Consider the following 288,358-nt stretch of genomic DNA (forward strand, 5'->3'; position numbering starts at 1 on the left):
GACACATTTGCATCCTTTTGGCACAACCATTCCAGAACCAATTTGAGTTTTCAGCCATTCAGGACTTATCTTTACTGCAATATGGTGATGACTACCCCATTATGTTGTCTTCTGTGGGAAAATGGAAGTATCTCCTGATCTCAGTCCCCTTTGGGCAGTTTATAGGATTTTTAGCTATATTTTTAGCTATTTTTTAGCATTTCTCTCCAATGTGGTTACACACTGTTGTCTTTTTCTTTCTTTCTTTCTTTTCTTTCTTTCTTTCTTTCTTTCTTTTTCTTTCTTTCTCTCTTTCTCTTTCTCTCTTTCTCTCTCTCTTTCTTTCTCTCTTTCTCTCTTTCTCTCTTTCTCTTTTTTTTTCTCTCTTTCTCTCTTTCTCTTTCTTTCTTTCTCTTTCTTTCTCTCTTTCTCTTTCTTTCTTTCTTCCTTTCTTCCTTTCTTCTTGTCATGTGTGCTGGATGCAGCCTATAACCTCAGCCTCTTCTACAGTTTATTATTACCTTCTCTTCATAAAGGTGTTCTGCTGTGACCATTTCCATTGCACTGCAATTATTATTACACTGGAAATCTGACTTTCTCATTTCTTTCCCTTTTTTTTTTTAACCTCATAGCGTTACTGGAAATGTTGTCTCTTCTGCTGGTCGTATAAACAGTGCTGCTGGTTTACATGATCTTTTCACTAGTGGTCAACAACATAGAAGAAATTGTTCCCTGGGATAGCTGGATAAAACATTTTCTTTCACAATCACATAAACAGCACTGAACAACTCTTGTTAAAAAACATCCTTTCTTCTGCTTGTTTTTCTGTTGCAACAGGCAATCTTTGTAAGTGGTGCTAGACACAGACTCTGCCTCTCATCAAGCAGAAATCAAGCATATCCTTTTCTTTGCAAACCCTCTCCTTTCCTCACATTAATAAAGGGACACACAGATGACAACAATTGCATTGTCCCACTTCCTACCACACACATTTGGGCATTTATCTGGTAAGTCCTGTGGCTCCTTTGCACAGGTGAACACACCCAGGAGGGTTTGCACTCCTCTAGCAGGGCAGCTATGTGGCAGGGAGCTCCTCTGCTGCAGCTTGTTGTGAAGCACCAGCAGCCTTTGGGCCTCTGGCGTGCTGCTGCTCACTCCTGTTTTCTATTGAGCAGGGTTGCTTCATTTTTCAGAGCTTTTGCAATCCCCTCTGCAGTTGTCTTTGTTATAGGCTCTATTTAAAAGCCCTTCCCCCTGCTCTTGCTGAGGAATTCTGGCTTTCTTTTACTGTCATTTCCAAAGATTCAGGATTACTTAATTTCTTTCTGTTTCAGAGTGCTCCTGTTTTTCTTTCAAGCTTTTCCCAGCAGCCTGATCTCACTGAGATTTTCTTATACTCTTCCTAGTATGACGATAGTATCCATTTTCCTCTTTGATGATGTTTTAGGAATAATGGCAAAGCTTGGAGAAGTTAACATCTTCAACTTGCAAGTCTGACACATGCCTTCTTAACCTCTCTAAAACCTGAAACATTAAAAAGTTACATGTTTAATGTTCTCAGTAGCTTTGTTGATGGAATTAACACGAGCATGCTGAAATGTCATGAAGAAAGCAAAGCAACCAGGGCTTATTTGGAGAAATAAAGCAGCTGATCTAGACTTGCAGAGGAGCACAAATTCCAGTGCAGAAAATGAATGCATCAGCTCTGGGAAGCAAAATGGAAAGCCAGGAGCCAGTTGTAACGGAAGGCTGAGTACAAGAGAGAGAAGAATGGTGTCACATGGACATTAAACATAGAAAATGAGTGGGCAGGGAGAAAAAAAAAGAAGTGATAGTCAGAACAGACTGGAGGGAGGGAAGCTTCGTTATTCACAGCACGAATCTGGGTCCTCTGGGGACCAGCTGGAGGAGCAGAGTTTTGCAGAAATTATCACAAGAGAGGACAGGTGCACAGCCAGCCTTGGAGAGAAGATGTAGCCTTCAGGGAAAACCAGGTGCAGGGGACAGGTCATGCTGTCACAGCTTCTACCTGTTTCTGTCCTCTGGCAAAGGAGCAGGAGCATAAATGGAGGAAGAGAGTGGCTGAGTTAAAAGGGAATGCTGGGAAAGGCAAAGATAACGAAGAGGAAGTAGGGTTCAAGGCAGAATGGGGACCAGCCATTTCAGAGGAAGAAAAGAAGGAAGTTGAGAAAGGGAGGCAAAATGAGACAGTAAAAGCTGGTGGGAGCAGCAAAACAACAAGGCAGAAAGGAAATAGAACCAGAAAATCATACAATCATGTAGACTGGAAAAGACAAGCTATTTTACATATGCAGAAATCTGTATAAAAAATTCAAGATGAAAATTCCTCAATAGAGAAAATATAATTTCAGAAAACCAGAAGTATAAGGATAAAAGGAAACTACTACAAATCAAGCTGGCTTAACCTTTGCTACAAGCTGGGACAAATGGAAATAGCTGGGGAAAAAAAGAGATGCATTAGCAGCAATATTTAACCAGGGAGCTACAGCCTGTGTGCAATGTGTGAACCACTAAGTGTTTAATGAAAGATAACCTTGTTTTCAGCTAATACAATCCTGCCACACAGGGCTCCTGCCTCCCCTGGAGAAGAGAGCTCCACAAAAATAAAAACGAAGGTTGGAAACCATTTGAATGACAATAGGATGTGAGAATATTACATAGAGTATGGTGGAACTATACAAGCATAAAAGCAAGTACAGATGAGCAGCTGAGATTCCAGCAAGACAAATGACCGTGGCTTTCTGGCTACAACAAAGTGACCCATTGCCTTAGAGGCTGGAACACTCCCCAGTTCAGCAACTGCTGTCAGGGATACTTGGTGACAGAAACCAGCTCAGTGGAACATTTTTAGTTTCTCCTTCACAAATTCCTTCCTCTCTTGTATCTTTATTACTTCTATACATATATATGCACGTGCCCTTTTTTTTCGTAGGAGTGATGCCTTTTTTATCACTAATCTGGCATTTTCTTTAATGCAACTTAACATGCAGCAGAGTACAAACAAAAGATGGTATGGAGAAAAAAAGACCAAAGGGAGTGGTAAGGGGAGAACACCACGGAGTAAAAACTAAAAAAGTTCAAAGCATCTTAAATTCTCCTGAAATGGAGGATATGGTTGAAGTAGGTTCAATCAAATAACACAGTTTTTCTTTAAAAATGAGACAGGGCTGATGAAAAGGAAGATGAATTAAGGTAACTCTGAGTACTGCAGGATCAGAAGCACCAGATTGCAAATGAGAAATCTTGTGCTATAGAGATTTGAGAAAATATTGTGCTCTTGGAAAGACTGAAATATTTGAGACATGGCCACTGTATAACTGAAACCAAAAGGAAATCTTTCAAGATACTTACAATGTTTGAAAGTACCATTGAGCATGTAATTTTCAAAATCAGATCTGAGATCAGGATACTGTAGGGATCAAGAGACCCTCAGAAAAAGGTTGCGAGAAGTACACAGCTTTAGCTTACTAAAGACTGTGAGAATTGGCTGCAGAACAGAGCTAGATCTGATTACAAGTTTTGAAAATGAAACCAGCTGATGTTACAGAACCTCATCACAAAATGTAGAAGCAGAACAGGTCTGAATAGTCAGAGGTGAAGTCTAAAAAATGGAATCAACCAGAGTGAAGTTTCATGAAGCAATGGAAGACACTGCTTGGAAGAAAATGCACAGTTAAATTCATAAGAATAAAAACATCTTGTAAAAGCTTCCCATGAGTGACTACAATTAGCTCTAAAAGAACTACTCTATATGGGAGGTTCTTTGTGGGAACTGTCCAAATGGCAGCTGTGTTTCAGATGGGATTTGTCTCCTCTGACTACAGCAGTTTACAATAAAGGTCTCTCCTTCTGCCTGGGAAGGAATCCCATCATTGTTAACAGAGTAAATGTAGCCAGAACAGCTCAGCAGGTGTGATTCAAGTGAGTGGATGTAGGTCCCTACATCAGAATAAGAACTGCTCCATAGTCTGTATTAACTATATTGACTATATTGACTAGCCCACTGCTGTTGTAAAAGAGGCCTTGGAAGACACCTTCCTTCTGTCAGGAAAATCCAACCCCAGTACCTGAAATACAGTGAGTTTGAGCTGGACACAATTTTGCAAGCCAAGTTTCAGTAACTTTTTTTCAGTTAAATAACTATTCAGCATGAGTAGGTAAAACTCATGTCATGCAGTGAACAAAATATTCTTACTGTGAGTAAAATGTAAATCAGATGTAAAGGAAACAAACGTGAAAGAACCAAACTCTGTCTTACCTCCCATGGGGAGAGCTGAGACTATGGAAGAACAGCAGTTCATGAAGAGAAAATGAAAGAGATGTGCACAGAAAAGCTGAAGTACACAAAAGTACAACAAAATAAGAACAGAATTTCTAGTAAATAGACCAGGCCACAAAGAACCTGCTAAGATGATAAAAGGTGAGTACTGTTAACAACAAAACAAGCCTTGAAACAGATACCAGCCCATATCTAAATATAGCCAAGGAAATTTTAGATCAACAAGTTAAGATATGGCTTGGATTTGCTTATGCTGCTGGGAAAATTACAGGCTAAAAATAGATTACTTTTCTTGTTGTTCTGCTGTAACACCATTAAAGAATATCACTGCAACACTGACAATCTTATGTCTAGTCCATAAAGACTGACACACGCATTTCACCAATTGTGGTAATTACAGAAAATGGCCCATGATTTGATTAAGATGTTAATGTCTTGCAAAAATAGTACCACTTAAAGCACTTCATGGCCAAGGTATCCACAACATAATGGTTTTATGGAAAATGTCATCCAGATTGCAACAAGGGTGTCTACAAAAATCTCCTGGGTGAAACACAGTATTATTTCACCTTACTCTGGAAAAAGACTGTCAGTTGCTGAAAGTTTAGTGGGAATAGCTTAAAATTCATTACACAGTTGGTATTAAATACAAACATAATGCAAATTCTTACAGCCCCACTGAAAAAAAAAAGGGGGGGAGAATGAATGCACATGACAAAAGGCATGAGAAAAGACCACATAAAAGACCACATAAATAAAGCCCTTTCAGCCACAGGGCCCTGTATATCTCACATAATGCAAACCACAGGTGAAGCTCTTCCAGATATTCCACATGAAGCTCATTCTTACTTGGTCAAGCAATTACTGGAAAAACAAAGGCAATTTTCAGGAGAAACTCAGGTCATCTTCTGCTTCTTCCAGAACAGAGAAAGCTTCTCCATCTCCTACAGTTTGAAACAGAGCAGGTTTTCATGCAACTGGACAGCAGCAGCGAAGATAACAGTGTGAAGAAAAGCAGATGCTGAAGTCTACCAGATACTGAAGAGATCTGTGAAACAGAGAAGCCAGCTGAAAGACAGAGAATTTATTTGTGTTGCACTGTATATGATTTTCTTCTAGATGATTCAAATGAGAGGGTTATTTGAAAGATGAAATCCCCTGGCTTAAGTCAAATGTGGCTAGCAATGGCCAGTGAGAGGAAAAGCGTGATATTGAGAGCACTGTATTTCCCTCACAAATTCTTTCCTTCTTAATACTATTTTAAACTAATCCTGGCAACAAACATGATTTTAAAATGCCATTTTTAACATTGTGTGAGAGTCACAGGCAACCATTGTTATGGTAGCCTTAGGGCTTCCTAAGCAAGAAGGCTGTGAAATGGTGTGAGAAGGAAGAAAAGAAGGTTCCGGAAAAGTAGCTCTCCATCTTGAAAAGTAGCCTCTTCAATCTTTTTTGAGACATTGAATATTATAGGATCAGTAAAAGAAACCTGAAGGTCCCAAATATGGCATCCATCATTTCAGGCTGGAAGACTCATCGTGTTACCTCATCATGGTATACATGGCATGGACCATACAGCAAATGAGTCTCTGAAAAGAGGCTTGCAACAAAGAAGTATTCTCTGTTCAAAATTGCACTGAATGGACAAGATGATTCTGGCAAGATGGTGCTGGTTTGGAGAATAATAAGCCCTTTTGCTTTTCTGGTGTTGCCTGCCAGGGAAAGGCAAACCTCACACTTCGGCTTTGGAGTTTGTTTTGTATTAGTCTGACTGGATCTTTAAAAGAAATCAGCCTCATATTAGGATTCACTGCCCTGAAGGAAACAAAAATTCTACACAGCACGGCTAGACCTGGAAATCACTAATTGCAGATAAAAAAATAGTTTTGAAATGAGAACAACTGCTTTTCCTGTCAAGCACAGATTGCAAAACTTACCAAGCTGTAAGATACCACTTTGTTTCTACTGCCAGGCTTTGGTTGTGTATCTCACAGTGTGTGAGGATATCTGGTGCTGATGGCAGGCAGGCTAATGACCCCATTGCCTGTTCAGTCACACTGATACTTTCCACTAACCCAGAAGAGGACTCCTGTGCCACTTGTACCAATGACCCCTAAAAACACTTCCAGCCTCGAGAGATATCGGACAGGAGCCCTGGACAGTTGTCAGGCTCTTCATTTGGAGCAAAGGAGAGGCTCCATTCTACCAACAGAGCTGTCTGCAGAGGCTGTGTTCAACAGCTTTTTTCCTCTTTCTTATTTCCTCTGACCTAGGCTAATTGCTTCTTTCATCTGCATAGAGATATCCTGACTCCAGAGAACGTCAATTAGCGGATTTGTTGATTTTTTCCCCCCTCCCCATCATTGAGGAATGTAGCCTAAAGGAGTGGTTCTCCTTTTCTCACCCCATGTGTTGGATCTAGTTATCAAGTGACCTCAGGACACATTAGTTCAGCTTATTGATCTGATAGGAAACTAATTATTTGAGAGGATTTGTGATTTATTTTCTATCAGATTAGCAAATTAATGTAATTCACCGTGGACTGCAGTATTGGGTACAAAGGCAAGAAAAAGTAACATTTAGGGATGGGATTAAAAAGGAACCCACCCTTCAGAAGTAGCTCCCTCATGAGAATCTGTAATATAAAACTGCACCTCCAGCAATGGTGTCTCCTTGCATTTAAAGGCTTATATTGTCCTGCTAGTTAAACAACATAAAAAATGTGAAGTCACAGACTCCATGAAATACCTCATTCAATTTGATTCATGTTGACAGAACACACAGACTCAACCGTGATGAACACAGGTCTGTGGAGAGGCTTTAGGTGAAGTGTTTGCGCCTGGAATGGGGCAGCCCTGGCTGTAGGGACAGACTGGGGACTGAGAGTGCCTTGGAAAGGGACCTGGAGGTCCTGGTTGAGGGCAAGCTGGACATGAGGCAACATGAGGCAGCAGTGCCCTGGCAGCCAGGAGGGACATCCCTGTCCTGGGGGGCATCAGGAACAGCATTGCCAGCTGGGCAAGGGAGGGACTGTCCCGCTCTGCTCGGGGCTGGGGCGGCCTCGCCTCGAGTGCTGGGGGCGTTTTGTGTGCCACAATTAAAAAAAAAAAAAAAAATATATATATGTAAAGCTGTTAAAAAGTGTCCAAAGGAGGCCATGAGAATGGCTAGGGGCCTTGAGGGGAAGCTGTGTGAGGAGCAGCTGAGGGCACTTGGTTTGCTCAGCCCGGAGGAGACTGAGGGGACACCTCAGTGCAGTTACAGCTTCCTTGTGAGGGGCAGAGCAGGGGCAGGCACTGATCTCTTCACTCTCACGACCAGTGGCAGGACCCGAGGTAGTGACCTGAAGTTGTGTCAGGGGAGGGTTAGGTTGGATATCAGGAAAAGGTTTTCCACCCAGAGGGTGTCTGGGCACTGGAACAGGCTCCCCAGGGGGGTGGTCACGGCCCCAAGCCTGACAGAGTTGAAGAAGGGTTTGGAAAACTCTCTCAGGCACATGGTGTGACTCTGTGCAGGGCCAGGAGTTGGACCTTGTGGGTCCCTTCCAATTCAGGATGTCCTGTGATTCTATGACTGCAGTCCACTCCCTGCTTCAGAGGCTTTGTTGGGTGCTGTGCTTATGTCTAGCTCATTTTATTCAGCTCATCGTGTTTGTTGTCACCTCATACCTGTTGGGAGAGGTGTGGATGGAATTCTCTGAGTCTTATTCAATGAATGTTCTCCCAACGCTGTTTTTAATTAATCCCATTTAAAGGGATTCATTGTTCTGTGGGCAGGGCTCCTTTGCCCCAGGAATTTTAAGTATTTTGATTATGAATACATTATTGAGCCAAAACGATTTTCTTAAAACATCAATAGTCTCACTGCTCCCTTAGTACTCCCTGACCCTGAGGGAGTTGCTAGGAAAGCTACTGTCATATGGAGGTGAAAGAGGAAGGAAAGAAGCTTGGAGAAGCTATGGAGAAACATGGGAAAAATCTCAGTGGAGCTGGGTTTTTACTTCATCCCAAACTCCCAGTGGTGGGGGGCCAGTGTACAGATGGGAGGGCTGTGTCTCACAGATTAACAGCTTGCTCCACATCCTCTATCTGCTTCCCATCGGTGACAGGAGCAGCAGATTAATACGGCCATACATGCAGAGAGCAGAGAACAGCTGTGGCAATGGTGGTCACCACTTCAACAGTCTGCCTTCAACTCTTCTGGGAGAGAAAAAAAAAAAGTCATTGGCCAGATGGCAGCATTCTGATGGATTTCTCTGAGTTTTATAAATCACGCTGACCAGTTTCACATTTGGAATCATTAGTTCATTTCTATAGTAAAAAAGAATGATGTGAAAGGTACAATATGTAGTGTCTTGAATTATGCATGCAGTCTTTATGGTGATACAAACTGCTTTCAAAGAAGAGTTTTACTCCCCTTAGTGATATATGTGTTTGTTTTTTTTTAAATGTTGTTCCTGAGTCCCTCTTTTAAGAGCATTCAGATACTTTTCTGACTGTAGAAAATACGTACCATTACTGAACTTTGCAACAAACTCCACGTGTGATTTGTTTTGATCAAAATTTTAGACTAACTGTGAAGCAAAAGTTTTAACTGTGGAACCTACAGCAGCCTTCAGAAAGAAAAACTGCCAGCACCAGCCTGCACAAATGATGCAGATGTGGTTCCCTCGTGCCCTTTGCTCCACAAAATGGTAAAACTTCGGGCTCCCAGAAATCACTGGGAGTTCAGGGTGCAGAGCACCTGGCAGGATTAGCATGTGCAAATACATTTTATTTGATGGATACTTAACATAAAATACTTGAGTCCCTGAACCGAATGTCCCTGGGTGAAGTAGAACCAAGGTCTTCCATCACTCCTTGGCTGAGCTTCCTATTCATGAGACCAGCAAATCATGCCACCACCCTATAGCACAATAATTATATTTGCAAAATAATGTGACTTCAAAGGGGGAGGAGGAGCACCTTCAGTATCCTCATAGAATAACCTCAGCTTCAGAACAGCTTGGAGCTTGGAGCAAAAGCATTTTCCTGGGAAGAGAGTGGCATGGTTTTGAATGCCCTTCATCCTTGAGGCTGAACGTGTTCCCTGCAGTGCTCGTGGTGATGACTCTGCTGCTAGCCAGCCTGTTTGCTGTGAGTTATTCAGAAATGAAACTTGTAACTCCTTCTAGGTGTGGCCTGAACACGGACAATTTATCCAGTCTCTGTGGCATATGGGGCAATAATGCCTTGCCTGAGAATTCAGAAATGTTTGGGCATATTTTAAGTACCATGATCCTGGTTTTACCAAGATGGCAGCAATTCTAAGTGCATGCAAAGCAGAAAGAGGCTGCAAAGGGGCTGGCAGAAGTTAGTTGCCTAAGGAAGCCATTTGGCAAAGCACATGCTGGGATTGGGCAGCATTTATGCACCTAAATTCTACCTAAATACCTAATTTATGGATCTAGGCCAATATAAGTCTAGCTGTGCTGCATGCAATTCTCTGCTAGGGAAAAGAATTGATTCTGCAGTGGAAGGTATCCACTGTTCTAGGGATTAAGAGCACTTGCTCTATGTTTTACTTAGGCTGCGTGGGGAAATATTAGGACATGACCTCTACCACCTCAGGAGCCCAAAACGCACATGATTTCCCCCTTGCTGCTTGCTGCCAGGCAGCTTTCCACAGCCCTTCACAGGAAGAGCCATTACTCACTTTACTCATCATCTAAGGGCTCTTGCTCTTAGGAGAGAAGGGAACTGTTTATAGAATAGCTTGTGTTTTCCCCAGTGTATCGTTCCTCTGGTAGTCTATAAATCTCAGGTGCTGTCAGCGCTGAGTGGAAATGAAGGGTATTGCTGGACAGGGAGGAATTCTTACCTTGTATCCAGTTACTTAAAGGTAACTCCAGATCTTCTCACATTCACTGCTCTTCATGTCTGGAATATCTTGTGTGGGACAACAGGGATTTAAAGTTTTGACCACATGGCATGATGGGGACCAAACCACACAACAGCTCGTCTGTCCAATTGTATTTTTCCTAAGGTGTTAAGGATGGGAGACAGGACAAAGCTGCCTGTGCAAAATACTGCCAGCTGTGAATTACCAATGTTTTGTGGGCACAGGAATGCTGCGAGACTTCCCAGCTTTAGTGCTTATTCAGAAAGTGGCTTTGCAAAGCAAGGTTCTCTTAGAAATATCACGGCCACAGCACGGTTTTAGTAATTTACATTTGTCATGTATAACTTAAATCGAAGGGGTGTATGGCTATGCATAAATGCACATGCAATCAGATTATTCATGTGAATTAAAGTATACACACAGGCACAGAGATTCAGTTCTGCAGCTGTGGATTTTACCTGAATTACTGCCACCTCCCTGAAACACTGAAAACACGGATCCATGCCATATCCCAGACCTCTTTTGGAAGACGGGCACAAAGCACAGACAGCACGGTTTGCGCGAAGGAAAAATAAGTCATCTCTTTATACTTTGAGGACTAAGCCTTTACGTAAGAAATTTCAGAAAAGCCTGAAGCGGAGGGTGTGAGAAGATCGCGTTCACCCGGGGAGGAAATAGGACAAAACTTTCAATTTCCTTTGTCCGTAAGGACCCGATGAGAGGCTGCCAGCGGTGGAGCCGGGGATTGTGGAGTTCGAGCGCTGGTGCGCGAACAAGCGGGGCCGGGGATGAGGCGCCGTGCGCTCGCCTCGCAGCCGCGGACCGGCCGGGCGCGGCTCCCGCCCTCCGTCCCTCCCTTCCCCCGGCACGGCCGCTGCCAGCCGGCGCCTCCGCACACCGGATCCCGCCCTCCGTCCCCGCGGGACGGCCCCGGCCGCCTCTCGGCGCTCCCTCCATCCCCGCGGCTCCCTCCCCGCCCGCCGGAACCCGCCCCCGCCCGGCCGGGCGCGCCCCCGCGGCCAGCGCGCCCCCGCGGCGGCGGGCGGGGCGGGGCGGGGCGGGCGCTGCGCCCTCCCCTCCCCAAGGTGTTGGCGGCGGCGGCGGGGACGCGCTCGCTGCTCGTGCCCGCGCCGCCCCCCCGCCCGCGCTCCCCTCGGCTCTCCCCGGCTGCGGCGCCTCGGCCATGGCGGAGCTGAGCGCGGAGCGGCTGCGGGCGCTGCCCGGCAGCTGGAGTTACGGGATCAGCCAGGGCGGCCGTGTCTTCTTCATCAAGTGAGCGCGGGGCCGGCCAGGAGGGGAGCGGGGCCGGGCCGGGAGGGGCGTGCGGGGAAGGGGAGGGGGGGGGAAGCAGGGGGCGGCGGGGCTGCGCCTGCCTGACTCGGTCCGTGTGTCCGTCCCCGCAGCGAGGAGGCGAAGAGCACGACCTGGCTGCACCCGCTCACCGGCGAGGCCGTGATCACCGGGCACCGCCGCAGCGCAGGTAGGACCCTGCCCGGAGCCCAGTCCGGAGCCCTGCCCGGAGCTCCTGGCCCTGCCCCGGCTCGGCCGCCCCCGCCCGCCCCTGCCCCGGGCGGGCTCAGCCCGGGGTCCCCGCGGAGCCGCCGCAGCCCCCCGGGACAACTCCTGATCCCGCTTTCCCCGCACTTCGCGCAGTTGTTCCCCCCGGAGTGAGCAGCGCTGCAGTCGCCGTGCGGTCCTGCATGTCCAGCCCGCTTGCCAGTTTCTTCAAGCGCCTTCTTCCCCTGCCCCCGAGTTGCGCCTGTGTAATGTATCTGTCTCTGCTTTCCCTCCGTTGCCTTGTATCACCCCTACGAGACTGTATAGTTACCATTAGAGACCGCCTCGTTCCTCTCGTGCTCCTTGCTGGCTGCCCTGGTTATCCACCTGCACAGCATCCTTCCTCAGTTTAGCATGAAACCGCTCATCGTATTTCTATTTCCAGCAGTACCTAGATTTAACCACGATAGGTGTACTAGAAATGTAGAGGCTGATTTCGCTAGTCACCTAGAAACCCTTTTTCTCCCTGTGCTTCCATCTAGGCTGAGTCTGTGTGGTTTCTAAGTGACTGAGAGAGGTGGAATAGGTAGGAGGAAAAGGGACTTGAAACATTAGAAATAACTTGGAGGGAGGAGGGTGGAATCAGTCTTTGCTTCTGCTGTTTGTTCCGCTCTGGAGAAGTAGCAGCAGGAGGTGCTGGAGGAGGAGGATTTACAGCAGACACTCTGAGGACCCGGAGCCAAACTCTTGACTGCTGGAATTGCACACAGGCTGCATATGCCACTGGGAGGTGGTGGAGTGTAGTAATACGTGCAGTTGTTTTCATGTATATAATCACTTGGATAATCACAGGGAAATCTGCAAGTGAATTGGTCTGTATCAGATTATTTGCTTTTTATGTTTGGTTAATACTTATGCATTGAGGAATCAGAAACAGCCCTTTAGAAAACTATGGGCAGCCTTTCTTTTCTTTTCTTTTCTTTTTTTTTTTTTTTTGAGTTGGGAATAGTTTAAAAACCACAGGTTTCTGGCTATTAGAACTCTGCAGTTTGATTTGCAACGAAGATTCTGTTGTTTATAAGAAGTCATTTAATGCTGGGAAATGGAACTACGGATTGCTATCAGGCTCCTCTGTTCTCCTGCTTTCAGTGCACAGATTGAGAAAGTGGCCTTCATCTATAGCAATATGCATGGGGGCAGATGTGTGTGAAGTGCATTGCTGCTTTGCTTGTTCAACACTAGCATTAGCTGAGTGTTAATTCTTTTTTTAAACTATTCCCACTGTCTCTGTTGACTGATGATTTCACAGTAATTTTCCAAGTGTCTCGTTTGTTTCTGCCGTTAAGTGCCTTCTAAAGGAAATGCAGTTTGCTTTTGAGTGTCAGGAGTATTGTGTGTAACAGAGCAGAGTTATCATCAGGTAAATTAAACTTGTTTCTGAACACAAGGCTCTGAGGCCTGACCTTGGGATACACTGACCATAGCTTACCAATCAGATGCCAAAGTGTCTAAAAACCAAATCTGTTCCAATAGTTTTCATCATTCATGTATGTTAATGAATCTCTCCATACATAGATAAAATCAAACAGATTAATTCTGGGGTTTATCTCTTCTTTTGCTCTGACCATTGTTTTGGAACCTAGTCAAATTATGTTCAGAATGTCTTCTCTTAAGAAACAATTTTGAGTGAATAGCACTTCTTTTGCAGATGTATATTATTGTAAAGCTCTCTGTTAAATAATTCTGTGAGGCATGTTCTAGATGGTGAGGAAAGCTTTGTCCTCCATTATGAATTGAAGTGCTTTTTATTCTTTGAGCTATTCAGCACTGGAAGGGTATTTTTTGCAAAGTTCTTACAGCAGCCATAAATACTTCTGCTGGAGAGACTTCCTGTTTGCCGTACTTCGCCCCATGTCGTTATTGAAAGACACCTTGATTTTTGTTCTGGAGAAGACGGGAGTGAAGAAAAAAGCAGCCAGAGCAAATAAGTAATGGGGGGGATAAAAACCACTGCATAACCCAGACTGAATTTTCTTTTTTTTGTCTTTAGGAAATACATTCTTGCTTCTGTAATTCAATGAGAGAGTGCTACATATCAATCATTGTTTTTATTGACAGGGGCAAACTTTTAAGGGTAGTGGTGCATCTAGAGGTGCATGGAGGTGCCCAACATCTCCAGAGCTTCCACTGCACCAGGAGGCTGTTACTTGAGAAATACTGACCATTAGTGGTATGGGGTTTTTATATCTGGACTCCTGACTCTTAGAAGTGGTAATAGAAAGGAAGAGATGTACCCACATCCTCCCCTAGATTTACATGGAAAATTATTTTCATGTAAAGTGCAACAGAGTTGTAAACACTGCAGGAACACTTGTTAGTCACAACAGTGGTGGAATTATGCTAACACAATGCTAATGCTCTGTGGTGTAGTTGATACTGTGCCTGTTCAGAAGCTTGTGACTTGCATGTAACTCAGCCAGATGGATTTCTGTTTAGGTCTCTGCCTGCCAGGTAATCTGAGGCTGCTGAAGTTCAAGGCAGGGAGATCTGGCGATGACCCTGAGTTGCTGGTCAAAGGAAGGAACGTTAAACAAGGGCAGACTTAAACCATCCTCGTTATTATTTGAGAATGACAACCCCAAATCAGATTTTCACGTGTGTAGCTTCTCTTTGCTTACAAAACTGACAGTAAGAGAGTCTTGTGAGTCAATTCTAAAATACTTGTTCCTGGGACTAAAGGTTTTGACACGTGGAATCAGGCACAGTATTTTAACTACCCTAGTGCTAGGGAGTAGACCAGTATGGCTAGCACCATTTCAAAAGGTAATTGGAATGTTTTGCTGCTTGTTTTCCAGACTTACCCACAGGTTGGGAGGAAGCGTATACTTTTGAAGGTGCAAGATACTATGTAAAGTAAGTTGAATGTTTGTCACAATACTATAATTTTCAATTAGTTTGTCTAAATGTTACTAATTTCGAATGCATTTTGAACTGTATTTAATTGTTATCCTGTAAATCCTAATCTGTCATAGGGTATGTAGTCCTTTGTTTACTGAATCTGCACAGCTAAAACAATTTCTTGACTTTTTTTGTTAATTAAAGCTGTTTGAGGATGCAGATTCAAATGCAATTTCTGCTGTAAGTGTAACCATCTAGCAGCAAATGTCCTTGCAAGCCAAGAATACCTTGAATTTGTCTGTTTGACATTTTTGTGTGTACCCTCTCGTGCCATAAATGCTTTCACAAAGGCAAGATCTTTCTTCATCACTGGGAGAAGAGTCTTGATTTCAGCCCTGTTCTCTAATTACATTGTTTGAAGCCACACTGAAGGTTTAATTTGGCCATTTTCTTTGCAGACCTCCTGCTTCTAGCATTGATTTCCATTATTTTTTTTTTGTTCTGGTTGTAGTATGTTTTGAGGAGCACATTCACTGTGGTAGGCTTGCTGTGTGTATTGTCTTTTTGGATGAGAGACGTGAAAATAAAGCTCTTGTGTAGAAGTTCAGTGGGTGCATTGGTTGGATCTGTACAAACTTCTTACAAGCTTTTCCTCTCCAGATAGTTAGACCATCCTTATCTGGAAAATATTTAAGTGGCAGCTATGTATATTTGTCTGGTTAATATGCTTCTTTTTCTTCTATTTAACAATTCACAGGCTTTTCTCAATTCATTCAGGAGTTTTTACTCACTGCACTGTGTGTTTGGTTTGCTGTCTTTAAATTAATAATGTCATCAGTGGGATAACTTTTATGAGTGAAGGTTACAAATAGAGTTTATTGGCTGCAGGTAGGTTTTTTCTGTGTTGTAGTGTTGAGCACAAGGTTGCTGCTCTGTGTAAGATGCGCTGTAGACAGCATGAGGTGGACGTTATTTATGTGTTTCGTGGTTTATTTTATATGAGTGTGTTTGATTTGGTCCTAAACAAAATTTAGAAACACATACTGAAGAGTAATGCTCCCAAAAATCTGACCAGAATAGGTGCTGTGGTGTCTAGGAGGGCAGACTACTTGTGAATAGGCAACGTGTTTGTTTTCCTGTTCTGTTCTGCCTTCTTGCAATTTACATTGCACGAGTTGTGCAGCAGTTGACCAGAAATACACCAGACTGAGGACAGGGATCCATTAAGAGTTTCACCTCTGGAGTTCTGTGAAGATCATTAAATGAAGACAAGTAAGAATTAAAGTAAGCTGTGTTTGTGTGTATATGCAATAGAAAAAAAATAATTCTTCTAGACCTTGAGGTGGAACCTTTTCTTGTAGAATAAACCTATGAGCAGTGTGTTGGCCAGCTGTAGTAACTGGAAAATGACAACTTGAGTTTTCCTGGAATAAAAAAAGTATGTGAACCGCTATTGTAGAGCGACTGATGCTCTTCTGGACAGACTTAGTGAGTGGTAGGTTGTTTGTGTACTCTTGTCCTTTCAAGATCTCCTGTTCAAGGTGTTACCATAACTGTTTGGATGTACATGGAGCTGATTGTTTTGCTGATAGCCAGCACAAAATAGCTCCGTTTGTGTTTGGAAGTTGTGCTGCCTTTGAAAACATGTTGCACAAACACTTCTCTGTGATTTGATAGCTGTAGGAGGATAGCAGGGATGGTGCTGTCAGGCCCGCCGAAAGGTTCACGTGGTCTGACCAGTTTGGCATCCTTACTTAAATACTGGTTTGTTGTGTAGAGTCTCAGGCTGAATTTGAATTCCTGCCCAGTGATAGCTTCTCCTTTTAAAACTGTCTCAAATTCAGCCCTACTGGTGCTAGAGAGGATGTGAGAGCTAACGTAGACAGGGTGACAACGTTATAATCACTGTCTTCTGATCCTAGGCAGTGTAACTCCAGGTGATGTGTTGATTATAATAATTCTGGTTGTCTGAGTTTTAACTACTGGGGGCCTTCTGCATGAGGGGCAAACAGCATGGGCTGTTGTGACCTTCTGCTGTACAAACACTCTCACATGTGGATTTTTAACCATAACCTGCTCATTTGTGTGTACTGATTTGCTGAATATTAGTATTTTGTTATGTCGATTACCCCATAATAAAACTATGTTAAAACTATAAACTTTGAAAGCTTGTTTGTGGTTAAGTCTGAAAGAAATACATTGGTTTATGTTCTGTGTGAGTTACAAAGTTACAAGGAAATGAATGTTAATGTCACGCTTTTTGATGCTTCAGCCACGTGAAACCTAGCTGTTGGATTCCTGCAATGTGTCCAGTCAGAGAGTTAGACAAGGAGGATAGTCAAGTTTCCTGATCACATAAATTAGTTGACCTAACTTCTGAGGCACAGCTTCAAATATGTAGGTTGAATGGAAGTGTTTAACAACCCTCCTTTATGGTAAGATCTTATGCTAGACTGTGTTTGAAAATAAAAACCTTTTGAAAATTATTCTTCTGGTTCTTTAATAATAGGTCTTCAGTGTTCCAAGTGGGTGTGTTGCTGAATCTATTACTGTGCTTTTTTTGGCTTTGATGTAGTAAACACAGTATAATCAAATTGGGATAATGTCGAGGAGATAATCGTCAGCTAAATCTTAGCATTCCTTGGACTGGCATTTCAAACAAATGACTCAGTATACAGACTGCATTGAAATGTGATTATTTTTAAAGGACACTATTTTTCTTGGGATGTGTGCACTCATTTCCAGAATAAGTAAATACCAAATGGTGACTATTTTACACATTTCTTTTTCTCTCCCATGACATTGAATTTGTTCTAGTTTTAAGGTGGAAAGATACACTAAAACAGGGACAGATAAGGAGTTGTTTCCATTGCATACTGTGGTTTTCTTTTGGCGTAGGGTTGTCCTACTAAGTTGATGCTAGCTAAGGCTGACCTTTTTTGCAGGTTATTTTTTGTGGTTTTTTGAGTAGTAGAATATTTGCTAATGACAGAATCCTTTCGCCACATCCTCCTCACCTCTTCTAAATGCGAATGACAAAAGGTGTTGTTTGCTATTTGGAGTTAAAAAATGTGCAATGCGGTGATACCTTGCATGTGTTCTCAGATGTGGTTACATTGTTTAGGGGTTTTGTCTCTTTCTGAGTGAGAAAGTCTGGTTTTGTTTACTTTACATTAGCCGTGTGCACGGACAGCCCTTCATCAGCACTTGGTGGGAACTCCATGAGTAAACTTTGCTGAAGTCATGCTTGGTTCGGTATTTATACAACTAAACTTTTACCCAGAATATGGGGCCCTATGGCTGTAGAACTGATACATTCAATTTTAACATTTAATAGTTATTGTCAGTTAAGTAGTGAATCTCCTGTATTTTGAAGTAAAACCAAGATATGGTAAAACTCCTAAGGCTTGAAAATTATGGTGCAGCAAACTTGGTATTTTTCTTTTGTCCTGCTTAGAAACCTTCACTGGACTGGTTTATTGTGCACTCTTGAGCCTGAGTATATTGTGCACTCTTGAGCCCTGAAAAGTTAAGGGCTTTATCCCCAAAACACACCTAAGCTGGATGGTAGTATGGGAAGCTTAAGTGACTTAGGTTATTTGTAAGTGCCTAAGGAAAAGGACCCCATGGGACAATCCCATTATGATACTTCTCAGCAGAGAAGAAGTACCTAGTCATGGGCTTCAGTCTTCTCACTGAGTAAGATGGAGAATTTCCAGCTTGATGTTTTTAGGACTTTGTGATGACTTCATAATCATTAGGCACCCAAGCACTGGGTTTGAGTACCATAAAATCACATAAATGTGTGTGCATTTATGCATATGCATGTGTTTAAGAAACCCCTATTGTTGGTTAAAACAACCCAGTGATCTAAACTCAGGCATTTGCTTACTTTTTTTGCATTTTTGGTTCTCATTGCAGTAGTTCTGAATATAAGTTAGGATTTTTGTACTGATTTTTTTTTTCTTTTCAAACAAGGGTTATATTATTTAGCTTTAACAAATAAAGTTACACTAAAAATCAATCCAAAGATGATATTTATGGAATTTTGCATCAGTCTGCCTAGGTTGGCTTCTACCAAAGCACTATTAGATAAACTGTTTGGATGTTACAGTTTGATTTTTCTTAACTTTGGTGTAGGACTGACACTTTTTGGGCAGTACAAAATCTTGACTGCAAAAATTCTTAAAAACTTAAAGAATTAAGAAGATTGAAGTTTCATTTTTAGGGTTTCCTCTTGAAGTTTACCTTTTTCTGTATTCATCAGAACAGTTTTTGCCTGTTGCTTGCTGAATCAAGGCATTGGCAAACCCTGGCCAAAGCCGAGGTGAGTTCACTGTTGCATCAAAGAGAGGTTTTGTGTGCTTTTATAGAGACTTTTTGTCAGTGCGGGTTTGTTTATTGTAGACATGTAGCTTGAAAATTGGGAAGGCAAGGAAAATTTATTAAGTGATTAAAAGGGATAAGATCTCATTCAGCTCTGAGTTTCTATTGTTTACTAAAATAAACCTGTGCTCATTGAGAATTCAGCTTTCGTTTGAACCTTTGTCTTTTATGTGCATTCTAAAGATCCTTTCCCATTCGGCTGAGACTTTCTCCAGAAAAATCAAAGAACAATCAGTCGTGTTTGCAGAAAAGCCCTTTCTTGAAAGGAAAAATGGAATTTGAGAAAAATACGAACAGATCAAACTGGTTTTCTCCAAGACTAAGAATCACAGCTTTCTCCCGGAAATCTAGTTCTTTTTTGTTACCTCTAACCTTTATTTTACTAAATGAAGAATAAACTTAATTCTTTTTCTTACGTCGCGAGACTGTAGGTCAAATAATGGTGTATGGCTAGATGAGTAAACTGGGACATAGCCACAAGCTATCCTGTGCCTTTTGTAGTGAGCAAAGCTGTTCAGATAAGAAGAACTTTTTGGGAATGCCTGCACATTTATTATCTGCTTTAACGTTTGCTTCTTTATTCCACTGAAATATTTCAAGAACCAAAAATACCACAAAGCTGAAGCTGGGTGTGGAGGTGGAAGGATTCTAGGCACAGGAAGAAATGGGTGCGGGTCAGAGGAGAGGTGGGACTGCGTCCAAGAAGCAGCTTCATATGGGTTGGATGTGGAAGGACAAGGTTGTAGGTAGTGGTGTGCTGAAGGAGAAGGCTAAAAGCATGGGAGCAGGGGAGAGACAACTAGGCAGAAAGGAGCAGTGGCAAGTCAGGAAAAGGAGTAGGAGTGGGAGCTGATTTCCTGGGAGCAAACTTAATGGGGTTTCTCCCAGAGGGAAGGGTGGCAAAAGTTCACCCTGCAAAAATGAGTTGTCCGACTCGTGTGCAGGTCTGGGAGGGCCCATTGTCCCTGGCTTAGGAACCTGTTTCAAAGTTAGTCTGGGAGGTGGAATATCAAATGTGAATGTTTGTAGTTACTGTGCTTCTAAAGGCTCTTTTTGCCTGTGACGTCTGTGGTTGATATTTTGAGCTGTCTCTTTCCTGCAATGTGTTTCTAAATTGGGCAATACCTTAAATGCTTTGGTCTCACTAAGAGAGACTTGAAAGTATGCAGGAACTTACTGGTTTTTTTTTTTTTTTAAATCATTACCAAGTTTTTCAACACTTGTAAGAATTAATGAATAATTCTTTAAAAATATAAAAACACCTATACATATGTAGCTATGTGAAGTATTGAAGTCCATGAGAAAGATATGGAAGACACTCAAACTTTTTGAATTTTGTTAGCAAATTAGTAAATTGGTCTCTAGCTTTAGATCCTTGTTTTTGAAGTGGTAATATCTCTTTCCTAGCTTTGGTCTTTTTTGGTGATTGAGTACTAATAGCAGATCAAGTAGATATATTCAACATCTACTAGAGTGAAGTGAATTCTTAGATGGTGTTTCGTTTTTGGTATTCACCATGTGTGAAGGATGGCAAAAAGCAAAGGAAATGCTCTTCAGTCAAAACTTTCGTGTAGGTGGTTGCTGCAATGTTTAATGAATACAGTGGTGCAATTTTTTCCCCAAACCCTCCCCCCTTTGCAGAAAAAGATAACTGATGTGCCTTCTTAAGAATGATTTTGGGGCACATAGCAGTATATCATCTTCCTGTTGTGTCTGGGTGCTGCACAGGTTCTTTTTCCTTTCCCCATCTTGGTACCCATGTCCTGCAGCACCTGGAACTGAGGGACGTTTCCAAAAACACCTCACCTGGCAGGCAGGTACCTTGTGAACTTTGCCAGCAGAGGAGCCTACTCATTGTAGCTCTGTTTGGTAGAACTTCTACAGGTCCAAATTCTACCTGGTGCCTTTTATGTTCTGCTTCTGCTTTAAAGGTGTTGCGCCCACTTTTATTTTATCCCTGTGGTCTGACAGAGTTTTGCTGTGCTGATCAAACCTGGTGTCTGTTGTGGTGTTGCGCCAAGCCTGTTTTTCCTGCACATGTTTATGTTACCCTGGCTCTCATTCTAATGAATTACACTTTCATTAAACCTGAGATACACTTGGGCTGGCAGTGCAGAGCACTCCTCGGTTCGCTTCTGTGTGCGAGTGAGAGGGGGAGAAGGCTCTTGTGGAGCTTCAGGCAAATCCTTGCTGGAAGCGAAGAGTGCTGGGATTTCTGCCAACGTGGTGCCTGGATGTGTGTTCTTTTCTGTGTTTCAGTAAGTAAATACCTAAATTTAAACTCCTTCTCTCTCTCCCTCTTCCCTTGCCTTCTTTCTTTGGAATGTGTGACATAACCATGCCTTCCAGTTCTCTCCATAGCTCTTGCATTTGGTTGGAGGGAAGGTGTTCTCTGACAGTGACGGTGAGGGACGAAGAAGCTGCATGAGTAGCCGCCATCAGAAGTAGAAATTTGGGGATGGGAACTTGAAAGCAGAGGCACTCCAGTAAAACTCTGCTTCCCAGTACTGGGCAGGACAGGAAGGTCTGGTTAAATGGTTGGTTGTGAAGTTGCATCTTTCTGCTCCAGATCGATGAAACTTGAATTGAATACTTGTTTGAAATCTGTGGAGTGGAAAAAAAAAAAGGCTTTTAGACGGTATTTTGAATGCCTGTGTGGCCTGTGATTGTCTTGAAGCTTTATATAAACAATTAAAGAGACACTTGCATATTCAGGAGGCTCCACAAACTTAGTTCTTCATGGCTTTCTCCACTGTGATTTAGTAAGAACAATTATTTGTAAGGAAAGGTATATTGCCAAGCAACCTAACCTTTAAAATTGGCTCCCTGCTTTTTCTTCTTCCAGAATCTATTATAAATCATGTTTAATATAAACAAGTGCTTTAAAAACGAATTTTGTGCTTTATTATCTGGGAATGTTTCAGTGTGTCAGACCAGGCAAGAGTGGTCCTAGTAAGAAAAGGTGGTTGAAGGTTTTAATTTCAAATGCCATCTTTGCCATCTTTCCATTCCAGTATTTCCTGGAAGCTTTTATCATCTTTACTACTCTCTGAATAAGTAGGATACTGTAATTGCACAAATCCTGCAAAAATACAGCTTTGGATTTTGTTCTGAGCTGTACTGCTAGCAAAATTCTGTCATTTTGGATTTTTTTTTCTGTAATTTTATATTAAATCCTGCAGATTATGCAACTGCTGACCAATGTCTGTAACATTTATCATTTTTGAGAGTCTGTTTTTGAGATGAGTAAAAACATGTGATGTATAATCTTCACAATTTTTCAATGAACTTGGTTTATAAAAGGGACAGAAATCTCTCTTTGAAGTAAAATTTTGTGAGCAGCAAGAATAAATACACAGTGCTCTCAAATGTTTATGGTGAAGAAGAAAACCTTTTAATCTGATTTACCTGAATGCCTAAAAGGGTAACTTGGTTTCCTCATGGCTAAGACTGTGGGGTGGAGGGTTTTATCGTGGATTTTAGATGTTGTTCACACCGTTTTGTAGGGTTACTTTGTATTTTTTGATGTACAAGGAAAAATCTCTAGATGCATATAAAACTCTTTGGTTGAAATTTTTTTTAAGGTTTGATGCAGAAAGTTGAAAAAGAAAGTTGCAAACAAAAATACATGTTTGAGCAATCAATGTCGTAAGATCAAGTGTTCATTTTAATGATGAATTTTAATCAGAAGAATGATGCAAACTAAACCTCATTAGATATTCATATCATCTGTTCTGATCTGAAATCTCTCTTATGGTACAAACTCATATCTTCTCTGCTTGATGTGGGTATCAGTTGCTTACCTGGTCTGAAACATTGAAATATTTTCAGCTGTTAAAGCACACAAATGTTACTTTTTTCTTTTTTTTTTCTTTTTTTTTTTTTTTTTTTTGGTAATTAATAACATTTCAGCTTTTACTGATTGATCCATCTTCTTTGTTGTATCAGCAGAGTTAAAAGAATTTGATTTTTGAATCAATACCTAAAAATATCCCTAATACAGTGAATTTTGCAGGAGTAGGTCGCTAAAGCTACCCTAGATCAGACAGGAGGTAGTTATTAACATTGTCCTACAATGACTTTGAAGAGGTTGGGAGCCTGAATACTTACCACTCATCAGTGGGAGTCTTGGGCCATCTCTTTGTAGTTTTTGGCCTGTAAAAAGCGCTGCCTTGGGGTTTCTTGCCTCGGTACACAGCCATTCCTAGGGACTGCAGCAGGCTGGTGAACCTGGAGTGTCCTGGCCACTGCCGTGCAGCCTTATCTCCTGCCTGTGTCCCTCCTTCTGCTCAGCTTCCGATGCAAACGGGCCGGCAATCCTGCAATCAGCAAGGCCTCCTAATGAACCTTGCCTTGAAGTGCTCTGGGGATGAGGCTGGAAGGAAGCAGAGTGTGAATTGTGCTAACACTGCTGCAAAAGGTGTTTTATTTCCTTTGTACGCAGCCTCGGATTTCTTTATCTGCGACTCCTGTCTGTCTGACAGGTCGATTACTAAATGAAAGGGTTCTTTCCTGTAAACTGAATTTAAAAATTGCCCAGGTTTAAACTTTCTCTGTAGTGATGGCCACAAAGAGGAGGGTTTAAGGAAAGTATTTTGTTCTTAAGAGCAGATAAACTGACAAGAAAACCATTAAATTTGCCTACTTTTCTAGCAGAATATGTCGCACAGTACATAGTAAACAGCATAAAAGGTGACATTTTAGAATTATTTAGATGAGTGATGCCTAGTAGTATGGTAAAGTGACTTCTGTTTAAATGCAAATTTAATGAAAGGGTATCCTTTTGGTCTTCCTGTTACCAGTAGCGTTTATATCTTTTATACAGAACACATTGTTCTTTATTTTTCTTCTACAGACCTCCCTCTCCCAAGTTTCCAACCTGGAATATTTGCATTTTGCTTCACTTTCAAAATATAATAAAAATCTGAACGTTTTCCTGAAGTGCTCTTTATTCTTGCATTCTAAGCTGAACACTGTAATGTGCTTCACAATTGAGCTCACTTTGTCGTTTTCATCCAACTTCAGGTGAGAGTGCCAAACCTGTCTAACAAGATATTCGGGATTTCTGGTGCCTCTGATTGCTCATTTTGCGGTTTAAAACAACAAAAAGTGCTATCAAATTCAGCAATTCAAATGCCAGTGTTTTATCCTGTTCACTATAATCTTTTGTTTGGGTGCCTGCTGCCTCAAAACATTTTTGAGTTGAGATATGTAAGTTACTTGAAAATCCTGCTGTTTGGTTGCTGAAAAAGAACTGTGAGACACAAGTAGAAAACAGTCTGTTGATTAAAGTGGTGATGTGCATTAGGCTCCAAGTGAGGTTTGCTGTGTTTCACAGCCCTCGATGATTTAAGCAAAGATTGCAGTGGGCTGAGGAGTTGGAATTATCAGCATCCTGGTTTTAAATAAGAGGGGGAGGAAGGTGTTGGCTCAGTGATGGAATTGTTTTTTTTTTCTGACTTTAAGCAGTATTGTTTGTAGGTCATTAGTGCAGACAGAGACTTCTCAAACTTTTAATGAGGATTGAAGGTACCATCATTTCGGCAAGTACTGCAATCAGTAACTTAGAGGAGAGCTGTTGCTTTTATTACTCTGCTTGAAAAGCTGCCTTGCGCAATTGGAAATGGGGTTTTAAAAGACATTCTGGTAACTTAAGGCTTTTATTTATTTTTTCAAGGAGGTGAAGAAATTAATCTGGAATTGGTTCAGAACCTGTCTCATACACTTTCACCAGGCCTGGTATATAGGAGATTATGTTACTGGCCAAGTGAATCTGTAAAGAACAAACAAAATTTTTCACTTGTTTGAAGATGGGTTAAGCACCTCGAGGAAAAATTGGAGTAGAATTTACTGACTGGCTCTTGTATTCCTATCTAATTTCTTTGCAGCAGTAGGGACCTAAATTGTAATGAGAGGAGGTGAATAGGTTTTGGGTATGATTTATCAGCTGGGTTCACCAAGTGTCTCTGTTAGGACTGTAGGGGGAATGGTCAAAAGCAGAGCTTATGGAGGATTTTATGGTTTGGGTTTTTCTCTGTCCAAATTTGACATAGATACGTCAACCACAACAAAAAATCAAATGCAATGCAGACAAAGCTGCAGTTGGCAGCTGTTAATTTGTTTTGATCAGAGGCAAATATTTCAAGTCTTCTGAGCAGTTTATTTTCCTTGATCTGAAGTAGTGTGGTTTTTTAGTAGTCTAAAAGCCTCTCTGCACCACTGGTTTGGAAAAAAAAATTAGGGATTTATTTATATCAGAAAAACAACTGTCTCCAACTCTTAGTCTCTTCAGTTCTTCTCTTCCTCTGCTGTTTGACCTTCTCTTTCCCTTCCTTTTTATTTTATTTCTGTATACATGCCCTTATTGTTCACCCTACTATTTTCACTGTTACTCTGCTTGCTTCTAGCGCTGGTAGCTCAAGTAGTGTTAGACATGATCTTCCCCAGTTGGACTGCATGCCAGATTTTCCTAAGGGGAATGTAAATACTGCGAGGTCAGTTCAGTATCAAATGCCTGCAGCCTGAAATGAACCCAGCAGGATTTTCTGCTATTCAGTCAAAATTAAGACCTGCTCAGGATACACTACTAAATGTTGAAAAGTCAAGACTTTGAATTATATATTAAGCTTTACATATTTTAATTTTTTTTTTTTTTTAACTTTAATTAAGCTTACTTTTTTCCGCTAAAGTAAAAGAGCGTGCGCTAGGGACAGCTCACTATAATTGTGGTAATTAACAGATATGTTTAGAAACCTCTCTCTGTATACTGATGGATTAGATTACTTGATTTATTTCTAAAAATGAGGAAGAGGTGTATGTGTGTGCATGCTCCCCTGCAACATATTTAATACAGTGACACTTAAACATTCAACTAATGTGCTGTTAATAGCAAATACAATCTTCAGCCCATCTATTCCTCTGTGTTTCCCCTCACCTCCTTCACTCCTCCCTTTCTCCCTGAAAAAGAATGGACTGGGGCAAACTTATGTGGCAGATCAAAAACAAATTGCTCTTTATGACTTTCTCCTGTACTTCAAACAACCTGCTGGTCATTCTTTTGAGGGAGAATTGCTCCCTGCGATTCCTTTAGATCAGTGAGGCTCTGTAATTTGCCATGTGATAGTTTGAATTGCTTGCATCTGTGTAGTGCTGGGGACCAGTACTTCTCGTTTTACAAGGAGTGGAAGTATAGATTAACAACTGACCTCAAGGGGTTGTTGCTTTGTAGGGCTGCTGTCAGTAGATTGGCATACTTTAGGTCTATTTGTCTTTCAGACTGTTGTCTGTGTGAGACTGGCTGCTTTTAGTTTTAGAAAAAGAATCCATCTAATTGATGAAATTAGAAGAAAATAACCTCTGAATGTTAATAGACAAGGCAGGGGTTGAGTTGTTCTTTGGTATTTTCTGTTGGCCATGCCATGACAAGTGATTCATCCTCCACTTCTCTCCAGGTCTCCCAAGATGTCATGGTAATGTCACTGTGAAATGACAGCCAAAAAATATGACTTGTGGTCAGGGAATCTTTGCTTTTTTATACATCAAAGCTGTTTTATTTTTGTGAGGAGATAAATAGTGTTGTGGTCATTGGATAAGTCCCAACTGCTTGGCAGTGTTTTTGTTATGTTCTTGGTAAAGTTTCACCAACATATCTATGGTTTTGTCTGGGAGAATGCTTGATACTCAGATGAAGGAGTATTTGACTGTTGAATGGTACACTTTGATTTTTCTCAGTGGATTTAAGTGGGTATTGAAAATAACCATGTAGAGGTGTTGATGAAAAACTACAGTGCTGAACAGAGAATAAAACAGATTTTAAAATGAAAATGAATTAGGAGCTGTCATGTAAGCGAAGTAATGTTAAGTTCAAATGAATACACTATGAAATACTCATTCTGAAGCAAAGATGAATGTATTACGGAGTGTAAAGCCATCTTTCAGGAATGGCACTAAAATACATTCCTTGAACAGCTTTATTAATACTTAGTTTTGTGCCATTGGACAGCGTTTTTTACTAGAAATTATTTACTTGGGAGATCAACATTTCATACCTTTTCTATCTATACATGCAAAGCAAAAACACCTGTGTGTTGGTAGGCCAGTGCTTAAAATATTCAAGTAAAAACTCAGGCTGCTGGCTGTGAAGGAGTAGGAACAGCTCATCTATCAGTTCTATGCTTTCTTTTAAAATGAAATGAAAAGCTATTTTTGTTACTTAATACAAGAATGTGTTCGGAGGGGTTTGTTGTTGTTTATGAAATGATGTAATAGTAATTTCCAAAGTCCATTTGAAAATGATGGGAATTAACAGGATTACAAGAAGTCTGGTGTGTAACTAGCTGTGACTTGTGAGGCTTGTTTGCTTTTTTGTTTTTCACAACACTTTGCAGCAATGCTGTTGAATTTCTAAAGTCAGGGAAAATAAGGATGTTGTGAACACCAAGAAGTGCCTAACTTCACCATCTGGATTGAGTCTGGTTTGCCTTCTGGAGCTGCCTGAACGACACGGTGTCCGTTCAGCTGATGAGTTGCATCAGTGATTTTCCTGCTCTAATTCTGTAACCCCAGCATTTATTTTGGGAAAGATCCAATACTGTTGGCTGATACGTCTACAAGGGAATGTCAGGTTTGTTTGGTTTGGTTTGTTTTTTTTTTTTTTTAATCAAGTACAACATTGGTCTTTTTTAGGAGCTTCTTTTGAGGTGTTTAATGGTTCTTCCTCATGAGGCGTGATGATTAAACATAGCATCCCTGTGCATCATTAAACCTTGAAAAAAAAAGTGCTGCTATTTGCTTTTAATTTCAGTAGGAAAGGGTGGTTGCATCTGCTGTCTTTTGTACAGCTCCATTCCCTGTAAGACACTCTCTTCCCATTTCTGAGTGAAAAATAACTGGTGAAGGGCTCTAAGAACAGCAGTGGTTTCCTCTGTGTGCCCACTGAGCGCAGTTTGGGATGACTTTGGAGTGTCCCCTCTGTGGTGTTGCCTCTCTGCAAGCCACTGGCAGCTCTGACATCTGTATTTCAGCAATTTATCTGAACTGTGCCCCCTTTTCTGTAGATTGAGCTTTTCCCAGTCACTGAAGATGGATTCTTGGAGTTTTGAGAGTAAGTTCTCCTCCATGAGAAGGCGGCTGCAACACCTCTACTCCAGGTGCACTTACCAGTTGCACCTGTTGGATTTTGTCATTTTAAATAATTGAGTCCAAAAGTAGAGGAATTCTTTAGCATGCCTAAAAAATTATGTGGAGATTATTGGCAAATACGCTTTCTTCATATACAGTTTTTTAATAACTGTAAACCTAACTTTTTTTTTTTTTTTAATGGGGGAGATTAAACTCAACACAGATAATTGTTTCGAATCCCGATCACACCGTAGACAGTAAAATCTTATGTCTGAGCAGCTACTGGAATATCATCATGTGAAAATTAAAGTTACAGGAAATTGTGGTGCTGGGGAAAAAAAATAATTTGCTTTATTCCCACAGGCACTAATTATCAGGGCTCTAAGCTGAAACTTGTACTTTTCTGCAAAGGTTCCTTGTAAGAAAAACATAATCGAGCCACTAAAATCTCTGGTCTTATTTTTAGAGATAAATTGTGCTATTTCACTGGTTGCTTTCCAAGTTATGTATTGAAATGATAAAACAAAAGTTGCTTGACTAAATTCCACATAATGGTACATTCTTAGCACTCAGCACTCAAATAAAAGAGGTGGGAATGGAGAAGAATGTAATATGATAATACATTTCTGTAATTTAACAACTTGGGTTTACTATGTGCTTAAATACTTGATTTTTTTTTTTTTTAAATTTGCATACAAAACCACTGCTACTGCTTGTTCACTTTCCAAAGCATCTCAGGTTTTCATGTTCCTTAGACCATGTTTTGTACTGCACAAAATACCATGGAAATGTTCATTCTAGAGTTCTCTGGTGACATTGCTTTGAGCTACTTCTGAGTGCTGTCCTGGTGATTTTTTGGACCACCAAAAATTACACAAGACCATTGCTAGTTTGTAAGCTATACTTGGATGTTTAATAAATATATATATATACACCTACTTGCTCGAGGCATAATAAAGAAGAGTGTATAAATATTGTGTGTGGAATGATCTTTGAAGCTGTGATTTTATTTTCAGTAATTAGCTGTACTCCTCTTCCAATGTTCCTACTTCATGCTAGGATGATTCACCTGGTGGTGTGGTAATGGCCACGGTAATAATTTGGGGAAAATGGACTCCTGTAAAGCTGAGGAGGTGCAAGTCCCAAAAGAAGATAATGGTATAGAATGAGAGCTGATGTGCTTCAGTAACTGTAGGGATGGAAATATTTTGTGAGTTAGAGCAGTAAATAAGGAACTGTGTGGGAAGAGGCAGCATCCTTCTGAATGGACACATTTCTTCAGAAGAAAACTCATACTGGAGGAGAGAAAATACTTACAAGAAAGAGTCTTTCTCCAAATGCTCGTGAGTTGGATTGATGCACAGTTCTGGCAGCTGAGGAGGGAGTGATGAATACCCTACATGAAATTAGGACAGGAATTTACATACAGGAGCTGTTTCCTTTAAGCTGAGGAGAACAGCAGTGTTTTCGAGATATGACCTGTCTTGGCAGTAGATGAACGGAATAGTGTGAACTCATCAAAAGTTTATGTATCTTTGTAACCTGTTTTGAGGCAGCTGAAGTGGTTCATGTTAAATATTTTACATGGCTCAGGTCTCCCTTTTGAAGATTTTTTTTTTTTATCTAACCAAAATTAACCGTGTGCTTGTAGGAGATCCTTTTGCCACAAGAACAGATTAAAGGTTTTCTTTGTGGTGCAAGATTAATAGGTGGAAGAATATGAAGTTGGAGGCCAATTAACATATTTTCTTGGTTACCCTGTATAAGTAGTCAGCATTAAAAAAAAAATAAATATTATGAGATGTGTAATGGCGTTCTATAGAGAATTTATTTTGGTAAATGTTTTTTCGTCTTTAAATGCTTGTTAATTATGACTACTTAAATTGATTTTCTTTATGTTTTTGTCATTTGCCTGGGGAGAGGGACTTTCTGAAATTAAAATAATAACCAAAAAAAGCACATCTGTGTAGTGTTAATACTGGTTCAGGGTTTTTCTCTTTTTAGCTTGCATGCAGTGTTCATTCTTTGGGTACCGACTTGAAAATTGAAATCCCTTTCTTTGCAGATTCTGCCACTGGTTGATTTTAAAAATAAATTTAAAAAAATTGAGTATAACAATCTGTTTCTTATTTAAGAATAAAGGACAGTTTTCCTCCTAGTTCACTTTAAATGTGTCAAGGTGAATACTGAATTCAGCAGTAACACACAGTACAGAGGAGAGCATAAGATCCATGTTCTTTCAGGCTTTCAAAGATTTTCAAATATATCCCAATTCTTGTGATTTGTGGTACAGATTTTTGTGAAATGGGCACTAAAATTAAAATTAAACTTTGAGTTAAATAACAGCTTGCCTTTTTTTAGTTCCCTGACGTGATTTGAACCTCTACACAGGCAGATAATAGATGCTGTTTTATCCCTTCAGCTTATGGAGCCACTAGGTCCTAAATTTTAGTGATGACTTTCCAAAGTTGGTTGTTTTTGGTTTCTTTTTTTCCTCTGTATGTCTCCTTTTGAGCCAGTATCTTAATTGAATCTTTTATTTCCACTTTGCTAAAATAAACTTGGAGCAAATGTTGCTTCTTGAATGGATATTCTTGCGGTTTGAGCAAGGAAACTCTGCATGCATTTAAAAAAAACTTTACATGCAGCTATATCAATTTGTTGCCTTATTGGTATTTCTAGTGCTTAGAGAATCCTAAGCTGTTCAGGAAAGTGGAATTTTTTAATAACTTCATTTGGAAAATAAAAAGGAGATAATTTTTTTTTTTTTTTGATTCTTAGGTGTACTTTTTTTTTGTCACCTTGCCAGTGCTTTTCACTGACCTCTTCATGCAAGGATTTCTGGCTCTTTTTAACAAGATTTCCTTTTCCTGTTTGAAAGGCAGCGCTACTTGCTCAAATTCAGTTGATATCTTTGTGATGCTAAGCTTATGAATTGACAGAATCGCATGCCCTCAGGATAGGAAAAAATATAATCTATTGATATTTGGATTATATTTTATCACTTTAATTTAGAAGAAATGGAAGCTGTGGCCTTCATCCACAGTGCAGAGAAGACAGTCTTGTTAAAATCAGACTCCAGCTGGAAAAGCCATGTGGCTGTAAAGGCCTGACATCTGAAACAATATTGTTCCAGTTCAGCATGTCTAGAAATACAAGCATAGTTTTATGCTAAGGTAGTACTGGTTTAACAGGAAAATGATATAATAGAGCTGAAGACACAGAGGAGTTTGACAAGGGTGAGCAAAGATGGAAGAGCGTTGTTTGAGGAACTCCTGGAATACCTCACTGAGGGCTGCTGTCTTCAAAGTTAGAAATGGTAGAAAAGCAGGTAGAGAACAGATTTGCTGTATATTCCAATAAAAGAACTACCAGGAGGAAGCACAAATCAAGAAGAGCTGGCCCTTGTGACAGATGTTCAAAAGGTGTCTGAAAGAAACGCCTGTCATTCAGGAAAGTGGCTGAAAACATGTGGAAAGCATAGCTTGGGATGGTGTGGGCTGGCAGTCTGCAGTCATGGAACCCTGTGGTTGCTCCTTTCATTTAGTATCACACTTCTGAATCTTGGAGTTGCCAAAACAAGGCATCCCTGTGCATCCCTCCTGTCCTGATGGGCTGTCCCAGGTGTTCTCTGCTGATCACAGCTGGGACCAGGGCACTGTTGTGTGCATCTAATCTGGTGCAGCAGCTCTGGAGAGCAACTTTAATCACCAGGTTAGAAATATTAATTTACGAGGAGTCGTTTTAATTATGGTGCTGCAGGTTCTTAGGAATGGTCTTGCAGAGTATCTCTGACTGGTATCTTATCACTAAAGCTTTGATGGATGCTGTGTGTGCATGAGGTATGGCTGCATGGGAAGACTTAATAGTTTGCTTATAGCAATGCTTCGGCTTTAGCTTGTTTTGAAAATAAACTATGTAAACATGAAAATGTTACTGATCTAAATGTTACTGATCTTCCTACTGAAGCTTTACTATACACAGATTTAATGAGAGAAGCATAAAAGTTATGAAATCATTAGATACTGTCTGCTGGCTGAGTATTGATTCAGACTGGTATAATTGACTTCTTGCATGAAGGGGTTTGTGTGAGTGAGTTGGAACCTGGCAAAGAGATTTTAAAGCTGCATTGTTTTTCAGATTATAAATGGGTTTGAAGTATTAAACTTGTACCTGCTTTCAGAAACCCTATGAGATCATTTTAGAGATAGCAGAAGATTAAATTAGAGGATACAAGCTTGGGGAGGGTAGAGTAAGATGCTTACAACAGTCTAAATGATGAAATATTTACTTACTTGAAAAGAAAATCTTCCCCTTTTTTCTCCCTTTCTTCCCAAAAGATCTGTTTTATCTAAGCACATGGGCATTTGAAGAATGATTTTTCTTCAACTCCAGATCAGTACTTGGATTATTGGGAAGTAACTACCTTTTCTATATTATTCTCTCAAGAAATAAATTATTTGGAAGATGTAACAAGTGGAATAAAAATGTAGTAGAGGTTTAATCATAATTTAGACAACATTTTTCTCTAAAGTTATGGATTTGATTTTTTTTTTCCTTTTAACTAGTGAAACTATGGATTTATTTGAGTAATGAATCCAGAAGCTTTTTTACATAGGGATCTAAATGTTGGTCAACTCTGAAAATGAATTTCTGTTTTCCTAGATAATAATGATGTCAGAATATAGAGTTGCATATTCATATCAAATCTGAAAGACCAAGACCTTAGTATTGCTAGTACTGAATCACTGTAGTTTGTATACACACAACTCTTTGGAGGGCAAGAACTCTCTGTTAGAAGGTTCTGTGAAAGATTTGGTGTTTTGGGCTCAGTATTATCTCATGTTATTAAACAAAACAGAAAACCCGTGGTGTTGTTCCTTTTTAGATTTAGGAAGAGTGGAAATACAGATTACTGGTTTGACACAAATGATGGTTTTTGTTGTTAAACTGCATTTATGGGGATAGAGTTACAAACTCTGTCAAAGGGTGGGAGTCAATTCCTAAATTTGCTGGATGTGCCTCTGGAATATCTTTAAAATATGAAGAAAATGCTCTAAAGAGAATTTAGCTGGTGAAAGCTGCTTAGTGTACCACCAGCTGGATTCGTACTCTAGGATTTATGTGCTTTTAATGATTTCTCATTTGGGTTGGGAGGAGCAGGATTAGGAATAAGTATATAATAGCGCTGGAAACCTGGGTTCTCATGTGATCTAGTAAACAAGAGAACTGAATAACAAGAATACTGGAAATCAACACTTTTAAAATCAAATTTGTTCATTTAAGTTGTTCATCACCACGAATTAGGTAGTGAAGATTCTACCAGCACTGCCTGAATTAAATCTTACCAGCGAAGCTTTTGAAGGCATTTGGTGGCTTTTTTGCATGGTTATCCATTTCTGAAGAGAGAATAAGAAAATAACAAAACTGAAGAATAGTTGAGTGAGTTTCCAAATGCTGATAAAGATCTTGCCATGCTTTCCCAATTTTCAGGCTCTTTAATTTGGACTGTTTTGTGACTACTCCTTTATCCAAAAAGAAGTCAGTTTAAATCCTGAATAACAATAGAAGAATTGTTTGGCAGAGAAGTCAGCAACCAGTGTCTTGGCACTGCCTTCAGCTTTTTAAGCCAGGTTGCTGACAGCAAAAGCATGAACAGAACTTTGGGGAAAAAAAAAAAAAAAAAAAAAATCTCCAGCCTTCCAGAAGCAAGTCTAAATGGAAAATAGAGTCCACTCTAGAGAGACTACAGCTTTCTATGCAGTTACTTTAAAATTCTTCTGCATAAAATAATGATACTTGAAAACTATTTTTACCTAAAACCAGTTTCTGTTTTCTTTGCAAGCTTTTTAGCTCACATAATTACTTGCACCTAATCTAATGTGATGGCATGTCCACATCAAAAATTATTGGGGTGCAGCTTTCAAATTTTCGTTCTCTACAAAAAACTCTTGGGACCTAATTCTTGCAGAACTGTTTGTGATAGCTGAAGAAATTGGAATACAGGAAACAACATGAGGAATTTGGCATAACTTAGAAGCTCTGTCAACGGCTGCATTTGTCAAGCAGCGTTTGCTCTGTGCCACTGTTTGATGTGTAATTTTTGAGCAGGCTTGAAGCAATGGTGAATTGAGGCTGCTTTAAGTTCTGACAGTATAAGGTATGTAATCAGAATAGAGGAAGGATGACAATGGGTCTTCTTCAGGCACTGCTGTACAATTATGTATTGAATCCATTATAGAATGGTTTGGGTTTGGGAGGGACCTTAAAGATCATCCATGGCAGGGATACTTTCCACTATCCCAGGCTGCTCCAAGCCCTGTCCAACCTGCCCTTGGACACTTCCAGGGATGGGGCAGCCACAGCTTCCCTGGGCAGCCTGTGCCAGGGCCTCCCCACCCTCACAGTAAGCAGTTTCTTCCTAATACCCAATCTAAACCTACTGCCTGTCAGTTTGAAGCCATTCTTCCTTGTCCTGTCCATCCAGGCCCTTGTAAATAGTCCCTCTTCACCTTTCTTGTAGGCTCCCTTCGTGCACTGGAAGGCCACAATTAGGTCACGCCTAAGCCTTCTCTTTTCCAGGCTGAACAGTCCCAGCTGCAGTCAAAGAGTTACATAGAATGGATGTGGGTTTGCCAAGCTCAGAGTTAATGGCTCATTCCAAGGAGAAAGGTCTTCAGGGTTTTTTTGCTTGCTCATATTTTCATTGTATCTTTGGAACGCTTTGCCAGGGTGGGTTCATCCTGGCTTAGATTGGCTTGAAGCTATAAAAGTTACCAGTGTCACAGGTTCCTTTTCCTGTGGTCATGAAGTCCTTCCTCTCCCACAATGATTTTTGCAATCCTGCAGCCATAGGCAAGTCTAATCAAGCTGAAAATGTGTCAGTTGTAGGACTAGTTTATGGTGAGATATATGAGCTGACTTGAACCTGTATCACTTTCCAGAAGAGCTGCTGCAAGTACCAGCTCCTCAGACAGTATCAGCTATTCAGAGAAAAGACTTTTATGCTGGCATAGGCTCTATCTGCCTTAAGAGGGTTTGTTAATGCTGAAGTGTTTCTCACTAAATATTGTGTGGCCTGGTACTGCTGTATGTGAAAAAATCTGATGTAGATTTGCTTATAGTTTTTATACGGTGTTTTTACGTGCATACTTAAGTAATGCCAGCTCAGTATTTCCCTGCAGTTCACTTGTGTTTCTATTTATACTTACACTTTTCTTTGATTAACTAAGACAGTAAGTAGGTGCTATTTCTAGCATAGAAGGCATATTGAAATAAAGATGTGAAAATACTCTTTGAAGTCTGCTTTTATGGCTGCCTCCAAAATCAGCAGAAACTTTAGAACCCAGCAAAATTGATAATACTGTTTGTTGAGTTGAACGACTTGCTGTTTGTTCACAGAAGTTTGAAAAAGAATGCTGTTGGGTATAGCTGAAATGGAAGATGAGTCAAGTTAAAAAGTAACTATGCTGGCAGGAATTATTCAGAACTGTAGAATTAGCTGTTCAGTTTAGCAGTGTGTTTTGAGATCTTTAATGACGAGAACTCCGTGAGATGAGTGTAAAACCTGTGGATTACACTTGCAGGTACAAGTCTAAACTTTTATGACCCTTTAGAAGTGACTTTGGGGCTGGGGGAAGGCTACTTCCCCTGCGTGTTTTCCCTTGGCTGTCATGTGTACACGTGTGTTTGTATACACACGAAACAAATTTTGATATTAGTATAGCTTTCTGCTAGTTTCAATGTCAAAAATTGAGGTCCTCTCTTGGACTTCCAGAGCACAGCTAGAGACTAAACTATTGAAGTTAACACAAGAAAATGAATGCCAAGCTGACTGAGCAGGTAAAGATTTTTTTTTTTCAATCAAGGAGGGAAGCGCCAAATATAAGGTAATGGCAAAAAGAATGTTTACCTTGGCTACAGGTTCCTGGGGGAATTTGAATCTTTAGGTTGTCTTTGACTCATTACTATAATTGATTAAAATGAAACAAAACAAAAACCCTAAATGACAACAGTAGTAGACTTCAGAAGTGATTCAGCAAGTCATTCATCATGTTGATAAAATAAGGGAAAAGACCATTCATTTAGCTGACTTGTTTGTAAGCACTGTTTTTTCTCCATGGATTATTTGATGTGTCTGCTGGTTTTAAAGGCAGAAAACATATTCTGTGTTTGATCCACTTGCTGTCACAGCACAGCAGTAAATATATGGACCTCAATGCCTAGAAACAGGAAGTATTTCTGACTGAATATCCATAGCTTTGTCAGTTTTGGCAAGATTACTTCAGGAAATGGTTGTGCTTTGAAAAATACTGACAGAAACTGTTTCCAGTGCAGAAACTCTGTTATTGGGAATTGACAGCTGCTAATGCTGTTGCTGCTAACTCTTCCAGTGCTGTTTGACATAGCAATATAATTTTGTCAGCAATGGCAGGGGCTTTTGCCAGTTCTTGATGATAAGGAAATGTAATTAGCCTTGAGAGGGGTGGGGTCTCTGTCTTTGAAGATTGTTGAAACTTCACTGCACAAGGTTCTAATTAACCTGAACTAGGTTTGAAGCTGGCCCTGCTTGGAGCACGGGGTCAGAATAAATGAGCTCCAGAGGTAGCTGGAGCCTGAATCATTGGGTGATGTTTTGTGAGTGAAGCAGTGGCTCTTCCATAAGATGATAATATTACACTAATTTTTTTTCCCCATGGACATCAACTTGTGATTGAAATGTGGAAGGATGAGCACAAAGCAAAAATGAGACCCCAAACACAGATCTCTGTTCTGAGAAGTGTGTGAGATCTGGGCAAGTGGAGATTGGGTTTTTTGCTGCTTTTGTGGTTGCCAATACAATTGTAGGTTCCAGAGAGTCATAAATGTCTCTGAAATTGCAGTTTGTTCACTAATGATGTAAACTGGGCACCTTTGTGGATCTCAATACCAATGAGAGGTGATTTTCAGTTTAGTCCTCCTGAACTAAAAAATCAAGACACACCTTGGATGCAGACTTTAAAATCTTGGCTGTGTGTACCTGGGAGGGAACTGGAGCTCAAACTGAGGTGGTTGACTCAAAGTTAGTTCAGAGCTGACTGAAGTGATGCAGTCTGGATTGGGATGAGCACTGGGAGCAAACACCTTGCCCAGGCTTCTCACAAAAGTTGTAGGTTGACTTTGTTTGCAGTGTTGGAGTTTGCTGAGATGTTAAGGGAATGCTTAAAGACCCCCTCGTATCCAAGTGGATATGATGAAAGATCAGTATTTGAAACACAGAATAAAAGTTAATGGAACTGGGTTAAGGTACCAGCTTTTCCTGAACGTGGTGAACTGTGAAGGGGAAATTTATGGTGCTTTTTACTTTGTTTAGTGGTTTTAGCGGGTTTTATTATGTTTATGGTTTTTTTGGTTTTGTTTCTTGTTTGTAGTAGGGATTATTTCTACTTCCTATTAGTTTATATATTTTGTTTGGAAGTGTTAAGTGCTACAGTAACTATTGAGGAAAAACTTCTCTATCCTACATTGAATTTGGAATCTAGCACTTTTCAGTTTATAAAGCAATGTTGAAATAAGTCCTGGTAATCAAATTATCTCTTCTTTTAGGACCCAGACCTGTCTAGGACAAGGCATTTTTCCTGGTCTTGTGCTTTACTGACGTTTCAGGAATGAATAGAACCGTAGAGGGAGCTTCGTAGTGTCTTTAAATCATCTAAAAACAACAGCAGCCAAACAAAACAATCCAACATTTGTGTACCTTCTTGGGAGAGCTTTGTGGTGCACAAATAAAAATACGCAGTGAGGCTGCAGAGCAGTGTTGTGAGTCGTCTCATTTCTGGTTTGGACCTATAAAATATTACTTAGTAAGAGAGAAGAAAATCTCTTTTGCTTTATAAACACTTTCAGTCTCAGGGATGATGATGATGATATAGTGTTTCTCAGTTTGGTACATGTTGTTTTTATTTCCTTGTGGATAGACAGCAAAAGAACTCAAATGTTAAAAGTTTGTTCTTTATGCATTTTTTTTTTTTAACTTGTAATCTGTTTTTGTGCTTTTATATGTGCTTGTCCATGAAGCGTTTGATGCTAAATCATTTAAAATTAAATTGGAAGATAATTGAGTGTGACAGCTTTTCTGGACGTTATCTCACAAAATAAGGCTTATTTTGTATGTGTGTTGTTTGATTTTTGTTGTTCTTGTTTGGTTATTGGTTTTTGTTTTGTTTTGAATTCAGTGGTAGTTGAATATTTACTTATAACTGTTATAAGCAAGATGCTCGCCTTGATGTTTCTGGTTTGCTGTGTGTGTGAAATAAATTGAATTAAACAATGCTTATAAGAGTAGGGCTCCAAGTATGCTAACAGTGCAGATGAAAGCTGCCATTATATATTTATTATTTGAGTTGGCTGATTGTTACGTAGTCTCACATATATATAGGTTTTTAGGTACTAAACATCTCTCTCCATAACATGATTGTATTTTATATATATATATAGATGTGATACAGAGGTGCTTTCACTTTTTTTCTTCTTTTTGTTCTTCTGAAAAGACCTAGAAGTCTGCAAACCAGTACAGTCTTATTTTTTGCACATAGTTTTAATTGATGTGCTGTAGCCATGAATGTTACCTGTAAATATGGTAAAGAGTCAGAACTTCCTTAAATTTGGAGATCCTGTTTGCACTATTGAGAGTTCTTTTGGTGGTTTGGGTCTGTTGCAGTGTGTGTTACAAGTAAAGCTGGTTTAATTTGTACTTCAAATATAATTTAAAAATGTAACAGTTCCCTCTGTTCTGTGGGAATCCAAAATGGGAAGAGAGGAACATGGACTTTTGTAGAAAATGTGTGTGCTGATGGACTCATCTTTATTTTTTGTTAGTTCTAGAGGATCTGTTATGGAAGTTTGACAGCAAATGCACTTATTTTGGGAGTTTAGTTTTTTTCATTTTGACTGTCTTTTGTAACTACTGCCTTTTCATGCCAGTAGATGGAATTTCCTCATCTTATTTCATAGGTACATGTTTGTTGAAGAAATAATTAGGGGGAGAAGCTTTGGGGTTGTAACTGTGGTCACACACAGCCTTGTAACTCAGTTGAGGTCAGTTTTTTGGATTGACTGGAGTTACGCTCTCTCTGGAAGCATCAATTAGTGTAACTTTCCTGTGGCAAATGCAGATCACCTCAGAGAAAAACGTCTTTGCCTCTTTATGTGGGAGAAAAGCAGCAGGTATGGGTACAGCTACCCTCTGACACCTTCGTTGTCTCGTCGTCTCTCTTCTTTGTTCATGTTCCCTCTTGCCACTGTATATAAAACCTTAATTTGTCTTGTAGCTGTTGTCACCTGGGCAAGGTCATCTGTGCCAGCTTGAGAGCACGGTGAGGCTCCTGCTGAAGGACTGGTGACTTAGGTGGTGTTGTCCTCAGCCCTGACTGGCAGCCCAGGGGAAGCCAAGCTAAGAGGCACAGGGTTCAAATGTGACCATGAAGAGATGAATTGCTTCACGTTTATAATGGCATTTAACTACTGTAGGTAATTTCAAACATGCCTGGTGTGGGGTTAGAGCTCAAACATGATTAATCCCTACAAGGTTTTATGTAAACAGGTAAAAGCATTTATTCTGTGTGGGAAAAATATTATGGAGAACTTTAAACATTAATTTCTGTGTGATACGCTAGAGAACTCACTACTTAATCAAGAAATCTTTCCTGAGTGAATTTTCTGGAGCATAAAAAGGTTTTCAGATTGTTTGTTTTTCATCTCTGGCATACTTCTGTGCTAGTTCCAGACCAAAGCAGCATTGCTGCATAGTTCTGTGTTGTGTGCAAATGTTTCCAGTTTGATCACTGTTTGAGATTTCCACTGTACTTTCACATCTTTAACATGTCCTAGATTTCTTGACATTCCCTGGTAGAGCAGAGAGAAGGCTGCCTAACCAAATTCTTTCCAAAGTGTGGTGTTTTCCAACATTCAGAAAATAGAGCAAGTATGAACTTTGGGCAGCTCCTTGAGAGAATCTGTGTTGGTGTGATCATCGCTGGAGTTAATTTTAGTTCATGTGTCTGGAAAAAATTTGGAAGCAGAGATGAAGAAGTGGTACAGTGAGGAATAGACTGGGGGAAATTCTACCTAACTTTTAGGGTGCATGGAGTGAAGCTTCATATTTCTGTGCAGGCAACCGCAGCTGCCTACCCCATCACAACAGTAGCTGCTCTGAATAGTGTTGGGGCAAATAAGCTAAAAAAGACTTAAAAAGATTCTATTTGACTGCCATGGTTTCATCTGGACAAGACAGACTATTTGCAAGAGTAACAAAAATACTACAGGCAGCTCATTTATGGAGCAGGATATTGAGAACACCCTACCTGTTGAGTCTGCAACTTCTTCACTTGGTCAAACCTGTTTCTTTCAGAAACATAGTGAGTGTGAGTCATGGCTGCAGTTGTGTCACCTTATATGAGAAGCTTTGATCTTTTATCTAACTCATGCTAATTTCTTTGACTGTGGTTTTTCAAGTAAAATCAGTGTACATTTGTTGTGGGGTTTAGGGGTGGCTGTTTTTTACGGTGGATAATTTTTGAGTATTCAAATACTGATCTTCTATTAAAAATGTTATTTAGGAAGAAAACTGCAGGAGATTAGCACAGGGCAAGGAACCACAAATACTGTACTTAAAGGCTATAAATGATGCAGGGCTATTGAGGCTTAATGGGCTCAGAACCTTCGTTCTAGACACAGAGCTTGTAGAATGAAGTTGCACACGCCTATTCCTGGTGGGAATGCTGTCCCTGTACTGAAGGAGTGATCCAGTTCTGGCTGTATGGGTTTGGGTTTGCTTACCTAGAGACTACTCTTTGCAGCTTGATTGCTTAAGAAGGTATTAATTGCCAGGATAGGAGTTCGGAAATCTGAGCAGGAGTAACTGAGAATTTAGGACACGAGTTGGTTTTCTTTGACTCATGGCAGCAGCAGAGAAACAGAATTTAAGCTTCTTGTTGAAGTGACCCAAATGTCAAACTGTAGCCTTTACCTTTCCTCACAAGGCCAACATAAGTTAAAATGAAGTGGAATAAACACTTGTATTTTAGACTAATAATATGCTCCAAAGCATAAAGCAAGACTTGTTCCTTTTCATCTGTGGGAGAAGGAGTCCTGTTATTATGTCTGCTGTGGCAATGTGTGAAAGTGCCTGGTTTTTTTGAGCTTCAGAGAGCTGTCTTGTAATATTTTCCTCCTCTCTTTTTTTTTTTTTTAATGGCATCTGGATGTTTAATTACTTTTCCAAATCAAGAAAGGATCCACCAAATATTTTTCTTAGACATCTTTCAAAAATGAGCAGTGGTGTGTCCAAAGCTTCAGTATCTTTCTCATCTGACATCATGAAATAGCAAATGCCTATAAAACTTCTTCCATAGGTGCTTAGCATCCCCTTTTGATGAGCATTTTCTCCAGCACGGAAACCTCATCTTTGGGAGCAAGAAAAGCAGTCAGTTGCTTTTGTGGGAGTCCTTTTACCAGAACCACGTCAAACAATGGAGGACATTCATCAGCAAAGTTAATTTACTGCTTTAAGACCCTCAATATTGTAGCTATTAGAAGTTACCCAGTGAAGCTGTGGTGAACATGGGGTTGAGTGAGATTTGTATTAAGTGCATTGCACAACATTGTCCATGTGGTTGTAGCTTTCCTGGGCGGTGGTGCAGGTGGTGAACTTACAGTTTACAACAATTTACAACCAGTTTAGGACCTCGTCTTTCAAGTGTAGTTAAACAGGTAATAGCAATAAAATGCTGGCTTAGCTGTTTGTGTTGCTTTGATTCAAACAGTGTCTCTTAAGCTTTTCACTGTTATGTTCCACTTCTTGCTTAAAACACATGAGTAATGCTGGGGTGGAGGAGCTTTGGCAATTCATTATCTTACCTCGATTATAAATGAGCAAGGACTAGCAGAGAAGGAAAAAGTAAACATCCTTTTTGTACACCACTGCTTAATTGGAGTGTGTTCTTCCATGCTAAACTATGAACTTTATGGTTGGTGTGGTCAGTCAACAAGAAAAACTTGTTTTAGGCCCCAGGGTAAGTACCTGATGACTGCTGTGAAGCTCTTGAGGGTTTCCTTCTTTTCTTTTTTTAATTTTTTTTTCTCCCTTTTTAAATCATTTGGGATTACACAAACTGTAATGCTGGTGTTGCCTTTTTTTTTGCTTTGTGGAGAAATAGTGCGTTATGCCAGTGTGAAAGAAGGAACGAGTGAAAACTGTAGGACTTCATAAACACAGCTTTGTATAACTGGGATTTATAATTTTCAGACCGAAATATTTAAATAAATTTGGTTTAGGGAGATTAAAGTTTAATCTTTTTGGGAGAAGATTCAACACTAAGATATAACAAAAATCTCTCACGGCAGGAAGTAGTTTCATGAATGTGAGTGGGTGTTGATTTTTAACATGGAAAATGGTGTATCACATTGGTACCTACCAAAAAATAAGTTGAATTTATTACCTGACAACTCACAAATTAAAATAAATGAAAACAGCAACAGCAAAACTAAGAAAAGGAAAGAGCAAGAGCAGAAAGAATGACTCAATAAAGTGCTAATAAAAGTTGTTCAGCATTAAGGATTTGGGGATTTTGGATTTGTTGCCTGGGCAAGGGGGCAGGGTCAGGCATCTTTCAAGACTGTTGGAAGATGCACATTTTGGACTGGCTAGCACTTTGTAGCTGGACGCTTCTGTTAGTAACAGTGTTGGTGATGCAATGCTTTATTTTCCAGCACACAGCAAAAAAAGAGGATGGTTTGCATGTATCAGTCTGCTTTAGCTCTCTAAATGACTACATGTACATGTGTTGATAGGCGTCATGTGTATACATGTACATGTGTCAGACAGTCCTCTTTGTGTGCAGCCCGCTGTCCCCATGTGATGATTCTGGAGGGATTTTACCTGAAATGGTTAGAATTCACCTGTAGCAGTGATAAGAACAGCAGAACTTCTGAAATAATGAAGTTGAGCAGCTCTCAAAAGTGGTAGGCAGTTCAGAACTATTTTAAGTCATTCTTCTGGGTGTGAAGGTGCTTTAAGTGGCAGATGCAACCTGAAACACTCAGTGCTTTTCTGAAGGAAGTCTCTAATTTGAATATGGCAGAAAATGGACTACACTGTGTATGTTACATAAATGTAAAGAACCAATGAAGGGGAATAATGATGGGAAACTTGAAAGATATGGAAATTGAGCTGGTCCCTTAATGAGTCTACTTTCAGATAGACTTCAGCATTTTACGGTGGTTTAAGAGATTTCCTTGCTTAGATGTTAAATTTAAGAGGTTGCTTGACTTCTCCACTTTTACCAAAGATAGTTTTGTGTCATCCTCTTAGGAAAGGCAACACAGCAAGAGATGTGCCTGTTATTTATAGCTCATCATAAAGAAAATCTGTAGCTTACAGTTGACAAATTAGTATGTATTTTAATGTGTCTTAGTTCTTGAACTGCCAGAGTACATCCCTGAGCTCTCAGGTTATCGACTTCTAGATGTGCTGGGGGGAGGGGATGTGTAGAAGTGTATTTGGAAGTCTTCTCATAACCTCAAGTAACCTGATGGAACTAATATTTCCATTTTTTCCAAAAGTAGACAGGCATTAATTGTGTACGTAATATATGAGAGGATTTTGCTCATTTGTATTTTATCTTTAGTAGATATCAACTGGCATCTTAATCAATTAGTTACAGATCCTTATCAGCTCTTAATTCGAGTAGCTCTTACATGTGAAAATACTGAAGTGTCTTGCTTTTTCTTCTGAGAAATGTTAGGAATATAATTTTGCTTCTGCAAGAATTTCAAGTGCTAAAAATATAAAATCCTGGTAATTTTAAGACTGGGAGCTGCAATATGCATGCATGTTATGGATATGATTAACAGCCACCTTCTTATCTTCCCGTCTACTTTAAAGAGAATCTCTTGGAAGTCTTCTGTCAGTCAAAAAGTAATTTATAAATGAGGCCAGAATACTGAAGTCTGCATTTGAATTTTACTGCACCTTGGGGGCAAGAGGAAGAGCCCTTTTAATTTAAATCCACATCAAAGAGTTCTTTCACAAATTGTCCGGAGTCAGGATGGTCACAGCTTGACATTCACACTTGTGACAATGAATAATTCGTTATCATGGTTTCTTATGCAGTTATAGAAAAAGATGAGATTTAGCAGCCCTGTGGATTTTTAGCAGCTTTTAAACCCAGAAAAAAAAAAAATCTTCTAAACTTTATTAAAAGGGATTCTTAAGGTGTAACCATGACTGCAAGAAAAAAAAAAAAAAAAAGACCGGTTTTCAGATTATTGGAATCATTGTCAGCTAATTTGCAACTTCTCTGCCCACTGGGCAAAAAGGGTGCCCCATCTGACAGTCTGTTCATGACATTTAAGTAGCCTATTAACTGGAAAAGATCACAGATTTTTTGTTTTTAAGTGCTCATATTCAACTGAAATAAATTAAACCAAGAATCTTGCCACTTGCTTGCCTTAATATCTTCTGTTTGTTTTTTGGGGGTTTTTTTTTGAAAAAATGTGACGTTTCTCCATTTTTATATAGCCTGGCTGCTGGCATGTTTAAGTTCTGCTTCCTACAGAAGTGAGAATAAGTTATTCTGTGTGGTTGGTTTACCTCTGAGTTTTATTTTGAGACCAGCAAAACCACCATGCAAAGTTTGGCCAGCTCCCTCTGTTGGAAACTGGGGAGATTTCTGTGCTGTGCTTGAGCATCTCTGTGAGCTGGAACACTCTTTTCTTCCACAGATTCCACTCTTCCTTCCTCCAGGAAATGTGGGCCTGCAGCTCTACTCTGACAGCCAAGAGAGGCCATTGAAGGAGAAATAGTAGCTTTTAGAAATTTGCCTTTTCCTGTGCTCTGTTTCAGGTGATAACTTACGAAAGTAATTTGTAGCTCCTCAGGCGTATTTGAAAACCAAACCAAACCGAATGTGCAGTGTCCATGGCACCAAAGGTTTTGCTTTAAAAGTTCTGTTCTTGTGTCCTCTACTTGCTGCTGTAGTCAGTTACTGTTAAATGTGTGTGTTGCGATCTTTTAATTGCTCACAGGGTTTTAACATAGGCTATTACTTATTTATCAGCAGGAAATGGCCAATAGTCAAAATAATATAGTCAGTTTCTGACGTATTTCCCTGCTTATTTTCCCCTCTGTTCAAAAGTTTTCATGGATTGTGACTGCTCAGGATTTTAAAAACTTTGTGATGTGCCTTCTTTCAACTAGTGAATCTTTTAATTGACACTTCTTTCCTTTTACAAAAATCTGATCATCTTTGGTCTTGTAAGAGTGCCTTCCATTATGTGATCCTTTGCTGCAGCTTTCTTTTCAGAAAGCTCCTAGTTTTGAAATGCCAATTAAGGCAGCAAAGTAAAAATTCTTAATTTTTAAAATCATTTACCTTGCAGACCATTAAAAATTTTCATGAGGGCCTACTTTTCTTCCCTTTCCTATTTTAATGAATTCTAGTGGCCTTTACAGCAAAGATGGTCACAAAGGATGCACTGCAGTTAGACAATTAGTGTATTAAACACATAATATCCATAATCTATCAGTTTTACACAACCTCTAGCTGGATGTAGGTGCTTATTTGTATGTACTTCATTTGAATATTTCATGTAGGAATGGAAAAGAAATCCACTATCTGCCTTTTATTTAAGTGCACAAAGACTGCCAACATTAGTTTTAACTGTAACTTTTATAGCAAAAGTGACTGTTGTAGCACACTCAGCTGCAAAAATACAAAAGAAAAATATGAAATACGTCATGTTTTCTCTTGTGTCATTATGGAACAAATTGCTGAAATATATAATGCTTTATATATGAACTGTTTCCACAAAGCAAACTGACTTTTCTTTAAAGAACTTACTTCAAACAAAGGATTTATATTTAAACAGAGATGCACACACAAACTCTGGCAACTCAGTTCCTCAAAAGATTGTGATCTGAGCCCCACAGTACTGTGTACTGGCAGGAAGGGCTTAGCTGAATTACTGTGTAGGAAAAGGGGTCCCTGCAGGTCTGAAGTGGGCTCCTGGCATAAGTTACAGCTGTCACACAGGCAGGTGTTGGTTTGAATTTGCAGTGTCTGCTCCATGCTAAAGCAGAATCACTGAACTGAAATGATTTGGACCCTGGACAGAGACTCCCTGGCCAGTTAGGTATTACTGGGAAGCTCTTGGGAGCACGAGGAATACACAGTTGTATTTTGCAAGAAGCACATGGAATGTGTTTCACGGTAGATAATACTGAAAATGTTTTCAATATTTTTCGAAAACTGAAATTTGAACCTTTCAGTTTTGTAAATGAGAAAATGGTTCTGGTTTCAACTTTCTCAATACAGAAACTGGACTGAAATAAATCCAGAAGGGAAAAAAACTTTTACATTGTAGCCCAAATAATGCCTTTCCACCAAAAATTTGCTTGTACTGTGTGCTTAGCAATTACTCTGTGTTTAAGTTTTCCCTGTAAACATTTGGATTCAGTAACTCTTCTGAAGGAGCAGTATTTTGATCTCATCAGAAGTCCAAAACATAAGAAAGAGTAAAAAATAAACAAGTCTTTTAAAAAAAATCATCTGTTTTGCTAAAGATGTAGTTAAGGTGCATAATCATAAGAACTGAATCTAAGCTACATTATTACCTGGGGATGTTTGTAATTTTTTTTTTGCACAGGAATTAGAGCAGGTCTTAAACTGCTTGAATGTGAAGAGTTTGTTAGGATAGGTACTAACTCATTGAGATCTCTTCTTGCCTAAAGCAGAAAAATTCATTACTATGGATTCTATAACTTCTAGAAATTTACACTTTTCCTGAAAAATGGTTCCCTCTAAAAAGAAAAAAAAGAAAAGCACCTTAGTTTGTACTTCTGATCTTCATCTTCAGATGTATTGCATGTGCAGATTTTAACATTTTAGACTTGGAAGATTGTTGTAAATGGAAATGTAAAGACATTCTGCAACCACATGAATACTTCTATTTTTTTCTAAGCTTGGCTACTGCTGTCAGGTGTTCATCTCTGCTTTATATCCTCAGTTATCCTAATATGGTTTCCCATTCACATTCTAAGCATTTCTCACATTTCCTTACCTCATGTGAGCACATTCACTTCCCTATGACCCCCCACGTTTCCATATGAAAAGACTGGCAAGAATGTTAGTAGTTGTTATGGCAATAAGCAATTTATGAGGGTCACCCCATCCCTCATTATTTCAGTATTTATTCTTGCCAGTAAAACACTTTTTGTTAACTCTTTTCTTGTTTTGTTTGTTGACTAATGAAGAATCACACTTGAAAATGTCATTGTTTGGAGGGTTGGACTGTCAGTGTGTTTGGGTGTTAAACAACTCTGGTTTGTTATAAATGGAAATTCAAAAGAAGTGATAAACTCAAAATGCATAGCAACTTGTAGTTGCCATGGTGCTTCAACTTGAAGTAATTTTCTTCGATATTAAAATGCTTTTGGGGTATCATCTTCGCTTTTAAGTAGTCACTATTGAAGAAGGAAATGGCTCTGGGGAGCAGTAATGAGAAACTATTTCGGAATATCTAATGTGACGACCAATGAGGAAGTGTCAAGAAAATTCCTCAGTGTTCTAGAATCTGTTTGGGGCCTGGCTGTTTTGGCAGTGGAGGCTTTTATGACACAACTGCTGGGTTACTGCAGATCGTCCCCAGTCAGGGGGGTCACGAGTCAACTCTTCAAGAAACAAATGTGAAGCTGAGTTTGTCAAGTGCTGAGTCGGGGGAAGGGGTCAGTCCCCGGCGTGTCCTGTCCCTTTGTGTCAGTGAGTTGATCTGTGCTTGTCCTTCTCCTCCCTTTTATCCGCGATGTTCGTGTACCTCTAATTCTTACTTCTGTGATAATCAAAAAAGATTCTTTGCCTGGACGTGCCTCTTTGGGAAGACTTCAGACTTCCCCCAGAGCTGTGATACCTTGCCTCAGTAATTTTCTGTGTCGGAGCTGTTGAAGTGTTAGGCTTGGGTCCCCCATGTGGACCTGAGCTGCACTACGGCTCCCTCCCTTCCCAGCCCAACTGCTGGATTTACTCTTTCCTGCCTTCCTTGGCTCTCTTTGTTTCAAATGAGCACCTTCCGTGTGTTCCTCTTGCACGAGACCTTTGACTTTTTAACAAAATAAAAATAATAAAGAATTCTGTCAGTTACTAACCATTTTATCTTGTTCTTGGAAATAATGAAGGCTTGCAAAAGCCTCCAAAGTGGTGCATGACTTTGATACTTAAGTAGTAATAATCCCAAACTGGCAGTGTAGAAACTGGCTGTAAATGAATTTGTATTGAATTTCATTTAAAGAGTTCAAATACCGAGCATTTCTCTCTGAGACTTTAGCTTCATTGCATATAAAAATCAGCAAAAAGTGTCTCAGGAAATAACTGCAGGAAGTTGTTGGTTTTCGTCTTTTTTTCCATAAAATACTTTCTATTTTAAGGGCATAACATTTAAGTTTTAAAAACTAGAGTTAAAATCCACTCCTTTGCTGCAGTCACACAAAGATTGCAGCTGGTGGAATCTTTCTGTGCAGTGAACAGGCCAATTAATACAAGTTGCATAATACAAACTTCAGATTGCAGCACTGGCTTCTTTAAAGAGCTTGCATCATGTTTATTCAAATGATGTATGCTGTGTGAACCAAACACGTCAGTTAACTCAAAATGACCCTGTCCAGAGTTAATTTGTGCCTCCACGTTTTGACTGCTGCTGTGTAGCCCGGAAACTCAAGGTATCTGCAGAAACAAAACTACTGCAGCTTGTAGGTTAAAAGTCTTCCCCCTGTCTTTAGTTAGGGTTCACTCTGATTCTTAGGGAACCATCAGGAGAGAAGTACAATTACTTGTGTTTCTAGGAGGAAAAAAAAAAAAGTTACCTTGGGGTTTTTTTGGATTATTTTGGGTTTTGGTTGGGGTTTTTTTGGCTCGTAAGCAACAAGCACCTTTCTTTTCTAATTAGTCACTGAAAACATAACAAACTAAATATAAACAAAACAAACTAAATATAGCATAGAGATGTTTTGAATGCCATTTTATCAGGCTTCAGGCTGAGGCATAACAGGGCAGTGATCTTCTTAACGCTAAAAGATGACTTCTTCAAAGCAGCATTCTGCAACTCTTCAAAGCTACCTAATGAGCAAAGCTGAAATTCAGTTGCAGCTTTATCCCTGCCTCCCAGGACAGCAGGGCAATGGGTGGTTATTTACTCTTGCTAGAAAGCTCTGAGCGTTCCAGCAAGGTTTTGCACAATTTCTTCTCAAAAACAGCACAATAAAAGTTTGCATATTTTACGTCTCCATGTTGTGTTATTTAGCTGGGAAATGATTTGGGAAGCAATCAGAAAAGCAGTAGTGAAAGCTGCCTTCTAAAGAATGCCTTTCTGACCCTGTCACGTCGCTGCAGCAGGTTGTGATGAGAGCCAGAATGTTTACGTGCTGCTTCTCAGTCTAATGCTCCACCAGCTCAGGAGCTCTGTCCTCCTTTTCAGAGTCAGGAATAAATCACATCACTTCAGACAGCAGGTCAGTTTTTGAAATGTGCCTTCAGATTAGTCTTCCTGTCTGTCAGCAGTCAGCACAACTTAAGTTGCTTTTTTACTCAATTAAAGTGACGTAACTCAGCAGTATAGTGGACGTAGCTGAGCAGTGTGATAAGCTTGAGGTAATTTGCCTGCAGCACATCCTGCTGGAACCTCCACATCAACAACACTCAAGTTGTTATTGTAAATGGGATAGTGTTTTGAGTTAGCATTCCTAAGGGATTTAATCTTGTACCTTCAGGCACCTCAGAAATTATTTCGAAAGGGATGCCTGTGTTGACACACTGTGGTGTAGCGATTCCTGGGCTGACTTGTTAAAGACTTAGCTTACACACCCAAAAGTGGTTAAACCAGAGAGAAAGATAGAATTTGACATGTTTTTTAAGCTTTCTTCACAATGCCTCTGCTCTGCTTTCACCTTAAAATTCCCTCTGCAGTTCCTCACTGTTAATTCCTTTGTTTTTTATAGTTTCAAGTGTGTTACCTCTGTTGTGCCAGATTTTAGGAAGGGAATATAAGACTCTTCCGTGCTGCTGCTGTTATGGTGAAGAACATTTAGCAGCTCCTTCATTACCAGTCTGAAACTGTGTATTCCGTCCTGCTCAATTCTAAATGCTTGCATAGCTTTTAGCAGGATTGCTTTGTGTTCTGCAGAGTAGAACTGTAAATTAAATCATCTCATTCATGCAGCTTCTCTAGTTGAATACCAGATGCTTCCAAAAGGTGCTGTTACTCAAGGAGCTCCTTACGATGAGAATTTTTCAGTTTGTCTCTTGTTCCTTCTCCAGCAGCTATCAGTGATGAGAAACATGAAACTGTGAGACTTTGAGTTGTTACCAGAGTGACACCACCTTAAGCAGTAGGTTCTACTTAAAGAAATGTCAGCTAGGAGGTTACGTCGTCCCATGAGTTCTCTGTAGCTGCTGTCTGGAAACTGTGGATCTCATTGTCCTAACAGCTGAGTGTGGAATGGTTGGGCATTCTTTACTAAACCCATCTGCAGTGTTAAGTGCAGTGTGTGGTTGTGTTGCTGCTTTAAAAACAGGCAGAACTTTTCAGTTCAGGAGGTGAGGGATCTCTTCACATCAGCATCAGATTCACCGTGAGCTCCAGGCTTCTGTTTTTATCTGCTCTTTGGATCCCTGTGGCCCTCTTGTGTAACTCTGTATAGACAAAAGCCTGTTTCCACATTTCCAAAGTGTGTTCAAACTGGCTTTTGAAATAAAAATGATGCCTTGAGGAAGCTGCTGCCAGTGCCTTTAGGCTGTCAGCTCGGATTCGTTCCATATGAAGTAAGACCTTGTAACTGACTTAGGTTGATTTTTATTTGTTGTGTGTTTTTGAGGTCCCACCGAGAAAAGATGCCAGAGCCTTCTTAATGTCAGGAAGGGATGGGGAATGGTGTTTATGAAAGGAGTTTTATTTCTCAAGTCAGTAGTAATCATGATCTCCTAAGCAGTGTATGAGGAGTAATAGTCTTAATCTCTGTGAAATGAGAGGCAGTTCTGGATGTACTCCAGAAAGATGCTACCTTAGAATTAAGTATTTCATTATAATCTTTATTTCCTTTACAAGGAACCTGTAGAGATTGCTTGGATTCTTAATTTTTAGTATTAGGGTGATATCAAGAGGACTGAACCTGCTCTAAAAGGAAGTGAAATAAGAAGAGGCAAATTAATGCAAGAGTTTGTCTGACACAAAATGGGATGTCCTAGCTTAGAGAAGTTAAAGCAGTTGTAGAGACATGAAATGAAAAGTGAGAATTCAGCATATAAGAAGAGAGGGTGGAGAAAACCAGAAGAGAAATGGGAATATGTATTATTTTGTTAAGGTGACTCTTACAGGATATATGTGATAAGTATTTAATAGCTAATGTAGTATTGGTAGGGGAAACCTGGACAAGGAAGTCTCTAAGCCTGGGAAAGGTCTTTGAGGAGTGAAATAATTGGTTAGTTTGGCTAGAGCAGCCCCAGAGTTTCAACAGTCTAATGCAGTCTGAACTAATTGTGGCTTACAAGCTTGATCTTTGTTCCATTTGAGAGGAAGGACTGGCATTGAGTGAATTGTCTTTGGTAATGCTTTGAATTACCTCTGTGGCTTGTTGGAGTTTTTCCAGGTTACCTCCAGCTTATTTCTTTATAAATACTGGATCATTTTTTCATGCTTGATTTCCTCCTCTGAGACTCCATGCATTCTTGTTATGAGATTTGGTCCCTCAACTTGGAATTAGTAGCAAGGCCGGGTTTGCCACTGGTGTAGTCTTGCACATAACCCATTCTTCTCCTTTTGTATTCATTTTACTCTTCTCTTGCTCTCACTGCCTGGCATGTCAGGCAGGAGAAGGGCAGTAAAGATTGCAGATGCAGTGGATTGCTTGAACTCCAGTAGGGTCATACTGTTGTCCTTTAGGAAGACTTTTGAGTCTGCTTCCTTGCTGGAGCTGCTCCTCTGACATTCTTAGGAGCATCCTGGGAATTGACTTCTCTGGTCAACCTTGGTTACTGTAGGAGCTGATATCCAGCCAACTGATAGTCAAGTCCCATTAAAACCAGTCCTATCTGAAGTGCTTTTGGCAGCAAAGACTCTCTGAGTGCTCCAGGGGTTGGTATTGAGGATTTCCATGTCTGATTTTGCCCTGTATTCTGGAATTATGAAGCACTCATATAAATATGCAAATATACATAGGTAAGCTGTAAAATATTGCAGTTAAGAGGAAGTAGCTCATCATTTAAGGAAATTGCAATATTATGTTATTAATAATTTATTCATTAATGTATAAATCGATCCTATATTATCACTCTCTCCATGGGCAAACTGTTCTTCTCCTTTTTGTTCCAAAATATATATTTTTTTTTTCAATACTGAGGTATTGGTAAAATGGACAAGCTGGATCAGTACCCCTGTTGCTCCTTTCCAAAAATGCTGTGCCTACAAATTAATATTGAAAAAGCTTGATTTGTTTAGTGCTCATTACAGTTACTTAGTCTGGGGTTGTCAGTAGTTATATGGGGGAAATTATTTAGTATTAAAATGTGTAATCAATGCAAGATCTTATTAAAAAGATACACAGGATGAGTAAAGAAATAGATATAATTAGATATTAAATCCGATTAACGTTCCTGCTGCCATAGTTACGAAGCAATACTTCTATATAGAAGTTGGAAGCCCTTTTGGGTATGGGCCATTCCCAGTCCATCATGTCCACAGGCATCATGGTGACTTGTTTGCAGTTCTACTGCTGCGTGGTTCTTCATTCTCAGAAAACAGCAAGGAAGGAACCTCAAAAAACATCTCTTTACCTCATTAAGGGAAAAATTAGAGCAGTGACATAAGTGGTGCAGATGAAGAGACTGTTTTAAATGTTCACACAATGATTGTTGCTTCAGAAGGAAACTCTGAAGCAGGTTTTTGGGGCTTGTAGGATAGACTAAGCATTTCTATACAAAAAAGGAAGTTTATTCCCAAGTTGTAAGTACTGCAGTGACATGTTTGCTGTGTTAAAAAAAGTGTTGGTATTATTCTAATATCAACAGGAGATTTCTCTGTAATATTCTGTCCACTAAGATTTCCTTGTTGCAAGATCACTTTCAAGCCCTTATGTAATTAATTGACTTTCAAAAGCATCTTGATTTCCCTGTCAGCAAGGGAGTAGTTTTATTGTAAGAATTTGCAAATTCTTATGTCCTTGCTGGAGGACAATCTTGTTCTTGTATTCTCTCTTGCCAGGATTTGGTCATCCTGGATAGAGCTGGTAACTAAATCTTAGAGGTTGCTCTGCAATTGATTTGTTTGATTGTGAGAGCGTTGCGTAGGTGCATCCTCAGCTGTAGAGATGAACTAAAAATACCCCAAATACTGAAGAGATGAAGTGTGCCTATTGAGGGTGAGCAGTGCTGGTGATTTCATCCATGCTGGGAGTCTTGGATTGTGAAAACCAGGTGTCCCCATTTCTGTTTATTGGAGTGGAAACCTGATGAGGGTGAATTAGACCCCTGTTAAAGGCAGTAGTGGATTTCAGAATGTGCAAATTCCTGCTTTCTTCATCAGTCACATCAAATATACTGTAGAAAATAGTGAAAGGGTTGTAAGTTCATGGGTGGCACTGTATTTGAGCAAGAATAATCAGGGGAAATCACATCCAGCGAGTGTAGACTTGGAGATACCAAAAGCAGCACAAGGCAATCAGAGAGTCAGGGAAACACAACTTTTAAGGAGAGATTATGTAGCCTACCAGAAGAAGCAGCTGGAAGGGAATGTAACTCCAGAAATACACTAGCAGCTACAGCAGAGTGAGAGTAATTGGATTTCTATGTCTGGTAGCTGGGACAAGTACTAATGCTCTGAAGCTGGAGCATGGAAAATATATATAATATAGTTATACATACATATAGTTATATATTAAAAATGTATTATTTATATATAATATATAAAAATTATATATAATATAATATAATGGAAAATAACAGTGTAAAGGGAAAAATGTCCCTGATAGTTTCAAGAGCCTTGGTGGGACAGATTACAATTGCAGTCTGTGTTTGTATACAGTCACGGTGTTAACACACATTCACGTGGTTGTTTTGTTTATTAAACATGTGATGAAAGCATTCAAATGTCTGGCTATAGCCTAGATTTATTGGCTAAGAATGTGCTGTGCATGAGCATTTTTATTTCTACTCTCAAATTAATTTGTCACTTTAGACATGTTAAACTTTCACATTGATTGTTGGGCTGGTGCTTGTTCAGTTTTGGGAATTTTTTTTTGTTTTTTTGGTGTTGCACTCTACATTCTGAAAGGCTTTAAAAATGCGTATTACTTTCAGGATGGATTTGTTTGCTTTCCATAAGTAATTCATCAGGTACATTCTGTTGCATATTGTCTGCAGTTGTGGTCTGGTTTTGCCCTCTCTGAATATAAATCTCTTTGAAGGTATGTATGAGGCTTTATTCTATGCTTGCATGTACAATAAGGAACTAGTCCTTGACTAAGTTTCCTGTATCAGGTGTAGCATACAAATCAAAATACTACTTGGTTTCTTGGCCAAGAAAGGGATTTTCTAAGTTAAAACTGTGAGGCAGCTGATAGCTTAGATGTGTTTGTAATGATATCAGGGTATGAGAGCAGTTATGTTATGTGGTATCTGTTCAGTGGTTATTTAAGGCTGGAGCCAGTATAATGTACCTTACTGTCTGTCCTCTTCAGCAATCCTCCTTGCTTTGCATGCTAAACCAGGTGTTTTCTTTGGGGAGCCAAATTTTTTATTTTCCTTTGTTCATCTGGTTACCAAGTTTTTATATGTAAATGCTCCTTCTGCAGGGAAATTAATTTTGTCCTTGGGGAGTTAATGGTGTGTTTCTTAAAAATACACGTGTAGCAATGGCTGAGCAGACTGCCTGGGAAACAAGTAATGAGTCTTTTAATGCTTTGGCACCCAAGTGCTGCTTTCTGTGATTGCTGGCAAAATTCTTGATGGAAGGCAAAGTCAGTTCACCTGAGTTATAATGTTAACCTTGCTGTGATGTAGGGATAGAAGGGTTAGTTTTGAAATTTGGTTTGATGCCTGAAGTGCCATTAGTAATTAAATTTGTGATGGAGCATGAAAACTTTCTTGTTGGGAATAATAGATTTTTTTATTTGTTAATAAACTAGTTAGCTGGGAGTGCAGTTTCTATGCTCTGACATTAATATTGATTAACATATTATTTTTTAGTAAGTGGAGGGGAGAAAAGCCCCACAAGCATCAGTTTGTTCTCATAAAGGATTATATACTAGTTTCAAAACAATTCCAGTGCATTCCCTAAGTGCATATTCAGGGTAGGATTTTATTGTAATCTTAAGTGTTCTATTTTATTATTACACTGATACCTGTGTTCCTATGGAAAAAAGAACATTAAGGCTGCCTTTGGGACATTTTGTCCAAGTTGTTGAATTTTATAGTTTTAATTGTCTACTAAATGGAGAGTTGTTTTTGTTTTTCATTTTAATCAATGGTCATCTAGAGTATAACCTCAAAATGGTTGTACTAGGCAGACCAAAGAGAAGACCTGTGTGTGAATTTTAAGACTTTTAGGAAAGAATACAATAAAAATAGGGTATCTATGGGGTGTGTGGGTGTAGCTAAATGCTGCACCAAAGCATCCTGTGGTATTTCAATACTTTTATTCTGCAAATGTGTGTGGGTTTTTTTGCTCTCCAGAATACTTTGTGATGAGAGATAAAGAATTTGTTCCATTTGTTTCTTTTGTTGAACAAAACTTGCTTTTCAGTGAAGCTACTAGTCATATTGCTGTTCCTTCCACCTCAAGAAATGGCGAATGCTTCCTGTGCAGAAGGAAATTTCAGTATCACTTTTCAGTATTGTTTGCCAGTTTGGCTCTCTGCTTTATCTGCACCATTTTTCCTGTGTTCCTCCTCCCCATTCTCTGAGCTTGAGTCCAGTTGAACCTCAGCTCTTTCAGACTATCCCCGTTCCTTGCTGTCCCTGAAGGAGCACACAGTTGGAGTAGGGGCACAAGGCTGGATCTCCATGGCCCGTGGAGTTCAGTGGTGTCAGGGCTGGCTGCTGTTTCAGCTTCTCTGCCTTTTGACTGCCTCTGGGCTGATGCTTTTTGAAACCACAGGGTAGGTCTCCAGCCCTTTCCTAAGAGGCAGCACCTAATCCAAGCCTGATCTTTGGCTGTGCTTCTCTTTCCTGTAAGAATCCATTTTCAATTAATGCAGCCCCTTTCAATTGCTATCTTGTATGTCAGGCTCAGGCTATTGTGGGTTTTCTCAGCAGCCCTCTTCCATCTAATTTTGCCTGTCCTGAATAATTTTGTATCAATTGCAAGTTATTCCTGTTCTCTTCACTTGCTTTCTCAGAGAGCTTGTGAATAATCTTGAGTATAATGGGTCTGGTATTCTGCATATTTTACCCATACATACACAGGGCTCAGGTTTTGTTTCATTACTATGGGGCTTCTTTAAGAGATCTGAATGAAGGACTTTAAAAAAAAAAAAAAAAAAGCAAACACATTTTTACAGATAACCATATGGCTCTGATTAATATGATTCCACTACAGTAAATGTGCAAGGTGAGGCTTTCCCCTACAGAGTTAATACTAATTTTTTCACAGTACAGTGTATATATTAAAATGTCTATTAATTATGTTCTTCACTGAATACCTGATAATTATGTTCTCTTACTACCTGACCACCACCCAGTACAGAAGCTGAACTTGGAAAAGAGTGGAGCACTTAATAGCACACAGGATCACCCTTCGGTGTCTTCATTCTTCTGATACTAAAGTCAGCTTATATGCGAAGTGCAGCCATTATGTCATACTACTCATTTTTTTCCTTATTTCCTTAGAATAATTAAAGAAACACTAATTTAACCAGGTGGTTTTATTGCAGTTCACGTACCAGTTCTCTAAAATAAAACTTCTGTAGTGACATTGCTTTGAGACACTTTATAACTCTCTTGCCTATAAAGAAACACTTCAGCACTTCTAAGAGGAACTTGGTTTCTCCAATGAGAAAAATGTGGCTGGCTATTTTACTGTGGTTTTGCCTGTCTTGAGTGCTCTTTCTGCCTCTGCAGATCAAACCTCTTAAGATTCTGAGAGTATTTTCTCTGTTTGGAGCAAGCCTCTGTTTGATTTTTGTGCCATGTGCCAGAGGCAATTTTTCTTGGCCTACTGAATTGCAGCTTTACATTTTTGCTTTCCGTACTTGGACCAGGTACCACTTTTTGAAAGGTCTTTTCTTTGTCGGTTTTATTTAGTGGCTTTTATGTTTTAAAGATTACAGCTGGATAAGAGTTGGCTGCTGTGTTTACCCAGCAGCTCCTCTGCCTTCCCCCCAGCTCCCTGCTTTCTTACTGCCAGCTGAAAAAGAAAACTCTTGACTTTCTGGTAGATGGCAGCATTTACTGCCTGTTCTCCTGCCCGTCCCAGTGATTGCTGAAGGAGCTGGATTCACTTAGTATGTGGGCAAGCACGTTAAAGCCAAGAGAGAAGAGGGAGGGAGATTTTTGTCAGCTTTCTCCCAGACTTGGAGCAAGCACTGCCAAGGGCACAGTACCTTTTTGGAAGAATTAACGTGGCTTATGCTGAGCAGCTTGGCTCAGGAGTGGTTTTTCTTTTCTTTTTCAGATCCTGGTTGTGTGGAATTTCTCAGAGGAAATTGAATAGCTCAACCTCTGAGTAAGAGGTGATGCTTCTCTGTTGCACAAGTCTAAATACTGGATGCAGCATGCACATACTGTAAATACAGTGTATATAAATAGCATGTGTTAAAGATTAAACTGAAGCGAGGCTTTGAATTGAACATAAAGACTAGGATTATTCTAGCAAGAAGTCTGTCATTAATATTGCCTTGCTTTATTAGCAGAGATTATACAGTCTGTTTAAAGCAGGTAGTATATTTAGCCCTTTTTCAAGCTCTCAGTATTCCTTCCTCTTTGCAAACTTCCTGCAAGAACACAGTTGATGTCCAGTCTAAGGTTTTACTTTGGCATAAGCTTGGAAGTGGACTGAGAGGACAAAAAAGTGATGTAGGGGTTGGATGTGGAATAAAATTTAATGGGACACAAATGAGGATGGCATGGGAAAATTAGGTATGTCAAGGGTAAAAAGAATTGCAGTGGTTGGTGTTTTCATCCTTTCTGTGAAAGACATGCATTCTTGTCTTCATTGGGTAACTGTGCTTTCAACCAGTTAGTGTATAAATATCTAAAGGGGAGGGAAGTGTCAAAATATTTTTAAATGTTGCTTTTTTTGTCCTTGGAATGATTGAATGTAGGAGAGGGAATGGAAATAGTTCGTTGCATTATGGAAGTGTTGACTTTTGTGTCCAAACCAATTCAAGGAACATATTGAAAATGCAGTTAAAATCTGTTTATCATGTTATTCCTGTTAACAAAAACATTTGGATATTTTTTGCCAATCATATCAGACACTTTAAAATCATCAGAGTATAGATGGAAAATCTCCTAAAGAATATTGTAGTTCACTGACTGATAAAAACATTAGCCTTTGTGGAAGAACTTTTAAAATAACTGTGCTGTGAATGTTAAATAATGTGGCACTTCACTAATGAAATCTCCAACTCACTGCGTTTTTGGGCTGTAAATCTGCTGGAATTGACCAAATCCCTTATGTGTCTTGAAGGCACAGGTCACTGGTGGGTTACAAGCATATCAGTGTGACTAAATCAAATCATTGATTCAGAAGAAGAAAGAGTGACTTTTGTAATGATAAAAGATTTCAGAGGTAGAGTAATTCTGTTATTGCTAGGAACAGAAATTTGTGACTGTTTAATCCATTCTTGCCCTCTTTCCTTCTCCCTCCTTTCTGTCCCAGCCCTGAGTAGAGAAAGAGGAAAGCCCAGAGGAAAGAAAGACATATTTTTCTCCAGGAAACTTACTATTTTTATTTTCCACACTCTGAAGGCAAATTCTGTTTGTATAAAAATTCATGTAACGGATTTATGGGGATAAACCATAGCAGTCCTTTTTCAGCATCTTTGAAACCTTAGATGGAGTCTAAAACAAACAAGTGTGAGAATGTTTGGGTTTTTTTTTTTCTGAATAAATTTACCTTGTGTCTCTTTTACTATTTAAAAGGCTTTCACTTAGGATAAGACCCATTTCTGTGGCAACCTTCCTGCTCTTGCTGTTCAAGCCAGGAAGAACATTTGAGGCTCATTTTAGTAAATTTAGGCTGTCTAACATAATGAGCTTCATTTTTTTGGGACAAGCTAAATATTTGGATGGGATTTAGTTTTTATTTGGTGGGGGTATTGTAATTTTTTCAAGTTGCATATGTATATTAACTTACACTGCAGATCAAGTTACTTCTTTCACATACTTCTGTGAATAAGTTATGTATGTTCCACATTAAAATATTAATGCAAGATACATTTGACTCCTTGGCACAAGAATAAGATTTTCCAGGTGAAGTGACTTGAGGTTGCAAAAACCATGCCAAGTACTGCAGTGCCAAAGAGGACTGGTTTATGTGTAATTATTCTCAGATGTACTTCATACAATTAATAATTACATTGTACTTACCATCATGAATAAAACCTGTTTTTCCAACTGTTTAGGTTATGCATATCTGAATCATTTAAATATGGGTTGTTCTGGGCTATTGGGAAGAATTCTGGGGAAGAAGTTGGCATCTAAGTAGAATTTCTTAATGGCTTCAAGACTGAAGAGGAATTGGGGAATGATTTTTAGAATGGACCTGTTGCCACATTAACCTGTGTGCATCCTAACAGGCATAAATTTTCTGTACATAGTTCAAAAGCAGAAAGCTGCTGTGAGAGGGTACCAGTGTAGTAGTCAGTTTGTCTTTCTAAAGTTGCTTCCAAACTTTAAAACTTGGATGAAATATTTGAGGGTTAATGCTACTTTTGAGTTAATAAAGTCAAAAGCTTTGGAGAAAATGCATGTTACAGGCAAGCATGAATGCTGACACTTCATATTTGAGTATCTCTTACTAAGGCTTAAAAAAGCAGAAATGCTAGATCTTGTCTTTAAAATAAAAATGTAGGGTTTAAAATTCATATCCAGAAGGAATAAATTTGATAGTCATCAAAGGTAACTTCTGTCTTGACACTCAACAGGAAATTCAAATGCCTGTCAGTCAACTTGCACAAGTCATTTCTCAAGCATACAAAAATCTGAAGCAGTTTGTCTGAAGAGATTAAAAAGAAAAGGAAAAAAGTAATATGCCACAATGTAAAACTAAAGAATCCAAATACTCCTGTATGAAAGAAAAACAAGTCAGCTTGACATGCTTTAGTGCATTCTTTAGTACATTTAGGACATTCTTTATCATGTTTGAAGTGTGAAGTGATGGTGTAATTTTGACTGATCATACAGTAATGGCATTGAACTATCTGTATGTGTGCAATTCAGATACTGGTATTTCTAACAAGCTTTTGATTGCATTGTTTTATCTGAATGTGCTCTTTGGGTAATTTTTATTTACATGAGTTGGCAGTGGAATACTAGGTTATTGCTTATGGAGATTGATTTTTACCTCCCATTATAAAGCTTAAAGGAAATAACAGTTCTAAAATCTGTGAGCAGGTAAGTAAAGGATTTCTCTGAATATTAACCTATAGCAAGCTATTGAAAAAAACCCCCCAACCAAACAAAACCAGCCAAGAAAATAAACCAACAAAAAACCACCACAAACAAACCCTGCAACTCCTGCGTTTAACAGAAACTCTTTCGTAATACACTGAGTAATACTAACCAGAACAAAAACTTGCTTTCAGAATATGGTAGTATTTTGCCTTGAATACATTTACTAGGAACAGTTGTTTTAAAACTTGCAGCGGAATTTTTTTCAATGCTGCTCGTAGATTATTTTGATGTTTTGATGCAATAAGAACACTGGGAGCATCTTATCAAGGCTAATTTAATCTTAAAAAAATAACACAAGTCTGAACACACCTTGCTTCAGAGAGAGGGATCAGGGTTTTGCAGTATTAGCACGTGCATTGAAACTTAGTTTTTGATAAGCACGTGTTCTTTGTGTATCAAACTTCAGTTCTCTAAACAAGTGACTGAATTCCTCTGGATTTTTTTGAGTGAGGAGTGTTTGAGTGTGGAGTTTTGAATATGGGTTGTGTTTTGTTTGTTTGCTTTTCACATGTTAATGAATTATTTAAAATAGGGGAAAGATGTCATTGAATCTTCAAGCACTGCTGTGCTATCCTGTATATCCCAGCAGGTCCTGATGGACTCTGGTGTGACTTCCTGGGAGCTGGAAGCTGCAAGTCTATGCCTCAGGAGCTGCCCTGGTGTAGGTGGACAAATTAAAAATCCATTAATACTCAACTAATAATCCTCAGTTAATAGTTGGGGGTTATTTCGCACTGCTGTCTCATTAACCCATGCAAGTACAAGATTTGGCAGATGTCAACACCTGTAAGACACCCTTTGCTAAGGAAATACAACAAAACCTTATTTTTCTCTAGTGGCAGGATGTTGCCAACCTATTTCAGCTCTGCTGGCATCGCTGTGCAATTGAGAGCATAATGATTCATTTTGGTAATACCATAATATCTCAGCATTATAGTCTCAGCAGCTAAGGATTTACCAAGAAAGAGTATTAATCCATAATTAATGCTCTTTCATCATTTTGCTACAATACTACATGCTTATATACAGAGTAAATTAGACTATTGTTTCAAGGGTTTGAGGGTATAATTTGGTATGTTTGAAGTGCAGCATAGGGTATTGCATGGGGATCTGTAGCTCTACGTAAAGCACTTAAAGCACTTAAGACAACAGAGATTTTTTAGATGGAGGAATTCATGTGATGAAAATGTTAAACTTTTGTTTGTCTGGAGATGGTTTCTCGAGTATTTTGTAGCTGCACGTGATGTAAAGATGGTCCAGGAGGGGTTGCTCTGTGCATGGGTGAGTTCTGAGGTCAAACAAACATGGTGACTTCTGTCTACAAAATCATTTACTATAAAACTGCACATCGCACTTACAAACTTCTTTGTGTTTAATGCACTGTAGTGGACAGAGCTGCTGTTGTGCAGAGAAACTTGTAGACAGGTAGGAATAAACACATTTACAGTTTTTGTCCATTTATGCTGTTTGCACCCTCATGGTGTACCTGAATTTGCACTGTACAAGCTTCTGTTTTTCAAACACTGTATTACTGTAAATAATTCGGTCTTTTTACGTAATTTTCTTCATAAAACCAGTTTGTCATCTTTTCTTCTTTTATTTGAAGTTATACAATTTTTTAGGGTGGTTTTTTTGAGTTTCAAGCAGTTTGCTTTGAAATCTTGGGTCACAAATGGCTTAAAAGGTGCAAAATCAGCAGCAGTTTCGAAACACAAGCAAATTTTGATTCGTTCTTCTCATCTCCTCAGCAGAGGATTAAAGTAATTACGTTCTTATGTAATCACCAGTGAAGAATAAAGCATTTGATCTTTCTTCTATTTTTCTGGTTTTCAAGTAGGATGTCAGAACAATTTTAAAAAAAAATTTTTGCTTTTAATACTGCTTTGCGACTATTTGTATTTCAGTGTGTGTGTATATTTCTTAGTAATACCTTAGCCTTAAGAAAAACCCATCAGAGGCTGCTTGAAAGAAAAGTAAAGCTGTGAATGAATTGCCTGTGGCTTGCATTGAAGGCACACATATTGGCTACCTTGTTCATTAATTTTTTCTTTTCTTTTTGGACTAATTGGGTTTTTGTAGTTTGGTTTCAGCATGTAAGATACCATACACTTTACCGCTCAAATTTCCCGTGATTTTTCTTCTTTTAAGTGCTTTGGATCATAATGAGTCTCTCACTTATAGGAATTCAAATCCCCAGGGTTTACTTTTCTGTTCTTAAAGATGCTGTAAAAGCACATGAGTGCATGTTATGTGAATACATCTTCATTTTAAAGATGGGTATTCTAAGAAAATGTAATCAGCTTGCAAAATATTCTTGGTGTATGCTATCTTAACTAAAATTTGACTGCAGGATTCAAAGCTGAAGAGATTTTTGTTAGTCATGTAAATCCAATTAAACTGTTGATTTTTCTTGTGGTTTTGGTTTGTTTATTTCCTGTGAATCATGTTTGAATGGTATCCTGAGAATAAATTGTGTACTTTTTGAAGGACATGAAATACTGGAGTGATAATGAAACCTTATCCCTGGGCTGTTGTCCTGAAAGCAAAAGTCAATTAAAAAAGCATTTAAAGTGTTGCTCCCTCTAGTTTTTATTGATGTATGTAGGCTTTTTCCTATTGAGAAACACAAAGCTCATTATATCAGTTGAATCAGTTTTAACAAAAGAGAAAGCCCGAATATGATGATTTTCATCTGTGCTGGTTTTATTTTTACTGTCACTGTGATTAAATTTGCTTTCAGCAGCTTTAGGAGGCTGGTGTCTGATGTGGAGTTCTTGGGCAGGGCAACGCTGAGCTGCTGGCAGCTTGGACAGAAGGAAAGCCTGTGCTATTAGGGGCTAATCCACTGTGCTGGATCCGGTGATTCAGCTGACAGCAGAATTAAACAGCTACGCTCTGGCTGGTGAATTTTGTTGTCCAAGTATAATAAATAGTATCCCTCTTTCAGGCATCTGTCTCTGAAACCCCCCTAACGAGGACTCGTATCAAGTATCTGATGGAAATTTATAATTACAGACCTGCGTTGTGGAGGGAAGTTCAACTGCAAATTAGCTGTGGATTGCTCAGAGTTTAATTATCCTGTTCACTGGTTCCATAATCTGTCAATGTCTGTAGCTTGAGAATTACTCTACTCTCCCTTCCACAATCCATGCTGCATCAATTTCATAGGGAAATAGGGAGCAGCAGTGGGTAATCTCTGGCCTGCTGGAGGGAGATGTTCACATATGGCAAGCTTGTGTAATCTGAAGTGGAAGCCAACTCTGTGCCACAAGTGGGTGGATCATGCCCTACCTTGTTGAGAAAGTGAAGAAGCCAGGGGAATAGAAAAAACCGTTTGAAGGTATTTTTAAGTTTGAAACCCAACCCCCCTAGTTTCTAATAGATGGATGCTATATCATCATTCCTACTGGGCTTCACTTTAGCTGAGAAAGGTGGCCAAATGTAGGAGAAATTATCTCAGTTTGATACATGCTGTCTTCACGGTTTCTTGAAAAGTGTATTCACTGGGTTTTGCAGCATTTGCCACAAGATTGCCAGAGGTGAGGCTTTGTTTGGGGTTTTTTCTGGAGAACCTACCCGAGAATTCCTGGCCAACAGCTGTCTGGTTCAGTGACTTCTAGAGTCAGAGCTCATGTCGTTGTATTTAACTGCTCCTGATGGGTTTCTGTATTCATCCCTGACCCCACACCAATTCTCCATGAGTTGTTTTAAAAGCTAGCCAAAGCTCTGTGTTGTTTCATATGTGCGCACAAAACTTTCTGTGAATTCTCTGAGATGACCAGCCTGCGAAGTGGTATCTATTAAAATACTAAGGTTTTATTCCATAGTAGAAATGATCATCTCAAAGCCCACTGTTGAATATTATAGAATCATGGAATGCTTTGGGCTGGAAGGGGCTTTAAAGATAACCTTGTTCCAACCTCCCCACCATGGGCAGGGACACCTTCCACAAGACCAGCTTGTTCAAAGCCATCCAGCCTGGCCTTGAACACTTCCAGGGATGGGATGTCCAAAACTTCTCTGGGCAAACTTGTTCCAGTGTCTCACCACCCTATAGTAAAGAATTTTTTTTCAATATCTATTGTAACTCCAGACTCTTCCAGCTGGAAGCCATTCCCCCTTGCCCTGTCACTACATGCTCTTGTGTAAATACAGAGGTTTCTTTCATTAGTATCATGTTACAGTGCTGCTATTAAATATCACTTGCTGTTCTACTGCTTGTGTTCCTAATCTTGTCTAAGTCCTCTGTAATGCTTCACCTGGGCCCTTGTTGTCATCCTGAGTGGCATCCTTGGTCCTGAGAGTAGTGGTGGAGTTCAGCTTCTGTATTCCCTCTCTCTTTGAAATCGGGGTGAAGAGTTTGTGAGCTCAAGCCCTTGCAGGTTTATTAATTTGTATCCTTTCACTCTTGTGAACCCCTTGCCGTCTCTTAACCTCGGGCACCTTAGTTCCTTTCAGCAGCTTTGATGAGTGACCTTATAGGATGCTTTCAGGAAAACCAGATTCTCTCTGAGCTGAGAGTCCTGTTAGATTTTTTTTTTTTTTTTTTTTTTTTGTGGGTTTTGTTCATTTATTTGTTCACTTGTTTGGTTTATGTTTATTTTTTTGTTGTTGTTAGTTTGTTTTACCTCATAGTTCTCTGAGCTATGGCATTCATTTTGAAAAGCTGTTGTGAATGTTTTATTTATTTTTTTAAGGGTTTTTTTTTGGTTGAAAAGCTTACTGATTCTGAAGTTTGAAAGATGAGCTGTGTTAGGTTTGAGATATAGGCCTGTCTCCCATTTTTACCCTCTACACATTTGCAAGTGATTCCTCAGAGCCTGCAATGCATTTATTTTTTGACTTGTGAGTTTTCATTGAACTTTGTATTCCTTTTTCCATTTGAGCACTTTTACAATTTTTGTTTCAGTAAACTTCTCTTACTTTGCTATTTAGTGATGCTGATCTATATTTTGTTTTAATCAGTTTGAGTGGTATTCACATTTCCCTTGCAATATATTACATTTTCTCTAATGCAGAAGAGTTTTTTCTCCACTCTTTCACTGCAAGTATTTCGTCAACTTAATTTTTGCATATTGAGAGACTTTGGAGATGAGGCAGAAATCTTGTGCTTGTTCAGAGTAATTCAGCCAGTGCTCGTGGTTGTAATTCTGCACTGACTACACAGTCAGCAAGTTGTCAGAATAGCATGTTCTTCTAAGTAGTTAATTTTAAATTCATTATATTTGTTTTTATAAACTGATAATTCTACAAAAGGATATTTTTACTACAATTCCTGCCATTAATAGAAAGAAGCAGCTTAATGAGCACACATGTAGCTGCAATTCAGAATGAGTTTAAGAATGTCGCAAAGCACTTTGGCTGACTGGAAAGTTACTTTGAGAGGAGAACTGAGATATTTTCCAGATGGTATTGCAGCAGTTTTAACTCTGGCTTTATCAGTTAATAAAAGGGATTTGTGCTTTGTGACAGTTATTGAATAAGGATTCGAAAATGTCTATAGGTCCTGCAGCACAAAGGAGCTGCTGAGTTCCAGTGTTTCTTACACATAAACTTGTATTTGGTGGGTTGTTTCACTTCTGTGTTGCATCAAAAACTGAAAAATGTTTTTTATGCTGCTTCTGTTGATGCCAGATGGAGTTGAAGGATGTGTTCTCCACTGACCAGGTCAGTGGTGATGTTGCCCTAAAAATTTTTCTTTGACTTGTACAATTCTTGCAGTATAAAGATTTTGTAGAAAAATTAATTGCATTGGACATTAAGAAGGAGTATTCAGATTGGATTCCTGAGGTCGTCAGTCTTGCAGCAGAAGTAAACTTACTCATATATGGAATCATTTGTTAGATTTCTTTTAATGGCAATTCTGGGAATAAACATAAAATAAAAAGGAGTGTCACTAACAGGTTGAATTTTAGAAACAGTAAAAATTTTACCTTAGCAAGTACTGTTCTTTTGTCAGGCACTGTTGTTCTCTTGCTCATATTGAATATGTTTCTAAATTTAATGACCGTTTTTAAAAGGCAAGAAAATTTATTAAGAGACTAGTGGGTGAAGGGGAATTCTCTCTACTCTGAGGATAGGCAGAGGGTTGGCTGTGTAGTTAGAGCTTGTCTTTGGGATAGGCACATCTGTAGCTTGTATTTATTGAAAGGTGCTGCTTGCTTCAGACCTGGTCTTAGTCTCAGACACCCTGTAATATAAATATATACATTTAAACTTGGGAAACAGCACTAACAATGTGGGCAGCAGTGGCAGTTTTATGTGTTCTGGCATGTTGTCCGACACAATTTTCCAGATGAATCATTATGGTCACATATTAAAGACCAACACGCAGCCTGCTTTTACAAGCTGTGAACAGCAGATATAAACCTTATTTTTCCGTTTTACTTATTCAAGAGCGTGAGCACAAACTATTGTAACTTGAGCACAAGCCTATATGTAGAAAGGAAATGACAAGAGAAATGGGAATGCTCAAAGAGTCGACAATTCAATTTAATTGTGGCCTTTTGAAGAGTGAAAGACTGTAAAGAGTCAGACTTGTCAGAGATTGCCATAGTTTAAGGAATAAAATCCAGGGCACTTACCAGCTGATGTACTAAATGTACATGTACTTTGTGGGTCCTTTGGTTCTGTTTGCCCCATGAGAAAGATTCAACATCTATTTCATTTGCTCTCAGTGTTGAAGATAGTAGGACATGGATTAACAGGGAAAATACAGGAGAAGAAAGTTAAAGAAGGCAAAATTAACATGGGATGGAAAGAAAAGCTGTAAACCAGGACAGTATTTTCAAGTAAGGTGCAAAAATAATTAGAAAATAACAAAAAAGAGAGAATATATGTTGCACAACAGAAACACTGAAAAAACATAGCACGGTCAAAACTATGAATAGAAACAAGAATGTAAATTACACTAGAGAAATAAGAGAAAAATTACTCATCTTTTGAACTTTACATATGTAATTTTTCCCCTGTGGTTGTCTAGACACAGATATATCCTTTTTCTTTGTTTTGTTTGAAAAAATGTTCTTTCCACTTGAATAGGTCAGCTGATAGATAAGACATAATAAGATAATGGCAGACAGATTTTAAATTGCTACCCATTTCTGGAGAATGTAGCTTTACAGAGAAATGGAAGAATTCTTATGTATCTGTGATGTAGTGTTTGAGAGAGACATCTTGAGGTATTACTTCTGGTAACTAAATCCAGGAAAGCTGCTTGTGTCATCATGCCAAGGCTGAGAAGAGAGCTGAAAAGAGCTCATGTGTAAGAGACATCATTGTGGAATTCTTTCTAGGATGCCAGAAAGTCTTGTGCAACTCAGGTGTATATAATTTACTGAAGAATTTATCATGTTAAGTTAAAAACATCAATTACATAAATCAAGGCTCTTAATAAAATCCTTAAAAAGCCTAGTTATAACCCTAAAAGTGCATCATATTTCATTCTGAAAGAGCGGCAAGTTTGATATTGAGACTGAAAATTAACTTAAATATACTGCTGAACACCCCTGTTATTAAAATGAGCTGCTCTGCTGTCAGAGCAGGTGATCAGGGCTGTTCATGTGTGAATTGTTGTGAAGAAGGTGTTGGTAAGAAAGATGTTATAAAGTATTTACCACCTGATTTCTTGTTAAATACATTAAAAGGAGAAAACCCACTACCACCACTTCAGTCATTAGACATTTTCTAACTTAGCTTCTAACTGTCTGCAGAGAGTTTGCTGAAATTAGTTTGTATTCCTGCAACACTCTCTGAGGCTGATTGTCTTTATAACACAGTGGTCTGGCATGGTTTTAGTGTCTTGTGTGGCAACAAAACTTTGGTTTGGATATATCAGTATAGAAACTCGAGAAAAATGTTTCAGCTTCCAGGGCTGTTTGATTTTAATCCCAGCTCTGTTGTGGTCAGAAGAACTATTTTCTAGAAGTCCTGTGTACAGGCTACATTTCCCTACTTATGTATTAATTCAATTATTTTCTTCTTTCAAGACATGTTTATTACGTGGCAAATCAGCAAATTTATACTCACTTACTGTAAAACTACCTTATCAAGTAGAACAGATCTTGAAACTCAAATTTATGTCACTGTAAAGGAACCCTTTCAAGGTCAGCAAGAGTCTGCTTTGCAAGTGTTTTGCATTAGTTGTGGAATCAAAGCATTTTGGCTTTATTTGCTGCTCATAACCCCCTTGCGTTTTGTTATTGTGGCTACAATTTGTAGGTCATTAAAACAATAAAATACAGATTCATCAACAGAAAAACCAGGACTGTCCTAAAATTTCCTTACGCTTCTGTAAAGTTGGGCACTTGTCCAAGAAGTGCAGAGGGGGTTTCTTTCCATGAAAATTTGTCTTTTGGGGAAGAATATGCCCACAGAAATTTAACTTCAGAGTAGATTTTATGAACTTGTGAACTGTTGTCTAGCTCAAAGGAAATTCTCATAAGTTGTGCTCAGCTTGGTGGGAGTTTGGGAAGCAAAGGGGAATGAACTTGAAACAAGAGAACAGTGTTTACTTCAATTTTAATGGGTTTTATTAGTGGCTTCTTTATGCCCTTCATCTTCTATATGTGGAAACTGCAAACTCCTGATTAGGTACCTATGGATTTGTACAAGTCAATGGCATTTATTTCTTTATTTTGTTTTTAGAATGAAGCTAGAGCAAGCCTGTCTGGACATTTCTCACTCAAGAGGCAACTCTTATGTTCATGACACCTTGCATTTTAAAAATATGCTTTGATTCACCAGTCTGAATCTACATGGAAGTTCAGAGAGCAGTAACAAAGCAAATGATGAAAAGTTAGATGATGAAAGAATAAAAGCTTAGGTAAAAACGTGAAATACGATTTAATACTTGTTTCACTTGTTTCTTTAAAGTGCTCGCTAGCTGGCAAAGAAACAGTGGAATTCTTATCAAGAAGATGAATTTTCATCACTTGATGGTAGACTGCAGAATTCATCTGAATTTTGCAATGTGGATATATGTTGTAGCAAGGATGCTTTTTGTATGTATCGGTGTGAGAACATTAACTACCAAGGTATTATGTGATTAAAAATCAAGTGAATGCAGTTAATATGACATGATTATAAATAAACTACTTCTTATAGTGATGTAGTATTGTTTCTGGAATATGGAATGGGATGTTTCGGTGTGTTCATGAAATCAGGTTCAGCTGTGGCACAGCTCTGTTGTGCACCTTGACTTCTGGGTTTATGCCTGGAAGGAATTGCTGAAGTGAAAAGACTTCCTCTCATTTTGTGCGAAAAAAAAGGGCAAGGATTTATGTTAAAATAATTACCTTAATAAAGAGGATTTTTAAAGCATAGGAGTGCAGAATGTAGGTCTTAGACTTCACAACTCTGTGTCTGAAATTGCAGATTCTCGTAGTAAATACGAGCATTTTTGCATAGATTGGAAAACCCAGTTTTTAAGTTACTTGTGGACATTAGTGAAACTTAAGAATAATATCCTGCTTCTCTACCAACCACTGTATTAACCAATATCCCCCATACTGGAAATAGAGGACTTGATATTAGAGTTTATTCCAAGTCTTTTTCTTACGCTCAGGTGTGGCACAGACCAGGAGGTGGGCTGTGCTTCTTTTTTATATAAGCATTCTTTAAAATACAGCATTTATAAAGTAGCCTGCCTGGCTCTGCTTTCAGCTTGAATGATAAGCAGGAAAGCATTTTAAAAAACGAGAAGTGCCTGGGGCGCAGCTTTTTTCTTCTCACAACAGGGAGAAAACTTAGTGTATTCATTTGAAAAAATGAATATACAATAAATATGGAAACAGGACTGTGAGACAGAGAAAACCAAAACACAGAAGACTTCTGTACCACTTGTCTGTGGGTGTATTAAAAGATGTTAATCTCCTGAGGGGAAAAGGTTTGAATATCTGGCTCACAGGATTTTTGCATGTGAATAACCTGACATCTGATATCCAAATAAATTGTTTCATTAAGAAGCTAAATGGTTTCTTTATGTATAAAGAGACTTTAAGTGGAGGTAAACATCTCTGGAACATAAATCAATTGCTAGACAGTTCTCAAGCCTTTCTTCTTGCCTCCCCCACCCTAAAAAAAAAAAAATAAATTAAAAATTAATTAAAAAAAAATCCCTTGCCCAGAAATCAGCAGGTAGGATAATTCTTAAATCAATATGGAGACAATTCAGCAGATCTGTTGTCTTTGTCTGATTTATGAATTGTGCTGCTGAGAGTTAAATCATATCCTATCCAGGAAAGGTTTTCAATCTATTGCAGTGGCATCGTGTAATTACAGTGAAGCACATGATAATAGTGCTTAAGCCTCAGGATGCCCTGCAGGGAAGTAGTGCAAATAATTGTCTGTGCATCAGCCCAGATTTAAAACAAAAAAAGAGAGAAAAAATCAATGCTGCTTGGTGGCTGAGTTTTGCGTATTCCAATTAATGATTTTAGATTTGACTTAAAGTTCTGAAATTGTTTGGAAGTAGGCCATCTCCTGCTGAGATGAAGCATCAGGCCATTTTAAATTAGACACTGAGCATGCTCTCTCAGGTCCCCACTGTTTGAGATTTTGCAGTGTGTGTCTCGGTTCCCTGTTAGAAGAGCTGTCACTCAAGTGGAGTGGAGGAGAGCACAGCGTGCCCTTTTGTCATCCTTCTATCAGTGCACATATGATTCCTCTTGGAACTGGCAACTGGAGATGTGAGACAAGCCTGGCTGTTAGATCGCCAGTGTTTTTGGTGAGTTGGTATTCATCTCTTTCCTTTCTGATGCCTTTAGATATCTCAGATAAAACTCAGCTTCACACTTGTCTCTCTTCTCTAATAATGGTATCTGTTTGAAATGTCTCTGCTGTCCTTCACTTCAGTAAAATAATTCTGGTACGTGTGTATTAATTTCTTTACTGGGGAAGAATTGCTTTTTTAACAGGAATGCTGGGCTGGGCAGACAAATGGGCATATATCTTTTTTTCTTCTAACTATTCTAAATATAGCAACAGTTCTTCAACGATCGCTTCTCAGTCATTTTTCATTATGTTCTTTTAAACCAATTTTGGCTTAAGACCTGGATTATTTAGTGTATCTCATATTTTAGAGGGAGCTTGGGTAGTCTTGCAAAAGAGAATTGTATTTAAGACAATGCTGAAGGATATTTACAGTACTTGGTTTCCAGACAAATTGCTGAACAGGGTAAGTTAGGTGTTGTCATGTTAGTTTTACTGCTATGTATGTATTTCCTTCTTTAACCAACTAAGGAATAGGAGAAGGTATTTCCTAGTTCTTTGTTATGACTGAGATTGGACACCTTGGTAAGATACAGTAGGAATTTCTGAGTAAATTTATAGTCCTTGTAGTAGTTAAGGTGAATGCTTGATACAGCTTAACATTTAATTAACTTCTAATTAACTGTGGGAAGGCAGGATTTATGATTCAAAGTATTATCAATGCTTAGTTCTTGCACTTGATTTAAAGTCCTGTTTTCCTCCAAGAGCATCTGCAAGATACAACTTTTAAATTCTTTAATGCAAGGCATTTAACTTGTAGCAAAAAATCAGTTGACAATATATTTTTAAAACCTCTAAACTGGGGTTGTAAAAAGCAGGGAGCGAATTGATAAACTGACACCACCCACTTCCATTCCCAAAAAAAAGTTCACTTACCTGTGGGTGAATGAAGGTGATTTAATATCATGACTGAACTTCATGTGTATTTTAAGGTGTCGGTGCGACGCTGTTCATCACTGGATTGAGATTGGAGCTCTTAAAACTAATGCATTCACAAATGTTTTGGGGTTGGGAGGGGAGCTTGTTTTTACAAGTGCATAGCCTTTATCCTGTTGTGATTGTGGATATAAACCTTAGTCTTTCGGATAAAAGATTTGAATTACAATGGGAAAAGCTGCTTGTCACTGAATTTGCTGAGTCCGACACAAGAGATTTCTTGCCAAACATAACCCCTGTTATGATTCCAGCTGACCTGATTTATAGGAGTAGAATCAATAAGCCCATGAGCTTCATCATGGCTCTGACACTCCTGGTTGGAGGAGGGACAGGATGGAGAGTGGTGTGGGTGAATCTTGAGTACCTGTACATGAGTTTGCTTGACCCCCTAATGCAGGGTTTCCAGGGAAAATGATGTAAATGGGTGCAGGAGTTAAGATTTTTGTTAAAGCCTGAGGATAATGCATTTAATTGAGGCCTTGTGGTGGCAAAGGGCTGTCATATCCCATCAGAAAAGCTGTGCTTTGGCTGCCAGAACGGGATTCTAGATTGCTGCTCTGACACATGATGAAAGAGAGGCAGCCAGGGGTAACTGCAGACCTGTGTTGTGCAAAATAAATCACTGTACTGCCTTGTTACCTTCAAAGCATGTTATTTCTAATACTGAGTTTTCATTCATAACTGGAACATGTTGTTTCATAATGGTGGTGCCTTCAGGTGCCATGAGCTGCGTCTCACAGAGATCTGGAAAATACTGTGAAGTTATACAGATTTACCATAGGAGAATTTCTGGATAAACAGCAGTCCTAGAGAACTTCAAACCTCTCAGGAAGTTGTATTTCACAGTTTTTGTAAAGGAACAGTTTTTAGTCTAAAGGAAAGCAGGAGTTTGCAAGTGTTCAACATCTCAAGCTATTTTTATAACCTTGATCGTGTCTATTTTACTCTTCAGGATAATGTTTATTCTTTCCTTTGAAATAAGTGCTGACTCAGGTTAGTTTGCCAAAAAGCTAAATTCTTCCATTATCATTACAAAGGTCAACTGAATTTTTTAGGTAAGGTACTGTCTCCTCTGCAGAGCTTCTCTTGTCTATACCCATTGTATTGAACACGCAGGTCCACCTTGGGTCATGGATAGCTTGTGGAAAAAAATCTGCCTTGTGTTTATGATCTTAATGGTGCTTGTGCATAAAGAGGTTATTTTAAGAACTCAGAAAACTTGACAACAATATACTGCCTTTTGTTTTGCTGCAGTTTTACTCTGTGCTAGTTTTGTTGATTTCTTTACATTTCTAGATGTGTGTGTGCATATATATATATATACGCACACAGAGAGAACATGCAGAGAGGGAGGATGAATGTGTGTAAGGGCTGCTGGCTGAACAAGATTATTCAAAATGCATTTAAATTACTCTGAATTGAGAACTGAAATTTAATAAAATTATGCTTTTCCATGTTAAAGAATGTTATGATTCAGTCATTTTAGACATGCCAGCCGTTATTAGGATTTTCTTCTATTTTATTGTAGATCAGTATATTGTAACTCACAATAAAATACCAGAGTGGAAGATCTAAGTTCCTAGGACTCCACTATGTCGATTTTCTGATTTTTAGAAACTGGAGGTCTCTGGAAGGATCTTTGAGGAACTCGCTCATGTGACTGGAAATACGAGGCATGTAATTCAACCTGTTGAGTTATTTTTCAAGAGGATGAAAAAATTAATTTTGTTTTTCACATGAATAAAAAGCTACTGACTTGTGTGGCTCTTTTTGGCCAGGAGAGCAGTGAGAATGTGGTGGCGGTGGCTTTAGTCATTTTGAGGGAGCACCACTGCTGAAATAATGTTTAAATAAACTTCTTGCTTGAATTTCATAAATATAATTGTTTGTACAGGGGGGAAAAAAAGTCAGTTAAGGATGTGGGGTGAAGGGGAACCTTTCTATATGTATCTCCTTAGCTGCCTTCCAACTTTTTTGAATTATTAAAATCTTTTTGGACAGTGAAGGCTCAGTCTTTTCCATTCACATTGTGTTCTAAATGAAAGATTTTACTACTGCTGACAATTGCACATACTCAGTTGGTGTGCCAGATGGAGAGCCTGTGACAATTTTAGGCTGAAGGTTGTGTCTAAAAACCTTGTCAGCATTCTGCATCAGATCTTGACCTATTTTAGACAGTTTGCTACAATCTGATACTGCCATTTATTAGTTTCTTTTTTTTTTAATAGAGTGGAGGAAGGACTGGAGCTATGTTTCACAAGCATGAGCTAAATTTACTTTTCCAAATGAAAAAGAAAATGTACACCAGTACTCATTTAAAATAATTGGCTCAAATGTCAGCATTGAGTGTGAGATTTTATGGAAAAGTAAAGAAGGCATTGTTAGTTCTGTCTGTATGTGTCTAGTGAAGTTGAGAAACGGCTTTGTTAAAGTGAAAACGTAAGATATTTGGGATTGTTTTATTTTTAAAAACTTTGGCTTTTTTTTGTACCAAGAGAGTAGAAATAATGAGTTGGCTAAGTCCTTGCTGAATGAGCTAAGAATTGTCTACTTTTTCAATACACTGAGGTTTAAAATGGGTATTAAACACAGCCCTGTGAATTTTGGCAGATTTTTGCCATGAATACACTAGGTCATTGAAATTCAGTAGTGAATAGATACTTATCAGGAATAACTGTCAGAGAAAATTTAGCAAGTGATTTTGTATAAAGGGGTTGTTTGGAGCTTTAAATTTCATAAAAGATGACCAAGAGTAAAACATTCCTTTTTAGAGATCAGAAGTTCCATCCCCCCCTCAAGAAGCATAGGGCAGAGAAAAGGGGAAAAACAGAAAGAAAAAGAAAGTACAGGAATGTTCTTCAAAGTGGTACATGAGTTATAATTTTTTCAATGTGTGTCCAGTACAACATCACTTTCCTTATGTTTATGCTGCATGCATCCATATTTTAAAATGTTTTCAGGATATTCAGTCTTAGCACATTTCAGTGCTGTGGTGGGGAGACAATGGTTTAGTATTTAAACATGTCAAAGGCTGTAAGAAAACTGGAATTGCTTTGTGCTTTCCTTTAACTAATCTGATTTTATTGGAAGCACATGCCGTACAGTCACTTAGTTTTTTCTAAGCCAATCAAAACTTGATGCTCTTTCAAAGTATGACCATTGAGGAGAAAAGAAAGAAAATGTTAATTATTATGTACTTCAGGCTGCTTGAAGGGACTTGTGTGCAATTCATATCTTGCCCAAAAACCTCAAATATCGAAAGGTTTCCATGTTTTATACTTCCCTGTTTATATAGGAATTATTAACTTAATCAGAATTTCAGTATTTTTAGTCTTTAAAATTTACTCCCTAATTTGTCTGTCTGTCTTTATATTTCAGATGGTCCCTTTGCCTCTTTTGCCATAATATATATAATAATGTGTACGGGGATTTTTTTCCAGGGAATTATAGAGGTATCATAACCATATTGGTAGAAAATCTGTCATTTACATGAAAATTAGCATATGGGCAGCTGAATAAAAGTCTTTTAATCAGTGAAAACATGGTGTTTGGTGACAAAACTGAGTAACATCTTTAGTGGGAGGACCTGCACAGTTTTCATGGAACAGCATTTGCTATGGAGTGTTTTTTACTGAGGTCCCTTTAAGTGTGATCCATGATTTAGTTAAAAACAAGACCAGCAAAATGGCTTTATTGCATTATTTTAAATGGACAGTTCTTTTTGACAAGGTGTGTTCAGCTTATTGTGGAGGTTTTTGAGGGGAAACAAGAAATATGAAGAAGTTTCCAGAGCTGTCATTAAAACGCAGGATATCAATACAAGTCTTAACAATTTTACTCGATAGAAATTTGTCTGATACGAGACATTGTATCTGGCAAATCTATGTTGGACCTCCTCTTTCTTTTTTTTACTGTTCTGAGAAATAGGATGATTTTTTTTTTTTCCCCTCTTGGAGAAAATAGCCCGAGCCATCAAGGTTGTCATAGCAGAGAAGGAGAGGCAAGACTTGAATGCCAGTTTTGGTAATACCATCTGTTTCAGCCCACTCTGCCCAGTGCATTTGTTCTCTCTATGAGCAAAGACAAGACAGATATCCTTAGTAGCCCTCACACTGAGGCTGTCACAATAAGTTCTTTAGTGCTGCCTCTGAAAGCGTCTCCCAAGTATAGTGTGGTTCCGGCCGTGATGTGCTTCCTGCAGGAGCAGCTGGATTTAATTTCTGACTGCCTGGATGATCAGAATAGGTTGAGAATGTTCCCCACAACCTTCCATTGCAGCATTAGTATCTCACAGTTGTACTTAGTTGCTTTCACGACGGGGAGTATTTTATATCATGGTAGTACAAATTGGAAATAGAAACAAGAGGTTTACTTAACCAGGATCATAGGGGAAGCCTGGTGAAGCAGAAAGTGAAGCCAAAGGGCACATCCCTGATGCAATTAGCTTGATGATGACTGTCAGTCAAATACCACTGAAATGCATGTCAGTGCAAAGCTGCACCTGGCCCCATAGGAAGAAAAGCCAAATAGCCCCAGAGAAACTTCTTGCTCATGAAGCTGGATTGGTTTTAATATCTTAGCTACTAGCTTTGTGTTATTCCATTTAGAAATTCCAGTGAACTCACAGTCCAGTCTGTTCTGGTATCTTACCATTGCACTCCCCTGTAACAAAGTTTAAGATCCTTAATTCATCAGCTCAGGGCCCTGAGCACCAAGATATTCTTGTCTCGTTGTGTCCTGTAATGACTCACATTCACAGGATAGATTCAGATTGGTAATTTCATCCACTGGATGCAGTTTTTTATTTCATTACCTTGTCTATGTTGAAACCAAGTAAGAACAGTTTAGATTTTGTTGAGACAGGACTATTAAATACATTAATCAGTGCGGGACTTCAACAGAATTAGATTTATTTTTTATTCCTTCATTTTATGTTATAATGACATGTCTCGTAGTGCAGCGATGTGTCATTTTCTGACAGCTGTGTTGAAGTGATATTGAGAGACTCTGACTGCATTCCCCTTCTCCATTTTCATGCAAAAATTTGTGAAAACTTCTGCACCTATGTGAAGCTGGAGCAAAGAGAACTATGTGAAAAAGTAATAAAACATCAGTCAAGAGAAGAGAAGCTAAGAAATGTCAGAGTCAGTGCAGTGTGAGTGCATGGGGTGTGTCCATACCTGTATGTGTAAGTCTAGCCACTGCTTTACACTAACAACAACCATGTTGTAGTTTCTCTAACACTTCTAGATGTTCTGATCCAGGAAGCTCTTTAGCTTCCCAGGCTCAATTTTTTGTCTCTTGCCTCCACAGTTTTATATAAAAGATTAAATGAGAATTGTAGAGCCGTTTTCTTGAAAGACATTAGAAGAAAAACACTTTTAACAGTTTTAAAATGTTTCCAGCTGGTTCCCTGCAAAGCTCTGATATCCCTGTGGCATTGAGGAAAAGTTTACAATTTGAACACTGGACCCTTCTTCACTGAAAAGCATTTCAGTGTCTGCAAATAGTCTACACTTGCTTTACTTTTAACTTGTGGGACCTCATGCACACACCAGTACCATTCTTACTGATAAAAATGTAGACACTGTGACTGGTGAATACACTTCCACTTCTCTGCAGCTTTCTCATATTGAATGAACATAGAAGAATAATTCTTTATTGAAGAATTACAGTAACAAGGAATAATAATCAGTGAGAAAGTCCCTACTGTTCTTTATCTAGGAAATAAATTAGTTGAAGACAATGGATTCCTTTGCTGATTCTGTTGACACCACACTCCTTGCTCTAGAGGCAGAAATTATAATTTACAGGTTTCAAGTTATTTATCAATAATTTTGTCATGTCATCTGTCTTAGAAACAAATACACCAATATGTAGAGTAGAGAAGCTTATAACTTCTAACTAGATGTTTTTTCAGTGTATCAAGTCAAGTCCTTTATGACACTCGAGATGGTTACCAGTAATTCTGTTTCTGTCAAAACATTAAATTCATGCGTTCTGACAGGCAGTATCCAATAGATGTGGATCATCAGAATTCACTCTGTGAAGAGCTGAACTGTTTGTAATCTGAATCTTGTTATAATTATTGGGGGAAAATACGTCTTCTCAAGCTTGAGTAGTGAATAGTGAATATTTGATGTCCTGATTATTTTTGAGATAGCAAAATGACTGACCTAACCTGACTGGAATGTACTTTTGGAAACCATGCCAGTGAAGCTAAACAACTGCTGTGCACTGGTATGAATATTTGCAAAATCATTAAAAGACAGTGGAGAAAAATCCTTAGAAAGCTGCTTGTCATACTGTCATCTTAATCCTCAGGGAAAGTCTGCAAAATACATTTGAAAGACAAGCATGGAAATGAAATTCAGGAATCTGTTAGGTCTTAAAACTCATGAACTCAGTGGTTTTAAACCACATCATTCTCTTGACCACTTCAGCCAATCCCACCGGTTTAGCACCTTCCTTTTTAGGGAGAGAAAACAGAAAGAATAATATAAAATGAAATTAACAAGTCTTGCTCCCCTCTGTTGTACTCTAAAACTCCAGTCTTCTCATTGGTGTGATGAACACACCTAATGTCAGCTCTGCATGGTGGTTTTCAGCTTTCCTGACTCAAAGAGCAGCGCTGCCTTTAGGTTCCAGCAAAGGCTCTGCTTGTCACTCATTTCCAGCGCAGTCCATGGATGTAATGAAAGGTCCTTGTGTAAACCTTGCCTTGCTGGCTTCAGTGCAGCCTGTAGTAATGCTAATATCAACATTTGGCATCATTACTCTGTGTGGATAGCGCTTATTTCACTGACTTACTTCACTTATTTCAGTGAGAGTTCGCTGTTTAGTTCCTCAGAATAAATAAAGGATGTGATGTCTGGCTGGAATGGCTTTGTGACAGTCCAAGGGCTTTAGCTTAATAGCACTTAAGAAACTTGAAGTATGCAAAGTAATGCAGGCTGTTATTTCTCTGGTTTAGAAGTAAAGGAATCCTTGGAAATAAGAGGAAAAGCTCCAGAATAGAAGTTCTTTAGGTGCAGTTTAAACCATATTAATTGCAATATCATTTGGGGCTTCTCTAACCTATTAGATAGCTTTGAGTTTTTGTAAACACTGCACATTTAAATATATTTAAAAGTAGTACAGCCTATAGGTGATTTTCAATACCTGTGTTGGAAAGTTTTTGGGCTGCATAAAACCTCAGGAAAATTTTAGAATTAAGTTTTAGGGTAACTTTATCAAGTTATATTTGCATTCACTGGTTCAGTTTGGACCGGTGAGTTTCAGTAAATGATTTTCCTTAATACGGTGTTTAAAGTCTTGTGGTAATGTTTTAGACCTTCAAATGTGGGTTCAGTGTCTCACCTCATTCAGTGCATGAAATTAAAAAAAAAGCCCTGGGGTTCTTTTCTTATCATTCCTTACTGAATGCAGCTGTTAAATCATCACAGGTGCCACTAATACAAGCCAAAAAATATTTCAAATAAAGTAATTTTGCAGTCGGTCTTTAAATATAGAAGAGTATTTACTGTACCTAAGTATATATCCTCAAATTACACTGTCGGAATTATTTTTTAAATACTCATTTGGTTAGTCTTTCAGGAAATAAGTTTTCTTATTATGCTCACTTTTTAAAAAACTATTCGAGGCTTAAAAGAAGGAAAACATTAGAAGGCTGATAAGAATAGGCAAGTGATGTCTGTGTGGCAGCACCTTTCTGTGACTTTTTTGTTTAAACAGAAGATTGTTATTAATACGTGTATCAAAAATATTTTTATTTTTAAAGGTGTTTTTTTTTTCCTTTATCGTAACTCAAGAAAATCGCTGTCAATTTTAGGATTATAGATTAATTTTAAATGTTACCATTATCAATTACGTTGTATATATCAATTCCAATAAACTTTTTTTGCACAAATAAAGATAAATGTTGATTTAGACTGTTGTTTACTTTTTGTAGAACAAAAATCCTTTGCATACTGGAAATTTTGGGTTTGAAGAACCTCGGAGAACAGTGCTGTGTAAGCAAGTGATGCTGCTTCAGTGGCCTCCTTGTGGATTTTATTTGGGTTTTTGCCACTGGGGGGAGCAGAAGACTGTCACAGGCTTCAGGGAATGGAATCAGTGTCTTCCATCTCAGAAGACTCAGGCCTTAGTGTTGAGTTGTGGGAGACTGTGGGTCCTTCGTGTCTGGCACATGCTTGAAGACCTGTTTTACAGTGAATAAAATTCCGAGATAATCAGGTTTCGCGCTTGCTCTTTTCTGAAGAGTTGCGTTCTGGATTAAACATGAAGTGTATTTTAGAAAAGCAAGGGAAGGAGATAAGGGGGTTTAGAAAAAGGAGGGAGAGGGACTTACACAGGCAGGTGGTGACAAGATAAGGGGCAATGGTTTTAAACTGAAAGAGGCAGGTTTAGATTGAGTATTAGGAAGAAATCCTTTACTGTGAGGGTGGGGAGGCCCTGGCACAGGCTGCCCAGAAAAGCTGTGGCTGCCCCATCCCTGGAAGTGTTCAAGGCCAGGTTGGATGGGGCCCTGAGCAACCTGGTACCAGTGGAAGGTGTCACTGCTCATGGCAGGGGGTTGAAATGAGATGATCTTTAAAGTTCCTTCCAACCCAAACCATTCTGTAATTGTGTGAAGAGTAGATTCTGACTGGTGTTGATTTAAGCAGTGAGCTGAAATTTCCTGAAATGTTTTGTTTCAATGGCAGCTCCTGCAGCACGAAAGTAGAGTGTCACTACATCACTGCATTGGGGTGCAGTTTGCTTTAACAGAAGATGCTTTAGCTGAGAAATCTATATATGTTTTTAAAATTAATGTAGTCTTTAACCAGATACTTGCTTTAATCCTGGTCTTTCAGCAGTAAATCTAAAAATGCTGTTCCCTTCCTTTGAAAGCATTGGGAAGGAGGAAACATTCACTTTGTTTCTTTTCATTTTAAAGGCACAGAATCAAAGGCTGTATATAAACTCTAAACATGTTATTCTAGACAGACTACAACTCTAAATGCTGACTGGTTATTCCCAAGCTCATTTCAGGTTCTCTGTCAGTGTCTTTGTCACTGTAATTGGAAACAAGTGCCCCATGGGCTGTTGAGGCCTTGCCTTCCCTGCTAAGGTTGCTGGACTGGTAATGTTCATGCTGCATGCAGTTTCTATTACATGTCTTTAACTTCTTTGATGTTTGAGACAGAACAAGACATTCCTGTTGCAAGCCAAGTTTGGGTTTTCCCTTTGGGAAAACTTGTTCTGTCTGTACTGTCAACAGCAAGCAGTCAGAATTCCTGCTTCAAAATTCATCATCATTTTTGCTCATGGTGTATACAGCTTAAACTAAGCAGAGCAAGCTTAAAGAAATGTTTGGGTAACACTTCAGTGCTCTCAGTCATAGATTTACAGCAGGGTTGTGGATACAGCAGAAATATCAGATGGCAGCTCCCAGTAGATCCTGGAGCATACCAGCAACCTGGACCAGTGATGTGTTTCTGTGCCGGTTTGGCCAAATTTAGAAATGTATCCTCTGAGAGAAGGCAGATTATAAACCACCCCTCCCCCACCAGGTTCGGGAAAAAAAGAAACTTTTTCCTCGAAGGAAAATGAAAGAGATAAAAACTATTTATTTAACAAACACACAGGGAAAGGATAGTGCTGCTAAATAATAAAACCTCTTGCTGTGGAGAAAAACCTGGGAAAATGTTAAGAGTCCTCCCTTTGGTCTCCCTCCTCCTCGGAGCTGGGACTTGGCCCAGGGCCAGGCCCTCTGTGCTTGGTGGAAAGTCCTCCCGATGTGTTCTGCTATTGAAGCAGTCCAGCAGAAAAAGGGATAAAAATCCGAAATTCCAGGAAAACCAAAGTTCAACTCTCTGGAGGAAAGAAACCAAAAAACTGCTCAACAAGCCATCAGGGTGCTTTCTCCGCTCCTCTCCCACCGCAGCAGAACACAGAAGCCCCCCCCCCCACAAAAAAAAATGCCAAGAACGAGAGTGTGTTATCTCTGCGTCCTTGAGGGCTTTTTTTCTTCTCTCTCCACTCAGGCTCAGTTTAAAAGCATAGAAAGGTGTATATACTAATTTCTGGGCATTGTGCAGCGATAGGGAATACAACATCAAGTCACCCCAAGACAGTTTCCTATGGGGTCATTTGTTGTTCCACCTCCTGTTCTTTTGTTTTGACAGATAAAAGCTGCCTTGAGACCCTTACCCCTCCTAGGTTGCTTTTTGTTGTTTTTTATTTTAATATGACATTCACTTATAAATTATTTTTTGACTGATGCTTGAGAGAGCTATGGATTCTTATTCTAGGAACATAAACAGCTGAGGGTGCTGAGTGAGCTGACAGATGTCACCATGAGAGTAATTTCTATCAACATGGATAACCCTGATGACTGGAAAAAGACAAACATTACTGTGTTCAAAGAAAAAAAAAAGGCAAGAAAGAGAATCCAGGGAACTAACACTGGCCAGCTTCACCTCTTTCCCTGAGAATACTGAAGAGCAAATTCTTATATAAACTATTTCTAGGCATGTGAAGGACTGGAAGGTAACTGGAAACAGCCAACATGGGTGTACCAAGGAAAAATCTTGCCTGACCAACCTGGTTACCTCCTACAATGACTGCCTCTGCAACTGAGGGGGGAAACAGTGGAAACCACTTACATTCAGCAAGGCTTCTGATGCTATCTTCATGTGGTACCTTTGTATCTTAAGTGTGGGGTATGGATTGGATGAATGGTGAAGAATTGATTGCACCATAAGGCTTAAGCAGTCGATAGTCTGAAGTTTCAAATCAGTGGCTGTTTACAAGGAGTCTTTCCTGGAGTTGCTGCTGGGGTGAAACTATTTTAACACTGATCAGCGAATCAAGAGAAATGCACCATCAGCAAGTTCCTGGATAACAGCACCCTTGGGAGGAGGGATCAGAGTGCCAGAGGGCAGGTCAGTCACCCCCAGGGACCTTGGCAAACTGGGGGCGTGGGCAGAGTGGAACATGCTGGAGTTCAGCAAAGGCGAGCGTGCAGGTGGAGGAGCAGCATCCTGGAAAATGGCCTGGGGGTCCTGGTGGGAAAGGAGCCGGATGTCGTGCTGGAATGGGGATGAAGGTTAACTGTCGAGCTGCCGTGGGGAGAATGGTGATTATTCCCATCAGTTTGTTGCTTTGGAATACCCCTGGAATAATCTGTCTAGTCTCGGTCATATCAGTGTGAGAGAGAGAGGGAGACAAACATGAGTCCAGCACTAGCAGGCTACAGGGCCAGGATATATGATGTGCTAGAAGAGGCTGAAGGGGATTCATGTGTTTAGCCTGAAGAGAAGACAAAAGCAGGGACTTAACTGCAGCCTTTCATTAACTACATGGGCTTTATAAATGAGACAGACTCTTCAGAACTGTAAAAAGGGCAGTGGTCATAAATTGCAATAAAGTACATTCTAACAGATTAAAATAGTATTAGTAAAACCCCAAGCCTCTTGAGCACAGAATGATTCCATGTCTTTCTTGAAGATTTTTGAAGGGCCTTTGCAATCTAATCTGGCATTGGATTTATCTCTGAGCATGGGGTTGAACTTGATGACCACCAAGAGTCTTGTTCATCTGACATTTTTGTATGAGCCTCATTCCTATGTGACATCTTTTTGACCTAAGGTTTTTGTATATTACAGCGCTTACACTGACTGTCCATAAGGCAGCCTGTTGAACTAATCAGAAGCACGTTCCTAAACCAGATGTCTAAAGACCTGAGTAAAATAACTTGGTAAAGACCTTAGTAACTTAGACGTGAACATAAACCCCTACATTCTGTGGAAAATATAGGTAAGATTGCCATGTGGTCATCTGTACATGTGCCCAGAGCAATTTCATTTTCCCCTGCTCCTTCAGCCCAATTATGTTGTTTTGTCTTTGTATTGGTTTGGCTGAAAAAAAAAAAAATTTTCTTCTGAAAAATAGCAAATTACGTTAAGTGAAACAGTGCATGACTCTCATTCAACAGTGATGAATTGTGTCCTGTTGTCCTACTCTGATTTAGACTGTTAGGATTAGTCTTAGCTATCTTATATTTTCATGAAGTTAAGCTCTTCGTTTAAAATGATGATGCTTCAGCACTGACTGCAATCTCCGTTTGAAGGCCTTCAGAAATGGTCATTTTTCCTATGAAATAACTATTTTTTAAATGAAATTGAAAACTGGATAAAAACAGGAAGTTGGTGTAATTAAATATTAAGATTTTCAAAATCAGCCTTTACATTCTGGTAAGCTACCGTGTCTCAGAACTGGTGGTTCTTCCCTCTTCCAGCTGCTTTGGTCTTTGTCTTGCAACATCACGTGCTAATGCTTCATCAGATCTTAACACTGAACTCAGGGCTGGAGGCTATTAATGAAATTTAGATTCTTCTGGAAATAGCACATCTCTTACAAAGAGAGGCTTTAATGCCACAGAGCTAACAAGAGATTAATTACTTCTATAAAACTTATCATATGCTATCAAAAAAAGGAGGAAAAGATTGCTAACTTCATTTCAAGCAGTGGATCAGTTCTGTAAATTTAATGTGCCGAGCAAGAAAAGGAGGCACAGTCTCTAATATTGATTACTTAACCCATGACTGATGGTAAAGCTCCTCAATTTTCCAACTCATTTCTACATTGTTAGTATTTGGCTCAAGTCTCATATTCCATACTTTTTTGGAAACAGCATTTCACAGGTTTTGCACTCCAGATTTTTGCTATTCTAAGTGTGACAGGTGAAATTGTTTGAAAATAGGTCACTTGCCTTCAGGGTTTAGCACTTCTGGATTTTGAAGCCAGCCTCTTTCTGACACAGAAGAGTTTGATGATCTCACCCATTACCTCTGAACAGGATTCTGGCAGGAGTGTCCTGTGCACCAGTTAAGTCCTGGCCTTGCACTTGGCTGCTTCTCTTTAACCAGTTTCTTCCTAGCCCCCATGGCAGCTTGTACCGTGCATTTATTTGTAGTTCATTCTGCCGCCCAGCTTCTGGTTTTGATGCTGTTCACACTGAAAACTGAGGAAGGATAACTCTGGTTTTGATCCCCATTTTAAGCCTTTTCTGACTGTGTGCCACTTTTGGGGTATTTTCCCAGGCCTTATTCTTTCCTATCAGAAGAATGTTTTTGATGTTTTAACTTGAGTTGCCATTTCTTTACTTTGAAGGCTTTTGTGTTCCCTCTAGTTTGTTACTTTATGCATTCCTTAGAATTTCTCATCTTGCACATGTGGGATCATTTTTTAAAAAGTAGTGATTTATCTTGTGAATTTGCATCCTTTTTCTGCAAGATTTGTCTCTTTGTAGTGCACATATTTTTACTAATAAATGTATAAAAATCCAGGCCTGCTCTGTGCAGAAGGGCTTGCACTGCCCTCAGTGTAGTTGACTGAAGGCGGTGCTTGCCCACTCAGTGCCCCCGTTGATTACTAACCAGCTCTAAATTAGCATGGTGTTGGCTCAGGACTGTTGGAAATCTGTGGGCTGTCATATTTAAAGATGTGTGTGACGCTGATTTGAAAATATTCATGAAGATGATCTTTGATGTTCAGGATTTTAGTATGAAAGATTTCTGTGCTCTAGTCTAAAATTTGGGATTTGTAGAAGACCCCAGCCATCCCTGCAACTCTGCTTTTTACTCTTGCTAAAGTGAATTTTATGTACCACGTAATTTATTCATGTTCTTCATCTCCTTCTTGCTTTATATTTTTAAAGTAGAATATTAGTCCCTGGTTTTTCTTTCCTGTAGAGAAATTTCCTGCAGTGCCTGTTGTGATCATTTCTTTCCTTTCTTTGCAGTGTTTATAGCTTCACATCCTGCATTAGCAGTTTGGCTGCATCTATTTCAGTATTAAAAGTTCCTGATTTTAGCACATAAGGCTTGTGATTTTGCTCATTATTATTTTTTCCTTTTCATCCAAAAGAAATGTTTCACAATGGAATTGTACAAGTACTTCCTGAGGATTGAGCTTACATTGTGGGGCAAATCTTGGGGCAGAAAGAATTTGAAAAAGGGAGAAAGGTGACCTGGCTGAAGGCCACCCTGCCAGGCCAAGAACTTCTCAGCTGAATTAGCTGGAGCTTGGTAGCCAGATGCCCAATGCTGTAGTGCCAGTCTTTGCTCTTCCTCTTCACCTCTCGAAGTGTTTTCTGACTACTGCTGCCAGAAAGCAAATCTTTGCAGATTGGAGATAGTTAGAGGAGCATATTTAGATAACATCTGAGGCTTTTTTTGTTGGTGGTGGTTTTGGTTTTTTTTTTTTTCACTTTTTCTGACTGTAATAGTTTGTCTAACCTCAAGATAGAACGTTAAAATCTGTACTATTAGCTCCTGTTGAAACTTAATCCTGTTGTTAAACGTTTTGTTTTCCATCATCTGGAGGATGAGATTTTATTGGTAGGAGAGAGTCAATAGTTTGGAGCTGCAGTAACATTTCAGGAATAAATGACATCACTCTGGTATCAGCTTTCTCAGAGTCTAGCAATCCTGACAGCTAAGTTGCTTTTCCTCTGGGTCAGGGTTGTGCAGTACTCATTGGGAAACAGCTTCCAAGGGAAAAGGGTCGTCCCTCACATCCTTACATGTGTTTTGTTGTCTGTGTGTCAGGCTTGTGGTAAAGAATTAATGTCTCTGGAGACTGGTGAGTAATTCTTACGCATTTTAACAACTGCTTTTCTTAAGACATAAAGCATTTCCTCCCTCTTTGGAAAAATGCTTTTTTCAGATTTTTTTAATGCAGCATTCAATAACTCGCAATATATGCAAAGCAGAATACAATTTTTTAGCATTTAAGTTAAGATTTTAAGTAGAAACCTAATTGCAGGTAGTAGTTGTGTTTATTACTTACTGTAACTGTGTCTAACTTCCAAGATTTTTATTTAGACATGCTTGCCTGCTAAATCACGCCTTGGAGATTGAATGTAGCAGGAATTTGAGCTTTTTTAAATTAGCTTGCAATGCTGAATGGGAAAAACTTTCCAAATAGACACTTGTAAGGTACCTGATTTTAACACACAGCTCATATGGCAGTGTTACTGAATGCCAGGTTTCAGATGTAATTTGAGGGATTTTAGATGCTTGTTCAGGGCACAAAATGGAAAACCAGGTACATTTCCAGTCAGTGTATGTATCTGTGTGGATATCACCTGCAAAGCTGGATGTCTGTTTCTGTATGAATGTCATATATTGAGCTGCAAAATCTGTCAGCATAAAAATTATTTCAGAAAAAAACACCAACCAACCCACAAAACTGTATCTGGCTGTAGCTTAGGATTTAAATAACTGAAAAATACTTCAGTTTCCACTTCATGGTAGCTGTTTTCTCGTCATAGGAGAAATATAAAATACTTGTCTTCTTTTCTCCTCCCTGGCAGTTAAAAGTCTCATTGTAAAACTGCTGCAGTCCTGTGGCATTTGGAAATCTTGTCAGATTCCAATTTTGAAAAGGTTTATATTTTTTATAGCTAGAAAATTACAGCACACATATCTACACAGAGGTACTTAGCAAGGGAAGCCCAGGGTTTTGCTGTGTCACTTTGGTTTTGGTTTCTTTTGGTGTTCTTTTAAGGATGACAAGTCTTGATGGATGAATACAGGCAAAAATGTCTTATTCATCTGTTTGAAGATTCTGGGGAATAGTGCAACTCATCTCAGCAAAAGTTAGGTATTGATTTTCATCAGGAAATAATTCCAGACTGAATTTGGATGGTCTGAATCAGAGCTGTGGGTGGCTACGTGGATGTAATACATCAGCTTTCAGAGACCTGTGTTTAGGGTAATTTCATTAATGCATCAGCTGGCAATTTTTGTGATGCAGCATTGATAAATTGTAGATGCAGAATTGATGTAATATTTATGATTTACGTGGTTTGGAAGATGACTGTTAGCATTGAAGTTCCTTTGTAGCTCTGACTCTTCATGTAGGTGGTTTGGCTCCCAACCCAGAACTAAAAGCAATGAGCTGTGTGCTTTTTAAATTCTGTTGTCATGAATAGAAGAACTATTTTCTGTGTCATTATAGTTTCCAAATAAATTCTAATGTTGAATTTAGATAAATTTTAATGTTTCATTTAAGTGAGATGTTTATCTTACGTACTTGGGGCCTTTTTTTTATTCTTAAAGCTTGATAAGTTAAATTTTATTGCGAGTTTTATCACTGGTTTGTTTTGTTGGGGTTTTTTTAGTGTGGCTTGAGCTTAGCCAAAATAGGGTTTTATAGGCAGTTATATCAAACTGTCTTCAAAGTTGTTTAAAGTGTGCTGTGCTTTTTGATATGCATAAACCCTATTGAATGTACTATTAGATGGAAATGAATACAGAGGCTATGCACAAAAATGAGGTGCTGGTAACATTTTAGGTTTGGAATTGTATAGATTGAATGGCAGAAATAACTATTTTGCTGTTCTGTTGACAGGAATTTAGGATTGTGCATAAACTTCTGATTCCCTGCTTTTCTTTAGCAAAAAACCCCATGCAGCTATACTTCTAAGTTAGTCAGTTAAGCACATAATAATGTGCTTAAATTCTTTCCAGAAAAGAAAAGGGAGTGGAATGGGAGGCCTTTCTTAAGTATAGGCCTAGAAATGCTTACTGCATGTGTTAGCTTGATCATGGTTGCTAATACGAAACTTTTTGGGTTTGCTGGTTAACGGAATGGAGCCATAGTTAGAGTAGTGATGGCTGGAATTTTCCAATTACTTTTTCCAACCTACAGGAGTTACATTCTAGCTCATGAGTTCCCCGTTTTCTTTCCAGATTAGGTTGGTTGTTTTTGTTTTTTTTTTTTAAAGGAGAAAAGGATACAGTTTAAATATAAGCAGACTTTTTAAACCTTAAGGTATATCTTCATTTAAATGTGTGGCTACCTAATACAAGCTAGAAGAGGAGTATATTGATGTATTTAAAGCTATATGTCACTGAACTATGTGACTGAAAGAAACTTCTGGCTTTGCTTCTAAACTGAGCCAGGTGTATCAGTCTGCCTGTTTTACTGGGAAAAGGGGGTTACATGTGGTTCTTCTGGTATTGAAACTCCTATTTTATCTAAATAATACGATCCCTGCTGGAACTCCAGCTGTGAACATTCAGTGTGATCTGCAGTTTCACTTATCTAGCCATAGAAACAAATATTTTGCAGTAAACAAGTGAAAGCTGTCACGCAGACAGTAATTTTCAGAAGCTTTAAGTGGGGGGTTTATTTTGGGAGGTGGAGAGATGAAAGGACAAATTTCTGATTTCAAATTTCTGAGCAGTGAAGTAGAGCGATGATCACGGAACAAATTCTTTACCTCAAAATACCTTCTGCCTAATGAGGAGAAATATGAACAACATTCATGGCAAGGCACTATTGCTTGTTCACACTTGCTTTTGGGGAAGCTGATGAATTTATTGCTTGAACTTCACTTTTTTTTTCATTTGCCTCATACATTGATTTGTTATCATTTTCTAGAATGTTCTTTTTTGCAAAACACTGAAGATGCTTATTTTGTGGAGACCATGTTTGCTTTTATAACATACGTACTATGAAACCAAGCTTTTAGCTTGGCATTAAATCATTAAAAACTTTAGTTATGGGGCAGTGCCAGTCATTTCAGGGTTGGAACTCTCCAAGTAAAAGTGAAAATAAATTTTATCTGGAGTTGTTCGACCAATATGTATTTTGGCTTGTGCATTTTCTGTTCCTTTAAAATGCGTAAAGTAGGCTGAATTGTTTGGTTTGGATGGTTTTTGCCTTAATTATCTCCAGGAAAAGGGCATGAGGAGGGAGGAGACCATGGCAAGTGTTTTTTGCTGACTGGTCATTGGCAGGGCATCCTCAGAGTGCCTGCCTGAGGCCAGGCATGGATCAGGAGCGTGTTGAGTGTTAGCACACCATATAGTCAACAGGCATGGGGAAACTTCCCAGCCCAAGGCAACAGTGCAGTCAAACTCCCTAAATTTGTTCTCCATGGAGGAGTTATTCAAGTGACAGTTTGTTTTCAACATGCAAAACTTACTTTACTCCCCATTCTTCACGTGGAATGAGAAGTTGCTGGTGAACTGATGTCTTTTTTTTCTTTTTCCCCCCAACCTTCCGTTGTTGAAATTCATTGCTTTATGAGATTCAAATGGCATAGGAGGAGAATAATATTCACAAATAGCTTCAAAGGCTGTGTCTTCAAGTGACTTTTCTTGTGATGTCCACCATTAAAGAGTGACATTGTTGTCCATACAGCTGTAGCCAATAGCCTGTTCTAGAGATTTCACTGCCACCTTCATCAGAGCAGGATGCACAAAAACAGGCTGATACGGAGATAGAGATGATCTGTGATTCCTGTTCCATGAGCTACATGGTGCCTGGCACTTCAGTGAGCACCAGCAATCTGGGTTTAAAGCAAGCAAACAAGTAAATATTGGTGTTTTCAGACAGGAATGACCAGGGGTGTTGGTTTTTTTTCCTCTTTGTGCCAGTTCTGAAGTACTGTGCTACTCCAAACCTGCTGGCCATAAACACATCTCAAAACTTGCCACGCTTTGGATCTAGGAAGGGAGTACACCCGCATAAAGGCTGGATACCCAGAAAGAATGCAAGGAAATTTGGCATGCCAGAAGAAAACCATTGAGAAACAATTTAATGTTAGAAGGTACATAACAAGTAGAACTGTATTGAGTAGCTGGAGATCTGTAAAAATTCTGCATAGCATAGTTACTTTATAGATCTGGAATATCTCTAAAGTTGCTGATTTTGCAAAGAGTCTATAAGGTGAGAGATACTGTAAAAACATATTTCTTTACAAATCCTCTGTTTTATAGTCTTGAAATGTAGCCTAAAATCTGCTTTCCTGATACAATGCGTAATCCAGAAAGAAAAAAAGGAGGGAAGGAGTTTTCACTTCTGGGTTTCATATGAACATTCCCTGCCTTGCAAATCTCTTCCTTATGTTCATGTTTTCTACTGCTAAGAGGAGAATTGAGTAATACTCCATATGGTAAACAGCAGTCAATTTGACTTCTTTGGATACGATTTTACTAGTCCTTTAAAAGTGTTTCCAAAGCCAGATTCAACATAAGGAAAACTTAAACAAGTTCCTAAAGAAGTCGATAAAAAATTACATTTCCACCCAGTACAGAGGGTGGTTTTCTTTGGAATTTTCATTGCCATTTTAAAATCACATGAAATGACTGACGTTGAGTGTGATGTCTGCCATCCCAATGGTTTTCTGTCACTGACCCCATGCTCTGACACAAATGAAATAAACATTTTTGCTTTGCGTAAGGTGTTTGTCAATGAACTGAGTCTTCTTCGCCAGGATATTTTTCATTACCATAAAGATGCAGTCTTAGAAATCTGTGGTGCAGATGAGCTGCTCTCACATTAAAATCATCACTTTTGCCTGCTTGAGGCTGAAGATGTTCTTAACACAATAGTGAGCTGTTGCCAGAAAAGCCAGTTCCATGTCACTGTACTGTACCCTGAGCTTGAAAAATCACCTGAGAAAGAAAAACAGCTCCCAGATTCTGGCTCTCACTGAGGTATGAATTTAATGGAAGAAAATGCTGGCAAGGTCATTGGAGGCATCGTGTCTGTTCAAGAGGTCTTGTCCTGTAGTTTTCCCTACTGCTGCAGTTTAACCTTGGAAGGAACAACCTGGTGTGCCATTTGCTGAAGCAGTGTGTGTTGCTGGGTCAGCAAAAGTCTTTAATAAATATTAATTGTTATTTCCATTGTACTGTGAGATAAGGATACAGTTGTGAGAGTCAGGATGTAAAACTAGGGGACTGCTGAATTGTAATGTCTTTTTGCTGGGTATGTTTCCTGCGGAGCTGTCAAATGTGCTGACAGTTTACTTTGTAAATAAACTGTAGTTGTTCCTTTGCATTTATGAAGTAAAAGGATAATGCAGATCAATCTGTGTAGGTGTTGAAATCGAAGATGTGAAAATACAAGGGGAGGCAGCCAAGAAATACTTTTGTCAAATGGAAGTATCTAAACTTCTAGAGCCAACGGTTTGGTTGTATGAGATCAACAGGCATCAAAGTGATTGACAGTCTGCATATAAGCAGTGGGTGGCAGATGTAAACTCTTGATCAGATGGGGTTCTAAAATTTCATCTGGTAGATTGAATAATGATATATCCTGCTACCTAAATGCTGTTGTTCTTGTGGTACTTATTTTAGCCAAGTCACCTTTTGAAATGGGTTTTTTTAGTGTGGTATACTAACAGTAACACTTTAAATAATTCATTTGTGTTTACCCATTGTACAGATTCTTTTTTTCTTCATTTAAAAAGGCCAAATTACTTTAATTAGAGAGAAAGTGTTACTCATCTGCTCTGCTTCCTTACCTGATAGTGAGTATTGGTGTTGCTGCCTCTTCAACCGTCTGTCTTAATTGTGGTTTTCATCTATTTTATAAGAAACTTGGCATTGAGATTGGAAAAAGCAAAACATTCGTTAAGGAAATAGGATTTAATCTTTTAATGTATTCAGGTTGACCTGCTTTTTTTGCTATTTGTTGGGTAGACTGGTTCTAAAAATCAATGAATTTTCTCATAATAACTTTAATTGTGGATATTTTTTATATGGGAGCATCCTTTGAACTGCTTTTCCTAATTTTTTTTTTTTCTAAGTTGGCATTTTTGTGATAACTTTGGGAGAAGATGTTTGAGTGATGTGAAAGAATTCTGCACAGCTGGGAATCTTAAGTCTTAGCAACATTTGATTAACAATGCTATAATGTAACTAACTTTTTTTCTGTGTATTCTGAACTAACAGAAAGAGGATCCTGCCAGTTCTGATAATGCATATAATAACAGATCAAGAGAAAGCAAACTAAAATTGTATTTGAAAGAGAGTTTGTTATTTGGGTTGGGGTTTTTTGCATTTTTTGGTATGAATCTGACTTCTGCCTAACCTTGGACATTTTCTTCTCGAGCATCTAGACTGTAGAATTGTAAAATCACAGAATGGTTTGGGTTGGAAGGTGCTTAAAGATCATCTAATTCCAGCCCCCTGCCATGGGCAGGGACACCTTCCATTAGACCAGGTTCCTCAAAGTCTCATCTGATCTGGCCTTGAATGGGGCAGCCACAGCTTCTCTGGGCAACTCTGCCAGGGCCTCACCACCCTCACAGGGAAGAATTTCTTCCTAATATCCAATCTAAACCTACTCTCTCTCGGTATGAGGCCATTCCCCCTTGTCTCATCACTCCAGGCCCTTGGAAATAGTCTCTCTCCCTCTCCCTTGTAGGTTCCCTTCAGGCACTGGAAGGCCACAGTTGGGTCACCCAATGCCTTCTCTTTTCCAGGCTGAACAATCCCAATTCTCCCAGCCTTTCCTCATAGGAGAGGTGCTCCATCCCTCTGATGGACTTGGTGGCAGAGCAGAGTAGAGGGGCAGAATCACCTCCCTCAACCTGCTGCTTTGGATGCAGCATGGGATAGTATTGGATAAATGCTCCCACTGATCCATTTTGGGCCTGGTGACAGAGGGAGGGCACCAGTCTCCAGTTTTGGATGTAATTTGGCTCTGCCTGTTTCTGTGTCGTAAAACTGTGGGTTTCCATTGCTCTTTGATCAGACTCATCAAAGCAAGGAGTTGATGCTGTAGATTAATAGCATTACGCAGCGTGGAATTCAGTGCTGCAAAGGGCTGGTTTTGCTAATTGCTGACAGGTATTAGCACCAACAATTAGTGCAGACAGTCACTGAACTCTGACAGCCACAGCAGCAGTGAGCCATCGCTGTAGATCAGAAGGTGGCTCCATCTGGGCTGACATTCTCTGCCTGATGAGGACTTGTGTCGATGTTTAAGATGAAGTTGTGAGAGCAGCACGTCAAAGTGTGCTGCTCTTTGGTATTCTTCTGTGGACAGTGTAATGATGCTTTTCCTGAAAAGCAGTATTTGCTGAAGCGTTGAGGCCCGCCTACTTGTTATAAATACTTGAAGTTAACAAGGTGAATAATAGGCAGTGATGGATTTAAAATTAAATAAAAGAGGAGAAATGTGGCCTCTTTGCAGTTAGATCAGTTCTCGAGGTTTCCCCACAAGCCTGATTGGCGTTCTCACCTCTAAATTAAAATACATTATATCTGCACCAGGATCTTTAGTCTGAAATAGGAGCAAATGAACATTAGGTATGGATGTTTCAAGAAATGGCGTAGGGTCTCTTTTAAAGGATGTGAGAGTTCAGAGAAAATCCTGAGATAATTTCTGATCTACTTGTGATGTCAGACAAATCCCAAACCAATTTTATTTGCTGCTGATGTTTTAATCTTCTGGAGACTTGTAGAACAACTTACTGCTATTCTTCTAAGGCAATAATATTACAATTTTTCTGAAATGATCAGCTCCTGAGGCTGCACCCAAATCAGCTGAAAGAAAGGAGAGCTGAGTGAGGCTCAGCTGCGCCCTCGGACCTTGGAGATGACAAGTGACATGTTCAGTGTTCCAGTTCAGTGCCACACTTGATACCCCCGTGCGTCTCTGTGCTTGAACTTTATGTCACAGGCAATGAATATTTTTAATAGAGTTTGTACTCTTTTGTCTGAGATGAATGCAGGCCCACACATGGTGTAAGCTTCAATTAATTATCCTCTGGGGTCTGCTGCACATATTTGCATATGCTCTGTCAGTGGACCACCAAGATTATTCAATTAAATCCTCACAATGGCTTTAAGAAGGCCAGTGATTAAAGCTTTAGTCATGACTGTTCATTTATAAAATAATTATTTTTTATAAATTTCTGTCTCGGTGCTTATTTCTTGAAAAATAGGATCTGTTGGGAGAGACAGCTTGAAATACGGGCTGTGTCTGAATGCGTACCACAATTACAGCTGATATACGGGGGGTGCACCAACATTTCAGCTGCTTTCTTCTGTCAGATTGCTAAAAGAAAGATTTCTAATCATTTCCCAGATGACAGTGACTTACCAGAAGTTTGCCAGACCATTTTTCTTGCTCAGCAGACTTAGGAAGGGTCTAGTTATGACCCAATATATTCTGTTGTAAGTGCTTGATAAGCATGGTTTTCTTTTAAAACTTCTACTGAGTTGCTAATAGAAATATGTTATTATTTAATAAATATGGCTGTTTACCAGAGGTGTGACTGTGTGGTGACGATGCCAATTCCCACATATTTGAACTGATCAAGAAATGAAAGTTGTGGAGCTGTCTGGAGACAGTGTAATGTTGTTACATTTCTGTATAACCTTGTCTAAGATGTTTAAGGGATTTAATGTGATTTACACAATCTTAAGAAAACACCAAACGCAAAAATAACCCAAAGCAACCCACCATTCACACAAAAAAACCCAAAAAGCAAAGAAACATGAATAATGATAAGTAATAGTAGATGAGTTAAGAGAAAGATAGAAATGTCACCAAAGGTAGAAAAGATAAATAAGGTATTTAACTACTTCTGTTAATGAATATTGGTCTTCTTGATCCCAATGTGCTTAGCGAGATTTGTAGAGCAACACTGTGGTTTTACCAAATGCCTGTTGAAATTCTGCTGCTTTGTTTGAGGTAGTAATTCACTGAAATTATACATATTTTTCTGTTTTTATATATCCATTGGATTTGTACCTCAATAAATTCAGGAGCTTTACTTTTTTGCAGTTCTAGAGGAGGAGTTTGTTGAACAAATGCACAACTGTTTCCAAATGAAAGCTTATCTTGGTTTTTCTGTGTCCTCTGATTGCCAAATCCACTGAGCTCCCTTTTGAACCTTGAGTGGAGAAGGGGCTGGGTTGAGTGACAGGACAGTCGAGGTTGTGAGTGCTGGAGAGGAGTAGAAGAGTGACAGTGGTGCAGGTTCCTCAAGCCCAGTGGAAATGGAGACATGGCAGAGCAGCTTTTCACAGGGTACACTAACTGGAGGCATCTTGAGTTCCTGGTACCAAGCGAGCTTGCAGAGAAGTCTGACCCAAATCAGACCTCAGCTGGGAGTACTTTTGACAGCAAGACTGGCCTTTTTGCATAGGCCTCACATTAACATATTTTAATATGCATATGTGTGCATCTGTAGGTATTAAACGGCTTAAATTGTCTACATTCACTTTTCTTATAAGTATCTTTAGCTTTTTTTTTTTTTCAAAATATAATTATTGAAAAATGAGTTAAAATTGCTAAGAGGAATTGCTATTAAAGTAGCTTTCTCTGGTAAAATATCTCTAAATTTCATACAGTGAAATGGAGGCATGAGTCAGAATTGCCTTTTGAATTTCTACTTCTCTTTCTAATGCTTGCTCAAGAGCACATTTCACTTAGGCTTCTAATAAATAAGGAAGGCCAAGGCTTGCATAACTGAGCTTAGTGGTATGTGGTGGAGATAATTTTCTGTCTAGTGAGCTTTGAAAACAGTAACAGTTGGTATGTAGCTATAAAAGCATTTTCTAAAAGTTTTTACTGAATTTGATGCTTGTAGTTGTTGAGGGGGTGACTAAGACAACTGAATTACCTAACTTACTTGGTGTGATGAATTTCTGCTGGTAGTGTTGTACAGTTGTGCTCATGCAATCAATGTTCATTTGTCCCTTGTAAATTCAAGTCAGGTTTATTTCTGGTTCTGAAAATCTCTAATATTGTATGAGTAAGAAAATACTAATTAGTGGTTTCTAATTTCCTCATATTAATGAAATGCCCCAGTTTATTAGTGTGCTAATCTAAGTGGTCTAATCCAGCAGCAAAGACAGCTTTTCTTTGTTCTTTTTTTGGGGGGGGGGTTGAGTTTTTTTGTGGTTTGTTTTTTTTTGTTTGGGTTTGTTTGGTTTTTTTGGTGGTTTTTTTTTTTGGTTGGTTGGTTTTGTTTTTTGTTTGTTTGGGTTTTTTGGGAGGTTTTTTGTTTTAATTGAATGTGGCTTTTTGTTTCCCTCTCTACAAGTTAGTTTTAACTACTTCTACCCTCTCTACCTCTTCAGGAGAGGCTGCAGTGTCCCTCTTGCATCAGGGAAGTGAGCTTTTGGAAAACATTAGCTGATCAGACATCTGCTGTCAGTCTTCACAGAATGCCAGACTGGGTCACGTTGGAAGGCACCGCAGTGGCTCATCTGGTCCTACCTCCCTGCTCAGGCAAGGTCATCCCAGAGCACATGGCACAGGATTGTGTCCAGATGGTTCTGGAATATCTCCAGTGAGGGAGATGGCCTCTCTGGACAATCTGTTCAGTGCTGGGTCACTGCACAGGGAAGAAGTTCTGCCTCATGTTTAGGTGGAACTTCCTGGGCATCAGTTCCTGCCTGTTCCTCTTGTCCCAGCATTACTGGGCCCCACGGTCCATGCTCTGAGTCCTCCCTGCAGGCAGGCACAGACAGGGATGACGTCCCCTCTCAGCTGTCTCTTCTCAGGGCTGAACAGCCCCAGCTCCCTCAGCCTTTCCTCCTAAGAGGGATGCTCCAGTCCCCTCACCATCTCCGTAGCCCTCGGTGGATCCACTCCAGGAGCTCCATGTCTCTTTTGTCCCAAGGAGCCCAGAACTGGACACAGCACTCCAGGCATGGCCTCACCAGGGCTGAGCAGAGGAGGGTGGCACCTCTCTATGACCTCTCAAAGATGATAATGAGTGGCCTGTCATCCACAAGAGACAAGTAGTAGCCAAACTGGAGAATCCAGTGGTGCTTCTGGTCCACAAACCACCTGCATAGCCATGCTGCTCCAAATCGTGTTTCTCTTCAGAAAACACATTGTGGGGTTTCAGAATTGTTATGTTACTCTAGTTCTTCTAAGTTCTACAGGTAGTTAACCATTGAAGGATCCTTGGATTTCAAGTGTGAGGCTTAGAGACAGTTCTGCCTTCTAACACGTACCTCACTATTCTCCTAAACTTACCTCAGATAGCAAACTGTGTTAGTCATTTTTAGCACAGATTAATACTTACAGAATTGAAAATTTTCTTCATCTGCAGTGCTATTATCAAGGTACTGATAGATCCTGTGCCCAGGGCTTAAAATGTAGTGAAATGTTACATAAATTGATGACACGTGGCAGGTACATCTCACAAATTACAACAATGGCTTTGTGGCCCTTACTGAGTCTCAGTATTTTACAAATTCCCAGATATGTTACCTGCAGAATGAAAGATACCTCCTACAAAGTTCTGGGAAGCCTGAAAACAGTAACTTTTTCTGACAATGGAGTGTTTGATTAGGAAGAAGAGTCTTTTATTAAAACCTTCTCAATCTCTAACAGAGTACATGCTATTTTGGCAACTATTTCATCCCAGCATTTTGAAAGAGTTTTTTTAATATTTGTTCTTGCTTACATAAATTTAGTTTTACGTTGGAAATGTGTCATGAGAGCATGTTAATCATATCTGCTCAAGTGAGAAAAAGCTGTTTTCGTATGAAGATTTTCACTGGAATATGAATGTGGGTTTAGAAGGTCCCATTGAGAAGAAGGTTTATAATTTTGGGGCAGCAGTGCTTAATCTTTTGGAAAATAAAAATCAGTAATAAATGAAAAGCTGGAGTACAGTCAGTTGTGTAGAAATGTCCAGATGCTTTTCACTACGGCAGCAGCAGGGATACCAAAGCTGCTATAACTGTAACTGAGAAGGGCTCAAGAGGAAACGTCTACAGAACTGGCAGGTTGCCTGAAAAAATAAACTCGGAGTAGCCCAGGAAAATGGTGGCAGCAGTAACTACAGTTGAGGTGCTACATTGTCTGCCAGGAAAATGAGTGGAATTTTGTCTGCACCTTCCCAAGCGTGTGCACACACCAAGGGTTATTCTGCACTTTGTTCTTAGCAGCGTGTGGGATGTGTTACAGGTCTGTCAACACTTTGGGACTGGCTGTCTCTTTACCCCCCCCCCCCCCCCCTTTTGCTGGGACTCCCTGATGTTGTTACCATACTCAGATGTTTCCCTGTGGAGTCATGCAGCCCCATTTCCAAACTTGTTGTTTAAAAATCATAATTGAAAAAAGGCTCATAATTCTAGGGTATGGTAGCACTGGCAAAAAAGTGCTTGCATTTGCTGTTTACTGTAAAATGAGACATTACAGATTTAGTAAAATAGAAGTGTCAGTATAGCCACAGACCACATCCTTGCTACAGTTGTGTAGGGACTACATTTACTTAAATTTTTTCCGAGTTCAGACAACTCTTTGTTAGGTTACTGTAAGCTACTGCATCTATTTCCAGTAGAAATTAGAGATTCTTATGCTAGAAAGCAAGCACACAAGGTAGAAATGGCTGATTTGATTCACCCCCCACCCCCCTCCCAGGTGAAGAATGAAGGGCTTCACAGAAGCCAAACAAAACTGGCCTAGGCTTGTCTTACATTTGTTTCCACCTCACCTTTAAATATCAGTGCAAAAATTCAGCATTAATGCAGAGAGAATGAATTTATTGCTCTGGTAATCTTGGTCTTCTTACCTTATTTGCCATCTTTTAAAGTATTTTGTCATGACAAATGCATAAAACTGCTTCCCAGAAGAAATATCTCTGAGTGTATTTGTGATATATAGTATATTTGTGTGTATCCATAATAGAGGTTAGATTGTCAGTCTGTAAATCTTAGATAAGACATAGAGTAAGTGCTAGAAAGCAGATATTTGGTGTAGTATTCTTCGGAAATGTGTTCTTCAGTGTTCATTTGTCAAAAGGAACAGTGTTTCTAAATTAAAGATGTGGAGGCCTCTTCAGAGTTGTGTCCTGGTTTGTGATTTTGTTTGTATTCAACCTTTGCTTTGATGGCCACATTGAGAATAAGCAAATGAGAAGGCCTTAGCACTGAGGAACACATAAATAAAGGCTACAAAGAAAGGGCATGAGAGAAGCTTTGAAGTGGCATCTAGTTTTAATTTTAGTGGGAGGAAACCAGATGCGTCTTTGGGAGTTCTGGCCCAGCTCTTTTTTTTTTTTTTTCCCTTTATTTTTTTAAGAGGACTGGGAGCTCAACCAAATCATTCAATGGAGAGACCCCAAACCAACTGTTTCCACTCTGGTACTTTGATCTTTGTTGCCACTTTTGAGTGAACTGCTCTGTTCCAGAGCAAAAATTGTCTAACCCTTCATTTCAACTGTGTGCATCATCCTGGACAACTGGATTACATATCTCTCTTTTCTCCGTTCCAGCTGCAGTTATCTGAGTTAATTTCCTATCCAATATACTGACAAAGATGATAGCAATTTCAAAATAGCAAAACTGATCAGAATTTCGATTTGGCTGGCTTCTGTAACATGTGCTAGAACAAAACATTGGTGCACAGCATTTTGGGTCAGCAGTCCTGTAAACGCAAGATAGCGTGAAAACAAAGAAACCTGCTTGTGTAGGACTTCTTTTGGCAAGCTCTGCACCTGGAATGATGTGCTCAGTTGCTGCTTGCAAATAGAATAATATCTCTGAATGATATATTTGAGTGCTTTTCTTTTTTCAGTAGTCCTTGGATCACATTAAGCCAACAATAAGATTGCTGTTGACTATACATTTAGTGAGTAGATTAAAACTACACAACAAGGTTTTTCTGAGTATGTCTAGAAAACAAGTAAAATGATCCTGTCTCCTAAAGAGATTAAGAGTCTCAAAGGATGGAAAGGAGAAAGAGAGTAGATAAGAAGGCAAATAACATGAGTCAAATTCAAGGTTACTGTCAACTTCTAACTGAACAGGATAAATCCTTTTGCTCTCAGGGCTTGTCCATGTGCCAGAACTAAAATACCTTATTAATGATGCTAAAGCTTGCAGTTTTCAGAGGAAAGAATTGGAAAGGAGAAGTTTGAAAATTCTGTAGAAAAGAAAAGGGGTCGGGTTGGTGCTATTAGGTTGGTATCAGTTGTCTTGCACTGAGATAGCTAAAAATGGACCTTCCACCCATGGGAGGCTATTTTGGTGTGGTTAGGGTTGTGTGTTTTCTTATTTATTGTTGGTTTGGTTTAGTTTGGTTTTGATTCATTTATGGCAGGTATCAAACCACTGCTGGAATCAAGCATAGAATATTATCTTCATCCATGCCAAGAACTATCCTTTATTTTGCATTGAAATGCTCATCTCATGTCATCTTAGTGTCATTTCTGAAGCCCAGCACATTCCAGTAGCAATTATTAATGAGGAATAGTTTGTGGCACTTACCAAGTCTGGAGAATATGCTCATGAGTAGTAATGAAATACACAGGGAATTTTTTCCTGTCTTTGTCTCTCTTATGCCATTAATGTGGATCCTAAAATAGTAAGGATCAGTTATGGCCTTCAGAAAAAGTGCAGAAGACTTTGTGTACGGTTATCCTGTGTTCTCAAAACACAGGAAAAACTGGAAGGAGGAGGCTGTATCTCTGCATAAGTGAAAGGAACACACTGGCTTCTATCTGGCTGTATCAAAGTGAATCACTCTCTTTCCACATAATAAAAGTACAGACACATAAATATGCAGAGTTGAAACTTTGAATTACACATTGGACTTGGTATAAAGTTGAAATTAGAGTTCTCATTAAAAAAAACTCTCAGTGTTTTGCTTTATTTCCCCTGAGATTTATTGATGATGTATAGATAATAGTATAATAATTGAAATTCCAAGTGTATGTGTGTGTACCCAGAAATTTATGGATAGCTGAACAACTGTCTAAACTGGATGTTGAAGACTGTGAATATCAAATTGTAGCTTGAATAGAGTTGAATAAAACTCTGTGCTCTGCAAGATGGAGTTTAAAACAAATGCCTTAAGCTACTGTTATGTGGGAGGGTTATGACAATAATTATCAAGCTTCGCTACACCTTGTGCAAGTATTTAGAGGAGTCTTGTCAAAATACCAGCTAAATTACTGCCAAAAATGCAGTAATTAGATGAGTAATGAAAAAGTTTTCAAATGGAAGTATTTAAAATCTATTCATCCTGTTAGACATATTTACAGTCATCACTCTTAGTTGCACAAGCTGAATTTCCAGTGTTCACTTGTGAGATGTCACTTGTGTCTAAGATGAAGGCAAAGAAAAGCCTGTTTTTTCCTTTGCCTTGCCCTTTTAGAAGGAAGTGATTATGCAGATCTAGAAGGAAAGTACTGTATAATCCACAGGAACATGGTTCATGTCTGTGATATGTTTTCTGCCTTTTTTATGTAATCCCAACTACCTCCTGTACATCTCAACATCTGTGTGAGCAGTGAGGAAAACCGTGTTTTCCTCAAGGAATTTTTGGTGGTTTTGCAATGCTAACTTGATAGATGACTCAAACCTGAAGCAAAATATTCTTGAATATTGCTATCTTTGCTCTCCTCTCTCACTTTTCTGCCCTCTCCCTTATTTCTCTCCTGGTTTTGCATGGCTTCCCCACTGCAGTCTTTCAATATTGGCCTCTTCCTGTATCATCAGTGAGGTGCACTCACACAAAACATGGGATGTACCTCCTCTTGGGTGGGCCTGAGTATTGATGGTCCCTGAGCAGAAGTCCTGATCCACTTATTTCTACGTTTATGGATGTCAGCTGACTGTGACCTGTCAAGGTTTAATGCAAACAAGAAAGCAATGTTTTGGCAAAGCTTTTTTGGCCAGCTCATCTCCGTAGGTTTTGTTTGTTTTTTTCACTTTGGTGTGAGACTTTCTGAAATGTCAGAGGGGAAAAAAAAAGAAAGTTTCTGGAAGGGAAGAAAAAGAGGGATCACAAAAGAAAAAACACCCAACCAAATAAACCTGGATGCTTCCTCAGGAATGTTTTGAATCTGAATTCTCTTTAATCTGGGCCACTTTCCTTGAGAGGCATTGTATGACCACGGCAATTAGAAACGGCACAGACTGTCCTCGGAGTGTCTCTTTCCTGTCTCCTCATTGTAATTGATACATTTCTAAAACAACAGCTTCTTCAGGAGCTAAACTTAGAACTATCTGCTGAATTTAGTACAAAGATAAAGTACTGGAAATGGCTAGCTCGTTCAGTAAGCTGTAACACAGTCTCTCCATTTAGGCATCAGTAGGTTTTTAAAATCCCAGTAGAGGAAGTGCAAAGAATTGGGTTACCTTTCTAGTCTTGCACTCTAGGTTTATGAAGGCTTATCCATTCATTCACCATGAAAGCAATGTGGATTTTTTATTCGGCTTTTGTTTGGAGGCAGCTTTTAATCAATAACGCTCTAAAATTGCAAATTGTTATGATTCAAAGAATTTTATTTTAAAAGTGGAGAATATTAAGATAGGCTTGTTAAATTGAGGTTGTTTTTACGAAGCAAGAAGGGTGGAAAGCGTGACATTCGTGAGATGAGCTGTGCTTCATAGTTTTGAAAGATCAGATGGTTAAGTGAATAGGCAGTAGGTGTTAAGGATAAAGTGCCTGTGATCTGGAGATCATCTAGTCCAAAGCCTCTGCTAAAGCAGGCTCACCTACAGCAGAGTGCACAGGGTTTTGTCCAGCCAGGTTTTGAATCTCTCCAGAGGAGACTCCACAGCCTCTCTGGGCAGCCTGTTCCAGTGCTCAGTCACTCTCACAGTACTTTTTCCTCATATTTAGGTGGAACTGGCTGTGTTTCAGTTTGTGCCCCTCGTCCTGTCGCTGGGCACCACTAAAGAGAGCCTGGCCCTGTGTTCTTGTCACTCACCCTTCAGATAGGTGGATGCATTGATAAGATCATCTTTCTCCAGGCTGACCAAAGCTTCCTCAGTCTTTCCTCACAGGAGAGATGCTCCAGTCCTCTCATCATCTCCATAGCCCTGCGCCTCTTCAGTAGCTCCTTGTCTTTCTTGAACTGAAGAGCCCAGAACCAGCCCTCCCTTTCTCTTCCTTCCCTTCAGAGGCTGGAGGACTCAAATCCAAACATTTCTTTCTTGCACAGCAGCAGCTGATAGTTGTTGAATTTGGGCAATTTCTGCCAAGCTGTGGGAGCCACTGTGATCTATCAGGATCTGCAGTTCAGGGGAACGAGATAATGCCAAGTGAGCATTTTTGGGCTGCTGAGGGTGAAGCTCAGCCTCCCTGCCACTGCAGGGTACTTCAGAGCAGCACCCTGAATTAAAAAGCCACCTGCAAAAGTAGAACTGTGATTGCAACCCCCTCACTCTTATTCCAGTCACTGAGTATTTCTCTGTAATATTGGAAATTTTAAACTAGTATCTTCATGTGCTGAGGATGAAGACAACTGCTTTTACAGTGGTGTTACTTTATCCTTACAGAGCAGTTGTATGTGTCTCATGTTTAACTTGTCCCTGTCCAGCTGAAATCCTGTTTATGAATACATAAAGTCATACCTGAAGTGAATTATCTATGTTCATATATGGACTAAAAACACTTTTACTTCTGTAGTTTTTAAAATTCAAAGTGGTTACCAACCCAGTACCAGTGTTTTCTGTCTCTTTTCAGTGTGTTAATGAAGATTTTTCAATACTAGTTCTCATCCTTTTTCTTAGTATATATATGTGTATATATATATATATGCATTTGTGAGTGTTTACACGTATGTTGTTGTGTGCCATAATGAAATATTCTTAATTGTTTTCACTGTACTGATACATTTGATGTACTGGATTTACATCGAGCTGGAAAAACAAAACATTATTTCCTAATACTTTTCTTTATCTCTTTTTCACAGTCATAATGAACGAAAAGTAACCTGCAAACATCCAGTAACAGGACAGCCTTCGCAGGACAACTGTATTTTTGTTGTGAATGAGCAGTAAGTGACTTCTGTTTGACTCTATAAAACACAGGTTTTAAAGGCCATTAATAATGAAGTAAGATTCAGTGATTACTAGTGGCAATATTTTTTCCAAGTCAGATCAACATGTAGATAGTTTTACTTGTTTAAATTACTTGAAAGTAATGATAAATATTTTATGCTAACTTTTAAGATATAAACATAGCCCAAATTAGTTCTATGATAGAAATGCATCATATTTATGCACTTTATGAATTTCCACTTGTCACTTTAGTTTTTCTGTAATTTTAGTAAATGACCTAGATATTATATAACAATCAAATAAACTTCCAGAAAGGGATACATTTTATAATCACTTAGGGACAATCACAAGCTGTTAATCTATAATGTTTTGCCTCATAGTTTCTCCTCAGCTGGTTATTTCCTTGGCCAGTTGGGACACTTCCTGAATCATTGGATAATAACTTGGATTTGCTGTCTTTGCATTAGTTTGTAGAATACACAGCAATGCAAGAAGCTCTGCATGGAGCTCATACCTGACCTCAAGACTTTGTTGGTGTCTGGGTTCTGGGTGTCCTACTCACCACCATTGCTGCAACACGTTACACGGTGGCTCGAGTGAAAACCATCAGAACTGGCCAAATTTCACAAATGTGCCTGCTCTCACCAAAGTGGGGCAAAGCCAGATGGGGTCTCTGGAAAGCATTTCTTCCCATTTCCATCTCACGCTCATACCTGTCTTTTTCCCTCCCACCAACACCTTGCACTAATAGAGAAATTCTATTTTTAAACAACATCTTAAAATTCATCTATAATAGATTGGAGTTTAGAACACAATGCAGGTAACTCTGCAGTGAAGTTTGAATTGCTTTCAAATTGGAAAAGTAGGACACAGGCTGTACAAGGCTACATCTAGGGGTGCTTTTTATTAGCAGTCTGCACACACAGCATGTTCTAGTGCTATTACATATTCTATTTTCAGGACTGCTGCAGCAATGTCATCTGAAGAAAAGAAGGAGCGACCAGTAAGCATGATATGTGAAGCAACTAACTATAATCTGACATCAGATTATGCTGCTCATCCAATGAGCCCTGTGGGCAGAGTAAGTCTTTATGTCCAAATAAATTAGAACTGAAATAATTCAGTTATTCCAGAAGGTACTAGACAGTGCTATGTGTTAGTATTCCACTGAAAGAAAGAAGCAAAGCTTATATATTTTTCAGGGCACTTGACTGCTTCCATGTTTAATTTGGAAACTGAAGTGTCTGAAACAAATTGTCACTGTAGTTGTAATTTCCATCAGGTATCTCAGATTTTATGACTTGCACGTACTTAAATTGTCTACAGAACCTGACCTTTCTGATCTGTGTGAACAGCAAAAACCTTGAGTGACTGATGAGGCATCTGGGCCAGCATTGTTACAGAAATCGCTCCATCACAAACAATTGCCTGGATGTCTCCAGGTAAAACAGAGAGAGTTGGAATTGTGGGTAAGAAGGAGTTGTGAGAGAGGTGGGAGGTGACCCTGTGCTAAACAGCAGGGGAATGATTTCCTGCCATTGGACCAGAAGTAGAAGTCCTGCCTTCCTAGGAAAATTCCTAGTAAATGTTCAGGAGAATCCTAGGGTCACCTTAATTTGTGTTTTGCTTCTCCATTCACCCAGTTTCTCAGGAGGTGAAGGTAAATGCCCAGATGTTCTTATCAACTTTTAAGTTTATCGGATGAAGCTGATGAGCCTATTGTCTGTTTGGGGTTTTTTTTGTTTTATTTTCAACTTTCCTGAGAGATAAGTGCACTTGCTACAAAATTAAGAAGTGTCTTAAGTTTCCTAAGAGACCAAGATAGCAGCTTTGATCAGTGACGACAGACAAGAGCTGTCATCTCTTCTACCCAGTAGTTAAGAGCTAAACAAGGGGGAAAAAACCCTATACTTTAGCTAGTCATTGAAAATTTTAACCCTGAGAAGTGCTTTTTCAGCAGATTAATCCAGCCTGCAAGGGAAAAATAAACTTTAGAATGTGTTCTAACTGAGGAAATTCCGTAATGTCAGAAACTTGGATTGAAATAATTGACTTACCATGTGGTAAGAAACATTGCAGGGTTCCTTTAAGTGCATTTTGGAGACTTTTTGTTTTACATACCTCACAAGACAGGCAGGATCCTTGACCTACATTAGAAAAGTGTTATTTAATGAGAAAAATGTCTTAATCTATTAATGTTGCTGGGGGGAAAAATAGAGAGTCACAGATGTATTATAAACAGTAACAAAATCCATCTCAACTTTCATATGATCATGTGTAAGTCCATGCAGGAAAACCAGTTTAAAGTACAACAAACTAGAAAACCGCCAAACAACAGCAAAAAATAAACTCAAAACTGGCTAAGCCCTAAAACAACTAAGCAAGCAAAAAACCCAAGGTAATTTCTTGACAGAGTCGTAATAGTGATGTAGAATGCAGTAATTAGAAAGCTAGTTCTCTTGAAATTCATTTTCTAGGAAGCAATCTCAGGTTAAATATGCAAAATTAATTACAGTTTAGGAGCATGTGTCTTACATTTTTCACACTTCTCTTTCAAAAGAGTAGTTGAAAATGCCCTTTAGCCTAGTGTTTGTTCCATAGTCTTCTAGAAGGAAATTGAGATTTCTGTGGCCCACTTAGTGATTACTTTTACTTTCATTGATTAATGACACTTTAGTTCCCTGTGAAAATAATATTTTGAAAAAACAGGCTGTTGTTCTACTTTTCATTCCTCCTGTTCTAGTTATTTAAATGCACTTAAAATATTAATGTGATTATTGTGGCTGTATGTGTAATTACTGCCCATCAGTTTTCAGGTGTGAATTTGTCTGAATTAGTGCAACACCATTTAAAAAGTGTTGATTTTGGGAGGTGAATGCTGGCAAAGTATAACCACAGCTAATATCAGTCTGCCTTTTCTGGCAGCTATTCAAGGCTAAGGAGTTGAATCATTTCTAAAGATGCCTATATAGAAATGGCCCATGGGTTGTACCTGGATACAAAACTGATTTTCTTCTGTGTTTTTACTCAAACATGTCTTCAAACAGTAGAGCCTGAAATTCTTGGCTGTCTTACTAGCTTTTGAATATAATATGTAGAGGCCTGGTATATTACAGCACAATAAAACAGGAAAAAAATGTTGGTGAGGGAAGTTACAGAGAATTAATTACAGAGGAGAAGGATGCTTTGTGTGGTTGCCAAACCAATTTTTTTAGGTGGTTTTTGTTCTCAGAGATAACTCATGAACACACCTGATACTGGCATGTAATGAGGAATGGAAAAAAAGTTTGGGGTACAGCTAAAGTTTCAGACAGTTGAGGGGTACAGAAGAAGGTTCTTCCTGCCATTAACATTAATTGATCCCAGATAGATAGGGAACTTGGAGAAGTTTCTATTTTGTGTCAGAAAGACTCTCTGGAGTCTAATACTGGGGCTAATATGAGGTGAGGCAAAAATCAGTTGCTGCCCAGTAAAAGTCTTAATTCCAGTCTTGCTTTCCCACTGTATACACGAGGGGGGGCCAAATAACACACTGCAGCTCTGTTAAGTGCTGCTTGTTTCCTGTTAGCTTGAAGCATATTTCCAAACATGGAGCCACTAGCACAGACCCCTGGCTGTGAAAAAGGTCTAGGCAGGCTTCAGACTGCTACAGAAGTATATATGTAGAATGAAGAAATTGTTTTAGTAGTTGTCTTTTTTTTTATCTTATCTTTCTTCCTGCTGTTAAAATCACTACCTAGACAAACAGGATTATGTGTCCTGAATTGCTTTTTAATGTGTAAAGTCAGTCATATTACCAGTCACCCTCCACATTTCAGATCTGCTGCTCTTCACTGCTGTCCTGATTATCAGCAGAATAAGGTGAACAATTTTCTCCCAGGAAGTGGTGTGCAGTGTTAGCCCAGGACAGCTGCTGAGGAACTCCTGGTGACTCCACTACAGCTGGATGTTTCCCAGTGCTCATTAATATTAATCAGTTTGTTTATAGGTATTTCAAGCCAGTCCAGCTTTGAATGGCTGCTCTAGGTGTAGCCATACAGGTCTGCTCAGATTCCAGGAGATTTTGGATTAATAGTCATGGGGTTCATTAGCAAACAGCACGGTGAGCAGGAGCAGTGTGAAGGGCAGTACAGCTCAGAGCTGAACATCCCTACTCTGTTTTTGTGGTTTATATTCAGACTGTCCAGTAGTGCTCCTTGTGCATCTTCTATTTTAGCCTCGCCTAAATGAAATCCAGTTTGCTTTATTATGCAAACCAAAGCACACTAAGAGGGAATGATTGGGAGATTTGCTTCAAGAGTAACCTCCTGGTCCAAGGGGAAATGCTGAGGCACAAACCCACCCAGCTCATGGAGGACTGCAGCACTGGAAGGCACCGAAATTGCCTATAAAATCCAGAAAGTAGCATCATGTTGTTCTGTGGTTTGGAAGATAATGTAAGCCTTGAAGACTGGCAACATATTTTTAAACTGAAGTTGAAAGTAACAAAGATACAGATTTGTACTCTCTGAGTTGACATGGAAAAAATTGCCTTATTAGCAAGGTTCTCAACCTATGTTTTTCAAATATACATGCAATACATTTAATGTTAATTAATTCCTTTTCTGCTAGTTCTGAAGCTGGGGAAGAAGCCTCACATAAATCCTGTGTTTTTCTACCAGCTAAGCAGAGAGAAAAGACACTTGCAGGGTGATGAAATGTGCAGCCCCAGATGCTGACTGGTTTGTTACCCAGAGTTCAAAACCCTGCTGGTGTTTGTTTTTTCAGTTTTGGAAAACAGTGAATATCACTGGCTGGACTTCTTGGCTTCTTTCCCAGTACTGGATTTGTGCAGGGTTCTTCCCATAGGTGCTGATTTTGGAGGCATCTGAGTTGCTGGGACTGTGCCTTAGAATGCATCAGATGTGACTCTAAGTACCAGGTGTGACTCGAAGTTTGCTTGCTTTGTTACCTTCTACACCTTCCAACAAGTGATTAGTAGTTGGATCATTCATTCACTATCCTCTTTTTCTCTTTTCCTTCTCCAGAAGCTGGAGCTGGGCAATATGTCCTGTATTTTTTTGTGCTGTGGGGTAAAAAGTACTTGAAACCTTCAGTTCTTTTTTTTTTTTCTGTCTTCCTATGTCCACACAGATAATCAGTTATGTCTGAGAGACCACAGGATGACCAGGGATCGCAGGCATAACAAGTGGAGGAGGTGATCTGGAGTCTGAGAACTCATAATTAGTTTATATATGCACCTACAGTATTTCAATATCCCAAAATACTCATTGTCTTAAGGTTCAGAATTTGTTGTGAAGTTATTCTCTTTATGCAGTGTGTGGTAAAATAACTACAAGTCATCTGAAGTGTTCTCTGTATTAACTAAAATTAGAAAACACTTGTGATGCTGCATTTAATTAAAGGAAGTTTGTATTCACAGTTGGTAGGATGTAACCCACTAAAACTGCTGTTAGCTCAGTGAAATTGGAGTCAATATGGGTTTTTATCAGACCTACCTTAGAGAGGGTTGTCTAAATTATCTGAATTTGTTAGACTTGACATAAGTGGTTGGTTGTCTTCAGAAGCATCCTTAATGCCATAGCTATTTTTACAAGTATAGGAATTCTGGAGCACTCTTGAGAGGTTTTGAACTTTGAATGCCTAATATTAGAGTAGGTATGAGTGTTAAATTATTTCTGATCAAAGTGTTAGCACAGCTTTTGTGTGGTATGCCAATAGAGCAGTCACACAGGTTAACAGGGAGAGATTAGTTCACTTTATGACTGGATTGTTGTATGTTCTTTGTTATGTATTCCTTCTTCACAGCTGGGTGTCACAACTCTCTTGGCTTCTTGCAAATCTTGGTCCATTTTGCACTGATAGAATTTTTCAGAAGAAAATGTGGAAGTTTTTGACATTTATTCTTAATTAGGTTTTCAATTGCTTGCTCTGTCTTGCTTTTCAGAACTGAGTCAAATTTCCGTATCTCCAAGGGAAATTAAAAGCACTCTGATTGTTTTTGCATTCCCTCGTGATTCTTGCAAAAAGGAAATACAAAACATCCTTGTTTCATTGTGTTGTAGACTCTAGGCAAGCACACATAGTTTTTGTAATGTTATTAGGTTTTTTTTGCCAAGCAATGTTGTATTCTTCAGTTAATGGCATCATTGACAGATGCTCCTCATCATTTTAAATGAAGTTTTCAGTTCATGATTTTTTTAACCTGCTGCCGGATTCTCTCTGAAGCACATGTAAAACCCAACTTAGTTCTGTGATGTGTGTTGAGAAAATTTCCATACAGAGACCCCACACCCTCATTTGCAACAAAACCTGGGTGTTTGTTTAGCATTCCTCCTTTGGGAATTTTGCATAACCTCATGATTAGTCTCAGTAGTAGAGATAGGGAAGCTGAAACACAGGATTGTATTGTCTCAATTCAAATGGTGGATTTGAAGCAGAGATGAGAATGTAGCTTTAAAAATTCACTTGAACTTTACTTCTGCACGGGAGTGTACTTTGCTCTATCACATCTCCTGGTCTCTGAGGCACCAATTCTTACAGAATTTAAAACACAAGTAAATGTTCGGCTCTTTTAGTTGCAGAACAAACTTTATAAATGTAGGCTGAGAAGAATGAAGTGTGAATTGGCAAAGCACTGCAGGTTTCTTTGTATCTTTTCCAATTTCTTTTGGTTATTCAAGTAGAAGGATGAAATCTAAAATGGTTTATTTTTCCTACTTCTCTTAATCGTGTGTGATGATTACAAGATTGTAAAAAGTGTAAGCAACAGCTGATGTGACCTCTGGAGTTTCATGGAAAGGTTTCTAAGTTGACTTCAGTGCAAGCAAGTAAAATAATGAGTATTCAAACCAACCAAGAGATCACAGAACAAAGAAAGAATACTAAAAAATCAGTATATTTTAGGAAAGGGGGAATTATATCTTGTTGGAATCTGAAGAAGTTTTCATGTGTTAGGTCAGTGTTGGAAGCAGGAAAGAGTAGAATTGCTTGCCCAGGTGATGTAATTTTTCATAACTAATAATAGTTCTGTGAGTTTACCTCTTCCTACAGCTCAGTAGGCATTCTACCTACCTTAGAAGAAGGTCAGATATGTATTTGGTTGGGTTTTTTCCTGTTAAAAAAACCCCCAAAATACCTTTAAGTACTTGTCTTGGGATTTGTCTTTATATTCTCTGCAGAAGAAAAGAACGAAATGCTGAAACCAGCAGAACCATCACAATAATTACCTAAAAAAAAGAATACAGTTGGTGTTCTGCAGTTCCCCAGAGGAACACATAGAAGAAAAAGATCTTAAAGAAAACAAAAGCGTTTTGATTTTTCTACAGTTATTGGTGTCATGGTTTCTTTAACGTGTTCCATTCAATTTAGACATCGCGATCTTCAAAGAAGGTTCATAATTTTGGAAAGAGATCGAACTCCATAAAGAGAAATCCTAATGCACCAGTTGTCAGACGAGGCTGGCTCTACAAACAGGTACTCTGCCCCTCTTCACCCCCTTCTTTTTTTTTCCTCTAATGTGTGTAGTACAAAAGACAACCACTTCTACAAAATACGATAGCAATAGCAGAGTGAAGCCATAAACTGGGGTCTTCAGTTAATTAACTACTTATTGGTTATCAGTCTGATACAAATAAGGCCATCAGACAAGTGAACACTGATAGATTATATATACATGATTCTCTCTAAAAAATCTAAGCAGGTGTTGGTAGTAAATAGCTGATTTAATTTCAGGCATGTCAAGATCGTGGGACAAGGGTGTATGACCCAGAGTATGGGTGTTTTTTAAGTTTCTTTTGTTAGACTCTATCTTTTTCTTTTTTCTAAAAATAGTATTTCAATTAAACAATTGTAAGTGAAGCCATTTCTTCATATATTTCACATAGGTATTTCTATTTTCTTAATTCAAAGATAATCATCTTAAAACCAGAGATTATTTTAGGTTTTCCTGTGGAGTGTAAACTAATCTGAAGTATGTGCTCTGTAGTACTGTGACAGTGTTCTAGCCTGCTGTAGATTTGCTATTCTTCAATACCAGACTACCCTTGCACTTTATTGGTTTGCAGGAATTCAGAGTGCAGTAGCTTGATCAAAAAAACTGAACAACAAAACCCATTAGGCCATAATAAGAATCTATTTTTCAAATCCACCAAGAACCCTGTAAGAACTTGTCATTTAAACTCAGCTGAGACAAATGTGTGTATGTAATTTTGATCTACGTTGTCATTTACTGTGCCTACTCAGATAGACTGGAATGACCTGCACAGATTTCTGGGTGCTGGTGATGAGTCAGTTTTTAAAAACTACTCTCAGATAATAAGATCCAGAAGTGTGTTTTTAGTGGAAGATTTTCCCAGGTTTAGACAATGCTGTGGCCTCTACTGTCGTTCAATGTTGAGAGTGAAAAATTCTCACAAAAGGTGAGAGATTTTGTTGCTGTGTTTTGGGGCACAGAATCACACAGTTGTCTTAGTTGGAAGGGACCTCATGATGATCTAGCACAACCTCCCCTGCTCAAGCAGGCTCAGCTTGAGTATGCTGAGCTGGAAGGGACCCAGTCAGGATCATTGAGTCCAGCTCCTGGCCCTGCACAGGACACCCCCAGAATCACACCATATGCTTGAGAATCTTGGACAGGACTTTGTGCAGCTGGGCTTTGAATATCCTCACAGATAAAGACTGCACCACAACCTCTCTGGCAACTTGTGATGGTATTTGACCATTCTCACAGTAAAGAAGTTTACCTCTGCTCTTTTGTGTGCGTTGTTTGTTTTCTTGTCCTTGGCAAAAGTGTGGCTCCACATTCTTTACAGTCTTTCATCAGATATTTATATACACTCATAAGATGCCTCCTAAGCTGCTCTCTCCGCAGACTGAACAGTCCCAGCTCTCTCACCCTGTTTTCATATGAAAGACGCTCCAATCCCTCAGTCATCTCTGTGGCCCTTTGCTGGGTTCACTCCAGTATGTTCACGTTTCTCTTGTTCCAGTGAGACCAGTGCTGAACAGCACTCCAGCCAGACCTCTGTAGTGCTGAGCAGGGTGGAAGGATGTTCTTCCTCCAGCTGTTGGCAGCACTGCTGATGCAGTCTGGGATGCTGCTGCCTTTCTTTGCCACGAGGGTGCATTCCTGGCTCATGATGGTGCATGGGGTTATTCCTCTCCAGATGGAGGACTGAGCATTTCCCTCTTGAACATTCCCCTCCCTTGAACTTCAAGAGATCCTTCTCTGCCCAATTTCCCAGCCTGTCGAGGTCCCTCTGAATGACAGCACAACCATCTGGAGTATGAGCCACGCCTCATAACTCTTGTTATCTGCAGAGTTGCTGAGGGTGAGCTCTGTGCAGCTCATTAATGGAGTTGTTAAATTGTCTTGGCCACAGTATCGACCCCTGGGGCAGACCATGAGGCACTGGCCGCCCACTCCCTGGGCCTGGCACTTCAACCAGTTTTTAATCCAGTTGGAGATGGTTTATGTGGTAAACAATTTAAATGCTGTGATGTTTGATTGGTGTTTGTAAGAAAGTGTGCTGCTGGATATTTATTGCCATGTTGTGGTAGTCATTGAAAGCCAATTTAGTCAAGAGTTTTATCAACAGGTATGGTCTTCAAAAATTTACAGTGAAAGCTTCTGCAGGTTTCTTTCTGATAGTAAGATAATGTTTATGTAGTCACAGAGACTGGCAATTTTTGTTTCATTCAGGGTGTGCTGTCTCTGTGCACGTAAGGACCTTCTTCTGTCATTCTTCTGATAATTTTTAAGTCCAGAGCCAGCTCCCTTTCTGGAAGATGTTTGAAGTGAACATACATTTTCTGAATAACATTTCCTTGCTAATGCTTGGTTTATCCTTTCTTCTTCTTTCAGCTCATTTCCCCCACCCCAAAAAGAGCAGAGCTTGAAATATGAGGCTAAAAATTATCCTGGCTTTTCTTGGGTGGGGGAACTACCCGAAAAATTAACCCACCCCACAGTTTGTCATCACAGAATCCCTCTTCTTCATTGTCACAAAAGCTATTTACTACAAGAATATTGCTAATTCACACATACTTTTCTTCTTGGAACAGATTAACATATTTATTAAATCAGATTCTACCCGGATGTGTGTGCTGCAAGGCTCTGGCTTATTTACACTGCAGTAGTGGTGGCAGTCTTTCATTCTGAGTTGTGTGGTGTAAATTGGTTATAAGCATAAAAGAAAATTAAATTGCTGTAGGAATAAACTTTATTTAGGAAAGAAATTTGCTCTAGATATATGAGTGGTAGTAGAAGACAAAGTTCAACAGAGAGTTTCTTCAGACAACAAAGGAGGATGTACCTGAAACACTATCTTGCTCTTTAAGGAAAAAAAAGCTTTTTTTTTAATTAGTTAAACGGTAGGTTGTAATCTTTAGCATGCCTGGAAAAAAGGAGGCTCAGAGCAGGCCTTCCTACTCTCTACAGCTGCCTGAGAGGAGATTGTAGTGAGGTGGGGGCTGGTCTCTTCTCCCAGGTGACAAGTGGCAAGACAAAAGGAAATAGCCTCGAGTTTTACATTGGATATTAGCAGAAAATTCTTCACCAGAAGGATTGTCAGGCATTGGAACTGGCTGTCCAGGGAAGTGGTGGGGTCACAACCCTGAAGTATAATTAGATGTGTCAGTGTGGCTCTTGGGGGACATGGTTTAGTGGTGGACTTGGCAGTGCTGGGTAGCAGCTGGACTCTGATCTAAATGGCCTTTTCCAACCTAAACAGTTCTGTGATTCTCTGTTAACTTCAGGCTTCCTGGGTTACAGTCTTTGTTTGCAGCGACAGGTCAGGATGAGAAGTCAAATACTTAAAATAGCCAAGAAAATGAGCTACCAGCACACACAGCCCAGCTGTGCAGTGCCTGGTTCACTCTGTGAACCGTTGCTGCCACCAATCTGAGGGTTCTGACTCGATCACTGTGATTCATGCAGGATAGCACTGGAATGAAGCTGTGGAAGAAGAGGTGGTTTGTGCTCTCAGATCTGTGTCTCTTCTATTACAGAGGTAAGTTCAGCTCCTGAGAGCTTCATTTGCTAATTTTGCTGGAAGCAGATGAATTTTGACACACCACTCAAATGTAAGAAATAAGCTGCTGCTTAACTTAATGGATTAAAATGGTTGTATAGCTGTCAATATCCAGGCCTGCTACTCTTATCTTTTTTTTCTTTCTTTCTTTCTTTCTTTCTTAATTACCACTTTCACATAATTGCTTCCTGCCTGCCAGGCTATGCTCAAAGGGCAAACCCATTCACAGCCACCTCTGTTACTAAATTCTGGGTTGTGGTTTTCTCACAGCTTCTGTTGCTAGAACTAAGTATGCCAGGTTAAATCTGATTTTTCATGCAAATTAAGCAGCTGAAATGGGGACGGGGAAGGGATTTAGTGCAGGGGAGCTGAAACTCTGCCTTTAGAATGATAAAGAAGATATATATGCCTTTGGGAACTCTAATCAGTGTTCATGAATGCTTATAAAATGAAATGTTGTCCAATTCCATGTGAGTAGAAGTCTCTGCTGTATTTGGAACAAAAGAATCTGTGAGTAACCTCATGTAGCTAGATTAGACTTATTTTACATGGAAAAAATTAGCTGCTTCTCATTCTAGTCTGGAGTTATGTGTGTTAGTGATCCCTTCACCATTGCAGATCATGAACTGTAGTGCTCCTGAGGAGATAAACATACAGGACTTGGGCGTAGGGAAACACAGACAATCCTGAAATAAAGTGTACGACCATATTAGTTTAAAGGAGGCTGAGAATGAAGAGGATTGTAAAGCATGGCAGAATGGAAGAGTGTAAACAGGGCCATCTGCAGCCTTAACTGTGGGTGAAGGGTAGCAAAGGGTTTCAGTTTGGGGTGAAACTTCAGAGTTGGTAGAACTGGTGCTGATGCTGGTGATGCTGCAAGCAGAGACTGATGAAGTTAAAATGGTGTTCTCTGAAAGTGCAGCATGGATCCAGTCAAAGACAAACCAGATCTGAAACATAAAAGCTCTGTTTGCAACTGGTTTAGCTAACAAATTCTGAATTATTCAAATACAATAATTAGACTTTGCTTCTCTATCCCAAGTGGTACACATAGTTGGATAAACCCCTGGTGAGTCAAAAATCAGGCTAAAATTTCAGTCATGGAGGCATCGACTGACTGATTCAGTTACACTGTGGTTACCTAAGTGGTCATTATATACTCTGTGCTTTTTACAGGCTTATTTTAAACATATCTTCAGGCTTCTTCTTCAAAAAGTTGTGAAGAAAGGGCTACATTATAGCTGCCTTAAGAACAGATTAAATTGAATGTAAGCACTGCACAGGAAGTTTGTCAAAATAAAAAAAGCAATAAGCAAAACCAACAACAAATAAATATAAATTGCTCCATAACCTTAGTTTTATTTTCTACATGTTAATCTGCCCAACAAGCTGAAATACAAGCAGAATAACCTGAATTGTTTATGTGATAGATGTAGCTTTTAGCTATCACTCACTAGAAAGTAGTTAAAGCTGTTAAAATGGAATTAAACCTGTGCAGTGAGAGTCCAAAATATATTAGAGGTGGCTGCTAAAATATAAGAAGCTTTTACACTAAACCTTTTATGTTTCTGTTAACTCTGTCTCAGATATTGAAAAAATAGAACAGGGAGAGTCATGCACTTGCTCCCAGATCAAACCAGAAACCGTGTTTGTGGTTGTGCAGTTGTGGTTGTTGAGTTTTTTTGGTTTTGTTAGTAGATTTTACTAAACTTCTACAATCGTGTTACAATGTTGGCAGCTGAAATTCAGTTTATAGATGAAAAGAAAAATCATGTCACTGTATTTTTTCACAGCTTAGAGAATACTCTTTTTCTGTTCCCCCATGGCATGAAGGACTGTCCACTTCCATATTGGAAGGTTGTTGTTGGCACAAATAAAAGTGCTTAGAACTGGACGGAAGATCTGCTTTTTTTTCTCGTGTACTGTTCAGACACAGCACACAAGTAAAGATGGGTATGGGGCACTGGAATATGTAGATAAAAGCAAGCCTGATTGGAAACAGATTTTTAAAATCTGGAGCTGGAATGTAGCGGTATGTCTTTAACAAAGACCAAAGTCCTCCAGACATGCAGCTCTTCAGTGGAACAAAAATGCTTAATGCTGTTATGTGGCACTAGTGGGGGGATTTACTCAGTGATTAGTCAAAATATAATCTAGCAGAAGAGAGCTTTTCCCCAAAACAGAAGTCCAAATAAAGTAAACCCCAACGTTTGCCACATGTTCTGAGACAGGGGGGAAAAAAGGCACATTTTTGTGTGTGGCTAGCAAGGAGTTAATATTTGAAGGGAAGGTGAGATGGTTTCAGTCATACTTAAGGGTATTGTTGAGTTCCTGAAAGCAAATCCACTCCTTTTCTTTTCTGCCTTCTAACTGGAATCATTTTGTGCTCATCTCTGCAGTTAAATAACTATCCCAGAAAGCGTAGTTTTTACAGCTAATCTCTCAGGTGATACTAAAATGTCTGGGCACAACTTTCTCCATATAAATAACTTAAATGAAGGTTCTGCCTGTTCAAAATCTAAGGACTAAAAGAAGAACCTGGAAAAGATTTGAAAATTCACACATAAGCAATAATCCTTTTGTGCTGTTGAAGTATTTTAATTGTAAGTGTTTATTTTTCGTGTTTGACATTTTGTAATACCTGTGTTTTCATCTTAATTTCATAGATACACAGTCATTTATTGTGGGCACTCTCTTCAACTAAGAGAAGAGTTATGGGGGACAGTCTCTTAAGATACTGATTACAAATAGAAGTTCTGTACGTGAAACACAATTAAGACTGACTTTGTGAATTGCATCCAATTATTCCTTTATTAGAGTATAATTGGATTTAAAAGCTGGATGTGGCTTTTAGTTAAAATGTCGATTTTTTATTATGATCTATTGATCTAAAATTTTGTGTAAGACAAGGTTCTGGGAAAAGGGTGTTTGTTTAGGGGGAGAGCTTTTTTTTACAAATTATCTGAAACGTATGCATTCTTACAAATGGAATGTAATTGACTGTAAACTCTTTGTGGGAATTATAGTTGTAATTTATAATTAAATATTATAATGGGGATTATGTAGCATAATATGCCTGAGATCAGAAGAAGAATGTGCACATTTTTGGTAAGGCCAACAGTCGTAAGCAGTGTTTTAAACTACTTGTGTTGTCATAGGTGTTTTTACTGAGCAGGCAGTAGATATGTGGTGTTCTTGTTCTTGTCACTGAATTAGAGGCTTGACTTCCATGTTCTCTTCAAAGTTAGTCTGGGCTCCTGGTTCTTAATGCATTCTCCTCTGAGCTAAACTTCTTGTTAGTGCTCGTGTGAGGCTCAAAGAGTTTCATCAAGTGTCTGAATGCAAGTATTGTGTGTCCAGAGGCTGTTTCTCTAATCCAAGTGTGCATTCCCAGATGAGAAAGAGGAAGGAATACTGGGGAGCATACTTCTGCCTAGTTTTCAGATATCTGTGTTGTCTGCTGAGGACCATATTAACCGCAAATATGCCTTCAAGGTAAGGGAATCAGCTTTTCCATTTGATTTTATATCTGAAAGCACGAGAGCCTGGTCATAAGAACTCATTTTTACAGAGTTATTTGGTAAAAAAAGATTGACAAACAGCTTCTGAGGCTGATTTTTACATAATAGAGTAGCAGAAGTTTCAAGTACTTAGCCTGATGTAAATATAGACATAATCACTAGAATGGGAAAATGGATGGATATCACTTAGTAATAGGATTTTCTCTTTAGTTCGTGGATCTTAAATATTTGGTGGTGCTTACTAATTGTAAACCAGCATCTGCAGCTGGACTTAGCCCACTAATGAAAGTTCGTTAGTTATTTAGATACAAAGTATCTTTACACATAAATAAGAATAATCATTTATTATCACTTAAATCACAAAATTACATGAATCACTCTCAGGAGTGTTTTATGACAATCTTTTAAATCATGGTATAAATTACTTTACTAAGTATTTTGTCCTGACTTTTTTTGTTGTTGTTTTATGAGCTCCTTTTGGCGCTTCATTTGGTCTCCTAAGCAAGACATCATTTATTTACTATGGTAAGTACAAATTAAAACTTACTGTATCATTCAGACTGCCAAAATCCATGCCAAAATCTTATTTATAAGAATTATATTAATCTATATTAATGAATGCTCAATATAGTTTTTAGTAGATTGAAGAAATTTAAGTGCTTTTTATGTAATGTATTAATGAAGAAGCCACTATGATTGAAAATTACAGGCAGTTATTTTGAAAATATGGATGCAGTGACCAAGAAACATTGTAGTGTTCCTTTTGATTTTTTTTTTCTGATCATATTATTTGCAGAAGTCTTACTAGATAAAGCATTAGAGTGAGTATGCAGTAACAATATTTGTCTCTCTTCCTTTACAGAACCTTTCATTTTATTGCAATGACCATGTCATTTCCAATCAGGCAGCTCATCCAAACATGAGGACCTATTATTTCTGCACAGATACAGGGAAGGAAATGGAGTTGTGGATGAAAGCCATGATAGATGCAGCACTTGTGCAAACAGAGCCTGTGAAAAGGTAGTGTGGGTTGACAAAACAGTGGGACAGTGTATTGCTTTCTCTTACTTAGTTTATTTAATGAAAGGGTGGTCCTTAAAATAGAATGTAAATTGGCCGAAGTGATTTCTGCTTATATTGAAGACCCCTTACTAACTGGACAGAATTGGATAAAATTTTGAAGTAATAGAAATAATCTAAGTTCTGTTCTGAATATTGACTGTAAGGAGCTAGAAGAAAAAAATGAATTATCCCTTTAGCCAGTGGCATCAGAAGAAGTCCAGTGACAAATGCTGTGTGCAGGCGTGTTTGACTTCCCTGCCCTCCTGACTGAGCAACAGCAGCTCAACTGGTGGTAGCCTGTGGCTTAAAACTGTCATAATTCTCAAATTCACAGCTGGAGTTTCCAGCTAAATTAACCAGTTGTACCTGTGGGCAACCTGTGGGGAGCCATTCTTGTTCATCATTAAGCTGTTATCAAATTTATGCTTACCTGATCTGGAGCCTTATCTTTCTGTGCCTGTGTGTTGACAACGAAAAGCAACTTACCACCAGAAGCTTTGTGTTCTCAGAAACCGCACACTGTCTGCTGCTGTCTCTCCAGTGAGCAGTTTCCTCTCGGAATGTGGTCCCTAGGGTCAGCTCCATAGCATCTCTAATGGAGACCTCATCAACTGAAAGTTTAAAAGCTCCTCGTTATTGACAGCACAGAACTTATTGCTGATGGCTGCTGTCACTTGATCTGTTCTCCACTCTGTTAGTTCCTGCTACCCTGGAGCTAAATAAATGTCAGCAGTGCTGAGAAACTCTTAAGTTTAAAAAAGTAGTAAAAAAATCTCATGGACACAGGTACCAGAGAAGTTAATAGTAATAAACTTAATCTGAAAAAATGGGTTTGTATTGCAGATAGAATGGTAATTTACATATGGAGAAATTACTAAACCAAATCAAACCCACTCTACTTCAAACAAAAATCACATATCAATTGTAAAAACACTTTGTAGAGGAATAAAACTGAAGGGGGTAATTCTGAATCTTTTTCTGAACCAGTGAAGTGACCTTCATTTGCTATTTGCAGTACTGTGAATATCTGCCTGGATATCACAGGGAGAACGGGCTTGCCAACAGCCAAACAATTGTCAGAAAAGCAACTTACATAACATGGTCTTGTTGTTTTGGTTCAGGCAAGGAACCTCAGAATGAAGCAGAAGTAGTGTGACCTCTTTGAAAACTTTTTTGGTAGCCTGGAAATAATTACTTCAGACCAAATAGATTTCAAGAAACCAAGTCTCAAAGACTTTAATATCTCTTAGCTATAATAAGGAAGAAAACCCTTCAGACATCTGTTTTCTTAAGAATCCATCTTTTGGCTATCAAACCAGTTCTTGAAATGAAACGTAGCAGGATATGATCTTATGCAGAAGAAATACTTCTCCTTCCCTGTAAAAATCTGTTAAGTATTAAGTGTTTTATTACCTCATCTCTAAGTAACCTAAAGTTTGGCATGGCATGCTCTAAACATAAAGGAGTTTTTTTCAGCCAAATTTGGCAGTGCTTTTGTTTCTCAGAAGTTCTTTCAAGGGGTTCTGACATTGCACTGACTACAGTTTTCTCACAGACTAGATACTTGCAATACAATAAATGAGTAATTAAGAACTTGCTGCCATAGATATTCATGTAACCTGATGCTGGGCCACTTTTGATTGCCTGTTAATATCAAATGCCCAATGATAAATCAAGAGTTTTTTACAGTATAGTTCTTTAAATCTAGAAATCAGGGTACTTCACTGCTTATGGTACTCTGGAAATCAAATCCAACGGTCTGTGAAACCAAATCTTTTAAATAATTTTAGCACTTTAATTTGTGTCCTTATTTTTCTGGAGATGTGAGTTCTTTGGAGAGGATAAAGATAAAAGGAATATTTAAAACATTAAGTTGGTGGGAGGGGAGAGATGTTGCCAAGTTTTTCATAAGCTACTCTTCTACTCTTACTTTCCACACATAGTTAGTGACATAAACCACAAGTGAGATACTGAAGTGAGAAAATAAAAATGTACTCATTTCTCTTAGAACTCTTCTCTGTTAACAGCAGAAATATCCCCTTCTGGTGTTTAGTTGCAGGGAAGGACAAACAGTATTTGGCCCTATTAACTTAATTGTAATTACTCCTTTCTAAACATTTTTGATTTTACCTAGATAGTGCGTTGAAGTTTAATAATGTACTGAGAGACCTATTAGAATAATTAAACCACTTTAGTCAGTGATGAGCTACTGAAACTGATGACTCAAAATATGGTCTCAAACACCCTCTCTGGATCAGCAGAACATCTTGCTTATTCCATGCTGTATCCCTGCAGGCCACAGTTGGGTTGTATCTGAGTCCTGTTTGCTTGCTTGTGTTTGTAGATGGCCACGTCCACCAGCGCACTGATTTACCATTTTACCCTCAGTGCTGATTCTCCACTCTCCCAGGTTTCAGTGTCATTTCTCTGTCCTTTCACTGTCAGCTGCAGCCTTTGTTTCTTCTCAGTGATGCAGCATGTACTAAGAAAAGATTGCCTTTTTCCCTCCTGGTGTAGTTACTTTCCCTGAACAGCATAAGCCAGGCTGCCAAAAAAGCACTTGTTAGCATAGAGACGTCCACAGTGGGGGCTTACTGACATCACTGGGCTTGGAAAAGATGGCTTTTCCTTTTCAAATGCCTCTGCCTTGCTTGGTTAAATCACAACCCTCATGTCCATCTGATCATTAATCATGTGCTCCCCCCTCTCCAGCCCTTTCAGAATTATTTCTTTATATAAACCAGCATAAAATAGTACTTTTCCTGTATTGCATATTACATATTATACATATGATTCCTGTTTGGTTGCAGGAATCTATAAATTGCATTCAGCATATGCTGAAAGACCCATGTTCTATGCTCATTCTCTTCCTCTTCTCCCCATCCCGTCCTCAAATAGCCTGCAAGCCTCATTGAATATGTCTTTGAGAACTAGCTATAAATATGGAGCCAAATATACATATGGATTTATATTTGTTACATTTGCCTGTTAGTTTCTGATAATTTTTTCCCATATGGATCCTTCACTGTGGATCCTTCAGTTGCTCACACAGAGTTGGCTGATGTGGTTTCACCAAGTTAGAGAGCCCAGAACTCTGAATATCAGTCCTTCAAGCCTCTACAGCATCACAAAGATTGTAAGATGGAAATGTTTGGCTCTGCTGTGTATAACCATAGTAACAAGTGATACAGCATGAGGCTGCATGGAAAAAAAATTCTGTGATTTTTGGAGTTGTTGGTTTTTAATTAAAACACAGTGGAAAGTACTATGAGAGTGTGAATTGAACACAGTGCCAGGTTTTGACTTTGCCACATATAGGATGAGTGTCCTAGAGATGCCACTCTCCCTCTCCACCACGGATTTTCCACCTGTTTTTCTGCTCTAAAGCCCCTGGAGAACGATTTATAAAAAGTTTTATGTTATATAAGGGGGTGGGTGGTGCAGTTGAGACATGCTGCAAATATTAATGCCTGTGTTCAGAATTATTTGCAAGGTAGTCCTTATATTCATTTGGAAACTGCAGAGTGCTGGCTGAAAACTGAAACCTTAACACCCTTTTTGACATGATAATTGTGGGAAATGGAGTTTGCCAGTCAACGTTCCTGTTGGGAAACTCCTTTGGTTTCTGGTAGAAGACTGGGTAGTACAGTTTTGAGGTGGGAGTGAGGAGGTGATCCTTTTTTTTTTTCCACAACCTTGAGAAGGAAGCTAGGCTGAAATGTTTGGTCTCAGGAACAATTTAAGGTCGTGTGGGGGAAAAATAAATGCCTTTTGTTCACAATGGGATAAGCATTATTGCTCCTGGTCAGTTGTGTGTGTGCTGGCCTTTTTACAGACACTTGAACTGGACACAGTTACAAAGATGAATAATGCATTTGCAAAAAAAAAAAAAGCAGAACAGAACAAAAAGTTAATTCGACATCATCTTAAAATAAAGTGTTGTTCTTAGTTTGGTTTTACAGAGAGATGTAATCTTAAGGAATTGTATCTCTTCCTCTTCTTTCCTCCCATACCAAAAAAATGTAGAGCAAAACATTTTAAGGTGGTGGGTTTTTTCTAGTGAGCTAAAACCAAAACTCACTGTCTGAGCTGGAATTGAAGTTCAGGTCCTCCCAGTACAGCAAAAGATAGATCTTCTTGACATTTTGAAATTTTAAAAAGATCACTAATAGAACTGCACACATCGAGTACTTGTGTAAATACTGTAAAGCAGTAGCAATCCTAAAAATATCATTATTTTTGTGGTACAGTTCCTTTAAGTCAGAAGCTATTTTCCCCCTTAAAATTAGAAAAGCCGCAGTCATTTTCCACAAAACCTGTGCCAGCCAAAGTGATAATGTACCAGAGAAACCTAATTGATACCAATGGCCATGAAAAGTCATTTGCTTTCTTTAAAGGAGCTCATTGTATGCTAAATTCAGCAGTATTGTGAATCACAAGCTGCCTTTGAAAATCATCTGAATTTCAGGCTGTTGACATTTCAGTAGCTCTTGGAGAGCCACTGAATATTTTTACCCTTTAAATGTTCAGCCCTCCAGGAACTGAACATCCACTTTTTCAGACTCTGGCTTTATTTCCTGTTGTGCACATTTTTTCTAGGGAGTTGATTGACTGGTGACTGCAGAAAGAAAGTTACCTCATGTTATAATTGTTTTTAAAACAGGAAAGAAAGAGAGAAGTGTAGAAGAAAAAAATACACTTGCCAACCAGAAAAACCCCAAATCAACCAACCAAAGAGCAAACCAACCAAGCACTACCACTAGCACTAATCCCCAAACAAAATTAAAAACAAAAGAAAAAAACCTCCAAAACAACGGGAACAAAAACCCCCCAGCCTGTCCTCGATTATTGTGAAAACGTCCTGATTTTTTCTCTCAGAGTCAAGATATTGTTGTAAAATATATGGACAGGGGTTCACTGAAATAACTTTAAATTTTTCATTACTATTTGTAATGGATGCTTTTTCGGTATTATAGCTTGTCATATGTTCCCTTCCAGAACAGAGAAGTTCACTGTTGAAAATACATCACCTCGAGAGGCAAATAATATCTCAAACCATCGCGTGCTCATTAAGCCAGAGGCACAAAACAACCAGAAAAACAAAGAAGTGAACAAAAACGAGGAGAAGAAAGCTTTGGAAGCTGAAAAATATGGATTCCAGAAAGTCGGGCAAGATAAACCATTAACAAAAATTAACAGTGTAAAGCTAAATCCTTTGGGATCCGAGTACAGGACTTTGCCCATAAGCACCATTCCGGGTGGGCACTTCCGACCCGTCCATCTGAATGGATCTGAGAGTAAATCCATGGGAGTTGTGCTGGCGGACGCTGCAGATGGGGCTCATCACAACGCGGTGCAGGCACACATGGAGTCCGAGCGGGTTATGCAGAGAACTAATTCCATGCTGCAGCTGGAACAGTGGATTAAAATACAGAGGGGGAAAGGACAGGAAGAGGAAACAAGAGGGTAAGTACTGTGTAGTTTTTATTTTCTTTTTCTGTTAGGCTTTCTAATAAATAATACTTACTTTTGTACCCTGGTTAGTTTCTTTAAGTCTTGGTCTATATGACATAAAAACATTCTTCATTGTTCTTTGTAAGAAATGCCTGGATGACTTCTCAGAACAGATTTATGAAAGTTTCTTTTATTAGCATTTGAATCATTATTAATAAATTAAAGTATATTAATAACTCGATAAACAAAAATGGCCAGAAACCCTTTTTGGGCATTAGAAATTTCCCTGTCCTAGCAGGGAAATGATGTCATCAATCATAAAAATTCTGTTTCCTCTTAAAATCCCTTCTTGAAATTGCCCTCTCTTCTGCACTTTGTGTTCACAAATTCTTGTAATAATACTTTATTTGAAATTCTTAAAAAAATACTCCCAGGAGCTTTTAAACTTTAAACCAGCTTTAAATGAAGAGGGAGAGAGGAGATTTATCTAAAAGTAAGACACAGAAATCTAACTTGATGCTTAAACCTTCTCTTCTCATGAAATTAGCTATCTCCCAGTAATAATATTGAGCTCTAGTGCTTATTCATGAAGCTTTAAAATGATGGGTGAATGATTGACAATATTGGATGTCATGCCAATAGCAATTTCTCTGTCTGACAGAAGCGTAGGGACGTTGCTTCCAGGCTGGCTTACAGACAAGCAGCTCTAGCAGGAAAATGTAAAAGGTTTTTAATATTACATTTGATGGGAAGTATGGAGATGCTATCAAAGGAGATATTTTGAAGAGCTGGAAATTATGGAGTTTGAGTATAGATGGATGGCAGAGCAGAGCTTAAGATAAACCAAGTTCAGAAAATGTGTTTCCCCAACAAATTTCAAAATACGGGACTGGGGACTTCTCAGTTTTTGCAAAATCTTGAAAAATTTCCCTGAGTTTGGCTTCCACTTGCCAAGGTCGAACATTTCCTCACTGCCCTTCATTAAATATAATTAGGAATTGTTAATGTGTTGTTTCATGAGATTCTCATCATAAGTAGTTTGATCAAGTTTAAACTCGCAATACAGACAGGGACTTGCACACCCTGACATTTATTTTATTATTCAAACTTGCATAATGAGAACTCAGAAGGCTCATTGATGCAGTTAATTCTTTTAATTGGACTTTAAAACTTGCAACCAAACAGAAGAAATTAGAATAGCTGTGCTATTTTTCAGTTGTGAACAAGTATAAAAACCCTAAAACTGATTTCATTGTGGGAATCAAATAGCGGGAAGTGCGATTAACAATATGTTGCTAATTAACAGTATTTTATTCTTGAATGTAGGGAACACTTGTTTGCCTAGATAAGGGTGGTACTGATACCATAAATGCTTTCAAATGCAGTTCTACATAAAAGTAGCAAACTGGAGGAGAATTGGCCTTGAGCTATCTTTTTTGCTTTGCGTGGAAACGGCCTTGAATAGTGATCCAAATTTCTAAGGTACATAGTGATGTCTTTTAAATGTGGCTTCATTTAAATTTAAAATTTTATTTTTGCTCGGCCTGCCAATTTCTGGCTGGAGACAGAAATTTAAGTAGGATCAAAGTTGGTAAATGAGAGTAGAAAGAAGCTCTGGTTTATGTTAAAGCTTAAAGCTGGGGTGAGAGGCTCCTAAGGCTGTTTAAGTCCTGTAAAAACCATAACTTGAAGTTTTGAAAAAAGTAGCCTTTACTTTATGGGGAAAAGTTGCTGACTTTCCACAGAGCTGCTTTCCAGTGCATCTGTATTAGCGTGTCTGCCTTAGAGAAATCGTGGAGGACCCAACTGAGTATCTCTGGTGTGTCAGACTGAAAAAAAAAAATTAGGATGAATGCTGAAATGTTAACAAAGAGGTTTAATGTAATAACTATATGTAATAGAGGAGCTCTTAGCTGTCCACAATATAGAATGAAAAAGGTTCACTATAGAGCTACAAATTTTTTTAGAGGAACAGGCTGACCCCTCAGTAGTTTGATTGCCCAAAAAAGTAATGAGAGTGATGGCAATGGATTTTTAATTCTTGAAGGTGTTATCTGTTGTTTCCATGGATCTAGACATCTAGTTTGGCAAAAGCCACATGAATAAACTGCTGCCTTAAGGAAGACAAACTTTTTAAAACCAAAAATCAATGTGGTTTAAATGAAAAATAAACACATTACACTTCAGCATCATTTTACTGAATTTTGCACAAGTCAGTTATGAAAAAAATGTTTTCCACAAAAGTGGTTCCCTTGAGTGGTCTTTGTCAAATGCGAAAAAACACAGAAGGGTTGTTTGGGACCAAGAGATGTTTTTTTGTTGCTGCTAACCCAGGATGTAAGCCTGTCTCTCTGCCTTGCCTATATAAGATTCATCTGAAATAATAAATGCCTGCTATAAAACACCAGGTTTCCATCTGCACTCTGCCCCCCTTTCTTGATTCTTATGTGGAAGGTCTGTATTTGGGGCCAGCTGGTATTTGTGTTCATTAGGATGAAGGACTGTTCTGAAGTTTCACTACAAGGAGATATTCATAACGTTGCAGAACTGAGCCCCTAAAGGCTGAGCAGCAAAGTTGCTGTCCCAAATAGTCCAACTTGGACACCAGAACCACTATTGCTACCCAGGAGTAGTCCTACAGACAACCTCTAAAGGTGTCTGTAAACACATGTGGAAGCCTCTTTTTCGTATGGGAGCAATTATAAGGGAGCTATTTATGATGACAGCTGCAGAAATATTTTGCAACCTCAGACCCAGCTGCAGCAGTCTCCCCTTGTGTGCAAGACAGCTGGAAGCTGCAGTTCTGTCTGGAGTTGGGTTTTGGGTTTGACTGGAACAACATTTTTGCAATTATCAACATTACATTGGTGAAAATCTGTTCTGATTTTATTAAGTTATGTAAAATAAGGCTTAATACTGAGGTGATGGAGCTTTTACAGTGTTCATGGTTTACCAATTGAAGATGGATTATGTTATCTTTCTAAATGTTCAAGACTATAAGTAATTGCATGCAGATTTTAAATTGATGAGTTTACACGGTAAGAACTTCAGGCAGCTTTTTTGCAAGTTTGGGATATTTAAAGGTGCCAACAGGGTTACACTGCCCATTTAATTAATAAAATGTGTGAGGAGCTTCAGTGAGTGAGGTGTGTCTTGCTACTAAATATATTCATGAAAATGTCAGGCCTCACTGTAGCTGTTAATGGGGTATAGCTACAATTCTCTTCTGAAAGTTAGATATAGAGCTCAGAAGCATCTTGTTTATTTGCTTGTAAATATGGAGATGGACAAAATTATTATCATTAATGGTATGTTAACTAAAGAAATTTAGAGGTATTTAAGCAGATTTTGCAACAGAACACTAGGACTTAGAATCCCTTTTCCCTTTTCATAACTTTTTGCAAGAATGGGAAACTGTCCAATCTACAAAGCGGGGATAATTCTTTATTAATTCTTGAAAAGCTTCAGAAACTGTAGCAGATTTTGTACATAAAGCTCTTTATAGCAGTTTTCATCTTCAAAGTGTTACAGGTGATGGTAAATACTCAGCTTAACTATTTTCAGTGAAAAGTGGGTTTTACCATCATCAATTTCCCTGATAGTTATTCCAATAAGGATCTCACACGCATAATGCTGGTTTACCTTGCCACTCGCTCTACCTCATTTCTTTATTGTTTTTTTGTGGCACTGAAGTTATTCAAAACCATTTTCAGGTTCTGGTGCCTCGTGGTGCAGGCAGGGATTTTAGTTCGCATTAGTGTGGGGCGTAGCTGGAAGCTGCTGCCCTCTCATGGCTAAAGCAGGTCCAATTTGAGGCTGCTTTTGTTGTCTCTGAGCAAGCATCAATATGCCTGATCAGTAGCAGAAGGTTTTAAGAGGTGCTCATTTGCATTTTAGATAAGGGGTGAATGAATGAATCAATGTTTATGACCTAGATTTTGTCCTCCGAAAAAAATGAACAAGAAGTGCTTTGTCATACTTAGGTATGCATCGATCCTTGCTATAGGAAATTTTGCATTTCAACTAGTGCTGAAAGTTGCTAAATGACTGTAGAACTCCAAAATTTTAATAGTGCAAAAAATTAAAGAAATAAGCCTTTGAATTCATATCCGAGTTGAAAAGCAGTAACGTATTATTATCAAACAAAGACAGATATTGCTCTTTTTTCACTTGAATGGCTGATATGGAATGGCTTGTCTTTGACAATTGCAAAATATAATTTATTTAGACAATTACTGCAGTTTTCCCATGGAATGCTGTTAAAAGAATCTTTTTTGGTTTTTTTTAAGTACACAGTAATTGCTCAAGACTTTCTTAGGGAAACAACAGGATATTTTTTCACTTTTGAAGAAGCGAACATTTCAAATGGAAATATGGAAAACGTATGGAAACAGTGTAGAACTTTACAACTGTAAAAACTTTCACCTATCCAGCATATAGACAACTTGCAAGATTTGATCAAAACTTGACACTACTAGACTGGCAAACTGGTAAAAAGATGAAATATGGATTATATCAGCAAGAGCTAATCAGAGAGAAAGGATCCACTTTTGGCTGCTGCAGTGCATTCATTCAGTATCATTGGTTCTTGAACTGTTGCCTTGATTTTCTTGTGCGTTTTTTAAATGGCATTTGAAATATTATAAAAGGTGAGCATTAGCTGGATAAACCCAACCCATAGTGAACAACTTCATATTGCCATAATATTAATGCTAATAAAAGGAAACTTGTCTTCCAGCATAATCTCCTACCAGACGCTACCAAGGAACATGCCAAGCCATCGAGCTCAGGTGTTGCCCCGGTACCCAGAAGGGTACAGGACACTGCCAAGGAACAGCAAGACACGTCCAGACAGCCTCTGCAGTGTCACTCCCTCAGTCTATGACAGAGCCATGGGGCCCGTGAGCGCCGAGGACAAGCGGCGCTCGATGCGCGACGACACGATGTGGCAGCTCTATGAGTGGCAGCAGCGCCAGTTCTACAACAAGCAGACCACTCTCAGCAGGCACAGCACCCTGAGTAGCCCAAAAACCATGATGAATATCTCTGATCAGACGATGCATTCGATTCCCACGTCCCCCTCGCACGGGTCCATCGCTGGTTTCCAGGGATACTCCCCACAGCGGACGTACCGATCGGAAGTGTCATCGCCGGTGCAGAGGGGAGATGTAACCATTGATCGCAGGCACAGGACACATCACACAAAGGTAAAAATGCTTCATTTAATAGTTAAAACTCTCACTTACAGGGCTCTTCAGTAGAAAGTATCTGATTACTGCAAAACTCGTGTTGCACTGTAGTGTATTTTATTATAACCGAGATTGTTATATCACTGTTTTCATGGAGAAAGGTTTGATTTTAAAAAGTACTGGAAAATCTAAGGGTAGTAAAAATGTATTTTGTTAAAATACTAGTTGATGAAGACATGTCCTGATATTACTGTCCACAATAATCTGTTTCACTAAAAAAAAAATGAAAAGGAGTCAATAGGCAAATTATTCAGAATAGCTTGTGCATGTACAGAAATCTATCTCCTTTGTAGCTCCAAGAGGACTCAAAATCCCAGGTTTCTTTCCACATGCTGCTTTTTGTTCCTCAGCAACAAGTTCAGCTGCCTTGGGTTCCAGCAGCAAACCAAGTGTATTATTCCTTTTTATGCCTTTGAGTTACTAGGGAGATCACTGAAGACCAGTCTAAAAGCACACAGCCTTAGTGCTTGTCCAGTGTTAACTTTTCTGGTCTTCACCACTGAGAGGGAGACACAAGGAGCTGTAAACTTGGGTGCCATATGTGCCACTCTGATACATCCAGCCTGCTTGTGTTACCGTGGGTTTTAATGGATTGGAAATAATTGAGTAAAAATTACTCCTTCAGTTGGATGTAAAATACTCCTGAGCATTTTTCCAAAAATTTTGTCCTTGGATGTCTTCTTTTGATGCAGAGAAAAATGAATCTATAACTACATCTTAAAGCAATTTAAACAACTTAGAGTTGATCATCAGGTGTTGTATTTTAAAGTTTTTAGATCCCTTTCACCAAAGGAGTCATTTTGTTTTGATAGCCTTTATGCCTCAGCTGCTCTGGAAATGAGTAATCGGTGGTCCTCACATATCTGGGAAACATCACTGGGGTCAGGGCTGCAGAGCACATACTACTTGTCCTGTCAGCCATGTTTCTCTTCCTGATGTTTTTTTATCCTCATTAAACACTTTATGCTAGTATTTCATTTAGTATTTAGTATCTTTTATACAAGCCTCCTGTTTCCCTTGAGTTTTTCATGCTATTTGGTTTGTATTTCATTAGTTACACAACCAGCTTTTGCTGTTAACTCAAAAACACACCTGTCTTTAAGAGGTGGGAAATTAGAAGACTGATTATTTGAAATCAGTGGGACAAATTTAACATTTAAACCCCATCTACACAGAGATCGTGGGTTTTTTGATGGCTGTCAGTGGTTGGCTTTCTGTTTTTAGGTTCTCAAAATCCTCCTGAAACCCCTCTGTGACAGTGATTTGAAAATGTCACGCTGTGTCTCTCCAGAGCTTAGTCCCATCTGTGCCCATTAAGCGCTGTCCCAAGTTAAGAGGTGGGCTGAGCTTTCTTCTCCAGGGCTATGTAGCCTATATTTGTCATGTACAGTGCTGCACTTCTGCTTAGATGGCCATCTAAACAGAAAGTTATAGAATTTATCCAATATTCTGTAATTCTTCTATCATGAGAAGTTAAAACTTAGTGTGCCTGGCAATATGTCGGTTGTTACCTGCTGGAGTGTTTAACCCACAAGAAGATTGATTTTTGTCACCAATATATTTTTCTCCATGTACTGCAGGACTGTAATGTTAACATCTCTGGCTAGACTTCTACATTTGCAGAATTCCTATTAACAGTTGTTACCTTTTAAGCTTTTACCTTTTTTAAACTTGTTCACAAGTGATGAGTTAGAAAGAATATCTGGAGAAGGACATAAAACAATTAAAATACTCTTTATTCTGTATAACACAGAAAGGAGACTGATGTCCACTTACCTGAGGAATCATGACAATAAACTGTAAAAAATTTTGACAGTTTTATGAAGTCATTAGTCCTCCACTCAAACAATTGAGACCCAAGTGCTTTGAACCCATATTCCTGTACAAGTTTTCTGATTGAATCCAGTGGCATAGGACTAGACCAAAATTTCCCCTTATAAAGACTGTTCCCTGTAACAGCTGTGCTTGCACATGAAGAAATTTAAAATTTAGAAATGTGATGAGTCATTTCACTGAGAACTGGGGCAGTCTTTGGGCCAGACTCTCTTTGGGTTTGGATAGCTCTGTAGGAAGAGGAGCCAAGAAAAGTTCTTCCTATCTGTGATCCTTCACAGTGATTAAGTACAGATAAAACCTTCACAGTGACCCCAAGAATGGTGTTCTCAGTCCATGATCATCCTGTCAGCGGAAAATCAAAGCTGTTTCCTGGGAAAGGGTGAGAGCTGATCCTTGCTGGCTTAGGAACTGCCCGGGCTCCTGAATGCCCTTCACCTGCCTTAACTTTAATCTTTAGAAGTCCCTGTGTGGCAGAGAGTACTTGACCTCATCATCCCCCCTCTCAGTGTAAGACTACTTTGCAACACACTGTGGACTTTGTTCCAAACAGCTTCAGAGTTAGCTCACCAAACTTCATTTTGGTTTTGTTCAAGATGGCTTTTTTTCTGAAACGTGCAATTTTCTGTAGGCACTTAGTTGCTGCTTTTCTCTCCATGCTCCTCCTCTATATGCAGGTAGCTGCATGGGAGGGACACCACACCATTTTTGGGTTGGTTTTTTTTTTCACAATTAAAGTTTGAAGATCTTTCCTGGATCTCATCCTCAGCTGAACTGTGGTAAAATCAAATGGCAAGAGAATAAGGCTGAACTTGCAGGAGCTACCTCATGTGTTGGAACTGGAAAGATGAACAAGATCTTCTAGTCATCCAGTAACTTTATAAGAAACTGGACACTTACATACTTTGAACAAAAAGCTACTAAAAAAAGCTAAAGGCCCCAGGAGGAGAGAGGGATGCTTCTATGAGAGGTAGAAGAGGTCTCTTCCAGCACAGAGTCAAGGAGCCTAAGCCATGTGTACATTTATCCAAGCATCCTCCTCAGGCAGCCAAAAGCTGGGCTGTGTGGCCACCCTGCTCAGGGCAAGCTGTATTTTCTGCCTAAGTTAGGTCACTCTGACAGGCAAAGGATACTCAAGCTGAACTGCTTCCCAAGAGAAAAGGATCCAGAAAGAAGAGCTGGGTTTCGTTGTGGCTTTTGGTTTTGTTCTGCTGATCCTTTCTCTCCTCAAAGGATGAGGCAAGGGTGGTGTTGCAAGACATGGCAAACATGAACCAATTGTGTTCACGTCCACATGCCCATTTGAATGAATCTCTTTGTGTGTGAGTATTTCAGTTTGGAAATCAGTGAAGACACAGTTTGAAAATGCAGGAATGAGAACATAGTTAGCAGATGCCAAAACTTCCTTTTTTCTATTTTTGAATTGAGTGCTTGTATATGTTTAAATGGCATTGCCGACTCCAAAATAGTCACCCTTCAGTTTGAAAGTTTTCTTATTTCTTTTCTTATCAACTAATTTTCTGTCCTGTGTTGTGTCTTTCCTTACTATTCCAAGACCCTCCCTATTATTCTTGAAATAGAAATTGCATCTGCAGCCCCAAGAATGCTGCACTCCACCCACAGAATTTACTTTATCTAGCCATCTGCCACTAATCTTTTGAGACTCCAGCAAAACAGAAAAGGACTACCTCCCCAAATTGCTATTGTTCAGCTGTCCTTAAATGAACTGCATCATATGAGTTCCCTTTGCAACACTGGTGAAGCAAGTCCTCAATGTTTTTTCTCACAAATCATTGTAGATGTACTTTCCCGAGGTATCTTGCCATGACTGTGGATCTTCTTGTGCTAAACCTGTCTCTTGTTTTCCAGGCTTCCTTTAAAATTTCTATTAACCGTTTAATATTTATTAATATTTCATATTTTTCACTGTTCTTAGCCAATGTCTACATTTATTAAATAATAAAGATCCACTCTGGGGAATATTATTGGTTATATTGCTTGTGCTTTGGAAATAGAACTGTAGTCTGTTGGTATATCATCAGACATAAATGTGATTTGTGGGTCGACCTGGCTTGTGGCTGGGGATGGTGCATCAACTCCACCACTTCAGAGTGGTTCCCAGAAGTGATCTGACTCAGACCCTATGCTGAGTTATAAATCCTCCCCTGCTTCCTCCTTGCTTGGACAGAGTAGTAGTTTTCTTCTGAACTGTATTAGCAGAAAAAGAATTGCTTCCCACACCCCTGGCACTGGCTGAAGTACAAAAATGTGTATTTTTGTGTGTATAGGGAGGCAGAGGTGGGATGGTCCTCTCTTTTCCCTTTTATGCCTGCTCACTTCTAGGAGGTCATGTATGTGAGGCTGTGCCCACTCATACTCCTGGTTTAGGCAACCCTGTGGTGTAGGCAAAATATAGCCCTGCAAAACCAATGGAAGAACACTCAGGATATGCATTCTCTGAAGACCTGGACTACTAATATGATGAGAACAGGAACTGCCCTGTCCAGCAAACAAAGTTTGATCCAAAATTGAAGACACGGGAAATGTGAGATAGAACTGTGCTTGGCAAGGCCTGAATGTTAGTTCTGAGACCAAAGTCTTAAGGATATTTTAAGCTTTGCCTGTGGAAGTCAGTTGTGACACGCCACTTCCAAAGCAGGCAGCAGGCAGAAGTGTGAGCCCAGAAAATGGGCTCAGATGAAGGGATGGCTAAAAGTGAAAGATGCAGTGTTTGGGTGCCCAAACACACTGCCTGAGGAGTGTCACGGTGTCATGTCACTTTGAAATGTGATGTGGAAAAGGACAGAAAGACGGGGAGAAAAAAGGGTGTGAAAGGTGAGGGGGAAAGGGTGGGGAAAGGGAGAGAAGAAAGGATGGGAAACATGAGGGGGGAAAAGGATGAGAAACATAAGTGAAAAGCTAAAATTGTAGTTTACACAGTCTATCAGTAGGGCAACAACAAAGAGGGAGAACTGTTAATTAAATGAATCATGAAATTTGAGGTATTTCTAAAATTTAGACTACTTGAATGGCCTATGAAGTAGATCAGCAGGGAGCACGACTGGCACAGATCATAGCAAATTTTCATGAGAGTGAAGTTGGCTTGACTTTTTTTTTTTAGCATTTAAAAGTTCTTGAGTCTTTAGAAATAACTGTGGCTCATACTGTGCTATTTTTTTTGTACAGCATGTCTTTGTGCCGGACAGAAGGTCGATGCCTGCAGGTCTGGGTTTACAGCCTGTTAGTCCTCAGAGTCTCCAAGGCAAAACAGTGAGTTGGATTTTTATTTGGTACATCAGGAGTTTTTTAAAGAACAATCCTTTAAGTATGAAGAGGCAACACTGAAATTTTATTGTATTTAAAGCTTGCTTTAAATGTAGCCTTTATTTAAATTATCAAGGAGAGAAGTGCTCTGTGGTTCCACGGAATTTTGAGAATTATTGTGTAGCTGCTGAGTCAAGGTTTTCTTTGGGAAATACAGATTTATTATTTTTTAATCATCGTTGATACATTGCTGAAATTCCTGGGAGAGGGTAGACTACATCACAGAGCACTTATTTCTCCATTAATTATTTAGAAAATCCTAGAAGTAAAGTTTGGCTTTTTTTGGATATGTAAGAGATACTAAAACAGCATTTTGTAAAATGATGTCCTTTCTGACACTTTACTGTGGTAGAGCTGAAATTCTCATTGAAGATGTTTCTTCAAAGTGATATTGTTGAGTACTGTCCACTTTCCTAATTGAAACATGACTCTCAGCCAAAAAACTGCCCTAAATTTATGTCATTTCTTTTTACCAGTTTTTGTCTCCTTTTTTGCCATCTCTCTGTCAGTCTGAAAATACTGATTGAGAGAGTTATGAATTAAGAAAAAAGATTTTTTTTTTTCCCCCCTTTTGGAACCACGCTGTGGACAGTCAGTCCTTCCACTGCCTTGAGCCCTGTTTCATGCACTTCCCAGCACAGATTTCTGGCACCTTCAGCGACTTTTGTGGGTTGGCCTTTGGCAGCTGAGCCTTGCAGTCATTTCTTGGGGTTCATGGCCCCCTCAGCTCTCCTGGGCTCTGCTCATGGAGCTGGGCTGATCTCCACAGGGGCAAGGAGGTCCAAGCTTCTGCCTGTAGAACCCAGAAATCCTGCCCACAGCAGAATGTTGCAAGGGCCAGAGGAGGAAACCTGTAAGTAGCTCTGAGAAAATTTAGTGTTGTGCTTGTTGCAAGAGTCCCAAGACCTGCATCAAATGCACAGTACTTGCATCAACATTATGCAGGTCTAGAGAGGAGTAGGAGTTCCATTCTAAGGGCTCCTCTACGGAAAAAAGTTTGGATTGGAGTGCCATTAAATGCTTTATTCCTAATGCACTAAAATTGGGCCTTTTCAGAACATGCCAAAAGGAGTTTTGATCTTGAAAAAGTGGATCACTCACTGTTCCTTCTGTTTGAAGATGCTACTTCTTGTTCTCATATTCCTAAAAACAAGACTTCTTGTGCTTTGAATTGATGTTACTTTCCAGATTGAAAGCACTGTCGCCTGTTTTTGGAGAGAACTCGAAAATGCCTTTCATAGCAGTCTAGATTCTTACTCCTACTCTCTGAAATTTAAGTATTTTAAATCCAGGTATTGAAAGAGTACTGTAAGAAGGAAAACTACCTTTAGACAATTTGGGTTTGGTGTTGGTTTTCCCTCAAAAGCAAATGGTTTTGCCAACTGAAGCTGTGTGGAAATCCCTTGCTCCCTCTTGTGGGCTCGTCTGTTCCCTCACAAAAGTGCCAGTGCCATGCTGCTTCTCAGGGATTTTTCCTCTTTTTTCTGAGAAACATTTTCAGCATTTTTCATATGTGGTTCTCTGGAGCTCTTTTCTTCACTTCTTCGCTTTGCAGAAATTCTGTGGCTGTGGGAGAGAGCAAGCAGGGGTTTAGGAGGTTTTTGTGTTTGGGCTTTATTTAACTCACAGGGCTTGTGAGAAAATCAACATGCTGGATGGATATTTAACCTCTTGTAAGGCTGACTTCTGGAGAAGTGTAAGAAACAGAAGCAAACAGGAACGTAACAAAAATACTTGTGATGTCCAGTGGTTTGTTTTCTTTGAAGTATTGCTAATAGAAACGGTGTCCAGAAATGGTTCAGGTAGAGTTTCCCGAACTGACCTAATCTGATCTGTGTGGAATTACCTGACAAATACCCATTTGAGTTGGACTTTATTTCCATAATACATATAATCTTGAGTCTTAAATGCTATTCTTCATCCCTTCCTAAGGCTGTATTGTACAGCTTAGTCATAAAAGTAAAGCAATAAAATAACTGGCAGCCTCAGACCTGTGGAAGGTGGGATGGAAAATTATTTTTGTCATGCTTCTGCAGATTTATTTTTTGAAAGGTGATTATTTCTGAGGTAGTTCAGTTAACATGGGTTTGTCATCATTTTTTCTCTCAATTTTGACACATACATTTGAAGAACTATTTTAAAAACCCCATTGTCTTGAGGGCATGTTTTGATTCTTTCACCAAGCTCAAATGGCTGCCCGTGTACAGGTAATGACATCCTAAGGGCTGGAATTGTCTCCCTCTGACTTAAGTCAATATCATCAATTCGATATCCACGTCAGGAAAAGTTTGAGGACTGCACTGATTTCGTCCTGCAAAATCCTCGACTATTTTTGTCCTTAATAACAGAATGTTTCGCTTTTATGGCATTTGCTGGTTTGAGTAGTCAAAAGTTAACTTCATTTCATATTTGGAAGTGTTCAGTTGGGGAAGATGTGTTGTATGACTGTCAGAGGTTCTGTAAGGCACTCAGAAGGTGCGCCTTACGTTACTTTAGAAGTAAACTTTTTATAAAGGTGTGCCTTATTTTACTGAAGTGTTGTTTGGGGTACCAATTAACCTTTTCTCTGCTCTTTGGCTTCTCACACTGCACTCCTTCAGCCAGAGGAGCTGACGCTGCTGCTCATAAAGCTGAGACGGCAGCAGGCGGAGCTGAGTAGTATCCGGGAACACACACTAGCACAGCTCATGCAGCTAAAGCTTGAGGCCAGCAGCCCAAAGGTCAGCTACCAAGCAATGTGTGTCATGTTCCATTCTCACTAACTCCTAGTCACTCATTAATCAACGTTTGCTTTGTACTGCTAGTGCGAGATTTTCTGACTCCTGTGCGAGTTGAATAGAGTAACATTAATCCTTTGTGTGGGTGGTGTTCTGCTATTAACCCTTTGAGGTTTTACTTTTTGAAATAAGCCAAGTCAAAATCACATGGGAATATTTCAAAATACGTTCTAGTTCAGTTTTAAAATTTAAGTTGTTGTGATCTGTCGGTATTACAAACAAAATTAGTTGTGATAGATTAATCTATTGTTTATACAGCCTCCTCTCAGATGCCATCTTATTTGTAATTAATCTATGAAAAGCAGGATGTGTTTAAAACACAGATTTATCAAAGGGTTCATAGTTGCCTGTGTAGTGGACTTTTACATAAGCTTACTGTATTTTATTTGTAAACCAAAATGTAATGTAGTAGTTCATAGTCTGATTCGTAGCAAACTTTCATCACTTCTGTTTCGGGCTCAAAACTTGTTAACAGTTCAACAAAAAAAGGCAGTTAAAAGCAGCATTACGTTTCTCCATAAAACAGAAAGATCACTGTCTAGTTTGCATCTTTTAAAGCTCTTTTCATGCATTCTGCACCTTCTGTCCATTTCCTTTTTCTCTCTGACTGCTGCCTGCTAGAATGAGATTCTTTCACATCACCTTCAAAGGAATGCCATATATTTGGATCACCAGGTGGGATTTGCAATTTACTTGTGCATTTATATTTCTTAATGCTTTTTGCCTGCTCCTATCAAAGCTGGAAATATTTGGGGAGAAGGATTTTCAGTGCTTTTTATGAAGTTGGATGATGCCCACAGCACAGAATATCTTAATCGATCACAAATTTGAGATGTTATGGGGGAAAAAAAAAATCCCTAAATTTAAAATCTGTCACAAAACAGTAGCCAATCACCAATTAATTTTTCTGTTCTAAATATGTTCCTAATGTCCTTTTCATAATAACACTAACTGTAGCATTTTACCTTGTTTAACCAGTCTTAATATGATTTCCAAGCTCATATGACACACATGCAATTTATAAAAAATGGGTACTTCTGAGAATGTCCGTTTTTCAAATTAGGAAGAATTAGGTGTTTCTACAGGACATTAAATGAAAAGGAGGTCAAACATGAAGAAATATTTAAAAGAAATCATAACATGACTCATTTTCTCATTTTTCTCAGTTCATTCTGAAGGATTTATATAAGAGTAAGATTTTGGTTCTTTTCAATTTCTGCTATCTTATGGAGTTCTGTCTTCACGAACATAATTGATTGCCAAGTGAAGAATTGCAATATCACATACTTCTCTTTATAGCCATGTTGCATGACCAAGTAGGATTTCTGTACAAGTTGTGTTTGAGAAGTTTTGAAGTGGATTTTTTTTTTTTTTGCTAGCAGTTATAAAAGACAGTCATAATTGCTTAGAACTAAAATAAGCAACTGGATGACCGTTGGTTAAAAATACAAAAATCACTTTTTGTAATAATCTGCCTTTTAATGAGACTTTTGAGCCTTACACTTAAACCCATTAGAACTTTTATATTCTGCATGTTCCTCTACTGGGGTTTCAGTGAGTTATTAAAAACCCCAGCTCTGCACAGAGACAAAGAATACACACTCTCACGTGGGCTTGGTTCACCCAGTAGCTTTATTTTCCTGTTACCTCTTGAAAACAGGGTGGGAATTATGACCAAGTCAGTTGGATGGCAGTGCATTTCTAAACATCTCTATATTTTTTTATTTAAGGGGCTGCAGGAGGTCCAAAACAGTAGGAACAAACTGCTTGCTAAATTAGACCAAAATATTTCATCCAACTCAAATATTTCCAGTCTATAATATTTTGGAATAAGGGAGTGATTCTGGCTTCAACATTGAAATTCATTCTCAAGAAAGTATAACTGTTGATGTGAAGTGTAAACTGTGTTGTTGTTGCTTGATTAGCCAAGCTTGTGAGTATGATGGACAGGATTAAATGGGGGGAACTGTCTACGTACAAGATGCAAAGTGGTAAAAATTATTTTCCTTTTACTTGCACCAAGTAAAATTTAGCAATGTGATATGGTAAGTATTAATTTAGGAAAGTGTGTAAGTCTGTAGTTGTGCCATACCAGAGATGCAAGGAATCAGAACAACTTAGAAGTCAAGTCTGAAATACATTACCTTAATCACAAAATCATGGAAGAGCAGATTGGAATACTTGTCTCAGTTTCTGGTTAGTTTTTCTTTTTTTCTCCTGTTTTATAATACTGTCATCTACCTGTAGGAAATAAATCCCCCTGAGTGTCTTTTTGCTTTGAGTACCACTGCTCCTAGGGGTGGTATCACATTTGTAACTTCTCATTACTTTGCCAGATATCAGTTTCCCCTTATGCTGGAAAGCATAAAAATTCAAAATTTCTTCCAGTGTAATTGAGGCCTTTCCTCCTTGTTGCCAGCATCTGTAACCAGTGAGCATAATCACTTACCCTCTCTGATTTTAAATGTCCTGTGTACTTAAAGTAGGTATTTCCACTTGTATTTAATCTCTGAAAATAGTGTCAAAACCTGCTTTGCTTATAGCACATGGTGGGACTCCAGTCCCTTAATCTTCAACTCTCACCTTCTTGGTCACAAAGAGTTCACTACTGTACACAATAAATAGTAAGTTTGCTACAAGGTTGCACAGGTGACTTTTCAGGCAGACTAAAATTCACGTGTAGGGAAGGTAACTTACATTCTGTTGCAATAAGCTGGCTGCTGATTAGGTGGTTTTCTTATCAAGAATCAAGAATATTCCATCGCCGTTTTGAAATCACGCTTCGTTTTTGTACGGCTGTTTCCTTTGGCGATGCTTAGAAATTCTCGTGTCACACTTCCTGATGGTTTTGTATTATGCTTTCAGAATTTTTGTTGTTGTTGTTGAAGTTCAGAGATAGAGGGGGAAAAAAGATTGAAAAGACTTGGTTCACAGATACCCAGTCACATGATTTCTTTGATGTCTTAGGGCCAAGTAAATGGTTGTCCAGCACCCTTTTCTTTTCAAACCACTCTGCTGGCTCAAGGTTTGTAGAGTTGGGAGAGAGATTCAGGTCCAATTTAGGAAGTAGTTCTGGACATAGCTAGCAACCCTAGGCAATGATGATTTGTTTGCCAGTGTGGGACACTGAGTACATGTACCATCTCAAGTCTTCTGCGTTATCAAACTTTAAAGAATCACTTATTGTGTGCTGCTGAATGCAAGCCAGCTGTCTCCTTAATTTATTTGTACCCAGTAGTTACAAAAAGAGTGACCAAAACAGAACATAAGGTTGGTTTTTTCCCCAAGTAAAAACTGGACATGCTTTTTTGTCCTTTGCAAATAAAGCCATGGCAGAAGGTCCCACTTGAATCTTTGTTATTATCAAGAATTCCAGCACACCAGTCTCCTAGTACACTTCTGAACTTTATCTTGATAGTAAAACTTTCCTTTGGCTGAAACACCCTTTTCTATTGAGCTCATGTTATCTGTGTAAAACTCCCTATCCCAGGCTGGTTGGTCACAGTAGAAGTTTTTCTAAGTTTAGTTTAGTTTAGTCTTTTTTTTTTTTTTTTCCATTTTTTTGGAATAGCTATTTGTGTAAATAGCTTAGATGTTTAGGAGTTAAAATAATTCTGCTGGGACTTGAATTTTTAGTTTCTTTGCATTTTCAAAGTGTGCCTAAAAATAAACAGAACTTGAGCACGAAGTTGTCAAATAAAGGAGTGAAGGTCCCACAGCCAACATCCTCACTGTCTTGGTTTTTGCTTCTGTTTTCTCTTCTTCATCTCCCTTTTTCTGAGATGCTGAAAGTGGCTCTGGGAACAAGTAGTAAATTAAGGAAGGCTGAAATAGTACAAGGACATGGTATCTTGTGTTTCAGCCTAAAATTCTATATCCTATGTTAGCACCTTACAGGATACTACTTTTGTTTGTATTTTTAAGGTTATGTGGAACAGGCAAAGTGGCTGACCCAGCCCTTTTTTTTTTCTCTTACTCAAAGGAAGAAGGAATGCTCAAGGACAGGGGCTCTAGGGTGAAATTGAGACAGAATTACTGTAGAAAGAAGACAGGAAGGAGGAAGGAGAAGTGCTTCCTCCTTTCTTTCTTGGACAGAGGATTGAAGAGCAGAGGGAAGGTGGGAGAAAAGATCCCATTGCCACTGCTTTTACCCTCAGGGGGCTTGAGAGAAAATGGATAAAATGGCTAATCTGAGTCTTTTGTCACCCAAAACATACAGTGTCACCTCAGCAGGGAGGTCACCTGTCCTGGTAGGCAGCCACTGTCCCAGCTGATTGCTGCCACCTCACTAGAACAGGCTGGAATGTCATCTGTGTAGGGTGTTACCAAACGTGGAATCTAGGAAAAGGGAGGAAGAGAAAAGCTGTTGATAGCTTGGCTTTCCGGTTTAAAACACGAAATACCCACTCAGAAATAAACTAGCTGTTCATGTAGTTCACATGTCAGGGAGGTAGGGTCTTTATCTGCTTTTTTACACTGCATCAGTACAAAAAAAGGAAAGATGAAACATCACTTCTGCAGAGAAAGAGTTGTTTACTTGAAGTAGGAAGTGATAAAGCCAAGACTGTTGGATTTTATTTGGGCTTGTTGCTGTGTGGCAGTTCAAACCTTGGTTTGCTTATGGAGATATGAATTCCAATTTTTGTGACTTCTCTAATTAGAGAGAATCTATACTTTTAGTGTTACATGTAGGGTCTAAAATCTGTCCCTTATTGTACAAGAATGATTTTCTTTCTTAAATGAGTGAAAACCAAGGCTTGCCTCTGTTATGAGCAAGCCAATATTTTTCCTTGAGCTGTTTATTCAATGTGAATAGTGTCCAGCTTCAGTTTGAGAGTAGCCTTATGATAATGGTTGAAGACCACAAAATAGGTATTCTTGTCACCTTTTAGAGCATGGAACCTGCCACTGTATCCCATGTTACTCTGATTTATTTGTGCATTGGCTTTAGCCTTTAGAAGGTTTGTGACACAGAGACGCTCCCTCAAGATCCTAACTACTCAATACTTAAATGTCAGGGTTTTTTTGGAAACATTGATCCCAAAGGAGAAAAACACTTGTATTTGACTGCTCCAAAGGCTCTTTGATTGGCATTGCTTTACCAATTGACTGGATTTTGATCTTTGTTCCATAGGGGCTTAAGGAACTGTGACTTTCCTGGATATAACTGGCCTTTGTAGACAGGGTTAGATAAGTGTGATTAAGCATCAGTGGTAGTAAAAATATTGGAAGAACTCTTGTAAATCAAAGTTGGAGCTTCTAGAGAACAAAACATAACTTCAAAATGTCTTTTGAGCAAATACACTTTGCTTGTTTTCTAATCTGGATTGAAACAAACTTTGAACAGTTCAACAGAAATTAATTCTGGTGCTGTCTGTTGTTGGTCAGAAAAGAAAAATTTGAGATATTGTAGAACGGTATTAGCTAGAGGGTAAGAAGCTGTTGAAATCCTGAAAATAAAAATGCATACAAACCTGATTGCTCCTAATAAAATATTAGAGCCTCAGAGAAATTTTTCTTTGATAAATATATCAGTTGGCTGTAGTTTGATTACTTGGCTTTGGACCTTATTGTTGCTCTTCCTATTGAGATCTCTCTTGGTATCCCCACTCTCTGGAGTGCACCCACTCTCTGGAGAAAATTTTAAGGTAGAGGGAGAACAACTTCTTGTGTCAGTTCTGGTTTTCTGTTTGTGTACTGGAGATGATGGAGTAAATGCTAGGGTTGCTTGTTTAGGGTTTTTTCTGCCTTGAACAAACAGAGCATCATAAGCTTCTTAAGGTACCTTTTATTGGCTGATTAACTTACCACCTGATCAGACTTTGCAGTGGATAAAAAACAACAACAACAACAAAAAGGTCCTCTGTCTATAATAAGAACTTTTTTTTTTTACCATAAGACAAAAAAAAATACTGCTCCAAATGTACAAGTTAGGCTTTTCCTAAATAATTTGGGGCAAGAAATACTAGAAGGTATCAAAAATTCATTCTGTTGCATTTCCATCTATGGAAGAAACCCTTGCTGTGCACATTCATAGAGAGTGCATATATATACACATAAATGCAAAGTGAAAGATCATGAATGCTCCTTCACACACTTCGTAACCATACCTGAAACAGGTATTGCTAAAGTTTCCAACAGGTCCTAAAGTTTCCAACAAAAATAGGAGGAGGATTGTGCATTAAGTGAATTTTCAGTTTCTTTTGGAGAAGAAAACCACCTGTTTTCATAATTTTCCCCTATTGTTAGGGAAGTCTCCTTTCTAAAACCAAAATGCCGTACTTTTTCCTGTGTTGCACACTTTTCTGAAACCCTAAATGTATGCAATCTGTACTAAAAGACCCGATTGTGACATTTGCATGCTTAACAATAAATACTGATCATTATAGAAAATGTCCTGCCAGATCCAAAATAGTTTCACACCTGTGCATGGGGGTGGATAAATGCAACAGGCAATGATTCAAAGTTAAATCAGTGCAGTATATAAAGACATTTTGTGATACATGAACATAAGTCTATTCACAGGCTGGGAAAGCTTACATCTTTTTAATGTACACGGAGTTACTAAATCTGTAATTTAAAAGGTTTTCTGATAAGGGTTTGAGTGTTCCTGCTGCAAAATCCAGTAATCCTTTTTGTTTCAATATCATGCAAAGCCAAACTTATTTTAAGCGGTTTTATTTTTTAAAAGGGAGAGTGTTGGTGAATAAATATTACATTGGTTTTTGAGCATTTACGTTATTTTTGATATATTTGTTCGATATTATTAAACTTTTCAGATGTTGATATTACTGAATGATGGAATATATAAAAAAGCATGGGTTAAAATGTAATCTACTGCATTATTAGAAAGAATTAAAGTAGAGGCTATATTTTACAGTGTCGTCTTTCAAATCTAGCCATGCTGTAAACTGATGTTTGCTGTATGCTCCTCCTGATTTGAAATAGATGAAAGAGAATGAACCTTTAATCACCATGGTTCACACTATGATTGAGAACTCGGCGCTAAGACCGCAACTGTACCAGCAAGTAAGGTCTTGGATAGTGAATGAAATTGCTTTATCATCTGCGAAAATTTTCCTTAGTGACAGTTTTGGTTGTTCCTCAGACTTATTCATAACATTGGTGTTTCTCTGATTTGCTTTGGAAACCCACAAGTCATCCATGCTTCCTAAAATGCTGCAATATCGTTAGCATGGCTTTCGCTGCGTTTTTGTTGTTTAGTATTAAATGTACACTTTTGAATAACTTTTTCTGTCTAGACAATTTAATTAGTTGGTGCTTTATGCAGGCGTCCAGTAAATTCATGAAACTTCCAATAAGCTTCCAACATTTGTCTTAGCATGATTCTCTGCAATTAGTGTTCAAAGGTGCTTCTTTCTTTTGACCACTACAAAAGCATGTGAGTGGTGTTTACCTGGTCATTTCTGGCAATTTTGTTTTGTTCTAGGAAGTGGATTTACAAGTTTTTGTTTGCACCTACCAAGCCTTTAGCCACTTGAAGAAAGCAAGGATCAAAATTACTTTGATCTGGGGCCTGTAAATCCAGAAGGCAGTGTCTGTTCATAAAGTCACAGCAGACTTTACTGTGCACACTTACAGAGTACTTACCAGTAGTGCTGGTTGGCAATGGTAAGATGGAAGAAGAATCGGAAATGTGAATGGAAATATTGTCTGTGAGTTGAGACCTGCATTAACTTATGAGCATGGCCAATCCCTTTCCGTTGGCACCGCAGTGACTTACGGATGCTGGGGCCGAACTGAATAGCCCCTGTCAGGCAGGGGATGCTTAAGAAGTTTCTTTCCTCAACTACAATGAAGGTGTTGTTCTCACAAGGGAATATCTGGCCAGTTCCCTTGCATTTACGTTTATGCCCTTGTGAGCCAAAATTATGCATAAAGGTTGCACAGTTTGAAGAAAAGGGGATGTTCTGCCATGTAAAACAGATGTTTATTGTTGCTGTGTTTCTAAAAAATGCTGCAGCTTAATTGCATGTTTCATTTTCTTTAAAGTCAACTCCACATCGTAAGTTTACTTCCGATCCAAAAGTGTTGCCAAAAAAATCTCAGCTTTCCAAAGGAAGCTGGGTTGGGATTGACTGATTTCATGACCATCCAATTTGTGCTCCTAATGCAAAACAGGAACTTTAACATGGAACCTGAAGGGGGGAATGAGAGAAGTAAGGTGTCCTCAAGCCCTCAACGAAATTTCGGGGGGTTGCTGTAATTTTTTAAAGGAGCCTGACTGCTAGGATTTTGTTAAAGCAAGTCAATTTTGTGTGATAGAGTGTGTAAGACAGAGAAATCAATAGGTGTATAATGAGCAGAGGTGCTTTAGATGTGTCAGGGGAAACTCACCCGAGCTTCTAATATTAAATAGACATATTTGAGGTGTAGCTGTGCCTGGGCTGATCTGCTCCTGTCTTTGGGGATACCAATAAATTCCCAGGTGCTGCCCTGATGAAGCTCTGCTGTCAGCTGCAGTATCTGCCTTCACCTTGCAGGCACATCTGCTGCTTCCTATCTGACACTGAATAAACACCTTTTTTGACATTCTTGTCAGAGGAACAGTGACTCTAACAGGTCATGAGGACTGAATAACCTGTTGCCATTAGAGATGAGGTCTCTTCAGGTCAGAGTGTTTGTGACATGTTGGAAGGCTTATGCAGAAGCTGCCTTAGCTGAAGAGTAACATCATCTTCTGCTTTCATGGATGAAGTTTCCTGTATGAGATGTTGAATTAACTGACTTTCAGGATAGGCTAAAAATACACTCAATGTTTCACTGCCTAAATAGTCTTCTAAACTTTTGTAATGCAAAACTGACCTGTTTAAAATTCTAGCAACTTGTTTAAAGTCTAAACAATGTATAATGTTTTATTCAAATAAAATAAATTGGTTTAACAGTCATCTTTCCTGCTGCAGTTTTAAAGAGATGTGAATAATTGGGAGAAGCCTCTGTGCAAGTGACTGAAACTTGTTTTGTTGTCAGGATGCTGAAATAGTTTGTGATGACTGCAGCCATTCCTGTGGATAAAGAAAAGGATCTTTCTCAGCTTCAGTTTATTCAGTTCTGTTTTAAGTCTGAGCTCATTTAGAGTTAAGCAAAGGAAAGCAAGAAAAGCTTGTATTTAATTTAAGATGTCTTGCTTCCTGTTTGTAATGATTAATGGTTCTTTAGTAAAATAGCAAAAACATCTATTTCAAATGTGTCATTTATAAGACACTTCTGTTTGTGATTTGTTACATCCTCAGAGTTATTTAGATCACTTTGACTCACATCAGTCTACTCTGCAGACTGTGCTGTAAATTCACAAGTACAAGCCAGGGAAATTATTCCATATGTACAGACAAGAGAAAAAGGATTTTTATGGACTAGACCCAGTTCTACCTTGGTTTGGGGTTTTTTGCTTCTTCCTAATACTGGATGAGGAATGTTAATCTTGTTCTCTAACTAATCTTTTTCTCTAAACCAGTACAGGCTGACTTTAAAAAGCAAAATTTTCCTCAATTCCTCTTATATGTGAGTTCTCTTGAGGAGGAGAACTTAAAATCTGAGTGCAACAAGCTAACATCCAGGTCTTGCCATGGATAATTGTTCTTAATAAATTCAAATAATAGAAAAATAGCCCTTAAGTGTTTTGTTCCTATAAGGATAGGGAGGTCTTGCTTATGGCTTATTATTATTATTATAGGAGCTCATACATTTAAGCTGTTAGGCATGTTAGATTTTGAGAGGTTTCAGGTTTTGTTATGAACACAAGATGATTGTGTTTGAGCTAAAAATCTTATTTTTTCAATATGTATTTGAAGTGTGTTATGTCACAGAATTCAAAATTGAAGGAGACCCTTGCTTAATGGGGCTAAATGCCCTTTGCCCTGCTTCCTGATAGCAAGAAGTATTTTAAAAAGCAGAAGGCCTCTTGGAAGTCTTTATTTTAATCTTGTGCTCAACAACAGCATGTCCTAGGTTGTCCTGGTTTAATTTCCTAAGTGCAGCATCCTACAGAGGTGCATAGCATGCTTTTGGGGTGTGAAATGTCCTCCTGTATTTTTATTGACTCAAAACAGTTAGTGGAATCTGAAAATAGCTTACAAAGTAATGAAATAATGCTGTCACTTAATTGTTTTCAGTATCAGCTACTTAAATAGCTTTAACCACTTGTGTCTCAGCAACACCTTATGGTGTCCATCATGGGGGATCTCTCCCTTTCTGGGAATCATCTGGTACTGGTGTGTGACAGAGGTGGGGACTGTACAGTTGATGGCAAAGGATTTCTAACCTAAGAAGGAGGTTCAGTTAAGGTCATGTTACTTTTTCACATGCAAGATACACATTTGGCCAAACTCTGCATGTGCAGTTTGCCCTTCAGAAATGCTAAGTCCTATTCGTAGGTCCTCAGGGTGCTGCTCTCTACCGACTGGGGGGCTTTTGGTGTGTTTCCCCACGTTAAGAGGAATGGATTTGGTGTGTTTGAATAGGCAGATGTTGAGGGAAAGGGAAGCCAGCAGCAACTCCTGTCACTGCTTCAGTAGATGGCACTCTTGCTCTGGAATTACTGTCCTGGCAAAGGCTTTGTGGGAGCGATTTGGCAAGAAAGGCGTTTGTGGAACATGACATGAAGTACATTTTGATAACTTGGTCATTGGAGCTCTTATAATGCGTTTTCCAGGGTTATGAGGTTGTTAACCTTGCCTGAAATGTGTAATTGCGTTTTGTCTGCTGCAGTTCCCGTTGTCATTCCAGCGGGATGCGATAGCATTGCGCACTTCTTGCCTTGAGCGGATTTACTGATGTGCCGTGAGAAGTGGAGCTGCTGTTTTGTCAGAGATGGATTAAGTTATTCACATTATTTGGGGAGGTTTTGTGCTAAGTCTGTGTAAGGCGTTGCAGTGGAAATGTTAAAATGAGGTGGCTCTGCAGCAGTGCCTATTGTGGGGAGCTGGTACTGCTGACCAAAGCAAGAAGTTGGTAGCATTTGAAAAGTGTGCTAGGATTTTAATAAGAAGAATTAGCATGGCTACAGTGTTCTTTGAGAATCTGTTTTCCTCTTCTTAATACTTAAGATGTGTTCCTCTCAGGAGGTACGCAGGGCTAGGGATGCTGAATTGGCAAACTGTTTTAAACTGAGCTATAATTAAGGTTGAAATGCCAGAAAAATGAAGGTTTCTCTTTTTTAAAAAGTATAAAAAATGCTGGCTTGAAAAAGCAGTATATTTTTCCAGCTAAGCCACATAAAATGCTGAGCAGTGACTTGGAAAGGTGTATTTTTCTAATAGGGGGTAATCTTTCTTGTGTAGTATCTTTCTGTTGTGAAATATAACTAGGTTTCCTCTGTAAGTTAAAGACATTTGGCCATGTTTATGAGTTTTATTTAAATATTTCCATTCCTCATTTTTCTCTCATTGTGATAAAATCAACAGTAAAACAACACAACTCTACAATAGTGGGAGTTTAAATAGATATCTTAATTTGTGTGACATTCATGAGGTGCAAAAGTGCTGTGGCTTTTTTCATATTCCAACATTCATTTTCATGAACTGTCCATTTCAAAGAAAGTTACTGTGTGTTTTTAATACACTATACATACTTCTAAATTGTCACCAGGTACATTTGCATGAGGTATGTGGGCATAATATCGTGAAATGAAACACTTCAGTGTGTTGAAGATTTATTTTATGTTTGGAATGCTTGTCTCATTAACCCTTCCCTAGTCCTTTTATTTATTAAGTGTCCCTTAACACAGACTTGTGTTTTGGTAGTCTTTCTTGTACTATAAAGTCACAATAGCCTAATTGTGACAGACACATGGAAGGAAAGCATCTCTGTCAGGACTCTGTACACACAATGTTTTTAATTAAATAGAATGTGAAGGTTGATAGTGTTATGTCCATACTTGCTGTATAGGATATTAAGTAGTTACTGCATGTGACAGTTCACTCTAAAATGGGGAGCTGCCTTTTTTCTTGTAAAATACTTTAAAATCTTGTTACTGGTCAGTAACAGATTGAAAAAGTTAAGAACTTAATGTGAGGAGCTTGAAAGTATGAAAGTATTTTGAGGTACTTTGTATCCTTACTCGCACAAGGAGACAAGTTTGCCTAGGTCCAAAGATAAAATAGAAGAGCTTCCATTTGTGGCATTTCTGGTAATGCTCTGTTGGAGGGGAGGAAATTCTATGAAAAGTAGGAAATCCATATGGAAAATCCATGTGAAAAGTGGTGGCTCTTACTGGACGCATCTATAACAAGATATTTACATATATGTTGTAAGCTTAGGTCATTCTGCTGTGGTTTTGGATTCACATCAGATCATCCTGCTTGTGAAATACCTGACCTTAGTGGGGCTAGAATGGTTAATTCAGAGTAGAATGAGCCCCTGTATTTAGAATTCATATAACAAAACTTGGACACAATGATGCATCATTATTTAGATGTACTCTGGCAATTTCATCTTCCTACATAATCCATGTGTGATTGAGTTGTACATCTTTAAAACTCCAGTTTGCATTAGAAACAGCCTGCTAATTTAATGCAGCTCTACTGGCAGTCTGCTTGACATTCCATTTATTTACCTTCATTAATGTATATTGGCTAAATATGTATTGTTCAATGTGGTAGGTTTACCTTTCAAGCAAAAGCTGATTTCTGTGTTAAAGCTCTTAAGTTGAACAGTAGTTTTCATTTTCACAGTCCAACTAAGTTGTTTTATGGCAATATTATTCTTCCTTATAGTTAACACAAGAAGAATGTAGGGGTACACTATACAAATATAGAACTGAAGAGCTGGACATTGATGTAAGTCATTTGTATTCCTTCTTCCCTGTAAATGTTGGTGTTTGTATCTTGATTTTGGCAATGATTGTCCTCCTGGCTTTTGGGTTTGAAACCCGCTTCATACAGGTGATTGCCAACAGAAATTGCATCATGAAATTGAGGGACATGTCTCTGTAATAAGTTTCTGACTTGCAGGAAATATTATATTTTTGGCTGAAATTTTAACTCTCTGATACAGTGACTTGAAAAACCATGGGACAGACTGTGAATGTATAAAATCATCTTTATAATACTAAGCAATATGTAAATTAAAATAGAATCTAATACCTATTATTAAGTTGTAAAGATTTAGCTGTAGAATCATAAATTATATGTTTTGAGCTATGCTGTTTCAAGTTATAATAGCACTTCATAGTAAAGAGGGTTTCTTAAGTAACTTGAAAATGCAAGACTGGTGCCTTCATAATTTTAGAATTCTTATTTTAATAACATTTTATACAGATTTGTGTAATGATTTGATCAAGTTAGATTTTGATTACTGAAGATGTAAATAACAAAATGCTAATTGTGGTAATTTTCTGTTCTATACTAGGCTAAGCTTAGCCATTTATGTGAACAGGATAAAGTTGTGCAAGCACTGGAGGAGAAGCTTCAACAGCTACACAAGGAGAAAGTAGGACAATTGTATTTATTACCTAAACTGGATGTTATTTTACATGCTTATTATCAGAACATTGATAGCTGAAATAAAATGAAAATCAGCCCAATGATGCAGAACATTAAAAATAATTCTTTTTATTACAATAGTACACGCTTGAGCAAGCTTTGCTATCAGCAAGTCAGGAGATAGAAATGAATGCAGATAACCCAGCAGCCATACAAAATGTAGTCTTACAGAGAGATGACTTGCAGAACGGACTGCTCAGCACTTGTCGGGAAGTATCCCGAGCCACTGCAGTAAGTACCACGTTCTTTCCAGCAAAACTTAATGAAGTGTGAAATTATTATGTTCATATTCTTAATTGCATTAGTTTTGCTTATTTTTGTACTGCATCCCAACAAAAACTCAGTTGTCTTTTACTCCCTTGTGTTTTTGTCAAAGGCGGAGGGAAAGTGATCTTTTCAGTGCATTCATCGAGTGGTCTTTCTCTAATTTTTTTTTTTTTTCCTGACCAGGAATGGGTGCATACAGACTTTATTGGTGTGGTAATTATCATCTTTATGAAATGAAAAATTTATAGCAGAAGAAGTAAATAATGAAAATAAGCTATTTCATGTGATGGCAAAATAGCGTCAAGCACAAACTTTACTTGACTTATTTTAAGCAAAAGCCAGCTGCAGGACTGCCGTAGTCTCTCTTAATAGTGGGCCATTATATTTAAAAGATCTTCCAAATTATGCACTTCTAAAAGTCGTAAAAAAAAAAGGGGGGGAAAGGAAGGAATTGCTGTTTGCTGTCCTTTTCCGCTTTGTGATGGTTTCTGCACTGAAATGACAAAGAATCATTTTTGCCTACTTACAGATATATCCAAAAAGGTATTTCAGTGTCAGATTCCAGGGGGTAGCTGTGGTAAAACTGGTATGATGTCAGCCCTGAAATACTGGCTGTCTAACTGAATGTTAGACTATCTTGTAGAAGGAATTGGTTGGACACAGAAAAGGGAACCAGGGGAAAGGAAATCCTCAAGATACACTTTCCCTCATTAACTTTTTAATTTATTCCAAATGAGTAAATTGCTTGATGTAGGCTGCAAAAGTGAGATGGTGGGGCCGACCTCAAAGAAGAATAATTTTTTTTCCCCACCTTTTCCTTGTGGTGTTTGCAGTTGCACATATGTAAAGTAGCGGTGCATTCGCGGGCCCAGGGCGCTCCCTGGCAGCCTCGCAGGCAGGGCGGGATGAGTTACATTGCCTTGCATAATGCATTGCCTATGCACACACATGCTGTGCACTCACACGTGTATTCCGGGTGATAAAAGAGACAAATTTGCATCCATTTTTGTGGCTTTTCTGCCTCGCTGGAAAGACAGCTTAAGATCCACATGCCTGCTGACTATAAAGGCGTATTCTGAAGAATTTGCCCTTGCCTATCTTTTCTGTTGGTGAAAAGACAAAATGCTGTTTGTTTGAATTTCATTCAGTGTCATTAGAAAATCAAAAAGCTGTTTAAACATTGCATTCTCTAAATTAAGTATTTATTTATTGCTGATACCTATTTATGTGTTACTTCCTGAAGTTTCATGCCACTGGAAAAAGAAAAAAATTGGGTTTTTTTTTAATTGAATGTGCATCTGTAATTCTTTTAATTTTTTGTATACTTAGGAACTGGAAAGAGCTTGGAGAGAATATGATAAATTGGAGTATGATGTAACTGTAACAAGGAACCATATGCAGGAGCAGCTCGATCGCCTTGGAGAAATTCAGGTGTGGCAAAGGTCTTAAAGTACACTCAATTCACTTTGACTTTCTATGAGTTTTAAAACTAAACAGATGAAAAAAGGGGGACAAATGGTGAACTAAATTACAAACTTTCAATTTCTTTTTCTACCTTGTAAGTTCTGAAGAAGTCTTCAGTTTTTCCTTTTGTTTTTTTAAGTTATAACACTGGTTTTCCTTTGTCTGGAAGCTTCCTTTTTTTGTTGTTTCAGTGAGCAGCTTTGAAACAGGGTGGCTTTCTCAGACCTTAGTTGTACTGACAGTCATAATAAATCTTCACACAAATCCTTCCATTTAACTGAATGTTTTAAAATTAAATCATTCTATCAAAATAAATTATTACAGCAAATGTGTAGGTGTTCCTTCAGGCCTTACAAGCGAAAGGTTCTGCTGTGTATTTTAGTACTCACTGTGCAGGACTGGACAGTGTTGGAGCTGAATTCCTAAGGAGAGCTCTCTTTGACACACACACAGAGACATGGACATGGAGGTGTGCGCAGATTACCTGGGTTAGGCAGATGGGTGTGGTTTGCACTGCAGATTCTTTGCTCTGGGGGTTGATTTTCTATGCAGTTTTAATCAGATTACAAGGAAGCCCAAAATCTGTAAACCTTGCATTGATTGGTCCACAGTGTATATGTCCATGAATGTAAATAGGTTTATATGCCAGCGTGCAAACACTGTGTTCATCTGCACCTGTTTTGGGGCTGGAACTGATGGTTCCTTCTCTCTGGTTGTGTGTGGGTCTCCTGTGCAAAGTCTGCTTGGATTTTCTTTGCAGACAGCAGATGAAATTCTGTTCTTTAAATGAAGTTTGAACTAGCAGATTGCTCTCAAATTGACTGAGGCATTATGAAATTAATTAATCTTACACTTCTTGTTCCAAATTATATTTGAATGTTTTATGGGAGAGTGTCTGTCATTACTGCATTTTATTTTCCTTCAGTGCGAAAGGATACGCAGTGTGGTCTAAAGAGAGAAAAAGGTTTTCCCCTTTTTTCCCACTTGCAGTGTATTCTAATGTACTGGCCATATATGCTGTTTGTTCACTGACAGACTGAGTCAGCAGGGATACAGCGTGCTCAGATTCAGAAGGAACTGTGGAGAATTCAGGATGTCATGGAGGGTTTACTTAAACATAAACAGCAAAGAAGCTCTTCAGAAGCAGGTAGGCCAATGGTTTTGTCTCATAGGAAATGAAATTGGATCATACAAATTTTTAAAGTACAAGCTCCACTGGTGCTTTTGAATGTTTGGAAAAATGGCACAATGGCTGAGGAAAGAACAAGCAAATACTACTTTAAGTTGATGCTTGGTGTATTTGTTTGATAGCAACAGGTTGTAGTACTTTTTTTAAAGCTGTTTATTGAAAATAATTTTTCTCTTTTTTTTCCCTACACCTTTCCCCCTTCCCCCAAACAGGCATCATGATATCAAGGACATTTTCTTCTATTAAATATAAAAATGAGGTATGGTTTTAGCATGTTTACTATTTTAGCATTATGGAAGTTGTAATGTGGCTATGATAAAAAACAAGCATTATCTTGAACATTTTAAGGATGTCTGAAGGATGTATTCAGTATGTTTCTGTAAAAACACTGCGTTATGAACTAGTTTTAAAGACTGATACCTCCACTAGTAATTTTAACGCTTTCATTTGTACTGTGTCTCTATATTCTCACTGGTATGTTTCTCTTTTCCATTTCTTACCTTTTCCTCTCCCTAGGCTCTTACCATAGAAATATAAACCCTGATTTACGGATATATTTTCTACCCACCACACTTTTCATGGGAAGAAATACATTGCTTTATATGTTTATTCAGATACTGAGCCTGGTTCTCAGATGGCCAGAGCACCCACAAGAAGAGCTGAAACTGTGGGAGCTCCCAAATGTTCAATTCCTCTGAAAATCTGGCTAGAAGTTACAGTTTTAAAGGGACATTGTCATGATTATCTAAAGTGTATGCAATATACATCTGGCTTACAGAACTTTCTAAAAGCTTAATTTATGTAAAAATCTTGCAGAAGATAATGGATTTAATTTTTAAAAGGACGATTTAGAGAGTTTGTACATGTCCAATAGGAAGTGCAGGTGTTAGAATTTTTGTTGTTGTTGTTAAATGTGGCATTGTCCCTTTAATTGCAAAATCTATAGCTGCTGTAGCCATGGTAATATATTTTTCTTTTTAAGTTATAAATAATTGTACCAGGTGCACACGTCTAAATAAGGTGACTATTCTACAATCTTTAGGAAGAGGAAGTAGTCCCACCTCGTCCTCCACTCCCTCGGTCCTATGACTTTACAGAGCATCCTCCCATAATCCCCCCTCTGCCCAGTGATAGCAGCTCCTTGCTCTGTTATAGCAGGGGCCCAGTACATCTGACAGAAGAAAAGAAGATGTACCAAATTCAAGGATATCAGAGAAATGGATCTTACTGTGTAAGTGGCTTCAACTGCCACGTTGTTCTTGAAGCATCCTCCCTCCTTTGCACAGTCACCATTTTTGTTTACTCATCTGGCTACTTTTGTGTTATGGTTTTACTTTTATTTGGTTTTGTTCATAGCTGCATCATTTGCTCTTCACATTTTCCTGTCATATCTTCTGTGCATATATAAAATGTCTTAAGACTTAAATTTCATAAAATTAGATTCTTCTCCTCACTAGTTTTTTAAAAAACTCTGGGCTCAGTTTTTGAAGCTTTTACTAGCTTGTTTCTAGAGGATAATTTTAAAAAATCCACAACTCTGCCTTTTTATAGCAATTTTTTCCTGTAATTTCTGATTGTCTGGAAACGTTGTTACTCAAAATAACTACCAAAAAGTACTTCTGCCATAGCACTTGAACAATGGAACTCTGTCTTAAAGTGAGAGCAGAGTTATCACAAAATAATTGGGTTTAGGTCTTAAGACATAAATACTTGTACCAAACTGCCTCTTTATTTACCTCACACCTTGATGTTCCTCAGGGTCCTGATTATAGGCTTTATAAGAGCGAGCCGGAGTTAACTACAGTAGCAGAAGTGGATGAGTCTAATGGTGAAGAAAAAACAGAACCAATTTCAGAATCAGAATCTTCTGCTAAAGGTTTGTCCCCAGGCACTACAACCTTTCAGCTTTTTCACAAGGAATGCAGAGCTTAGCTGTGTTACAGAAGCTGCCTCATGGTTCGTGCCTTTGTAGCCTGTCCATTTCTCAGTTTGATGGAACAGCTTCCACAATAAAATAATGATTTAATTATATGACGAGAGAAATTTCAGTCAATTACACCGCAGAAAAATCAAACATTACACTCACCAACAACCCTGAAATCCTTATTGACACCATGTCTAATCACATCACTCACATTCCCCACACACCATTCCCTTGAACAATTACCCATTTTATGTTCTTGCCCTTGAACAATTACTCAGTTTTTGAATCAAGCTCCCGATGTTATGTCGCTGGAACGTCCAAAAAGGCAGCACCACAGAATTTTCAGGCTCTCATAAGGCAGGGAAACAATGTCTTTTTCTTTTTTTTTAATCTTGTAATTGTTGAATTGCCTTCTGTCCTCTGATATAATAGGAATAATGATCATGACCTTGGAGTGTACAGACAATAAAGGTCTTTGCAATTGCTAAATGCTTTAGATTCTTCTCTTCATCTAGCTCCCATAAAAGCTACTAATTGCTTGGTAGAGTCTTTTACCAGGAAGTACTTCTCAATTCTGTTTGTTAAAACACACAGAATAGGTTGTTAAAGGTGACTTCAGGAAAATGCTCAGCTTTACTGCCTCCCAAAAACCGTATTAAGAGCTTGGAGAAAAAGTACCTAAACTTAGCTATTTTTTACCCCTAAGGATTGGTGTTTCCAGTGCCAGCAGGACCACTCCCTTCCGTTTTGGTACTTTGATGAAGCATTTACCGAGCAGGCTGGTGCAACAGTAGCAGAGTTTTACCAAGAATCATAATTACACAAAGATACTGTCTTCATCAGAATGGTCATAGAGGTTTTTAAAACTAAGGTTAGCATACAGTTTGGGTATAAACTGTGTGAATGATACTGTGATATAATTAAGCTTGCACTTACCACACAATTTGTCAATTCAGATTCTCTGGGGTATTTGCTGAGATAAAATGTTAAGGCACATAATTAAATTTCTGTTAATTTGGTGGCAAAAAATGGAAGGTTTATCATGAGATTTGCTAATCATCAATGACCTAAATTGAGAAACTTTTCTTTCTGACAACATGCCTACATTTTATTGACCTGTGATGTTTCTTATTATTCATAGTAATTTATATCAAGAGGTAATGATCAAGACAAAATAAGAAAGTCTACACTGACTATATAAAGCAACCCAACACTTTTTAAGCACCCCAGTCTGCTTTCTATCTCGAAGACAGAAATTATTTTACTACGTCCATTTGTAGAAAAACAGTCCTCAGTCAGGGACAGCAATAGCACAGTGTCCTCTAAGATAAATAATATTTAGGGGTGTGGGACAGAACAGCTGCAGTGGTAGCAAGCAGTGAGGGGCTTTGTATATTCTAAAACTCTCTTTGGTCTGTTGTTTATCATAGCTGTGTTTTATCATCTGAGCATAGAAATTTTCTAACAGACATTTCTTGTTCTGGGCATTCACTCGTAGTAACGATCCCCATGCAGTAGGAAAATGTAACCATTTCTGATTGTTTAAGTTCTGTTATGGTGTGTATGCCACTACAGCTCTATGCTGGTACAGTAAACAGTTTTATGCCATTCTGTTTTAAGGTTTTAAGCTGATAAGGAAAGAAACTTAAAGGCAGCTCATCTCTGAGTTTTCTTTCTTGCTGTTTTAAGAAGTCATACTTAAATGATGGTGGTTTCTTATTGAGGGTGGTTCTAAAAATTAATAATTTCAGAGGAAATTTAAACATTTTTTCTAGTGGTTGTGCACATTAGAGTACTGAACACTTCTCATGCCAGCCATTTCCCTCTCTTTTCAAATATCAGCATTTAAAGAGAAATGGGACCATGTCAAATATGAGACCAGAGGAATATGATGACCTGTGTAGTACATAAAGGTCACACAAAAAGAAAATGGAATTCTGCTGTGTTTTATCCTTTTTATTGTCTAAAGGAGACCCAAACTGTTGCTTTATAGCAGAATATCCTCAGCTCCTGTTTTCACTCCCCAGCTGACCAGGCTCAGGGATGATTTCAGTCACACACAGACATGAGCATGGGTGTGCACACACAAGTGAGGCCATCTGAGAGCTGGCTGGACCTACGGTATCTTCACCCATCAATTCTCAGTCCCTCTGGCCTCTCCACTTTCTGAATCTGCCTTTTGAAGAGGAATTCCCAAGGCTGACAACATGTGTTTTCTAGAAGACAAATCAACAGTTTTTGCAGTGTTTTGCACAGCACTTAGTGTGTTGCTTTGCTGTTTTGCAGGCTCACATTTCCCTGTGGGAGTTGTACCACCCAGAACCAAATCCCCAATGCCAGAGTCTTCAACAATAGCATCCTATGTCACTTTGAGGAAGAATAAGAAGATAGATCTAAGAACGGTACTTCAAAATAACCTCTGAGTATTGGACATGTTCATTTTAAGTTTGGTAGTTACTTCAAAAGTTGAAGTTATCTTAATTTTCTTTAACAAAAAAAAAAAAATCACTGTTATAAAAGCATTATATACCAGATTAATGGAGACAGCTATAGACAGAATGATAAAGTTGTGTTGTGTGTGTTAAACTGCATGGAGACACTCAAACTGGGCAAGAACTAAATGGTAAATGATAAATCTACTGATCTGCTGAAGTTCAGGCTTGAGTTGAAAGCATATGAAGTATCTTTGAAGGACCTGTATTTGGCAGTTTAACAGCCCCTTTATAACAATCACAGGCTTTTATTTATTTCATTACTAAAACAATTCGGGAAATAGCTAAAGCAGCCAAAAAATAAGGATGTAATAAGCAGTATGCAGGCAATAAACCTGAAATGTTAGATTAGACAGTTCTGTAGTCTCTGGGTTAAAGACACATTTACATGGAGTTTGTGCAAAAGAGAGGAAAACTTTCACCATAGTTACAGCCCAGATAGTAGAGGAGAAGTTGTAAGAAGACTGGGAGAGGAGAAAGAAGCTCACAGGATGTTGACTGGAGAAAGAATACCACTTTTCATAAGTGAAATCAGTTACTGTAAATGTCCTGAATGCAGCTGATTAGCCTGAAGTCGATTTTTCTGTCATAAAAAAGTATAAATCTGTCTGAAAACCAGTGAATTTCAAGAACAGAGTAGGTAAATAGGTGTTATTTTGGGAAAAGTATAATGCTTAGGATTACAGATTTTTAAGTAGTAATAAATTAACTTAGTTTCAGCCTGCACTTGCAGTTAAATGATGCCCAGCTGTAGTTTTTCTTGAAATAAAAAGGCAGGAATTACTATTAGATCAACTGGTATAAGTGTCCTGGATCATTAAATTTCAATTATGTTTCTGTCTCAGTCAAATATCTTGTGTTTGCCAGTTGTATAATGTCTGGTAAATTGTTTCAGCTTGAGAGAGTGGCTTTGAGAGAGCATCTACCCATTCTCTTAATGTTTATCATTGGTGATGGTAATGTTACTGTTCAGAAGAGCAAATTATTCCTTCCTTTTATTTTGAATTTCAGTGTTCATTGATAATTGGTTCTTGTACTTTTTTTCACGTACATAGGAGGTCTTTATTTTTCTGCTCTTTAGTAAATCAGTGATCTCTTCTGGTGAGTTACCAGTTTGGCATCTCGTTTTTTTGAAACACATATATATATTTTTGCTTCCATTTAAGGAAAGACCAAGGAGTGCAGTGGAGCAGCTGTGCCTTGCAGAAGGCTCACGGCCTCGAATGACTGTAGAGGAACAGATGGAAAGAATAAAGAGACACCAACAAGCTTGTCTGAGAGAGAAGAGGAAAGGACTCAATATTATTGGTGTTTCAGACCAGTCTCCTTCCCAGACCTCGTCCTTTGTCAGGGATAATCCGTTCAAAGTGACACAGGTGGGTCCCACGGTGATCACAAGCTTTGATGTGTCCAGCTAAAAAACAAAGGAGTTTATTTGAGACCAACTGTAGAGTCACAGATGCAAAAAGACAACCTTCATGCTGACACCTAATGACAGAAGCCACTTCTTTGCCTTTTTGGAAAACAGACAGTTCAAATCCACATCCATTTGATTATGCACTGTGATGTTTGTTAACAGGGTGGGGTGTTTGAGTCAGATTTAGCAAACAACATGAAATTGCAAGGTTTGTGACTGAAAACAGGATCAGGAAGAATCATGACTCATTTTCTGTTGAAATGAAGTCAATGCTGATCTTTCTGCCATGTAATATATTCAAACATCTGTAGCAATTTTAGGTGTGTTTATGATCAGAGCTCCTAAGTGGTGCTCTTCTGCTGTGGTGTTTAAGCCCATAAATACGTTACAATAGAACCCACACTTTTTTTTTTCACTCATTCTTAAACTTGTTTGTTTGCCTAAGAAGTTTAGTCAAGAGTGAAGGATGGAGAGAGAAGAGGAAGATATAACTGCTTGTCATTAACCAGGAAATATTATTCTGAAGATATATCTAAAAACCCACAAACAAGCCCCAAAACGCTGAACCAAACCCAGATATAGGATAGCAGATATTAAGCAGCCTACTACTTTCTAATATCAAGAATTCGTTTTCTTTTCCAGTAGTGTAATGGAGTTAATTTTTTGGTTGGTTTTGGTTTGTTCGGGTTTTTAATCTTCTGGAATAGTTTTTTCTTCAGACCACACTGTTTACTAACTTTTTAAAAATTATTTGCTTTTCCACTGGTATGGAAATGCCTTCTTTTTTTGTTTTGTAGGCATTTAAACATCTGATTTTCCAAAAGCAGATTAAATACATTGCAGTGTCAGGAAATCAGATATTTCCAAAGATGTTTTAGGTTTGCATTTTGAGTTGGTTTTTTCCCTCTCAGCATGGTAAGCTGCTACAGAGCTATACAAAAGTTACTTTCTCTTCAAGAACTTTGCATCCCCAGAAGACTCTGAATTCCAGTTTTGCCTTTGCAATAGAGCATCTGTATTTGGGCTGACATCAGGAATGCTGTATGAAGGGAGTTCCTACAAATATTTCTGTGATTAACATTGCCTTTCTAGAGAAGAGGTCGTGCAAAGCAAAGCTTTGCAGATGTTTTGTTCAGTTGTTTTTACAGAGGTGTTTAAGCTTTATCTCTTCCCTGTGGTATTGTTTCATACCTGAAGGTGAGGAAGCTGCAGTCCTGTGCATGGTACCTGGGTAGCCAGCACAGGGCAGCAGAGTGAGGGAATGGGCCAAATCTGTGCCAGAACTCAAAATAATTCTGTTCATTTCACCATGTTCCTCAGTCTTCTCTGTGAAATCAGGGCTCTGGGGATGATAAGAAATTTATATAGTAAGTGAGAAGATCTCGGAATTGAATATTTAACTAATAGTCCATGTTGCAAAGTCACTTTTTCTATCACAACTTAAATTCTTCCAGAATGCTATTTGGCTAAAAGCCCCAGGATGAGGTATTATGCTGAGTAATAGCTTCTATTTCTAAAAGCATAGTTTCTGTGTCTATTGATTTTTAGAAAAATGGTGCAATGGCATTAACAGCTGGAAGTCTTTTCGACTGTGGTTTGGTTATTTAAGAATTGGAGGGGAGAAAGGATTTTATAAACGGCCTGCTGTGTAATTTTGAAGTGATTACCGTAATACAAAAGGAAGTTGCTTCGCAATCGTTGTTGGCACAAGCGTATGATAAGGGGTGCATACTTTAATTTAGGAGAGCAAAGACATTGATTTATGAACTCACTTACGTGGAATTTCCTCTTAACAGAGTGCATGTGTTAGATCACAGGAATTCAGCCTCGAGATTTACTGCTTCCATGGCTCCTATTTTTCTCAGCTCCAGTTCTTAGATGAGCCTCCCTTTGGGTCGGTTTGCTGCTCTGCCAATATAATGTTCACAGTTCACAATCTTAAGTCACCTCTACCATCCTTCCTCAAAATTTTTATATCACCTTATTCTCTGTGCAATGGATATATTTTTTTAAGAAGTAATTAATATCCTCTGCCATTATCAGATATTATGTTGTCCTCTATTAAATCATTTCACACCATAGGCTTGGAGGATACCCAAGATAATTGGAGGAAGTGCATGCAGGTGCACTGTGAATTTTGAGCTGAGAGCAGATTTTTATCGTTTTTTTTTTCTTAAACCATAAAAAGCTATTTTATAAAAAGAGCAGTACTTATGAATGCAAGTAAGAATGCTGCTAAGCTGGTGTGTGACTGAGCTAAATATGAATGAAATTTCAGAAGATAAGGGTGACATTGAAATGCTGGAGAAGAAGGGGGGAGCAGAAAGTACAGTAATCTTACAGACAAAGAAATGTTAGACAGGCTGAACTGTTTTGAAAGGTACAAAAATGAGGAAATTCCAAGTCCTTAACAATTTCCATTTTCCTTATTGCAATGTATGCTTAAGGTTTTTTCCAGTATTTTTTTTTAATCACAGTCAGAGGACAGCACAAGGCTCGGAACTGAGACTGTGATAACTTCTGTAACAGTGTGTTCACATACCAATTTTGTTCCACAGAATCGGAAAAAGGATGATACAGTGTCTAGTAACATGAAGGAGTTGGAGAGCACCAGTAGAGAAAATAATTTGAAACAAAATAATGGAAGTCCTGGAGAAGAAATAGCACAACTGAAAAATGATGGAGAACAAGAACATAATTCAAGTTTTGCTAAAGAGGTACAGAACTATTCCTTATTAAACTGTTTGTTAGCTTGTCTTGCAGTAAAAAAGTATTTTGAGGCACACACACCAGAGTATGGGAAAATGAGCCAGTTCCTTTTGCTTGGAAGATAAAGACTTCTTGTTGGATAGACGGTATTCCATAGAGATTCACAAAATTACATTGAATTTTCATGTATATGGTCTTTAAATAATAATCATTGACATATTCATTGCTTAGCCTACCCCAGTGTATTTTGACAGCCATTTAATGTCCCTGGATTTTTGTTTGGTTGGCTGTAGTGCATCAAATAGTTTATAGAAAGCAGAATAAAGCTGGCACAACAAATTATACATGGAAGTAGGCAGTACCTGTACTTTTAGGTATTTGTCACTGGTTTGATTTCTGTCTTGAAATAGTTTGAAACTCAGCTGGCAGGGAATTACCTTGGTATTTCTGGTACTGAAGTGCCCTTAACACTCAGCAGAACCAGACTGACTGTGAAGAATGGATTACTAGAGTTGCTTCTACATAATCACATCCTGCTTATAGGTTTTTTTTTAAAGTATTGTGTAGAGGTTTTTTCTTTTTCTATACCCATATTCCTCAGTTAATCACTTTGTACTTTTCCTTTTCCTCACTTTTCCTTTTGTTTTCCTATTTCATATTTAGTTTTTTAAGATACATATCTGATGGAGAATGGTATAAAATCAAATAACTAATTTAATTGTTATCCGTTAAAAACACTTCCTTATTGAGAAGTTATCATTAACTGTTGCTTTGTTAAATATGCAAATATTTCAAAAGGAAAATTATGTAATACACTCAAATTGATCACATGTAATCAGAGACCTTTAAGAGCAGCATTCATTCTTATCAACAAAATATTGCAGTATCTGGAATCTCTGTTGGCATCATGAAGAGAGGGATAGCATGAAAAAACAGGCAGGCTGCAATCCAAAGAGTTCAGATCAGTTCTGGAAGTTATTAAGTCAAGCCCTGCCCATAGACTCTGGTATAAGTTTTAGGATAACTCTATTAACCTGCATGGTATTGATAAAAATTTCTTAAGTTATGTAATTCTGAGTTACTAAGTATACATGATGGCAAAATTTGTCTGTTAATAAAACTGTTTCCTGGTACTGTATTTCTTATCTGCCACTTAGTGTGTGTTACAGCCTTTTGTTTCATGATTTCAATTTTTTTATAGCTGTCCAAAGCTGATGATCTTTTATCAGATGCACATGTTGTATCTGACTCAAAAGAAGTGAGTAATGAAGAGAAAGCAGAAAAGAAAAATAAATTGGAAGAAACACATGATGGTGATATAAGGTAAAAATCAAACAAGATGTTCAGAGGCTATTTTAAACTTCCATGTTGTATTTATTATCTGAATGGACCAAGCAACTGCCATAAATACTGACAAGGTATATTTATATGGTTTTGAGTGGTTTACATATAGGGAAATCTAGAGGCTTAAGTGCTGCCGGAGTTCAGTAAGAGGTGATGAGTTGGTGGGTGAAGCAATGGTTATTTTCAAGTGTTGTCCCAGTTATAAACAGAATTCGTTCATAATCCTTGTTTTGGCCTCCAAAATGTGTTTAATAATGTCAGTTCAAGCTTTGCATCAATTCATTATGAACACTTCAGCCAGTGCTTCCATAGCATGCTCTTTATTGCTGATACTGAGGAGCAAACTAAACATCATACTCAACATCTCCTGCTTTAATTTTTACCTCACTACTTTGCAGCATTGCAGAATTAGAGGGATATTATATCTTGGATAGTTCTCTCTAAGGATTCATAACTTCAGTGTAAGTTGCACTGCAGGTCCTAAGTGAGTTCTCACATTAGGTCATAACTTTGTCACAGGACCCTTCAGCAATAGGAAACTGCAGGAGTATATAAAGGAAAGGAATTTAATTCCAGGTGCCTTTTTAAAAGTGTAGCTATACAAAGTAGAAGGGTTTCAAAATGCCTGCTTAATTTATGCTACCTGGACTTGCAAGTTGCAACTTTTTTCTATTAACGGGAGAAAATTAAATTATAGCTCCTATACTTAGTGGTTAACACCTGAAATTAAGTTAGAGCGAGTTCTAAACGCTGTGCTTTTATTAAGCAGCTTGCAGAGTGTGACCACAGTTGCAAACCACAAACCCAAAACCAGCTCAGAAGAAAGTGAAATACTTAGTGCTCAAGAAGAAGAAGGGATTGTGTCTTCATTTGAATTAGCAGCACAGTCTTCAAAAGGAAATCAGGCAGCAGCAGGTATGGAAAAGAGTTTGACTGAAGCACAACTTACACAGTACATATGTAAAACTTTATTTCATTTTGATTGTGTCTTTTGATGCTCTGAAACCCTTGTGAATTGGAAGTGCTGAGCTAGTCTACATGTGAAGTGAACAGTTTTATAACGTAGAGAAAAATAGTTTCCCAGTGGACAGCTACAGAAATCCCTTTTTTTTTGAGGTTTTAATATAGCTTTTATAGCTGCTAATTCAGGGATTTAAATAACTATTGCCAGAAATTGAGTCATACTGTAGTTGTTGGTTGGAGCAAATCCTTCCTTTTTCATCTCAGTCCTGGATATATATAGATTTTTTACCATTGCTCCCTGCTGCTGAGTGGCCTTAGATATGCCCAGGATTGTGGAATCATTGAGAGTTTCCAATATTTTAAACTAGCAAGTAAAAGACCCCAGTTTGGTCATGTTTAGGGGAGTAAGAAAGATGAAGAAACAGGAAACACTGCCTGTCTAGTACAGTGACTGGTGGTGGACTATTCTGCAAGAAGAGAAGACTGGAATAAAGCAAAACTGCATGCAATGAAGGAAAAAAAGGGGGAGGGGGTAGGGGAGGAGGAAGGGAGAAGACAGAATTCAAGACATTATTAGGATATTTGCTGATGGGAATGGTTAAGCAAGCCAAATGGTTCAACTTACGGATATAAAAGGTGATCTGGACCTTTGTAGTGCAGTCAGCAATCCTTTCTGTGACTTAATAATCAAAACCAGAACTTGTATGTGCATTTTGTACTGCTCAGCAGAATGAAAAAGCTGAGTTAATCTGAGCTGGGATATGAAGGTGGGTCTGGGCCTATCCCAACTACTTAAATTTTACTTGTTTTTCCCTCTCTTTCTTGGCAACATAAAACATCAGCTTTCATGTGTTTGCTGTTCTACTAGTTATTTCTAAGCCTGATTAAGGATCAGCTATGCTTTCCCTTGAAGTTGTGCTTTTTGTGCTGATCAGATTTTGAGTCCTTACTTGTGTAGCTTTCATTTGTTCCTACTTACATTTACCATGGCTTAAAATGGTGATTTTCAAGCTTATCTTTATTATGGCTTCTCTAACTTGTACTCTTATTTATTTTGCTGTATGACTTGCAGTGAAAAGTTTGCCTTCTTCACCAGAATCGTCCTTGTCACCAGCTCCATCCACACAGACACAGCTCACAGAAGGATCACATTTCATGTGTGTATAGTTACAGAGAAGTACGTTCTTTTTTTTCCCACCCCTCCTGTTCCTAATATTCTTCCAGGTATTTGAATTCTGTTATTTTTGTGAGAAACATCTGTAGCTGATACTCAGCAAGACAGAGTTACCTGCAGTGTTGAATATAAATCAGCCAGAAAGCAAACAAATCCCTGTATTGATTTGCTTGCAAGGAGTGCATTCTCCATCCAGCTACAAAGAGAAAGGGCTAATTGGTTTATCAAGCATGTTCTCCACAACTGGCAGGGTAATAGCCCTTGGAATTACACGAGAGGCCTAAGCTGTTACAAAACAGGGAGTTAAGGCATGAGCATCACTGCACAGGTGCAAATGAGTCTTGGTGCTTCAGTCATGGTAATGGGCAAAGTGGGCAACCAGAGCTCAGACTTACTGATGCACAGGAGGGAATGGGCTAATGGCCTGAAGAATTTATGGCTTAAGACATAGAAACAGCAATTGAAAAACTTTTTTTTCTCTTTCTATAAAGAAAGCCCTACACAGCTGCTGTTTCCTGTTGTAGTGGGTGATTGCTTCTAGGAATCAAGTTAGAAAGCATGAGTTAGGCTAGATTTACATGTTCCTACCTGTGATGTTACCCACTTAATGAATGGCAATGGAAATATAAAGTATGTGTTTGTTTAGACAAGTGTTTAAGAAAATTAGTAGGATATCAGTGTGAATGCTTCAGCACTTTACCAGCATTTAAATCAATCCACATTTCTTTGTTGTCAGGAAATGTCTGTTTAAATAAGCTTTCTACCAAAGAATGAGCTTTGTTTCAATGGCAATGTTAAATGCCATAGCTAATGTAACTTAAGAAACCTTTAAAATCAAGAACAATTTAAAATTGAGACATGTTCAGTCATTTAGCATGAGGACATCTGAAAATGTCTTTTTTTTTTAATTTCCTGTACCAATCTCAATTGCCAAGGTTTCATCTTAGCAAAATTAGACTACTTAGTCATCACAGAGACCTTTTGCATATGAACTAAGGGCAAGAAACTGTTTAAAAAAAAAAAAATCTGTTTAAAAGAAAAAAAGGAAAATTATTTTATTATTTTTTCCTTTTGAGAAAGTGGAAAATGCCATCTTCACATTCAGTCCTGACACTGTTCCTGCCTTCCTGATGGGCGTGGTCTGGCATGATTAGATTTAGCTTGAATTTATGTACTTTTATTCAAAATTTTTATTACAGAACTATTTAAAAAAAATGAGTGGGACTTTTCTTCTGGAAATACTGATTTGTGTTAATGCTTTTCAGGTTCACTGTGTAAATATACACACTTTTATCATGCATCTCCTTTTTAAACAGGACAAACATTCCCCCACCAGCTGAGTTTTGGGTCAGTAATGAAAGTGAAACTGCACTGCTGGATTCTGTCCGTAGGCACAGGGCACCTGTCAGGACGGGGAGAGCAACCAGAGATTTATCACCAGTTGCATTAATCTGCTTTCAGCTCAGATGATCAGATTGGCAAATTCATTTTCTTTAGGATTTATGCTAAATAAAATAGAAATAAATTGGAGAAGGGAAGGCGCTCATTTGGTGATCTGCCCCGTCACTTAAAGCCCAAGGCTTGGCCCCCTGGTGAGGTGTATCCCCACAGCCAGTACTGCAGGTGGAGCATTCCTGTGTTCAGGAAATTCCTACCCTCTACAGCCCCTAAAGAGGCTTTAATTGCCTGGGACAGGATGGTCCATCTGGGATGGCACTTGTCAATCTGATGCTCTGCTTGCACATACCTCACCATGCTGGGGAAAGGATCCCAGAACTTCAAACACAGCCCTCATGGCTCTTTAGTCTTCGGATTGAGTTGGAAAAAGCTCCTAACCATGTGCATGTACACTCCACATCGCTGCATGTGATGCCTCTGTTGATTGTTTCCTTGGAGTTCCGAAACAAATTCATGCCATGAGCTGGGCTTAGCATACAGAGGAGATGGATGAAGCATAGTGCTTGCCTGCACTATTTACTGCCCTTTCCTTTCTGGGGCTGTGGTTCCAGTTTTCCAGTGCTTTGCTGAGAGATTCTGGCACATCTTTTAGCATAAAGGAATTCAGCATCCCTCATTTTCAAGAAGTCTTATGTGGCAAAGGGAACTTCCAAGCTCTAGGATCAGCCCTGTTCATATGCAACCAAATGATTCAGGCAGCATCTGGAAAATATATAGTAGATTTCAGGGAATGAAGAGGTAATACCTGTATTTGGCTTTTACAGTCAATTAGAAAAATGATACTCTTGGCACGATGCCGGGGGGATTTGCCTTAGGAAATTGGTGGCACAGGATATTGTAGGACTAAGGAGAAACCCCTTAACACAAGGCTCCTTTTTTGTCACAGTCCTTATTTTGCAGAGACAAATCTCTGTGTGTACCACTAACACTGTTCGATTTTAAGCATTGCATTTTCACTGAGTAATGGAGGGATAATGAAATTTTATACGGCACCTGGATTCAAAGCTCAGGAACATTTTTACCAATGAACTGTTGAAAACTATTTCTAGAAGTCCTTGCAGCAATTACCAAAACACAGCAAGCTCTGGGTGGAGCACTTGAACTATGTTGCCAGTACAGTGTAGCAGCTCGACAGTTCTGCATCTCTCTTCAAAATGTGCCTGTCGTTTCTAAGACCAGTTAGGATCTTTGCTACTATTACTGGTTTTAGGTGAAGAGCATTTGGAGGTGACCATGTGTAACAGGATAAAACTCTCAGAGTAAATAGACTTTCATTCAAAGTGGTGTAAATTTGAAAAAAATCTTGGTTTTGCTTCTTGCTGTCAAAATATCTTGACAGCAGTATTATTCATCAGGAAAACAGGTTTTGGAAACAGCTGATTTCTAAGATACTTTATTATGTTCTACACCTGCATTGCTAGGATGAGGTCAGGAATCCTTTGCTGTGTTTAATCCCCTGAGTTCTTTAGACAATATTCAGTTGCTAAAATAGAGTAACTTAATCTGTGTCTGTCTTTCAGCACTAACGGCTTCTGTTGAAACAATTCATGCCTGAGATGTATGGACCTGACCTATGAAAATATGAGAAGATATTGTACAGTATATTTTAAGTCTATGAAATTCATAGTTCTGATGCTTTTGGCCACAGAGCATCGTTTTATCACTTCCTGGAAAATGTTTATTCCAAGAGAGCTTTAAATGGCCCACGTGTACACTCAGCAACCTTCAGATTGTTCTCCTGATACCAGCTTGCTGCTACGATTTCTGTGCACATAAAATAAAGGCTCTTTTTAATGTGCAGCCTACAGTCAGAACTTAATTTGCTATTCTTCAGAGTTTAATGTTCTTTTAATTATGGATCATATAAGTTAACTTTTTTTGCTTCTTTTAGATGCATAACCCGGTTAATTTTACATATCACCACTAAACCTTGTTTTACACTTTTTAAACATTACAATTTATTGTTTTAACAATTTATTTGTAAAATTTTTATATATATATACATATAGATATATTTAAAATGTGCCATTTTTATTATTGCTTAGTAAAAGATGTCCTGTTTCTGCTGTAATGATTTCTTGGTCAGGTTGCAATGTCAGCAGTTACTGCCACACTTCTGTCAACATAGACATTAATGTTAGTGGTTACTTTTTCTTGACTAAAATGGAGTGTAGGTATTTTGAGGTACTGGGCTTTTCCTTCATGGGGTTAGGGTGTGTACAGCAATAAGCAGGTTTTCAATCCAGTACTTAGTTTGTGTACAAATGTAATTATGTTCATTGTGTATATATTATACAATGAGCACATACGATGTAAGTATAAGAAGCCACTTATTATTGTTCAAATACGAATGTTCATATCCCATTTCTTTTATATCATATTAAATAAATGTTGATGTTCTTAAGGACTTGTATGGTTAGTATTTCTTCCAGCAAACAGATGTCACACTGTGTTCCACCTTTTGATGTGGGGAATGCAACAATTCCTATCGCATTGGCAACATCACCTGTCAACCAGAGTAGCAGTGACAGACTCTTAAGAGATCCCAGTCTTCCTCTTCAGGGAAGAATTAAGGCTGCAACACAGAACAAAACAGACAACCTGAGACTGAGATGCAAGAAATACAGGTTCAGCTCCTGGCTCTCCCAGACTTGTGTTGTGATACTGGAATAATCACTTAGTCATTCTGTGCCTCCGTTCCCTGCCTGTTTACATGGGAGGTAATAGCCTGTCTTAGTGGGGTGTGGTGAGCAGTAATTCAATATTTGCAAACGCTGATTGCCAAGTTCAGTGGGGTTAAGGAGAGAAGTGTGATGATTCCTGGAGGCTTTGGTATCTGCATAGCATCTTCCAGAAACTGAAAGAAAACCTGAAATAATTTGTCAAGTGTTGTCACACTACAGATGTTACCAGCTTCGCTGTTCCATCTCGCGCAGCTGCCTGAATTTACCTGAGACAGAAGAGATTTAGAAAAGAATGATGAGAAATGAAAATATTTCAGGGACAGTTTTTGAATCTAGGATGTAAAGCTAAGGAATCTTTTGCATGTTCAGGCAACTGCTGTGTGCTTCAGTGCATGTGTGTGCCATAAGTGGTAAGGCAAGTTTCACAGGAAGGCAGCTGCCAGCTCCTGTTGTACTTTTTTTATCATACAAATCATATCCTGATCAAGTTAATATTGCTGTTCTAGAGACTATATAATTCATTGTGTTTTTTCATAGAGGAGTGCCTGATACAGTCAAACAGTTTGGAATGACTACCATTGCCCCCCTCCCCAAGTAGGAGTTCATGTTTGTTGGATTCTGTTGCACTCCCAGCTCTGCTGCTGGTTCTTCCTGGTGCTCTTTGCCACAAGACACAGAGTGTGTTGTCTGGCTACTTGTTGTTCTGCCGTTCTCTCTAAAAAGTGAAAAAATAGGGATCAGAATTCAGCAGCAGAGCCTGGAGGGTCACAGTGAAAGAGGTGGCTGAAGGAAAGATGAATGATGATGCAGGCAGACAGCATCCAGCTGAAAAGTTACCACATCGCCCTCTTTTTTTGGAACAGCAGCCCCAAATTAGTGCATCCTTCCATCCAAAAGACAGAGGAAAGAGGAATGTGATTTTTATTGCTCAACCAGCCAAGGCTTAAGTTCAGTGGCATCACTGGTTGAACACCTGAGGCAAAGCAAATAGGACACACCCTGTTCTCTCCCTAACCCTTCTACAGAGAGCTGTTCGCTGTCAAGTTTTGCAATCTCTTTCTGCCCTTGCTGCCAAGGAAAGAATTGCAACCAATAAAGGAATGAATGACTAAGTGATTTTTGGACATTTATAGATGTTGTCTGTGTCTAAAGCAGTTGTTGGTTTGGTGTATCTGCGAGGAATGTGCAGTTTATACAGGAGCTGGGCAAGGGGAGGGAGAATGAGCAAGTTTTGCTGATAGAACTGTTGGCAAAGACAGCAAAGGTGAATGATGCAGGAATGTAGTAATGAGCATAGACTATAATTTCACTTCCTGTGGGCACTTGCTGCAAAGACTGGGAGTTTCATTGGGTGCTCTATTTTTTGTCTTATGGAAAAAAACATAATAAATGTATGGCTTTGTGTTATCACAGAGCATCTACTGTTTCTTACCTCATCAGAATAAGTCATCCCAGTGATCATACTCCTGAGATATAGAAGTATCAGAATACTGATATGGTCAGCCTTCAAACATCTATTTTAAGTTTGTATCTAGGATATTTTTATATTTCTGACTGATTGCTTTATTGGCTATTGCACTGACACTTGTATATATGGAACATGCTTTTTTTTCGAAAGCAGGAGTCCTTGGGAATAATGCAACACATTCTCTACAGATGTTCATGCTTTTCAGAACCAATTACATCTATTTTTGTCTTTTGTTCACCATTTGCATTGTTCCAAGGCTACTAGAGAATGTGATTCTTTTAAGTCCCTTAATAAAGTGACATTACTCAAAAAGTTGTAGTTGGTGTCTTGGCAGTTCTTGTATGTTGTGGACTGGCTCAAAGGGAAAGACCTCACCAGGCAGCTGAAACCCAAACCTTGTTTATGTTGTTACTGAGGTGGAAAAAGTAGTCTTTGGTTCACATTTCCTCAGAAATACATGTCATAAAATGAGTCCAATAGGGTTCTATTTTCAGGAAATCAGAAAAAAAAATTGAAACATTTCTGTCAAAATCACATTAATTGGACAGTCTGTGACAGAATTCTTATCCACCCCATTGGATCCACTAGATGTACCAGGAGTGCATACATGAAAAACATTAATGAGTTACACTGTCAGTAATAGATTTATTAACTTCTCTAGGACTTAGACTGGTGGCTTAAGTTGTATCCTGGTTGAGTAAAGCAGCAGACTAGAAGGCCTTTAATTAGTGATGCTGTTGGGGAAGTCTTACCTCAAACTTTTCATTATATTTTAAAGATAAGGTGGAGGAGTTTTATTTTTCCTTTTCTAATAAACCATAAGTAGCACTCATTCAGATCTCAGAAATGGCTCATCATGTCTTTTCTACACAATACTATTTGGTCCCTGTGATCCTGGATTGTGCTATAATTATTTTCTGAAGTTATTCTAGGGTAGTTTAATCTTATTTCAGTTTGAATCCTAAGTTAAAATGTTATTTTCCGTCCTTTAGAAAGTTGACATTTAAACGACCGATAAACAAATTGCCTGTACCTGGCATTAATAATATATCTGAAACAACTTAATCTAACTTTTTTAAGGATGCACATGGAGATAACAAAGCAACATCTGGCCTTCATTTCTTCTAAAATAGGCTTGCTGGTATATCCTAGGAGCTGTTTGGCTTGTCCATATGGGAACACTGAAGAAGCTGCTACAAAATAAAATGGAATATACTGGTGGCTGCAAACAAATGCCTGACCCAAAATGAAGGCTCAGAGCAGCTGCTTTCTGAACTTGACACGCACAACTTGTTACCCAGCTGTTCCAGATGTGTCAGCATTCAAATGTTACTTGTGGAATGAAGGTTTTGGTACTTCTTTTTTTGTGGTGTTTCTTCATTCTGTGGTATGCCAAAGAAAATGTTTTTAAGGTCTGTCTAAATATTATCTGGCTGCTGTGGTGAAACTGCAAGCAACATTTAATTGCAGCTCTGGGTAAGTGACATCAGCACAGAGGTTGCTAATTGCCTCATGTGGCAGTCTGGCTAGGGATGTGTTTAAGAACACTTATTTAGGACAGATTAGGTTCTGTTTGGGATGAAAGTAAAGCTATAAGCAAATGGTGCTGTTTCCAGTGGACTGCTGTAGAGTATATCTGGACAAAACCAGATGTGGGATCATTAACTTCTTTATTACTGAAACCAAATTGAAAATAAGGAATTAATTTTTTCTTTTTGTCAAATTCTATCCAGATCCCCATTCTGTGGAACGGGAATACTTCAAAGTATTTCAGACTAAAAATGGAAACACCCTCTTGCTCTTTTGAAGGTGAAATGAGTACTGTTAAAAAAAATAAAGATAAAAAAGCAGACTCTGCATGTTTATATGTAGAACAAGCAAGATTTACTTAGAGCCTCGAGGTTTGGTCAATGAAAACTTTCAGGAAAATACCTCATCCTCATCTGTTGTCATATGGTCACAGTGAAGTGACTGGTGCTGTCCTGGGCTCTCTTCTGCATCTTTAAACCCATTACAGCCCAGTGTGTAAAATACTCTGCATTCCTTATGTGGAGAAAAACTGCCTTATCCACACCCCTGTTGTCTGTCCCTACATGAGCAGCTGAACCCAAGCAATCAGTTTCTTGCTTGGAGTAATGAAAATCTGCAGGTGCTTATCATCCTGAAAGATTGAGTCAAAGCATATAATGAGAGACACCCAACATTTCCAAGTAACTTGCATCTGAATCCCCCTTATTTTCAGCACTGGATTCTATTTAGAAAAAAAACAGTTCTAAGTAACAGTTACATTACTAGAAATAGAAGAATTAGTAGGTACAAACAAATTCATAAGAATTTACTTGAGAAAATTGTCATTAATTGACAGGACATTTCAAAGCAATTGAGGGGGAAGAAAGGCTGCAAAATTCAGCGACTCGACTCATAAATCACCTCTTCACAATATGAATTTCTGGTGAGTCTTACACATGTAGTAGACTGCTTCATACTGTGCAACTTTCTTCTTGGTAAATTCCCAAGTCAGCAAGAACATGGAGGCTGTTTCAGATGTTTTAGCTTTAAAGAGGCATGATTTTTTATTTCTTTTTTTTTTCTTTTTTTTTTTTAATATGTTCATCCATCTAGGAAGCAGCTGTTAATGGCTGCTGCGCTTACTGTTGTTATACACTGAAATGGTCTCATCTAGGCGGAGGGGAAAAAAGACGGCTAAACTTTCTGGTGAATGTTTTGTGACGCTGGTGACTGCTGCTATTTTGTGTTTGGTTTTTGGCTACCTGGAGAATGTCTCAGAGAGTTTGCACGTGCAAGCGCTGGTACTGCACAGAAGCCAGCTTGTAGGGGTCAGGTCTAGCTGCAAGTGTCATTTTGTGAGCAGGGAAATTGCCTGGAAACCAAACTCACCTTTGAATAACATTCCTGGCTGTTTTCTTAGCCTATGCCAACAGACCCATAATATTTTGTAACTGCTGTTTCTAGTATATTGTGCCTACAAATAATAAATATTTTTAATAAGAACAAAGTGCCTGGATAATGTGTGAAATCCTGATCACTGTTTCCAAGGTAGCAGCTGCAAATTAGTGAACCAGCCTCAGCCATTTAGGAGATTGCCTTAGTGAAGAGGAACTGGTCAATACTCATGGACTAAAACATTGGGAAAAATCATACTTGCTTATATAAGCTGATCCTTTGGAGTATTGGGAGGATAACTTCTCTGACCTCACAGCTTTTATTTTAAAACTTTTATTTCATTATCTTAAAGCTATTCAATTCTGTGTGATCAGCTAAATATAACCTAGCTAAACTCCATTTCCATCATCCAGATTTTAGGACAAGGAAGAACAGAGGTCATGACATTTTGATCATTTTTGCCTCATTAAAATCTCGCGGACCCCAAGGAGCACAGCTGGGTCATGTTTGTAAAAGGTGGGACTCTAAAGCCTTGCTCAATTTGAGCCATGCCTGTTTCACAGAAGTGCTCCACTCGGATTCCCATCCATCCTTCCCTGGCTGGCCGGTTCCAGGCTGGAGCACTGCAGTTATTTCACCTATGAACAAAATCCCTAGCTTTTACAACGTTTTCAGGCAATTAATCATAGGCGGTCTGTGAAGTCTCGGATCTCTACAGCTGATGCCTCCAAACTGTTAAGAAGATGACAGTGTACAGGAGTGAATCCCAGTTAAAGCTTAAGCACTGCAGACTCTCTAGGCAATTCCCAAACCCTTGGGTGCTGTACCTGCATCTTTGAGTGCAGCAAACCGGATTTCTGTGCAGTTGAATGGATTGCCTCCTCCAGCAACTGCTGAGGAGCTGGTGATTTTAAGGATGCCCAGCAGGCTGGGTTTGTGTTTTGGAAAGTGCTGCTGGCGATCAGTATTCCTGCAAGAGGAGGCTTTCCCTCCCGCAGCCCTCCCTTTCTCCTGCAGCTGGAGGTAGGCACGGCCTCGCTGGCTTGGGCTGGAAAAACACTGCTATTACCTGCTGGCCTTGATGCAGAAGCAGCCAGGCTTCCTTCCAGTGTCTGCCCTGGGCAGATAAGTTGTGTTAATGGGGAAGCAGGAGATGAAGGGCACGGGTGTTATCAGTGCAAGTTCAAATGCTCACGCAGAATGAGAACAAAGTTAGCCCGGCTGCAGCTGCTGCTGCTGCTTTCCCACTGCAGCTTCCCTCCTTTTCCCTCTCAGCCTGGCCCCTTTGTCCTCACGGCGTGGTTGCCATTGTGTGGGAGTTTTAAGGGATGAAAGCGAGCGATCGCTGATGGGTGACATGATAGTGCTTTAAATGGGAATGCAGATTGCTCCCAATACCACGCGATGGAGCAACGCGGACAAAGCGAGTGGCGGCAGGACAATAGGCTTAGGATGATGGCCATGGCCAGAAGTGACGGACAAAAGAAACAAATACCAAGATGAGTTTAAAAAAATGTCCAGGACAGTCAAAGACCCCGTGGTCTGGGAAACTCTGTAACTGCGCAAGCTGTCCAGATGTGGCGGACTGCAGCTGACCTGTCATCTCAGTAATATTTAGTATCCCTTTCTCTTCCTTCTGGGAATCTGAGAGCTGAGCACGCGCAGGAAATCGGGGATTACAAACTTGTCTGAACTTTTCACTGCCAGACATTAACATGCGGATGCAGCAGCCTGTATGTAAATGATGTTATCGGAGCTGTTTTATGCATGTGTTTCCAGGATAAGAAAGGAGATTATTTCATTGTGTGAACTAATTACCTGTGAAGAAAAATTTAGGGCCTTTTTAATGTTAATGCCAGGCTGTATTTTCATTAACCTTCCTACTCAATGATGCAGTGTTGTGTGTTTATTGTGTATTTTCAAATGTTAAGGACTTGATCCTTTAACCTAAATGAAAGAAGGTCTTGATACGACTTTGCATGAACAGGTTTCTTTGCAAGGCTGCAACCACATCTCAGAGCCGTCTTTTGCCCAAAAAATGGGGTTGCTTCACCAAATGGAAAGACAAAGTGACTTTTAAGTGTCGTGGTATTGCTGCTTAATGGTGCGCAGCAACGATTAAAGATAAAAAGGGGACAATCATATTACACTGGGACTACAAGACAAATTACTTCAAAACAGAGAAAATGTGTTCTTGGCCTAACCTGCAGCTGGGCATAACCAGGGCAGCAGAATTTGTGTTGATGCAACAGATCTGAGCCCAGATGGAAACAGCCCTTTTGATTTCAGGTGGACAGATTGCATGATTTAAAGTTAAACACGCTCACACTGCAAACATTATGATACAGGAGAGAATTTGTGCAAGAATCTGATCTCTTGTGGTTCCTACATCTCAGATGAAATTCTGCATGTTGCTTATTAATAGTATAATTAGACAAGGGAGGAGGGGAGTAACTTTCGAATGCTTCGTGTTTCAATATTTATATGGCTTTTAAACCAGCATTTATTTTGTCATACTTTGTTAAGCATGATATAAACTGAGTTATAGAACATGAGCTGATGAGAATATGTTGCATGTCATGGAAATGAATATGCATGCAATATGCCAAAATAAGTTACCATAGTACAGTGCAGGTGGGGGACTGAGACCACTTACTGCAATATAAGAAAGTCCCAAAATCTGACTGTATTAATATGCAAAAGACCTCCAAAATTGTACTGTTATAAAAAATCTGAAATACAAGTGGTTCATGGACATTGGTCCAGCACTTAATTTATGTTTTCTTGAGGATGGTGAGGAGAATGTAAATTTTTTTTCTGTAAAGTCCCATTTTAAATTGGCTGCTTTGCTTCCTCTCTACATGAAACTTGGGCTTGAGAAACGGGGATGTGAACATGTCTGAGGCACTTTTGTGTAAGATCAGGTCCTCAAGATAGCAGGGAGAACAGAAACCATGGCCTGAAGTGGTGCCAAAGGATTTTCCTTGGAAGAAACAAGGCAGAAGTAGGTCATTGCTCTCTACAGAGCTGATACCTTAATGCTTTCAGTGCCTGAGTTACACTTCTATAATACATCTCTCTTTGTTGTACCTCTTATGCACTAGCACAACCTAAATCAAATAGTTTCCTCAATTTAAGAGTCCCCAGTTTTATGTGAAGACATGTAGGCATGGATTGTAAGATTCACCACATGTAAAATCAGCTCTTTTTCGCCTTGCCCTAAAGAGTTTCCTATGTTTTCCAGGCTTTAAATAGCCAAATCCACTTTTCACTGAGATGAAACAAATACTTAGCGTTGCCAAACCCAGACAGAAATGCAACTGCAAAGATGATGGTTCTGATAAATTATCCAGTTAAATGCAATATAAAGCCAAACTGCTCCTGACAGGAGGCCTCTATAGCAACAGCTTGCTAAGAATATATAGTGCTCCTTTTCCTACTATAACTTCTGTATTATGTTGTTTTGGGGCACTGATCTGCCTAGAAAAAGTACTGGGTAGTATTTGTTTCGTGAACACAGGTTGCATGTGTCACTAGGCAAAAATCATTAAGTGCATAATGTTCACTTTGACTGAATAAAAAGCAGTTTTAAAAGACTGGCTAGACTCAAAAGCATCATGTCATTGAAAGTTAGGCCCATCCCTGTTGAGAACACTCCATGTGTGGGTTTAACAGCACCTTTCACTGGAAGCTTTAAAGACAAACAACTACACCTCAGAGCAGTCCTGGGAAAGAGACTCTCATGCATATCCTAACCATGCATAAATTGCTGCATAACAACATGCTAAAATGCTTTGGCCACCCCTGTGCAGTCAGTTGTCTGGAGAATCTGGGAGCAACTGAGCTGGGAATAGAATTCAGAAGAGGGGAATTCCTGCTTTGCCTATTAGAAGACACGCAGTGCATCCATAGGGCACATCATCAGGGCATTGAGCTAATTGAGGATCTACATCTCCCAATTCTGCCACGTAGTCCAGGCTTCCTGAGAGAGTGAACCTCTGAACTACTGAAATTCTGAATGATGGAGGGGTCACAGTGCAACTTAGGCTCTCCTGTGTGGTGGGGGCCAAGTCCCCACCTCCTAGCAGCCATCAATAATATCAGGGTATCAGGATTTGCTGTGAGTTCCTCAAAATTCCTCAGTTCCCCAGATCTCAGGCTGAGTTTGATAGTCTGGCCCCACTGAGGTCAATGTGATTTTTGCAATCAATACCAGAGACGCCAAAGTTTCAGACAAAGCTTGTAAAACTCATCTGAGAGCACACATCTGGTCATTTAGTTTGCAATAGAGGTGGCTGTTGCAAGATTGGGTGTAAGGCACTCAATCTCAGTTTTCATTCCATCAGTGATAACCAGTGGGGGCATAATGCAAGTTTCCAAATGTTCTCATTTCCCACTGCTTCAAATAAACAGCATCAGAACTCAATCAATATGTGCACAGCCAAAAAGACCTTACTTTCTCTTTCCTTGTCTAAATTATGAGGATCTCACCTATGCAGCAACCATTTTTTAGTCATTTCTGTAAAACAAAACTTCACTGGGAATGGAAGAGTCTCGTAGTTCTCCCAACACTGGTGCTTGTGGTGATTACAGGGGGCACAGTTGGCACAGACAGCAGGCTGCCTAACTCAGCGTGAAAGACAATGCATTTACTTGGGTTGGAGTGACCACAGCTGACCAGGTAACATTCTATCCTTGCCAAGGGTATGACCCCAAGGAGCAGATCCTGCCACAGAAGTCCTCAGCCTCTTGCCCCAGAGCTGCCAGGCAAACACCAGAGCACACAGACATGCTGGTCTCTCACACTGAGGATACAGGAGTGGCAGTCATTACATCGATGGAGTTGGACTGCAGAATGTGCTGGTATTTGATTAGGGTTTTTTACAGGTTACTACTGCCTTCAGCATGGCATTTTTGTGGCAAAAGGGAGTGCAAGAAGGCTGGGCGCTGCCCTTGTTACACCAGAGAGAGAAACAGAAGGTGTGGGGAGTACTGAAGGGGGAGGAGCGGGGCAGGAGAGATCCATTTTTGCCAGATTGCAACTATATTCCAGCTTCAGAGGCCAAGAGTGGGGAAGTTTGCAGCGTAAAACCACAGAGGTTTGACAAGCAGGCATTCCCCTGGCTCTGTTGTCAGCATGCAGACAGGCAGCACGGTTCCTTTGGCACAGAATTGCTGCAGTGAGCTGATGAAGATCTTTTCAGTCCCTGGGCTTCCCAGTGCTGTCATGACAACAGCTACTTTCTCGGTCCTGCTGAAACCCCTTTTCACATTCAGTGAATGCCACGCACAGAAAAGTAGGTTGTTCTCATCAGTCTCCCTCTCTCCCTCAGATTTGATTGACTGAGAATAGGGAGGGGTGCTGTACTTCTACAAGCTTGGCTTATTTTCCATGAACGTGATGGATCCTTCATCTTACAGGAAAGGTTTGAGGAGTTATGAATAGAAACGGTGTTTTAATAGCTCAGAAGACAAATACACTATCTGTAATAAACATTTGTCATTAGTGGCAAATGACAATGAAGTCATCCTGCTGGTTTTGTAATTGTTAAATTAGTTTTTATTAATTTGAGTGTGACTTTTGCTGTTCAGTGAATGCCCTAATAACGGCAATTCAAGTCTTTGGATGCAAATCTGAACTTTTCTGAAATTTGTGTGTTTGCTTGTGCTCAAGCCTACCAAATATTAAATTCTATTTCAATAAACTAATTCTGTATCTCTCTAGCTGTTTGATAAACTTCCATGACCTCAATTTTTCTTGTAACATAAGCAGAGCAGTGGGGAGAGAAGATGAATTGTCCAGCTGTTAAGGTTTTGGGAAATCTGGACTTTGACACCTCCAAGACAGTATCTTGCCCAAGGCTGGCCGGAGCGTGTGATAAATGCCTCTCTTAAGGATAAACTCTCTCCCTTAAGTCTCTAGCATGCCAAGATCTGGCAATCATGGAAAACATGTAATCTCACTCGCTTGTCATTTCTAATCTCAGGGGAAGTAGCAGGACCCTACATTTGTCATCTGGGCTATCGTGGGAATTCTGAATGGAGCCATCAGTCTTTCAGGCTGCATCCAAACCTGCCTGCAGGGACTCAGGGCTTGGTCCCAGTCACGCAGCTCAACTCAGCTGCTGGGGCTCCCAACCAGGACTCCCTTCCTATCTTTACAAAGCCTGGTGCGAGGCAGGAGTGGTGTGAATATGATTTTCATCCCCACGTCAGGCTGGGGCAAAGCCAGGGTATACGGTGATATTTGGGAACCCAGAAAAATACTTACTGGCTTTGCAGATTTAGCAGTGCCTGTGTCTCTGTGTAACATGGGAATATCTCAGTTTTCCGGAATCACAGAAAGTTAAGGTTGGAAGGCACCTCAGGACATCACGGAGTCCAAGCCCCCTGCTCCAAGCAGCAACAGCAGGAACAGGCTGCTCAGGACCATGTCCAGGTGTGGTTTGAATATCTTCATAAACGGCAATGCCACAACCTCTCTGGGCAACCTTTTCCACTGCTTGAAAGTGAAAAGGTTTCTTCTTATGTTTAAATAGGATTAATTTTCTGCATCTCAGTTTGTGACCATTGACTCTTGCTCTTACCAGATACCACTAAGTCTGGCTCCATTTTCTTTACTTCCCCTCTCAGGTATTTATACCTTAATGAGATCCCCCTGAGCCTTCACTTTTTGGGGCTGAACAGTCCCAGCTATCTCAGCCTCTCCTCATCTGACAAGCTCCACTCCCTTAATGATCTTCAGGGCCCCTTGCTGGGCCCACCACAGCATGCTCTGGGAAGCTGAGAACTGTGGTTGGAAGGACATGTGTTCACAAGAGCTTGATCTTGGAAAGACAGGAGATTCTTTCAAGAAAAGAGAAAAAAAAAAAAAAAGCATACAAACTTTATAACTAGATTTCTGCAAGGGGATTTTCATTTAAATTTTATGAAACATTAATTTAAAGAAATCTAAAACTGTTCTATGGAAAACCCATATTGTACTTACGACCACAAGTTGAAGAAGGGGAGTTACCAGAAGTTGAAGAAGGGGATTTTTAAAGTAATCCTAGAATGTGGAAAAGCTGCTGTAAACTTGTACTCTTTCCAAGCTGTGATTTGTATTTAATTAGCATTCAATTAATTATGCATTTCTGATTGGTTGTAATGGTTACACACCAGTTTTTCAACATGCAAGATCTTGATTACTTTTATGGTTTTTGAAAAGAATTTCCATGTGTGCAAAAAGGCCTCTGCTCCTGACTTCACATCTATATTTTTAGTGGAAAAAAAGGGATTTATTTCCTAGTGGGCTTGTGCATAATGGCCCCCTCAGCTGGGTTGACCTCCCCTGGTTTTACTGTGAGGTTCTGCAGCAAGTGACCTGCAGAAAATTAAAGGACATACTGGTGACAGCCCTCTACATGTACTCAGGCACACACCTTCATTTAAAGCTGGAATCCAGCTCTGTTTTGCATAAGAATGTTGAAAAAACCAATTCCCCAAATTAACAGCAAGTAAAGACTCTATAATCTGGAAGCAAATATTTTAATTATCTCTGCCTAAAATGAATCTAAATTACAGCATTTAAGGATGTTGACTCTTCTGAAACTTAGGAATTTTGGCTGCGTTTTACTGAAAAAGAGCAAACTGTGCCAAAAAGAAAGTGTACACAAGGAGATTTAGGATACTTTGGGAGGAAAAGAAAGTACTTCTGACAATGTATGTAGGTTTTTTAGTCATAGATAAAAATATTGACAATACTGATGACAGAGAAAAGATGCTCTATTTGCTTGTACAGTCCTCCATATATTACTGTTTTACCTATTCATATGATCTATTGCATCAGTTATTTAAATTTTCCAATGTGGCATTTGAAAAACTTTCCCAATAGTTTCAAAGAAAAGCACAATGCAGTTTTAGCATACATTTATGCAAGTTCCTGTAAGCCACAAAAATTGAGAGACATGGGGTGACAGGATTAATATTCAGCTCTACCAGTGCAAAAGTACTGCAAGTAGCTTTTGTTTCTGAAGCAAATTCTGAGTTCATTCTCAGTGGTATCTATAACTAATAGATTTTCACAGCTGAACAGTACCTACTTGAAATTCTGTGCTTATATTTCAGTTTTTGCAGCAACCTGTAGAGCACACCAATGAACCATATTACAAGGCCTCCTAATGCCTTGAACTCACAGCTTTTTATCTTTCACTTACAAGAAATTTTCACGCTTTATTATTTTGCATTTCCTGTTTTCCTTCAATATAATTTGACAACAAATTGAGTATCAATTAGCGTGCATTTTAGAGGCTTCACCTACTTGTAAGGTACGTGATTCCTTTCAATTACATCAGAATATCTATGGAACATGGGAACACTGTGTTTATAGATGGCTTAAAGCAGAGATGCCCTCATCTCCACTGGGCTGGCACGAGTTTACCACAAATGCAAATAAAATGAATGTTAGGATGTGCTTTTGGATGAGATCCAGAATGATAGAATGGGGTTTTCCACTGCTGAAGTAACTCCTGGTCCTTTGTGTCACCTTAGCAAGTTGTTAATTTTTCTGTTCCTCTTTTCCCCGTCCCCCAGAGTGTTACATCTGACTGAGCTGGCTGGAGCTCTCTGAAGTTTCATGACCTAACAGGAACAGAATGCCATTTTATTTTTTTTTCCTCCTAGTTACCACTAAAAGCAGTTCCCTGGTCTAGCTCATGGCAGGAATTTCAGGGACAGCTGTGCTGGCACTAGAGAAGAGGCAGCAGATCAGCGTGACACAAAGCAGGGGCAGGGCAGAGGGGGAAGAAGGTCCCAAGCAGTATCAAGAATTCCTTTTGCTGCAAAGCGTTTTGCAAAGCCAGTTACAACCCCAGAGAGGGCTCAACACTCAGGGGAGAGAAGAGGAACCCTTTCCCAACATGCATTCCCTGCAGCCTTCTTCTGGTTGGCCCAACCTAAGCATGGCTTGTAGCTTCTCACAGTCATGGCTTCTAAGCAGACAGCACAGGCAAAGATTAAAGGCAGCTTTAAAAAGAAAAGAGCATGGAAGCTGAGTTTAAAGGGAGAATCAACTGGGTGCTGCAGGAGAGGGTGGGGTCAGAATTGCATCATGAGGCAATTTCAGCGCAGTCTGAAGGGAAGGGTGAGAACCCAGCGCTGGCTGCTCACTTGAAGCAATGAGAGATCGTAGCCTCTTCCTTCAGACCTTGAATTTGGATGGGGAAGGGTGGGGCAGAAAGAAGGGAAGGGTGCAGTTTCCAGAGGCTGCTGAGCAGGCAGAATTCTGAGCAAGGTGAGTCATGAGGTGCAGGCAGCAGGAATTTCCTGCACTGCTTTAGACATACGTGGGGAGGCAGGGGTTGGAGAAGGGAGCTCAGTGACCAGATGCTTGGCTTTACAGAATCTCCCCAGGTATCCTAGCAAGTGTAAGACTGGATGTCACCTTTCCTGTGCCTCAGGCCTATTTAATTTTTCTTCTCTCTTTCTAGGCCTTTCTTGCTGTTTTGAAGTGTTTTGCTTGCATACTTTATATCATAGTATAGGTATAATATAATGCTGATCAAAACCTCAACAAACCTGCCTTACACATATAAGATCTTCTGGTGATCTCACCTAAGTGACCCTCAAGAAAACCCCATAAAACAGGCAAATTGTTGTGAATCAAGAAAAGAAGAAACTACTTCTTTGGAGTGTACTTGTTACTGATCCTGCTGTCAGTGTGAATGCCCTGCACCCTGGTGTTCCTGAGGTAAGAGAATAAAATCTTAATTTCTTCTCCCTGCTCTGCTGTGTCTACAAGTTGTTTTTGCACTAATGGTCCGGCTTGGAATCTTTGCCTGTGAACAGCATCCTTGTTTATCTACTGGCTTTTAAAAAATTTTATTATTTTGTACTTGGTTGATTCCTCAACACAAATGTCTTGAGTTTTACAGCATCGTTGTAAGGTGATCATTCCAAGCTAGACTGAGCATATCAGAAACCCTTTGTGTGAACGACAGAGTAACATCCATCGGCAAAGCCCAAGTGAACGATGTGTTTCTTCTCCAAATGATTTCCTAACAGGAATCTCCTCCTTTGAGCTTTTATCAGACAATTCAAATGTAAATGATTTAGACGCTTTTGCAAGTTGTAGAATCACCTGTTCTCTGACAGATCTCCTCTTTCAAGAGGTTTGAAACGTCAAAAAACCTCGGAGAAAAAGGAAATCTAGCTTCGGTAAGCTGTGTGGGTTTGTACAGAGAAAGCTCAGTGAGCAATAATCATTGCTGCTTGCACTTGATTAGGACTTTATTACAGCACTCAAGGGCCGAGCCTGGACACAGAATTTTGTGTGTTTGAAAACCTGAGAGCAGGACACCAAGATATTATCACAGAGATTTTCTTTGATGACTGTCTGCTGCACTAGTGACCCCTTTGGTACTGCGCGCTTGCTTAAATGCCAAGTGATTTCCATTACGCAACAGAAACGTCCTGAGGTTTCCTTCCCTGACCCCCTCTGAATACACAAATTACCTAATGAGCTGGCGTCTCTACCGCCCTGCTTAGGAGAGGGGGAAGTGGGAGGTGGAATCGGTGCCAAACACAAGGAGCCTTTGCGTGCACACACCACCTCAAGGAACCCAGAGAGACTTGGGGGAAAAAAAGACACTGATTGCCTTGAGCACACCGCGGAGCCGATCAGGACAATTTACATTAGGGTACATAGAGCTCTTTGTGATAACTTTTCTCCCCTTTATCTCATATCCATCGTTTGTGAAAGGTGTCTATTAACTAAGTCCCTCATACATTTTTGGTCTCTCATGACTCGATACCTCTCTGATTCTGTCCCCTGCTACAGCACAGAACTGCAGAAGGGCGTCAGTGAGTAACAGAGACATAGGAATTATTTCAGCTACTGCCGTTTCTGGACTGAATCAAAGGGTGGGTTGTTTTCGAAACGTCACACTTCGTGTTTGAATAGACCAGCGACTGCTACACCCACCCGGGAGCCCCACACCTTCCTCAGTGGAGAGCAAAGCACAGCACACACTGTTACCAGGAGGAAAGGCAGAACAGGGTACAGAGGCTCAGGGTTTGGTGCCTGTTTTGGTGGAGTTAGAAGACCTGCAGTACACATCTTGCACAGATGAGAAGCAGCATTGCAGCTGTTCTTGTCTTTTTTCCCCTCTGCATTTTTTTTAAAGCATTCTTAGCATTTCCACTTTCTAGCTGAGGCTGCCTTCTAGAAATCTGAGGAACTATCATCACTTTTTGATTGTTGTTGATTTCCAAAATTTGCTTATGCTCCTCTGCATAAGCTCTGCAGGCTAAATATGTTATTGGTTTGTTTTCAAAGATTAATCCAGTGTAGAGTCCCTCTTCTCCAACCCCCTGTTGCTGCTTCAGTGCTGTGGCTCTCTATTTTGATGCTGCTACACCGCAGCTTGTTCTTGTTGCTGCTCACAACTACATCTCTTGATGGGCTGGGAGCCACCTCCAGCTATGCAAATGGAGGTTTTAGGAGCACCTTCTCCAGATTTTAATCCTACGCAGTTAACTTCTCCTGGAATCCAGGATCTCTGTGGACATGCCAGATATGCCTGCTGTAACTTGAATTGGTGATGTTCTTCCTCATGTGCAGAAGGCGCAATGTTTTTCTGGACTGAGTTGTGGTTCTGTGTTTTGTACTTTGTTTTAAAACTAAACTACCACAGCTTCATGATTTTTGTTTTAAATGTGGCAAGCTCTGTAAGGGTTGGGTAAAGACTGACAGATGTAAGACATTTAAAATTCACATGGAATACCATTTTATGCTTTCAATTACCCTTCTCATCTCTCTAATAATTTGTCAAACTGCCCGATTTTATCTCTGTGTTCAGATTATACCCATCTTCCTGTTCTACTGCAAATCCCCATCCTATATACTTTGTAGTAAACTTTATCTCATTTTACATTATCATTAAATGACCTTTATTTTCAAACACTGTTCTGAAGGCTTCTATGTGATTGACAGGCATCCTGCTGAGATTTCACCTTTCCCCTTCTACACATCCATGGGTTTAGATTGGGTATTAGGAAGAAATTCTTCCCTGTGAGGGTGGTGAGGCCCTGGCACAGGGTGCCCAGAGAAGCTTTGGATGTCCCATCCCTGGAAGAGTTCAAGGCCAGGTTGGATGGGGCTCTGAGCAACCTGGTCTGGTGGAAAGTGTTCCTGCCCAGGGCAGGAGTTTGGAACAAGAAGATCTTTAAGGTTCCTTCCAATCCAAGCCATTCTGTGATATTTCACAGTCCCCTTTCGTCACACAGCTCTTCCCCGGGCGCCAGGAAGCCCCTTCCCTGCCAATGGATGTTTAAGGCCAGTTTGCTCTGGTTTATTCTGTCTCCACACTGCATAGCGTGGCCGCATTTTTCACTCCTTTTTGTCGGTGGCGCTGAAACCCTTTCCCTGCCTCCTTTCTGCCTCGGCCCAGCCCGTGCTGGGGCAATGCCGCCCGTGCTGGGGCAGCTCTGCCCGTGCTGGGGCAATGCCGCCCGTGCTGGGGCAGCTCTGCCCGTGCTGGGGCAGCTCTGCCCGTGCTGGGGCAATGCCGCCCGTGCTGGGGCAGCTCTGCCCGTGCTGGGGCAATGCCGCCCGTGCTGGGGCAGTGCTGCCCGGGCGGGTTCACAGCGGACCCGCGCCCTGCAGCTGCTCCCGACGAGCCTCGGGTCTCCCTTTCCCATGCGCTGCACGTCCCGCTTTGCCCGTGAGACGAACGGGGGGCTCCGGGGCTGCCCGGACCCGCAGTACCTGGTGCCCCTGGAGCTCTCCCGGTCCCGCTGCCGCTCCCTCCGCCTGAGCCACCCTGCTCCCGGCAGCGCCAGCCGGGAATGCCGATGCCCCGCTGTGGGACACGGGCGCCGCCGGGATTTGTCCTGGAGCGAGGCGGCGGAACCGGGAGCGCTTCGTTCCCAGCTCCCGGCGCGTCCCGCGGAAGTCCCCGCTATTCCTGGGGAGTGGGATGACGCGATTCCAGCGGGGCGCTGGGATCCCCGGGGGATTCGAACCGGGACCGCCGGGAGATTGCAGCCGGGATCCCTGGAGATTTCAGCTGGGATCCCTGGGGGATTCACGGTGGGATCCCCCGGAGACTCATGCCGGGATCCCGTCGCCCGCCTGCCACCGCCCCTTCGCGCCGGGGGCGGCAGCAGCCGCCGCCGCTCCGCCCTCCCCGCGTTGTTTGTCCCCGGGCGCGCTCCGTAGCGCGTGCGGCGGCGGCGGCACGAGCCGGGCCCCGCCCCGCCCCGCCCCTCCCCGGTGCTGCGGGTGCGCGAGGAGGGCGAAGGCAGAAGGGGGGGGTGGCGGGAGCGCGCACGGGCCGCGCGCGCACGCCGCCGCCGTGCGCACGCCCGCGGCCGGCCCCGCGCGCGCGGCAGCGACTCGCAGGCGCCATGGCGGCCGCTCGCTGCAGCGACATGGCGGAGCCCCAGCGGCGCCTTCCCGGGCAGGCGGCGCCCGCCGAGGAGGAGGAGGAGGAGGCGGAGGTGGCTGCCGCGGCGGAGGTGGCGGCCGCCGGTGGGGCTGGATCCTCGTCGTCGTCGCCGCCGCCGCCTTCGTCCTCGGCCGCGGCGGAGCCGGAGCCGCTGCTGCTGCTGAACGGCGAGGCGGAGAGCATGTCGGAGCCGAGCCCGGAGAGCGCCAGCCAGGCCGGGGACGGGGAGGACGAGGACGAGGAGGAGGAGGAGGAGGAGGAAGAGGAGGAGGAGGAGGAGGAGGAGGAGGAGGAGGAGGGCGGCGAGGAGGAGGAGAGCAGCCTGGTGGGCAGCAGCAGCAGCAGCACGAGCAGCGGCTGCTGCAGCGACGAGACCCGCTCGCCGAGCCCCGGCGGCGGCAGCGAGGCCGACGCCAAGGAGGAGCCCAAGGGCCCCCGGGGCAGCCAGGAGGACGGGCCGGGCCGCGGCGGCGGCGGGGGCGGCAGCAGCTCCAGCAGCGTGTCCAGCGGCGGCGACGAGGGATACGGCACCGGCCCCGGCACGGGCGGCGGCAGCAGCTGCGGCAGCGCCACGTCGGGGGGCCGGCGGGGCAGCCTGGAGATGTCCTCGGACGGGGAGCCTCTCAGCCGCATGGACTCGGAGGACAGGTCAGTGTCCGGCGCCCTTCCCCGGGCAGAGCGGGGCGTCCCGGGGGCGCTGCCGGGCCGCCTCCCCGCCTCGGCAGCCTCCGCTCCCCGGGCGCCGCCCCGCTCCCGGGCGCGGGGGTGTCACGGCAGCCACAGGTTTCTCCGGCCAACTTGTGCCGGGCCTCCGCCCCTGCTCCTCGGGCCCCCCGGCAGCCCGGCCCCGGCTGAGGAGGAGGGGGCGCTCCCCGGCCCCGGCCATCGCCGATCCGTGCGAGCCCCGAGCCGGCCCCGCCGGGCGCTGCCTCCTCCTCCGGGGGCCTCTTTCCTCGGAAGCTGCGGCTTTTTCTCACATGGTGCTTTCGGGGTTCTTCGGGGTTCTGTCTTGCGCCAGCGCGCAGGTGGGGTGTACTAAAGCTTCGGGATGGGAAATGCGTCTGTGGATGCGATTTTACCTGCGCCCGCAACAGGGTCTCTGCTCCAGAGGGAGAAAACCGAGTGAAAACCTCTCAAAACATGAGGGGAAAAACCGAGTTTACTAAAATAAAAAGGAGACCAGCCTTTCCTGCAGTACGTGTGCGCAAGTAATAATCATGCACAGTGTGAAGTGAGGCTCGGTATTTGGAGGCTCAGAGTCATCCTTGAATGAGTTCTGTAATTGTGAATTACAGAATCTGTAAAGATGAGTTCTTGAGCTTTTGTATGTTAAAGCTACACACTTCATTTTAGCAAGAGTCTAGCTCGATTCTGGTGGAAAGGCACAACGGAATTCTTCTCACACATGGTTGAATTTTACCATTCAGGTCTGTTTCAGCCTAGTAAGTCAAGCATTTCAAAGAACGTGGCTTATGTAGTAGCTCTCTTGGCTGTTGTATGCAACAGTTTACTTGAGAAACTGAAAATAGGAGGGGAGAAAGACATAGAAGCAGTGTGGAAGTGCTGTATGCCCCTGACTAATTAGTCTTTTCAAGTTAAGAAACTTGTGCAATTTTTCTCTATGTTTAGCAGAAAAAGTATCAGACTTTCCTGCTAGAGTTACAGTTAAGTAACAATTAGAATTTTATTTGTATTTTCTTAAGATAGTTTTACTGTTAAGTGTGGAGAATTATGTGGTTTGGTCCAGAAATGTACTTTGAATATATGGTAGATCAAAATCTTTGTAACTGTACAAATACCCATATTTCAGAATGAAAATGGGGCATGACTAGACCTAACCTCGAAGATTAAAACCAGCCCAGCAAACCCCTTGTGAGTCAGTTCCCCAAAACCATGTAATTGGCCTAAAAGTCTTAAGAAGACAGAAAAAAATTTAGGTCTTTGGTTTCCATCAGACTTTTGAGACTCACAGAAGTCACATTTTCTTTCTTCTAAACTTATGCAAGTGGAATGGGGGTGTGGATGTTGGGGTTTGTTTGTTTATAGGTTTTGTTTGTTTTTTGCTTTTTTCAAAAGCTGAGATTTTATGTGAAATTGAGTAAGTATGGGAGTAGACTTCTGCAAAAACACCAGGTACATAAAGGAGCTTTAAGATAACAGTTTCTTGTTTTTTATAGAGTGAAAGTCTAAATCTAATCCTGATCTTATCCAAGTGCGTGTCTGGGTTGAGGAAATAACAGAAATAACTTGCAGGGGTTTTCTGGAAGTAGCGTCATTCTGCCTTGCCTGTGCACTCCAGAGCTGGTTGCTACTTTCTTTCTCTGTCATTGTTCTCCTGGTCCTCTTGCTGTACATGGTTAAATCTATGTGTGTGGATCCTTGCTCCTTCCCTGTACCACCAGTGCACACTCATGCGGGAGTGGGACTCTGTGTTTAGTGGTTTAAATAAGGACTGTACTTTGTTTTTAATCTTTGCAAAGTTTTATCTTGACCTGCCAGGATGAAAACTTGGGGTGTTGAGAGAGCATTTTGTGCTGTAGTTCCAAGGCCTGCTTGTTGAGTTGGTAGGAGAAGAGCAGTGCTGCCAAGAGTGCCATTTGTTATTCCTGGTGATGGAAAATTTCATTTGGTGTGTGCTCTTTGCTGCAGCATGTTAGAATACTTTATTATTTTTGTCACATGTAGTCCAGCAAGTTGCTTGCTTAACATTGTGTTCCAAATGATTGCTGCTGCTTGGAAGGCAGCCACAACATAATCCTGTGCCTTTTGGATGATCAGGCAGACAAGCAGAGTGTGGCAAAAGGTAGGGGTTGTGCTGAAGAGTTAGAGTGCGTAAGTTGGAATGGTGAAATACCAGGGAAGAGCTGGAAACAGTTTAGACTTAAGGGTGAAGGTACAGGTATATAATAATATATTGAAATCTTGAAAGACGTAATCATTCATTGATTTGGTCACCTCTGAATTAAAATGTAAATTCTGTGACTATAAGAGAATGATACTTGATCTATTAAGTGTTGTTTTATATGGAATAGTTTATTGTACAGTACTTCATGACCTTTGCTGACTCCCTCTGTCTCCAAAGTCCTGAGGAACTCGGTGTCTGACTCTTAGTGTGTTGTAAATTAAGATTCCCTGGGGGGGGAAGAGAGAGAAAAGGGAAGAGATGGAACCAACAGGCTTGACTTTACAGTCCCTGGCTTTAGGCGGAGGAAGCTGGTGGAAGAGTGTACTTGGTAAAGACTCTCCTGCTGTCAGCAGGTTTGGTAAAATTCAGATCATGCCCCTGGGCTTGGGATTTTTTTTCTTGTTTCCTCTTTAGAAAATTTGAATGAATAAAAGGCTGTGGTAAGAGGGCCTGAATTCCATGAGTGATCAAATTCCCATTTCCCTGTGTATGTGCTTTATCATTCTCCACATTGTGTTATCTCTGATTTTTCCTTTAGTGATATCAAATAGAAATGAAGCAGATGAAGAGGAAAATCTTGCGTATGGTCAAAATAGAGCTACTGTTCAGCAACTTCTATTTTTAACATTTTATTGTATTTTGAGAGTATCCGCTGATAGAATAAATAATTGGTAGGAAATTTGTAAGTATTTATAACAACACAAGAAATAAATATAGAGGTGACTACCAATGCCCTGAAATTAAGGTAAATTTTAACCCTCCATTTCCATGCACACAGATAGACTTTGTACTTAGTTACAACATGCTTGTCTTCCCTCCCAAAAAACCCAGAAAGGGAGAAGCAAACCCCAGACTGATGCCTTGGATAAATAACCAGGTGGCATTTTCAGCTCAGCAGGAGAGTTTGGTGCGATAACTGTAGGACTGACAGGTATCTCGTTGATCTGTAGTAGTTCCATTTTTGCCCTGGGAACTGTGCTAAGTTCCCAGTACTATGCAGGAGTTTGTCTACAACTTCGTGAGCAAGCTCAGATCAGCTGGCTGAGTAATAATAGTCTGCATTCAAGCCTAGTGATCGTCTGGATTTACAGTTAGAACAAAGACTATTATCAGCATGTGAATGCTGCTCATTTTCTTGTGCCTTTCCCTAACTTGAGACCTGTGCTGAAAGGATGGATGTGTTCCTCCAGAGTCCTCTGGAGCTGCTAGTCTTGGTGCAATGCTGGGAAACATTTGACAGGACTTGAAAAGAAAAACTAATGGTTCAGTTAACTATAAACACTGAAGCTGGACCTAAGCAAATGCATGGATTTGGGTATAAAACAGCTGAGCTGAGTGCAGTGGAGATGCATCTGCAGCTCACTGGTGCTGTTATTGCTGAATTATGATATTTTCTTACAAACACTTAGTTTACTGAAATAATTTAAATATTGTTTACTGGAACACTTATTATGGAAGTATATTTAAATCTGAAATAGTTTCATCATCAGATTTTGTTTGATTTAGAAAGCAGTGGTAGGTCTTGCAGTTTTAAGAAGTTGTTGAGCAGAAATTTGAGTAGTAAATCTGTATGAAGAGCTTTTTTTTGTTCACCCTTGTGAATTTGTCTCGTGTCTTCATACTGTCATCTATAAGTTACCCCTGGTTTACTGTTCTTACATTATCTTTACCCTTCTTAGCAGTTTATCCTTTGCTCCCTCCTCCTCCTGACTAGGCAGGGAGCATGGCAAAGGTACATTTAAGCTGCAGGATCAGCTGTTTTGCTGAGTGATCTGCGAGTGCTGATTGATGTGCTGGTAGGCCAAGTGTAACAGGTTGTATTTGGACCTATGTAGTAATCTTTCCCTTAGGCACAGAACTAATTAATGTCCATCTTATTCACAGGCAAATTTCATATAACTTGTAATGCTTTGTTTTGTTTGTTTGGTTGGTTTGGGTTTTTTTTTTTTATTTGGGTTTTTTGGGGGTGGGCAGATAGCCTTTCATGTTTTTTGTTATTCACCAAATCAGTTACTGAGAGGCCGTGACTCAAAGAATACTCAGTAATACTCAATGACGTTTTGAGTTCTTAACGACATAAGACTTGCAAAATACTTGTAGAAATGGTATTAGTCGGTTCCTATTTAATACATGAGCAGCTTTGAAAACACATTTCAGAGAAGTTTTTCAGTAGTAAACTTTTTGGTGCTTCAGATTGTGAAGTTTTTTCATTTTACTGAGTGAAATGACAGTGTGGAACTAATGGGTTGAAAGATAAGAGGTTTAGACATGAAAATTCCAGGCTCTAGTCTGAGTTTTTAAAAATCTCATGTAAAATGAAGGTCTTGTCAACCTTTAAGATGTATGCTGATTTTAAAATATTAGTTTTAATTATAGTCTTTATCTAGCTTTTAAACTCTTTTATCTCTTTTTTAAACTCTTGAAAAGAACTTTCAAGATTGACTTGGCAGTGGCACGCGAGTTGTATGAGTGACATTTATGAAGGCAGAACAGTAAATTTGAAATATAATCCGGAGGACATGTGGTACTAATAGGTGTGTTTCATGGATCCATGTGACCAGATTAAAAAGTGCTTCAGGCCTCTCTTTGCTGCGCAGTCTCACTTGTTCCTATGCAGGAAGTGAAGAATCATTCATTAGGGCTTATGGCAAGGTGGTTAAGTCGTTAAATTTTTTTTGAGTGTGTGTAATATTGCCATGTCACAGTGAGCTATACAGAAGTTTACCCGAGTTTCAGAAATTCTGCTGAAAACTGTATTTGCAGTATTTCTAACTGTATTTATTGTTGCTGTAGTTACTTGCTTTCAAATTGCAAAATAAACCCCTTGTTTCTGTAATAGTTATGTTCAGGCCTTTCTGGCACGGGAGAAAATAGCTTTTGATGGGAAGACAAAACAGCCCAGATATTTTGTATGGTGAGTATCTTTATTACTAAAGCTGTTGGTTGGTATAATTGAGTGGTTAACATGAGGTCTTTTTGTGAACTAGATGAAAGAGCTTGGTATAATGAGCTGTTATAGTTATTGTAGTAAGATGTAAATATACTTCATAGAATTTGTGAAAAACATTTTCCTATTCAGTGTAAGACAGAAATAGTTTTGCTTTTATGTTGGACTTGTACGTCCACACGGGTCTGTGTGCATTTTGTGTAAGTTTGTGACATCATCAAGTCTGGTAACTTCTAAATACAGGGTTTGATAGGTGGGTTTTTTCAGGGAATTTCCTAGGCTGTAGTGGAAAAAAACTGTCTCGGTTTTTCTTTTTTTTTTCCCTTTTCTTTTTCCTTTCCCTGTTTCACTTTCCAGTGAAGTTAAACAGGGTGTTAGGTGCAGCCTGAACAGCCGTTTGGCAGAGATGTGACATCACGCATTTCTGGAGCCGGTCACAAAAAAAACTAACTTTGATTAGATGATGCAGTGGAGATGTTCTGCCATACCACTCTTGCTCAGTTCTTTCCACACTCTTGAGTACCTTTCATCTATTTACATATTTTTTTAAAAACTCTGCCCAGCTGAAGAAGAATGGGGAATGAGCAACATGGAGAGCTGGCATGGAAGTCAGCAGTATGGAAATACACCTAGAACCCATTGCCTTGGGGTGGTTGTAGAGCAGTCTGTTGTTGGCTGGGAAAGTGGTGCATGGCATAGAAGGGAGATGAAAAGCAGATGGAGCTTTTGAGACAGGAATAGAGGTTTCTGGCAAGGGGATGATGTGAGATACACACTGAAAACTTCTGGGACGATAGGGAATGAGATATGTCTAATAGCCTGAGGGAAAAAAGAGAACTTAACCCAAAGAAAGTGAAAAATTGGTCTCTGCTGTAAAGTAGCGAAGTAATTGCAGGGAGTCCTTGAAACAGGTGGGAATGTAATCTTCAGTTAAGTTGTGGAGGAGACAGGAACAGAAGAGGGGAAGGAACTCTGAGCAGTGAGTTTTATCCACTCTCCCAGTTGCTATTAAAAAACCATGATGGCATGACTTGCAAAAATACAAAGTGGTAATTTTGTAAGATTCCCTGAGGTAGAGATTTCTTTGGTTATCTATCCATGTAGCTGATTATTTTTTATAACTTTATATGCATTCTGTCTGGAGTTTTTCATTTAAATATGAACATGTTCAAAAATACATGGTTTAGAAAATGAAATATAAATATTCCATGTTATACTTGCTGTTTATCATTGGGTTTGTGATATGCTAGGACAGTGATTACAATTGTGGTTTTGCAGCATTCAAAACCAACAAAGAATTGGGAAAAAATTTTGAAGCCTCTTGAGATGCTGAAGTACTTTTTTTTCCCTTAACCATGGTAAAATGCAAAAGCAAGAAAGACCTGGGATTTCTTTTCCCATATCTAATTTTCTTCTCTATACTAGAATTTACATTCTTAAATAAATTTTGCTGAACTTCTGTTGCTAATGTTTAACGGATACTTTCTTTCTTTGATAGAGGTTACTTAAGGTATATGCCAAGATATTTGATAGAGAAAAGCAAAAGATTTCTTATGATCTTGAAAGTACTGTTGTCCTCCTGATGCACCATAGAGGAGTGCTGTAATTCAAACAGCTTGTGTAATGTCAGAGGGAGAAAACTGCACCTTGGTTGTTTGAATTGAGACTTGTAAAAAACTTACTGTTGGCTCATACAGTGGTATTATAATTTATTAAATATGCCTAAATAAGAATCTAGAATAACGGATGTCCACTTACTATTAATGTCATTCCATGTAGCGTTTTGTATAAATTATTAGCTCCCCTGTGAAATTGCGGTAAAGTCCTTATTTTGATCATTTTAGTTTATTGTGCTGTAGTAATGACTTAGATTCCAAATGAAAAAAAAAAATCTTAAAAGTGCAAAGAAAATATTTTCGATATATGCAAACAGAGAAGTGGAAATATTTTTTTTTCCTTTGAAATAAAACTCCTTTTGGCATGTCTTTAAGTAGACTTCCTTAGGCTGACTTGAATGCTAAATTATAGCTTAGACAATTGGTACAAGTAGAAGTTAATTCAGTGTCCAGCAGAACAGGGGTCAAACCTTAATTTAGGACCTTTCTATTATGAATTAAGCCAGTTAGTGGAATTGTACTTTGCTGGTTTCCTTGCTTTTGATGCCTGGTTAATACTTGAAGGAGCAAGTATTCACTGAGGTACTAATAGCAAGGCTGATACTTCATACAGCGCTATTCTAGTTGTGTATTTTTTTCTGTATTGAGTTGAATTTAACATGATGATAACTAAAACTAAGGATTTTTTGTTTCTCCTCTGTGAGTTTGCATCTTTCTTTGGTCATTTTGTCTTCCGCTTGTTTTCTGTGTTTTGTGTTCTGTGGTGAGGGGAGGTATCCTGAGGTTGGGAGAATGGGAGGGTAATACCTACAGCAGATGAAATTTCCTTGACACCATGCCTGAAGGCTGTTACCTTCCAGTCTTGATTAGACAACTTTGTAGTGGTTATGGGAATGGGAATGGGAAGCACCGTTAAAAAAAAAGTTATTTCTGGTCATTCTTTAGTGAGTGTTTTTCTTCTCTGCTTCTCCTAAGCTGTGCTAGTAAACACACACTTTTATCAGTAAAGACTGAAAATTGTAAACCACTTGTTGCTGTTCTCTGACTTTTCAGGGAGATTATAAAGTTGAAGATAACATGGTTCCCAGAAATGAAAGGCAGTTTTATTTGTATCTTTAAGGCAGAATCGAGTACAGTTTCTTGATTTGTGTAATCCTTTTGCAGAATGTCGTCTTTGTGCTGTCATATCGCAAGGCATGTATGTTTAACCTGCTCTATTTTTGCACTGCTCCTTGGATATTTTGGCATTCTGAGTTTCCTCATTGTGTTTCCAGTTGCTTTGTATGCTACACATCCTGTGATAGTCTGGGTTTGTGTTATGCAAGTATTACGAGCCCAAATATTCTAGGGCTAATAATCTAAATAATCAAAGTAAGTGATCCGGGAGAGTGCAAACAGCTCTAGAGGTGGTGAATCATAACACGCTTTCTCAGTCTTGTTTTGTTTCCTGTGCGTGTTTGTTATTTTAAGTTCCTTCGATTTCTCTATCTCAAAGAGCTTTCCTATCTTCCCTAGTTTTATATTATCAGGCTGAAGTGTTTGCAGTGTTGTTCCCTTCTCTAGGTATTTATACCTTATCTAGACGTAGCTTTACTCTAAAATCAGCTGCTGCTTCAAAAAGAATTTTAAAACAAGGTTTTAATGTTACCACTTGCCACTCCATATAAAATTCTTTCCCCTGACTATTTTATTTTTCACTGTGTTGCTTTCTTAGTAGTTATATAACAATACATATATTCAAAAAAGAATTTTGCAGTCTTGTTTTTAAGACTGATTTATGAACACTTTGTGAGTCTTGTTCATCTTGAGAAGGTTTTGTTAGAGTAACTTAGTCAGTGTAAAGCATAGATTTGATAGGTGTGATTTCCAGAAAAATGCTTAAGTGAATCAGAAGCACAAGTGCTTCCAAGTGAGTGGGTGCTTTCTTCAATCCTGCAGTCCTGGAAATGATGATCTTTTTTTCTTTATGTTGCCTTAATGATGCTTTTACTTATTTTTCCGTATCCTGTTTTGCCTTCCTTGCCTCGGAAGAGCTGTGGAGACAGTTGTGTTGTCTGTCTGCTGTGGGGGTCTTGGTGGATGTAATGTGCAAGAGCAGATGTGGACAGAAGGTGCTGCCTTCGAAACACAGTGGTGGACTTCCACTTCATGTAGTCCTGGCTTATTTTTTGTGATCCATGTATTCTGATTTCTTGTTGCCACATGCATGCTCTTTGGCAGCCATTTAGTGTTCTGCATTCTCTTCTTGTTTTGTCTTTTTTTTTTTTTTCATGGTGGTTTATCCACATACACTATTTTTCTCTTACTGGTGGTGGGTTTTTCTGAACTCAGAAACTGATCATTACCAGAAATTATTTTGGATACTTTCTATTTAAAGTAAAGACAAATAGTTTTCTCAGCAAAATCAGCAAAAAAACCCCCTTAGATAGGCAGGTAGCTGAAGTTGCTTTCTGTCTCCTTTGAAACTTCTATCTGGGTTGGTTACTGGTTCGTTGAAAAGAAACTGTAACAGCTCTAAAGCATAATGGTATTTTCATGCCACGATGGAACTACATCCATTAAAATAAGACTGTTTTGCTTGTGAAACATAAATGTTTAGTTTGGGGAATTAAACTGATAAATTACTGAAATTTAGTAGGAGGAGTTTATCTGTTACCAATACAAATACATCATAAAATACCAAATTTACCAAAGATAAGCAGAGGAATAAAAAAAGATCAGGAAAATCTCAGACTTTCCTGCTCTGTTGCTGACTTATGGTGACTGCTTATGTTTTGTGAGCTCTGTTTCCCTTAGGACCTGTTTTAATCTTACTTTTAAATTGGCATGACCATTTGGAGAACATAAAGCAAAAAGATTAACTGAAACCTCCTTGGCCACCTGTGTAGAGGTGTTTTGAGCCCTGCATTTTATTGCATACTGGTACCCCCATGCAGATGTTCGGATTGTAACTTCAGAAAGAGGTTGGCATTAAAGTTTGCTTAATACTCATTGGATGTCAGCAAAAATTAAACCTTAGTACAAAAACATAGGAATTTATTCTTCCTCTGCTTTTGTTTGGGAGCCAGTAGATCAATTTCTGTTACTAATCTGTTGTATCCATGGCTCCCATGTTTGGAATTGATGGAGATATTATAAAGTAGGACAGGTGGAAGAGCTTCCTCTCAATGATGGGAGCTGAGGGTTTGATAATTTTCAAGTTTTGTGAGGATTTATCTTCGCTTGATCTTTGATTGCATTAGGAAGTAGTGAGCTCAAATTGATTTGAATTTGGTGGTGTTGAAAAGCTGTTGTGGAACTTGTCCACTGGCCAGAGCTGCACACCACAGTTTTCCACCTCTTATCTTGGAAAATAATAGGAGTAATGGGGAAATTGTGAAGTTTTTATTTTCACTCTCGAGTATTCCTAGTGAAATGAAAACAGTGAGGTGCTGGGGGATGTCACTAAGCATGTCATTATTTTTTTCTTTCAATGTTTCTGTTTTGACTTGCTCTTTGTAATTGAATGATTGCAGTTGGTGCTGTTTGTTTTCTTTTGGGATTAGTACCTAGTTGTGATTTAGTCTTCCAGGTGATAAAAGCTTTCTGTTGATTTCTAGCTTTTAACCCTTGAAGTTGTTGTGAAATGTGACTGACTGTCATTCACAGTGTTCCCTTTATTCTGAGGTTGTTTTATCTGACTGTAACATTCAGTTTTCTTTCTTAAGCTTCCTTCATGGATTAGACCAATGTAGCTGCAACTGTAAGGGGAAATGACAGAGTATTTCACTGACCAGTGAAAGGCAAAGAAACTAGCAGGCTATGTATTTGTGTTTGGTTTGATTTTTTTTTAATCCTTTGCCTGTTTACTTACTTCCAGTAAGGTTTGTAGCATTTGGTTTCAGAGGCAATCTGCTGATTTGATGTTTTGTGGCTGGATTATCACTGTGTATTTCAGAAGAAACTGTTATCAAAACTTGGAGTAGTGCAGTGTGCAGCTTGATGGCTGTTCAGTAGTGTTGGTTTCAGCGACCCTGCAGCGTGTGTTTGCTGAAATTGCTGTTTGTTTTTAATTTGATGCTTTCCAAGATGAGGCTTTTCCGTATAGGCTCTGTCAGGATCGTTCGGTGTTAGCTGAATTCAGCTGGGTCCTTTGGTTACCTCCTGAACTGAACATCTGGGCACTGGGAGCTGGGCGCTCTCGGTGGAGGTGCTCTAACCCTGAAATGAGCTCCTGTTGATCAGACTGAAGGGCTGCTTGTTGACCCTCGAGGGCACGGTATAAGGCCCATCTGTTAGGGCTGAATTTTGCCTGAGGGAAGGTTACTTCAGTTAAGGTCTACAGGGAGTATGTTTAGCAGACATTAAAAGTATAATAGCAAATTGATTGGGCTTTTGTGCATGTGTTCAGTGCCTGGCTCTGCTCTCGATTCAAGTGGACAGTTGCTAATGGGATTTTGTGGAAACTAAAAATGAAATTATGTTGCTATTCTTTCAGGGGTTTTGGTGATATTCCTTCTAGACTCTTACTCTCTGTTGTTCTGAAAGATTAACAAAATCAGGGAAAGAATAAATTTTGGGCATTTCATTCATTAAATTCAATAGAAGGTATTACTTGCAGTAGTAAAGAAAACAATCTCCTTGGAGAGCCAAGTGTGTGTCAGCAATGATGTGCAATATACCATTTTATTTAATGCATTAAATAATAGTCTCATTATAGTTTTATGCACATCTAAATGTACACAGAAATTAGTGCCCAGATGTAAAATACGAGGTTTAAAATTTGTACGTTTTAAATTGTGAATAAGTTGGATTTCTTTTTCTTCCTTATAGTAAATACCCATATTTACACAACTCCCAACAGTGGCTTAATTTTGCTCAGATCTTTAAAGGAAAAGAATAATCCAGAATTTAAAGTGCTTGAAAAACGTTTTTTGTTTTCTATGAAGTGAAAAGGACTGGCAGCTTCTTACAAGATTTTTGGTATTATTTTTTTTGTTCCATGATTGTTTTTAAATTAGAGTTTGAACTGAACTAATGCACAACCTGCATTTGATTGTGCAGGTACTAACCTTTTAACATGAAAGTGCTGCTAAAAATACCTTAATCTTCTTGATAATGAAAATTGTATTATTTCTAGCCACAGGTAAAACAAGTACAGGTAAAAATAAGAGCTGAAACAATGCCTCTGAGGTAATGAGTCCTCTATTTAAGCTTGCATGGTTTTGCTTAATGAACACATTTTAAATGTCAGTATCATTTCAAAGCTGTTGATCTCTTGGTAGAGGGAAAACTTGTAGGAGGAGAGAAAAATGTCTGACCCCTCTGAGAAGATTCTGTGTTTTCAGTTCTACTTTGCTGCACTTGGCAGACACTGCCAATGTATGTAGACTTGGTGAAATGAGGTGTGGGTTTAGTAAGGCATTTCAGAAAGGCATTCAGTTCTTGCCTCTAGACCTGTGATTTTTATGTCAAGTTGATTCAGGTGCTCGATTAGGATGAAAATAGGGACAACTTAAGCTCGAAGGCTATGGTGTGCTTGCTGTAACAGTTCTAAATTTTAGTAATTAGTCAGTCTTCTGAATGGTGCTTCTTAAAAACTGCTATTGTGTATGCAGGCTCTCTCCAGCAGTGACTGTTTTTGATGCTCTATTGTTCGATATGACCCCTGAGCTGAACTCTCTGAAACTCAAATGTCTAATGTTCTTCATCAGGCCATGGTCTATAGATCCATTACAATGGAGCTGGAGCCTGCCTACAGCTTGGGAGCAAACCCAGACCTGTCTGTCACTGGCAAGAGGGGAGTGCCACAAGCGCTTCAGTTCTGCTCGTGTCGTTCTGCTTTGATAGTGGCAGGCAGGCTTTAAACAGATCTCCTGCCTACAAGAAAGGGACTTAGCAAAAGGCAGAAAAACTTGCTTTAACTTAGCTAGCTAAAAGTCTGTTTCAAGGTCTTTGTTCCATTACCAGAATGTCTGTGTTTTTCTTACTTTGTTTTCTCCTCTTACGCACATTATTACTTTCCCACTTGTAGGTTTTGTGGATTTTGGGTGAGAAAGCAGAAGGATGTAATTTCCATTACTACCTTCCCTTTGTTAAGGAACCTTTCCCTCTCTCAGATCGTCGCAAGCAGACAGAAAGTCGTATTGGATTGAAAATCCCCAATCATAGACTGAAAGATACACAGGCACTTTTTCTGTAGTCCAGCCCTTCTTCGGCTAAGTGTTAGCACACATCTTATTTGCTTGTGTGACCTGTCCCCACACCCTTTCTGAAATTCTGAGAAACAAAAAAGTGGATGAATTGGCAGCTCCAACGGACACGGTGTTGCAGTTAAGTCTTCAGAGACTTAGCAGCAGCCACAGCTCTGACTGTAAAACTTATCTTTCTGCTTCATCTCGAAATGGGCAGGTCAAGAGACCGCCCAAGTCAGTGTCTTTGATGTTACATATACTACAGACTATTCTCTGAAAAGCTTCCTGATACTTTCTCAGTGTATGAAAGATGAGAGAAAACAACACACACTTGAGCAGTACTGGGCACTGGTCTTTTCACAGATTCTCTTTGCAGCCTTTACCTCTTTAGTGACGGACAGAACTTCCTAAGTGAGACAGAATCTAATTCTAGATTTCTTAATACTGGGAGGCACCTGATCATCTGAAATACACTGGTTCTGGAGATAGAGAAGAGGAAATAAAAAATGTATGCTACATTTTTATTTAACAGACTGTTAGTAGAGGAGGAATGTGCCAGGGCACTGAGTTTCTTGCATTAGACTCTACCGAGAATCTATCAAGAAAGTCCATCCAAAGGCAGTGATGTCTTGTTGTGTGACTCCTGGTCATTTTGTTTTATAGACAATTGACTTATTTCTCCTGTAGGTTCTGTTACAGCAATATTTGTCTGTGCTCTTTAATGTCCTAGTCAAAGTTCTTCAAACTAGAAGGAAGGAGGGCATTTTGTCTTAAATATCAAGCTGTTATTGCTCAACTGGATTTGAGTTATATTTTTTCCCATTTTTAGACAGGATTTTGAATAGCTTATAGAATCATAGTCCAGTGTAGCACTTCATTTTCAATTTCCAAATTCTATATGCTACTACGTGGTTTAAGTGCTATGGGCAGCCTTTTTTTTATTCCAGTTCCTCTGGTAGAAAATTTTGATACCGTGTTAATCTGTTAGCCCTTAGCAAACACTTAGGCTATTAAACCCAAACTCAGCAAACATTTAAACAATAATAGCTAAATTAGCTTGCCAAGTGTTATTGGTTTCTTATATCATTAATAACCCTACTTCTCACGATAGCTTTTGCTGGGATCAGTTGACTTTTACATATTTTTCTCCAAAACAAGGTAGGATAGCTTATAAAAAACCTCAAAGCCAAAGCATTTGCATTCCTTAGGCTGTAAAATTAGAGACCTGTGATTTTGTGTCAAGGTATGTTGCACTGCACTTGCAATGTGAACTGAACTCCCATGCTTTGGGTTGATCATTTTCAGGGGTTTTTTTTAATCTCTTCTTAGAGGAATTAAGCAGATTTTCATGCCTGTGAAATAGAGAAACCACACATACACACACACCTGCGTGAGGGTGCACTTCTCCCCTACCCCAAAATGCTTTCACAGAACTTGTTCAGGGTTATGTTTTCTCATTGCTTTCCCACTTAAAACTAGACTGTAAATCCAAGGAACTGTATTGAGTACCCCTCATACTCTGCCCTGTAGTCACCAGCACCGCTCCTCTCAGTCAGAAGTTTGCTTGTACTGTTTGTGGGGTGTGTGAGAATGGACCTAGTGCTGTCTGTGGGTGTAGAAACTCGTACTGAGAGTAAATAGCTTTGAAGCTTGAACTCCTCCTGAAAGTATCTGGGAAGCAGTTTCCTTTGGTAGCTGTCAGCTGTGAGAAGGGCAGGGTTACTTATCGACCTGGGTTGGTGTGAGGCAGCTGTTGCACGAGCGCTGTATGTGCAGTGCTTTGCCATCCTTGGCTAAGCAGCTTCCTGTCGGGACCACTGATCCGTGTAACAGCACCATCTGTGGCAGAAGTGGTTGGGCTTTGTGCCATTTTGTGTGTCCAAACCTACTTACAAGTGTGATTTTGAGAAAACTGTATTTGGATAGCTTAAACCAAGGGGGAGGCAGGACAGTGGCACAAGTAACTAATTAATTACTCAATTTTCCTATCATCCTGTTGGTAAATTTTGCTTTCACAGTGCAGTTTTACAGACTTCATTTTTGGGGATAATTTTTGGCCTAGGCATCAGTTGAGGAAGGAGGAGATGTCAGTCCCATAATTGCATCTATTGTGAGCCTGGAACAGTGGAAAAATTAGGATTACTTGCAACAGGTTTTGCATGTAAGGCTTCTGACAATTTCCTACAGGGATCCTAAAACGCTGTTACAGTACGTGTAGTTAGTGGCTGTTAATGCTGTTGGGGCTGGGAGATTCAGCTAAGAGCCAGTGGAATTTTTTTTATTTGCTAGTGACAGGTTGGGAGGTTGTATGTCATAAAAGGAATCAAGATTACTGGGGAGGGAAGGGAGACATGGGGAGGGATCGTGGAAAGCTCTGTGTATTCAGAGTGTAGAAAAGGGAAGAAAATAAAAATAATGGACACATGGAAATATGTTGTGTAGCAGCAAATAGCCTGTATGACTTCCATGGGTAGGAGCTGTGCCTTCTAAATTGTAGCGGGTTGAGTTTGAAACCGGGCGGAAACACCAATTAAATGCAGTGGTTTTGATTCAAAATATTCATTATTTACTTATTTTCCTTCTGTGAGATAAGAATTAGGAGAAAAGCAAAGCAGGCACAAACCTTAAACAGTTGCAGTACAATGAAAGAGCTTTATTACTAACAGAATTAAAAGTAAAGAGAAAACAACAAAACAAAATTAAAGTAAATTTCCCCCCCCCCCCTCTTTCCAGCACTTCTCTCCTTTTATCCAGCTCACACAAGGGATAACAGAACATGGGATGTTAGTCAGTGTTGCAGTTCTTGAAAAGTCTCTCTCTTATGCTTAAGGAAAAAAGGGTTTTCCTTCAGTTGCACGTGGTTCCCAAACTGCCACTAACAGCAGACCCGCCCGGAAACAAACAGTCTGCTGTGTGTAGAACATCTCTCCCATGAAGAATTTCACAGTTCTTTCACACTACAGAACATGGGCCATCACATGGGGTTATTCATCTTTTTAAGGATAAGTTATTTTGGCCTGCACACAGAGGCTTTTCTTCGCCACAAGTCTCTAACAGCCTCTTACTACTTCTATATAGCCTGGCATAGGCACTCTTCACAAACTTCATAGGCACACGTTGATTCTCCACCCCCCCCCATGTTCTTCAAATGGATTAAAGAGACAAACAGTTTGTGGTATTACAGTTCCTTACCACGGCATGCAAGAAGGTTTCTTTTAAGCTGCGCGCCAGAATCGCGGCACCGCCCTCTTTTCTCCTGTCGCCATGCTCAGCTCCGTCCCACGTGACTCACTTCTCTTTCTCTCTGACTCTGAAGCTGCCATGTTGAAGAGTGTTCTTGTTCGGGCTTTACGGTGGGGAAAGCCTCGCTCCCTCTGTGCTGCTGGCTGCGTGGTGTCCTCTTCAGTTCAGCACGGAGTGTGCTGGCTGCAGACAGGAGGCTCTGCCGGCTCCCGCTGGCTCCGCCGGCTCCGCATGGAGAGGAGAGGGACCCGCCTGTCCCCAGAAGCCGCGCTGGATGGGTTTAGCTGTGAGCAGTCCATGGCTGGTTTTAGCTGCCTGCGGCTCTGGGACAGTCCCCCTCAGTGACCCAGGGTCCGTGCCGCAGCGATGGGAAAGGGGGAAAGGGGCAGTGGCCCCGGCCCGGCCCAGCGGGGCCGGGAGGCTCGGAGCCCCCCCACCTTCCAGCAGGCGAGCTCCGACCAAAAGGGGGAGTCCCGCCTTTCCGTGCGGTTTAAATATGTAAATTGTGAGAAGCGTAATTGGTCTTAAAGACTGTCCATCAACTCAGGGTCAACCCAACACATAAATTGATAGACCTTGTTTGAAATTGGGAGGGGGGTGGAAGAAAGGCATGTGGTGTTTGTGTAGCATTTAGGAAGTGTATATTTGATATACCTTCATTAAAGCAGAAAGCTGTTGCAAAGGTCTCTAAAACTTTCTTTTTAGCTTGGAAGACAAAGGCCTAAGAATAGTTGGTCAGTTCTAATATCTGGTGGAGGCAAATGAGTTGGAAGAAGATTTTAAGGGGTCTGTGCTTGGGATATGTTATGTTGCTGGCATATCTTGAAATAAGAGTTTGCTCATGAAACCAAGTCACTCAGGGTAGTTAAAACTGAGGCTTAACTGGGAGCATTGCTAAAGGGAATCTGTTATTTAGACTAAGGCAAGTCACTTTTTATTGATAAATGTAGTGGAGTCTTACATGGTGGGTGTGAATGGGAAATCTAATGTACCAAATATCTGTGATTATTTTAAAATCTATCACAGAAAAAACTTGCTAGCACAGTAGTGATTAAAAAAAGATACAGGTAATGTGAGAAATAACTAGTAGAGACTTCTACAACAGAAGAGCAAACATGCTAATTGTATCTTCAGATATTGACTAGCGGTGTTGTTTTTCATTCATCTCAGTGTGTAATAGAACAATACTGGGCATGTAGACAGTGATGGTAAAAATAAGGAACAGCACCTGTACCTTAAAGGCAGAATGGTTTAGCATATCCCAGTTGCACACATACTGGAGAGGATCTGGTGGAGGCTCTCCAAGGTGGTTAGGGTGCTGAAGCAGATGCAGTACACAGAGAAGCTCTGTGCATGTTTTCTTCAGTTTTGGGAGGAGGAGGGCAGGGTTTTTCTGTGTTCAGTGATCTGATAGGGAGGTTTAACAATGGAGGAGGCAGAGTCATCTCAACCCTGCAGCTGCCAAGGATGAGAGACAAGAGACAGAAGTTGCAACACTGGAAATTCTGATGAGATGTTGGGAAACTTCCCCCCTTCCCCACAAGGTTAGTCAGCCATTGAGAAAATTGTTCAGAAAGGTAGCAGAAGTCCCAGCCTTTGAACACACCCATTAACAACTCCACTGGACAAGACCAGAGGCAATCTGATCTCACTCGTTCCTGTTTAAGCAGATTTGACCACCTGGTCTTTTGAGGTTCTGTCGAAGATGAGCTGTTCTATAATACTGTGGCTTTGTGGAAGAGAAAAACATAAAGGCCCTCAAGGCAACTGAGCAGGTTAACAAGATTAAAAAGGGTGTATCAGTAGCTATTTAATGAGGAAGAGCATCCATCTCCATACTTTTTGCTTATATATGGAAAGAGCATACTCTCTGCAAGTTTTTTCTGATCCATTTGATGCTTGTCTCTGTATCTGCCAAGGTACAGAGCAGAAAGGCTGATGCAAGTGACCCCCTGCTGGCCAAAGATTTCCTCTGCTGATTCTGGCTTCTCTGGAAAACGTTTTGAAAAACGAAAACAAAAAGCATTAGTTTAGACCATGCACATGATGGATACTATGCTGGGGCCATGTGGGAGTACCTTAAACCTTACGTAGAATTGAAGTGCTGTATTCTTTTAAAGGCTCTAGTGTTGGCAGGGGATGCTGGGCTCAATATATTGAGGATTTTTCATTCCTCCCTTTTGTTCCCAGTGTCCAGAAGTTACACTGTTGAGTAATAGTAGCTGTTTCCTAACTGTACATTTATTAATAAAGTGATGAACCACAATAAACAAAAAAATTGTGTAAGATTTTCTTTTCAACCTGTCTAAATACATCTGAAACAAAAGAGCTACAGTTTTTATTTGATCTGTTAACATGCAACAAATACGAACTTTGATTTAGTTTTGGGGTTTTTTTGTCTTGCAGCATAAGCAGCACTATCATGGATGTAGACAGCACAATTTCCAGTGGACGTTCCACTCCAGTCATGATGAATGGACAGGGAGTTCCTGCCTCCTCTGCCAAAAGCATTGCCTATAACTGTTGTTGGGATCACTGCCACGCCTGCTTCAGCTCCAGCCCGGATTTGGCGGATCACATTCGCTCCATACATGTGGATGGTCAGCGAGGAGGGGTTGGTGTTACTTTTGGGTTTTCCCTCTTTCTTATTTGCCAATATTTTGCTCTTGAATGACAGTAGCAAATTTTCTGTTTCGAAATACCAGCTTTGTAACTAGTGGCAGCAGATTTAGTGGCCTTACTTTAAGAATGTAGTCAATTCTTTCCAGTAAATTAGTTGAGACTACCAGGGTTTTGATAGTGTCTTGACTTCTCAACATCCTGAAGCTGTTGGTGTATCTTTAAGTGCTTACACTTGGAATTCATTTTCTTAAAACTCTTGTGTACGTGTTCCTGCATGTGAACGCAGGTGAAGTCACATCTTAATTACTGTTACCAGTGGAGTCTCACTACAGGTAAAATATATCCAGAATGTATAACAGGGAAGATGTAAGACTGACTCAAGAGTACAAAGTCTTAACAAAACAGCTCTCTGTGTAATACTGATGGCAAGCTTACCTTCTGTATAATTACATCTAATTTTTTTTTTAAAATTGAGTTGCATATATAAGCATGTAAATTCCAGTCTAATCCCTGGTCAAATGATAATTGGTCTCAATTTTAATGTTTAAAAACACCTTCTAGTAGAGTAATTTCAATTCTGTACTTAACTGCCTGCCATCTTCAAGCTCCCAGATTACCTCTGATGCCTGGAATGTATCATGTAAACTACCTTTACATCCAGCACAAGCAATCTGCCTGCCTTAGGCACTGTATGTTGCAGCTCTTCAATTTCTGGGAGAGATAATATCAGTTCTTGAAGTAGAATAGTTGTTATCTTTTGACTTTTTGTTCTATCACTTCTTCAGAAGAAAAATGTTACACTGTTACACTTTATCTTCAATGAATAAGAAGCTTAAATAAAATGCTAATTTGCATTACTTTAAATAATTTATTATGTAAATGTGTCACTGAGACAGCTGTGACTCTGGCTGTATTTAGCTAATATTTTTTGGCATGATTGAACTTTTCAGCTTCATATTTGATGGCTTTTTTCAGTCCAGTATCTAATCAGAATCATCCATCCAGTGTAGTGGCTTTTTAGCCATCCATGAGATGATTTCTGAGTTCTGTCCACAGGTGTACAAAAGTGTTACATGAAACCTGGATGAAACAATGAAATGAATAAGGTGTGTTTGGATCTTTGTTATCCCATCCATGACTCCTTTACATTTCTTAAAAGGGCCTGGAAGGGGCTTTTATTCTGTATTTATTTCTTGTCACTTACATTTCATGTGACATGATTTGTGGTTATTTTTATTTAGAAAATGTTGGTCTGTATTTGTATAATTGAAAGAGGAGATTGTTGGAAGCACGAAATGTCTAATAACTGTTGCATTCAGTTCACACTTTCGAATCCCTCTACTGGAGTCAGTTTATTTTTTGAGAATTTCCAGCGTGGTGATGTGGAAGGGGGATGGATCCTGGCGGGTTTGTTTCAGGGATTTGTCTGCCACCTGCCGGTGAGGTGTTCAAGTGTGTTGGAAATTGTGTTGGGATTTTGATGGGATTTCAAATCTTACTTAACTGCAATGACTCTAAATTTGAAGAAAAGTGGGGGTTAGTAGCTACTTATTGAGAATGGAAGGGAGTAGGATTAACATCCTTGCATGGTAAAATGTATTTTTTCCAGCTAATACCGAGGTCATGGCTCCAGTCCAAACCAGATACATCCATGAAGAGCCTGGGAAACTTTTTGACAAAACAGTTTTGCTTCTGAAAGATGTTATTTCAGAAATATTTTGGGTTCAGCTTTTTGACAGGGATTCCCAAGAAGCCTTGCCTGGACTTCTGGTGGGTGGTTGCAAACCCAAGCCCTTGTATTTCCACTGTCTGTAACTTCACAGTAACACACCTTTGCCAAGTGCCCTGCAGTCTGCAGTTGCTGATGGAAATGCTGGGACACTTACGGAGCTGTTGCAGAGCCAGGAATCTCAGAAGTTCCAGTTCTGTGGCTTTGGGGGATCTCAGAACTGAGGAGTGGCAGACCCCAAAGGTTTAGGGGCTTGGGCCTTGTGTCAGTAGGTCTGGATCAGTCACACAGACACTGAGGGGTTTCCAGCTTTGTCTGAGTAAGGCTGGGTTATGTATCTATTATACAGCAAGAGTGTAGAACTCCCGTGGCTGCTTTTTCATTTTGAAAATACAATCTTTTGAAGGCTGAGGGTTTTTATTCTCCAAAAGAGAACAAGAAACTCAAATCCAATTAGTTTCCTGCATTTCTGAGAACCTGTATTATGGACAGTGCTGTTCCTGGGAACTTTATTTTGCTGCGACAAATTAGGGCTTTACCTCCCTTCACACACAGACCTGTTGAGGAAATTCTAATGAAAGGCAAGTTCATTGAGCTTTTTTATTCCCTCAGTTACAGATAAACACAATGAGAGGAGAGAGAAAAGCAGCATGAGTAAGTTCTGCTCGCCTTAATGCACTATTGTGCGTGTGATTGTTCTGTACACTGGAATCACAAAACACCCATAGATTTTGAATCCTATGAGAAATGGTAGCTTCCTTCATCAGGAATTGAATATAAGGCCCTAACTAGAGTTATCTGGTATTCCAGAGTACAAAACTCCAGTATATGAACAACTGCATTGCAATTAACAGTTTTTACTTTTTCCTGCTCAAGGAATAAAATTAATTGCTTATGAGAGTAAATTATTTTATTTCTATAACTACTGCCCAGAAAATGCAAATTTATAATTTAAAAATGATCTGTCTCCATATCTGGTGGATACAGATACTGAGTGCAAACCCAAATACAGCAGATCCTGTTGCTCTCGACTGTGTTTATCTGCAGGAGCATCTGTCTGTTGGTATTTTATTACAGTGACCTGTTTTTATTGAATACTTGGGGTTGTAATTATTTTCTCCTTGGTGAGATATGAGAAGTGTGTTTCAAAATAAATGGTTATTGTTCAGAATTCTTTGAAGTGTTGTGAAAAAAGTCTTCTTTGCTAATGTGATTTTTTTATTTACTGTTTTCTCTGACTTGTGTAACTTACCACATTTTTACTCTATTAGGTGTTTGTTTGCTTGTGGAAAGGTTGCAAAGTATATAACACACCTTCAACAAGTCAAAGTTGGTTGCAGAGGCATATGCTGACACACAGTGGGGACAAACCTTTCAAGGTAAGGTTCATTGTAACATACATCATCTCTTATTTTTAGAAAAATTCTCTTTATTTTTCCTAAAACAATATGTCAGTTGAAAAATACCATCACAGGAGGATTTCTGAAAAAGTGAGCTGAGCTTTCTTCTTTGCAGTCATAGTGCCCAAAGGTCCTGTTCTTTTATGAGAGCAGGTGAAGAAACTGTTGTTGCTTCTCTATCCCTGTTTCTTTTAATCTGTAAATGGCAGGGAGTGTAAAACTGGATAGTGCTAAAGTTCAGGGGGTTTGTGCATTTTCCAGTTCAGCTGCTTACAGTGTAACAGTGAGGTATTTTCTCTCATACTTCACACTTGCACGTTAAATTTTGGATCATGTCTGATGGTGCACATTCTGTGCTTGAGTAAGAGCTGCTTTTGTTAAATTCAGTAGAAACACTGTCAGTGACTATTTATGGTTCACTTCTCTGAAAAGAATAAGGAAGTCAGGAATGCAGGACCATTGAGCAGATTGTATTTCCTGCACAGTATTTTCTAACTTTCTCTTTCTTTCTCCCCTTAATCTGTACCTGCAATTCTAGGTATAGTAGTGTTTATCATTCCCATATCCACCAATCCGTTATTAATGAGTTGCTTCATCCTCTTATGGATACAGTTGGGGCAGTTCATAGCTGTCAGTCCTGGATCACTTGATGGTAAGTCCCACCCACACTACTTTAGACTGAAGTTCTTCCATGTAGGATATGGAAATGAAATAGGGTTTGGGGTTTTTTTTGAAGTTTAGGTAGAATTTTATACCTCCTTCTCCCCTACTCCCCAATCCCACCAAGTTTTAGTCCCTGTCTTCCTTCACTTTCTCCTCAGGTAATATCTTCCACTTTCTAAAAATTCTATTTAAGGCAGCTTTATTACTAAAAATACTTTTCTTTTACAGTGGTGTCTTTCTGTAGTTACATTTCCTATATAGGTTTTATTAGTAGATATGACAGAAAACAAAACAAAATTAAACTCAAAACCGAGAAAGTAAAAATAGTGCATTTCATCGCACGTGAAGAAGATTTTTTTTTAATAAACAGATTTTTTTTTTTCATACTGAACTGTGTAGTTTAGACTGAAAATTTCTGACTCACAGAATAAGTAACCACAGGAAAATGGGGTTTGAGGTTATCATACCCTGTGCTGAAAGGAATGAGTTTAGCATGCTCTTGGAAGGATAGCATAAGGATTGTAGATCCCTGCAAGTTTTCAGATATGGTTGTTTCAGGAACTGATCTAATCTTAAATCCTAATCTCTGATTAATAATAAAAATAATAATAATAACAGTAGTAGTAGTAGCAATAGTAGTAGTAAAGAAAGCAACCACCAGTTACCAGAGGAAGCTTGTACCTTAGGTTTTCAATATTTTGAAATTAAATATTTTGTCTACCTCAGAGTATAATGACAAGCTTTGTTCTTGGATGAAAGTCTTTTAATAGCTTAATCTGTATTCTTATTTGGTCTAAATCGAAGAAACTCAATTTTAGAGACATTGGGTTGGAGAGGTGGGCATAGCTCCGAAACACCAGTAGTACTTTTGACTCTGTCAGGGTTACTTAGCAAAGGCAGTTTCAGTTGGTATCCTAGGTTTTTTTGGCTAGGCTGGTTACAGCTAGAGCCCTAAAATTATCATCAGTTGTTTATGATAATAATCATCTTGTGTTCAATATCTGTTGTTCCACCAGCTGATTTGTGTAGTTTCTGGTTATATTGAGGGAGAGAACAAAACATTCGAGGGTTGCAGTAGTTAATCATCCTGCCTCAATGTGTGTCACTGCAGCATTTTTTCCTGCTGTTGTCTTGAGTCCCTCTGTTTGTTTTTTACCCCTGTATTTCTCAATCAGTTCCTGGGAGCTTTGAATGGAGGATAATTGTGGTCTGAGTAGAATTTCGTAACATCTTTTGTTGCCCTGTCATTTATGCTGAGATCGGCTTCAGGGCTCACATGAGGTAGCCAAGTATGTGAGTGTCTGTAATGGCAATCTATTAATTAACTGGCTCCTTTTCTTCATTTGCTTCTTTTTTTAATGCTAACTTTAGAAATCTACTCTCTGATACAAAAAACACTTGAAGTGTTGAATATTAGTCTTGACCAGTCCAAGAACAGCCTTTTATTAATTGTTTTGTGGCAGTCAGTCAAAAATGGAGCCAGTATGTCCATTTTTGTGCATATGTCCAATATGTGCATTTAGCGTCTCATAAATCTTAATTGCTCACCTTTCAGGGAAAGCCAGATTTTTTGAAGTCAGAGTTGGTTTAAAGACTTCTTGTTCTTGATAATTACTGCAGACAAAATATCTCCCAAAACCTAAATTGTAAATGAAACTTCAGTTGCCTCGTGAGAATATACTTGAGTCCTAGCATAAAAGGAAGGGATCCGTCATTTTAGAAAACTTGCAGAAAGCAGGCATTCAGTATTTTAGTTAAAAAATAATGTTGGGATTTTTGAGGAAAGCTGTAAGAAGCGGTAATGGAAATAGTATAGCTTTATGCTGTTGTCTGAAGAACTGCTATTTAGGATGTTTTAAAGAAAAGCAAAGAATATTAGCTAGGAAAATGCCAACTAAAAGCATGGAAATCTTACTTTTGTGAAGGTAAAAGAACACTATAATCATGTAGTGACCAGAAGAGAGTAGTAAGTATGTCACAGATGAATATATTTGTACATTCCCAGTGAAAATAAGAGAGAAATGTATTTTCTTAAATTGAAAAGCATTGGGGACTGTCTCAAGCAGAACTCTCTTTTGCACTGGAGGATATATCCCTGTCTAGTCCCCCTTTTTGCTTGCAAATTGGCTCATTTTATGTAGTTGTACATTTTGGGTTTAATTATCCCTTTTTGTGATGCACATGGAGTTGTGTTTGACTAAAAGCTCCATTCAGCTCTAAATGAGTTGTTGTGCTTTCCTATTGAAAAGTCTTTGTGGGTTTTACCTGCCCTTTCCATTCATTCCTATCAGCCATGTGACTGTTCAGTTCATTTGTCACAGAAATGAACCCACTTCTAAATTGCAAAGGCAAAATGGTTCATACTTTCATAAGTTTATCCTGCTTTTTCCCTGGTTGTGTGGCTTAGTGTGTCCCTCTCATCATGAATATTGCAGTACCTGTGTCACAGAAAAGGTAAATTTCCTTATGGATACCTATTTTTGAGACCTTTGTTATGCTAGCTCCTTTTTTCTGTGGGGCAATTTCTTGGTAGCGTACATCCAGCTCATCTCTGAGTCATCTGCTTTACAGTCTGGTTTTAGCCAATACTTTTAATATTCTTTTTTGTCATTGGAGACATTCATTGAATACAGGTATTCTCTCCAAAGACATTTAGTATGTTTGTCTTTGTGTATGATTTTACAGACAGAGTTGAGAGAGAAAACCCTCAACATTATTCTTTTTTAGATCTCTTATTACATAATTTTGCAGCTTTTTAGAAACTGGTGGAATATTGTGGGGTATCATCAGCATGCAGGGGTGGTCCTGTTGAGAGTTCAGCAACTTGGCTTTCAGACCTTATAGACAGGATGTAGAGGAATAATCTGCTGAGTTAGAAAACATCCTGGTTTCAACAAACTCTCTTTGGCAAGTTGAAAAGAAGTGAATGAAGATATTCCATCTTTCTCCTCCTAAACTTGGCTGTTACAAGTAACAAGTATTGGAATAGTTACAGGAGCTGTGACACCCTGCGTTTTCCAGCATGGTTTCTGGTGTGCAGGGACAAAAATAAATTAATCAAGTATTACTTGGCACTGAAAGCTACTTGAAGACACATCAAATTAACTCTTACGATGTTGAGCACAATTAAAGGACAAATGAGTGATGAGCACAAAATAGTGGGAGATTTTATGCAAAATAATTGCATATAGCATTAGGATTGGGGTTGATGATCTCAAAGGTCTCTTCCAACCTAAGTGACTCTATGAAAGTTGCATGTGTGAATGCTAGCAGCTGTTTTCACATACATTCCAGTGGGTATGCTCTTCATGTTTAAGAGGAGTCATGCAAGGTTTGTTCCTGTGGGGTAGATGCTTACAATGACAATGAAAGGTAGTGCTTAGGTTCATTGCAGGCTTCTCCTTAAAATGGGGGAAGAAAGTAGTAACAAAAATGAAGTTTGGTGCTACCCGTAACTTCCAGAATTCATGAAGGGGTGACTGCATTTGATACAACTCTCAGTAGAGTAATGCTTGGTGAAATCCAGAAAACACAAGCAAGCAGCTTCAGTCTTCATTGGGAATTCATGTCTGTTACTCTCTTGGCGGAATATCTTCTATCCATCAGAGCACTGCAGATGTAAAATGTAAAGGCACTCTGCCTGAACACTCAGATGTTGAGACAGCAAGAAAGTTTATCCAGATGTCTAAACTATTACTGTCAGATTTACTAGAAAAAAATTATATATTGGATAGGAGATTTGGTTATTTTGAATTTAGAACAAAAATCTGTATTGCTAGATACTTTTGTATCCTGTTTGTTAAAGTCACTGGTCATTACTGCCCATTAATAATGGTGGGTATGGGTACACTGGAGAAATTAAACTTCTTACATGTTTACTTACTTTCTCTTGAAGTAACATATCCACCAATCCGGACCCAATCTGTTGTATTTCAAATTGAATGCAAAATTCTGAGATTTAGGTTTTGGGGGAAAAATGAAAAGATTGGTTTAAAGTTGTGCATAATAGTTGAGTTTGATTTATTAGAAGCCCTCTAGAGCTATATAATTATCTGGTGGGAAGCTGATTTGGTGTGACTTACCGTCCAGAGATCCTGAAGTGACAGCCTGAACTGCTCCTTTATCTTTGGAGAGAAGAGACTTTACCCATTAGTAACGGATTGCTGGATATATTATTTTAGAGAAAAAAAGAAAAAACAGGTAAGATTTTTTCATTCTCCTCTTCTACTATTTCCTGTCTACTACAAAGGTGTTCTCTGTCATCTTTGATCTATCAGCTGTTGATTTGAAGACATGATGAGGTAGTCTCAAAGTACACAAAATCTGAATGTAATAATTTCTGCAAATATTTTGTACTGTGGCTGTAGTCTACTAATGCACTTTCTGGAAAAAGACAATTTGTAGTTGCAAGTTGCAGATAATGATGATCTAAGGATGTTGGTTTGGGGACTTCGAAAGTAAATTTTGGGTAGAGCAAGAAAAGTTAGTGGTATCTTCTCTAGATTGTAGATAATCCACATAGAATATCTGTGATTCTTTGCTCTTTATATGACAAGAAAAAGATTAAGTTATGACATCATGAGTCAACCTGCAGTTTGTCATAAAACGACGTGTCCCATCTGACAAGAAATACAGTTACGTATTTAAAAGTTTTAGAAAAGTGCCTGATACAAAGTTTGTGCTTTTTTCCAGAAGGTATTGCCTTTTTGGTACTATATTTAACTTGGAATAAGGTAATGCGTGCACTGTACCAAGGCTTAAGGTTATTTTTGACCTCTAGCAGGCATTGGTAGAACCAAAATTTTGGTTTCTCAGTGTGACTGAATTTCAGGATATGGGCTTTTTTCGAGCTTTTTTTTTTCTGTCAGTGTTTGTATGGTCAGAAAAAGCTGGAATCTGAAGTCAGGAGCACATTAGTGAAAGTTAATCCTAAATTTAGATTTTCAGTCTTAGATACATGAAGCTGCTGTTATGGGCAAGACAGCTATTTCAGGGACAAAGAAAAGGGAGAGCAAAAATGATTAAACTACTTCACACATGCATTGTACACATATCTGTTGATTGTGAGTTAAATCATCTTTAAAAAGTGGTTTGGATTCAAGGTCGGGTTGATGGGGCTTAGCAATCTAATTTAGTAGGTGCTGGCCTTACCAACCATAGCAGGCTTGGAACTGAATGACTTTTAAAGGGCCTTTTGAACCCAAGCCATCCTGTGATTGTGTAAGTGTAAATTTTAATGTTCAGTATTAATTTAAAGTAACCAAAGTTGTGTTGGAGTGTTACCGTAGTGCAAATGAGATCTGCATCCAGAGTGTGTTGGGATTCACAGTGTGCTGGGATTTCTTCCATTGTGAGTCGCTACAATATAAATAAACAATATTGCTGTTGTTTGAACATGGGAAATTATAGGGCAAGGTAAAAAGGCATAGGGGGAATTTTGGTAGAAATCTTCACGATTCTTAAGATGCTTATTAGTGGTGGAGACAGGGAGGAACAAATAAAGTGTGAAGGTTTCCAAGGTTTTTGTCAGGGAATTTTATGTTTGACTTAGCTCAATACTTAGAAAGCTTTCCCTAACTCCTTCTAAGAATTCTTCCCTTTAAAAAAACACAACAAACACATCAAAAAAAAAGTGAAAAACAGCCTTTCATTTTTTGCCTTTTACTGTCTTGAAATCTACGTACATAGTTTTAGTCCTATAGCAAGTATTAGGCTATTGAGGACAGCACAGTTTTTTCTATTCGTGGACATTATATTTTACTATTGAGCATGGAAAACCATTTGCTAAGTCTGAGGCAGAAATAGACTTTTCAGTTCTGCAACCACCATTGGAAAACAATACAGATGGGGTTTAGGGGCAAAAAGTGGAACATGTGGCGTTCTAAAGCTATTTTCTTGTCTTCCAGTTGAATGTGCAGGCTTGGGGCAGGTTACTCTAAGCTTGGAAATTCATCCTTAGCCTTCAAACTTAGCACTATGTCCATAGTTGCAGCAGCATTACTTATTCCCGAACTCCTGTTGGAGCTACTCTTTAGTTTGCTGTGAAGGAGGTGTTAGGAAGAGAGGCAGGTAAAAGAGCTGAGAATCAGCAGAAGGAAAGGAAGGAGCCAAACAGATGTGGAAGGAGGAGAACTTTCCAGTGGTTTACAGGTGATAGGTTTTTTGCTACCTATTTTTTTTGAACCACTCATTTGTCCTACTGCTATTGTCTGGATCAGAAGTAAAATCAATCATATGAATACACAACTAATTGCAGCCAGTGATGGAATGCATATCCTAAAATCACTTTTTTATTACCCTTGTAAGTTCAGAGCACAATAGAAAAGGGTTGTGCTTCCCTCTCCAATGGTGTAATTTAAATAGTTATTTTGCAAATGAAATAATTGTAAATATGAACCAGATACCTATAAAAATAACAGTAATTGTAGCCAGTAAAAGCTTAGTTGCTGCTATCATTCAGTTTGTGTGTTTCTGCTTGATTATTGTTGGATCTTATTTTTCTGTTGAGAGAGGACATTTCCTTTAAATGAGAACTTCCTCAAATGCTCCTGAAGTAATGGTAGCATCCCAAAATGAATTCATAAATAATTGTTACTACAACTTTACTGAAATTAGTTTGAGACAGAACTGTAAGGCAGCTGTTCATTGACTTCTTACAGCATTTACAAAGAGCATTCAGCTGTTTCAAGTTTAATGTGGGTAAGGATGTATTTGTTGCTTCTGCCTCGTCACAAGAAAGGAGGATGTTAGAGAAGTTACCAAATACAGAACATTGGAGAGGTGTTGAGAAACAGTAACAGTGCAGTATTTTGAAAGGCAAGGGAGTATTGGTCTATGAAGAGGAAAGTTTCCTCAGAAGCCTCTGTTTTCTGTGGAAAGTTTGCCAGTGTGTTGTTTGAGATTAATTTTATGCTATACAATATAAAATACAGTATGGCATAAAAAGCATCATATCATGAAATAATTATTGAGAGTTAAAAACTTCAAACAAATTTATTTCAAAATATGTTTTTGTTTTTCTTTTTAAGAGTTGCATGGTTATTAAGAATTTGGTTTTGCTGTAGTGTGTCAGAAGCTGAGCCAGAAAAGTCAAAGCAAGATCTCTGAAGCTCCTGTGACATACAGCCACTGATCCAGTTGTTCTGTTTTTTCTCACTAGTGTGTAGTTGGTGGGTGCAATGCCAGCTTTGCGTCTCAGGGAGGACTTGCCCGTCATGTGCCCACACACTTCAGCCAGCAGAACTCTTCAAAAGTTGCCAGCCAGCCAAAGGCCAAAGAGGAATCTCCATCTAAAGCTGGAATGAATAAAAGAAGAAAACTAAAGAACAAGAGACGGCGATCACTACGTAAGTGTTTCGCACAAGTTCTTGGAAGGTTTGTCTTAGATTGAAAGTTCCTCCTCACTCTGGTGGTTTCTCTGCATATTTGATTCTGGTAGCGGTGGCATTCCTTGTGATGGGAAGGAAACAGCTCCAGATTCTGTTTGTGTTCCGTTTCAGGGTAGATCTCTGTGGGTTAAGGAGAAAGATCCACTTCCCGTGAGCAACAATTGGAGTTGCCAGTTGAAAGAAGGTTTTCATTTCAGAGTCGCTTTTTGTTTACTGACTCTATTACTGTTGGAAAGTGTTCTGCGTAGTGCTGATGAGATCTGAAGTTCAGACAGAGATTGCAGCTTCATATAAATTAGAGATAAATGCGTGTTATATAAGCTCTTTTTTGAGCACAACATTTCATTATGTTAATGACAGTTTTATGAGCATAACCAAGATCTAATTTTGGGCGGAATTGACTTGCTATGTTTTTTTAATCTGTCTCCACATAGTTGGCGTTCATTAATTTTATATGAACCAATGTGCTGAGAGGTGTGATGTGTCATTTAAAGTGAAAACTGTTTCCTCTAGCAAGAAATAATCACTTACCCAGTACCTCTTCTAGTCCATTTGGATCTAGTAGTTTGATTCCTGGGTTGTCCTAGCATTAGACTAAGAAAATGTCAAATTTCTGTAGAGATTCTAATCTGCAGGAATAGTTAGGAAAGATTAGGCAATTGTTAAAATATGTCACTTTGGTTTATAATTGCTTTGGGTGCAACTCTCCACTACCAAACTGACCATTTGCTAGTTGTAAAGTGTTACTGTGACACCTGCATTTTAGAGACATGAAAAAACCCATTTACATTTTTTTCTGCTGGTAAGTCAATGGCTGAAGAAAAAACTACATGAATTTTTACTTGTGGTGCAAAGTCTTTCTTACAGTATTGGAAAGTAGCACAAGATACCTTTTTTTATGAACCACTGAACATTTTGAATCTCATACTGTCCACAGTCTGTCTTCTCCAGAACCTTTCTGTGGCAGAACTTGTAACTGTATCCATCTTTCTCTTCCTGTGAAGAAATACAGTTACCAGTTATTCAAATGGTACTGCAGCAATGGATTCACATACTAGTGGTCTTAGGTGATTACTCTTTATCACATGATTGTGATTTATTCTTAATACCCCACCTGTGTTTTAAGGAATTTTATGGAAATTTGTGAAGCAGTGGTCATGTTTCTGCCTTGAATGCAGACAAGCATATCCTGGGAAGTTACAGTGTCTCCTGGAATTCTGAAAAGTTTCCTGAGCCACTGGGTGTGCCTGGGTATTCTTAAAATATATATGAGCAAATTGTGTTGTGAAACACTTCTTAAAAGCAGAGATTTCAAGAATTCCTCTAATTTTGATTCAGCATTTAAAGAATTTAGAAAACTGTTTCTGTCTTTTTCAGAATTTGATTTTCAAAGAGCTTTCTCTTTCACTCTGGAAATCTGTGTAGTTGAGAAGGTTCAAGAAGAGAAGGCTGGTCAGTGAAGGGTTATGGGCTCACTTTGCAGTATCTTTTTTCATCTTAGATGTAATGAGAGAGACATCTTGAGATAATTGCAGGTTCCTAAAGAATTGTTGTGATTTGTTGACTTGTGTTACTCAAAATACAGTTGTCTAAGACTGGTCACTCCAAAATTTTCATTTTCAGAGGTTCCTGAGTTGCATCTTAGCTTGCTTCTCCATACTGATTTTGTTAGGTGGCTGATTTAATGCGTCTTAATTCATGTTTGCCCCCCACTATATGCAGAAGTAGTTTTCCAGGTTGGGATTTTATTATTAATTCATAAACATTGTATTATTTGACTTACAAATTTCAATTCAGAGCTTCATAATTAACACTTCAAATCACCTGCTAAGATGTTGTAGTTGTAATAAGAATTTGCTGCAGAATTTATGAATGAATTTATGGCAAAAAATGTAAATAATAAATATTGTGGGGATGTTAAAAACCAGACTGTAGTATTTGAATGGTCTGCTGTCTTGATCAAGTGTTGCACAGGAAGAAAAATGACAGCTGCTTGAGCAATTTCTTACCTTCTTTCCTCTTGAGACAAATGCAATGCTGGCTGTAGACTTTTGCCTTAAGGCAGAAATCATCTCTAACTGAGTTGGGAACTGACTACTGTAATGTATTTCTCCAGAGGGTATGTGACCCAGAAATGTATCCAAAGTTGATGGCATTTTCTGAAAATGCCAAGTATGGGCAGCTTTCCTTTCAAACTCTGTGTGGGTTATTGTTGGTGAAGTGAAGGTGACAAAGGGCTGATACAGTTTTGCTTGTCTTTCTGTTTCTTAGCTTGGTTTTAGTCAAAGAATGAAGTGTGCAAGTTTGTGTGTTTTGTCTTTACAAGAAGAATGGGGGAAGGCAAAACCCTTATCTAAGAAGCCAAAATAACACAATTAACATCATTAAGTATTTTCAGTCAAGAGTATATAAAGCTGAGAACCTGGATTTATATTTAGGTATTTTTAAGTGCCCAAAAGGAGAGGTGTTTAACACATGTACCAGGTTCTCTGCAAGTAGGGTTACAAGGACTTAATGAAGTGCATGTAAAACAAAATGCCATTTGATAGTGGACAATCTGTTTAAATCACTTGCAGATAATAATTTGACAAAAAACTGCCGGTGTTGCACCACAAAACACTTCGTCTCTGGAAAAAAATGTTGTCAGCATGTTCTTTCTACCTCGTAGTTTTGTTAGACCCTGGCTTTTTTTAGAGGTGTAAGTGGATTACTAAATATTTATTGACAATTGATAGCCAGTATATGCTGTGCTCTGAAGCACTCTCATGTATAAATTCTTAATAGTTTGATTACAGCAAATTTATACACTTGCTTCCTCTGTTTTATATCTGAAGGCTAACACCCTTCTGTGAGAGAATGTATAGTGAAAAAGGAGACTTCACTGTGGCTATATGTGAAGAGAATACAGTCTTCTAACTTCAACTATAAAGAGAATTTTTACTGTTACTTAATTGGTTTTTTAACATCTTGCCATTTTAAAGTGTTTTCTTTTGTCCTGTCTGTAAACAATGCATGTTCTTATAAGTTTGAAAATCAGCCTTTTATCATAAAGGCTTGTTTCACTGGTGGCACCCTTTTAACTGGTTACATTCATGGTGCAATAGAGATCTTATTTGTCTTAGATATTTTGATGTAGAATAATTCAGGATTAGAGTCCATGGCTTGCTTTCTCTTCTGGATTGCCTTTTACATGTTCCCTCCTTTATGTAGAGTGGCATTTAGAGCCAAATTTATTGAAAGTGTGTACCTCTAAAATAGGTCACAGTATTGCTATTCTGAAGCTACCTTGAATACAATATTGTCACTTGCTTTTCCACTGCAAAGGTGACACTGTAGTTATTAACAAGCATGATAATCGAGTTCACAGGAGGAACGTAAGAGAGATAAGGAAGCTTACTGTTCATGAAATTTACAGTAAGACTCTGCTAGTTCTGTAGGGCTTGGATTTTCATTTGGTAGGTTATGGTAGGATGATGTTAATCTGCTTGACTTAAGGAATTGATGTGTACTTGGAACTTGTATTATTAAGTAGGAAGGAAGATACTTAAATCCAATTCCTCAAAATAATTTTCAGAGTAAAAATGCATAGAAAATACAACACTAATACCTAGTAAAGAGTAAATAAAATTATTCACACACTTCTGAAAAACTGCACCCTTTCTTCTGAGTTTGCTGAATGTTTTCTACTTTAAATCCTGGAGAAATTTGCTGTATGAAACAGAAAGCAAAAATTTGGGGTTGTTATTTTTCCCCTTCTTTCCATGCTCCCTCCTTTTGTCGCTCATATTTATTTATCAAATATTTATATGCTTGCATCACTGACCACCTGCAGCATGAGCTGTGGTCCTACATTGCCACTTAGAGCGAGACAACACTGCAGTGAGATGATTGCCTAGTTGGCAGTGTCCAACTGAGATGGAGCAGGGACAGAACAGAATGTACAGATGAATGCTTACCAACTATCGGCCCCAGGAGTGTAGCAAATGCTAGCTTTAAGTGGAATTTGCAGTTCATTTTGAAATAATGGATGCAGGAATATAGAAGCTGTTTGAAATGAGGACAGCAGAACTTTGAATCACTGTGCAGATTTCAGGGTAATACATAGTTGATAATGTAATACCAATTCCTAGTTTTAATTTTTGTGTTATTTAATAAATTACTACTCTCAAGTAAGGCTTAAAAATGTGAGTATTTTCATTCAGACTTTTTTGCTAATGTAATGGTATTACAGTTTTATATGGTATATTTTAAAACCTTAGTGTGAAATATTTCTAATATGTAAATATGTTATTTTTTTAGTTTTAAGTACTTTTAGTGTATAATTGATGGACCTTCTTTTACACCCTAAATCAAAATTCAATAATCTTTTTACTGTTCAAGAAATAATTAACTGTAAAAGTCCTTTTCTGAAAGGAAAAGGTCTTTATAATGCCTGCTGGTTTTAGACTGGCTGTAAAATCTCAGATGGATGTTAGTTGTGCTTTACTCATTATAAATTAAAGGATAATATGTGATGCAGTTGGTGTTTCTTGGCTAAAAAATGTTACTAATAGTCAAAGGACATGTACTCAGAAAGAAATGTGCAATAGTGTGGAGTTTTTCACCTGACTATTCAGCATTATTGAAACTTAAACGGGTGAACGTAGTTACATTTTTGGAAATAGCTGTTTCATCCACAGGGAGTGTGTTTTGACCAAACTTGAATTGAGCTTCTCTTGGAGTAATTTCTCCCTCTCAGTAAAATTAATGTTTGCAGCTCTCTGACAAGGTAGTGCTACTGACATAATGATAAATTATTTACTAATTACACTTCAGACCTATTTACATGCTTGAATGTGTTTGAATGCTTTGAATGTGTTGAACACTAAGGATCTCTTTTCCTTTTTTTCCAGCAAGACCTCATGACTTCTTTGATGCACAAACACTGGATGCTATAAGACATCGAGCCATCTGCTTTAATCTCTCAGCACATATAGAAAGTTTAGGAAAAGGCCACAGTGTTGTATTTCACAGTACTGTAAGTATATATATGATGCATTCTGTTTGTTTACCTTTGTGTCTGAAAAATGTAATCCTTCAGAAAGATTTATGTTTTCCTCTTACTGCTGGAGACATTTAATCAGAATTAAACAATAGTGGCTATTTTATATTGTTGACTTGTCCACTGCTATTAGTAAATGAACTTCTAAGAAGTATTGGTGGTAGTTGTTCTAGCTCACAAATTGAATGGACTGAAACATTTCCTGTCTGATCCACTTGGGGAATATCTAACAGCAGCTTGGTGTGGCAGGAAAAAAATTGGTTCTATCTTCTAAATAAGAATGCAGTTTAGATGGTATTTCCATGTGTGACAGTGCTAATTCATCACAAGAAGTATTTTGGGTGTACAATTGAATATTTAAAGATGCTGATCTGAAATATGTTTTTATTCCCTTTTTTCTCCAGTTTAAAAGATATAATCCTGCATAAATGTATTCCTGTCCCTATTTTTTTATTTTTAAAAACTTACCACCAAAATATCAGTGCTAGAAGGAGGCAAGAACCAAGTGGGGAACTTGTGTTTGCATAGGAAAGACGTCAGTATTAATTTAGAAGCGTTCAAAGCAGGGATAAAGTACTGAATTGGGGTAGAAGGATCAGAAGTTAAAAGAGTTGTATAACCTCAGGTTTTCTTAAGCATATTTGGAGATGAGGATATGTAAAAAGCGGAGGCTTGGCTGAAGAAAAGAAGTAGGAGATGGGAAAAAATGGGGAGGGATGGTTTTTAATTGGTAGAATAGTCCAAACAAGGACTGCAGACTGACATGTCTTCAGCTACAGCTTAATCTTAGTATGGGATTCAAACTCTTGAACCATCAGTCTCTTTCCATAAATAAAAGATTATTTGGTATGCATGAAACTTATTTCACTTTGTTCTGTGAGACTGATGAATGTTCTAAATACCTGTGGGCCTGTATTGGAAATCTTTTCCAAATGATTTCTGCTGAACTTTATGTGCATTGAACACCAGCTGCAAGTGGAGATTGCAGGTGGTTTAGCTGTTACTGTATTCAAATCTCATTCTAGTTTTCCTGGCCAACGTGGATTTTACAATGCTGTGAGAAAAGCAGATTCTCTTCCAATTCACAGCTTGCTTTAATCCAAAAGGTTATCCAGTCAGTCTACTCAGTTGTGGAAGAACAGCTCTGGCTATTGGAATAATTCGTAAGGAGGTGGAATTAGAGGGAGGAATCTACTCTAAAACTGCTTCAAATTAACCTGAAGGAAGTGGTGAAAATCCTTTTAGCTCATCCGTGCATGCGTCACTCGATGGTAGGAGGTTGATTAGATCTGAAATTGCTTAGACCTCTGTTGTGGGAGAGGTTGTACCAGTGGGAGAACTGCTCTAGGATTCCAGCCCCATGCTGCACTTGGCTGCTGTATTTTGGTGTGCTGGCTTGTGCTGGACATCAGCTTTGTTGATGAGACTCAGCCTAAAATCAGCTTTAAGAAGAAAAGGTAGGCTAGGAGCACTTTTGTGGATGCGTACTGTTACAGTGAGCTAATGACACTTCAGATGCAAGCACTTACTCATTTTGCATCACCTACAAGCATTAGGACACGGAATTTGAGTGGTGACTGACTAAATGGTATAATACGGTCATGTGGTCCACCTTCAGATGAAGAAAAAATGTGCAATTATCAGAGATACTCATTTGAAAGGAGGAAAATACGAAGATGAAATTGCCTTGCTGTTTGAAAACAGACATAAATGATGTGGCTTTATTGTTTTAAGCAGCGTAAGAATAATGCCAGCACAATGCAGTATCTTTCAGGACAGATATTCTAATACAAAGAATTTCTAAGCAGTCACTGTAGATACCTTTCATGCCTCTGAAAAGGCACATCCTTTCATTTATATATACTTTTTTAAACACATCCTTTTCTTTGTAGATGTGGAGAGATTTAGAATGCAGTCATTAAAAAGACCTTTTCAAAAAAAATGTGTTTGCCATCCAGAATACACTTTTGACTTGATTATGGGTTTTTTTCTCCTTGCTTTTTTTAAATTGAGACAAATTCTTTGATTTTAATTGTCTGAATTGTTAGATGGAAGAAGCTAAGCTCATCTGGTTAACCTAAGGAACAGATATTACACTGATTAAAAAAATATAACTTATAGGTTACCCTGTCATGCCACCCCCAACCTTTGAAATGGCGTGAATTAATTCTCTAGAATATTTGAACACTAAACTGTTTTTTGGTTTTAGCTCTTTTAGGTATTTCAGTTCTGTGGCCACATGCATTTTAACTAGTTTACATTGTTTTGATATATTGGAACTTTGTAAGACAGTAAATGAATACAGGGAGATGCCTACCAATTTACAGTGAGAAACTGTTTTCTTTTTCCAGAAGAGGTCAGCAAAACTCCACGTCTGATTTGAGACAACTTTGATGCACATTTCCTTTGAATTTCCATTTTGTTTCTGGGACAGTGCATGAAATGTAGAGAGTATAGTAAGAATATTTCCAAATAAAGCTGTATTAGGTATACATCTTCTGGCTGAATTGTGTTTTTCACTTAAAAACTTACATGGACTTAAGTTCTTTGCAAAACAATTTCAAGTCTTCAGACCACATTTATTGCAGACACAGAGCTTTCAATGAGTAGAGCAGTGTGCTTTCTTTGACTGTCTAGTTGGACATGAAGAACTGCAACTTTTGAGCAGGAAATCTGGAATTTGATTTTAATTATGATTTTGTAATCATTATAGGTAATAGCTAAAAGAAAAGAAGATTCTGGCAAAATAAAACTCTTGCTTCATTGGACGCCAGAGGACATGTGAGTATATTGCTAGTGATATGTTTTAAATGGGGAAGGATTTACAGTGGGATCAATGAAGTGTTTGTGCCTTTGAATATTTGAGTTAAAGTTAATATTTTTAAAATGCTTTTCAAAAAGTAATTTAGAAGTTTAGAAATTAATAAACAATGAGTTTATTGATTTTTACCTTCATTTTCAAGTCTTTGGGCTCTAATACCAGTTCAGTTCAATTTGCATCTGTATTTTTAATGCATTTTGTCACAAGTTTCAATTCATCTTGAGAGAAAAAAGCTAAAATATTCTTATAAAATGGGCAGTTTTTGGATTCCTTTTAGGACAGATGGTAGTACTATCTATAACAGCATTCTGAAGTTACTCTTTTTTAAAACTTAAAGATAAGGACAGTTAATTTTATTTTAAGATAAGCATTAAGAAGTATGCAACACTGGGAACATGAAAAATAAATAAGGGAGCAATTCTTTTAAATACAGAGTCCAAAGAGTTTTTTGCTCACGCAAATGAATTCAGTTTTAGAATCCCTGCATTGGAGAAGACAGGTTATTCAGTAATGTTAAGGCATTCCCAATGGAATTTAGATTCAGTTGGTCAGATCAGAGGAATAATGTGATTTATATTGCTGTTTGTTGCATCTTGGTTGGGTTAGATAGGTTAGATAGAGTGTATTTCATGCACTGAATGATGTAGTTTTGAATTACTGAGTATTCAGTTCATCTTGATTATTGCATTTAAGCAGAGGAAATGCCAAGGTATCCTGGCACCTGCCAGTCTGTCTTACACTGTCAGGGTACTCACGCTTCAGAAAGTGGAATGCACTCGTGGTGGTTCCTTTCCACTCCACTGAGCTGTTTATCAGCCTTTCAGGTGGAGCTGGGAGTAATGATTTAACTTTTACTCTGAGTCCTGTTGAGAAACTATTAGAAGTTCTCCAGTTTATCCATACATTTAGGGTATTTTTCAGGAAAAGTAAATGCAAGTCTTTGAGTTGTTTCTTCTACAAGAGGGAGATAACTTTTAGTGGGTTGGGAGAGTGGGGGTTGTTTCGTTGGTTTTGGTTTTATTTAAGAGCAGAAATTTATTTTTGGTGCCAGTAAATCAGCTTACTGAGTTGTTGTCTCTCTGTGTATTTCAAATAGTCTCTGCATGTGAAAAGTTTTCTTATTTGCTGTTTGCTTCTTGAGCATATAGTTACTACTGAAAATGTCTTCCCAATGGTGGTTGTCCAAAAACTGATTTTTGGCTTTATTTAAAAAACTTGTATGATGTTTTTCCACCTTTCATGATCCGTAAGACTTAGTGAGTAAATGGATTGCCTGCTGGGTTGTTCTCACTCCCCCCTGCCCTGTTGTTTTTTCTTTTTTTTCTTCTACCTTCATCTGAAAAGTTTAACTGGAGAAACTCCTTCTTCTGCCGGGTTAGAGGTTCTTGATTTCATTTCATGTTTTGAATAGCTTAACCAAAATTTGAGTTGCAGCTAACTTTCATACAAAGTGAAATCTGCAAAATACAGATTCAGTGAAATAATTTGGAAAAGTCTGTGAAAGTGCATTTGGCTTTGGTCAGAGAAAGAGCTGTTACATTTAGTTTTAAGTGTTGGGCTTCTCAATTTGAAACCTGTGTGAAAAAGTTAGACACCTTAATTACAGTGTAAACGCCTCTCCCAAACTGAAGTTAATCTTTGGCTTCTAGGACATGTAGAAAATTTTAAAAACCCCACCAAAAACCCACAGAAGAAGATAATCAAACAATTAACTTCAGCAAAGTTGGAGCATTTTGCTGTTGAAACCTTTGAGCTTGGAGCAAGCAAATTAGTGTAACTGAAAGCTCAGTGCCTGCAGTGTATTCTGTCCTTTAACTGAAGAGAATCAACTAATTTTATACCCGGTAAAATAAATTTTTTTCAAAGGTCTGGTCGTTTTTTCTGTTACCCATTTTCACATTAAATTGTTACAGTGGGGAATGTAGTGCCATTTTCATTGTACACTTGGAATATACTTCAGGAATAAGCTAAATTCTGTTCAGTATCTTTTTCAAACTGACAACCTGAAAAGCTTTGAACTATAATGTGTAAAGATTGGCTGCCTTTCCTCACTCCATTGAAGATGCTTTTTAACCAGGGAAATGTGAAATTTGCTTCATATGTACTAGTTTTACCATGTAATTTTATGGTAAGAAAAACAGTTGATCTTTTTTGAATATTTTTATTTTATTTATTTGTTCATAGTCTGCCTGATGTGTGGGTAAATGAAAGTGAGCGACATCAGTTAAAAACTAAAGTAGTTCATTTATCAAAACTACCAAAAGATACTGCCTTGCTTCTGGACCCAAACATATACAGGTAACATCTTAACTTTGAAACTTTCTTTACTTGAATGTAATCTTAAGCCTCACTTAACTTTTTGACGTTGGAAAATCAGGATTGCTAATGTATTATACACCAGATCAGGGAGCCTTGGTACTGTAAACGTCCAGGAGTTAAGTTCTGAGGTCTTAAGTTATTTCAGAATTACTTCTTGAACTAAACTCTAGTTACTGAGAAACGGGGAATGTGTGTATTTACCAAGTGTATTTTACTTTTTTGTGCTTGGTGTACAGAAATTCTAGTAAAGGAGGTACATACAGTGGAATCCTGAAAGATCACTTCTGTTAAGATCACATACTGGTTTGTATACCAATTTTTTTAAAGTCCAAATTTATCTTTCCATATTATATTCAGCTGTAATACATGCAGTATTACCTTGAAATTTGTACTTGTATTCAAGTACTGTTATTTTTTTATTACAAGATTCTTTATAGGGGACAAAAGGGAACAATCCATGTTACTTGTCTTTAAGCTACTTTCACATTTCTGGTTTTAGGCCCTCAGATTGGCTTCTAATCCATCTGGTTTCTAATAATTTCCTGATTCTCCTCCCACCCCTTTATTACTGCTCTCCCATGATTGTCAGTACCCACAGTTCTGTGTGTACAGTTTTTAAAGGTAATCTGAAATGCTTAATTCATTCTGAAATTTTGAACATCCATAGAGAGATATTTATCTGATTATATTAAAAATCCATGAAAATGGGTTGTGGAAAGAAAGTTTATCATAACAGAAGTTCAGTGTTCCGATGTTTCTTCCTTAACATCCAGTGACCAAGAGTCTCAAGGAGTAAATAAAACACTAATCTGAGGTCTTTCAATGCAATAAGCCTTTCAGTTCACCTTTAATATTCAGTGTATTTCACTAATCAAATTAATGCAAACTTGCTTTACAATATGAAAACAAATCCTACTGTATTTGCTATCTTTGTAAATGTGTTTTCAATACTTACCTTAGTCTATGATTCATTGATATTAATCGTAAAATCACAAAAATCTTATGGCAAAATTGGATTGTGTTTTAAAGCTGCTTAACACAGTGATTTTTATTATATAACTGAGGTGTTAATAATTTTATATTGATTACCTTTGCCAAGCCTGGTAGGTTAGTTTGCTTTGGAAAAAAAAAACCCTTTTAAAATAAAAATTTAATGATCTCTGAGATTAAGTCCTTGGAGAAAAATTAGCAAACCTTTCTATCTCTCCCAAATAAAATTAAGGTCCCTACATGTAATGTTGTACTCTATTTTTAGCAGTATGGATCAGTCTGTGATTGAAATGAGCTTTTGGGACCAGCTGAGGGAGCTTAATGATACAAATTTAAAAACCAAAACTTTGCAAGAGGAAAAGGTAGTTAAAGAAATTCAGTAGCAGCTATTAATGTCATGCTAAAATGTCATGCTTTAATAGAAAATTTGAAATAATTACCTGAAATGTACTGTTCTATGAGATCATCTGAAATGGCTCTTGGTTTTAATCAAGTGAAAGTAGATTTTGTATAGTCATGATTTCATAGTATATTCAGCTGACTGCTGTATACATCACTGGGCCTTAATGTAAAGCTGTACCATCTTCTTTTACAGAACAATGCCCCAGAAGAGGTTGAAGAGGTAAAAACCAAGCAAGTGGGGACACCTGCAGTCTTAGTCACTGACAATGGATTTAGAAATAAAGTTGCACATTAGTCAAATCCCATCTTTTTTTCTTTTTCTTTTTTTTTCTTTTTTTTGTTTTTGTTTTTTTTGTGTTAGAGAAATATTTATGCTTAGTGTAAACATTCTGTGAATGAAGTTGATGCTTCTGTGGAATATATTAATATATTACTGTATATCCACATTTTCATGGAATGGTACAGTGGGAGACTGAGCAAACACTCTTCTGGCAACTTAGTGGAACAACTAAAAGGCTTTGCATGCTTGCTTCTTTAAGCTGCTTTTTTCTTTAGTGAATACAGTAGTCTATATTTGATGAAAAGAAAAAGTAACCATCACCATTTACTCCCAATTCCCAGGAGAACTGTTAACAAGCTATTGGGCTTCCTGTCAATATTAACTAAATCTAACTCATGCCAGACAATAGAACAGCTACCAAGGGATTATCCTGTTGCCCTTTGAGTATGGTGGATAGTAATCATTCGTCATTTGTAATCTTGTGTCCTTTTGCCGATCCCTAAAATATGTTGGATTATGATGTTGAAACAAATGTTGATGGAATGCTTGTCTTTTCCAGTCAACTCTGAATACATATAGTACGGTCTCAAGATGTTAAGAGTGTTGCAGTCTGTCTGACCCCCTTTGCAGGAGTAGTATAGTGTGTTAATCAGATCTGCTTTGATGTGATCCGTATCAATGGACAGGTTTGGAAAAACCTCGATGTAAGCAGTCAGTGTTACTGGTGATTTATTTTGCTTTTTTGACCCTCTAGGATCCCCCTTCACTTGTAAAGTATACTTTATTTGGCCTAATGTTTTCTAGATGTAAAGAAAATGGTATTTTTAAAAAAAAATAATCTAGAAATTCAATCCTTTATGCACCAAAGTTGGCTTTGAAAAGGAAAATAAAATCATTTTCTTGCTTAATAAGCAAGAAGCCGTGGATTTTTTTTAACTGACAAATAGAGATGCGTCTAACCTGTTAGTCTTTGTATGGAGACAAAAATGTTGCGTATAGATAATAGGACATTGCTTGTAAATATTTCAGCAGATTTGTAATATATTTTTATATTATGAAATGTACTGTAGATGTTTTTCTAGAGGCATGAAAGTTAAAATGTATATATTACGGTAGAAATAATATTGAAGGATATTGTAATTCACTAGTGCTGCCAGAAGAATTGTTTAAAAAAAAGCACCTTCCTTAACAGTAAAAATCCTTCTTTTACATACCTAAGGGACTATATACTACTGTTAGTATCTGTTGTAAGAACAAAAATACATTGAACATCCTTCCCAGAAATCTTAGAGGGATGAATAGTACCCATAATTAATTCATGGCGCTCCTTTCTAATAGTGAACACAGAATTAGTTTTTTCCTTACTGTAGGAAGGAACTAATATGTAAAATTTGTATGGATATATGCAGTCAAACTGCAGAGTTAGTCCTCCTTATTGGGGAGGAATTTACTACAGTGAAACTAATAACCAGCAGTTTTTACACTAAATTTTTATTAAATAGATTAAGACTTAAAGTAACCCTTTGGTTGCAGAAGTGAGCATATCCTAATGTAACACAAATGCATTCTGCATTGGTACTGACACGAGTCTTACTTAGCTCCAGTGGGTTAAAAATGTTACTTATATACACAAAAAAATAATGTTATCAACGTATGAAGTGCAGATTAAAAGCACCACTAATATAAGATGTTCTGGAATGGTTGTTTAATAAGGGTATTATTCATAAAATCTGTAGTGATGTGACTTTATTTTTGGAAAAAAATGCAGTGTTTTGGTTTTTTATTTTTTTGCTTGAGCACTTCACCTACTGCTTTTTCTGTACCTATAAAGTAATCCGTAATCTTTGTTTCTTTTTTTTGAATTTGTTATAAAATTGCCAAATAGAAGTGTTTCAGATATAGTTTGTATTTGTATTTTTTTAATTTTATTGCTTCATGAGTTTCTTGTAAGTCATTTATAATTGACAGATGATTGTAGACCTTGCCTGAGTATTTTTTCTAATAAAACAAAGCAAACAAACCTCATAAGCTTCAAAATTGTAAGTTTTCAATGAAGTTTTCAAAAACAAATATAAAAATGACTGTTTCCTCTGTAAGTTGTAACACACACCTTTACAGAATGGGGAATTCATGGATTCAAGTCACGTGGTGTTCATGTAAAATGTGGCTTTTCCTGGGTTTGGGAAAAGTATAATCTGGTGTTCTCATGGTAGAGTTTCTGCTTTGGAAGGAAAAATCAGTTTAAATAACAAACATCTGTGAAGAAATGGATACATTGGAGTTAATTAAACTTTACATAATAGTCAGAAGGTAAGTGGACTTTTGGCTGGTTTTTACCTTGAAGTTATCAAAGTGAATTGCTAAAACTATTTATGCTTGAAAGTTATTTGTATTCTACAAATTTTGGAATTATTTGGCAGTGTTTTGTTTCAAATGCCAGTCCTGTTCTCTAAAGCTCTGCTGCAGTTTTTGTGTGTGCCCCTGGGTAGATTTCACTTTTGTTGGAATATCAGGTACATGGAACTGGCACAGTGTGCTGGGAGGCACTGATCACTTTGTTCTGAAAATCTTATTCTTACTCTTGAAAAGTGTTTCTGAAATAATTGGCCTCTCCCCTTTTAAGTGATTCCATGTGCTTTGTTTTGGGATGTTTGGGATGTAATATTCAAAGGTTTCTCCCTGTCTTTCTCAAGAACATTTTTTTAATATTAGGTTTTCCAGACGTTTACAGATTGCATTCCCTCCCAGCTTGAGTGTTTATTTTCTTTGTAGAGAAATGTCAGCTCCTTGAAAGTCACACTTTTCAGGAGTTGCAGTACACACAAATACCGTGTTCAAAATCGCATTCTTTTGGAATGTGTTGGCTTGAATTTTACAGTTTTCTAAAATGGAATAATAGGATTTTTGAGTGAGGGATGGTGTTTTGGGATCGAAGACCAGCTCTGCCTGTTGCTTAAGTGGATGGAAATTCTTGTCTGGGAAAACTTGCTGGCATTTGGGCACAGCACACAGCCGATTGTTTGAAACTAGATCTTACTCTGTTTGCTAAAGCACCTTAATCCATTTATTAAAGACACAGCAGGAACAGATCAAGATTTTTCTTATACTTACTTTGCATATAATTTTCTCAAATTACTATGGGTCTTCCAGATTTTGGCCAAATTGTGCAATAGGTTGCACTCTGTTTTTCTTCTGTAGTCCATGAAGTAATTGTATCAGTCATTTCAATTTGAATTGCACATTAATTCTGGACTAGCTTCATTTGGGAACAAACAGGTGAATTGTGTTCAAACATGCATTGTTTTTAAAAATAGAAATTCTGGTTGATTTCTGTTCCCTTCAGCTTTTCAGTAGCATGTATGAATTAATTAGTGCAGAAAACTGCTGGTTTTAATACTTCAGTCTGAAATTGATGATTTATTTTCACTTAATGCTTTCTTGCCTTGACATTTTAAATTAGTAAATGAACCTATCCTGAGTATTCCTCTTGTCATATTAATGTATGACAAGTACAACAGAAGAAGACAATCGTGTAATAGGAAAGTTGGTTTTAAAAAAGCAGCTGAATCTGTGGCTTCTTTCAGCCATTGGTGTTTATTTATTCCAAGCAAAGGATATTCTGGTAAACTCTGTTGAATCAACTTTTGATAAAAGTTCTGTATTATGTTTTGGAGGAGGGGGAGATAAGCACCACCTGCACTACTGTTTTGAGCAACGCAAAAACTTGTATTGCTACCTCAAAGTAGTTTAATTTCTAATTTCTGAAATTATTTAAAAATAGATACCAATTCTGAGATATAGCAGCTTACTGTCCTTTTCAGGGGTGATGGCAGAATTGGGAGTCACCTGTTGTTGTTCACAAGGCTCCTGGTGCTGAGCTGTCTTGTTGTTCCTGGAGTGACTCAGCCCGGTAGTTGATGTTATATCTTGGGTGCTGACTTGGAATAAGAAGGGAAGAAGGAGATGCTGGTTGTGAGTTTGGTGGCTGTTAGAAGGTTGGGAGTTCATAATACTGTGCTCACGTCTAGACTGGAAGGAACAGTGACCTACGGATCTCTTCTAAGGCTCTATGCTTAATTTTTTAATTTTCTGTTTTCCTGTATTTTAAGTCAAAAAGAAAAGCAGTGTTCTGGTCTAGCCTGTTGTTTTGGTCCAGTGCTGTTTTGCTGCCAGCAGTGCAAGTTTCTCATTTCCCCTTCTCTCCCATGTACATCCATGCACTTATCTCTAACTCTTACCCAGAGAAGAGTTTAAATCAGAATGTGTCCAATGTCATAATGTAACTTACAGTGGAGTAAGGAAGTGTAGTTCTAAGAGTAAGGAGAATGAAATTGTGTTGATTGCATACAAAAAGTGGACTGTTTGGGCTGTTGGTTGTCAGCCAGTTACGGATAAATTCAAGTCCTGCAGTTGTTTGTGAAGATTAATACACTGTGATTGATGCTACATTATTTGTTTTTCCTATTTCTAAAACTGGCCCTCTGAACTTTTGTAAATCCTCCTCGGTAGTAAAGTAACAAGTACTAAGTAATATGATAAATCTGTTTATTTCATCTCAAATGAGAGATAATTGCTGATAACATCCCCTTGTCTTGACTTGTGTGCAGGAGATTTGAGTCCTGTCTGTTGGATGCTGTTCAAAAGAATTGTCAGATTTTAATACCCTTTTGTCATGATGTTTTGCCTGTGTTTGTAGCCTCAGTGGAGGATGAGAGATCCCCACACAGATTTACTGTGAAGAACCACCTCTAATTTGAGATGGTCAGTAGGCCTTCTGACTAATCAAGGGAAACCAGGGTGAGACTGAGAAAAAGATAAACTTGGAGACCTTATGAAATGATAAAAGAATATGCCTTTGGTCTGTTGGGTCAGCTGCCCTGATTCTGTCATGGGCAACCCCAGCCCACTCCCTGGCGGGGCAGCATGAGAAGCTGACAAGTCCTTGACTTAGTGTAAGCTCTGCCCAGCAAAAAATAAAAGATCAGTGTGATACCAGCACATTTGTCATCCTAAATCCAAAACAGCTCTGTACCAGCTACCAGGAAGAAAATTAACTCCATCCCAGCCGAAACCAGGACATAGTACGAGAAATTTAATGCCCCTGTCCAGACTCTGAGATCTCATTTTTTCAATGTCATTGCTCAGTCATGTTTTTTGGCTTGTTTCATCTGCATCGTGTCTAAGCTCATGTGGCTCAGTGGGATTTGCACAGACATACGGAGCCTCGTTGACTTTAGGAGGATGTCATTATGGGTGTTTGACTTGTCTACCTCTGTTCAAATCTTGTTGTCTGAAACCCAGATTGTGAAATCAGGGGGAATGGAACATGATGTTGCTCATGATTCGTTTAAGCCAAAATGCTCAACGTGAGCCACTTAAACGTGTCTAGGCACTGAAATATATGTTTGGATTTACATAATTTCAAGGCCAAAAAATTAGTAAATGTATTGTTTTGGGAGCAAAGCCTTGGAATGTGAGATTAAAGACTGCCCCTAAGCAATAAAAGCATTTTGAACAGTTTTAATTTTAAACACTTTGCAGCTTTAACTTTCTAGTGAGTGTGAGGCAGGGGCTTGGACCTTGCTTGCTTTTTCGTTCTTCATGTCATAAATATTCTCTCCTGGAGCATGGAAAATAAGTCAATTACACTTAAAACTGTTTCTTGTAGAGCAGATGTGTGCATACAGCAACTGTAGCTGAAAGCCCAAGTATTTAATTAGCAGTTGCCTGCAGCTGGATTCTTTCTTTTTAAACAAGTGAGGAGGTAGGAAAGCAGAAGAGGATGTCAGGAGACATTCTGCTGACAGTGAGCAAGTTCATGTGTAATTACTTAAAAAATTTTCCTCTGCCTCTGTGCTTGGAGCCATCATGTGGTGTTGCTGCCTTTTCATTGTGCTGTGCAGTCATCCATGAATTTCGTGTCCTCACTGGTCAGGCACCTGTGCTGCCTCATTCAAGTAACATTTGATGGGGTTGTATGGCCTTAAGAAAGGAGGATCATAGATCTGAAGGGTTTTTAATAATCCTGTGCTCATCTGTTAGTTTTGTTGTAGCTCTTCCCTCTAGAGTTGTTAAGAGTTTGCCATTGATTTGGAGACTGAAGATTTATGTTACAGTCAGAGCTCGGAGTCTGGAAAGACTTTCCTGTATGGATTTGCTGCTGGAGATGTAACATAGGCTCTATAGGTCAAATCCATGGTGGTGGTAGTTCTTTGTGTGTTTTACATCTCATTGACTAGTTAGAAATAGCTTTTAAAATGGGCAGGTGCAGGTAAGTGTTTCATGTATGTTGTAAAAATTTCAAAGAGCTGCTTTGTGGGTAAAAGGTGGCATCTGTCTTAAACTAAACTGCATTTCTTGTTGTTCAGAAGTGAATTGCTGTGGAGAAAAGGTGCAAACAAAAGTTTACCTTGGGTGTTGCCTCATCTGGGTAATTACTACAAGCTGTACAAACTGCTCATAGTAGTTACTGATGTATTTATCTCCTTGGACCCCTCTTTTTTTTTTTTCTTCTTGGCTAAAATATTTGTTAATTGTAGTCTTAGAAGGCATTTCATCATTTAGTAACTGTTACATGCATTTCAATGGGAGCTGATTTCAGCAGTAGAGGATTCAAAGATATTTTAAGCTGGAAGACAGTAAATACCAAGTAAATATCAAGGCATGCAGCCACACACTGTGCAGTTTACAGAAAGTACAAATGATGTTCCTGTCCCACCCCACTGTTCTCCCAGGTGCTCAGATCCCATATCACAGTACGTTTCCACTGTGTGTGTGTTTTAGGATCAAATTTAACTTCACAACAGTCTGTAACCAAAAGGTGGCAGCAGCCTACCACACTAAACTGTGCAGAAATTAATACATCACTCAGTGCTGAGGCTGCTGATGGTGTTTAGTTGCTTTTCTAAACCAGCCTCCTTGTGTGCAGTTTGGCTTGTTGATACAAGATGCAGTTGCGTATTAGCAATTACCTGCAGCTCTCCTCACTGCTTTTTTGGTTGGTCTGTGTCTCTCAGAGAGAGACACTGCCTTTTCTTTTAATAAAACTGACTCCTAAGACTGAAAATCCTTGAAAGAAATACTTTGTTACCTAAGTGCTGAAAAGATTGAGCATTATTACATTTGTAAAATGTGGCTGGGTAATTATGGTGCTTGGGCACTTCTCTAGTTACCTTTTCTTTCCAGTGATGCCCAAGATTTCACTTTTGACTACCTGATCATTTTCCTAAAGGGCCATGACTGGAATTGTATTTTTTGTTCAAGTAGGTTGCATATCACATGTAACTGTTTAGTTAGTCAGATTATTGGTGTTTGGGGTTTTTTTTCCCTCCTGAAATGAAAAATTGGGCAATTTCAGCGTGAACTGAAAACAAACAGACCGAAACCAAACAACTTTTATGTTCCTGTAAATTGCAAAGCTTTTTGGAATACTATCTACTTCATGAAAAATGCTGCTGGAATCAGAACCAAGGTTGCTTCTGTATCTGAGTAATCCTTTCACTGAAAATGAATTTTTTGTCCATAAAATGGGTAACCATATACAAGGCAGGATTAAATCAAACTTCCAAAACTCACAGCTGCAGTTGCCCTTAAAATTGTCCAGTAGTATATGTAGAACTCTGAAGAAACCCTTTTTCCCAAAAAAGTGCTGTTACTTGGTTTGCTTTCTGCTGTATTTCTTGAGTGGTGTGAGGTCCCTAATGGCTTTTGATGCCCCAAAACTTTGCTGTGCATCTGCTGTTTTGTAGCAGTGACCTACATAAGCTCTATCCTTCAGTAAATGAAGGATGGTGGGGCGTGGTTCTGTTCCCAGTAAGAAAGGGAGTTGGTTTGCATTGCTGCAGGAGTGGTGCAGGATGGTGCAGGGAACCCAGAGCTGCTGACATGCCCAGGGAAGTGGGTGAGTCGCCATCCCTGGAAGCGTTCAACAAAACGAGGATGCATTACTTGGGGTCATGGTTTAGTGATGAACAAGGCATTGCTGGGTTGACAGTTGGATCTTAGCTATTCCATGGTTCTGTGCTGTGCAGGGTCTCTCTTGCTTATGCTTAAAGCCTGAAATTCAAGCTGACACCTCAAACACTGTCTTGCATGGCTACATGAGGAAGGACACAGCAGTGGCTAAGCTGTGCCCCACACCTAACCCAGGAACTGCAGACCCTGAGCCTTCTCTCATCCCAAACCCTCTGGCTGATGCTCTCATTCCATCACTGAGCAGTTGCCTGGAAGGTGGCCAGTTTCTCACCACCCTCTCTGTGGCTTTCTAGGGATTCCAGTAATGTCACTGCCAAGTTTCTGGTGTACTCATGGTTAGTCTTGGGCTCTTTGCAGCTTCAGGTAGAGATCAGTTCACTGTGTGCAGTTGGGTCATACTTTTCCAGTTTCTAGACAACAATGAAGGCTAAAAATATGTGAGATTAATCACAGATAAGTGTGATACAAAGGCAACCCCTCAATTTGAACTTAAATCTTACTATTGCTATGTCAAGGACTTGCAAGGAGAAGGTGGTAAGAGGGAGGTTTCTTACACTGCCTCTTTTCTCTGCCTCCAGGTTCTTGACTTGATGGGGAGTGAACGTGTGTTTGTGGGGGGGTTGGCAAAGATTTCAGCTATGTAGGAATTCGTTGAGCCAAATTCAGTGTTGTTGTCCAGCTCAGTAGTCATCCAAAATGGGTGCAAAGCACTGCCAAAGCAGAAGTATAGAATTTATTTACTTGTTCTGCCATCATGTGAAAGGCAAGGGAAGACTACAAACCTAGAAATAATAATGGTATAGGGGTAAATGAGTCACAGTTGAAAACTAAACTGGAGATGTTCTGGGGGATTTTTCTCAGTGATAAATATTTTTTTTTTTTCCACATTTGTCCAAAGTAAGTTGTTTTCAAAGGATCCATGTGGTTTTGAGTTTTTGGGTATTAGCAAGGTGCTCATCAGAAGTTGCAGAAGAAATCAAATTGTCTTGTTTGTAATCCATGGTGCAAGTTGGTTTTTTTTTGGTTTTTTGTGTTTGTTTTTTTTTTTTTAATTAAAGCTTTCTCATCAGCATCTTTGTCTAAGTGGAAGGTGCATTTCCATGTGGATTTCCTCCCTGCCCCCAACAACAGTGGCATTACCAAATAGTCTTTATATTTTTAGTTTTATAACTTGGGTAGCTATTTCAGGTTCATCCCTGAAGTGCCTCCTGAATGTGAGTACACAAAAGCTGAGTAACAAAGTCACAGATTGCCTGTGTAGCACAAAGCCAAAGGTCAGCTCATGTAAGGGGAGATTTGAGTCATAATAATGTGTATTCCATGGTCCTTTGTGTGTTTCATAGGATGTACTGTTGTCTTTATAGTGAGATCTGTTTTTTTGTAGTTTGCACAGCCAAAAGGAGTGCATTTTTTCCTATTACTTTTTTCTTTTTAACAAACAAATCCACTGGTTGATGTGTGCTGTACACATGACAGTAATCTGGCAAGTGGTGGCGAGTATGTCACTAAATTTTGGCTGCATGCTTAGGAAAGGTTCAGGCTTTCACAGAGCTTAGGAAACTCCTGAAATTACAAGTCAGTTATCAGTGTATCTTTTTTGTGCACGGTTGCCATTTGTCTTCAATTATGGATAACTTTTTCCAAAGCTGATTTCATTCCAAGCAGTGCCTAAGCATGAGGTCAGTGAGGAGAAATGATTTCTTGGGCAGGTTCTATCTTTCCAGTGGTTAATTTATCACTTCTGTAAATAAAAGATAATCTAGACTCTGCATTCTTTTATATTTCATTGTTAAACTCCAGCCATGCCAAAGAGTAGCAACGGGCAAGATATTTTGCAGTCCTATAAAGAAAAAAAATTGCCAAGTGATAATCCCATTTTTATTCCAGATGGATGAGGTGATCCATTTCATATCCACCATAATTACAGTTTACGAAGCAGCCAACTTGATACACAAGCTGCCATCTGCACTTCATCAGTTTCTTTTATAACAAGGGACAAAGTTTTAGCTGTCAGTGGGACAGATGATGTGTGTTTTGAGTGATTGTATATTTTAAAAGTATAAATCCAAAAGTCAACATATCCTTCTGTTCTTATGTGTACTTTCTTCCTCCTTCCTCCTTTGAAGATCAATTGGCTTCAGTTTTTTGTGGTCATACCACAAAAGAAGCTTTGCTGGTTTGGGACTTTTTTGGTGGTTTGTTTGGGGTTTTTTTAACAGAAAAGGGGCGGGAAAAGAACAAATGGTTCACAGGGAAAAAGCATGAAAGGTACCCTGACATTGCCAGCTTACTTCTGGTCTGACCTTCCTTAGATTTCCAGTGCTTAAACATCATCCCTATCTGGAGGCTTTTCAGGACAAATCTGGGGTGTTGGTAGAACAGAAAAACCATTTGCTATGCACCCCTCTGTTGGTGTCCAGCAATTTCTTCTTCATGGGTTGTCATGATTCAACATCTACTCCAAATTTTTCCATTTTTACTCTGAAGCTGCAGTCCTCCATGTTTCCTCAGACTCCCTTTCTCTTGGGGCCGGCTGTGCTGTGACTTCCCAAGACACCAGAGACCACAAGGGGGTTTGGAGGCAGAAGACCTGTGTTCTGTTACTGCATGGCTTAATAAACTTACTGGCAGTGGGTTTTTACCTTTTCCTGGTTTTGGCAGGTTTGCCAAAGTTGATGGAATTTGGTCCTGAGATTACCATCGCAAAGTAAGAACAGGGAGAAGGGAGGAGTGAAAAAATATGCTTCTTACAACCTTCTTCATATCCATAACTGCTTGAAACTTTATTTCTGCTGATTAATGCTGAGTATAAAAACGTGCTGGAATGCAACGGAAGCTTGGAAACACAAGTGTTACACTATAGCAATCACAAAGGTTCCCTGTTGCTGTTAAAAATTGTTACAAAAAAGTAGCCACGCTCACTGAACAGGTGTTGAAATGCCACAAACCTGTCCTGTGTGACTTGATGCACAATAGGCTTCAGAAATCTATATACAAAAATAAATTGAGATGCAACACTTTGATATTGTTTTGATGGTCTACATCTTATAATTTTTTATTTCTATTGATTTACATACACAGCTTTTCCCCCTCTATTTTCTAAAATGTTTTGAGGAAAGAAAATCCATTTTATCTTAAGTCTTCCACAAAGGAAAGGGTACTTTTTGTTCACTGTTCAAATGACTTTTATCAAGAAGTGACTAGAGAAACTTAGGTCTTTTCCCAAGACAGAGGTATAAAGTGTCATCTGCTGTGTACCTAAGACCAACTATCTTAACTACTATGCAGGTTAACCTAATCCTACTTGAGAGAATTAATGTGTAATCATCTGAGTGTTCTGTGGTGAATTTGTTGGAAAGGTACTCTCTGAAGATGGACCTCTTTTGTCAGTGCATCTGGATCTGAAAAAATGAATTTTCCCATAATCTTACACTGTTGCAAGATGCGAGTTCCTTGAGGTCAATTTTCTGCAGTGGCACCAGGGCTTTTCTTCAGCCAGGTGTATCTGAGAAAGGACATGACAGCAGCCTGGAAAGTGGCTGGGATAAAGATCCCTTTGTGCCTGTTATGCAGCCAGGCTCTGGTTTTCTCAGTGTAAAGTCAGCTTATAGTTCTAATGCATTACACCATACTATATTGGATGTCTTGTTTGGATGCGTAGATTTTTAAAAAAGAAAGAACACTTTTAGAGTTAAAGGAGGAAACAGTAAGGGTCTAGAACCTAAAAGAAATCTCTTTGATTACTTCATCACTGAAGAAATTCCCCCTCACTATCACTGAGGGGGAAACGTGCCCACAAACCACATAAAAAGGCAGCTTGTCCTGCTGTTAATGCCTCCTTCTGCCTCTTGTTTGTCCTGCTGGTCAGGGGACTTGTAGTTACCTCTGTATGAACTTCTGGGTTCTGGCGTGATCGCTGGTTTTGCTGCATTCCTGGTCTGTTTAATGCTGTTAGATAAACGACCCCAAATGACTCCAGTCTTCTGGACCTGTTCACTATTATTAGCAAGGTTCCATGAGAAATCCAGGGGCTGATGCATTAAGCAAGTCCTTCAGTAAACACAAGTTATCAGAAAGTCCTGTTTTAGCAGCAGAGAGTACAGCATGTCTAGGGCTGATGCTTGAGTTAGCTGTATTAGTATTTCTAAATTAACAAAGTATTCACTGTGCTAAGCCTGTTTTATCAGGCAGCTGCCTTTGAGATGATTACGTGAAAGGAAAAATTTTGTAAGATTTTTTCAGCTCAGGCTTTGTTTTCCAGCCCTGAGATAGTGATAGATTAACTAGGCTTAGCCTGGAGTGTGTGTGTAAATGAGAGACAGCAGGCTCTCATGCATGAGTAAGAGTACATGTAGTAATGACCAGCAGGCTGCTCCTGGTTGTAACACAGCAATAAAATATGAGGCACTGGAAATTGCATCTGCCTGTAGTGTAACAGCAAACCACAAGGTCAAATAAGGTTTGAAACCAGGCTGTAAAAGACAAGCTACACTTCAGCGTGCTGCTCTGAGAAATGTCTGTCCCTCCCTCCGAGTGATACTTGCCTTATTGATTGCACTGAAAGCACAACACAGAACTTTTCTTTGTGTCAGGATAAGTGTGTTTGGAAGAGGCAGGCACACTAATCCTGCTGCAGAGAATTCATACAGCTAGCTCCAATTTTGTGCACCTCACCTTATGGCAAGCATCAAGCTCTGACTGCTCCTTCTACTGCAGGCAAAATATGAGGAGCTGGTACAGAATAGCACCTGTAAGGGACAAAATATGAGACTGGATGTAGTTAGATGTCACATCAACATCTTTGAAGTCAAGAGCTAAACTGAGGAGAGTGTTTTCACATAGATGGGTTTCATCATCTCCCTAGTGAAGTGACACTGTGTCATTTAATTTAATATCAGATGTGCTGTATACTACTGGCATTTCCAAAACAGCCATAAATCCTTAAAACTGCTAACAAATAAAGGTGAGTTTGGGTCTCTTAAGCTTCACTGTGTAATAGAATATGGTTGATAGAATAGAGAACAGGGTATTCTGTATTTATTTACATATAGTACTAAACATACATCCATTATCTATCCAGAACACATATGCTCTGCTTATCAGTGTCTTTTCAGCATTTTGGTTGATAGCAGCAACCTGTGTGCATCATAATATGGACAAATTCAGAAAATCAATGAGAAATTTAAAAAAAATACAGCTTCACACTGCAGGAGAGTCAGCTGTGCTGCAAAGGAAAACCAAATCTTGTATGTTTGACTTTTCGTAATTCTTATGGGGCTGTGGGTTTGTTTGGGGTTTTTTTAATTTATATTTTTGGTTTGGGGTTTTTTATGAGACTGTAGTTTAGCGTAGACATCATACATACTACTGGGTGCTCTTGGAACAGGTCTGTTCCAAAATATGATCAAATTCAAGGTCATGGTGTAACATGGCATCCTCAGGATTGGTAGTTCACAGCTGCCTAATTTGTTGTGAAGCCCTTTGCTGTGAAAACCTCGTTTACTGGAGTTTTCCTTTCTCCATCTGTCTGCTGGGTTGCTTTCAGAGAGCCACAAGCTGCCGTTGTGTGTTAGACTGCTCAACCCCATCCTAGGTGTAATCCTTACTGGTTAGATTCCATGTTTTCCCTGATTTCTCTATTTTCTGCGCCAAAGTGTAAAGCTATTGTTCTGTAAAAAGGAGCAAGATTAATGCTTTTAAATTAAGGAGATGGTATGATGTGATGTCTTGGATAGAAAGTGCTTGTTTTTCTGAGGAAGTACCAGAAGTTTGACTTCTATGATTTTTTTTTTTTTTTCTATGCAGCCTCATTAATGATGTTTTATGTAAGCTTTTGAATGATGTAATTTTATTAATTGCAGCTGATATGATTGTAACCAGGTGTTTTGGGGGGAATTTGTGTGGAGGAGAGGCTTTTTTCATGGGCACCCGAGATCTAATGTGAAATGAGGCCTTTGGGTAGGCCAGCACCTGTGGAAGAGCAGGATCTTCCCTGGATTGTGTGGGTGTGCAAGGCAGGGAAATGCACTGGTGGAAGTGAGATCCACCAGAATTATCTCTCTGGTAGATGAAAAGTTTAAGCAGCTGAAAGCAATTGTAATGGCAAGTAGACAAGGTTGTTTCCAGACCAGGCGTAGAGGGGAAAAGGTGTAATTGTCAGGCTTGTGGCATTTAGTCTCACATGAGTTAATGTGAGAGATAAACTCTATGTAACCCTAAGGACTGCTCTCATAAATCCAGCTTAATTTGCAAGTCAAGGTCTGAACATTAAATCTGCTCCTGTTTTATCTGAGTCATTTAACCCATCTTCTGCAATGCTCTGAGGTTAGGTTTTGTTCTGTGATGTAACAGTTTTTAGCTGTGCACCGTGGTAGTGGGAGGTGAGCCTCTAGCCCTGCAGTGATAAATGTGCTCCAGGAAGCTTTGTAAGTAGGCTTAAAAGAAGGATGTTACCTTTTAGGTAAAGCAGTGTATGACTTATTAATTTTCAAATGTATCACCAGTTATGTGTGAGACATCAGCAGAGAACTGAGTGCTTAGGACTGCCTGTGTTCTAGGCTTTGTCAAGAGTGTGGTACAGATTCCAGAAAGAATTGCATGGAACCACAGGCAAAGTTCTTTAGGTGTGAATGTTTGTTCCTACATGTCTTGGGGATGCTCTGATGTTGTTGCAGGTGTAGGTTATTCCAGGGAGAACCCCAGGGCCTTGTTTAAACAGTGGTGGTAATGAAATGTGGGAGCACTGCCTGCAGCCTGAGCGTGAGGAGTGGGATCACTGCAGCCATTTCTCTGGAATGTGTGTGAGCAGGAGAAGGAAGGGGTCTGATGGAATTCTGTCTTTCTTTTTCCAGAGTATGCCAGGTGTTTGACACTTGCAGATCTGGAGTAATTGAGATTCTCTAGTGGGGAGCAGGAGAATGTCCTGGCCAATATTATTGTAGGCTTGGATGTTTCAAAAAATAGAAGGGGAAAGTGCCAAAAAGAATCAATATGCCATGGAGTATGTCTCATGTGCCCAAAGCAAGTTTAAATTTAAATATTTTCTCTAATTCAGCTCCCTTCACTTGCGTCCACTCTTGCTCATGTTCTGTTTCTTTTTCCTATCTTTTTGGGAACTATATCCAGTTTTCATGAGCATGATTTAGTGTTTTCTACTGTCATAAAAATAAGGCTGGTTTACAAGTTGGGCCACCCAAGTGTGGACTATTATGTCAAATGAGATGGTGTGGGAGGTCTGGGCTGGCTGCTTTATTTATTTATTTATTTATTTATAGCTTTAGGGATGAGTATGGTTCCCAGGAGATTGCCAGAGCTCTGTGGAATGGGAAGTTCATTTCAATTCACCTCCAGCTATAGCAAATGCAAGCCCAAGAGCTTCAGTTGCTCTTCATCCAACTGTGACTCCAGTTGGGTTTTTTTTTCAGTCTAGGACTTAGGGTTTTTTTAAAGCACCTCCATGACAATGGTACCTCTGTTTCATTCTAACAGGGCATGCCAATAATTCCATTCTTCAGATGCACAAAAAAGGCTTTTCAAGAATAACAGTTATTCAAGTAGAAATTACTGTAGGTGCGCAGAAGCCCCAACTGCAGTAGTGTTGTATTGTGGTCTTCTGAATATTGACCTCCTTTGGAGTGCATTTGTCTCCCTCTGTTTCTGTTCAGGATTTTTCACCTTTATTTTTGACCCCAGCACTCTTGACAGCAAGAGTCTCTCTTGTAGTCAAGAGACAAGTCTCTCCTCTGCTACTGTTTGTTTCATCCTCAAACTCCTTATGAATTTTTTTGGATGATTTTGTTGTTTTTTAAATTTTTTTTAATTTCAAGTACTCCAGAGAAACATGGGTACAGAGAGTGAGATACCAACCAAATCACTGCATTCATTATGTACCACCTCCCAGGGTAGCAAGAAGTTTGTACATTCATTCTCTGCTCCAAGAAGAGGGTCACATGTTCCTGTTCATGGTGCTGCAGTGTCTAGAGAAAAGGTAAATAACTGTAGAAAAGGTACAATTAATAATGGCTCCAACTGTGGCTACAGCAGCCATCTGGGGAGCAACCACCTACCTAAATATTGCCATTTTCTAAGCTGTAGGGTATTTGCATGAAGGTCCTGTGGGAGACTTTGCTCCTTCTGTGACAATGGCTGAAACCCGCGTGGGTCCGGCTACAATGTCTAGAACTTCATGACACCTGAGTTTTGTCACCTAAAATAGTCCCCTGATGGCATCTAGGGTTATAGGGAAAGGGTTGTAAAGGAAGAAGGACAGCTGAAGGTGGAGGAACACTCTGCTAGGAGCAGAGACCTTACCAGTGTGATGGATGAGATGCTTCCCTCGTTGAATAACGTGAGGGGAGCACTCAAAGTGTTGCCTCTGTGCTGTCAGGTGCTGGCCCCCAGGAGGATATGTAATAAAGTATTGTGCCTCTCACTTCCCAGCAGAGGAATGGCTGCTCATCCTTTCTCTTCTTCCTGCTCCCACTTATGCTGTCCCTTTCCAAAGGTGGTATGTTCAGTGTGGGATGTGTGAGAAGGCCATGCCAGAACTGATTTGGAAACACGACCTGTTCTCCTTCACATGGGAAGAAGATGCAGTATTTGTACCCAACTACGCTCTTTTTCCATGCTCTGGAGGAGTCTGGTTCCTTTCTCTCTGCTTTTTAACATTGTCGTCCTCAAAACTGGGTGTTTTGCTTAATTTTGGAGGGAGATTCTGCAGAAGGAGATTATATACATACATGCACATATACATTTAAATTTATGCATGTGTGTCTGACTGAAGATAGAGGTAAAGGGGTGATTTCGTGTCACATATCATCAGGGCTGCTTTTTAACTCTGAGCTTGCAGGAAATGCATATATTTTACAATGGCACAGCTAAGACTTACCAGAGAGCAAAATTATTATAACCTAAGTGTCTATCTGCATCTACAGAGCATGTGCTTAGCAGCGTGGAACTAAATAAGATGAATTAGTGTTCTCACCTGCTTGTGTCTCAGGTGCTGTATAAATTGAGAAGACAATTCTCTTGCCTGTTGCAGCTCCTTCTCTGTTCATTCACCAGATATCTTCCTGAAAGAAAGCCAGTATGTGGGGAGGAAATAATGCACACTCAGACCTTGACTCTTAAGAGTCGGTAAGAATTTGTCCAGACCTCAGCAAAAGGAACCGCCCTGCTGAGCCCATGGCTTAGAAGTGTCCTCAGGAATCCACAGTAAGCTAATGTTTGTTCTATGGTGTGAGGGAATTGCACAATGGGAACCAAAAGAAAATCAGCTAGCAATGGTTTATTACAGCCATTATCTAAAGTAGTGCTGTCAGCTGTGACTGTAACAATCTGGTCTTTCCTTACTAATCCATCTGCTTTTCAGACTTCAGGATCTGTAAATAGTAGTAGAGCTTGGACTTATTCTGGTTATTCTCTTCCAAACTGTCTTGTTAATACAATGGTATAAGCACAACCTGGTGTTCTTTGTGGCACTAAATCATGCCACTGAATGTGACACCTCATGTGTGAATGTGACACTGCTCATGTCCATAATGGAGTTGGCTTTTGTGACCATAATGTCTTCCAGAACATTACGGGGCACCAACTGGAAAGCTTGTGGACTGTTGGAGCTCTCAACTACTTCTGTGGTCTTTTGTGTAACACAGCTGAAGTACAGTTCCTCAGCAGGTTCTGGTATGCAGCCTCTGAAGCAATCTCTACTCTCACTGGACACTGTCCAAATATTTTGGGAACTTAGTATTCTTGGTGGCTTGTGAAACTCCCTCCATCAGGCTTGGATGGTGTTCTTGGTGTACTTCGGTGAAGGGCTGATATCAGATGTGCAGAATGATATGTTGAGCATCTCTGTGGGATTAAGCAATCCGTGCTGCTGGATCAGATAATCCATCCAGATTATTGCACCTCCCACCTGCATTTAACTGTGCAAGGTCCCCCTGACTCTGAGGGACCTGTGGGGTCTGGGCTTCTCACTGAAGGAGGAAAAAGTTACCTTGTAGCAAATGGTGATGGTTTGAGAAGTTTCTGCCAAAACCCAGAACCTGCCTCTGCTCTTGGACTTCCAAGCACTGTGAAGTTCAAGAAAAGAAGAGTCAGGGTGTACCCTTGGTGCCTCTTTTGTGGGAGGAGGAGGAGACAGAGTAGGACATGTGTTCACCACATGATGGACAAGAGTTTTCAACAGATTCTGGGTTTCCTCCATGAGAAGGACAAACATCTCTGCTGGCTGGTCCCTCAGTGTTACTGCTGGTCAGCTAAGTGACCTTTCTTTACTCTGCAAACACTCGGGGCATCGTGTATTTTGACTTCAGACTACTGGAGTTCAGAGGCAGTAGTTTCTTTTATGGGGTCCACAGGATTCACTTAACATTGTTGCAACTGGCTTACAAAGGTGCTGTTATCCTACTTCTCAGATATTTCTGGCATCACTGTCTTAGCTTTAAGCATAGTCACCAGCTGAGTTAGAAATTGGTAACACCTGAGTACACAGAAGGCAGGGAAATGCTGAAATGGAAGAAAATCTCAAGGGCCTGATCCTCCTTAGTCTGGGATGTAAGCCAATCCCAGTGGGGGTCTTGTTTGGTGGGTGAGGTGCTTGCAGGATCAAGTCCTGAGCTGTCCAAGAGCACGTGCAAAGCTTTGAAGGGGCACTGATTTAGGCAGTTCTGTTCCAGAGTAGCAATGTGTGGTGTGGTTGTACTCTGGGCACTGCTGCGAGTGTGGATTATGGAGGAAAAGCTGCCTCCAGAACTGTGGGCAAGTACCTGGGCCTACAGGGTGTGAGGCAGAGCAAACATCCCCTTTGTCCAAGCAAAATGTGTCAATCAATTTGAACTTTTCTTTTAATAAACTATCAATTTTCTTCACATAATCTTGTGCACAGGAGCTCAGGGCAGCAGTATTGGCTGGGGACATTGTGGCTGCGCAGTGCCACACATAAAGCAGTGTGTTCCCTGAAGTTTGGGCAGCAGTGGAGGTGGTAAGTAGAAAGATTTGTTAGGACTATAAACCCAAACCCTGTGGATGGATTCCAAGCCTGGAATCTCTGGTAGATGCTCTGGGCTGGGTGGTGCCATCAGCACCCCTTGCAGTCCTCAAGGTGCTGCATGAGATGGGTGCTGGCCTCAGCCCTGGTAGCACATTCCTGCTTTCAGCCTTCTGAGCTTGCCCCAGATCTGTGTTGCTTGTTTCAGGTCTCTCTGCAGGGCCCCAAATACCTAAGCCTTTTAAGGGTTCATTTGTTAAGTTTCTGAGACCCTTAGTCTAATTCTACTTTCTGATATTTCAGCAACTGTAGAATAACTGGAAATGTTGGAGTAGAGCTGCTCTTCTCGTGGCAAATAAGTGTTCAGACAGCTGAGTTTTGTAATTTCCTCTGTTTCCCTTCATCCAAAAGGACAGCAGACAGATCCCTTTTGCATGTTGGGAATTAACCTCATTGTGCCAAGCTCAGGGCTTGACATGTCTCAGGCCTTGTCCATGTCTTATGGGAACTTGACGAGTGCCCATGTCTTAGCAGGATAAAGCCCTTGCTTTTTGACTTGTATTGAGGGAAAAACAGGGCTTCACTTTAGACCAGAGGGGATGATAGTTGCTTATTAGCATGTGCTTTATTTGAGTGGTCTCTCCTCTGGCTCAGGCCCTCTTGGAGTCTGGATGAGAAGCACCTGCTGTGCTTGTGGGTGCCAGAAGGACTCTTTGGACTGAAGCGAGTTTCACCTTGGGTGAAGCTACGTGATCTGTGTATTCTCTGGCAATAAATCCCCCAGTTAATCAGTCTTTTCCTCACCCTGTGGTTGCAGTGGGTGGATGTTTGGCAGCAGGCTGTGCTTTACACTCCCCTGAATTTCAGCCCTGACCCTGGAAGTTAATGGGAGCTACAGCACTTTGGGATTGAGTTGTTATTGTCTAACTGGCCGCATTGATTGGTTTTTCTTGGACTCTTAATCAGCTGCAGTGTTTGATGTGTAGATGACTTAAATTTGCTTTGAAAAAATAGATGGTTTGAATTACCTATTATCTTGCACAAAGTGAAACTATTTGCCCAACCCGTGGTTGCCTTAGAGACTTGCTGCAAACAACAGATAGAAGCATGAGCTTAATATGAGGAATGTCCAAAGGACAAGTATGTGAGTGTTGAAAACAGAAAAATGAAACAACATGATTGCAACATCTGTCAAAGGGTAGGAGACTTTGAAATATTTCAATTTTATTGTCTACTGGTTACAGGCTTTTGGAACCTTAGGTTAGCACCTGGCATTTGTGTTTCTTCCTGAAGGCCTTTAAGTGTTTCAGTCAATATTTAATCCATCTCTTCCCATCTAAGCCCTCAGACTGCCTTGTTTGAAGGCAGGAAAAGATCTGCTTGTATCAGACAACATGGGGGAAAAAATTAGTTCATAGCATTTGGGAAATAGAAACCCAAACCCTGGAGCTCCCTCTTGGATTTTATTTGGAATCATGGTTTCTAAAACTATCATAGCTTTACTAGTTTTATTATTAGCATGTAAAAATTAAAGATCAGAGTTGCTGTTAATCTTTCATTTATAAAACAGTAAAAAGGGGTTATCTAGCATATCCTGCAAGTTTATAGGAACAGAGTTTGTTATATAGGCTTGTAAACCAATTATTAAGACATCTGTGAATCATTTGATACTGCATGTTGCAAATACCATATTAATGGGTGCAGCAATAATGTGTGGGCAACTTAGGATCCCACTCCTTTAAAAAACTTTGCCCAGATGAAACCTTTATGTTCATGCGTTTCACTACATCTTAATTGCTTCTAGAGAATTCCTCACAGAATCTAGGATCTGCTGGCAAAAATCTATTGAAGTGGAGCCTTAGGTGTTGGGGGTTTTTAAAATTTTCTTTTAAAGATACCAGAAAGGTGTTTGGGTTTTTTTTCAGAGCTGTACCATGGAAAGTACATAACCTTCTGCTTATTTGACTAAATATACAAAAAGTGCATATTTCTGCTGGGTTCCATGCTTAAAACAGTTGTATGTAGCTGTTACTATCCACCTCATGAGAATCTTGAGGTTTTCAGTCCAAGTTAGTTCTGAAGGCTTTTCCTCTTCTGTCCCCACTGATCTCGACGGCCTAGTTTCATGCTGTCTGCCTTGTTTTCCTGTCTTTCATTCCACTTTAAGTGTAGGTTACTTTTCATGAATGTCAGGACAAAAAGTTTCTGGGCTTCACTGGGGGAGGAAATCACTAGTTCAACTTGTATCTCAAGACAACTAATTGATACCTGTGGAATAATTTCAAAAAATACTGATGAATATTCTGGTTTTTGAGCTTAAAGGCTTTCCAGAGTAATTCACATGGTGAATAATAGATGCCAAACAACAGAAACAGGATTTTTCTTCTAAGCAATTTTGTTTTTCTGTGTATTAGGGGGAGTGATCTGGTTGTTGTTATATGACATGCTAAACCTTCAAAATGAAATAAAAGTTTGTTGTGTTGTCAAGGCATCCAGTCAGTAGCTAGGGAGAGAGAGCAAACAAAATCAAGTTCTAGAGACAGGAAGTTTTTTTTACAGCAGAGACCTATCTATGCTTGAGGGTCTGTCCTGTGCAAAGCCAAATTGCTTTTTATTTCATCAGTGTTGCTGCAAAATTCCGAAGTCCTAGTGGCACACAAATTATTCATGTTTTCAAACTAAATTTCATGTGCCCTTTGTAAACAATGGCTTTGCTGTTGCAGATGAAAACAGAGAGATCTGACTTTTCCTAGCTCTGATCCACTTGATTTCAACTGGGATTTCACAGAATGTGTGTCCTGGTATAATCACCATCAGGGCTTGGAGTTGCTGCAGTATGGGGGCACCACTTCCAAATGCACTTAGGTCGTACAGGGTCTAAAACGAGTAGAAGTCTATGGAGTTACTCCACTGTAAATGGAATTCCAGCACGTTTGGCTGTGTATGAAACACTCCCCAGTCTGCCAGCGTTCAGATTGTGTGGTTATGTACCTCTCGTGTATGGTTTTATACTCAGCTTTGTTCAGAGCTGCTCACTGGGATCACTGACCATTGTTTTTAACTGCTCCACAATAATGCTCCTGATCAGCGATTTCTCACTAAATCATCTCTGGGGGAAGTTGCCCAGAGACATCCTGTTGGAATGTCCTGTAGACCTACAGTGTCATGTTTCATGTGCAGGACTTAGAATCACAGAATGGTTTGGATTGGAAGGGACCTAAAGATCATCCCGTTCCAGCCCCCTGCCAAGGGCAGGGACACCTTCCTCTAGACCACTTTGCCCCAAGCGCCCCCCAGCAGTGGATCACTGTTTTTATGAATACCATTCCATTCAGCCCTGCCCTGATAGCAAGTTAGAATTCAGTAAATTACTGTACAGATGCAGAGCACGTGTCTTGAAAGTCAAAGTAATTTAGCCAAATGCATAACTGCTGCACTGGGGAAAAAAAAAAGAGCAAACCACACAGATGTCTGGTCTGTTTTTTTCCTGCTGCTTCCCAGATGCAATGTTTTCCTACAGGATGCTCATCTTGGAAATCTTTGACATGTGCGCACCTTTTTTTTTTTTGCATAAGGAGTGAGCATGTGAGCTAATTCCTTACATTAAAAGAAAAAGCAAAACAACCAACTTCACTATAAATTATGTGAGACAATTTTCTATGTATATGTGCCTTTTTTCTTGGGAGAGAGAAAAAAAGACCACCTGGTAAGCAAACATTTAAAAATACTCAATTCAAACATCTCTGTATGTGTGTGGTCATAGATAATATCCTTTAAAAGCTCCAGAGGCCCCTGTATGTATATATTTAAATGAGGAACAAAATGGCATTCGAGTCAGGAAAACTTCATAAATCCAAGTGTGGTGTTAATCTGCCACACTCTGTGTTTTGTGACTATGCACTTAAAACCATAAGCAAGAGTGTGCTATGACATGAAAAGCAATTGAAAAGCAGCACCATGCTGTTATAAAATCTTAAATTTGTCCAGCCAGCAATGAAGATTTTTTAAGTCTTAATTTCAGTCTTAAACTCATTGAATTACAGACTTCTTGTAAGGAAAAACCAGCACAACTCGTCATAAATCCCTAACCCATCTAATCCTGGTGGGAGAGCTGGAAACCTGTGTCCAGTGCAGAGAATCCCAAGGTGAGAGGTGGAGAGAGCACATGCGATGCAGCACGGCCAGCACATGGGACAAAAAGTACCTCTCAGGGAACACCAGTTTCATGCCCAAAACCAGGGACTGAGATTGCACAACTGGTTAGACTGGAACTGCGGATTCTGCCTGTAATGCTTTCCTTGATGAATTACAGGATGGCAGCCCCCACCCAGGAAGCTTTTCTGAAAGGCTGTCTGCATTCCTTAAGGGACTTAAGGCCATCTTCTTCTCTGGCACGCTGTTGGATCTGTGTTATCCATAAATGTGCCTGTCTTTTCTGCATCCCCATGAATGCAGAATGTATGAATGAATTGCAGCAAGCATTCATACACAGTACAAATTCATAAATGGGAGACCAGCTGAAAAAAAGAGAGGGAGAAAAATGAATGGATCAAAGAGCTAAATACTGCATTAAAAAAAAAAAAGTAAGAAAGTTGATTCAACCTCAGGGAAGAAGAGAGCAATGAACTATGGATTTTGCACGGTTCCTTAGTTTGCTGTTCACAGAAAATTGCATGGTTACCCGAGCAAATGCCACATCAGATGAATTATCTGTGCTCTACATGACATCTCCCTCAGCACAGCACACGTGCGTGGCCCAGTCATGCGGGCTCGGCTCCCTCAGATCTGTTTGCTGCTGGCCCAGCTACAAGAAGCACAGCATTGATGCTTATTTTTATGTGAGTTTAAAGCTATACAGCACCCCCTTGCCCTGCCTCCAGTCTTTTATGTGTAAGGAGAATTACTCAGTCAATATATTTTCTTTTTCCTACTGCTCTCTATTTCTCTGCCCCTGTTTTCTCTAGTATCCATTCTTCCAGCATCTCTGTTTAGTTAACAACTTATAAAACCCTCAGAGTGCTCAGATGTTTCTATTCATACCTAGTGACCTTTTCATTCATTTCCTGATCAGCCAAGTCACTGTAGCTTCTTGGTGCCTTGCTCCATAACATGTTTTATTGCCCATTGGGCATGGGGGTGCTATTATTTCTACTTTTACAAGGATAATAGTCCACATCCCAAAGTTTATATGTCTTTCTGCTTTCAGATATTCTAGGATACATCTTGCCTATAAATATGTCATTACAGTTTGGGGTTTTTTATTTAGACTTTTAAAAATGATCCAATTCATTTAAAGTGGCTTGTGGCCCTCCAGGGTTGTGCTGGAGCTTTTGGAATCTCAACTTCTTCCTGAGTGAACTCTTACAATGTGCTTTCTATGGCTGGATTCTTCCCATCCCTGCTTAGAGGCATGGCAGTGGCAGAAGGTTTCTGCCCCAGCCTTGAGCCTCTGCAGGTATGAAAATAAGCCTTTCCATAGTTGCTCATTCCTTTCCTGTATCAGTAACCCCACTTCTCCAGGGACCCTGCTCCTGCCCTTGGAAAACAGTGACGTGCACAGGGGAGCTGTGCCCCTTTTTTCAAAGGTGTGGGAACATGGGATTACAGTGCTTTACTCTTCCTGATGTATTTTATTAAGTGTAACCCTGAGTGACTTAATGGTCAAGGAATCACCAGAGTGAAAGTGGAATTTCATCCTGTGCTCTTTGTGTTGCCACCCAGCAATGTCCATGGGTCCCTTTTGTTTTTCATCATGACAAAGGAAGATGTTGAGTAAACACCATCTGAAAATAAGGAGCGAAAGTTGTTCCTGGCTCTCTTGCATCTTAAAGCACACTGCACGGGCTGTCCTGGAATCAGCTACCGGTTCACAAAGTTGTGTTTAAAACAGTGAAGTAGAGACAATATATTCCATCTATCCCATAATTCAGTATATCAACAGGGAAAAGTAAGTACAACGCATACAGAGTGAAGACATTTACTTTCCTACCCTTGCTTGGCATTTAATGCAAAAATGGTAATAGAACTCTGGATGTGGGGTGGGGGTTTTTTCCAGACAGAGATTTGACAGTAAATTTTTTCTATATCTCTTAATTGGATTTTCCCATAAAACTATATTTCAGATTTATTCCTCAAATGTGAAGTGCCACTCTGATGCATGTGAAATAGGGTTACCTGCCTCGCTTCAAACCGGGATGGCCCTGAATCAACAGACATCTTGCATCAGCAGCAGTTGTTGAGCACTGCTAAGGGGCTACTTAAACTGCCAGCTCATAAATCAAGTTATTTTTGGTACAGCTCCCTGAATGGTGCAGCTCTTAATTAAATGAATTCAAGCAAATCTTTTATATTTTTCAGTGAGAGAGTGGTGATGATGCACAGATTAGACATAGGTTAGCAGTGGGCAGATGGTAAAATGTGAGTGCAGAACAAGTAATAGACAGAAGGCAGTGTCACAGTGAGAGATGAGGCTGTGTACTTCTGGGTAAAAAAAAAAAAAATACATAATTCTGCTTTTCTGAATGAGTGTAAATATTCACCCTAAGATTCCAAATCACAGTGTGAGGCAGGAGCAGTGGTACTGCAAAACTGTCTGTATAAAAAGGTGTAAAGCAGAACAGCTTTGAGGGACCTTGTGCCACTTGGCTTTTTGGTGTTAAGCTGTATCAGCAACAGAGATGACAAGTGCACTGAGAATTTACACCCCTGTGCAGTAGTGCCTGGAAAAACCTCACTCACCAGTGAGCTCAATAATAGAATGGTCACGTAATAAGCTAGAGAAAAAAAAATTAAAGAAAATTCCAGGCAGCCCAAGATCAAAGAAAATTAGAAAAAAACCCCAGAATGTTCGTCAAGCTTGACAGGCCAGGCCAAGTCACAAAGACCCTGATAAACCCTGGCTTTGATAAATCACAGGCTTTGAGTTCTGTCTCCTGGACCACATAAGAGCAAAGAAGAATTCTGGTCTCTCTTAGGTAGACTTTGGGAACTGTTTTAACCTGGCCTGTTTACAGAAGCTGTTTAAACACCATACGAATCTGCTGAAGAGGAACCTATGTAATACTTCCCTCTCCTCTTCTCTTTCCCCAGAACGTGCTTCACTGGTAGAGGGACTCCTGGCTGACCCTACGCCTGGTCCTTTTCTTGGACTGTGGACTCCAGAGTGTGGAAAACTGCGGTTTCTGGAGTAAATGTGATGCTCTTCCTATCTTTCACCACAGAAAAATACCTTGACTATGGGAATTGACCAGAAAAATCCTTAGGAATGATGGGGCTGGAGAGCAAGACAGCAGGATTAGTAAAATTAATTTTTTGACTGCAGCCTGGAAAGCTTTAGAGAACCCAACAGCCCTTTGGAAAACAAGAAATGGACCTGAATGCTCTGCCCCTGCCTGACCTCATCCCAGAAGCTTGGTTCAGCATCCTTGTGCCTGGCAGCTGTCCTTGTCATGTGGGCTCTGCTGGTGGTCTCTGCTGGTGCTCTCAAAAGCAGTCATTTCTTGAAAATAAGCTTTGTCTCACCTCTGCCAATGTCTTGCCACTCCCTGACCCAGCCTTATCCAATTTCTCAGCAGAAAGTTATTTGAATCAACAGCAGGACTTTAACTGCTTCTAGATCCAGAGAAGGAGACTTAAATGTTGGCTTGAGTGATTCTCATCTGGTTGTCTTCTTCCAAGCATGTGAAATGCACAAAAAGGGCATCAGAATTGACAGATATTGTCAAACCACAGTCAGTTTTCAGCAGAAGCTGTGTCTCTCAATTCACTGTGGAGGTTAAAATGCAGAGTGAATGTAATAATTGCAATGACATTCATAAAGCAACGAGCAATTACAATTTGACACAGATAAAACTCTTGTCTGGCATAAGATATTGAGCACAGGAGCATTGCACGTGTACCTAAACTATTCAGGTGAATAAGAACGGCTGTCTTCCAGCAGCCTCAGAATGCTCCAGACATTTCTGAAAATAGTGCTTAGCTTTCCATGTCACTTCTGTGCTCTGAAAATGCTAAGTGCTTTTTCAAAGAGCTTTTGGAGAAGGCACTAAGATGTGGCTGAATATTGTACAAGCTACTTCAAGATGCAAAATCTGGGGAAGGTCAGATACTCTGTCTAAGACAACAAGGAAAGTACCAGATGTATTAATTTTTCATGAGACTTACAAGGGATAAAATTAAAGATAAAAACATTGGTAGCTTGGTTATTTTGATAATAAAGCAATGCAAGCACATGATTTGCAGATATCTTAAAATTTTACGAGTAGGCAATACTCAGGTTCAATTTATATGTTTTATCAATACACTGTTTAGCTTTCCAAATTACTTGTGGGAGTCTGGGAAATTTTACCCAATCAACTTCAATAAAAATAGTATTAGAAACATCTCTTTTCTTAACAGAAAGGGAAAACCTTGATGGAGCATGGATCTTAAAGAGAGGGGGGAAAATGCTCTCCTCTTGGAGAGGAGGTGGAAACTACGAAAGGATGGCAACATTTGAGTTTTCTTTGAGATAGGTGGATTCCACAGAGATGACTTGCAGTGCAGGTGCCTTGTGTGTGCAAGCTATCTAAGCCTTGTAGGTGTCTGAGCTGCCTGGGGGCATAAAAGCAGAATTGTCAAACTCCCTCTGAGTTGTTCTTAGAAGCTGCTGCTGTGAGGCAAAGTCCCTGGCTGGGTCTCTGATGGGTTGTACTGTTCCAATGACGTCGTGGTGAGTTTGTGCTGCTACAATAACACACCGTGGAACATGAGCTGGGAGGAAGCACATGAGCAAACCAGCTCTGAAGGTGAAACTGCTGCTGGAGACAGTGGTATTTCTGTCGTACGTTTGGAAAAATCCCCCTCTGTGGAGGCTGTGTGAGCTGGAATGTTTGCCAGGGGTGAGCAAGGAAGGGTTTAGATGCAGAGGAGGAGTGTGAAGCAGTGGGAAGCAAAGCATTCAGGTGGTGCTGAGTGTGTGTTGTTTCTCCAGGACACTGACAAAGGGAGTGGTAAGAGTCCAACACCAGACCAAGAGAAGCAGAGCTTATGCAAGTGAGAAAGCTGTAGCTGAAGACCAGGTAACTGTAAAGGACAGAAGCATCTGAAGACAAAGTATGTGGTAAAATCACTGACTTAAGAGAAGCAAGGGACCAGGAGGAGTCTGTGGTTAAATCGGTGTTACCACCTAAGTACCAAAATGAACTATGGCAAATACTTGTGTGACATTGCACAACCTTCCAAAGAAGAGGTTTCGGCCTGGAACAGCATAAATTGCATAAATTTCTTCTGTAAGAATCCCTGCACAGGGATCAAAGCAGCCATCAAACTGAAGGGAGAGGAAAGCCAGTCATACACTTGCAGGTTTTCTTTAGAAACTTTTACCACAATCCACTGAGGAACGTTGTGCAGGGTGATGTGCCAAGAAAAGTAGCACAAAGGTCTGATGATAGTCTCAATTATCTACTTCAACAATTGATCCATTGTAGATGTCAGCATCCAGCTTAAATGCATTCTCTCACCTCCAGTAAATAGCATTGTTAATGTCTTCATTATGAGGAAACTCGCAGATATGCACTGAGTCATTATGTGCTTTGATAACGAGATACTGGAATAATTGCATGTAGTTTATGAATCTCTTAGATGTGACAGTTCAGTCCGGAAAAAGTAAACACAAGGGAAGCATCTAAAAAAAGAGGGAGTTGGTAATCTTTTTTTTCTCCTTCTTCTTTTTTTTTTTTTTTTTCCCAGAGGACAGTCCTACAAGTAAGTTTAATGAGAAATCAGAATCTGCACTCTAGAAGACAAAGACAGAATAAAATGACTCAATTTACATATCTTGGCAGTCATATCCTCATGAAAACGTCAGAGGCTGGCTAAGGCAGGGCTGGATTTGGCAGCTTAAAATTTGTTTTTGGGAAATCTGCAGTTTAAAGTGAATCACCGAGTCGTCAGTGTTCCATTTTAATAAATGTATTTGAAAGTTGCAGGTCTTTTAAAAGCACAGAAGGAGAGCTAAAAACTGCGAATTGCTACAATAAATTTCTAAGAAATGCAGGGATTCAGCAACTGTCAACAGCCCCTTAGGTTGGAAGAAATGTTTAAGAGAAGAGGTTGGAAAACTGTTGAGAAAGAGTATCTACTTTTAAAGTCTTAAGAAATGGCATAATTGTCAAATTATGCAAAGGAGACCAAGGAACCTAGAATCCATCCAGAGGTACTAATAAGAAAGTGGAAGAAATACTGTCTGGGACCCTAGAAGAAAGGCTCAATATGGACAAACTTGGTGAATACTTCTTTATGGACAGTAATATCAAATACACTGAATTTTAAAGTTGGGAAACACATAGTTATCTACATTTACAGAAATTCTCGGTAGGTCTTTTAAAATATATACACAAAACCTCAATGAGAACTAAATTCTGTTCCATGCATCTCTGATATCCTGGGAACTGAAGATTAATTGTGTAAGTAGAAGCCTTTTCTCTGTGGTTTAAATAAACCGCTTGGTTTATGTATAGAACAACGCTGCTCATCTGTGAACATTCTCAGTGCCTTGCTGAGAGACAAGGATGAAATTTTGCTAGAAAGTTTGGTGGATTCTGAAGAGAACTTTTAAAATAACTTCAGTTTGCGGGCTAAGGACCCTCACTTCTGCCAGCAAGGCCTCAGTTCTCTTTAGTTGAGTGATGATCCCAGGCAAATGATGCTCACCTTCTATCTGTGACAATGCTGGTCTGGAGCATAAACAATTGTGTATCGTAGACATGGGTGGCTTCTGCCAGGTGTGGAAAGGGACAGAAGGGTCACTGCAAGAACAGGCTCATTCCCTGCTATAAGGAATAAGCCCTTGTCTGGCTTGCCTGTGTTGCTGACCAAGGCAGCGCATACGGTACCTTCCTTCCTATATAGTAAATCAGTCTTAATGCTGGTCCAGGGCTCTGGGGTTTTATTTTTTATTCAAAGTGTTTGCCTCTACATTTATTTTTGTATATATTTTTTACAGAATATGACATAAAAAGGACTCCCAAACAAGTGCTAGATGTCTGGGAAATGGAGCTAGCTGTGAAGGCTGGACTGGAAGTTACTTGTGAAACCTGACACCAAATCTAGACCAAGAAGGATAAGGAATGTTGAATTTAATACCTTGCACTTCATTTATGTGTCTGGAGATGCCTAGAAATAAACCAGCAAGGCAGTGAAGAACTGGGACAAAAGGACTTTTGAATCATGGAGAATTAACCTCAGGGTGGTGGTCCCAACACATCACAAAAAGAATTATTGCTCTTCTGCTTGTGGATGCACATTTTGGCTTTCCTTTTGCCAGAGTCTTCTTTCCCTGCAGCCCAGCTTCCAGAAAAGAGCCCAGAGGTTGCAGCAAGAACTGCACAGGGACTTGTCCCACTTCCTGTGTATTCCCTCATGCAGTTTCTTGTGTTTCTGGCCCTGGCTGAGGTGCCATCTCCTCTCACCCCTCAGCTGCACTGTTCCCTGTTAGCCCCCAAAGCCAGCTGTGCACACTGCTTCCAAAGAACAGTTCTTCACTTTCAAAGGGTGCATTAAATCTTCTCACACAACTCTGTTTCTCCAACCCCAGCTATCTGACAGAACAGAGAAAAACCTCAAACTCCAGCAGAGCAACATCCAGTCCCAGCTGCAATATTCTCATCTTCTTCTGGCTTCTCCAGGGAAGCTTAAAATTTTCCAGAATTTAATGAAGTACATGGCAGAAATCTTAGGCATTCTCTAGAAGGGTGTCCAAGAAAAACAAGAAAACTCTTGGAAATATTGTGCTTGTCAACACAAGCAATGTAACCATCCCCATCTGGCATACACCTGTATAGACCTTGACCATGTCCAAAAAAAGCAGACAGAAGACATCAAGCTCCTGCAAAAGCTTTTTTTAACATGTTTTTTTGCTCCTGTGCCTGACTGCAGTGCTTGAGGGAATCAAGTAGACCCACCCTTAACACACTCTGTGGGGAAAAGACATCCTTGAGGCATTTGGTATGAAAGTGTTTATCCTGCATTTTTAAAAATGTTAGAGGTGGATTAGGTGATAACGTTTTCATCAGAAAATCTACCAGTGTAACTCTTGAAAGACTGCTGAACTCCCTACAGGTCCAATCAGGTTATCTCCCTGCCTCATGTGTCTCTAGGTTACACTAAACATAGCTGGCACTCCAGCATATGCAATGACTTTTTATGGATGCCATCCTGAGTTTAGCATTTTGAAATCCTCTGAGTGATCAGTGTAACAATTGAGGACATCTGTCTGAGATTGTCTTCATCAATGGTGTGTGTGGTGCTTTCTACATCATAGCATGCTCTCAGGCAAGTTCTGCAGGGCTTCTGTGTCAGGATTCCTCAGAAAACCAACCCAAAACAACAGAAAACTTGTGACAAGGAGCATATTTTAGTGTGATGCTAAACACATCACCAGCCACTAAGGCTCACAAGTTTAACATGGCTGAACCACAAAAGGCACCCTGTGCTTTGGATGAGGCTTCCCACAGGTGGTAGGTTTGCTGACAACACTGGGATAATTTTGCACTATTTTTCCATTCTACTGTTCTTGAGACCTGAGGAAGATTTCACCATCATTTTCCTGATGTTCTGTCAGACCTATTGATCTTTGCTTTTATTAAGGTCAGATAAATCTACACAGCTAGGTGTTGCAAGCCCTTTGGCTGTTTTTTCTCTCTCTTTTTCTGGTTTCTTTTTAAGATTCTCTTCACAGGAGGAAGTTAGTCATCATCTGTGTTTGGACCTTTGATGGAGGCTCTTTTAAAGTGCAGAGTTTTCTCTTTCATTCCTGGTGCTTTCAAAGAAGCCAAGGGACTGCAGACACATCCATGATTGCCAGTGTTTTACGCCATTTGCTCTTTCAAATTTTGGGTGATGACGTCAGTCACGTTCCCTACATTTCATCCTTATTCTGGTTTATGTACCTGAAAGATGTGAAGTGTCTGCTTTACTGTTCCAAGCCCATCAGTTCCCCTTCTTTAGTGACTCAGTGCTCGAGAGGGAAAACTCATCTGAACAGCCTTCTAATTCAGGATCTCTGAACCACTTGGAGAGCTTGCTCATACATAAGTGTCTCTCAAAAACCTGAACCCTTGGCTGGTCTACAAAGTTTTCTTCTCCCTTCCTCGTGGATTAATTAGTCATGCAGGTGGATAATAGCATAATAATGCAAGTAACTAATAAACAAGGACTGAGAAGACAACCCTTCACTTTGCCAGGCTCCCTTCTGCATTCTGCCTCAAGATATCTCAGTACCCAGGCATGTTTCTTTTAATTGGTAGGAATTTTTCAGACACTCTTAAAGACTGAGTCATCAAGGATCTTTGAGGGTTTCCTGGAACAGAACCACTTGAAATAGAGGAGGTGTGACCCTGTGTGCTGTGTGGGAGATGGCTTCCTTTTGTTTTGTACATCATAATTGTTGTACATATTGAATTCTGAGAATCCTAAGAAAGTAAGGCTGGAATTTCTCTATTATGAGACAGATTGTTCTGGTATTTTGCTCTGCTGGCAATTACAAACTAATTGTTGGCTTCACATGCCTCACCAAATAATGTCTTTCAGAACAATGAGAAAATCTTGTACCTGGTCTCTTGGTTCTCATTTTATAGCAAATTAGCTTTTGCTCAACTGAAGGTCTAATAAGAGTTCTGTGCTGTTCCAGAAGTTCACAAAATTACAGAATGAATTATAGGATCACAGAATGGTTTGGGTTGAAAAGGACCTTGAAGATCATTTAGTTCCATCCCCCTGCCATGGGCAGGGACAACTTCCACTATCCCAGGTTGCTCAGAGCCCCATCCAACCTGGTCTTGGACACTTCCAGGAATGAGGCAGCCACAGCTTCTCTGGGCATCCTGTGCCAGGGCCTCACCACCCTCACAGGGAACAATTTCTTCCTAATATCCAATGTAAACCCACTCTCTGTCAGTTTAAAGCCATTCCCCCTTGTCCCACCACTACATCTCCTGGCAAAAGCTCCCTCTCCATCTTGCTCATTCCCTCTTGAGAATACCACTCAAGAGTGGAAATACAATCATGATTGGCATTCTCTGACCAGTACAAAAGTAATGATAATACCTGGGAAAATTTTAAAACTATTAACAGATTTAAAGGGATGAGATTAAAGTTTTCCATCCTTCATGAAGAACATGCTTTGGTTGCTGTTACCAGTTACTGACCTAAGGAGACCTGTCTCATCCTAATCAGCTCAATGGTTTAGAGAACTTAATTTTAGATATTTCTGATAGTTTTGAAGAAAGGGGACACAGGGCCTTTGTATGGTCAATTCACAAAAGTACATTTCTAGAGGAAAAGAAAACTACACACAAAAATTTGAGTGTCTGAAAAGGATGAAATAAATGTGTTTCATCAATGGCAGAAATTAAACCGAAAGAAAGGATTGTGCAAATTACTTTGACCAGGGAAATCTTTAGGACAGAGGCTGTTTTTATTGTTCTTTGCTGGGTCTGGCATAATGTGAACCTATTACAGCAGCTCTTCAGTTCTCTCATAATGCAAATAAAATAAGAACAGTAGCTAGAGACAAAAAGAGCTCTGGCAGACTCTCACTGTAGATAAGAGCATGTAGGGGTAATGTAATCACACTGGTTAAATAGGTAAATATTAAAACTGATTTACTGTAAGCAATGCAAGCGTGGAGCTTGGGTTATGGAACAAATGATTTGCTACTTGAAGGCAGAGCTAAGTCCTCTGCATTGGTGGGATGTGGATGGGCTGGTTGATTCAGAGGATTGTTTTTGCTCTCCTGGTGTTCAGAGGTAAATGGAAGGGGGTTGATGGGTTAGTAAAATCATTTTCTGGAAGAATCCTGTAACTGCAATAGCTGCAAGATGTCATGGAGGAAAATACAGCTCCTGTAGAAAAACACCTGCCTGAGGTAGTTTTTCATCTGTTCTCATAATTTGTGCCCTTTCACACATGACCTGTTCCCTCAGTGGGTGCGCTGGTGCTGAAATTAGGGCTGCTCTATATGCTACATCCCTGTAAGTGCAAGGTGGGGTTTGCACTTTAAAAAATTAACCTGCTTTGCACATAAATCTGCTAGTCTAGATGGCATCAACATTCAGAAACAAGGAAAAGGCAATAATAGTTAATGTTCTGATTAATTCCAGAAACTGCCTGAATTTTGGTAGATCCACATAATCTTGAGCAGGGTCAATTTTTAAAGCTCAGCTTTGAAAAGTGGGAAATTGAAGCACTTGCTGGGCATCCAATTGTTCTCTCTGTGGGTTCCTCTGCATGTGCTTTACTTTTCAGTTCATTAGGGCCTTTGATATTTTTTCATTATCAGGCTGTTAATAATCCTGTTACTCATTGCTTCCCATAGTAGTCCTGGCTATGAAGGACTGGGGCTCTGAGAAGCAGCAATGCCAGTGCTTGAATGCTGATTAGCAGAAAAGCCGAAGAGATAAAAGAGATTTTGTTAGAGATGATTTTTCTTTTCATTCTACTGGAATCCACAATTTTAAACAGAAGTTGTTTCTGAGTTCCAGCATAGCTGACCATGCAGACTCTTTGGGAATGATCCAGACAGGAGTGCTGTTGTCTGAAGAATATGATTTGCCCATGGTTTGGAGACAGGGAAAGAAGCAGCAGCAGGAGTTGTGATCAGTGCTTTCTTTTCTTTGGCTCCTGATGGGCCTAGTTAAGTTATTAGTACTTTCTTCAGAGGAATGAGACTCCTGCAAGGTTCCCTCTATGCCCTGCTTTCAGTCCACAGCCCTGGCCTGGAATTAGTGGTTTGCTTTCACACTGCTTGCACACTGGAGTTGTTACAGCTGTGAGCAATTGCTGTTGGCCCTGGCAGCCAGGGCAGAGCTATTCTTCACAGCTGAAACGAACAGAGATCCTTTAAAAAACTTGGGAGAGATCTCTGAGGTCAGCTCTGAGTAGTTGTTTGTCCTGACTGTGAAAATAACTCGATTGTAAAAAAACGTTTATGACACTTTCAACTCTATCAGGCAGTATATGTTGTCAAGATTATTTTGAAAGATAGAGGATAGACCGGGGATAGAAGTATGCTTATTTTTCAAACAAGCTGAGATTAGAGCAAGCATTTACAGTTTTGCAAATCAAAGAAGCTTGGAACTTGCGTCTTTGGAGACCCTGAAGGGCAGCTCTGTCAGCCAGAAAGGAGACTTGCTAGATAAGACAGCATAGCTCTATTCTGAATCCTCATCCCGTGGTGACAGGATCCTGCTGTGCTGAGCTGCCTTAGATGTGTGCCCTGGATTGCCACCCCCTGGGAGAAGCACGACCTTCCCTGCCTTATCCATGTGGAGTGCTGCTGGACATGAGCATCGCCTGTGCCTCTGGAGATGGAGCTCTTTGCACAGGCACTGTTTGCAGCAGCATCCGGCAATTCTGCCTGCACCACAGCCTTCTCTTCTGGGGTTTATTTTGAAGCACCAGCTCTGTTTCCTCCAGTGCCCCTCATCCCTTTATTTTTGCCTTTGGAGAATTGATTCACAGTGTATTGCAGACTTTGACCAGCATAGCCTTTACCAACCCCTTTTTTCAGGGGAGGGAGGAAGAGGAGAAAAAACAACCAACAACAACCACTGTTGATTCTGGCTTTGATAGTGTAAATACCACTGTGCTGCAAAATGAAAAACTAAACATGCAGCCCAGATAGCTGACTTTGAAATGTGTGGTGGTGGTAATTGAGTTTCTGGGATTTTTTTTCTATTTCCTTTTATTTTTTTTTCCTTTGAATGTGATTCAATTAAAGAACCTTTTTGACCAAATTTGGAGAGAATTGGGTTAAGGCTTTTGAAGAATGCCTTCCTGCTCCAGCTCTCAGTGAAATTCATCCAGATATATGAAGCAGAAAGGTTGTTGATATAGTTTCTTTGGAAGCTCTGTTGTATTTTCTCCCCATTTCAGGCTGTTGCCTTAAAACTTGATTTCTGCTTGTTGCTCTTCTCACTGAACCTGAATCCAAAATAACAAATACAAAAAAAAAAAAAAAAAAAAAAAAGAAGAATTTCTGAGTCTGTTTTCATTTCCCTTCTGTGGCTCCCAAAAAAGAACTCTGCCAAGATTTCCAGTGAGCACTGTGTGCCTGGACAGCTGTAGAGTAAGCTGAGGCAGGGGAGTACAGTTACAGAGCTGTTCAGGAGCCTTTTGTGGGTTCAGGAACTGTGAAAATTAATCCCAGTTTGACTGTGCCAAGCTCCATGTCCCTCAACAAACTGCAGGATTTCCTTCCAAACTTAATATCAAGTTTAAATAACTATTCCTCTGGTTCTTACCTTAATTTTTTGCTGCTTTGGCTCAAAAGTTTGTCACTCCTTTTCATGTCTTTGGTGGCAACACCATCCCATTCTCTTATATCTCTTTCTGCCTTATATGGAAAAATCCTTGAGCTGCAATAAACTGGGCCTTTTTCCTTTCCTCTTGCTATTCTTGTAAGTGTCTTCTGAGATGTTTCAAGCATCAGTGCTAAAAGTTCAATAAACTAGAACAATAGTGGCCTTCCTTCTGTGCATCCCTCTTGCCAGTTGTGTTCAGGGTTGCCAAGATGAGTCTTCAGAGGCAGTCCTGAATCTTACCAATCTCTCCATCTGACATTTTGTTCCAGACAGTGTGCTGTGGTTTGGGGCTATATATTGTGTGTCTCCTTGACTTCATGACTAATTGCATGTCATAAACATTATTAGTTAATAGTTTTGACAGTGTTCCATGAGAACACTCTGCTAGCTCTCCATTATGGCTTCCCATAACATAAGAAATGCTTTACTAGAGGTAAGTAATCTGGATACTCTTTTTAAGAGTGGCCTAATTTTCTTTCTGTGCTTCTTCACCTTTTTATTTTTATTACTTCTATTGTTTGAGAGATTGCCAATGTTCAGACTCAGTAAAATTTCTTAATGGTAAAGGATTCCCTATGTCAGTATGGTTCTGCTTTTGCCTTGTCCTTAGAGCAGTATCTTCTGCCTGATCTGTGTTCCTATTTCAAGGGTTCTTTGTTTGGTTTTTTGGTTGGATTTTTTTTTTTTCCCCCAGTTCAGACTTGTCTGAAATTTGGCTTTTTAAACTTACATGTGTGTGCTTGGGGTTTTTTTGGAGGGTTGGAGGGATTTTTTTCATTTGATCTGTTGTAGGGGGATGTATGTTCCCCACACAGACCAGTGGAAGAGTTTTTCACATTTTCTATTAACAGGTCTGTTCCTGGGGAACAACAACATCTTCATGAAAACAAGTCGCTGTCTAACAAAAATGCTATCTTGTTAGAGGGCCTCTTTTAAGCATTCTTGGTTACTGTGGGAGTGTCTGGGTTAGGACTTGCAGGTGAAAGGTAGATCAGGTTGCTTCCAATGTAGTCTAGAATGGATTAGAGCAATAAAATGTAGATTTGTTTCCTGCCAACACTTTAAATTCTAAATCAATGTATTTTCCATCCACTCATGCCAAATAGAAGTTGTGAACAGCAAAGCAAAGGATTTTAAGAGCTGTTAGTAAAAGGCTCAGGAGTCTTTGATGAGCACAAAAAAACCCTAATAAACTCACAGTAGGGAGCAGAAATGACTTTGTGCTTGTGTCACAAGCACAAAATGTTGTCAGCATCCCTCTTCCAACCCCAGACAAAATCTAGTACACTGAGAAAGTAACTGAATTTCTTTCAGTGGCACCTAGATTCATTTTTAGGTGAATAAAGGGTGGTGGATTTTCCAAAGTTTTGTGTTGATGTCCAGATACAGATAGTTGTGCCTAATCATCCAGGTTTAAAGCTGCTAATTGTAATTACTGATCCCATACATCACTTTTTCTTGACTGTAAAATCACAGTTATGTGTTGTTTCTCAAAAAATCTCTTTTATGTAACTTCAGAGTGTAACTTGGGTGGGATAAAATCTGTGTCTTGGTGTATACAAGGTGCCTAGCAGGATGGAGCCCTAACCTTGCTGGCATCTCTAAACAGCTGATGCTTTATATATGATATGAAAGATGTGGGTTTTTTTTTTTAACCTTGGCACTGTCAGAATGCAACATCACAAAAGTTAGTTATGGCTACAGTTTATTTTCAGTGGTTATGGTGATGTCATAAAATGATGTAGCTCCTATAGCCACTATCACAAGAGGGTTACCTTGGACTGGGTAACACAGAATCTTATTTAAAGTCATGCTCAGCCTTATCTGGTTGTGCCAAAAAGCTTTAAAACTTAATATCCTTCCATGCATAAGAAGCAAAAAGCTGCTCTTGTGTTCCATTTGTTGCTGCCTGCTGCAATGGGAAGAGGTAGGAAATTTTAAAAAAGACTGCTGTAATAAAACTACTGCTCATTTATACCAGCATAAAATTTTTGAGAATGAGAGGAAAAAGCTTTAGAGAGGGGGTAACATTTCTTCCACGTGTTGTTAAACGGGGTGTGGGTTTTGTTTATCAAGGCTGTGTTCTCCAAAGCCCTTATCTGTGGGAAGAGAAGTGTATTCAGAGAAAAAACTGTGCTGAAAAAGCATGGGACTGCTTTGAATGAAGAAGAGTTGTGAAGCTGTCAGCAGGCTTGTTACTGCTCCTGGCATGACTGTTTGCTGTGATTCTTCACTGAAAAGCACATTTTCTGGAATTTTAGGTGGCATCTGCCGAAAATGCCCAAAGGCATAATGGACGAGATGCCCAGAACTAATTATCTGCGACATGGAGGAAAGTTCATGGCAATTCTATTTTGAATGAGTAATTCCAATTACTTGAGGACATTTTTAAAGCACTGGCATATTTGATAGAAGGAGGGGGGAAACCCAAACACAGCTTGTCAGTGGAATCTGTTGATGCTGGCATTCAGCGGTGTAGATATTAACAATGGGATAATGCTTGTAATTCATTTAGCTTGAAAAACAAAAGCAGCCAGAGCAAGGCCAAGGTTTACAAAAAATGAGTCTCCAAAGATGAGTTCCTCACTCAGTATTTATTTACTTAATAAAGACAATTGCTTTTTAAAAGTGTCTAGTACTCACCAACTGCTATTAATACCAGCAGAATTGGTAGCAAAGGAAATAACTGAAAATGGGGCCATAATCATTAAGATGGTTTTGTTCAAGGTAATCTGTGCCTGTGGTCAGAAGGAAGCCAAGAATTCAGTCTGTGGATTCTGGCCCAACTGAGCCTGCTCTCTGATCTAAAATAATACAAAAACCCAGAACTGTGCGTTACAGACAGGAAGGTAACAAGGGCAGGAGAAGAAAGATCCTATTGTCAGCTCAAGGAGGTGCATGTTCCTCTGATGGATGTGATGTTGTATCTTAACTGTTCTCATTCCTACAGGCAGCATGGAAAGCAGACATTGATGGAGAAGGTCACTTGGCAGGGGGACCTGGGCTGTGTGCCCTGTGCAGGACGGGTGGCACGGGAGGTGCCACTGAGGCACCCGTAAGCCTTTGGAGAGGGAGGCAGGAGATAGGGACAGATTGGACACACATGGCCACTATGGTGTGAGCTCAAAGTGTAGGCTTGCTGTGAGGGGCCTTAATTAGTTTCAGATGACATCATACACAATGGCTGATTATATTTAGAGTATGTGGTAATATGTTCTGAGACCTTCCATATGTTAATTATGCATGCTTCAATATATGGCTACAGGAAGCTTGTGAAATCAAAGCAAGCCTAGGTAGGGAAGATATTTTCTCTAGATGAACTTTAAACAGTTCTGCAAAAAGGTTTAACATTTCACAACTAAATTTATTTTTGTTTTAAAGTTGGTTGTCTTTAATGGATGAAAGATTTGCATGCTTAAGTATTCAGGCTTAGTTGATATTTTGGGACAAGAAGGTATTTGGTCCATATTTATCAAATGTTGTGGTTTTGTGGAAAAGTAGAGAGCAAACATTTCTAATGTATTAAATTATTAAATGAGTTTAAAGCCTCAAAGACCTCTGTGGAGTTTGTGAGCCAATGTTGAAAATATTGCCTCTGAAATATCACAATAGCTTAGCATATGTGGATGAGCTATTAAAAAAAATCACAAACAGCCCTTCCCCTCTCAAACAACAAAAAAACTTCTTGTAAACTTGCGTTTTTGCCATATATTGAAGCTTCCCATACTTCTGCCCGTCCTTACAGCGATCTCAGCCGCATAATACCAAATACTTGAAATTATGGATGTTCATTGTGATAAGCAACTTTGTGTAGATGATTTGCCTGGACCCTTGAACTTAAGCAATTTAGATTTAATTAATTAAAAGCACATTATTAACTTAGGCTGAGCTGGGACTGGGGCAGATTACCTTTTTTTCCTTTAAAACCCTTACTGGTTTTACTCCCAATAATGCATGGGTTTCAGCTGAGCATCTGTGGGACAAACTAATTTGCAAATCCTTGTGGCTTTTTTTTTTGTCTTTAATAGAAAGTCATTGTCTTTTATAGAATATATGGTGAAAAACTTTTCTGAAAAGACTGAACAGGTTTGCCTCTGTACTAAATAATTTGGTTTGAAAACACTACAGAAAGAAACTGTTGGAAGTTGTACATCAGTTTTCTTATGTTCCCAGTCTGTCTGGACAGATTTCATAATAAAAATTGCAAAATTTTTGCATAGTTAAGTATAATCTGCTTGATGAGCCCAGTGCAGACAGTGTGAACAACAGTAAGTTCCTGAACTACATCTTGTTATCAAAAGAGATTTCCAATTTGAGATGCAATATGTACTTTTCTGTAGCAACTCTTCTTTCTCTACTACTTCTCCCCAGCATTTATTAGAAAGCCTAAATTTCAGCTGAAAAAGTCTTCTAAGAGAAAATATTTGACTGACCAACTTAAAACTTTTTGTTTGAGAAAAATAGTTTATACAAATCTGTTTAAAGCTGTGATTTAGCTCTGGTCACATGGCAAGGTGTCAGGGCTGAAAGATGTTTTGGGGAAGAATTTATCTTCTTTGGCTCTTGATTAAGCATGTCCTCTCCCCCAGATAATTTCTGTGTATATGTGGGACTGAACTACTCCTCTGCCTGCAGACAAGAGTACAAATTCTTCTCGGAATATTTTATTGAAGTTGTTTTTGTAGCAAAATCCAATGTGGCAGTGTCCCACCATTTATGTTTGAAATGTGAACCTGCACCTTCACATTTCACCCAACACTGCCTTCTTTTCATCAAAGACTTTCAAATATCTAACGTTTATTTCACTGCCGTGGTGATACGAAAGCACGGTGGCAGCCCTTGCTGTCATTGGAAGAATTGGACTGTTTGTTCTTATGAGCTGGCTAATGAAGAAATGGAGGTAAGCAATTTCAGCAATCTCACATTTTTGTGCTCTGGTAGTTTTGCAAAAGAGAACTTTTTTTTTTTCTTCCCCATGGATAAGGTGTAGCACAAAACTGTTCCATAACTTTACTAAAGCAGATCCCAGAAATGCCCTGGAATGGGCACTTGCCACACTGGTCAGGCAGGAGGGGGTATTTGTTGACTGTCCCTCCAAGTAATCTTTAGTGTGGCTGTAGCTGGTGTGAAACAGTGGAAAACACTGAATACAAACATCAAGGGAGGTGAGTAACCCAAAGGGAAAAATTTATGCTGGTGGTAGGGAAAGTGAAGTGGGCGTTATAGGGACAATGTAAACAGTACAGAGCAAAAGCTCTGACTGAAATAGATGTGAGGGGTATTTGATCTTCAGTTAAGGCAGGTGGCTTTGCACCAGGTGCTGCTAACAAAATCTGCAAAACAAAAATGAAGAATCGCTTGAGATAATGCTGGAATAACCTCTGTTGGACATCCTCATTTAGGCTGACTGTTAGAAAGGGAGCAGCAGCTGGAAATTGTACTGTTATGCAAAAGTTCAGCTTCCCACATTAGAGAGAGAGTGTTGTAGAGTCCAACAAAAACCAATGCACTTAATGGTGTTTTAGGTTTAGTTTTGGTGGGGCATTGAAGGCCCAGAAAAAAAAACAGGTATAGAAATTAACTTTGAAAAATAACTTTGGACAATATGATTGAGCCTAAATGCAAGAGCTATCATAAAACACATTTTCCTTCATTTTATGACTGCACTGTTGTAGTGACTGGATAGATTATTTTCTTTTCCAATATCACGTTTCTTCTCTGCCTGTTTTTGTCAGAGTTCTTCAAGGGCTGCCCAGCCGGAGCTGCAAGCTGCTTCCCAACGGGTGCAGTGTGATCTCTTGCTCTGGCTTACAACTATCCAGGGAAGTTCACTGCTGCACCTCTGTGTTCAGGTTTGCTGCCTGTATGAAAATAATGTGCTCAGAGTTTTAGAGCTCTCTGTCCTTGTAACAGTGCTGCAGCTCTGGTGTTTTGAGATGCTGGAAGCTGATTCCTTGCCCTGGGCGGTCAGTCTCTTATTTCTTAGGATACAGGTTGGGGAAGGCTTGATGCTTTTCTTTTTTAACCTTGTTTTTGGCATCTTATAAAAAGAAGAGATGCTTATGGGAGCAGTGTTTTATAGTTTTGCCAGTATGAATAAATAGAAAAGCCAGAAGATGACACCTTGGCATAGACTTGGGCGTATGTAGAAACCCAAAAATTTTTACAAATTGAAGTGTCACCTACTACAGGCCCATCTACTGCATCTGTCTTCAACCATTTGCTTGTCCAGATGAAGACACCTTTGAGCACCTCATGTAATGCAGTATATGATATACGTAATTTATAAAAATATGATATATACATACAAGTGAAATAATAGATATAATTTATATATATGTATATGTCATGTTGGATAATGATCTGAAACAGCCTCTTCCAAAAAATCCCTTTTCCTGTTACAGAAAGGAACAGGATTCCCTTGATGTCTGTGTGCGGTGCAGAGGGGAACTCAATACCCAATTGCTAGTTCACTGCATGACATTTAAAATCAGTATAATGATATCAAAATCAGCAATCAATTACGTATAACAGTGACCTTTTCTTTGCTTCAGAACTATTTTAAATAGTCATGGCCAGGATCTTACTGAGAGGAAGCTCTGCAGAGGATGGGGGTCTTCCTTTGTTGCTGTTTGCTGGACAGTGAATTTCTCCAAAGAAGGAGCAGAAATTGGTGCATTCCAGAGAAAGCCACAAAACCTCACTGCAATGCTCACGTGAGAACAGACTCAGCTGAGGGCAGAAGAGAATCAAATAGTGCAATCTACCACCATCTGCCTGTTATTGCAATTAGAAGTGGATATTGTCAAGAGGAGAAATGATGGTTGAGGGAATTCAGTTCAATTTCCTTACCCCTTGTAGTGCTGGGATAGTTCATTGAGATCTTTTTGCTTACTAGGATTACCTTGGTTTACAAAGCCAGATGGTCTGACTCACTGGTTAGACACTGAGAAATGACTAACTTGGTCTCTGCTTAGGCCCCCAAATGTAAATAAATAATAGCACCGAGGTGTTCTGAGGATTTGGAAGGAAACTTGGTTTGGATACACGGACAATGGAGACAACAGAAGAAGCAGAACATAATGGGTGGCCTATGTGATAAAGATGGAAAAATATCTATGGCGAAGGTAGCAGGAAGGATCCTCAGAGCTGCTACAGTTGTGTTCTGTCTTTGGACTAAAGGGAAAACTGCGTGCACTGAACTCCTTGCACTCAAAGTTAAGGATTTTTCCTGGAAACAGTATAAGTGCAACTCCAGCCAGGTGATAAAAATCTCTCCCCAGACCCTGGCCCTAAGAAGTGATACATAGCTCTGATACATTAAGACAATGGATTAGTTGGTGTCCTGGGTTGCAGTGTATTCTATTACCATCCTCATGAGGTGTTGAAATCAGGTGAGGCAGTGTTTCCTTGCCTCCTCCTCCCAGACTATCTTTCTGTTAATGGCCCATCATTGTCCTGCCATGCCGCCTGACTCAGAGATAACTCCCTCCGGACTATCTTCTGTTAATGAGCCTAATCAACACTTGGCCTCATGACTCATTACCCCATTGTGAGATGCTCCACCCAGAGGGAGGAACCAAGCATTCCATCCTGGATATAATCTGAGACTCTGAACACCAGAGACAACCTTCCCACTGGATTCCCAGAGGACAGGAGCTACACAGCCACCACTGGACCTTCCGAGGAAGAGCAGACTCTTTCTCTGGTATCACCACTTCAACAGAACCATCGCACCTGCCCTGCTCACCGGGAGCCGCCAGCGCCCCTGCCGGCTGCGAGCGGAACTGCACCCGAGGGGAAAGGGCCTGACAGCCGAGAAGGCTGGGACTGGGTTTGTGGTTCTGTTACTGCCATGGTTAATGTTGTTTGCCTTGTTACATATGTATATATATATATATATAGGTAAAGAACTGTAATTCCTATTCCTCACATCTGTCTGAAAGCCCCTTAATTTCAAAATTATAATAATTCAGAGGGAAGGGGGGTTACATTTTCCATTTCAAGGGGGGCTCCTGCCTTCCTTGACAGACATCTGTCTTTCGAACCAAGACAGTTGGACAATGCTGTCTCCCTGTTCATTTCCCAGTGTACAGGAATTAAAGAACTGAATAATGTTAAAACACACTTTTTATGCCCCTAAGACCCGTTTGGTTCTGGCTGGAGGAGCTGTTGTCTTGTCATTCTTGTGTGATCAGAGCCCTTTGTGTACCTCAAATTGTGTGTTTAATGCACGTAGAGGGAATAGGATTGTGCCATGCAATGCTTGGTGTTATTTTGGGTTTGAAGCTCTTGTTATTTTGGGTTTTAGAAAACTTGAAATGCTCCACTTTGGTCTGGCTTTGTACTGCTTGATCTTCATGTTCAGTTTCAAAAAGAGGTTTGGCTAAAGGAGACAGTGCATAACTGTGTGCATAGTCACAGATGTGCACAGTTGGGCACAATCTGAGGCTTTCCCAAATGTGCTTTCATTCCTTTCCCCAGTTCATATGTCCCAATGCTTCTTGAGAGAAGTCTAGCACCAAACATAAGAGGAAATATTTTCCCCTTTCAAGTTTGGATCTCTAAATGTTACTGTTCCCCCTGAGGTCAGTACAAGGTTTTTATTTCTCTGTTCTAAGCAGGATAGAAAATTGCCAGTATCCTTTTTTCCCCCCCTCCATCTTCACAGGATTTATCCATGTGCAATCACTGCTGATTGGATTCTCCCTTTTCAGGCACCCAGCTGTGCTGCCTGAATGCTCACCCCAGCCTGCTTGCCAATTTTAAATGCTTTACAGGGTCATGTTTTTATTCAAGTCAATCTGAATTGCACATCACTTCAAATGTTCCACTTCAAAAAACCAAAAAAAATTCCACAAAAAAACCCCACACAAAAAATCCCCCCAAACCTAAATCCACCCTACCTTTCAAACCCCAACCTCACATGCTTTAAATCTCTGGGATATCCCACTGTAGAATGACATGTCTGTCATGATAAGAGGTGCATCTGAGCAGGGATCAAGTCTGGCCTCTCCTGAGAATTTCAGGGGTTAGGTTGCACACTTTCTCCTGGAATATCTCCCCTTTTCTGCCATGGCAGAACACTTTTCTCAGTCTTCACCTTTGGAAGCCTAAGATGACTTACGGTAACAAATTTCTTCCAACCACTTTCTGCAGAAAATAATAAAAAAAAGTAATATAATGAGTGAAGTTGCAGAATTCTTTGTCCATGTTGGATGGTCCATTATTCTGCACAGAAGCTCTTTTCTGAATATATTTTTTTTCTCCATTGAGTTGAAAGCTGAGGTACTTTGGTGAGCCAACACTTTATGAACTTGGTTGAATCAAAGTGGATTTTGTGGCTCAAGGGGAGATTGTGAAACTCAAGGTATCCACAGGCTTTTGACTACAAACCAGAGAAACTGCAGCAGTTTTAATTCTGATTGCTGCGGCTTGGATTGCCATCAGAGACATCTCTCTCTTGGAAGACTTTGTTCAAAGTATTTCTCCCCTTATTGTGTTTGAGTGATGGCATGGTGTGTTCTGATTAGGCTACTGAGGCTGCAAGATGACAAATGTATGTTTGCATAAGTTGTCATTGTTGGGTTGGTTTTTTCTTTTGTCTGAAGGCATGTGACACTTTTGTCAAAATCATCTCTTAAACAGCCTCTGTTAAGAAGGCTTTAGGGCTCATCAAACACTAAAGCTGATCTTTGAATAACGACGTATGTAAACTTCCATTCAAAGACATACTGGAAGTAGTGGAAAACTGACAAAAAGTTGTCATGGAAACCACTAACACCTCGATATGCGTGAAAAAAGAAGCTTTCATTCAGAGACCACAATTATTTGCAAAAGAACCTGTAAGCTTCTGAAACATTTTTTCTACTCAGTTCTGATGGTAGGGCTGCTTTTAATTTTCATAAATGTATGTGCAGATTCAGAAAACGTACACCGACGTGCTTTGTGATGGATGAATATCAAAAATTCTGGAAGATAAAATTGCTGAGAATCAAAGAGAGATTAAGAGGAGGATTTTGTTGGCCTCTTGTGTTTGATTATAGCTTTTCCATGTTTGATAAAATGTGTTTAATTCTTGTTGACTGAGCACAAGAGAGAAAAATGTGTATATGAAATAAATGTATGGGCATGATGTGGAACAGAGAGAAAGTATCTGACAAGCCTGGCTAATCAGGAAATAAAATTGCAGCTGAAATTAAGAAGAAAGGAAGGCTGTGTTTATAGCCTGTATTTTAGATACTTTTCTTTTGAGTTTGTCTTGCTAAAGTAACTCAGCACTTAATTAACATTCCTAGAAAATGTGTGGTACGTATCTAAATATGGCTTTATACAGCAATTTTTTTAAATTCAGATTTTTCAGTTATCTAAAGATCGTGCTGGACAATGATAGGTATGTGTCATTTGGGTAGACTTAACAATGTCACCTTCTCTATCTTTACAGAGCTCTTTCAAGGCAGATATTTAAGTGTTACAATATTCTTTGGAATGCACCAAACTGACATTTCTGCAGAGAAGAGTCACATTACGTTCTCAAAGACCTATTACTGCCACTGTCCCCTGTCCAGTGCAGAGTTTTTAAATGATGCTGGGCTGCTTTGCTCACTGATACTTATCCTTTTCAATGGGGGGTTTTTTACTGTTCCATGCTTGCTCTTGGCTAGGGATTGTGATGCAATAACCTTGTATCTTAATTAACCAGAATTCACAATGCAGAGTTTAGGCTGACACTCTGCTTTCGTGTCAATGCTATGTGACTCAGTAAAAATCCCAATACAACAGCGAAAAATCTTAATTGGCAAAATGATCACTCTTGGTTTAGCATGACAGGCCCTGGAGACAGAGCTAATGAATAAAGATGCAGACCCCTAGGTACATAGTGAGAGTTGCTGTTGACTCATCTTGATGATTATATAGAAAAGTAGGTTTTCTTCTACATTTTGAGTTTCCCAGTGAAACTTCATACTGAATAAGAATGACATAACTGGGCCAGACCCATCCAGTCCTGTGCATTGTCTCTGAGAGCAACAGCAGTGGCAATAAAAGACAGCACAGAAAGTGTAACAAGGCAAAGTTACAGCTCCTGAGTCAAAGGCAGTGCGTTGGAGGTTGAAAGCAATGTGTCTGGCAGTTTGGGCAGCAGCTCTTTGTTCATCCTGCCCCATCTGGCACCGGGGTGTGTTTGTTACTGTCTGCAAAATGCTGCACCAACAGTGCTGTGTGCACTGCGACGTCTCAGACTGCAGTGCTGGTGTCCTTCACCAGGGCACGAGGTAAAACCCTCAGCCAAAGAAGTCAAATACAGCTGCTTGTGCTTCTGAAACTTGAATTGTGGCTTCTTGAAATGCTAAGGGCCCACATTAAGTCTGTGGTAGAAATCAGTCTTACAAAAGATTAATTGATTGCCCTGCCTTGTTCTGTTGATACTGGATAAAACAATTAAAAGTTTAGTAAGGATTTCAAGCAGGTAGTGCCCACTATTCATTTCCCATGAATGATTATATACTCATGTCTATTTAGCTATTCATTGCCTTGCCCTTTGGTACAATTGCTAACTGAGGACTAATTCATTCCTATTTTTATTAAAGCAAGTGGTGCTGTAATGATGAGCAACAGACTAAATCCATGGTGGAAGAGAATTACAGCTGGAGCCAGAGGGGTTTAGGAGATCAACATAACATTTTTGGTGGAAGAGAATGGTAGTTTAATAAAGTATGAAGCAGGATTAATGCTGTAGATGACCTTAAAATACTGACTAGCAAAGAGCAGAGTGGCAATTGCACATACATGTGTAGCTGTAACTGGCTGATGGTGAAAGCTTGTGTTTAAAAGAGATGACCAAAATGTTATAAAAGACCGTAAATATGGATTACTTCTGTTCATATAGTTTAAGGTGAATGTCAGCTTACCAGAGAAGCAAACAAAATGAAGCTATTTCTCCCATTCTGTGAAAATTAAATGAACTGGGTTTGGAAATTGGAATTTATGATAGCAAATTTCACAGTGTGTAACTATGGTGCTGTAACTGCTGGGGCAGACTCAGCAGTCTCTTGGGTTGGTTTTCCATTCTCATGCAAACTGTCTCTTTCTGTTCCAGGACCCCCACCATGCCCCAGAGGTGTCCATGTGGCAGGACACATTTTCCTGCTGGGAGCAGCCCTTAACCTGCTAAACGCTCGTAGTGCTGCGCTAAGCTCCCAAAAATGGCAGATCATTTCTTTGGTGTCATGTTCTTGGAGACTGTCAGCCATGGACTGATGCTGGGGAATGCAGTTTCCCTCCAGCAGATTTTTCCAGATCTGTGAGGACAATAAATGATATTTTTCTCTGAGACCTCCCTCGTTAACTTTATAAATGCTCATTTTTTGAAAATAAACTCCAGCAAGCACTTCTCACGTGTCTTGGTCCAACTGAGATGTGTAATAGGTCCTTGCCATAGCCTTTTGTGCTAACCTTTTCATTTAATTCACAGCAATGCTGAACAAAATGCTGAGATGTGCTTGCAACACCCAGTGCCAACAGCATGGCATTATAGGAATGGTTTGAGACTGAATTGCCATTCACCTTTTGTTATTGTTGAGCCCTGGGCTATGGACGCTGAAATGTCACTTCTATGAGTTTTGGTAGATTTAAAAAAAAACCCTATTTAATGCATTTTTAATAATACTGTGGCATATTTAATAACAATATTAGTTTAGTTTTGTTAGAAATCGATCCATTTTTGTTACACATTTTAACACCAGTAGTGACAGGACTTGTGCTATCAGATATTTCATAGTAGCTATGCTTTAGTCCTGGAAATGTTTATATTTGTTGTAGGCATATCAACTAATCATATGCCCACAGGAATTAAGGCTTTGTTGTGCTTTAATCCCAAACTGTTTTCCCCAAGTGCAGGTTTTTCTGGTGCTAAATTTGCACTGCAAGGACAGAAGCCTCTGGTGCTTGCTTTGATTGTGGGTTGGGATGTGGTAAGACTCAGCTTCTGCTAGAGATTTTTGACCATCCTTCCAGAAAACTCGGCATCCTGCACAGCTGAACTTTGCCTCTACGTAAAGCAAATGGATACTTTATAAAGAGACTGGAGGGTAGAGACCTGCTGCAGCAGCATGCTGAAGGACTTGTTCAAGTTTCAGCTGACAGGTAGTCCTTTTGAAATCTGAAGATTAAATGAGTGGAGTGAGTAGCAGACTCCCATTGACTTCAGTGAGTCAGGATTCAATCTAATTTCCTAATTAAATGGTCCTGTTTTTCAGCAAAAGCATTAGAAAGATAAATGTTCAGTAATTGCTTGAGTATTTTCAGTGAAATCTATTTGCTTAGGATAACACATTTCATGACAATGCAATAACTACTTTTGTGGTTTCAAACTGTGCAAGAGATGAATATGAAGGTGAGGTAGTACGTTTGTGGACTTTTCTCTCAAGGTAATGATTTTGGACTCCCTTATTGGAGTGAATCATTTCCTTCATTTGCTCCCTTTCCTGTCTCAGACTGTTGAAATCAAAGATGGCAAAAGGTGTTTAAAATACTTCTGCAAAATCAGTTCTTAAACTAATATTTCAGTCTTTTACATTCAGACCTGAACATAATTATTTAGGAGATAAAAGTCTGGGGAAGAAAGATTTGACTCTTGTAAACCATTTCCCCATTATTCCTTTTGATATAATTGGCCTATAGCAAAACTCTTCTATATTTGCCATTAAGAGGAAGGAAAAGGACTTTATTTTTCTGCTTCAGGGAGAAAAAATATGATTCGGCAGCCACTATTCAAATAAATAGTTGTATTTACTACTTCTGCACTGGAGAATTATTTTATGTTTGCAAAATTAATCCTAAAGATCTGAGCAGGTTTTCTGAATGAGATGAATTGTGGGTTTTAAGTAGAAAAACAGAATTAAAACCTCAAAACCAAAATTTGCCTGAACAAGTCCCGCTGCCACAAAAGAAAGATCACATTGTTACTGAGATGTGGGTCACAGCAGGATATGCTTCATATGTTTAATTGAATCTTTTTATGAATGGCACACTTTCATGCATTTCTTATTAAAGGAAACGCAGTGTTTTCATTTATTAGGAGCTAGGAGCAAGGTTGTATTAAAGAGATTATAGGGTATGATTTATTCACCACCAGCTGCCAGTGCTTCCGACCTGTGAGATGATACCTCATGAGAGGGGTTTCTAAGGGCAGGAGAGCTGGTGCTCATCTCGTGTCCTGAGCGAGTAGCTTCTCCAAAGGCTTGCTCTCCTTCTCCACAGACATCTCCACTCAAACGCCAGCTGGAGGGTGGAAAATGCCATTTGAACCCTCTCTCTGGTAAGACAGCATTTGAAGGGTGGTTTCTCCTTTTCCTTGTCCGTACAAAGCAAGGGAGTACAGCACAGAGACACGGAGTTACCCCCCTCACTGGCTCAGTTGAGTGTTCCATACAGAACTACATTTCCAAGCAGAGATGTTGGCCATGAGTCAGCCTGACTTCTGCTTCCTATGTCAGCTCACACGGGGAGCCATCCTGGGTGTCTCCATCCTGCACTGCGCTGTCTTCCCATTTGGAGCTCAGTTTGGTTTTACAGCTCCCTTGGACCCAGAGAGAAGGCAAGGCTCCAGCAAGACTGGGAAAGATGTAAAAGCAATGCACTGGTGCTCTTCACTACTACAGCAATCCTCAGGGCTGGGGTAGGATGATGATGTTGGGTCTTGTCTGTACTGACATGTGATTGTGTGGGCATGTTTTTAGTTGATTTAGATGTATTCCCTCTGGTGGTAGGACAGCTTCCTAAAAGGAAATAGCATCTGATTTGGACAGGTGTGTGTCATTGTAATTATAAGTTTTCAGGTGGTTAATGACAGCAAAAATGGTCAGAAACAAAATATTTAGGCTGCCTCCCACGTGTGTTCTAAATCAGGCTGAGACTTTGCACAGAATGGTGAAATAAATAAGCACATCCTCCCTAGGGCCTCATGCACATACAGATAGGAAACGATTTTATTGGGGAAAGTAAACTGTGTTTGGTAAATCCAGACACTGAATCCATACAAAATTAAAGAATAAAATGCATGTATCCTCCTCTGTCACATTAGCATGAGTCCACTATTTCTTTCCAAGTAACATCCAGAACTGGGCCACAGTTTCCATCCCTCACGCCTGATTTGAAGCAATAACAATAACCACAGAAGGGTTTTAGAAAGTTTAGGTGTTTGGTTTTAAGATCTCAGCTCTGCTGCTTTCTTGTTTTATCTCTCTCCACAAGGTCCTCAGCTGGTGCAATTTCTTATCATGAAATAATCTGCTCTGTGTCTTGCAGGGGAAGAATAATCTTTGTTGTCTCTATTAGCCAAGTCTCCAGCAGGAAGAGGGAAGAATATTTTCAGAGGCCCTGGAACAGATTCATTGCTTGGTTTTCTTGCTTTCTTGAGAGTATTTCCTTCTCCTCAAACATCATTCAAGACAAGCACATTTTCCTCTCCAAGTCCCTCTCGTTACCCAGGACTCCCTTTCAGTACTAGATTCATATTAGTCAGTGTTTATGCAACCTTCCAAGTGTTACAGGAGAAGGAAGAATCCTTTGCCACCTCTAAATCTGGGATGTGGACATACATGATGGTAATAGTCCATCACATGAGCTAATTAGTAGGCAATTAACTTAACGTGGAAGGAAAACATATTACGAAAAAATTTTTGTATTCCACTTGTCCTCACCATGCACTAACCCTGACCTAGGATACTTCCATATATTTTTTCCTTTTTGCTTTGACATTTTAGGAGGGTTTTATCCTATGGTTGCTAAGTCTGCTTTAACGTTTTTCCATATCTTATTTCAAAATGTGACCTGACACAGGATTCAGTTCATCAGTTAATGATTAACAAACAGGCTTCTTTCCAATCATAAATACATAAGTTCTCTAAATGATGTTTATTCTGATCTGTCTTACAGGAGAATTGTTTATGCAAGCTCCTCTAGCCTTGACATAGAATTCAGATTGCCTGCAATTACCTGCAAAATTTGAATTAACACTTAACAAGTGAATTCTTTTTTGAGTTCAGGGTTACTCCTCAGCCTCACCTAGAGAAGGCTGAATGATTTTGGTGTTTTGTGTCCTGCTTTCTCATCACATCTTCTCAAAAGCTCAAGCAGCACTGGCTCTCATCCTGCTTGAGAGGATTTGGGTAGGCTGAGATCAGGTCACTGATGAAAATCCACAACTCCTGAGCATGACCAGGCAAATAACCTGTGTCCTACATCCCATGCTCTGGCTTTGCACCTCTTGGCATGGTTGAAATATGGCTTGAGACAGGTAAGAAATATCACCAGTCATGGAGCTTCTACAGGAAAAGTTATCTCCTCTGTACTCATCCATTGAAAACTTGTGACAGAGCAATGCCTTGGGTTTCTTTTTTCCCGTTGGAGTCGAGCAGTGGAATTTTCTGTTTTGATAAAAATTCAGAGGTTTTGAAACTGCACCTGCATGCAGCTAAGACTGCCTGTCTGTTTTTGAAGAGTTCATCCTGCAGCCACCCCTCCTACCTTTGGGAATAAAGGGCAAAGGAGAAGGCGTGTGGGGAGGCTCCTGCTTTGAGGATGACCAGGTCCATAGCCTTCTGCCAAGGCATCTGGCACGGCCTAGGCTGATCCACAGGGAAGCCTGGAGTCCCAGATCACTTTGGGAGGCAGCACTGGTGAAGCCACACTATGGAAAAGCTGAAGGTGCGTCTGTGGTTGGTTACAGGCTTTCAGCTCCCTGTCACATGGTGAGGAAGACTTTGGGGAGTAAGGGTAAGGAAGAAGTCAGCTTTCAAGCTGATTTCTCTTTGAACTGGTTCATTTCAGGGGAATATTTCAGTGGGAGTCATTTCCCAGTGGGAAAATGTAGTGGTGGAACATCATCCAGCCAGCTCTGGTTTCTGTTTTACTCAGGACTTGAGCACTCCAGTCCTAATTCTTCAGTTCCTTAAATCTCATCCAGGCATTTACACCTGTCGGAAATGGGTTTAACAGGATTTGCTGTCCTGTTTTTATGCCTTTCTTTGTAGTTTTCCCAATATAAATAATACTACAACAGTAAAAGCAACAGAATAAGTGCCTAGGAAAGATGGGATGCAATAGGAAACCAAGGTATGATTCATTTTTCAAAATCAAGAGCTATTCCATCCAGCCTATCTGGTTTCTAGGTTCTATTCACTTGATAAGGGAATAAAGTATATTGGAAGACTTTTTAAAATCCCTTCCAGAGAGGAAAAGCAAGGATTGTACCTGCTGACAGATGGTTTGGTTTGCAGATACTTACAGTGTGTACCATGTGCCAAGAGTTGTGATGAGTTTGTTCAAAAGCTTGAGATGTCAGGAGGGAATAGCAGGACAGCCTGAGCTCTGAACTCAGCTAATCAGTCTGATGTAGGAGAACAGTTATCCTTCTTCCTCTGTCCTCAGGTGCTCTGACATTTAAGCAAGGTTTTCTGTCATCTTAGGGAGCTCATGCTCTGTTTCTCCACAGCGTGAAAATCGAGCAGAATGAGTAAATTTAGAATAATTAGAGATTTCTTAGCAGGAAGTTGTGGCTCTTGACATAGCTGTTAGTGGAGGATATGTGGCAGGACTGCTCCCATGGCTGGTTGCTGATGCACTTCCAGAGCTTAGGCAGTTGGCATATTCTTAAAACAAGTTTATTTGTGATAGGGAATTGACTGGGCATTCATTTCTCCCTCACTTCTCACACTCTCAGTGCAGCTGAAGTGATGTAATTAGCATTTTAAATAAGGCAGTTCTTCAACAAAATTATTTTGGTTAAGATGACCCTGTGGAAGGGGATCAGTTTCTGCTTTATGCACTCATGGCAGCTTGCCTCACCTGAAAGGCTGAGGTCTTCAGTTGTTAAGGCTTCTGGTGGAGTTCAGAGAGCTCTTCAAGCAGAAGTGGGTTATGCCAAGCCATCTTGAAAATAATAAAATTTGAATAAGCAGTGTCAAGGACTGCCCTGCTCAGGGAAAGGGTGCACTCTCCAGGTCATTTAACATGGCAGAAATAATTCAATGCCACAATTGACACCCAGAAATGAAGCAGCAGTGATAAGGTACATCAAAATCTCTGATCCAGTAAAATGATGGGAGTGCCTAGAACCCTGCTCCATATAAAACAGAGCTCTGCAAGAACTACTTGCTTATTTCCTCAGTCACATTTGGTAGAACTTTTGTCTGCCTTTGTCCAGGCCTGCTGGAATACACAACAATGCCCCATCCCCATCTGTGTGCTCTGAGGATGAAGTCCATATGTTTGTAGCATTCAAAGTAAGATAGTGCTGAGATAAAACTTTAACAAGGTAATCTAGCTCCAAGTTGAACTGGGAGAAGTTGATGTACACCTGCATTGCTTTAACAGAGAAAAGGGTAGGTCTGAGTCAAAGGTGTGTGTTTGGGGTCTTGGCATGTATCCTAAAGGTCAGGCACTTTTAGGAGGGACATTATGACATATACACCACCTTCTTCTTGATTCCAAGCAAGTTAAGTAGCCAGTTGATAGTTTTAAGGCGTCTGAGTGTACCAGTTGGTCAGAAGATGAAGGGCTGTTGAAGGAAAGATGAGACCTGTTTACGCCTAATTAGAACACTGCCAGCTGTGCCTGTATGGCTGAGGTCTAGTGAGACCCAAGAACATCTGGTCCCCATCAAGCCTGTGAGCACAGAGAGGGGTTTTGGTTGATGAGAGGAGTGCATCACTCATGTGACTGAGAGGCAGATGGCAAGAAGTGCGATGGTAGAAAAGTTCCTCTGGGAGTCCCTGGTTAAGGGAAGTGTGTCAGGGTTGGTTTCCGAACACTGCAGGCCATGTTAGCTGCAGGAACTTTCTGCCCAATAAATTGTTTCCTGAGGAAAACTGTATCTGTACAAAATAGACTTTTGAGGCAGCTTGTTTTCATCCTGCCTTGATGAGATGGCTGGCATGGATATCCACAGAAACACATCATGGCTCTGATATTATTTTTTGCAAGGGATAATTGGGACTGGAACACTGGCCCTGGAACATGGAACCAGCTTTTCTCCAGCTTGTTCAAGAAAGTGGTTGTGATTAAAATAATGAATGAAGGAAAAGAACTTGGACTTCCATTGTTAAAATGTTCTGTATTTCACCAGACTCATTAATGCATTGAGCTTCAAATCCTGTTACTGCTGGATTGCAAATAGTAGACCTTTCACTAGCTGTAGGCAGTCCTGGGTCCCTGGAGCTTTGATAAGCAGAGAGGAAAGACTAAAAGTTCAGCATCTGAGGAAAGAAGCCAAGATTCCTTTTCTGGTGAAAAATAGCAATGAAGTAGCATTGTTCCTCTGCTTGCAGCAGATCGTGGAAGTCATGCAAGATTCCCCTTGAGCAGCATCGTTTTGCCTGTCCGCCCTCTTGACCTGACTCTTGCAGCTCCCTGGCCCAAATCCCAGCTCTTCAGCAGGAGCAGAATGCTGCAGTCTGCCCTCGTATGTGTGTCAGGAAACGTGGATGTCAAGCTCACTCTCTAACAATCGTGTTGACTCCCATCTGCTTTAGAATCCAGCTCAAAGCACCCTGCTCTATTTAAAACTCTATTTGACAATCTGGATATCAGCACAAAGATGCTGTTCAGCTTTCTCTTGAAAACAAAATACAAAGAGAGGAAAGAATTTTGTTGAAATATATTAGTGAATATTGCAAGCTGGAACTTTTTGGAGCCACTGTGTTCTCCATGCAGCTGACAAAAACAGTGCCTGGCTTATCTATTGAAGAAAACCCCTGTGATCAAAACGTACTTCAGCTGCTGAAGTAATTTTCCTACTGTAGTTTTTCTGCTGCTCATTATTTACACCAGAAGAATGAATTCTAATTAATT

The 288,358-nt window shown here is 39.5% G+C and overlaps 2 protein-coding genes and 2 long non-coding RNA genes across 26 annotated transcripts; 3 read left to right on the forward strand and 1 right to left on the reverse strand.

Annotated features, from left to right (window-relative positions):
• Window positions 1-439: 439 nt before the first annotated feature.
• On the reverse strand, window positions 440-12,246 carry LOC125325169. The gene is made up of 3 exons (XR_007203220.1): window positions 11,988-12,246; window positions 5,129-5,327; window positions 440-1,503 (listed from the first exon to the last, which is right to left on the reverse strand). It is a non-coding gene; the product is annotated as an uncharacterized LOC125325169 (long non-coding RNA).
• Window positions 11,274-173,646, forward strand: PLEKHA5 (pleckstrin homology domain containing A5). Of its 22 annotated transcripts, none has more exons than XM_048301911.1 (30): window positions 11,293-11,431; window positions 11,563-11,639; window positions 14,512-14,569; window positions 104,936-105,019; window positions 105,984-106,104; window positions 112,395-112,499; window positions 115,963-116,035; window positions 119,451-119,551; window positions 120,482-120,597; window positions 125,638-126,105; window positions 130,832-131,300; window positions 136,362-136,445; window positions 139,100-139,219; window positions 139,898-139,951; window positions 146,225-146,305; window positions 152,011-152,073; window positions 152,645-152,725; window positions 152,860-153,009; window positions 154,375-154,476; window positions 155,545-155,656; window positions 155,911-155,957; window positions 156,741-156,929; window positions 157,457-157,574; window positions 159,909-160,024; window positions 161,281-161,490; window positions 164,090-164,248; window positions 165,442-165,563; window positions 166,354-166,499; window positions 167,620-167,704; window positions 170,700-173,646. In XM_048301911.1, exons 1-30 carry the CDS (start codon window positions 11,343-11,345, stop codon window positions 170,716-170,718), a joined length of 3,819 nt encoding a protein of 1,272 aa, XP_048157868.1. In that variant the 5' UTR covers window positions 11,293-11,342; the 3' UTR covers window positions 170,719-173,646. The 22 variants fall into 22 exon arrangements, with proteins under 22 accessions (XP_048157885.1, XP_048157883.1, XP_048157884.1 ...); XM_048301912.1 differs by having other exon boundaries at window positions 167,620-167,724; window positions 170,700-170,788; XM_048301915.1 differs by lacking the exons at window positions 167,620-167,704; window positions 170,700-173,646 and adding an exon at window positions 166,631-167,073 and having other exon boundaries at window positions 11,292-11,431.
• An 11,911-nt stretch (window positions 173,647-185,557) lies between these two features.
• On the forward strand, window positions 185,558-188,174 carry LOC125325166. The gene is made up of 2 exons (XR_007203217.1): window positions 185,558-185,962; window positions 187,052-188,174. It is a non-coding gene; the product is annotated as an uncharacterized LOC125325166 (long non-coding RNA).
• A 1,420-nt stretch (window positions 188,175-189,594) lies between these two features.
• AEBP2 (AE binding protein 2) lies at window positions 189,595-234,226 on the forward strand. Of its 2 annotated transcripts, XM_048301949.1 has the most exons (9): window positions 189,595-190,310; window positions 208,953-209,160; window positions 212,169-212,276; window positions 220,120-220,306; window positions 225,241-225,365; window positions 228,103-228,170; window positions 230,395-230,508; window positions 230,766-230,832; window positions 232,115-234,226. In XM_048301949.1, exons 1-8 carry the CDS (start codon window positions 189,622-189,624, stop codon window positions 230,818-230,820), a joined length of 1,554 nt encoding a protein of 517 aa, XP_048157906.1. In that variant the 5' UTR covers window positions 189,595-189,621; the 3' UTR covers window positions 230,821-230,832; window positions 232,115-234,226. The 2 variants fall into 2 exon arrangements, with proteins under 2 accessions (XP_048157906.1, XP_048157907.1); XM_048301950.1 differs by lacking the exon at window positions 230,766-230,832.
• The last annotated feature ends 54,132 nt before the right edge of the window (window positions 234,227-288,358 follow it).

Source organism: Corvus hawaiiensis, chromosome 4 (assembly GCF_020740725.1).
Source record: "Corvus hawaiiensis isolate bCorHaw1 chromosome 4, bCorHaw1.pri.cur, whole genome shotgun sequence".
Classification (NCBI taxonomy): Eukaryota; Metazoa; Chordata; class Aves; order Passeriformes; family Corvidae; genus Corvus; species Corvus hawaiiensis.

Coding starts and splice junctions, on each gene's coding strand:
- PLEKHA5 (XM_048301911.1), top strand. CDS start 11,343: ATGGCGGAGCTGAGCGCGGAGCGGCTGCGGGCGCTGCCCGGCAGCTGG. Junction 11,432..11,562: donor GGCCGTGTCTTCTTCATCAA/GTGAGCGCGGGG, acceptor CCGTCCCCGCAG/CGAGGAGGCGAAGAGCACGA. Junction 156,930..157,456: donor AGAGAAATGGATCTTACTGT/GTAAGTGGCTTC, acceptor GATGTTCCTCAG/GGTCCTGATTATAGGCTTTA.
- AEBP2 (XM_048301949.1), top strand. CDS start 189,622: ATGGCGGCCGCTCGCTGCAGCGACATGGCGGAGCCCCAGCGGCGCCTT. Junction 228,171..230,394: donor CATTGGACGCCAGAGGACAT/GTGAGTATATTG, acceptor ATTTGTTCATAG/TCTGCCTGATGTGTGGGTAA. Junction 230,509..230,765: donor CTGGACCCAAACATATACAG/GTAACATCTTAA, acceptor CTTGGTGTACAG/AAATTCTAGTAAAGGAGGTA.